The following is a 247,124-nucleotide window of genomic DNA, read 5'->3' as shown; positions in this document are numbered from 1 at the left end:
ACGAAGCCGTTACATTTTCTCCTCCCGCTGAATGGGGGAGAGAAGGACAAAAAGTGTCTGAACCTAAAGGCTTTAGAGGTTCACCAGACAACCGTGGCAACGGCCGTCGACTCCTCCCTCTTCTCCCTTCTTCACTTCCTCCCAAAGCAGACCAAGAGGGTTGTCCATTTTAGATGCTTGAATTCCAAACGGCAGAAAATTAAAACCTGTTGAAATGAAAGTCGGCTAGCGCCCGGCTGAATCACCATGGCGACCAGGGCATTATCCGTCACCATGGAGACCCTTGGAAACTCGCTCAAACCGTCCCCACTTAGAATCGAGCATGGGGACAGTTCTTAGAAGGAAGAGGGTAGGTGGGAGGCAGGCGGTCCAGTGGAAAGAGAGGGGTTTTCCGAGAACCAGAAAACCTGGCTTCTAATTCCAGTTCGGCCACTGCGGTCCCTCAGGCAAGTCACTTGACCTTTCTGGGCCTCAGTTTCCCCCTCTGTAAAATGGATATAAAATGGGAGGAGAGGTTTCACTGACTTCCTGGGCTTTGGAAGGTCACAGACCCTCTGCTGGTGAGGGGAGCAGTTAAGGTCAGATGGCCCAGTGGTTTCTCCCTGGACTTTTTTTTTGTGTTTCGGTTTTTTTTAATGTTAAATATGGTATTTGTTAAGCGCTTACCACGTGCCAGGCACTGTTCTAAGTGCTGGGGAAGATACGAGCTAATCAGGTTGAACGTAGTCCCTGTCCTACATGGGTCTCAAAGTCTGAATCCCCACTATAGATGAGGGAACTGAGACAGAGAGAAGGTACGTGACTTGTCCAAAGTCACACAGCAGACGTGTGGCTAAACCAGGATTAGAACCCACGTCCTTCTGATGCCCAGGCTCTAACCAGTAGGCCACGCTATTTCTCTCGTTGTGAATAGTCTCCCAGGACTATTCAATCAATCAATCAATTGTATTTATTGAGTGCTTACTGTGTGCAGAGCACTGTACTAAGCGCTTGGGAAGTACAAGTTGGCAACATATAGAGACGGTCCCTACCCAACAGTGGGCTCACAGTCTAGAAGGGGGAGACAGAGAACAAAACCAAACATATTAACAAAATAAAAGAAATAGAATAGATATGTACAAGTAAAATAAATAAATAAATAGAGTAATAAATACATACAAACATATATACATATATACAGGTATGTAAAATGTTTTGAGTGAGTGACACTTTAAAAACTACACAATTCCAAATAGCAAATGTTCCCTTTTTTGTGGCTTACTAGGTGTTAAGCTCTATTCTCAGTGCTGGAGAAGGTACAAATTAGGTCAGACATGGTCCCTGTCCCACAGTCTCAGTAGGAGGGAGAATGGGTATTTAACGCTCATTTTACAGTTGATGAAACTAAGGCACAGAGAAGGGATTTGCCCGAGGTCACACGGCAAACATTTGGCGGAGTTGGGATTAGAACCCAGGTCTCCTGACACCCAGGCCCACAATGAAGCGGTTGTTCCTTTTGATAAAAGCAAAATGTACATCAGCTTTATTATAATAGTAGAGTGGCATTCCACTATCTTCTGTGGCAAGAAGTTTCATCCAAACATTTTATTTTGCTCTTCATGGGGGAGGAATGCAATAGTTCATTTTCAGACACCATTTTTCGCCCCTATTCCTATGAAGGCAAGCTAACTATTCTTCTCAAAGGGTCCTCCTCAAGTGTAGCATGGTTGAAGACGGTTTAGGAGATTGTCGAGGTGCTCTTGTCCTGGGTTGAAGATTCCCCTCCTGGTCTGGGATGAGTTGGAGCTATCTATGTCCTTCAGTGGTGTTCAGTGAGATGTCTGGCTTCCCATTCCCTCTTCAGAGATACCTAGGAATTCTGGGATTGGTTCCCAGCTGGATGGCCTTGGATCTTTCCAAATTTGGCACCCCCCCCTCAACTCGTCATATAGGTTCTCTTACTTGCCATATAGGCTTCGGAAAGGATCCCTGCTGTTATACATCGAGGAGCTGGGAGGTGTGGATTTTGTGCACCGCTCAATTTGCCACAGAGACCTTTGGGATCTCAGAGTCGTTCTAGTCTAATCCAACTGTTCTCTGTCTCCCCTATACTCTATTTATTTTACTTGTACCTATCTATTCTATTTATTTTATTTTGTTAGTATGTTTGGGTTTGTTCTCTGTCTCCCCCTTCTAGACTGTGAGCCCACTGTTGGGTAGGGACTGTCTCTATATGTTGCCAGCTTGGACTTCCCAAGCGCTTAGTACAGTGCTCTGCACACAGTAAGCACTCAATAAATATGATTGATTGATTGATTGAACTGGGGGGTCACCGAATATGCCCACAACTTTAACGGAAGCCCGGGAGACATAGAAACACCCACTCTCTGGTCATACTGGGGCTGCTTTCAGTTTTGTCATAAAGCTTCTTGTAGGAGTCTTTATCGTCCAGGAGTTTGACCCTCAGTTGTCTGCGTGGTTCGAGTGCAGCTTTGCGACTCACTGCCTCTAGTGAAAACTTGGAGTGCAGGAAGCCGTGATCTGTTTGGAACTCAGCACCGTGAACAGTGACCACAGGGCCCGCTGCAATCAATCAATCAATCGTATTTATTGAGCGCTTACAGTGTGCAGAGCACTGTACTAAGCGCTCGGTTGGCAACATATAGAGACGGTCCCTACCCAACAGTGGGCTCAGCTAGTAACTCCACCCTCCCTGAATCGCAGTGTGGATTCAAAACCAAACTCTCCCAAGTGCTCAGTAGAGTGCCCTGCACCCGGTAAGCACTCAATAAATACAATTGATTGATTGATTGATTGGTGGGGATTAAGACTGTGAGCCCCACGTGGGACGTGGACCGCGACCAACCTGATTAACTTCTAGCTACCCCCAATGCTTAGTACAGTGGCTGACACAGAGTAAGCGCTTAACAAGTACCATTCCAAAAAAAAGGGCTTGACACACTATAATGAGCACTTAATAAATGCCAGAATTATTAGTAGCCTGTGTATGGCTAGAGACAACAAGACTGGAGAGAAACAGCAAAGCCTTTCTGCTTTGACAGCAAGCATTTTCTCTGACCTGCGTCTTTTGTTCCTTCATACTGTGGTATTCTTTTACCTTAGCGCTTCTTTCCCTCCCCTCTCTCCGCTTTTCCCTCCATGCCGAATCCTTTCCCCTCCTCGTTCTCTCTGAAAAGGGAATAGCGAAATGTCCATTATGAAAGCTGTCTGTTCCATCCAAGAGCGTAAAAAGCAAAGAACCGACAAAATAGACCACTTCCCATTGTCTTCAAGGGCTTTCCCGGTTAAGGCAGCCACTCAGGTGAGGGCTAATTGTCGGTTTGCCCAAAGCGCTCTATTTTCCCACTCGTTTTCTGGCTCATCAAAATCCATTTTGCCAAACCCCGGACTATCGATGAGCCAGGACTCAAAGGAACAACAAGATTTCAAGAAAATCGCATTCGGGATCGAGATTCTGATTAGACGGCAGTGGACTTTCCTCCAGCACATTCTCTGATTGTATTAATGTTAAACCCAGAATGGAGCCCGTCCGTTCCCCAAGAGGAGCTGGACGTTGGTCCTCTGGATCTGTTTGGAAAATGAACTAGACTCAAATCGGGACACCTGCTTTCCAGTTGGCCACGACACACGTCTCGGTGTGGTCCAAGGGCCTACACTTGATTCTGCCCAGCCTCCGAGCTCAGCGGTATTTAAATGGGTCGGCAAGCTTGTAAAACTCTTCCCGCTTGTGCTTTCCAGACCCCCACCTCCCAAGTGACTGCCTCCAAGTGCTTTAGAGGGTGCTCAGATATTTTTTTAATGGTGTCTGTTAAGCGCTCATTATGTGCCAGGTACTGTACTGAGCCAAGCCAATCAGATTGGACATAGTTAAATGATAAAAGCCGATGGTCGATGCCGAGGAAGATTTGACTGGGCATTTATTCTGGTCATGCATCCCACTTGTATTTATTAGCAAACAGCTCCCGAACAAAACAGAAAAGTTGTTAAGCAATCGCTGCCCTGGGTCAGTAGGAACGCAGTTTATTCCCAGTATCCTCCTCCTCACCACCTGCAGAACAGAAGGCAAACCACTGCACCTTCACCCGCTGAACGGAGAACGGTCCAAACTGTGAGGCCGAGAAAAACGCTAGGTCCGCCCCCAAGGAGAAATCAGCGGATCGTGAGTTTCTCTGAAATTTGTTGAATCTAAGAGATAGATAGCCAAGGAAGGTTGGCGGTGCTTGATGTACCCAAGCTACAGTTCATAAATGATTCCTTAATAAGGACGATGTCCTTCCACAGCACATGTATATATGTTTGTATGTATTTATTACTCTATTCTTTTGTACATATTTATTCTATTTGTTTTATTTTGTTAATATGTTTTGTTCTGTTGTCTGTCTCCCCCTTCTAGACTGTGAGCCTGCTTTTGGGTCGGGACCGTCCCTAGATGTTGAGAAGCAGCGTGGCTCAGTGGAAAGAGCCCAGGCTTTGGAGTCAGAGGTCATGGGTTCAAATCCCGGCTCCCCCAACTGTCAGCTGTGTGACTTCGGGCAAGTCACTTCACTTCTCTGGGCCTCAGTTCCCTCATCTGGAAAATGGGGATGAAGACTGTGAGCCCTCCGAGGGACAACCTGATCACTTTGTAACCTCCCCAGCGCTTAGAACAGTGCTTTGCACATAGTAAGCGCTTAATAAATGCCATTATTATTATTACCATATGAATGAATGAAAGTCACTCTGAGCCTCAGTTACCTCATCTGTAAAATGAGGATTAAGACCGCAAGCCCCACGTGGGACAACCTGATTACCTTGTATCCCCCCAGCGCTTAGAACAGTGCCTTGCGCATAGTAAGCGCTTAACAAATGCCATCATTATAGTATTATTATTATTACAATACCACAGAATTAGCAGACATGTACTTTGCCCATAATGAGCTTAGAATTTAGGTTCCCCCCTGGTTTCAGTCAGTCAATCAATCAATGGTATTTATTGAGCTCGTACTGCATGCGGAGCATTCATTCATTGAATCATATTTATTGAGCGCTTACTGTGTGCAGAGCACTGTACTAAGCGCTTGGGAAGTCCAAGTTGGCAACATAGAGAGACGGTCCCTACCCAACAGTGGGCTCACAGTCTAGAAGGGGGAGACGGACAAAAAAACAAAACATATTAACAAAATAAAATAAATAGAATAAATATGTACAAGTAAAACAAATAAATAAATAGAGTAATAAATATGTACAAACATGTATACAGGTGCTGTGGGAGGTTGGGTGGAATAGTAATAATAATAATATTCATTCATTCAATCATATTTATTGAGCACTTACTGTGTGCAGAGCACTGTACTAGGCGCTTGGGAAGTCCAAGTTGGCAACATAGAGAGACGGTCCCTCCCCAACAGCGGGCTCACAGTCTAGAAGGGGGAGACGGACAACAAAACAAGACATATTAACGAAATAAAATAAATAGAATGAATATACTATATTTACTATAGTGTTCTGCCCACAGAAAGCGCTCAGTAAATACCACTGAGGAGGAGGAGGAGGAGGAGGGGCCTCCGTAGCCTTGCCTGAAAATCTGTTTCAGGATTCAAACACTCCTTACTATCTGGAAACTCTTGCTCGAATGTTAGCCACGTGTCTCCTGGTACAATTAAGCTAATTTCCTCACATTTTGTCCAAGGTCGAAGTAGAGAGTAATTCCCTCGCGATGCTAACACTCCATGGATTTACAGATGCGTGGAATGTGCTTATGTTATATGCTGACGGCAGGGACTGTGTGTACTAACTTTATTGTACCCTCCTAAGCATTTAGCACGCCTAATAAGGTACGATGTCCTTCCACAACACATGTATATATGTTTGTACGTATTTATTACTCTATTTTATTTGTACATATTTATTCTATTTATTTTATTTTGTTAATATGTTTTGTTCTGTTGTCTGTCTCCCCCTTCTAGACTGGGAGCCCGCTGTTGGGTAGGGACCGGCCCTAGATGTTGAGGAGCAGCGTGGCTTCTCTGCAACGGTGCTCTGCACAAACTAAGGGCTCGGTAAGTATAATCAATCGATCAATCGTATTTATTGAGCGCTTACTGTGTGCAGAGCACTGTACTAAGCGCTATAATTGTTTGAACCTTCCGCTCAGGGCCCATGAATCAGTGTCTTTCCCCTTTATTCACAGTTTTCCTTTACAAGGGGTCCGGTGAATGCATTTCAGGCCTCTCACAGCCCAGAGGGTCAGGACTAAGCCAGACCCAGCTCGGCACAGATTAAACACTGCCCATGCCCCATATTTTACCATCTCCTGAATCCTCCTGATCCCTAGACTGTCAGGGGCAGATTCCGGTTCATTTAAACATGTGAAATTACAGAACAGATTCCTCCACAAATTTCTTCTGGGAAGTAACAGCTCTCAGCATTTCACCAGCTGCTGTGCAGATGCCAGTGGCGAGAGAAAGCTTCATGACAAAATTTCTCTTGGTCGTAAACGAAATCCGAGTCCCAGCTTGTCTTGAGGGTCCCAACTTGTCTTTCTCTTTTGTTTAATTAAGACTCCCAGGCTGAGCCCCTGCTCATTCAAGCGCCTTCCTTAGAGATGTTGTCGTTCTCAGGCAAGAGTCTATGGAGATGGCGGCTGTTAGTAATAATAATAATAATGGTATTTGTTAAGCACTTACTATGTGCCATGCCCTGTTCTAAACCCTGCGGTGGATACAAGATAATCAGGTTGTCCCCCGTGGGGCTCACGTTCTTAATCCCCATTTTACAGATGAGGGAACGGTGAAGTGAAGTGGTTTGCCCAAGGTCACACAGCAGACAAGTGGCGGAGCCGGGATTAGAACCCACATCCTCTGACTCCCAAGCCTATGCTCTTTCCACTAAACCACGCTGCTTCTCGTTTGTCCCAGCTCAGCCAGATAATCCCAGCTGGGAAGCTGCAGGATTCATTCATTCAGTCGTATTTATTGAGCACTTACTGTGTGCAGAGCACTGTACTAAGTGCTTGGGAAGGACATATAGAGACAGTGCCTACCCAACAACGGGCTCACAGTCTAGAAGAGAGATTCAGGCTCCTTTTAACTTGCTCTCCACGCCAAATCCTGCGCTTCCAGGGAGCGAGAGGACCGATGAGTCCCTTTTTATCCCGGGGGGCAGAATTCCAGGATATTGTGTCATGATGGGCAGTAGTGCTTGCTGGTCACCAACTATTCCCCAAACCCTGAGTTCTCTAGCCCCCATCCTCATCACAAATTTAGTCCATTCATTCACATCTCCCCCATCCTCATCACAAATTTAGTCCACTGAATGGCTCTCGCCCACATCTCCTCCAAGAGGCCTTCCCCCAACTAAGCCCTCGTTTCCCCTACTCCCTCTCCTTCCTGCATCGCCAAAGCGCTTTAAGCATTTGATAGTCACCTCACTCTCAGTCCCAAGGAACTTCCGTACTTATCCGTCATTTTCTCACTGTCCGCCTCTCCCCTCCAGACTGTCGGTTTCTTGTGGGCGGGAATCGGGTCTACCAATTCTATTTCATTGTACTCTCCCAAGAGTGATCTGCACAAAGGAGGCATTCAGTAAATCCCAATGATGGATTAAAGATTGGTAATCCAGTTTTGGTGTTCAGTAAATAGGCTGGAGGGGAAGGGTGTGTGTGTGTGTATATACTGAGCCCTTACTATGTGTCAACAACAGGGCTGTATATCAGTTCTGGTGCTTAGTACAGTGCTTGGCACATAGTAAGTGCTTAACCAATACCACAATTACACAATACCTCTGTGTTTGTGCCCAATTCTCTCCCTCCCTGCCCATCCATTCCCCCTCCCACTCCCTCTCCCACACAACCCTAGCCTCCCATCTGTCTCAGCCCAGGCTTTTTCCGTGACCTCCTGCCTCTCGGGGGGCCGAGGAAGCCACACTGAGGTTTGCTAAAGATTAATCATTTAGATTCCAGCATGTTCACAAGCTATACTCCCAAGGCCAGCATCACTTGGAGAACCTGACAGAATCCTAAAGTGTCGTCTGCCTTAATGAGCTTTTCAGGGTCTGGTTCTGGGAAAAAAGCCAGAGACCGCCTTAATTCACATCAAGCATCCTAAGTCCATACAACCCATAAATACGGACGGTCTCCTTAGCAACCATCCAAAAATCCCACAGCTCCAACATGGAATGGAGATCGCTATTTATGCAGCTCACATGGGTCAGATGCGCTTTATCTCTCCGGCTCCTACCACAAGCCCAGGGATTTTTAATTGCATTCTCAAGATCGGTCTGAGAGAAGCAAACAAGAGAGATTAGAGTAGCCACTAATGAGCATATTGGGAACATAAAACGCTCAGCCTGCTTCTTTGGAGGTGGCATTGTCGATAAGGAGGCCTCACAAACCATCCCTTCCAAGAGACAGAGAGAGCAAGGCCGTGTGGTAAAAAGCCCTAAGTGTGATGAAAAGCTCTTAAGCGTCAGACAGTGGCCCTGTTCCTTAGGACTGTGTTCAAGAGCAGAGTTGATTATATAAATGTGTGCTTCTGAATGTTTGCAAACAGGCTGCCCATCGTGTTTGGCGATATTATTTCCCCTGTCTATCAGTGCCAGCACTGAGACCTTGGTGCTGAGGAACACTGGGAACTTGAACATATATAAATCATTTTCACGCTATTTTCTGGGAATGCCGGTGTTACTTCGCAACACTTGAATCTTACCTCTCAGCCTTGAACTTCTAGCAGCTCTATCTGCACAAAGCTCTCAGCCTCCCAGAGTCTTTCCCCATTTCATCTTTTTTCTCTTCAGGTCTTATCCTCTCAACCACCCCCTCAGGGCTTTGGCCTCCCCCTCGTCCCCCTCTCCATCCCCCCCATCTTCCCTCCTTCCCTTCCCCACAGCACCTGTATATATGTATATATGTTTGTACATATTTATTACTCTGTTTCTTTTACTTGTACATATCTATTCTATTTATTTTATTTTGTTAGTATGTTTGGTTTTGTTCTCTGTCTCCCCCTTTTAGACTGTGAGCCCACTGTTGGGTAGGGACTGTCTCTAGATGTTGCCAACTTGTACTTCCCAAGCGCTTAGTACAGTGCTCTGCACACAGCAAGCGCTCAATAAATACGATTGATTGATTTGGCACTCACACCTCCCTGAACACCTTTGTGCGCAGGGACATGCGAACTCTATTACCTTCCTCACACATCCAGCTTCCCATTGTTTTCATCCTCCTATCTGTCCTTCATTTTGTCACTCTCCTGTATTAGAGTTAAAGTTCTCTGTGGGTCTTCCTACCTCCGTTGCACTCTCCCAAGTGCTTAGTACAGTGCTCTGCGCAGGAGACGTTCTGTAAATATAATTGATAATAATGATGATGGTATGCAAAACACTGTTCTAACACTTTTGTCCACACGGACATGCGAACTCTATTACCTTCCTCACACATCCAGCTTCCCATCGTTTTCATCCTCCTTTCTGTCCTTCATTTTGTCACTCTCCCGTGTGAGAGTTAAAGTTCTCTGAGGGTCTTCCTACCTCCGTTGCACTCTCCCAAGTGCTTAGCAAAGTGCTCTGCGCAGGAGACGTTCTGTAAATATGATTGATAATAATGATGATGGTATTTGTTAAGCACTTACTACGTGCAAAACACTGTTCTAAGCACTGGGGGGCTACAAGGTGACCAGGTTGTCCCACGTGGGGCTCACAATCTTAATCCCCATTTTACAGATGAGGTAACTGAGGCCCAGAGAAGTGAAGTGGCTTTCCCAAAGTCACACAGCTGACAATTGGCGGAGCCGGGATTTGAACCCCTGACCTCTGACTCCAAAGCCCGTACTCTTTCCATTGAGGCACGCTGCTTCTCAAAGACACTAGGACACATCAATCTCTAAGATTGATAAGACATTATAACGTGACCTGCCCATCAAGTTATATTTACGAGGAACTGGTCGTGTTTACCTCTCCCCACTCCTCGCAAACCTCCAATGGTTGCCCATCTCCCTCCTCTTCAAGCAGAAGCTGCTGGCCATCAGCTTTAAAGTCCTCAATCAGCTCTCTCTCTCTTCTCCAATCTCTTCTCCCACAACCATATTAATTCCTCTCAAGATAACAAACTCACCATGTCTCACTTTTCTCTCTCCCGATATGGATCTCTGGTTCAAGTCCCCCACTTGCCAGGACCTCCCTCCTCCTTCACATCTGGCTGATCATTACTCTCCCCATCTTCAAAGCCCTACTAAAAAAAACCAAAAAGCCTCATCTCCTCCACGAGGCCTTCCCTGATTCACATCTAATCTCCGCTGCTGGCCATCAGCTTTAAGTCCTCAATCAGCTCTCTCTCTCTTCTCCAATCTCTTCTCCCACAACCATATTCATTCCTCTCAAGATAACAAACTCACCGTGTCTCACTTTGCTTTCTCTTTTCTCTCTCCCGGTAGGGATCTCTGGTTCAAGTCCCCCGCTTGCCAGGACCTCCCTCCTCCTTCACATCTGGCTGATCATTACTCTCCCCATCTTCAAAGCCCTACTAAAAAAACAAAAAACCTCCTCTCCTCCTGGAGGCCTTCCCTGATTCACATCTAATCTCCACAGTGATTGTGGCTGAGGAAATTTGTTCCCACAGAAAGTTGTACAGGAATAAAACATCAATAGACATCATCTGGAGTCATGAAGCGGTGTGGCTTAGCGGAAAGAGAACAGTGAGAAGCAACATGGTTCAGTGGAAAGAGCTCGGAATTTGGAGTCAGAGGTCATGGGTTCAAATTCCGGCTCTGCCAATTGTCAGCTGTGTGACTTTGGACAAGTCACTTTACTTCTCTGTGCCTCAGTTATCTCATCTGTAAAATGGGGATTAAGACTGTGAGCCCCCCCGTGGGACAACCTAATCTCCTTATAACCTCCCCAGTGCTTAGAACAGTGCTTTGCACATAGTAAGCGCTTTAAAAAAAAAAAAAAACCAGTGCTTTGCATGTAGTAAGCGCTTAATAAATGCCATTTAAAAAAAAAAAGAGCACGGGCCTGGGATTCAGAGGACCTGGGTTCTAATTCCCTCTCTGCCACCTGCCGGTTGTGTGACCTTGGGCAAGTCACTTCACTTCCTCTGTGCCTCGGTTTCCCTAACTGTAAATTGGGGATTCAATACCTGTTCTCCCCCCTACTTAGACTAGAAGCCCCATGTGGGCCAGGGACCGTATCCAACCTGCTTAGCATGTATCTGGGCTTAGAACAATGTTTGACTCATAATAAGCACTTAACGGATACCAGAATTATTCTAATTATTGGATTTGGGATAAAGTGATTCGTAATGGGTTATCAGAGAGAAAAGTTGGACTGTAGTAGCGATGGTGCTCATTAAGCATTGTGTGCAGAGCACTGTACTAAGCACTGGGAAAGAGTACAGGGTGGGTGTTAGAAGCAGTCTCTGGCCCTCAAGACGTTCACCATCTAAGAATGTTAGATGGCACATCCACCATTGGAATCAATCAATCAATCAATCAATTGTATTTATTGGGTGCTTACTGTGTGCAGAGCACTGTACTAAGCGCTTGGGAAGTACAAGTTGGCAACATATAGAGACGGTCCTTACCCAACAGTGGGCTCACAGTCTAGATGGATGAAAGTAATCTATTTTCTCTTCTGGAGTCTTTTGCTTTACAAATTGGCATCATACCCTATTTGCTGTTGTGAATTGCCCGTGTCAAAATGTCACCTGGATCTGTCAATTAATATTTCATAGAAGGGAAGAAACTCTTGAAACCAACTATTATTCACAATGAGTGCTTTCTCTGGAATGAAGGTGTTTGCAAATTAAAAAAAAACAACACCCAGGAAAAAAGTCACAACTGAATGCGTGTATGGTAGATTTGATTCACTGATGTAAAGGTTTTATTGCACTGTAATTGAGCTGTTATGAATAAAAGGAATTGTTTTCTATTATCTTACAAATGAGTGTTTCGGGGACAGAATTCTAAATGAGCCATTCGTATCTAAGCATGAAGGCATATTTATAGTTGTCCTTTGGGGTTTTTGAGAGAATTAAGCCTCAGTTTCTTTCCATTTGGGGGATTGTGAGATTCCTCAATCAGTCAGTCATATTGAGAGCTACCGAGAGCTCACCTCTTCCAGGAGGCCTTCCCAGATTGAGCCCCCTTTTTCCTCTCCTCCTCCCCATCCTACCTCCTTCCCCTCCCCACAGCACCTGTATATATATTTGTACAGATTTATTACTCTATTTATTTTACTTGTACATATTTACTATTCTATTTATTTTGTTAGTACAGATTTATTACTCTATTTATTTTACTTATACATATTTACTATTCTATTTATTTTGTTAGTGATGTGCATCTAGCTTTACTTCTATTTATTCTGTTGATTTGACACCTGTCCACGTGTTTTGTTCTCTGTCTCCCCCTTCAAGACTGTGAGCCCGTTGTTGGGTAGGGACCGTCTCTATATGTTGCCAACCTGTACGTCCCAAGCGCTTAGTACAGTGCTCTGCACACAGTAAGCACTCAATAAATATGATTGGATGAATGAATATTTATTGAGTGCTTACTGTGTGCAGAGAACTGTACTAAGTGCTAGGGTAAGTACAAAATAGAGTTGGTAGACACATTCCCTGCCCACAACAAGCTTACAGTCTTGAGGGAGAAACAGACATTACTATATATACACCTGTATATATGTTTGTACATATTTATTACTCTATTTATTTATTTTACTTGCACATATCTATACTATTTATTTTATTTTGTTAGTATATTTGGTTTTGTTCTCTGTCTCCCCCTTTTAGACTGTGAGCCCACTGTTGGGTAGGGACTGTCTCTATATGTTTCCAACTTGTACTTCCCTAGCGCTTAGTAAGCGCTCAATAAATACGATTGATTGATAAATAAATTACAGATTTGGATATTAGTGCTTTGAGGCTGGAGGAGGGGGCGAATAAAGGGAGGCAATCAGGGGGACGGAGAAGGGAGTGGGAGACGAGGAAGTGAGTGAGGGCTTAGGCCTCTGGAGAAGATGGGCGAGATGTGCCTTCAATAAGACTTATTAATCAGTTCCTTCCTTGCCAATATATTGACGTGTCTCATAACTGCTTTCTGACTTTGTGACCTCTTCCTGCTGGGTAGACTCTCCACACAATTGATCCTTCAACTGTGCGATAGCAAACAGAATGTCCTTTTCCTTGCTTTTGCAGAAGAAAAATTAGAGTGTAATTAGTGTTAGAGTGTTATTAGAGTGTAAGCTCCTTGTAGCCAGGGAACATGTCCTTTGTTTCTGTTGTACTTTCCCAGGGGCCTTCATATTCAGCGCTTAGAACAGTGCTCTGCACATAGTAAGCGCTTAATAAATGCCATTATTATTATTATTATCATTAAAAGGTCAGAGACCCTGGGTTCTAATCCTAGCTCCACCACTTGCCTGCTATGTAGCCCTGGGCAAGTCGCTTAACTTCCAAGCCTCACCTGTAAAATGAAGATAATATACCTGTTTGCACTCCTCTGACATCTTACAGTTCAGAAACTGAGGCACAGAGAGGTTGAGTGACTTGCTCGAGGTCACACAGTGGCGGAGCCGGGATTAGACCTCATGATTCCCAGGCCCCTGCTTTTCCCACCAGACTACGCTGTCCCAAAATGTGGGTTCCAAATCAATCAATCAATCAATCAATCGTATTTATTGAGTGCTTACTATGTGCAGAGCACTGTACTAAGTGCTTGGGAAGTACAAATTGGCATCACATAGAGACAGTCCCTACCCAACAGTGGGCTCACAGTCTAAAAGGGGGAGACAGAGAACAGAACCAAACATACCAACAAAATAAAATAAGTAGGATAGAAATGTACAAGTAAAATAAATAAATAAATAAATAAATAGAGTAATAAATATGTACAACCATAATAAATATGTACAACCATAATAAATATGTACAACCATACAACCAAATGTCTGCATTTGACTCAGCCTTGAACCGAACCTAAAAATCTCAACACTATTTGAACTTTCAAAACTCTACCAGCAATTAGAGAAGCAGCGTGGCTCAGTGGAAAGAGCCCGGGCTTTGGAGTCAGAGGTCGTGGGTTCAAATCCCGGCTCCGCCAATTGTCAGCTGGGTGACTTTGGGCAAGTCACTTCACTTCTCTGGGCCTCAGTTCCCTCATCTGGAAAATGGGGATGAAGACTGTGAGCCTCACGTGGGACAACCTGATCACCTTGTAACCACCCCAGTGCTTGGTACATAGTAAGCACTTAATAAATGCCATAAAAAGAATTGTTTTGGGTCACTCTGTTCCTAGGACCTGAAGGAGATGGGAGAATGGAAATTTTCTAACAGGTTCTTGCTACGGCTGGCAGCTGAACACTTGTTACCCTTCTAACAGAAGAAACCCAAGACCGTCTTTTGAAGGGGAAGAATGACTGAATCGCTGCTGGAGACCAAAACATGGAACCTTGTACGGAGTTTGGATAAAGTACAGCTCGCACGTTCCTTGAGGGCAAAGCTATTTCCTTCTTGCTTCAAAGCAGCCTAGCAACCGGGCCTTCTAGAAACGACTCACCCGTTTGGCGGATCCCAGGGCTCCAAAGGTGAAATGTTTCCCGGCGAAATGTGTTATCTTTTTCTCTGAAATGGTTTTACACCCAATTCACCTCAGGATGTTGTAAGGGTCTCACAGAGAGGCTTTAAATTGGCTGCTCAGGATATCTGCAGTCAATCCGTCGTATTTATTGAGTGTTGCATGCAGGGCAGTGAGTCATATTTACTGCCATATTTACCCCTTTTAGACTGTGAGCCCACTGTTGGGTAGGGACTGTCTCTATGTGATGCCAATTTGTACTTCCCAAGCGCTTAGTACAGTGCTGTGCACATAGTAAGCGCTCAATAAATACGATTGATTGATTGATTGATTGATTGAGTGCTTAGAGAAGCAGCGTGGCTCGGTGGAAAGAGCCCAGGCTTTGGAGTCAAAGGTCATGGGTTCAAATTCCGGCTCCACCACTTAGCTGTGTGACTTTGGGCAAGTCACTTCACTTCTCTGTGCTGCAGTTCCCTCTTATGTAAAATGGGGATTAAAACTGTGAGCCCCCCGTGGGACACCCTGATTACCTTGTAACCTCCCCAGCGCTTAGAACAGTGCTTTGCACATAGTAAGCACTTAATAACTCCATTATTATTATTATTACTGTGCTTAAAACACTGTACTTGGTGCTTGGGAAAGGACCATACCAGACTACCTCCTTCCCTTCCCCACAGCACCTGTATATATGTATATATGTTTGTACATATTTATTACTCTATTTATTTTACTTGTACATATCTATTCTATTTATTTTGTTTTGTTAGTATGTTTGGTTTCGGGGATGGAGGTCGGGAGGTGTTGGGGAGGGAGGGTGAAGCCGGATTGCAGGGAGTTGAGGAGGGAGTTGGAGTGGAGACAGGGGTGTAAACAACGCGTTCATCCAGTGTGTCTTCCTGGGGCTGAGGACATCCAAATGGGACCTTAGGATCTCAGTGTTAAACACCCGGGCGTTGCCCTTCAAACAAAGATTCAACTCCCTAATGCAGCACTTGTATATTTGTATATCAATCAATCAATCAATCGTATTTATTGAGCGCTTACTGTGTGCAGAGCACTGTACTAAGCACTTGGGAAGTACAAGTTGGCAACATATAGAGACAGTCCCTACCCAACAGTGGGCTCACAGTCTAAAAGGGGGAGACAGAGAACAAAACCAAACATACTAACAAAATAAAATAAATAGAATAGATATGTACAAGTAAAATGAATAAATAAATAGAGTAATAAATAGGTACAAACATATATACACAGTCTTGGGTGTGCTTAGGGTATTTGTGTTTCTTTGCGTTGCCATTTTTTATGTCCCTGACACAATTCTTAGTAAGTGCATATTTTTTGTCCCGTGTCCCTCTTTAATTGTTAAGATCCTCTAGGTCAGGGACTCATGACGCCTCGTTCTCGCCTGTCCCGCCGTCGACCCCCGGCCCACGTCCTCCCCCGGGCCTGGAATGCCCCCAATCCCTCTGCCCATCCGCCAAGCTAGCTCTCTTCCTCCCTTCAAGGCCCTGCTGAGAGCTCACCTCCTCCAGGAGGCCTTCCCACACTCAGCCCCTTCCTTCCTCTCCCCCTCGTCCCCCTCTCCATCCCCCCATCTTACCTCCTTCCCTTCCCCACAGCACCTGTATATACGTATATATGGTTGTACATATTTATTACTCTATTTATTTATTTATCTTACTTGTACATTTCTATCCTATTTATTTTATTCCGTTGGTATGTTTGGTTCTGTTCTCTGTCTCCCCCTTTTAGACTGTGAGCCCACTGTTGGGTAGGGACTGTCTCTATGTGATGCCAATTTGTACTTCCCAAGCGCTTAGTACAGCGCTCTGCACATAGTAAGCGCTCAATAAATACGATTGATTGATTGATTGATGACGCATTCCTCTTTCCATGATTCCCCATAGCACTCAATACTCTGCCCGGAACACAGTCTCGAGACTGAAGATACTGAAGCGGGAAGGTCCTTGGGAAAGGACTTTTAATCCAATCCCCTGCCTCTGGGACAGCCCCTGCCTTAACTCTCCCAGCCAAATTTGAATCCCACTCTCATTCCTCCTGTTCCTGTCCTTCCCGTTTGCCTCTCTCTCCCCCCACTCTCCCCCCCATCCCTGCCCACCTTTCTGTGTTCATATGGCTTCCTGTCCTCCTCTTCCCTTCTGTCAGCTCTCTCTCTTCAGTGTCTTTCCCCCCTTCTCCCTGTGCTTCTGGCGCTGCCCAAACACGTGTTGAACATCGGTGGACAACCACGCTGAAGGCTATGATTAGATTCCCGACTTTTCATTTATTCAGGAGGGCCTTCTTATGCCCTTTCCCCACCTCCTCCTCCTCCTCCCCCATTCTAAGTTAATGAGGTTTTACTGAATCTTTATTTCATGTACCTAACAACTGCTTCCCTGGGTTGTATCCATATATGTATCCTCTCCAGCCCCCCCCCCCCATCAATCAATCAATCAATCGTATTTATTGAGTGCTTACTATGTGCAGAGCATTGTACTAAGCGCTTGGGAAGTACAAATTGGCAACACATCTTACCTCCTTCCCTTCCCCACAGCCCCTGTATATATGTAGATATGTTTGTACATATTTATTACTCTATTTTACTTGTACATATCTATTCTATTTATTTTATTTTGTTAGTATGTTTGGTTTTGTTCTCTGTCTCCCGCTTCTAGACTGTGAGCCCACTGTTGGGTAGGGACTGTCTCTATGTGATGCCAATTTGTACTTCCCAAGCGCTTAGTACAGTGCTCTGCACATAGTAAGCGCTCAATAAATACGATTGATTGATTGATTGATTGAGCCCACTGTTGGGTAGGGACTGTCTCTATATGTTGCCAGCTTGTACTTCCCAAGCGCTTAGTACAGTGCTCTGCACACAGTAAACGCTCAATAAATACGATTGATTGATTGATTGATTGATTGAGTGTCTCCCCCTTCTAGACTGTGAGCCCACTGTTGGGTAGGGACCATCTCTATGTGTTCCCAACTTGTACTTCCCAAGCGCTTAGTACAGTGCTCTGCACACAGTAAGCACTCAATAAATACGATTGATTGATTGATTGATTAACAAATGCCATCATTATTATTTATCATTCTGATCACCTCCGCAGCGCTTAGGACAGTGCTTTGCACGTAGTAAATGCTTAACAAATGCCATCATTATTATATATCATTCTGATCACCTCCGCAGCGCTTAGGACAGTGCTCTGCACGTAGTAAACACTTAACAAATGCCATCATTATTATTTATCATTCGGATCACCTCCGCAGCACTTAGGACAGTGCTTTGCATGTAGTAAACGCTTAACAAATGCCATCATTATTATTTATCATTCTGATCACCTCCGCAGCGCTTAGGACAGTGCTCTGCACGTAGTAAACGCTTAACAAATGCCATCATTATTATTTATCATTCTGATCACCTCCGCAGCGCTTAGGACAGTGCTCTGCACGTAGTAAACGCTTAACAAATGCCATCATTATTATTTATTATTCTCTGTGCCTCAGTTCCCTCCTCTGTAAAATGGGGGTGAAGACTGTGAGCCCCCCGTGGGACAACCTGATCACCTCTGCAGCGCTTAGGACAGTGCTTTGCACGTAGTAAACGCTGAACAAATGCCATCATTATTATTTATCATTCTGATCACCTCCGCAGCGCTTAGGACAGTGCTTTGCACGTAGTAAACGCTTAACAAATGCCATCATTATTATTTTTCTGTGCCTCAGTTCCCTCCTCTGTAAAATGGGTGTGAAGACTGTGACCCCCCCCCCCCCAGTGGAACAATCTGATCACCTCCGCAGCGCTTAGGACAGTGCTTTGCACGTAGTAAGCGCTTAACAAACGCCATCATTATTATTTATCATTCTCTGTGCCTCGGTTCCCTCCTCTGTAAAATGGGGGTGAAGACCGTGAGCCCCCCGTGGGACAACCTGATCACCTCCGCAGCGCTTAGGACAGTGCTTTGCACGTAGTAAACGCTTAACAAATGCCATCATTATTATTTTTCTGTGCCTCAGTTCCCTCCTCTGTAAAATGGGTGTGAAGACTGTGACCCCCGCCCCCCCCCCCCCCAGTGGGACAATCTGATCACCTCCGCAGCGCTTAGGACAGTGCTTTGCACGTAGTAAACGCTTAACAAACGCCATCATTATTATTTATCATTCTCTGTGCCTCGGTTCCCTCCTCTGTAAAATGGGGGTGAAGACCGTGAGCCCCCCGTGGGACAACCTGATCACCTCCGCAGCGCTTAGGACAGTGCTTTGCACGTAGTAAACGCTTAACAAATGCCATCATTATTATTTTTCTTTGTGCCTCAGTTCCCTCCTCTGTAAAATGGGTGTGAAGACTGTGACACCCCCCCCCTCGTGGGACAACCTGATCACCTCCGCAGCGCTTAGGACAGTGCTCTGCACGTAGTAAGTGCTTAATAAATGCCATTATTATTATTATTCTCTGTGCCTCAGTTCCCTCATCTGTAAAATGGGGGTAAAGACTGTGAGCCCCCCGTGGGACAACGTGAGCACCTCCGCAGCGCTTAGGACAGTGCTTTGCACGTAGTAAACGCTTAACAAATGCCATCATTATTATTTTTCTTTGTGCCTCAGTTCCCTCCTCTGTAAAATGGGGGTGAAGACTGTGCCCCCCCCCCCTCCGTGGGACATCCTGATCACCTCCGCAGCGCTTAGGACAGTGCTCTGCACGTAGTAAGTGCTTAATAAATGCCATTATTATTATTATTCTCTGTGCCTCAGTTCCCTCATCTGTAAAATGGGGGTAAAGACTGTGAGCCCCCCGTGGGACAACGTGATCACCTCCGCAGCGCTTAGGACAGTGCTTTGCACGTAGTAAACGCTGAACAAATGCCATCATTATTATTTATCATTCTGATCACCTCCGCAGCGCTTAGGACAGTGCTTTGCACGTAGTAAACGCTTAACAAATGCCATCATTATTATTTTTCTTTGTGCCTCAGTTCCCTCCTCTGTAAAATGGGTGTGAAGACTGTGACACCCCCCCCCCCCCAGTGGGACAACCTGATCACCTCCGCAGCGCTTAGGACAGTGCTTTGCACGTAGTAAACGCTTAATAAATGCCATCATTATTTATCATTCTCTGTGCCTCAGTTCCCTCCTTTGCACGTAGTAAACGCTTAACAAATGCCATCATTATTATTTTTCTTTGTGCCTCAGTTCCCTCCTCTGTAAAATGGGTGTGAAGACTGTGACACCCGCCCCCCCCCCCCAGTGGGACAATCTGATCACCTCCGCAGCGCTTAGGACAGTGCTTTGCACGTAGTAAACGCTTAATAAATGCCATCATTATTATTTATCATTCTCTGTGCCTCGGTTCCCTCCTTTGCACGTAGTAAACGCTTAACAAATGCCATCATTATTATTTTTCTGTGCCTCAGTTCCCTCCTCTGTAAAATGGGTGTGAAGACTGTGCCCCCCCCCCCCCGTGGGACATCCTGATCACCTCCGCAGCGCTTAGGACAGTGCTCTGCACGTAGTAAACGCTTAATCAACACCATCATCATCATTATTACAAGCTGGGGAGAAACGCGGCGAGCGGAGGGAATTGGCCCTCCGCGGGCGCCGTCGGGCCGGCTGGCACTGCGCAGGCGCAACGGCGTCCCCCCCCCCTCCCCTCCGCGCCCCCGCTTTCGTCGCTGGGGCCGAAGGTGTTCGGCAGGTCGGGCGGCGCAGGCGCGGTAGGCGGCGCCGGCGGCGCAGGCGCAGTAGAGGGCGGCGCCATGGCCGAGCTGGACCTGACGGGCGCCAAGCAGAACACGGGAGTATGGCTGGTGAAGGTAAAGGCCGAGCCTTGCCTCAGCACGAGCACAAAAATAACCGACGTTATTTATCATTTATTAGGGTGCTGCCCTGTGGGGAGCGCTTTAATAGGCGCCCCCCACTCCAGTCCACTGCAGACAAGCAGCAGGGGGGCTCAGTGGAGAGAGCCCAGGCCCGGGGGTCAAAGGTCACGGCTCTGTCAGCTGGGGGACTTTGGCCAAGTCAATCAATCAGTCGTATTTGCTGAGCGCCTCCTGTGTGCAGAGCACTGGACTAAGCGCTTGGGCAGCCCAAGTTGGCAACCTAGAGAGCCAGTCCCTACCCAACAGTGGGCTCACAGTCTAAAAGGGGGGGGCAGACAACAAAACCAAACATACTGACAAAATAAAATGTTGTCGCTTCGCTTCCCTGAGCCTGGCTCTCAGTGGAAAGAGCCCGGGCTTTGGAGTCAGGGGTCACGGGTTCGAATCCCGCCCCTTGTCAGCTGGGGGGCTTTGGGCAAGTCGCTTCTCTGCGCCTCAGTGACCTCACCTGGAAAATGGGGATGAAGACCGGGAGCCCCCCGTGGGACCACCTGATCTCCTTGTAACCTCCCCAGCGCTTATTATTATCATTCTCTGGGCCTCAGTTCCCTCGTAATAATAATAATAATGTTGGCATTTGTTAAGCGCTTACTAGGTGCAAAGCACTCATCCGGAATATGGGGTTGAAGACTGGGAGCCCCCCGTTGGACCGCCTGATCTCCTTGTAACCCCCCCAGCGCCTATTATTATTATTCTCTGGGCCTTAGTTCCCTCATAATAATAATAATAATGTTGGCATTTGTTAAGCGCTTACTAGGTGCAAAGCACTCATCTGGAAAATGGGGATGAAGACTGGGAACCCCCCGTTGGACCGCCTGATCTCCTTGTAACCTCCCCAGCGCTTATTATTATTATTATTATTATTCTCTGGGCCTCAGTTCCATCATCATCATAATAATAATAATGTTGGCATTTGTTAAGCGCTTACTAGGTGCAAAGCACTCATCTGGAAAATGGGGATGAAGACCGGGAGCCCCCCGTGGGACCACCTGATCTCCTTGTAACCCCCCCAGCGCTTATTTTTATTATTCTCTGGGCCTCAGTTCCCTCATAGTAATAATAATGTTGGCATTTGTTAAGCACTTACTAGGTGCAAAGCACTCAAATGGAAAATGGGGATGAAGACTTGGAGCCCCCCCGTGGGACCACCTGGTCTCCTTGTAACCTCCCCAGCGCTTAGAACGGTGATGTGCACATAGTAAGCGTGTAATAAATGCCATTATTATCATTCTCTGGGCCTCAGTTCCCTCGTAATAATAATAATGCTGGCATTTGTTAAGCGCATACTAGGTGCACAGTCATCTGGAAAATGGGGATGAAGACTTGGAGCCCCCCGTGGGGCCACCTGATCTCCTTGTAACCTCCCCAGCGCTTAGAACAGTGATGTGCACATAGTAAGCGTGTAATAAATGCCATTATTATTATTCTCTGGGCCTCAGTTCCCTCGTAATAATAATAATGTTGGCGCTTGTTAAGCGCTTACTAGGTGCAAAGCACTCAAATGGAAAATGGGGACTAAGACTTGGAGCCCCCCGTGGGACCACCTGATCTCCTCGTAACCTCCCCAGCGCTTAGAACAGTGATGTGCACATAGTAAGCGCGTAATAAATGCCATTATTATTATTCTCTGGGCCTCAGTTCCCTCGTAGTAATAATAATGTTGGCATTTGTTAAGCACTTACTACGTGCAAAGCACTCAAATGGAAAATGGGGATGAAGACTTGGAGCCCCCCCGTGGGACCACCTGATCTCCTTGTAACCTCCCCAGTGCTTATTATTATCATTCTCTGGGCCTCAGTTCCCTCGTAATAATAATAATAATGTTGGCATTTGTTAAGCGCTTACTAGGTGCAAAGCACTCATCTGGAAAATGGGGATGAAGACTGGGAGCCCCCCGTGGGACAACCTGATCTCCTTGTACCCTCCCCAGTGCTTAGAACAGTGCTTTGCACATAGTGCTTAATAAATGCTATTATTATTATTCTTTGGGCCTCAGTTCCCTCGTAATAATAATAATGTTGGCATTTGCTAAGCGCTTACTAGGTGCAGAGCACTCATCCGGAAAATGGGGTTGAAGACTGGGAGCCCCCCGTGGGACAACCTGGTCTCCTTGTAACCCCCCCAGCGCCTATTATTATTATTCTCTGGGCCTTAGTTCCCTCATAATAATGATAATAATAATAATGTTGGCATTTGTTAAGCGCTTACTAGGTGCAAAGCACTCATCTGGAAAATGGGGATGAAGACTGGGAGCCCCCCGTTGGACCGCCTGATCTCCTTGTAACCTCCCCAGCGCTTATTATTATTATTATTCTCTGGGCCTCAGTTCCATAATAATAATAATAATAATGTTGGCATTTGTTAAGCGCTTACTAGGTGCAAAGCACTCATCTGGAAAATGGGGATGAAGACCGGGAGCCCCCCGTGGGGCAACCCGATCTCCTTGTAACCTCCCCAGCGCTTATTATTATTATTCTCTGGGCCTCAGTTCCCTCGTAATAATAATAATGTTGGCATTTGTTAAGCGTTTACTAGGTGCAAAGCACTCATCTGGAAAATGGGGATGAAGACTGTGAGCCCCCTTGGGACAACCTTATCTCCTTGTAACCTCCTCAGCGCTTAGAACAGTGCTTTGCACCTAGTAAGCGCTTAATAAATGCCATTAGTATTATTCTGTGGGCCTCAGTTCCCTCATAATAATGTTGTCATTTGTTAAGCGCTTACTAGGTGCAAAGCACTCATCCGGAAAATGGGGATGAAGCCTGGGAGCCCCTCGTGGGACAAGTCACTTCATTCATTCAGTCGTATTTATTGAGCGCTTACTGTGTGCGGAGCACTGGACTAAGCGCTCGGGAAGTACAAGTTGGCAACATTTGGGACGGTCCCTACCCAGCATCGGGCTTACTTCTTTGGGCCTCAGTTACCTCATCTGGAAAATGGGGATGAAGACTGTGAGCCCCCCGTGGGGACAACCTTGATTACCTTGTATCCCCCCCAGCGCTCAGAACAGTGCTTGGCACATAGTAAGCGCTTAACAAATGCCAACATTATTATTCATGGAAAGAGCCCGGGCTTGGGGGTCAGAGGTCGTGGGTTCCAATCCCAGCTCCTCCACTTGTTAACTGGGGAGGATACAAGGTAATCAAGGTTGTCCCACCTGGGGCTCACAGTCTTCATCCCCATTTTACAGATGAGGGAACTGAGGCCCAGAGAAATGAAATGACTTGCCCAAAGTCACACAGCTGACAAGTGGCGGAGCCGGAATTAGAACCCATGACCTCTGTCTCCCAAGCCCATGCTCTTTCCACTGAGCCGGGGACTGTCTCTATTGCCGAATTGTACTTTCCAAGTGCTTAGTACAGTGCTGTGCACACAGTAAGTGCTCAATAAATACGATTGAATGAATGATTTGCTTGTATCCACCCCAGAGCGTTGTATTAAGCGCTTGGAAAGTACCAAGTCGGCAACGAATCGAGGCAATCCCTACCTAACAACGGGCTCACAGTCTGGAAGATAGGCAACACAACAAAACAAGTAGATAAGCATCAGTATAAATGGAATTATAGATATAGACACATTCATATCATTCATTCAATCGTATTGAGTGCTTACTGTGTGCAGAGCGTTGTACTAAGCGCTTGGGAAGTACAAGTCGGCAACATATAGAGTCCCTACCCAACAACTGGATCACAGTCTAGAAGGGGGGAGGCAGACAACAAAACAAGTAGGCGTCAATAGCATCAAAATAGATAAATAGAATTATAGATATATACACACCATTAATAAAAAAATAGAATAATATATATGTACAAATATACACAAGCACAGCTTGACATGGGCTCGAGCAATGCGTCAGCATCACAATATAGTGTTTACTGTGTGCAGAGAGCATTGGGTGCTTGGGTGAGCGCAGTAGCAGCGTGGCTCAATGGAAAGAGCATGGGCTTTGAAGTCAGAGGCCATGGGTTCAAATCCTGTCTCCGCCAATTATCAGTTGTGTGACCTTGAGCAAGTCACTTAACTTCTCTGTGGCTCACTTATCTGTAAAATGGGGATTAGGACTGTGAGCCCCACGTGGGACAACCTGATCACCTTGTATCCTCCCCAGAGCTTAGAACAGTGCTTTGTACATAGTAAGCGCTTAACAAATGCCATCATTATTATTGTTATTATTATTATTATTATTATTATTACAGTAGAGTTGGTAGACAAGATCCCTGCACTCGAGGAGCTTAAATCTAGAATAGACATTAGCCAGACGGGGGTAGCCGTAGCTTATAAGGCTGTGTAGTAAGTTCTTCGGGTGGGTTTGAGGGGTACAAACCCCAGTATGTAGCCTTTTTTGGTGGTGGGGAAGAAGGCTGAAAAAGTATTTTAAAAACCTGAGAGGGAATAGCAATCGTTATTATAGTATTAAGTGTATACCATGAACCAAAGCACTGCGTTCAGCGGAGTCAAGATAAACGGTTTGGACATAGTCTGCTTCCCACTCGGGATTCCCACTCTAAGTCGTGAAATGGGTATTTTATGCCCATTTTGCAGTTGAGGAAATTGAACACAGAGAGGTTAGGTGACAAATCCAAGGACACACGGTCAATAAATTAATCGTTTGCATTAAGTCTGCCCGCCTAGATTGTAAGCTCGTTTTGGGCAGGGAATGGCCTGCTAATTCTGTTGTAGTGTACTTTCCCAAGCGCTTAGTACAGTTCTCTATACATAATAAGCCCTCAGTAAATACCGTTGATTGATCATTGGTAGTCCAGTGGCAATTGGAAGACTAAATTCCTGGAAACTAGCCATTTTTCTGTTGTTATTTATTTCTGCATTTTTTTTAGCTTGTTGCATGACAGTTTATCCCTATTTGGTTTAGGTTCCAAAATATTTATCCCAGCAGTGGGCTAAAGCCTCAGGAAAGGGGGAAGTGGGAAAGCTGCGAATTGCCAAGTAAGTAGCTTTTCTTACTTTTTGTTCCTTTTGGGGGGGAATCTGCGTACTTCTCTAGGGACTCGGTACTGATGCAGTTCGTTACAGAATGCGCCGTTGTGCTGGGGAACGTTGCATAATTGTCTGTAATGAAAGTTCTGGAGAACTTTGAGAAGCAAGTCCTTCATTAATCTAAAAGGATTATATAGTCTCTGGACTGAAAGTATTAATCTTTGTAGCTCTGTTCCAAAGGACGCGTAATGCTGTCGGTCTGTTTCCGCTTGCTCATTCTGGAAAGAACGCAGTCTGATGTTGGAAGAATTGAGATATCTTTAAATTAGGTTATAAATTATATTAATGTCCGTTTCCCCCTCCAGACTGTTAATGTGCTGTGGGCAGGGAACGTGTCTGCCCGGCTCCTTTGTATTGTAATGTCTCAAGGTGGCTCAGTCAATACCCATTTTATATTTTAAATGGATCGTACGCAAGTGTGGGATGTTGGATATGGGGAAAGTACTAAAGCTCAAGTTTTTCTTGAACTGGGGTTCTCCGAGAGCATAGCTTCCCTAACTATAGAGGAGAATAAATGCGATGTGTACCAGTCACTGAGCGCTTTCTGTTAGTTGGGTTGTTCGTCATCATCATCAGTCATATTTATTGAGTGCTTACTATGTGCAGAGCACTGTACTAAGCGCTTGGGAAGTACAAGTTGGCAACATCTAGACACAGTCCCTACCCAACAGTGGGCTCACAGTCTAAAATTGGGAGACAGAGAACAGAACCAAACATACACACCCAACTGTCTTATAACATGAAACCTCATGCTACGGAAAACCTGTGGTCTAGTACTCACCCATTTCTGCGCCCGCACATGCTCAAAGGCAATATTTCCCACACTGGCTCATGTTGTCCTTATGAGCTTTCCCCAATTCCCTAATTGCGTTCTCTCCAAGGCACCTACAGAAGACACGTGCCATGGCAGAACTGAGGGTTGTTTTGCATTTTTTCTTCCTGGTTTTTATTAAGCACTTATTAGGTGCCAGGCATTGAAGGGCTGGGATAGATAGAAGCTAATCAGGTCGGACACAGTCCCTGTCCCACATGGGGCTCACAGTCTTAATCCCCATTTTGCAGATGAGGGGCCGGGAAGCACGGAGAAGTGAAATGACTTTCCCAAGGTCACACAGCAAACAAGTGGCCGAACTGGGATTAGAACCCAGCTCCTTCCGACTTCCAGGCCTGGGCTTTCTCCACTAGGCCAAGCTGTTTCTCTTCATTTCATTTATTCAGTCGTATTTATTGAGCACTTTCTGTGTGCAGAGCAGTGTACGAAGCGCCAACAACGGGCTCACAGTCTAGAAGGGGGAGACAGACAACAAAACAAATCAAGTAGGCTCATTTGCTCTGAGGGTTGCGGCCTGGGTGATTGGCATGTATGCATTTTGGTCTTCTTTACCCCAAATGAAAGTCTTTGCCCCCCCATAATCCTATTCTTGAAGGGGGCTGATTTGCAGCAGTTAGTCTTAAAATACTGGTGGACCATCCGTTTCCTTTGACACTGATACAGCGTGTTTCTAACAGAAGTCTGCCCCATGGTAGGCTCAGTGTAATTCCCAACTTTTTCTTTTAAAATTCCCAACATTTAGAGATCGCGGAACAGACACGCTTAGCCCACAGCTCCAGTTCATCTGCAGAATGGGGTTGAAGATTGTGAGCCCATACAGGGATTCAGTTCCTGTATCCAACCCGATTACCTTATATCCGCCAACTGTCAGCTGTGTGACTTTGGGCAAGTCACTTAACTTCTCTGTGCCTGTTCCCTCATCTGTAAAATGGGGATTAAGACTGTGAACCCCGCAGGGGACAACCTGATCACCTTGTAACCTCCCCAGCGCTTAGAACAGTGCTTTGCACATAGTAAGCGCTTAATAAATGCCATTATTATTATTATTATTATATCCACCCCAGCGCTTAGAAGAGTGCCTGGCACATAGTAAGCACTTAAATGGTATAAAAAAACCCCCCAGCAGAATAGTCTTGAACACAAAGTATTCCCGGATTTCCTTGTCCTTCATCTCCTCTTGAGTTATTCGGCTCAGATAGGGGTTATGGGAATCCAGGATTGGATTTTTATTGTAAAGTGTGTTTTCCTGGAACTATTTATAACTTAGAGATGCAAGTAATCTTGCATATAATTTCCCATCTAAATGCACGGAAGCCTATTAGAGCCGTGCAATGCCTCGGCCTGGCCGCCCATCATCTTTTCTCATCTCTGCGGCCCTTGGGTAGCAAGACGCGGGGGGCGGGGGGACCGTGTTCTTGGGAAAGATGCCCCTGTGGGCCTATTGCACGCAGAGATGTTTTCCCGATCATGGGTAGCCTTTTCCCCCAACTTTCCCTCCAGTCAGGGAGTCTGTCTGTCTCCCCCATAACCCCTGGTCCTTCTGATCCATCAATCAATGGTATTTCTTGAGTGCTTCCCACGTGCAGAGCACTGTACTAAGCACGCGGGAGAGTACAATGCAACAGAGCAGACCACCCCAAATTAACGGTCTAGAGGGAGAGCGGCCACTGCGGGAAGGGTGGGAGGCAGGGGTTGTATCCACAGTCAAGGGCTGACGAGCAGGAGTGTTGGGTTGCCTCTCCCAGTCAGTCAGTTGAGAAGCAACATGGTCTGGTGGGTAGAGCGCGGACCTGGGTTCTAATTCTGGCTCTGCCACTTGTCTACTTCGTGGGATCGCGGGCAAGTCACTTAACTTCTTTGGGCCCCAGTTCCCCCCTCTGTAAAATGGGGATTAAGAGTGTGAGCCCCATGTGGGACATGGACTGTGTCCAACCTGATTAGCTTCTATCTACCCCAACGCTTAGAACGGTTGCCGGCACATAGTGCTTAAATACCATTAAAAAAGTCAATTAAAAAATGGAGTGCTTACGGCGTGCAGAGCACTGTACTAAGCGCTGGGGAGACTATAATGCAATAGAGTTGGCAGACACGTTCCCTGCCCACAACGAGGGTAACAGTTTAGAGAACCCCTCGATCCCAGCTCCTTTGAGGACCCCCTCACCCGTTCCACCCCGATCTCAGAGGTGGGAGGTGCCGGCACACGAAGGAGCCAGATCAATCGTATTTATTGAGCGCTTACTGTGTGCAGAGCACTGTACTAAGCGCTTGGGAAGTACAAGCTGGCAACATATAGAGACGGTCCCTACCCAACAGTGGGTACTGAAATAAGTCACCTCCGGAATGGCTATCGCCAGTGGAGCTTTCCTTGCTGAGTGGGTTCCGACAAGCCTCGTCATTCTTCTTTCTGCAGGGTCTGTCTCGACTCGTAACGAGGAATCTAGGGATGAATTCAAACCACATAGAACAATAATGATGGTATTTGTTAAGCGTTTACTATGTGCCAAGCGCTGCTGTAAGAGCTGGGGTAGATACAAGGTTACCAGGTGGGACACAGCCCCTGTCCCACGCGTGGCTCACAGTCTTAATAATAATAATGATGGCATTTATTAATCGCTTACTATGTGCAAAGCACTGTTCTAAGCGCTGCACTGTTCTTAATCCCCATTTTTACAGATAATAATAATAATGATGACATTTGTTAAACACTTACTATGTGCAAAGCACTGTTCTAAGCGCTGGGGGGATACAAGGTGATCAGGTAATCCCATGTAGGGCTCACAGTCTTCATCCCCATTTTCCAGATGAGGTAATTGAGGCTCAGAGAAGTGAAGTGACTTGCCCAAGGTCACCCGGCAGACAAATGGCAGAGCTGGGATTAGAATCCAGCTCCTTCGGCCCTCAATCCTGTGCTGTATCCACTATGCCACGCTATACATCAAAAATGAACGGGGGAAGTAAATACAAATTTGAGCTCATATTTTTAAGGCACTATATTGGAAAAATTCTCAACTTTCAATTATTTTCTGTCCTTTTTTTTGTTTGCTTTTAGGAGTCAAGGAAAGACTGAGGTAAGTCCCTTTCTTTTCCCTGAACACATCCCTTCTCAAACGTCTCCTCTGGGCATTTTTCACTTAAATTACCAGGCTCGGCTCTGCTGTGCTTGCCGTATTAACGATCATCATCATCATCAATTGTATTTATTGAGCGCTTACTGTGTGCAGAGCACTGTACTAAGTGCTTGGGAAGCACAAGTTGGCAACATATACTTGTCTACATATACATATACTATATATACATATATATATGTGTGTATATATATATATATATATATATATATACGCATATACGATGACTAAGTCATTTATTAAGAACTTACTGTGTGCTGGGGTAGATAGATCAGACACAATCTGGGCTCACAAAAGGAGGGAGAATAGGTATTTTACCCCAATTTTACAGAAGGGGGAACTGACAGACAGAAGGTTGAATGATTTGTCCAAGGCAGTGTGGGGACTAGAACCCAAGTGTCCAGAATTACAGACCCAAGCTCTTTCCATTAGGTCCCACGTCTTCCCACTTTTTTTTTTTCTGGATTCTCTGTCATCGCTCACCCTCTTGTAGTGTTTTTTTGCCCAGTCACACCTTTTTTAAAATTCTGGAGACAAGAGACTCTTTGTGTTCCAATTTTCCCCAGTTCTGGACCTTTCAGAGGCGGCAGCAAGGGAAGATCTCCCTTTCCCCGTTCCCCTTTACCTTTCTCCTGGTTTGGAGTTGGAAAGCTGCTGCTGAATTTCCACCAGCTCAATCAATCAATGGTATTTATCGAGTGCTTACTATGTACAGAGCACTGTAGTAAGCGCTTGGGAGAGGACCATAGTGCAGAATTAGCTGTCACGTTAAGATCTTCCCTCTTCATCCCTCCCTTCAGAGCTCCTCGGCAGCCCTTAGGGGTGGTTTTAGCACCTTTTAGGAGGTGATAAGAAGGGGAGGAGGAATGCTAGAACCTGCTGACAAGGAGCAGAAGCAATGTAATGTTTAATGTTAATGTTTAGGATGAACAAGGAAGATAATTGGAAGAGAAGGGAAAGTTTCCAAAATGCGTAGAAAGAGAATGACATCGAAAATTAAACTTCGAAGACAGAAAATTACAATGTGTTACCCTATAATTTTCAGAAAATCCAGCATCAGTTTATTTGATGAAATTAACACACTCTATGAAGGACAATAGCAGTAGAAAGTTGATTATCCTAATTGAGGCAGCTCAAAGGAGGGGAAGAAAAAAACTAAAAAGAAATTGGGTGCCTGCCTGTTGTAATTTTCTTCATTTTTCCAAAATTGTGATGGGCTGAACCAGCATCAGCTGACTATTGTATTTCTGTTACTCTTCTTTGAGAGAGAGAAGGATTCCACTTTTAGCTGGATTATAGGTGGCTGGATAATTTAGAAGTGTTGTCTGGGTGGTTTAGTAGAAGTTATTTGCTTTTTAGTGATTCATTTACGAGTGCTTACTTTGTGCAGAGCACTCTACTAAGTGCTTGGGAGAGTACAGTAAGACAATAAACGTATTCCCTGCCCACAACGAGTTTATAGCCTTAGGCATTTAGAAGAGTCCCATGATGTCAAAGAACAGCTCTCTCCATTCGTAATGTACAGTGCCCAGTCGTGAGGCATTTAGTAGTTCACGATGCTACTTTTCCCAGTTTTCTTTAATAGTATTTAAGTGCTTACTCTGTGCCATGCACTTTTCCAAACTCTGCGGTAGATCCAAAGTAATCCAGCTTGGACACAGTCCGTGTCCCATACGGAGCTCACAGTCTTAATCCCCATTTTACCTTTAAGGTAACTAAGGCACAGAGAAGTGAAATGACTGTGATTGATGAAATGAGGACCACTGAATAAGTGCCGGCAAATCCCTCTGTAGAAAACGTTTGGGGTTCTTTGCGGGGAGAGGCTAGACAATGAAGGCATTTCATAAGAAAACTCGATTTTAGTCCCTGGTTTCTAAATTCCAGGATTGAATTCATCTCATGAGCTGTTCTGTGTTTCCTAAGAATGCCTAGTCCTCATAGAGTACTTATAAGAGCTGTCTAGAACCTGAGATAATTCGGTCCTTAAAAGTTATTAATAATAATGGCACGGTACTTGCTGAATGCTTATTTTGTGCCAAGCGTTGTGCTAAATGCTCGAGTAGATAAGAGATAATCAGGTTGGACGCAATCCACGTGCTTCATGAGGCTCCCAGGATTGAGCCCCATTTTTACAGATGAGGAGCCCACGGCTCAGAGAAGTGGAGTGACTTGCCTAAGGCCACACAGCTGGCAAGCGTCAGAGCTGGGATTAGAACCCAGGACCTCTGACTCCTGGGCCTGTGCTTTGGCACTAGGCCACGCTGCTTCCTGATATCAGGCAAATCCATCCAGTCATGATTGAAATGGAGAACACCACAAACAGCATGGGGCATTGAGGACAGTCTTATTTCTGATGTTTATTTATTTTTTAAAATTTCATTATCTTAAAACATGGCCTAGAATACAGTGCTCTGCACACAGTAAGCGCTCAATAAATACGATTGATTGATTGATTTAAGCATGCATTTATAGTGTGTTCAGTATTTAGCGAGTTTACGGTTGGCAGGTCTGTGTCAATGAATTCTTTGGTTAATTCTGTCTACTAGGTATCATTTACTTTGAATGAAGAACTCGCAAGCATCCATGATATTGGAGGGAAGCCTGCCTCAGTCAGAGCCCCGAGGGAACACCCGTTTCTCTTGCAAAGCGTGGGAGGACAGACGTTAACCGTATTTACGGAGACCCCGGCAGGTAAATGGAAACGAAAACAATGTTCATCTTATTCCCCGCAAGAACATCAGTTAGGTTTCCGATCTCTTCCGGATCGCCTGTTAAGCGGGCCGCCTTCGGAGCTGCCGGTCCGATATCAGTTTGTTCATCTCATGTTCGCCCATCTTACTACTCCCTTGGTCTGGAGTAGAGATGGTAGGACCTTCATCAGAGAAGTTTGGTTTTGACGTGTGAGAACCCAAAAAGAACCAGGCGAAAGAGCAGACCAAGTAGATGCAGAGAAGCATCAGTGGGTTTGGTGTCAGAGTAGTTACAGTCCTTGTAGAGCCTCTGCTTCGTGTCCATCATGGGACTTTTTTTGTCAATCAGAAGGTGATTCTTGCCCAAATTATTGCTTGCCTGTTCAGTGTGGGTTTCTACACTGTGGCACCGGTCTATTTTATCAAGATCCAGGGGATGAATGAAACTTTAAGCTGTCGCCTCCACCATTTTCCTGGAGGTTCACTTTCAACTGAAATGATTTTCACTGCATAGTGGACAGACCAGCTAATGTCTTTGCCTGCTTAAAACACTGGAAGTAACGTATGATTTGTGCATGAAATGTTGAGTCCACTGTCTAAATGTAGGCTGAATTTTGTTGGGTCCTAGTTTTCTATGTCAGAGTGAATTTTCGGGCACAGCCGCTAAGTTAGTTATGCTTCTTAATGGAGCCGGGTGATATATTAATGTTCATTTAGCCAACTGGCAAAGTCTAGATAGTAAACTCTAAGAAATTGCAGTCTGCGGATCTGCCCCATCTCATACTCTGGGGTCTTCATGATTCAATTTTATAGAAACAAAGAAATATCTTGCTTCCAAAAAATAAGCAAAATAAGGAGTAGTTTACTAACAAGTTCAATGCTATCAGCCAGTTAATCACCTCAAAAAGAGTATGTAAACAAAGTGGAAAAACCATAATGGTTCTCCCTGACACCTGGTTCTGGGTATCGTGCAAATTGTAATTGCATTATTTACAGAATTTAGACAATTGTGTACTTCCAATTATTAAGAACGTCCAGAGTTTCTACATTTCTTTTTCTGTTTCCGAGGAGCACGAGGGTACAGACACTACCGCTTAAGCAAATAGTGACATGAAGTTATTTTAGGAGTGGTAGGTTTTTGACCAGTCAGTAGAGAGAGGCTTTTCATCTCTTCATGGTTGAGGGGATTTGTGTGACGAAAGTGGAGTGTTTTGTTTAGGAAAAGGTGGCAGAATCTTGGGCGAGCCAAAGAAGTAAAAGTGATGGATGATGGTTTGGCATCTCTTCCAAGAAGTCCTCCCTGACTAAGCCCTCATTTCCTCTTCTCCTACTCCCTTCTGCGTCGCCCTTGCACTTGGATTTCCTCCCTCTGCCCCACAGCACTTAAGTCCATATCCGTCATTATTTATATTAATGTCTGTCTCCCCCTCTAGACTGTAAACTCGTTGTGGGCAGGGAACATGTCTACCAACTCTGTTAACTTCTACTCTCCCAAGCGCATAGTACAGAGCTCTGCACACAGTAAGTGCTCAATAAATACGACTGATTTGAGGTGAAGCGAGAACTTTTTCCGAGGAAAGCGTTTGGTTTTCTTAAGCCTTTTTCTCACCTCTTGTTTTAAGAAAATTGACTCTGGCTTATTACTGCCTATTCCACAGATTAGCTCAGAGTGATAAATGGAAACCTTGAAGGTCTAATCTTCTTGCTAGCCGTAGCAGGTGGGGACTTTAGGAGTATTGTTACTCAATCAGACCGTGATCAGCCCACCCTTTGTGTCCTTGAGAGCGACAACAGGATGCCTAAAGGAGCTTGTGCTTGTTGTCCTCCTTGCCATCCATCCTAGCGGTTAGGGATGTACCACCTACCATCCTAAATTTCTCTCTCGGGATCCATTTATCTGAACCGATCTCACACTTACTGATTTGTTTGGGTAGCGCTTGGGAGTAAATTCCTTATGTTCACTCCTGTGGGAGGAAAAAAAAAATTCCTTTTGTTTGCCTTGAACTCACCCCCTTCAGGCTTCAATGGCTGGCCTTTTGTTGTGTAGCTGTGGAATATGGGGGGCCCCGATCCCGTGTTTTCCCCCTCCACACCCATTGTAATTCTGTAAACTTCAATATATTGAAAACAGAAGAGTTCTCCTCTGAGTTTGTCCTGTGGTTTCTGATCATCGTGGCTGCTCTTCTTATCTTCTCCATCTTTAGCGTGTCCTTCCTGAGGTCCAGGGTTTAGAATTGAACACAGTATTCCCAGGTGTAAGCATACTGTTGTTTTTTTGTGGTGTATTTCACGTTAGTTCCTGCCTACCCAGCTAGTTTGGAAGCCTCTTGAAGGCAGAGATCAAGTTCATCAATTGTTTTATTTTCCCAAGCCCTTAGTACAGTGCTCGGCTCAGAGGAAGCACTCAGTAGATACAACTGATCGATTTTCTTTTTCTTCCACCTCCCTTCCCAGTGGTGCCCAGCATTTTTACATTTCCTTTGTTTTTTTCCCTGGCCCTCATCCTGAACAGTTTGTAGCCACGTTTTTGGGTTGATGGTGCCCACAGCTGAATACAGTCTTCCGAGAGAGGGCTTGGCAGAGGTGTGGAAAAAGATCCAGCTTGCCACCCATGTTCTGAAGTTTGGACAGTTTGTTCTTGGCTTGCGGTTATGTGATTATGCAAACTCATGTCTAATTTTTTTTGTCCACTAGGTCTTAGCATTTCAACATTTTGTACTCTGCGAAACTTCCCATCTTTTCACATTGGATTTGTTGTTTTTTCACCCTTTCCAATTTGCCTGTCCTTAGTGGATTTACCGCTCCTCATTAATTTTATTTAAAGTATTGCCTTCATTTAAAATTTGGTAGAGGAAGTTATGAACCCTCTAAAAAATAAAGTGATGTGCTCTCCTACTTTTCTCATCTTCCCAAGTGGTAGCATCCTGGCTTTTATTAATGATCATTTGATCCTCTTTAATCAATTGATGGATATATTTAAATAAACATGGCCTGGTTATGTATCCCAGAATGCTTAAGAAAATGCCAGGTGTATATTGTAAAGCCACTAGCCTCCGCCTCCACCCCCTTTGTTTTGAGAACTACTGGAGGAAAGGAAAAGTCCCTGAACATGATTATAGACGCCAGTGTGGCAGTTCTTCAAGAAAGCCGAAATAATAGCCCTAGTCAGTGTTAAAATGATAACCTGGAAACCAATAATGAGGCAATCAATTTGCCACCCTCGACAAGAGCAACAGATAGTAGAAAGCGCACAGTATGGCACTGTGAAGAGTAAATCACGCCAAACCAATTTAATTTCCGTCTGTGATAGCAGGCCTGGTTGATGGGCGGGGGTGGCGAGAAACGATAGACGTGATCTATTTCAATTTCAGTAAGGCTTTTGATTTCATTCATTCATTCATTCATGGTCAGACCAGAAAAGCGTGAGAGGAGATGGGGAGAGAGTGAGGAAGCAGCTCTTCTAGACTGTGAGCCCGCTGTTGGGTAGGGACCGTCTCTATATGTTGCCAACTTGTACTTCCCAAGCGCTTAGTACAGTGCTCTGCACACAGTAAGCACTCAATAAATACGATTGAATGAATGAATGAATGAGAAGGACATCTGGAGAAATAGGCTTGGAAAAGGAGACTGGGGAGAGCAGCGGGTGGCGAAGGAACTAGGCTGGAAGCTCCTTGTGGGCAGGGAACGTATCTACCAACTTCGTTAAGTTGTACTCTCCTGATTAATAATAATAATGGCATTTATTAAGCGCTTACTATGTGCAAAGCACTGTTCTAAGCACTGGGGAGTTTACAAGGTGATCAGGTTGTCCCACGTGGGGCTCACAGTCTTAATCCCCATTTTACAGATGAGGTCACTGAGGCCCAGAGAAGTGAAGTGACTTGCCCAAAGTCACACAGCGGACAAGTGGCGGAGCCTGGATTTGAACCCATGATCTCTGACTCCAGAGCCCGGGCTCTTTCCACTGAGCCACGCGGCTTCTCCGATTGCTTCCCCTGATTGCTTAGTACGGTGTAAGTGCACAGGAAATACGACTGACGGGAAGACAGTATGGGGAAAGAGAGCTCGGAGGTGGATGTATGAAATTATGAAGGAGGATGTCAGGGAAAAGGAAAGAAGATCTACCACAGGGAAAGCAAAAATCAAACCCGAACTAAGTTCTCTCCTGCACTGAAACTCTCTGTGCCGGGATCCACCTCCTTTCCTTGCATTTGCTCGTTGAGAGGGAATGGGGAAGATGTCCGGCTATTAAGCATACTCAGATGCAGGACTAATTTAAGGCAACTGTAAGCCCCAGATTTTTCTGTGACCCCAGATCCGCCGTCGCACAAGTCTGGGCTTCTCTGAAATCCCAGGGCAACTTGTAAGGGACAGACCCACGATAGACCCCCATCCCACCAAATTCATTCATTCAGTCGTATTTATTGAGCGCTTACTGTGTGCAGAGCACTGTACTAAGCGCTTGGGAAGTACAAGTTGGCAACATATAGAGACGGTCCCTACCCAACAAAACAAAACATATTAACAAAATAAAATAAATCATCATCATCATCAATCGTATTTATTGAGCGCTTACTGTGTCCAGAGCACCGTACTAAGCGCTTGGGAAGTACAAGTTGGCAACATATGGAGACAGTCCCTACCCAACAGTGGGCTCACAGTCTAAAAGGGGGAGACAGAGAACGAAACCAAACATACTAACAAAATAAAATAAATAGAATAGATATGTACAAGTAAAATAAATAAATAAATAAGTAGAGTAATAAATATGTGCAAACATATATACATATATACAGGTGCTGTGGGGAGGGGAGGGAGGTAAGGCGGGGGGATGGAGAGGGGGAGGAGGGGGAGAGGAAGGAGGGGGCTCAGTCATATATACATATGTATATATGTTTGTACATATTTATTACTCTATATATTTATTTATTTTACTTGTACATATCTATTTATTTTATTTTGTTAATATGTTTGGTTTTGTTCTTTGTCTCCCCCTTCTAGACTGCGAGCCCACTGTTGGGTAGGGGCTGTCTCTATATGTTCCCAACTTGTATTTCCCAAGCGCTTAGTACAGTGCTCTGCACACGGTAAGCGCTCAATAAATACGATTGATTGATTGAAAGTTCACCTCCTCCAGGAGGCCTTCCCAGACCGAGCCCCCTTTTCCTCTGCTCCAATTCCCCTCCCCATTGCCCCGACTCCCTCCCTCTGCTCTACCCCCGCCCCACCCACAGCACTTATGTATATTTGTACATATCTCTAATTCTGTTTATTCTACTGATGACTTGTATATATCTATAGTTCTTTTTATTTATATTGATGTTATTGATGGCTGTCTGTTTTGTTTTGTTGTCTGTCTCCCCACTTCTGGACTGTGAGCCGGTTGTTGGGTAGGGACTGCCTCTGTTGTCCAGTTGCTCTTTCCAAGCGCTTAGCACAGTGCTGTGCACACAGTAAGCGCTCAATAAATACGATTAAATGAAAATGAAATGAAAAGAGCAGTCTTAGGGGGGTGATGGGAGAGGTGGGCAGAGAGCTCCGGCCCGGAGGAGCTTGGATGAGGAGAGAGGGGAAGGCCGGCCACCTGCCTGGCTGTGGGGACCCTGGACCCCGGCCTCGCCGTAGTTCCTTGGGGCTAAATTTCTCCCAGGCCTGCCCTCTCCCAGCTTGTCCATTTTTATTTTCTCCAAGGGACCTTCAGGACAGATGCTTACTGGCCAATACCTCCTACTGCCCTCCCATCCTTTCTGTGTTGGAGTAGATGGTCGTCCTAAAACCCAGTGACATCTTGGAAGCCATTAAGCAACATTTTAAACAAGACACAATCCCTGTTTTAAGAGCAGGACTTTATTTTTTTCCAAATGACAAAAGATACGAGGAGAAAACTGATTCCGATAGTTGATTCCTATAAATAGAGTAATAAATATGTACAAACATATATACCTACCTTTACGAGTCAGTGCGTGCCCTCGCTGAAACCTCGTATGTCAGCACTGACGCGGTTTTCTGTGTGTGCTTATTAGGCTCTAGCGGTTTGTCCTGGGAGCATAATGTTTCTATGGAAATAGTCTTGGAGGGCATTAGAGATTACCAATAGTTGCACCAAGGAATGCGAAGCAGCTTTCTACATTTTGCAACGTGGCAAATGCAATATTCTTCTGTTGCTTCATAAGAACAAATAAAGGGCTGTCTTTAACAAGAACAGTACAGCACCATTTAGTTCGTGCTGAAAGACTGATCTTGATTGACTGTGCATATTTTATTTCCTTTTCTGGGGCAGGGGGAAATAGTATCCCTAATAGGTAGTTTCCTTTTATTAGGAGATTTCGTCGGGGTAGATAACAAAAATAATATAATAATGGCATTTGTTAAGCGCTTGCTATGTGGAAAGCACTGTTCTAAGCGCTGGGGTATGTACAAGTTAATCAGGTTGTCCCACGTGGGGCTCACAGTCTTAATCCCCATTTTACAGATCAGTGACAGTGAGGACGTCCTCCTCGGCTGCCGCTCCGGAGAGCTTACAGGCCGCGAGAGCTCCTTGTTACGTTGGATTAAGATGCTTTGGGAGGGGGAATTCTGTGAATTGGGTAGCTCGCTCACTCCCCAAAGAGCTCTCCTGGAGGTGTGTGGGCTGAAACAGTGGGACAGACTTGATGGAGCGAGGGAAAATTAGCTCTAAAATATGGGTAGAATTGCTCGTCGATTCCCGACAGTTTCCAAAAAAATGCCAAAACCTTGTGTTGGTCTTTTTTAGGTTTGCAGAATGCCAAGTGTGATCATTTTCAGTGTGGTTTTTATAGCCCAGAGAGAATTGGAAGTTTTGGACTACTTGAGATCCATCCACTCTAGGGTGGTAGCGTCCCTTGCCAACACCACATCGCCTAGCGGAGCGAGCAGGGGCTTGGGGGGCAGGAGACCCGGGTTCTAATCCCGGCCCCGCCGCTAGCTGCCGAGTGGCCCTGGAAAAGTCACTTTACTTGTTGGTTCCTCTCTTTCCTCGTCTGTCAAATGGGGATAAAATACCTGTTCTACCTCCCTGTGAGAATGTGGGGCAGGACAGTGCTCTGCACACAGTAAGCGCTCAATAAATGCGATTGATTGATTGAAGGTACCCCAGCTTGTTAGCACAAGGATTTGCACGTGGTACACGCTTAATAAATACCATCTTTATGATACTGGACAAGGAGTGTATCACACTACCTTGAGAAACAGTGTGATCTGGTACAAAGAGCACAGGTTTGGGAGTCAGAAGGACCCGAGTTCCGATCCCTGCTCTACCACTTGTCTTCCGCCTGAGCTTGAGGAATTCACTTTGCTGCTCTGTGCCTCAGTTACCTCATCTGTCAAATGGGGATAAAATACGTGTTCTACCTCCCTGTGAGAATGTGGGGCAGGAACTGTGTCTGAAGGTACCCCAGCTTGTTAGCAGAAGGATTTACACGTGGTACACGCTTAATAAATACCATCTTTATGATAGTGGACAAGGAGTGTATCACACTACCTTGAGAAACAGCGTGATCTGGTACAAAGAGCACAGGTTTGGGAGTCAGAAGGACCCGAGTTCTAATCCCTGCTCTGCCACTTGTCTTCCGCCTGAGCTTGAGGAATTCACTTTGCTGCTCTGTGCCTCAGTTACCTCATCTGTCAAATGGGGATAAAATACCTGTTCTACCTCCCTGTGAGAATGTGGGGCAGGAACTGGGTCTGAAGGTACCCCAGCTTGTTAGCACAAGGATTTACGCATGGTACACGCTTAATAAATACCATCTTTATGATCCTGGACAAGGAGTGTATCACACTACCTTGAGAAACAGCGTGATCTGGTACAAAGAGCACAGGTTTGGGAATCAGAAGGACCCGAGTTCTGATCCCTGCTCTGCCACTTGTCTTCTGCCTGAGCTTGAGGAATTCACTTTGCCGCTCTGTGCCTCAGTTACCTCATCTGTAAAATGGGGATTAAGACGGTGAGCCCCATGAGGGACAGGGGCTGTGTCCAGCCCGATTAGCTTGTATGTATCTACTCCAGTGCTTTGTACAATGCCTGGAATTAAGGACTACCATAAAACAAAACAAGCAATTAAAAGTAAGCTCTCAATAAATACTGTAGATCGATTGATTGGAAAGTGGGGGTTCTGCTTCGAGCTGGTTGTGTTATCCCAGCGTTTTTAGAGCTCAGTTCAGCAGAGGCATCCATTGACCCTGATCCCGAATGCAAAGAGGACCATTCACGGATCCCCACCTCATTCTAGCGATGAGCCGTCTCCTTCACTCAAGCACCATTTTCTCCTCATTTCTTTCATCTTCATCTCGAGCTGCATTGCAGTATTCGAGCGTGGGTTTTCCAGGTTGGAAAGATTCCAGTTTTAAGACTTCATTTTGTGTGAACAAAGTGTCGGATGGGCATGACAACCTGTAATTCCAATATTGCATAATGGCTGGTCTCCTGAAGCAGCCCAACAAAAGACCAGTAAGGGGTATCTGCCATCTCTGTTGCTCGGCCCCCGAAAGCTGTTCTCTGTGCACTCTGTGAGGGAAGGAGGCCCTCGTCCGCTCTTCGGAAACAACTCCCGAGACTGGGTCTTTGTGCAAATTTGCGTCTCCTTTTAAATTCTCATTTTGTCAAACGCTGTCGTGAGATTGGTTGGTTTTAAAATAGTCTTCTTGTCCACCACGATCACCAAAGTACGTTTTTCTTCTTCCACAGACAGCCAGTCTGAAGATCATTCTGAAAACCGTTCTACTGGTAAGTGCTTTGAACACGACTTGTCTACTCTTTCCACGCTTGAAAAATGTCTTCAGAGTGAGAGCTCGTCATTGCCTCCACTTTCACCGTCCCTCTGGATTTCAGCTCACTCTGTAGATTCCTTAAAGCTTCCTTTACAGTGCCTACAGAATAGCGTCACGTAAAACTGAAATATAGCTTAGTAGGCAGTTGACACCCATCTAGTATTGCGGATGCATGATTCGTTGTGTTTTTTTAAAATCAGAAATTAAAATTATTGCCAAGGGAACAGAAAGCGTTTAATCCCAAACCCATTTTTACTTTGCTTGTGCTAATTATTCCTTTTTAGAAGTGATTTTTTTGCTTATTAGTTTCATTTTTTTTCCACCATCCAGTGGGTAGTTCTGCTGTATAACAAAATCTCCTGGGTGTCAGGTACCGTTTGGCTTGTTGAAAATGGGCCACTCTTTAAAATGTGGGGGAATCATTCAAGGAAATGGTATTACCAGGAAGACACTAAGTAACTGCAGTCGTGTTCAGAACCGTTGTGGTCATCATCCCTGCTTATTAACAAAGTTGCTGCAACATTATTTCTCAATTATCCCTGAGAAATCCAGCACAAATGTGGTGTGTTGATAAGGGGGGAAGAAAAGCTTATAGTTAAGGGAGTTCAAATGGATAGAATACGCTGGAAGGGGTTGAGATCTCAGTGCTCTCTAGAGATTTGAGGAGCAAAATAAAAATCCGATCGATTCATCGAAAAGCAAACAAATTCAGAATAAAGGTCTGTATAACTTGAAGTAGAAGGAATTACCTTTTTACGTAAATATTTAAAAACGAAAAGGAATTACGCCGGTTCTAATTTGCACATAATGCCAGGCTTTCCGAGTCCTGGGAAGGCTTTGGAAGGCAGTGAGCTCTAGGTGCCATGGCTGAGTGAGAAGCAACATGGCTCAGTGGAAAGAGCCCGGGCTTGGGAGTCGGAGGTCGTGGGTTCTAATCCCGGCTCCGCCAACTGTCAGCTGGGCGACTTTGGGCAAGTCACTTCACTTCTCTGGGCTTCAGTTCTCTCACCTGGAAAATGGGGATGAAGACTGTGAGCCCCACGTGGGACAACCTGATCACCTTGGATCCCTCCAGCATTTAGAACAGTGCTTGGCTTGTGGTAAGCGCTTAACAAGTGCCATCGTTCTTATCATTATTATTACACAGGGCTGCCTTTGAGGCCGTGGCAGCATTAAGCTGGAGCGTGAGCGCTCAAGGCACCAATTAAAAGATAAAGAATGGTTCATTCTGGCTTTTAAATATCCGTCCGGGGCAGGGAGAAGCCGTCCGTGTTGCTCAGATCATTTGAAAGTTGGGCCTCCATCCACCTCCAAAATATCGAGGCTGAATTGTTATACAAGCGATGATCAATCAGCGGTATTTACTGAGCGCTTACTGGGTGCTGAGCACTGTACTTGGCACTTGGGATAGTACAAGCGCTTAGAACAGTGCTTTGCACACAGTAAGCGCTTAACAAATACCATCGTCATTATTATTATTATTACAACAGAGTCGGTAGACCAGATCCCTGCCCTCAAGGAGCTTACAGACTAGGGGCAGGAAGCACGGCAATATTTATTTTTCTTCCTCTTTATCACCAACCCGAGTATCTATTGACAGCCTACTTTGTGCAGAGCACTAGACTAGGATAAGTGTGGAATTTCAAGAGGAGAGTAAGAGGCAGCCCTGTCTTATAGTCTGCCGAGGAAAGAGGTCGGAAATAAGAAGACAGTGAGGTAGATATCCCTGTCTTTCGGAGAGATACAAGGTGTACTGGGCTACCTCCTTCTCTTCCCCACAGCACCTGTATATATGTATATATGTTTGTACATATTTATTACGATATTTATCTTACTTGTACATATCTATTCTATGTATTTTATTTTGTTAGTATGTTTGGTTTTGTTCTCTGTCTCCCCCATCTAGACTGTGAGCCCGCTGTTGGGTAGGGACTGTCTCTATGTGTTGCCGACTTGTACTTCCCAAGTGCTTAGTACAGTGCTCTGCACACAGTAAGCGCTCAATAAATACGATTGATCGATCGGTGTTGATCCGAGAAGGAGATTAGGCTGGAAGAAGTGAGTGGTTAGAGGTAGTAGGAGATGGAGGGAAGCAGCTGGGTTCATTGGTCGGTGATGGGTTGGAGCAGGCAGGGGAGACAGGTGACGAGGTGGATTGTTTGGGTTGAGATGCAGCCCAGCCGGTGGGCAGAGCTCGGGCCCGAGAGTCGGAGGTCTTGGATTCTCATCCTGGCTCTGCCGCCTTCCTGCCAAGCCACTTCACTTTCCTGGGCTCCGTTTTCTCCCCTGGAAAACGGAGGTTCAATGTTCATGTGCTCTCCTTAAACCATGAGCCCCGTAGGGGACAAGGACCGTGTCGACCTGATTAAGGACCCACTCCTTTGAACGGGGTTTGACACCTAGTAAGTGCTTAGCAAATGCCATAATTATTGGGTAGAGCCCAGAGCGTAAACTGGGGAATAAGGGAGGAGAGGATAGCTAGGTTTGAATTAGCCAGCCCTTGAAGGGCTTGGGGACTAGAATTTCAATTTCCTACAGAGGACAGCAGGGAATCACTGGAAGCTTTTGAGGAGAAAAGTGAGATGAGCAGGTGAATGCTTGAAGAGCTAATTCTGGCCCTTGCATGTAGGATCAGCTGGACTGGGGAGAGACTGGAAGAAGGGAGATCAGCTAAGAGTTTATTAAAGGCCCTTGAACTCAACACTTGACCTTTTCAGTGATTTCACTGTTCATCTTTGTATTTGGCATCTGTTTGTTGCGCAGACTTTCATTTTGGTAAGAGGGTTAGAATATCAGGAGGGCTGTAACTCACTTTTTTTAATTTCTGTACAGTGGACTGACAGTCTTCCCTTTTGAGAAGTATAAAATGCGAAATGCATTTCGATTTAACTTATTTTTGAAAGAACTATATGTTTAATTGTGTTGAATTAGCTGAGCACATTTTCGTCAAGGTGACTGATCATCATTGTTATTATTTTGGTATTTAACCCAAGTACTGGGATAGTACAAGGTAATCGGGTCGGACGCAGTCCCTGTCCCACAGTCTAAGTAGGGGGGAATCCCCATTTTGCCGCTGAGGGACATGAGGCTCAGAGAAGTTAAGCGATCTGCCCGTGGTCGCACAGAAGAAAAATGGCAGGGCTCGGATTGAAACCCAGGGCCTGTGCTCCTTCTGCTTGGCCTCACTGCTTCAAGTGCCTAAGGGATACAGAGCCAAGTGCATAGCCAAGGCTCTGATGATAGTGATGTAGCAGTTTTGTTTCAGCCGATCATTTACACTGTTGGGAAAATTTGGAAGCGAATGGTTGCAAAGCCTGAAAAATCCTAGCTGTGACAAAGGTAGAGCTGCCAGAGCCTCAATCAATCACATTTATTGAGTGCTTACTGTGAGCAGAGCACTTTGCTAAGTGCTTGGGTGACTACAGCAAGCTTACGGTCTGGAAGGGGAGAGATCAGATGATCAGAAGGGAGGTTCATTGTGGGCAGGGAACGTGTTTACCAACTCTTATCGTGTACTCTAAGCACTTAGAACAGTAAGCGCTCAATAAATACCTTTGATCGATCAGAAAAATCTGCTTTTGCTCAGTGGCAGTGGCCACGCAGGTACCAATGCCGTTTTTATTGTGGGTGATCTTTTGATCCCGTGGTTGGTTGGTACTGCGTTGTTTTCCATTAGTCTGTTACTGTCCCATAGGCCAACTGGTGAAGCTGCTTGGAACAAGGCGGATGGTTATAAGGGAAAGTTATAAGCATCCCTAAATATTTCCAGTTAGGCACTCATGTGGTTGCCAAGAGGCAGTGCTGCCCAGTCAGGGACCGGGCCCGGGCGCTAGCTACTAGGCCATGTTGCTTGGAAGTTACCAGGCGGCCTTTAGAAGGCTTGGATGTGCCCGTTAAGGACAGGTCACGGATGGCAATTGGTTGCACAAAGACTTAGAGCTCGCAAATGCCCACTTGGGCCCCAGGGGCCTCCTGGACTGCTCAGCGTCTCTGGCCTGAAACGGAAACAACAAGCTCTCCAGAGAACGGAGTGGTTCAGCTTCGATTGGCATTCTTGGAGAGGATGGGGAAAATCGAAACAGAGCCAAATCACCTGGGAATGATAATGTTGATGATTGCAGGCTGGTGCCTGGCACCCTCAAAGAACAGAGGAGGCGTTGCTCTTCGATTTGTTTTTTTCCTGTCAGGATTTCCTCTGTGTCAGCATCACTATCTCTTTATCTGGAAATTGCCCCCTAAGGGGGGGCGGGGGGGCTAAATGAAAACCGTGATGTAGACAGTATTAAGACAATTCTCCCAAACAGCTAGCGGCCTCCCCTCCCCACCTTTTATGTTTTTGGTTAAGTACTTACCATGTGCCAGGCATTGTTCTAAGCACTGGGGTAGGTAGAAAGTGGTCTGGTTGGTCCCAGTCCATGTCTCACATGGGACTTGTAAAATTTTCATTTTACAGAAGAGGGAACTGAGGCCCAGAGAAATGAAGTGACTCGTCCAAGGTCACACAGCGGACAGGTGGCAGAGCGGGATTAGAACCCCAGTCCCTCTGACTCCCAGGCTGTAACCATCAGGCCACTCTGCTGCTCCTCGAGGGCACCTGAGACAAAACATCTTGGTTTCCCTGCTGTGCTAATGATTTCCTCTGCTTAAGGCTGGTTTTCACGTTTGAACCCTCGACCTTAAACACGCAGACCCGACGAGCCCTGTCTGTTGAGGAAGGCGAAGTTTAGGCCGCCTTTTCCTCTCATTGTGGACTGAGTGGAGCTGTCCTGTATATATATATACCTGTATATATGTATATATGGTTGTACATATTTATTACTCTATTTTACTTGTACATATCTATCCTATTTATTTTATTTTGTTGGTATGTTTGGTTTTGTTCTCTGTCTCCCCCTTTTAGACTGTGAGCCCACTGTTGGGTAGGGACTGTCTCTTTGTGTTGCCAATTTGTACTTCCCAAGCGCTTAGTACAGTGCTCTGCACATAGTAAGCGCTCAATAAATACGATTGATGATGATGATGATGATGACAGTGCTCAGAATCCCACGCGCCATCCAACGGTTCAGGGTCGTCTCTTCAACAACCAGAGATCAGCATTTGGTGCCGTGATGCCGTCGAGGGTTTCAGAAACGCAGTCGGCCTTTTTCCAGAAGCTGCCCTGTGCCGAGCCCCGAGCGCGCTCACTACTAGCCCCTGCTAGCGTGGCAGCCAGTCGCCGTCATCGTTGCGATTTCTTTGGCTGCAGAACAGCGACCATTTGTGCACCCCTCCGTCCCTGGGGATAGCTGGCTGCTGCCGCAGCCCAGCTCCACTTGGTATATCGGGGATGAATGGGGCATTCACGTCCGCTGCACTAACCAGTCGGGAACTCTCTCCACGGGAGGAGGCAGCTGGTACACGTGGAACCGCCGCTTTGCCACGTGTCAGCAGAGAAAGCAACTCTCTGTCCACCCTCACTCCTCAGCCCAGGGTGGAAATTGCCAGCGATATTCCTGGTGATCAGGGGGAGGACGGAACTCGGCATGGGCTGGATTGGAAGCCAACCCGGCTACTTCCAGCGGCCCTGAAAGGCAAGCCTCTTTGCGAGTAATGCGCGTGGATGGCAAACAGTTCATAAGTCATTTTTATTGAGCCCTTATCCTAAGCGCTTGTGGGGGGAGTACAATACAATGGGGTTGGCCAATGAAATCTCCGCCGTGAGGGAGTCTCCGGGTAGCCCGGCACCACCCTGAAGGTCCTGTAGTGGATTGTGGGGGTCTTGAGGTCCGGGGTGCTTTCTAATCCTGCCCAAATCCAGCTAGGTGTAGGGCTGCTGCAGGTACAGGAGAGGCAGGCAGTCGGAAGCTGGCAGAGAGGAGAAGGGATAGTTTGGTACAGAAGCCCCAAAGCACTTGCTTCAAATGGAGCGACTCAGAGGTAGTCTGAATTCTAAGCAGTAATTTGCTGGACCATTTGCAGGAAAAAGTGCTTCAGGTTGGCCCGGAGCGGGTAGGTCCGGGGAAAATCCACAGAATTAAATTAGTATTTAGATGTGGTTTTGAACCCCAGGATTTCACGTCCGGGGTCACGGTAATTCCTGACGGTGTTTCTGAGATACATTCATTCCCTTCCCAAATATCCCGAAGTGGCCCCATTAGGTTCAATCTGCTGCCATTTCGCTTTTGTGGGTGGAGTGGGGATGGATGGACAAATGTGATTTTGTTTCTTGTTTTTTCCTTTTTTGTTTGGGTTTTTTTTTTTTTTTTTTTGGTAGCTTAGTTTTTGCAGGAATTACCCATCACATCGAGAAACGTTGTGGCGTTTTCCATTCCTTTTCTCCCGCAATTCTTGCTGCTCTTTGACAGCTACCACTGTCCTACGCAGTCCTGGGCACGATCTGAAAATAGAAGCTTTTCTGGATTTATGCCACGGGCGGCCGGGCGGCAGTAGAAGCAGTAATGGGATTATTGGTGCCCCACTGGGTGCAACGCATGACACTTGAAGTCGACAGGCATCCCCTGCCCACAAGGAGTTTGCGCCAATGTGTCACACAGGTAGAAGCCCCCGGATTTGCGCTGATCTGAGGAGCTGCTACAAACTCGCTGGGGGCTGAGGAGTTTGAGGGAGAGCAGCATAACTTTCTGTGTGTTTGGGTTTTTTTTTTTTAAAGTAAGAGATGTTTTCGAGAATTTTCACAATGGAAAAATCCTTGGGGATCACGTTCCTCCCCCATCCCTCCAGTCAAAGATTCTTGACTCCTGACTGGTGGCTCCGTCATTGGCAACCCTGGGAGACTGTAATCTCGTTGTGAGCAGGGAATGTGTCTGTTTATTGTTGTACTCTCCCAAGCGCTTAGCACGGTGCTCCGGCACACAGTAGGCACTCAGTAAATACGATTGATTGGTAAGTGATGAGTGCTTTTGGGCCTCCGTTATCTCCAGGCTCAGAGAAGTTAAGTGACTTGCCCAAGATCATACAGTAGGATCAGAGCCAGGATTAGAACCCAGGGCTTCTGAGTCCCAGGCCTTTGCTTTTTCCACCAGGCCATGTTTTTTTTTCATAGAATTTTCCTCTCTGGTGCATCTTTTAAAAAATATATAGGTTTGTGTTGATCGGTCCCCCTACATTGCAGATTTTTCATTCCAAGGATAATCACACTAGTATTTGTAAGTCACCAGAGAAAATAGCATTAAGGCTGTACCTTGTAAGTTGTCTCCCTATTTATTTCCTTCTTTCCACATTTTGATTCCTTGTCCAGTCATGTTGAAATCTCAATTCCTAATCGGCCCTCCTGAAATCTAAATTTCTGTTTAATCTTGATTACGCACTCAGATTAGATTTGGTCGGTATTGCTAATTGAATCATGTGGAAGTTTGGTTAGTCTGTTGTTGGTTTCGTGTTTGCATATTGTCTAGTGACAGGACTTGCACGTTTATCTCTACAGCCTTATTGCTTGCCGTTTATTGTGTATTTGGCTGAAATGTTTGACTCTATATTCCAGCTGCCTCCTCCTCTTCGGGAGAGAAGTGAGGATGTACGCCAGTCCCTTCTTGGGTAGACCTTATTCAGTCCATCAATCCTATTTATTGAGTGTTTACTGTGTGCAGAGCACTGAACTAAGCGCTTGGGAGAGTAACAGAATAACAGAATTGGTAGACGTGTTCCCTGCCCACAAAGCTGATGGCATTATATTTTCAGAGCCTTCTGAAAGGCGCCTTAGCTTGCTGGTTGTTTTAAGGCTGCTGCTTGAAAACATAACTGCCAGCGGGAAATGAATTCAGCAAGGGCTGGAAACATGAAGGCCGTTTAACAAATTGGTGAGAGATAAAATGTGTTAGCCAGGGAATGGGGCCACATTAAAGCCCAGGTGAGCCCTGGTCAAGGGGGAGAGTGGGCGAATTCCCAGATGTCTACCCCTCACCCCTTGAGTCTCTCGTGTTCCTGTGGAAGCGGAGGCGATGTTGGAGGAAGAGGATAAAACCTTGAAGTATTTGTGGAACTTGTAAGTCCACCGGGAAAATGGATTCCTGAGCAGGGTGCATATTGGCTTCTAGCGCGTTCACCTGGGCGGGGAGACTTGTTCTATGCAACGCTGGGGTGCCAAAGGAGTGGAGAAGACACTGCCCCTTTCCTTCCTCACCAAAAGCCCCAGATGTATTTCTCCTCCTGGCCGTGACCTCTTAATCAGGGTCCTAATAGGCCATGGCCATTTTAGCTCGATGGTTAATGAGGGAGTAGTAAAACAATAGGAGCCTGGTTTCCCCAAATAGTCTCTCTTCATTGGGTGGTGGTCCAGGGACGTAGACTTACACAATTAGTTTACAAAGGAATAAATAATGAATCAAGTATGAATTAAATTTTAAATCCACACAGTCCCCTAAGCACAAGCCAAGTCCCAAATACACTGAAGGGAAAAAAAAAAAGCCCTGAGCTTTGGGAAAGGATTGGCGGAATTCCTTCCCTGGATGTTTGAAATTCAGTTCTTTTGTTCTCTCTCCCAGCTCCACCCTGTTTTGACTGTTAAATACCATAGGACTGTTCTTAGAATTAGATAATGTTTGGAGTTTGAAACATTTGTGGTTTCTAGGGTAACCCTCCAGGTACCATCGTGACATTGGACTACATCTAGGGCAGTTGACATTTCGCAGACGTTTAGCCATTTTACAGATCTTTTGTCTCGTCTCCTCTTGATTGTGCGTGGCCGAATAATTTATGTTTAGCCTGACGGTTAATTGTATTTTGCAGCAACAGAAATTTCACGTGGTACCTTTTAAAAGCGGTACAATATTGAAGTCCTGCAGCAAATCAAAGACCCAGATAATGTGGCTGTTTAAGAGCTATTAGGCTCCTACAGTTTATTAGGCGCAGAAGGTGACAGATTGAACGGGAGAGGCATCTTGGTTCTCTTTTTGGTGCCTTTACTGACTTGTGTGTTACTGGTGAAAGCATTTCTTCTTCTTATGGTATTTGTTAAGTGCTTACTTTGTGCCAGGCACTGTACTAAGTGCCGGCGTAGATACAAGCTAATCAGGTTGGACACGGTTCCTGACCCACATAAGGCTCACAGTCTAAATCCTCTTTTTAAAGATGAAGTAACTGAGGCCCAAAGAAGTTAAGTGACTTACCCAAGGTCACACAGCTGACATGGTGGAGCTGCCCACAAAGAGCGTATAGTCTACGGGGGGAAACAGACATTAAAAGAGATTACAAATAGGGAAAATGAGTATAGTAGATAGATGGTAATCGAATGGGCTCAGGAGGAACAGCTTGAAGATTCCCAGATCCACCACACTCCTGTCAAGTAATGGTAAGTGCTGCCGTGGCTCACGATATATATGCGAGCCCTTTCAGGGTTTTTTTTTTTAATAATAAAGGAAACTACTGTGCTTTTGAAGCAAGAGACGGCAGGGACAGTGCTTACTTAAAGTGATTTCAATAGCCCTTATTCATTTGCAGGAGGGCACTTAATAGTTCTTGACAATGAAGGAAAAGATCCCTAAATATTATGGAAGAATTCATCCGCGTTTTCCTCTAGGTGAATGCAGATATGTTGGCTTGTGAAAATGGGAGCTCAAGAGAATTATGTTGTTGGCAGATAGACGTTACCTGTAGAAACCTTTCAGAATCTGTCATGAGGTGTGAAGCTTATCGCTCCCCTTTTGGGTCCCAGTTCTTACAGTCCTCCAAAAGAGTGTGAGGAGAGAGCTTTATTTAGCATTATTTCATGTTTCTTAAACGCTTTGCGAGGCTGACTAATAATTATCAATCTCATGTCAAGCAGGTGGCGGACATCAACATTTTGGTATTGTAGGGGGAGAGATTGAGGTCTTGTGTAAGGTAACTTAGCCTGTAAATGATGCAGGAGAATAGAAGATTGCAGAAAATTCCAAAGACTGTATTATGCAACCCCCACTTTTTTTTTTTTTTACTTCCCTCTTTCCTCATACTCCTGGGTCCAAAAGGAGTAAAATGAAATATGTCCATCCTTCCTCATTTTCCTCAAAGCGTGAGGTAGTCCTCACTAGTGTCTGTGTTCATAATAGTAATAGTAGTAATAATGATTATGATACTTGTTAAGCACTTACTATATGCCAAGCACCATTCTAAACTCTGGAGTAGACACAAATCAATCAGGTTGGACACAATTCCTGTCCCTCATGGGGCTCATACTTGTAATCTCCATTGTGCTGAGGCCCAGAGAAGTTAAGTGACTTGCCCAAGGTCACAAAGCAGGCGTGTCCCCACACTTCTCTGTGCCTCAGTGACCTCATCGGTAAAATGGAGATTCAGCCTGTGAGCCCCATGTGAGAAAGGGACTGTGTTTAACTTGATTAGCTTGTATCTATCATAGCCCTTAGAAAAGTGCTTGACACATAGTAAGTGCTTCAGAAATGCCATAATTCTTCCTCTTCTTCTTCCCACCCTCAGCCCCACAGCTCTTGCATATGAATTTGTAAAGTATATATTATAAATTATTTATGTTCAGTCGTATTCAGTTCTAGACTCTGAGCTCATTTTGGGCAGGGAATACGTCTACCAACTCTGTTTGTGTTGTAGTCTCTTAGCTGCTTAGTACAGTGCTCTGCACCCAGTAAGTGCTCAATAAATACCATTACTATGTTTCCCCCCCTCATTCCAGGTACCGTCCACCCCCACAGAACTCTCAAAGGTGGACATACTCACCTTCAATCGCTTTTAAAAACCATCAGTCATGTTTATTGAGCACTTCTCCACCTTGCTTTGGCAGGCCAGGAAAAAAATAGTAGTGCTACCATCACTTTGGAAAAAAAAACACATTTTAGTGTAGCTTGTTTGCAGCAAGCTAGTAAGTTTTCTGTCAATTATTTCATTTGATAGCGGGTACATTTGTCTTCTCAGTGGTTTCAGCAGGCAGTGGAAGCGGAATATGTAATTTAACCTTCATTTATGTGTCCATTTCAGTTTTAGTATTTCAATTCTAATAGCTGTTAGCTATGACTCTCTCACTGTACCTGGGAGCAAGAAGAACAGTGTGGTGCCGTATGACCGCTACCTCACAGTCAGTCAGTCATATTTACTGAGTGCTTATTGTGTGCAGAGCAGTGTACTAAGCACCTGGGAGAGTACAGTATGACAATAAGCAGACACATTCCCTGCCCACAGAGAGTTTGCAGTCTAGAGGGAGAGACAGACATTAACATAAATAAATTACAGATATGTACAAAAGTGCTGTGGGGTTGGGAAGGGGAGTGAATAAAGGGTGATGTAGTCTTGATGTGTTGATAAACAGGCTCGCTGCTGTTATTTTGCTGCTTTGAATCGTGATGTGGACGGACTCCCAGAGGCAAAGGTGAACGGGGCAGCATGTAACGATAAAAAAATGAAAATAATCGAAGAAGCAGCGTGTTTGTGCAACAGCCATGTAACTAAGCTTTTCTCTTACCCATCCTTTCCCCTGGTAGCAGTGTGTCCTGATAAATCAGGATATTGATCTTTCTGGTATTAAAGTTTGTCAGTCTAAATTAGCACAAGTGGCTTTATCGGCATCTTTGTACCCAGATAGATTTTGGGAGGATCAAACTGCCGTTAAAAGAAAATGGGAACCAGGTAGGATATGAGTGAATGAGACCTTGAAGTAAACCAACATGGTTGTGTTCTTCCTCATTTTCTTAGCGTCTGTTCGAGGATTCCTAGTACAAGAAAGCTTAATGTGTCCTGAGAGCCTCTTTATCTAGGGAGAAAGAAGGAATGCTTTTGGATTGTTCTTGTATGAACAGAACTATCTTTAAAACCATTTTCGAACCAACTAGCTCTAAGCGTGGCTTTAAAAAAGCCATTTGCAGCATTAATTTGTTAGTCGGAGGTGGCCGAAGGATTTTTTCCTCAATATACATTTTCCCTTCTAGCCAGCGTTCCAATTTCTCTCTGACATCTGAAACACAACCATTTTTTTGGTTTTAGGGTAAGATGATGAACCACATTGGAGATTTATTACAAACAAATGCACCTACATGGATCATACTGACTACTTGGAAACTGTCCTCTTAGTTTTGTTTGGACATGCAAACAAACGTTCATGCATTTGGACATTCACGCACAAATGATTTTCAGACTATGCTTAATGAATAAATATCCGAGTGATTGAAAACGTCACAGTGATGGGTGGTGTCCCAAAAGAGATCGTTTTATATGAAGGTAGCCACCAGCATGAGGATACTTTTTGGAAATACTTGTTTTAATTACCCTTCCCTCACCCCACAAAAATAGTATACTCAACAGCATCCAGTAGGACATGAGAAAAGGCCCCTATTATTGTTTGTTTTTTTTTTAAATGCTTTCAAGTGAATGGTGCTTTGGGTAAGATAGAGTGGCTGCCTTTTGCCCAGAGTGACTGTTTCCCAATACTTTCTATTAAGGTGCTGCCACAGAATGAAGCTCTGTGGTATTCCTTAATATATATATATTATATGTATTGTATATATATATACACACACATAGATATATGTGTGTGTGTATATATATGTATGTATGTATATATATATAAGAAATGTCATTAATTATGTTGTTTGGACACTTTAAGGAGCAGAGATGAGAGGATGTCACCACCCTAGATTCTTCAAACTTTCCCCCACTCTCTCATCTCCTTCTGCAAACGCTTAGTACAGTGCTGTGCGTACAGTAGGTATTCGATAGTTAATATTGATTAACTCTCCCACGTCAGGCAAGAGTGAAGCTTCCCTATTCCATTCCTAAGCTTCCTTCAAAGCCAGGTATCAGGAAGAGCGTGTCCTAGTGCAAACAGTAGAAGCTTGGGAGTCAGAGGACCTGGGTTCTAATCCCACCTCTGCCACTCGTCCCCTGTGTTATCTTGGACAACTCGCTTAACATCTCTGTGCCTCATACAGAATGAGGATTTAATAGCTGTTCTACCTCCTACTTAGACCGTGAGCCCCATTTGGGACCTGATGATCTTGCATCTTATCGTCTTGTATCTGCCCCAGCACCGAGTCGAGTGCTATACCCATAGTAAGTTTTTAGCAAATACCACAAGTAGTATTATTTAACCACCTGAATAACATGAGATTCCACTGTATTAAGACTTTCAGGTTCCTTCCCTTTTTTCTCCAATGGTGTTTGCTCTCATTCTGAATGAAACTAAGTTGAGGAGACTGTTACTTCCGTGCCAGAATTTAGAGTCAAGCCACTGGGGAGGTTCGTTTCAGCTGGAGGAATATTGAAATTGAAATGACCCATTTTTTAATGCATGCATTTACATAGACGGTCCTAGGAAAGCGGCTTGGGAGAGTGGGCCCTATCACTGTTTGGTCAAGAGGTGTGCTGCCATTTCCATGCTGGCTTTCTGTGGAAATTGGAGGGTGCTGAGGGAGCGGGGACGGTTTTGAGGAGGGTCAGTCCCAGGAGTACTTTTTAATTTGTATTTTCTCAAGAGCTTAATACAGTCTCTTCAAGTAACAAGCCTTCAGATACAATCGATTGATTGATGTGGAACAGCACCATTGCTTTTATTGCCATAAATATTTACAGTGGAGCAACTATGTCCTCTTAGGAAGGGAGGATGATTGGGAAGAGATTTCTTAGGGACTGCAAAGACAGTAAAACAGAACTATTTCTCAGGGATGCAGAAAAGATTAATGCCTGCTGCCTCCTAATTTGAATTTTGTGAAATGCCTTGAACTTTAGAAAGTCCCTTTCTCACTGGACAGTAATGAACTCCAACGCTTTATTTTTTTCTTCCCCATAACCTTAGGAGTTAGGATCCCCAAAAACATGAGCTCTAGGGTGAGGAGACTGAGGAAAAGTAGTTTTTGGTTTTGTTTTGATCTGTTTTTTACATGGGATTTAAGCACTTGCTCCATGTCAAGTACTGCCCTAAACCCTGGGGCAGGTACAAATTACAGGTTGGTTGCAGTTCCTGTCCCACATAGGGCTCACAGCTTAACTATGAAGGAGGACAGGCATCAAATCCGCATTTTGCAGTTGAGGAAACCGAGGCACAGAGATGTTAGAATTGACTTGCCTCAGGTCACACAGCAGGCAGTTGGCAGGGCCAGGATTAGAACTGGTGGAGCCAGGATTAGAGAGTTTTCAGAGCAAATGCTGTAGACTATAAACTTCTTGTGGGCAGGGATTGCCAACTTTGTTATATCGTACTTTCCTTGGAATTCAAACCTACAGAAAAACGGGGGAACCACTTGTTGAATTGCTTTATGTGTTTTTGATACCATCTCTTTGGGGGCAGTGGCATGGTCCCAGTTTGGATTTTTTTGACAAGTTATGTTGTTCAAATAAGGGCTTAAATGGATGGCAGTAGTTCGTTAAAAAAAAATATTCCCTTATAAGTCTGGTTAGAATTCTTGCATTTAAACATTCTCTCTAAATGCATGTCCCGATGCTGATCTGTTAATTGACTAGTAACATTTGTGAAACATATTTCCTGCAACCCAGGCTGTTGAAGACGCTGTTTGGCATGAAGCCATAATGAAATGGAAGAAAATCATATTTCTCTCTGACATTAGATCACTCCCACTTCCTTCAGCACCAAAAGGCCAAATGTCAAAGAAAAACCAATTCATAAGACAGCCAGTTGGGTAAAAGTCAAGTTATTTCTGTTAAAATCAAACTGCATTGTGCTTGCTTTTCTTCAAAGGCTACTTTTCCCTTGAAGCAACTATTAAAAGTGAGAGATATTCAAAGATATTTTAGTTGGCCTGACATTTTCTGAGCACCAATTTCTGATTTTTTTACTTACTGTGTGATTCATATTGCTGAAAGCATTTGAATTTGTGGGGGTTGTGGGGGGGAGGTCCTATTGATTCTGTCCAGCTAGGTATTCTTTTTTTAATCGTTTGACCAGTTGAAACTTCAAAGTTCAGTAAGTTACATTCAGAAGAACAACATCACACGTAACATTTACAATAATCAAATGTACTTGAATGAAAGCGCGTGAGTAAACTGGGAGTTTGTGCACTCGGAGTATAATTTTGGGGGTTACCCCTTTCAAACGACGTGGTGTTGTTTGAAAGTAAGTGTAACCCGGTTTCGTATTTTTGGTAAATAGAATCAGTCTTTTCCCTCCACATTGAAAACTGAGCAGAGGGACCAAATGGTAAAGGGAATGGCATGGTGGTGATTCATTTCCTTTCGAGAGGAAAAGTCCACACATAATTAGACTTTAAAATCAGCCACAAGATCGGCATTCAGTTCTGGAAAATTTAGAATTGAAACTTCTCCGGTTAAATGTGCATTTCCTGTACAGAGGAAACCTGGTTATTTAGAAGCAGCTTGTGTTGCCCACACCCAGAATTTTTTAAAGAAATGACAGCTTCCTCAAGCTCAGATTAGTATCGGGGACCGATCAGTCTCTTTTTATTGACAAAACGTAAATTTAACTACATTCCAGGCTGAATTTTTCCTGCAAGAGGAATGGCTGGGATTTCTCGTTAAACATGTTAAAGCTTCAGCAGCAGATGAGAGAAATGGTGTCCTTTTAACATATTTTCATCTTACAAATCTGAGTAACTTGCTGTTTTGGCGTGTAAGTAATAGCATGCGGAATACCAAATGGGGAACCACCTCGGCAATCCACCTGATGCATAGGGGTTCTTACGGCTTGATGATAAGATTTAAAACGGTATATGCAATCATTTAAGGAGAACTAATTTTGCCTGCCATGCTTTATCTAAGACCTGCGGTTATGACTACGAGAAGAGAAGTTAGCGCTATTTTCTTGTTTTTTATTGTCGTCTGATGCAGGCTTCTAGCAGTCCTCAGCACATTATCAATTCAGTTCTTGATTTCAGTGTTACTAATAGATATGAGAACCGTGAAATCATCTTAGTTTCCGACTCCTAAATATCAAATACCTTTTTTAAACCCACTTGCAGCCTCGTCTTCTTTGAATAGAAATCTGTTTCAGGAGACTTGCAAATCTACCATGCACTTTTAAAAATTCCAGCTCGGTTGCTCGTGGATCATCCCAAAAGCAGAACAGGATTTTCAGCCTCGCTTGATCCAGGGATGTTTTCACCCCCATTCACTCGAACCGAGTAATAAATGTGCCTGCTTATTAGTCAGGCAAGTGCCACAAAACATTTTAACAAAGAGATTCGGGGGGAAAGAGAGCATGGCAGAAAAAAAAGGAAAGAAGGGGCTGGCCAAATCCTACAGTCTTCATTCACCACAGTTCAAAGAGCAATCTCTTTTATTTATTTTAGGTGTAAGATTCCCTTCAGCACAAATAACCCAAGAAGAGTCAGTTGTTATTATAGATAGAATTTACATACCATTAGCTCACAGTAATTCATTAGCAGCAGAGTTCTGGTGCAGAGCCAGTTAGCAACATTATTGGTGATGCCGGGGCGCTGGATTGTAAGGAGGCTTATTGGCCGCATGCTTGTCGCCTTTGTCCCAGTGAGAGAAATAATTACTTGATAAAATGAAGTGCATCACTGTGAACAATTGACCCCTTAGAACAGTCCAGGCTGGTGAGCAGTCTAAAGCCACATTTTAAAGCCATCATTATAGCCTCAAACTTCAGTGTCTCCAGGGTGCAGACGAAGGTGTTATCTTCCTTTAGAACCAGCCGGGTACCATTTTCTGACTTTATGAAGTATTTAAACTGAATAATGTTTGAAGATATGGAAAACTCCTCCGGGAACCCATCCAGCCGGCTTTTGGACACCAGGACGATGCGGGATTTGATTTTGGTGATAAAATCGGGAGCGTTGCAGAAGATCCTCAGCCCCTGGGAGCGATCGTGGTTGTCGGTGATTTCCAGGAAAGTCGTCTCTCTGGATGTGAGCTGCTCCTTCTCCCACCTGGTTTTCACTTCCTCAGCTAATCCCTTAAGCTGAAAGAACTGCGCTTCTTGCGCCAGGAGCTGGTTCTCCCGAAACCCTTCCGGAAGGAGAAGTTCTCCATTCCGTAGGAAGTTCAGGACGTGCCTGAAAAGGAGCCCGTCGCGGTCGATGAAGTAGTGGCCCTCCGCGTCGAAGGGGCACAGGATTTTCCCGTTGACCACCCCTTCGAGGAAAGTGTCCGGATACCTGGTCAGAGTCTGCTTCTGAGTAACGTACAGATACCCGCCAACGTTGAGCGTGACCAGCGTCGATTTGCCGTCCTTTCCACGTTCGGAAGCTTCGGGGCTGTTGTGTTTGCCTTCGTATTCCTTTTCTTTTTCTCTCCTGTTGATCTTCCGTTCCATTTCGGAAACTCGGTCAGGGTCTCTCCGGGAGCTGGTCCGCCGTGGCGTGGCGAGAGGTTGGGGAAAAAGACCCCCACCCACCCCCCTCTCACAAACACGCCTTTATTCCTCTCCAGCCCGCCAATGGAATGGAAGTGCCAGCAGCTTTGCACGAGCTGTCAGCTCGGCTTTGCAGTAGGTGGCGTGTCAGCCATGGATGCGGGAGGTTTTCGGGAGAGGACTGAAAAGCCCAATTTGCATTTAACCGGATGAGTGACGGGCCTGGGAGCGCAGGCGTAGTTTTCCCGGTGTCCCGAGACGTGAATTATTCAGAGTGTCTGGGTGACTTCGCCGCCGATTCTGCAACCATCCGGGTCCCTTTTGACACGGGCTGTGATTTCTGTAGCCGACCGTCTCTCCGAGTGACACTCAGAAGCCCTCGATCCCTTGCGCTTGGGTCGTGTTTTCGCAGCGCCGCCAGTTTGGGAGGAGAAGGGGATCGATGTTGTTTTGGTTCGGGGCGGGGGGCGTCTCACGCCCCGGGGGAAGTCGTAAACAGAAAATAGTGGGGGGCAGGGGGTTGGGGAGAGAGGAAATTCGGCCCTGCGGGTCTTCCACAAGCTGTATGGATGTCCCGGTGTCCCAGGGCTGTAGTCATCTGAACGGGAAAATGAGGATTAATAAACCTGTTTGCGGCACAGCACTAGTTGCGCTTAATTGGCCGAGCGAGCAGTGCTCATTGCAGGATTCTCAGAAAGAAAGTGATGGGTCCGATTTCTTTATAGGGAGGACTCCCTGTGGGCTGGGAATATAATCTACCAACTCTTTTTTTATAGAGTACTCTCCCAAGTGCTTTCTACAGTGCCCTGCACACAGTAAGCACTCTGTAAGTACCATCGGTTGATGGGCACTTTCATTCATTCAGTCGTATTTATTGAGCGCTTACTGTGTGCAGAGCACTGTGGTAAGCGCTTGGGAAGTACAAGTCGGCAACATACAGGGCCAGTCCCTACCCAATAACGGGCTCAGATGAAAGCGGGGGAAAGCTGTGCAGCTGCTGTTTCTTTGCATTGGGTTTTGTTGCGTAAGTTGTCCTGTGAGACAGGCGATCACTTTCTTCGGTCTGAACAGCTTGGTTTCCTTTCTGAACAAAAGACTCCTTCAGCTCCCTTAAGCCTGTGCATAGCTGTCCAAAAGGAGAAGCGGCGTGGCCTAGTGGTAAGTGCCCGGGTTTGGGAGTCAGAGGACTTGGGTTCTAATCCCGGCTCTGCCACTCGTCTGCTGTGTGACCTTGAGGAAGCCACTTAACTTCTCTGTGCCTCAGTTACCTCATCTGTAAAATGAGGACTGTGAGCCCCATGTGGGACAACCTCATTACCTTGGGTCTACCCCGGCGCTTAGAACAGGGCTTGGCATGTAGTAAGTGCTTAACAAATACCATCATTATTATTATTCCCCCTTTTAGACTGTGAGCCCACTGTTGGGTAGGGACTGTCTCTATATGTTGCCAACTTGTACTTCCCAAGCGCTTAGTCCAGTGCTCTGCACACAGTAAGCGCTCAATAAATACGATTAATGATGATGATGATTATTACTACGTGAGTACTGTACTTAGCATACAAAATATTATATATAGTGGAACCATTTGGTATAAAACGTGGGATCAGGCAATTCAAACTTACCTTTTCATTTCTTACAGCTTCCTTTTCAATTACTGACAAGTGACTTGCAGATATTTGTCCGTGGGATAGAAGCAAGGTGCAGGGAGCGTGTTTGGTCTGCCGGAGAGGTGCTCTCTGTTGCTTTTCTGGGGCACGGGTCAGTAAATGCAACAGGCCTCCCAAAGCAGGGTAAGGATCAGAAACTTACTTCAGGCAGGACATGTAAAGGGGAGAACTTCTAGGAGATTTTTAAAGAATCCATTGGTTTTGTTTTCAAGCCGTTGTTTTCTCGCCGTTGTGTACAATTACCAGGCAGAGCTACATTATGATCAGTGCACATTCAGGAGAGGGGCACTCAGCTGATCTCTTGACCCTTTAAAAATCGCACCTAATTATCATGAATTTCACTGGACTATTGAAGGGAATCGTTGAAAAACTGGCTCCAGAGACCAGGCGTCTGATTTCAGAATTTCTTCTTTCCGTGCTTCTGAATGGTTTTTTGTATTTGATTTATTGGGAATTATATATATCGGAAATAAAATTTTAGTCATTGTACATAATCGAGGCTGCCCGGTAGCTGTTGGAATTGGATAATGATGGCTCGAACTTTGACTAGGTTTTTACATTCTAAAATGGTATTCGGTTTTTCACATCAGAAGTTATGTCCATCTGTGGGGGCTATTACCGGGAAATAGTTTTGATGTAGTCAGTGCCTCGCCGTCGTGAGTGGACGTTGCCGATGTTGCCGATTTGTACTTCCCAAGTGCTTAGTACAGTGCTCTGCACACAGTTAGCACTCAGTAAATACGATCGAATGAATTAATGACTGACTTCAAGAGAAACGTTTCGAACTTACAGAATCATTATGATCCATTTAAGCTACACTCTGCCACATATCTTTCCCACCTTCTTTATTTCTCCATCATAATGGTTTAAAATACTAAGTAGCTCACTTGTAGGGATACATTTCATCCCATCCCATCTCAGGTTGCTGGGTCTCGAGTCTATAGCCAAAATACCAGAGCGGGAAAAGTTCAGGGTCAGAAAAGTAAGTTGGCGGTTTGTTATTCTGCCGATTATTATTATTATTATGGCATTTATTAAGCGCTTACTGTGTGCAAAGCACTGTTCTAAGCGCTGGGGAGGTTACAAGGTAATCAGATTGTCCCGTGGGGGGCTCACAGTCTTCATCCCCATTTTACAGATGAGGTAACTGAGGCCCAGAGAAGTGAAGTGACTTGCCCAAAGTCACACAGCTGACAATTGGTGGAGCCGGGATTTGAACCCATGACCTTTGACTCCAAAGCCCGGGCTCTTTTCCACTGAGCCACACTGCTTCTCTAATATTATGGTACTTCTTCTTACCAAGATCAGTCACTATTCCCTAATAGTGTCAGGGCACAATGGTTTCGGAGTAGGGATGGTGCTCCGGAGCAAGACCTATTTGTGTCTTCTCTGTTTGTTCTCTCAAGAGAAAGCGTTAAAGAAAAAATAAATCCTCTTTCCCTTTCCACTTTCATTTCTCTTCCCCCTGTCTCATTCTTTCTTCTTTAGACATCTGGTGGTTCTTTTTTATTTTTCCCCACTCCAGAGACCAGTAAAATCTCTTCCCAATAGAAAGGACCAGAGCAAGAGATCGAAGCCAGCTTTTCCTAAATGAGTGATCGAAAAACTGCTCCCATCATCATCATCATCAATCATATTTACTGAGCGCTTACTATGTGCAGAGCACTGTACTAAGCGCTTGGGAAGTACAAATTGGCAACACATAGAGACAGTCCCTACCCAACAGTGGGCTCACAGTCTAAAAGGGGGAGACAGAGAACAAAACCAAACATACCAACAAAAAAAAATAAATGAACGAAAGTGACCGAAAAACTGCTCCCAATTATTGTCCTAAGTAATCTCTTCTTCCTAAGCGTCTAGTACAGTCTTTTAGACTGTGAGCCCACTGTTGGGTAGGGACTGTCTCTATATGTTGCCATCTTGTACGTCCCAAGCGCTTAGTACAGTGCTCTGCACACAGTAAGTGCTCAATAAATACGATTGATTGATTGATTGCAGTGCACCAAGCGTGTGCTCAAATGCTGCTGCTGCTACTGCTACTACCATTTTAAGGGATCTTCTAAATTCTAGTCTCTGTGTATCTCATTTAAAATTGTAACCTCGTGGAAGGCAGTGCCTGTTTGGGTCACTTATTTATCCCACTTCCATTACTTTTCACACACTGACACTTGTGTATAGACACCCAGTGGGAAGGAGGGGCTTTAGATTCAGTTCTAAAGTAGAATGAGACTCAAATAATAACGATGGCATTTATTAAGCGCTTACTATGTGCAAAGCACTGTTCTAAGCGCTGGGGAGGTTACAGGGTGATCAGGTTGTCCCACGGGGGGCTAAAGGGTAAAACATTAGAGAGTAAGGGGAACAAATGCAGCTGCTCTTCTGGCAGTTCCTCAGATTGTCATGGGATTTGGTGAGCGCTTACTATGTGTCAAGTACTGGGACTAAGCACTGGGATAGGTAAAGGTAAATCAGGTTGGGCACAGTCTCTGTCCCACATGGGGCTCACCGTTTGAGGAAGAGGGAGAACAGGTATTGAGTCCCTACTTTGCAGATGAGGAAACTGAGGCTCAGAGAAGTTAAGCAACTGGCCCAGAGTCACACAGCAGGCAAGTGTCAGAGCGGGATTAGAACCCAGGTCCTCCGACTGCTAGGTCCCGCTGCTCCTAGATGAGATTATCGTAGAAGCCCACTGCCAGCCAAGAATCATCCACAAGTATTTCACTTCTCAGGAAGCAAGGGACCGCAGATTGTGGTGGCTTGGCATGGGAGCAGAGAATCTCTCAGCTGCTGTGGTCAGGGGCCACTGGATAGGGACCCCCACCCCGGGTACTGAATCTGTACCCATTCAGGGCTAGTCGGGCCCTAGACTTGGGCCTGCATCTCTGCCAAGGGATTATTTGAGATAGGGTTACTTATTTATATTAATATCCCTCTCCCCCTCGAATTGTGGGACTTGTCAGTAGTGGTATCTGTAAAGCCTTTACTATGTGGCTAGCACTCTACTAAGCCTGGGGTGCATACGTGTCCCACGTGGAACTTGCAGTCGTAATCCCCATTTTACAGATGAGGTAACTGAGACACTGAGCTGTGAAGTGACTTGCCCAAGGTCACACAGCAGACACTTCATTCATTCAGTCATATGTGTTAAGCACTTAGGCAGAGCACTGCACTAAGCACTTGGGAAAGTACAGTGCAGCAATAAAGTGACCTTCCCTGCCCACAACGAGCTCCCAGTCTAGAGGGACATGTGGCAGAGCTGGGATTAGAAGCCAGGTTCTTCTGACCCCCGGGCCCGTGCTCTTTAAGCTCCTCGTGGGCAGGGAACATGTCTACCATCACTGCATTGTACTTTCCCAAGTCTTTAGTACTGTGCTGTGCACACAGAAAGCACTCAGTCAATCAGTGGTATTTACTGAGCACTTATTGTGTGCAGAACGCTGTACAAAGCCCTTGGGAGAGGACAATATAACAGACATAGTCCCTTCCCACATTGAGTTTACAGTCTAGAGGGTGGGTTTACAATCTAGAGGACAGTCTTACAGTCTAGAGGATTGATTGATTGATAAGATGGGTAAATCAGTCTGGCTTGCGGATGCTGCCGAGCCTGCTGTGGATTCGGTCGCAAAGATTCCTGCAGGCTCGGAGGCGGTCGGGAACTGCTGTGGGCTAAAGTCCATCCCCTCCCCGCCCTTCCGCTCCTCCAGCCTTTAGTAGAGAAGCAGCGTGGCTGTAGGGAAGCAGCGTGGCTCAGTGGAAAGAGCCTGGGCTTTGGAGTCAGAGGTCATGGGTTCAAATCCCAGCTCGGCCACTTGTCAGCTGTGACCTTGGGCAAGCCACTTAACTTCTCTGTGCCTCAGTTACCTCATCTGTAAAAAATGGGGATTAAGACTGTGAGCCCCAAGTGGGACAACCTGATCACCTTGTAGCCCCCCCAGCGCTTAGAACAGTGCTTTGCACATGGTAAGCGCTTAACAAATACCACCATTATTATTATTATTAGTCCTGGCCCCCCGCCCAACCTCTCGCACCCACTCTTTGCCAGGATGAAATGCCTCTCTGGCTGGAGAATAATTACCCATCTCTGGAGGATCGGTGGGATACCCTAAGAAGTCGCTGAAACCAGTGAAAACCAAATATCAAATCTTAGACGAGACTAGCTTAATGAGGCGGTCGTTACGGTAGCTCAGCTTTCCAGGATAAGTCCCTTCCGTTTGTGCCAACAATCGCATAATACTTATGGTATTTGTTAAGCAATACGTGTCAAGCATTGTACTAAGCGCTGGAGTAGATAAATGGTTATCAGGTTGGACCTAGTCCCTGTCCCAAATGGGGGATCACAATCAATCAATCAATCGTATTTATTGAGCGCTTACTGTGTGCAGAGCACTGTACTAAGCGCTTGGGAAGTACAAGTTGGCAACATGTAGAGACAGTCCCTACCCAACAGTGGGCTCACAGTCTAGAAGGGGGAGACAGAGAACAAAACCAAACATACTAACAAAATAAAATAAATAGAATAGATATGTACAAGTAAGATAAATAAATAAATGGAGTGATGAATATGTACAAACATATATACATATATACAGCCTAAATGCATGTAGAACATTTGAGTTTTTGAGAATAATTTTTTGTTTTCATTTCAGATAATACGGCACTGTAGACTCTATAGCAAGTCTAGCAGAAGGTCTGGGGTCAAAGCTTTGAGTGAGACCTTAAACAAGTAATTTTTTTTCTGACTCATCATCATCATCATCAATCGTATTTATTGAGCGCTTACTGTGTGCAGAGCACTGTACTAAGCGCTTGGGAAGTACAAATTGGCAACATATAGAGACAGTCCCTGCCCAACAGTGGGCTCACAGTCTAAAAGGGGGAGACAGAGAATAAAACCAAACATACTAACAAAATAAAATAAATAGAATAGATATGTACAAGTAAAATAAATAAATAGAGTAATATATATGTACAAACATATGTACATATATACAGGTGCTGTGGGGAAGGGAAGGCGGTAAGATCTTTACGGTAAAAGGACGGTGTTTGTCAGGGTCGCTGAGTCAAATTACCCAGAATTTGCAGTCCAAAAAAGTCCGGTTTCTGGATGATTGAGTGTTTTTATTTTCTTCTCCCCAGTCTTTCAGCCAAGTCTGGGAATAGCTTTGCTATAGCCACTGTAAGTACCTTGCAGTGTAGATGACAGACAATGGAACCCTTTTTTCCGGCAGAGACAGAATTCAGAGCCTTTGAACTGTTATTTTATAAAACACTACTGAATTTGAAATGACCCTTTCTCTTACTGGTTGCTTCATATAAGCGTTTGGTTTTTTTAAGAGTTTAAAGCATGTAATTGAGTTGTTAAGCTACTTGGATAAGTATATGGTCTAATGTTTGTCCAGCCAATTTTCTCTATCAGAATAAAAGGGAGAAAGAATGGTTTGCCTTTCTGAAATGCTTTCTTTGCCCTAGGTCAGACCATTTTCCAAGCCACGATTGCCTTTATTCTGGTCCCCCTCTCCATCCCCCCATCTTACCTCCTTCCCTTCCCCACAGCACCTGTATATATGTATATATGGTTGTACATATTTATTACTCTATTTATTTATTTATTTATTTATTTATTTATTTTACTTGTACATTTCTATCCTATTTATTTTATTTTGTTGGTATGTTTGGTTCTGTTCTCTGTCTCCCCCTTTTAGACTGTGAGCCCACTGTTGGGTAGGGACTGTCTCTATGTGTTGCCAATTTGTACTTCCCAAGCACTCAGTACAGTGCTCTGCACATAGTAAGCGCTCAATAAATACGATTGATTGATTGATTGATTGATTGGTTAGCCTAGGCAGCACTCTCCTTAAATTCAAATCTGGTCTTCAGGCCAGAGACAACATCTGAGTATCGGATTCATTTTTGAAGTCATTCCTCACTGAGCAGCATGGCTCAGTGGAAAGAGCCCGGGCTTTGGAGTCAGAGGTCACGGGTTCAGACCCCAGCTCTGCCACTTGTCCGCTGTGTGATTTGGGGCAAGTCACTTAACTTCTCTGTGCCTCAGTTACCCCATCGGTAAAATTGGGGATTCAGACTGTGAGCCCCATGTGGGACAACCTTGATTACTTTGTATCACCCCGGCGCTTAGAGCAGTGCTTTCCACATAGTAAGCGCTTAATAAATGCCGTCATTATTATTATTATCCAAAGGAACACTACAGTTAAAATGACAACTATTCATCCAGCAATAAGCTAGGACCTTGGCATTTGCAGATGTTCTGTTCGTGGTTCCCTCCCACTCCCCCAGGTTGTGTTTGTCTGGCTGGCCCGTGCAGCCATGGTTGTGGCTACGGGCCCCAGCCCAGCCCTCGCCATCTCCTCTCCCTCTTCAGGGGCTGGCCGGCCACCCCCAGCCACTCAGAGAGCTGAGAGGGCCACATATTGTTAAGCTGCTGACGGGCACAGATGGGATTCATTCATTCATTCATTCAGTTATATTTATTGAGCGCTTACTGTGTGCAGAGCACTGGACTAAGCGCTTGGGAAGTCCAAGTTGGCAACATCTAGAGACGGTCCCTACCCAACAGTGGGCTCACAGTCTAGAAGGGGGAGACAGACAACAAAACATATTGACAAAATAAAAGAAATACGCACAAATAAAACAGAATAATAAATACCAACATTATTATTATTATTCTCTGCCTCAGTTCCCTCCTCTGTAAAATGGGGAGCAAGACTGGGCCCCACGTGGGACAACCTGATCACCTTGTATCCCCCCAGCGCTTGGCACTTAGTAAGTCCTTAACACCATTATTATTATTAGAATTATTATTATTGTCACTCATTCATTCAGTCGTATTTATTGAGTGCTTACTGTGTGCAGAGCACTGTACTAAGTCCAAGTTGGCAACATTTAGATACGGTCCCTACCCAACAGCGGGCTCACAGTCTAGCAGGGGGAGACAGACAACAAAATAAAACATATTAACAGAATAAAATAAATAGAATAAATATGTACAAGTAAAATAAATAAATGATGACGATGGGATGTGTCGGTTCACCTCGTTCGTGGGGAGGGGGCAAGGTTTCTGTATCCAAACTCCAGCGAGTCCTGAGACGGTACCAGACTGTCGTCAGTGGCAGATGATTTTCTAGCTTGCGGGACTGCTGTTTGCCGTCCCCTACGGCGTTAGGGAAGGAGGGTGCCAGGGGAGCCCCTCTGCTGTTTCCAAGCTGGGATTGGGGTCCCTAACTCAGAGGTCCCCGAGTTGATTGAAAAAAGAAAAAAGAAAAGCCCTTTAAAACGCAGCTGACAGATGTGAAGCTAGCCAGCCACACGCTTTACAGCTGGCCCAAAGGTAGCCAAAACCTAGCCTCTGTGATTCTGAACATCCCAGGGGATCCCCTGCTGTTGTCAGAATTAGGCACCTCCCTTCAAACCACTGGAATAAACCAACAACGGAGCATAATGATGCAGTACAGCAGACCTGTCTCTACCTACCACCCATTCGGTCATTTTTCAGGCAAAACTGCAATTCCTCCCGGCTGCTTCAAATGGAAAAGATGAGAGGCCCGTGATCCATTTCTCTTCACGTTTCAGGGGAAGCCTGGGTCGAGAACATGATGCCGAGAATAATAATCTTAATTATAATAATTGCGGTATTTTGTAAAGCACTTTCTATGTGCCACGCATTGTAATAATAATAAAATAATAATAATAATTGGCATTTGTTAAGCGCTTACTATGTGCAAAGCACTGTTCTAAGCACTGGGGAGGGTACAGGGTGATCAGGTTGTCCCACGTGGGGCTCACAGTCTTAATCCCCATTTTACAGGTGAGGTAACTGAGGCCCAGAGAAGTTAAGTGACTTGCCCAAGATCACACAGCAGACATGTGGCGGAGTCGGGATTCGAACCCATGACCTCTGACTCCAAAGCCCGGGCTCTTTCCACTGAGCCACGCTGCTGTATTAAGCGCTGGGGTGGATACAGGCGAATCGGTTGGGACACAGTCCCCGTCCCACGTTGGGACTCACAGTCTTAATCCCTATTTTACAGATGAACTAACCGAGGCCCAGAGAAGCAAAGTGGCTTGCCCAGGGTTACACAGCAGGCAAAAGGCCTGGATTAGAACCCAGCTCCTTCTGAGTCCCAGGCCTGGGCTTTATCCACTTGGCCGGGCTGCCTCTCTGGTTCTTGACAATGCCAAGCAGACCTCGGGCCTGAGGCTTCGGGGCTGAGAACCTCTGTGAAGGAATTGATGACAGCGAGAGGGACTTTGGCAGGGCTCTGTCTCCCTCTGTCTCTCTCTCTCTGTCTTCCTGTCCCTGCCTTGCCCATCGTTTTCCTTTCGGGACGGGGAGTCCTGGAAGCGTGTAGGCGGCGGGATGCAGCAAGGTGTGGAGTGCACGGAGTTAAGGCTGAAGCAGCCACAGCAGAGCATCGGGGCTGTGCTGTTCCTTCCTCTCCCCCTCTCCATCCCCCCCATCTTACCTCCTTCCCTTCCCCACAGCACCTGTATATATGTATATATGTTTGTACATATTTATTACTCTATTTATTTTGCTTGTACATATCTATTTTATTTTGTTAGTATGTTTGGTTTTGTTCTCTGTCTCCCCCTTTTAGACTGTGAGCCCACTGTTGGGTAGGGACTGTCTCTATATGTTGCCAACTTGTACTTCCCAAGCGCTTAGTACAGTGCTCTGCACACAGTAAGCGCTCAATAAATATGATTGATGATGATGATGATAGCCCCACAGATGGTTTCCTTGGTAGACACTCCAGCCTCCTCTCAGGTTGACTGTGAGCCCGTTGTTGGGTAGGGACTGTCTCTATCTGTTGCTGATTTGTACTTCCCAAGCGCTTAGTACAGTGCTCTGCACACAGTAAGCGCTCAATAAATACGATTGATTGATTGATTGATTGATTGACCAGTTAGTTATCTTTGACGGAGCGCAACTCTAGGTGGCGAGGCCCAGCAGATATATCTCCCCTCCTCGAAGAGCCGGGAACTGAAGCCCACGGCTTCTGATTCCCAGAGCTGGGCTCTTTCTTCCGAGCCACCCGATAGCAAGGCGGCACTTAGAACAGTGCTTTGCACATAGTAAGCGCTTAACAAATGCCATTATTATTATTATTACCGCCCCTCATGCTTGCTGTGTCAAAGAGCAGCCCTGCAAGATAAATGTCCTCCCCCCGCCCAAATATACTCATTTCTTTTTCTGTCCACTCTAGATAAGCTTTCTTTGGAAGGAATAGTCGTACAGCGAGCTGAATGTAGACCTGCTGCCAGCGAAAACTATATGAAACTGAAGAGGTTGGTATTTTGTCTTGACCTTAAATCCTTCTTGGAATTGTGGCATATGTATTTTAGGTTTCTGGAACGTTTTTCTGAAGGAAATGTTGGTGATAGGTACTTGAATTTGCTAGTTCTAGGAGCTCATGGCCGTGAAGAAGGCAAAGGCCCACCATTTGATGGATGATAGCGGCCAGGGTGAGGTGTGGAGGGGCAGGCAGGAGAGAAGTGGGGGCAACAACAGTGGCATCTGGGAAGGAAGAGGGGCATTATTGCATTCAGGTAGGTGGCATGTGCTCTGGTAGGAAAGGAAGCCAAAAGAGCCAACTCAGAGAAGCTTGAGAAAGAAAAAGGTAGGAGGAGAAGCGAGAGATTTGACCATGGAGAGCAGGGCATCGTATCGGCTCCTTAGTCACACCTTTCTGAAGTTTCTTGGAGCCTTCTAATTATCAGCGACATTGAATTGAGGCCCTGTGGGGTTTTTTTTCCTTTTTTGTCTGTTTGTTTTTATGGTACTTAATTAATGTTGGTATTTGTTAAGCGCATACTATGTGCAAAGCACTGTTCTAAGCGCTGGGGTAAATACAGGGTAATCAGGTTGTCCCACGAGGGGCTCACAGTCTTCATTCCCATTTTCCAGATGAGGGAACTGAGGCCCAGAGAAGTGAAATGACTTGCCCAAAGTCACACAGCTGACAAGTGGCGGAGCCGGGATTTGAACCCACGGCCTCTGACTCCAAAGCCCCTGCTCTTTCCACTGAGCCACTCTGCTTCCCAAGCAACTTGTTAAGCAACTTTGTATGTGCCAGGCGCTGTAGTAAGCCCTGGGGTAAATGCATGTTAATCAGGTTGGACACAGTCCATGTTCCACAGGGGGCTCACGGTCTTACATTCATTCATTCAATCGTATTTATTGATGAGGTATCGAGGCCCAGAGGTGTTAAGTGACTTGCCCAAAGTCACACAGCAGACAGGTGGCAGAGTCGGGATTAGAACCAAGGTACTTCTGACTCGCAGGCCTACAATAATAATAATAATAATGACATATATTAAGCACTTACTATGTGCAAAGCAATGTTATAAGCGCTGGGGAGGTTACAGGGTGATCAGGTTCTCCCACCTGGGGCTCACAGTCTTAATCCCCATTTTACAGATGAGGGAACTGAGGCACAGAGAAATCAAGTGACTTGCCCAAAGTCACACAGCTGACAAGTGGCAGAGCCGGCGTTCGAACCCATGACCTCGGACTTCAAAGCCCAGGCTCTTCCCACTGAGCCTTGCTGCTGCTTTATGCTGTCTCCACTAGGTCATGCTGCTTCTTGTGCAGTTACATGGGGAACAGCCCAAAAAAATAAATGTGATTTTTGCCCCTGTGGAATTGAGGCAAATGGGGGGTGACAGTTGGCATAAATTGATAATAATGAGTGAAAGATTTTGCATACGTAATGAACCCAAACTAATCAATAGGTACTTGAGTGCCTAGGTTGCTGTTGGGATGGCAAGCTCAAGGGTTTGGGATGATTTAATCCAGGAAAGTCTCCACGAGAGTTTGTAGGAGGGGGTTGGTAAGAGGGATTTAAAGGAGGGGAAGAGATGTGGTTTGGTGAAGCAGGGGGTGTGCTCCAGGCAAGGGGAAAGTGGGGATTGATTGATTGATCAGTCAGAGGCAGGAGAGTTGAGAATAAGGAACTCGTAGGTTTTTAGGGGTTTTTTTTTGGTGGGGGGGGTGGGGTGAGTGAAGAGCAAAGACTGGAGTGAAGAGGGGCACAAGAGCAGCTAAATAGGAGAGAATCAACTGATGGACAACTCTTTTTGTTGCCCATGAGAAGAATATATGCCCTGGTTTCACACCTCTCCTGCTTGGTTAATGGTGGCTTCTCCTGGTTTAGTGTTTCACAGGATCCTTCAAAGCATCACATTTACACATGGAAACATGTGATGGGGAGCAGTTAAACACCCCCCCCCCCCCACCCCGAAGATGATTTCTTTGTCTAGCCTTTTGAAGCATTTTGAATTTCACTGTTAGTCCTTTTCTTGGGATGTTGGTCTTTTTAAATGCAAAGCCCATCTAAATGGGCATGGTGAAAGAAAACATGATCACACTGCAGAAAGATGATCAAGGACTTGTGGGCAGAGTCCCTAATTGTGGGGGACGGGGACGTGTTAAGGGCTGTGGAAATGGTGGTGGCGGCGGCAGTGGCAGCTGCAGGGAGCTATCCCCGAGGGATTGAGGGATGGAGAGGCGATTGGACCAGTGGTAGACCTGAACTCTGTGGTCCTGTAGCGGCCCCTCTCCGAAGCTCCCCTGGACTGTATCTTACTCTTTCCCCCTCTCTGCTCCCTGATCAGAGCCCCTTGGCTGGGCTCAAGTGTCTCCGAAAAACAACTGATAATTCCTCCTACATTACTGTAGCGGGTCAGGGAGAAAGGACCTTTCCTTCATTCATCCAATTGTATTTATTGAGCACTTACTGTGTGCAGAGCACTGTACTAAGCACCTGGGAAGTACAAGTTGGCAACATCTAGAGACGGCCCCTACCCAACAGCGGGCTCACAGTCTAGAAGGGGGAGACAGACAACAAAACAAAACATAGGGCCCAGTGAGGAGTTTAGCGGCTGAGGAGCGGAGGGTGCAGGCTCGGCTGGAGAAGGACAGAAGGGAGGTGAGGTAGGAGGGGGCGAGGTGATGGACAGCCTTGAAGCTGAGAGTGAGGAGTTTTTGCCTGATGCGTAGGTTGATTGGTAGCCACTGGAGATTTTTGAGGAGGGGAGTAATATGCCCGGGGCGTTTCTGCACAAAGACGATCCGGGCAGTGGGGTGAAGTATAGATTGAAGTGGGGTGAGACAGGAGGATGGGAGATCAGAGAGGAGGCTGATGCAGTAGTCCAGACGGGATAGGATGAGAGATTGAACGAGCAGGATAGCGGTATGGATGGAGAGGAAAGGGCGATGTTGCGGAGGTGAGACCTTTCGACACCTGTAACGTGGTTCGAAAGGAGGGCATCAATCCAGGTATCTCAGACCAGCTTAGCATTATTTGGAAAGCGTGATATCCCACAGAATTGACTAAAGATCAGTGGTGCAGAGATTTCCTTGGAGCCCTGCCTTATGGACAACACGTTCAACACGTAGCATTTTGATGTGGCTATTTATCAGGCGGGAGCAAGTGCAAGGATCATTTCAATATGGAAAGGGCCCCGGTGATGATATTGCACAGACTGCTTTTTAGCCACCCTTTTCTCTTGGAGCCCTCTTAAATGAGAGCCCGGTAGATATAGCAAGAAAGCAAAATGAATGATCAGTTGGATGTGGGAATTATAATAATTCATCTGCCAAAGATAATGCAATGTTGAATTTAGTGCTTTTTTTCAAGTGGCTGTCTAGAAATAGATGAATTGACACAGGAGATTTCAAATTAATACATTTAGCAGTTGAGCGGTACTCTGGATGATAAGAAAAAAGGCAACATCAGGAATGGGGCTTTCTTTTTGTCGGGGGGGGGGGGGTGAAGCTATGTTCGTTTATAATTTATGATCTTGCCTAAGTTCTAGAAATTCCAATTCTGCTGTTCTTCTTGTAAAAAATTGTTTTCTGGTAAGAGGGGTGACACAGCCATATTTCGAGAGTACATTACGGCTTTTGAATCAAATGAGAATCATTTTCCCACGTGGGAAAACCTGATCACCTTGTATTCTCCCCAGCGCTTAGAACAGTGCTTTGCACATAGTAAGCGCTTAACAAATACCAAAAAAAAATCAGTAAGATGTCATTTAATACTAATACTTGACACAATTCAATATATACAATAACTGCAATTTAAAAAAAAAATACAGTTCAATGGAAATAATGGGAATCGCTATTTGAAAAAAATCTTATCAGTTAATCAGTGGTATTCGTTGAGCACTTACTGGGTGCAGAGTACTCGTGGGGGGTCTTTGTTTCAGAGTTCTTTCTGAAATCCTGGACAAATCTCATCAGTTTCTTGCTGCCGGTACTTAACTAGAGGCCAGTCAGCCTCAGAGGAATCTTAAAATGTGCTTGGCTGCCGCTCCGAAAATCAGTCAGTGGTCTTTATTGAAAGCCTGCAGTATGCACATCTCTGTAATAGGCAATCCTAGCAACTCATCCACCTGGAGGAAATCTTTTTTTCCTTCCCCAGTTACTCCTTTGTGGGGGCCAAGATTTGAGTTGCACCCCTATTTTAGGAGGGAATTTTTGATCCAGCAAATAGAAATTTCATTATTTTTGTGGATTTGTCGACACGCTTACTACGTGCCGGCCACTGTACTAAGAACTGCATTAGATACAAGTTAATCGGGTCGGACCCGGTCCCTGACCCACGGAGCAAGAACAAGAAGTGTACCCCTGTTTTACAGATGAGGAAACTGAGGCTCAAAGAAGGTAAGCGACTTGCCCAAAGTCACGTGGCAGACAAATGGCAAAGCTGGGAATAGAGCCCAGGTCCTCCGACTCCCAGGGCACATTAATGAAAGGAAGTCTGGGGCTCAAAATAGGCAGTTAAACTACCTCTTACCCTTTCCCTGCCTTTCTTTCTCCCCGTTATCCCTCCCTCACACTTCATATCCCTTTCTAACCGAACTGATTGTGTGTTTTCTCTGAGAAGATGACAAGAGGGGGACAAGTGGAAGCGGTTGTTTCGAAACTGTATGATCTCAAATTCTGGCATTTCAGATCTGAAATTCCTTTGGGCATTGTTTCAAGAAGTTCTTCCTTTCCTGCTTCCTACTGGCTTCACCAACCTGGTGAATGTCTCTCCCTGTTGGAGCAGCACGGGAAGATGCCAAAGAAAATGAAAGCTATTTTTCTCCAGTGAGACATCAGGCCTCAGAAAACAGATTGTAGTGCAGGGTTTCTTTCCTGTGGGAGGGTTATACTGTACCTGTGTGGGTTTCTAACCTCTCACAGTGTGGCAGAAACTATCTAGGCTTCTGGCATCGGGACGCTAAAAAGCAACTTGCTAATATGGTAGACCTCAGTCTCATTTGGGGAAATTCCCGAATCAGAGGAATCCCTTACTAATAGCAAGTTTTCCAGAAAGGAACAGAAGCGATACTAAAGCCTTTTCTTCTCACCGTCTATAATATTGGCATCTGAGCACGTTTAGTTCTGGCAATTCTGACTTGAATCCAGAGAGAAATAACGTACCACGTCACATATTAATTAAATGGGTTATTCTTTTCTTTCTACACCGTTTCTGTTTTCTTCCTTAAAAAGAATGTGTCATTTTAGAACGTGTTGTTGAAACAATCCGTGGCGAAGGATGTGGGTTGTGGATCCTTAAGGACTCATCCTCCTCCTCGTCGTCATAGATGGCTTTTATTGAGCCACGCTGGCGATCCAGGGGAGAGAACGCCACTGCGTAAATCGGGGGGACATAACCGCTACTCTCGGTTCTGCCCGGAGCTGGCCGATGTGGGCGAAGACCACACATTGCGCTTCACAATGTGCTTCAGCCCTACCTCCCTTGGAACTCATCGCACCCCGGATCCCCCGACGGAAACCCGACCGGTGGGGATGAGAGCGTTTGGTGCTTTCGTTTAGGGTCCATTCTTTAGCCCACGTTCTTGCTCCTGATGTCAATCAATCAGTGATATTGACTGAACGCTCACTATGTGCCGAGCACTAAACCAAGCGCTTGGGAGAGGATAGTATAACAGAGTCACTTGCACATAGTAAGCGCTTAATAAATGCCATTATTATTATACGTGCCCTGCCCCAAAGAAGCCGCAGCAGGCCCGAGGCTCACCGTTCATTTCATTCATGTAATCAGTCGTATTTGTTGAACGCTTACTGGGTGCGGAGCACTGTACTAAGCGCTTGGGGAAGTACAGTACTTAATGCATAATGTAACTTTGTGCGGAGCCCATTGGGAAGAGCCAGAAATGTACGGTGGAAGGGCGAACCATGACTCACAGTTGGCCCCGGGGAAGATGTGGGTACAAGCTGCCAAGTTCGCCATAGGTCGGAGAGAAAGAGGATTCGTCCAGCTGATAGAAGCAACAGAAAGCTCATCGGTAAATAGGAGGCCCTAAATAATCAGGAAAATACATGAATGCTAAATTGGCCGTTGGGGAAAAGCTTATTGACTGCAACAATGAAAGCAGCGCGAAGTCATTGAGAAAGGTAATGATTTGTGCGTCGATATACCGATGCTAGATTGGACTTAGCAGTAAATCGGTGGTATTTATTGAGCGCTCACTCTGTTCAGAGCGCTGTTCCCCGCCCTCCACTTCCAGTTAAGCAGGGAGTGAGATTCTTGCTTTTGAAAGCCAAATTAACTAATGAGCCGAGGTTCTTTAAAGCTTAAATGCCTTTAACCGAGGCCTGGGGCCATCTGGTCCCAGGAGAGAGTGGAAAAAAATAAGAGAAATCAGAGATGAGCAAAGGGAAACTTTTTCACTTGTATTTTATTACCTTTTCCATTTCTAATTAGTTCCACTGGAAGTAACTCTTGGATAGCTCTAATATGCTTGTTTTTAAGTTTGTCACATCCAACCATTTACTGATTTGCCTCTTACTCTTAATAATGCAGTATCACTTATCCTGATTCCTCATAACTCTGCTTATCCCTTTCCTGAATCCTTGATGTTCTGCCCATATAGCCTCTCGAATCTAGTATTCAGTACCAAGCACAATACTGTAAGATGTGTCTCACCCGGTCTTTTCTGAGGTGTTTTTTTGTGTGTGTTTGTTGCTTTTAATGGTATCTGTTAAGGGCTTACTATGTTTCAAGCACTGTTCTAAGAGCTGGGGGTCGATACAAGTGAATTAGGTTGGACACCGTCCCTGTCCCACATGGTGCTTACAATCTAAGTAGGAGAACTGAGGCACAAGTAATCAATCAGTCAATTGCGTTTATTGAGCGCTTACTGTGTGCAGACCACTGTTGCTTGGGAGAGGCCAAAAAGAGAAGCAAAGTGACTGGCCCAAGGTCTGGGATTAGAACCCAGGCCCTCTGTTCTGTCTACTTAGAACACGCTTCTGCCTCAAAGATTACTGTGGGAAATGTTATTTTCTTAATGCCTCCAGGTTTATTCAGGTGCCTTCAGCTAGCCTCCTCCCCTGCATCCCACTCTCATCGTTTTCGGCATTGACTTCTTATTCATTCCCTCTCTTCCTGCCCGGAATTCCCTCCCCTTCACACCCCAACAGGCCACTGCTCTCCCTATCTTCAAAGCCCTTCTGAAATCACAGAGTCCCACCCAAGTTAATTTCTAATCTCCTCCCCTCCCACATTTCCACCTGTGTGCCCACACAGACTCTCAGTTGCACCTAGGGACCTTTCTTTGAACGCTGTTACTTATCTCTAATTTATTTTCACACCAGCCCCCCGGGCTAGATTCTAAGCGGCTTCAGGGTAGGGATCCCATCTTCAAATTCTCTTGAACTTTGTACCCAAAAGGACTCAATAAATACTTTGGAGTTCCCATTTTGGGCCACGCTTTTTTGTAGAGAAAGATCCGTCCTTCCTAGAAATGTGTTTTTAACAGAACAGATGTGCGCCTTTATGTATCTAATTCCAGTTTGGACTCGGTTGTCTGTGCCTTCATGTGATGGTCAAAGTGAACTTTAAGGAAGGCTTTTAAGGGGTCTGTGTGAAACCAGAGACTCACTGTACCTGTGAGATCGCCTGTGCCAAGTGCTCAGTACAGTGCTCTGCACACACATAGTAAGCGCTCAATAAATGCGATCATTGACGGATGAGATCATCAACCAGATCCTTCCAGTGGATAATTAGCACTTTCAGAAGCCATAGCAACTCCTGCAGGCCATTGTGCTATATTTTGATTAGCCCTGCCTCTTGTCTGCTGTGTGACCTGGGGCAAGTCACTTAACTTCTCTGTGCCTCGGCTCCAGTCACCTCACCTATGAAAGGGGGTTTAAGACTGTGAGCCCCGTGTGGGACAGGGAATGTGTCCAACCCAATTTGCTTGTATCCACCCCAGCGCTTAGTACAGTGCCTGGCACAGGGTAAATGCTTAACAAATACCACAATTAATATTATTATGTGCTTGATAAATACCATTGATTGGTTGATGACCAATACATATGTATATATATGTATATAGAGGTGCAGGGCATACATGGTAAAGTGCATAGAAGACCTGAGTAAAACGTAATCCCTGGCCTCAAAAAGATCCCAAACTGGAGAGAAGACAGGGACCGTTGTCACCGCCACTTTAACATTTAACAGTCTAAATGCCGAAACAAACCCTGCTTGGCAAACCCTTCAGCACAGAGGCCCTTGACCCCTCCGCTTTTTTCTCCCTTCTCAAGATAATTTCCAAGTGTAGGAGACAAATGTGCTCCTTCTTGATTGAAAATGAATACCCGTAAAGAGTAAACTCGTTTCAGAATAAGTCAATGATATAATTGCTATTTGAAAGTACATTAAATAAATTAAGGTAGTTATATTACTCATCTGTAATTGACTTAGTAGGCAGTCCTGGATAATCTTAGTCAAAATAGGGTTTCCGGCCTTGATTTGAGAACCAATTTTCCATTTATTATAACATTGTCCCTATGAGGAAGTCAGTTCCTATTCCTACTTGGAACATTTCAGCTTATAGACACAGCTTTCCGGAGCTGGTTAGAGTACAAGTTTGAGGGCTGCGTTTTTAGATGATGTTAATGATAATCACTGACTATAGGAAAGTTACATGTAGTGGATTTCCCACAAAATTTGGAGTAGCTGGGGGGGTGGTCTGTGAATGCCTTATGGTATTTCATTGTAACTCAGTACTTAACTAACATTTTGTACTTCTATTTTCCATTTTATTTTGTTAGTATGTTTGGTTTTGTTCTCTGTCTCCCCCTCTTAGACTGTGAGCCCACTGTTGGGTAGGGACTGTCTCTATATGTTGCCAATTTGTACTTCCCAAGCGCCTAGTACAGTGCTCTGCACATAGTAAGCGCTCAATAAATACGATTGATGATGATGATGATGATGTTATTTTTAGTGCAATTTTAGCAGTACTTTTTCCTGTAAAAATAACTTCAGTAACGTTGTTCAGCGCAGGAATTGAGAAGAATTGATAGACTATCAGTGCTGCGATATTTAAATCAATGAACTTTTCCCAGTATTTTCCCAAAGGAACCTCATAAAGGTTTCTAGCCAGATATGTATCTGAGTTTCACTCAGTATCTGAGTAAAACAAGACTTCCCAATGAAAAGCAGCTTGTGGAAAGGGGGCGGATATATACCTTCATCTCATCAGTGGTATTTATTTGAGCACTTGCTGAGTGCAGAGCACTGTACTAAGTGCTTTGGAGAGTACAGTGTAGCAGAGTTGGTAGATATGTGTCCTGACCACAATGAGCTTACAATCCAAAAGGAGCTTGAATCAGTCTTTTCATCCAGCCTTGCACACAGATAAAAATCTCAGCATCAGTAACACCTCTGTTGTAAGGTACTTTCCCAGGCACTTAGTGCTTGTAAGGGCACAGTAAGTCAATCAATTAATGGTATTTATTGAGCGCTTACTGTGTGCAGAGCACTGCACTAAGCACTTGGGAGAGTACAACACAAGAGAGTTGGTAGACACATTCCCTGTCCACGAGGCGCTCACAGTCAGAGGACTGATTGATTCACACCCAAAGGTATGCGTGCGTTATTCCTCATGATGATATGAGTAACTAGTCATGATCTGGGGAAAAGAAAACCTGTTGATGATAGAAGAAGGTGAACCTGTTGAGTGTGAAAATCGTCATTCCCTTTGGTAGTATTTAATGTCACGTATGATTAGACAGCCACGGTAGCCAAAATCTCATTTTAGAAGCTGTCTTAGGTGTCACTGGGCCCTCTTGTTATCGGTGTGATGCAGTGGTAGCATCTGTCTGAAAACGTGATGCACGATAAGGAATTGCTAATTAAACTCCCTGAGGATTCAGCTTTCCGAGTCCTGAAAAGCCAGACCGTGGAAATGTATTCCACTGAATTGTTGATTGTGAATCCAGACCTTGTTGCCTTTTTCCCCCGACTCTGCATCACGGGCGGAACAAGTCGTTTCGAAACCCTCGAATCTGACCTGTTCATACTGTGACCCCGGTACATGTTCAAAAATAATTCCGAGGGGATGGGCAGCTTTCAGATTCTGTATGAAGAGATTGCCTGGTTTTGGAATAGGTTGTGAGCTTTAATTCTGCATGTGTATTTATGTTCTAAATCTCCCCAACCAAGAATGAGTGACAGAATGACATTTTTATCGCTGCCTCCTGGTTTTTTGCTTGCTGTTTACGTTGAGATAAACTGATTTGAAGAAGATAAGATTTATATCTGAACTCGGCAGTCTTTCCTTTTTACTGACCTTATACCCGATGAGTCTTTTCAGTAGGAATGACATTGCTCTTTGATTAGTAAGCTGCCTCCCAACAGAAAACAGTGACTTTTAAAGAACTGTAGCAAGGGCAAAACAATGTCATGCTAAGAATTTTCAAAGAAAAATCAAATAACACATTTTCGCTGCAACTATAAACTTAGGTTTCATATTTCCAATCCACTGTAGCCTCCTCCTCAGTTAAATACCATTCCTGTTCTTAAGCCACTTCCCTAACAATAAACCTTGGAGGCTGTGGCTTTTATCTTCGCGCTGCCTTTGCCCGTAAATCTGGGTAATTTTCATTGGAAGCATTTTAGGGTGAAGTCTGATTTAACAGCTCTGGATATGCTTCCTGCAGTCCACAAATAATAAATGAATAATACAGTGGTGCCGTCCACCTGAAAGAATGTCCCTTTTTTCCTCCTATTCATTTTTTTTTTCCTGTTAGTAGTGTTTTTTGAGCACTTGCTCTGTTCCGAGCGCTCGGGAGAGGCCCATAGAGTTAGTATGCTTGATCCTTGCTCGGTGGAGTTTACATTCTAGAGAGGAGAGTGTAGTTGGGGAAGGCTTCTTGGAAGACACGCGATTTTAGTCGGCTTTGAAGATGTGGGAAGGAGTAGCAGACTGTTGGAGCTGAAGAGGGAGAGAGTTTCAGCGATAAGCAGGGAGTAAACAAGAGGTCAGTGGCAAGAGAGGTCCTTGGATTCGCACCTCACCCCCACAGCCCTTACGTATATCCGTAATTTATTTATGTATATTTAATGTCTGTCTTCCTCCGCCACCAGACTGCAAGCTCGTTGTGGGCAGGGAAAGTATCTACCAACTCTGTTACCTTGTTACATTGTACTCTCCCGAGCTCTTAGTACAGTGCACGGCACACAATTAGCGCTCAATAAATACGATCGATTGATGAATCGAGGCTCAGTGAGTAGGTTGGTGCTACAATGAAGAGAGAGGAGCAGATTTGAACTGGGGACAGAGAACTGATTGAATCCCTCCAAGCTGGTAGTCAGGAATTTCTGCTCGATGCAGGGATGGTGTTCACCTGTATATATGTATACATGTTTGTACATATTTATTACTCTATTTTACTTGTACATATCTATTCTATTTCTTTTATTTTGTTAATATGTTTGGTTTTGTTCTCTGTCTCCCCCTTCTAGACTGTGAGCCCACTGCTGGGTAGGGACCATCTCTATATGTTGCCAACTTGTACTTCCCAAGTGCTTAGTCCAGTGCTCTGCACACGGTAAGCGCTCAACAAATACGATTGATTGATTGATTGCTTGTTCTGCTGATCCCAAGTTTATAAAACGTAGCTACGAACTAACAGCCTCTTAGTGTCAGGTGTGATATCGTCGTCTTCGTTTCTAATTCACAGTTGTAGACCAAGGGTATGCGAGGTGATAGATGGATATCGAAAACGTGATTGAAACAATAATTGGCAGTTCTCAATAAAGGTTTGGGTTGAAGTGCTGCCAGCTGGTAATAGCAGATCTTTTGAACATAATGACCGAAGCTCTTTTGGAAAAGAATTGGCTACTGCCTCTGAGATACAGAGGAAAGATAAGTGGTCATCTGGGAGATGTAGAGGAAGGATAACAAGTGGTCGTGGAAAGTCACGAGAGCGGAGAAAGTGGAGGCATTGCTCATGATCAACGTGACCACCAACTCGGTTTTATAGTACTCTCCCAGGCGCTTAGCACGGTGTTCCTCCCACAGTAAGCGTTCAATAAATACAAGTGGTGGCTGAGCACTCTCGCTGCAACACCAGCTGGTACTGCGCTGGGGACAGGGCATCTTTCCCTTCCTATCTCCGCTCATTTTGATCTGCCGCTGGGTGATTAGAACCGGCGCAGCCTCTCCTTGCGTTTGTTGCTAAGCCCAAATTATAAAGTTGGTTGGCCGGGCTCGGTGGTTCTTGGCATTCCTCAGCCACCACTGGTAGCTCCACAAATGGAATAGCAGGTTCCTTTGTCTCCATGGCAGCAGTGCTTTAGTTCTGCGCCCGATACATGCTACAGCGTGACAGGATCTATAGCTAATAATTCAAATTTATGCTCCGGCTAGCATTTCGCAGGGCGGTTTTAAAATGATAGGAATTAACAGAGAAGAAACACCGCGTCTTGAAGAGTTGGCCAGGTTAATTTGTAGCTTCGGCTAGAGGAGAATTCAGTCGCTTTTGCCGTGATCCTAGACATTAAAAGAAATGCTTCATGGCTTTGGGATCTGAGGGGGAATGGGGCTATCTAATTTGCTTTAACCTTTTCTGAGGGGGTTACTTAATTCTTAGGTGTTGGTCTGCTCACAGGTCTGTTCACATTTAAATTGACCGTGGTTATAGGAGCTTTGTCACTTATACTTGAGGGTGGTCTTAGGCAGGTCAAAGTTAACTAAAGTTTATTTTTGTCTCACTACTGTCAGGCCAGCCCTCATAATCGTGATAATTAAATATATAAATAATGTACAAGATGATGTGTTACAGTACAGTGCTCTGCACATAGTAAGTGCTTAATAAACACCATTGATTTCATTGATATAACTGTGGTATTTAAGTCCTTAATATGTGCTAAGCACTAGGCACAGTCCCTGTCCCGAATATGATTAACTTCTATGTACCCCAGGGCTTAGAATAGTGATTGATGCATGGTAAGTGCGTAAGTGCTCAGGAGCAGCATGGGTTAGTGGATAGAACACGAGCTTGAGAGTCACAAGGACCCGGGTTCGAATCCCGGCTCCACCACATGTCTGCTGTGTGACCTTGGGCAAGGCACTTAACTTCTCTGAGCCCCAGTTACCTCCTCTGTAAAATGGGAATTAAGAATGTGAGCCCTGTGTGGGATGGGGACTGTGTCTAACCTGATTAACTTCATTCATTCAGTCATATTTATTGAGCGCTTACTGTGTGCAGAGCACTGTACTAAGAGCTTGGGAAGTCCAAGTTGGCAACATCTAGAGACGGTCCCTACCCGACAGCGGGCTCACAGTCTAAAAGGGGGAGACAGACAACAAAATAAAACATATTAACAAAATAAAATAAATAGAATATGTACAAATAAAATAAATAAATAGAGTAATAAATACGTACAAACATATATACATATATTCAGGTATATACATATATACAGGATACGGGATATATATACATATCCTCCTCCCTGCCCTGTCTTCCCTCACCGGGACTGCGGTGGGGCCTCTCCTCCTCCTCCTCGTCCTGCTCCTTGTCGTCGTCGACGAGCACCGGCCCCCTCAGCTCCTGCGCCATGATGGTGTATCTGCCCCAGTGCTTAGGATAGTGCTTGGCACATAGTAAGCCCGTAACAAGTACCATTATCATTTATTATTATTATTAATAATATTAAGAGAAGTAACGTGGCTCAGTGGAAAAGAGCCCGGGCTTTGGAGTCAGCGGTCATGGGTTCAAACCCCGGCTCCGCCAATTGTCAGCTGTGTGACTTTGGGCAAGTCACTTCACTTCTCTGGGCCTCAGTTACCTCATCTGTAAAATGGGGATTAAGACCGTGAGCCCCCCGTGGGACAACCTGATCACCTTGTAACCTCCCCAGCTCTTAGAACGGTGCTTTGCACATAGTAAGAGCTCAATAAATGCCATTAAAAAAAAATAACAAATGCTGTCATCATCGTGGGGCTCATAGTCGAAGTAGGTGAGAGAACAGGTGTTACACTCCCAATTTACAGTTGGGGACAATGAGGCCCAGAGAAGTTAAGCCCGAGGTCACACAGCTGGTACATGGTGGAGCCAAGATTAGAACCCAGGTCCACTTACCGCTAAACCCGCACTCTTCCCCCTGGGCTGCACTGCTTCCCTTGAACTACCTTGATTTTCGACTTCCAGGTATTTTATTGTTTCCCCTCTTCCTCTAAACTCAATCCGTGGCTTCTTAGTCATCATTTAGTCGAGTCCCACAGAACGCTCATCAAGCCCCACTTCCCCTCTGATGGCAACGGCTTCGTTTGTAGATACAGGAAAATATACATTCTCTAATGAGCGTTCGCCGAGGCAGATGGTGCGATCTGCTCAAATTGGGGAAGTTCACAGTTTCAGAAACCTGAGCCGATCTCGATCGCAGCAAATAGCACAGCTGTACCATCTGTCGTAGGATGGGGAAGAGCTCACATGAAGATGCCTGGGTTCTCACAATACGCAAAAATCTTTTATTATTTGATAAAGGTTCCAGATCAAACCCCTCCATTAAGGGAATGACTTAAGCCCACGGGCATTTAACTCTCTCCCTAGTAATGTGTATTTTTAGGATTCTGATGTGTAGAAAAAAGAAAAACATGTGCAAACTATTGGCACAGAGATCTGCAGATACTGTATTCCAGAACGCCTAAGTAAAAGTAATTACTATGTGTGCCTGAAAGCCATATTTTGAATTAATATTTTGTCAGTTTTTAAATATCAGGGGAACTAGTTCATATTTAGAGGTTGTAACATGGTATTCAAGGTGTTATTTTTGAAGGATTTTAGTGAAGCAGCGTGGCTCAGTGGAAAGAGCCCGGGCTTTGGAGTCAGAGGTCATGGGTTCAAATCCCGGCTCCGCCAAATGTCAGCTGCGTGACTTGGGGCAAGTCACTTCCCTTCTCTGGGCCTCAGTTACCTCAACTGTAAAATGGAGATGAAGACAGTGAGCCCCCCGTGGGACAACCTGATCACCTTGTAACCTCCCCAGCGCTTAGAACAGTGCTTTGCACATAGTAAGTACTTAATAAATGCCATTATTATTATTATTATTAAGGATCCCCAAAACAAGCCATCTTATTATAAGAAAACTAAATCTTTACCGTTTCCCGTAGTTCCTTATGCAAGAAATATCAGCAGCTCATATGCCTTTGGACTGTAAGCTCACTGTGGGTGGGGAAAGTATCCACCTCCGCACTCTCCCAAGCACTTAGTACAGCCCTCCACACACAGTAAGTGCTCAATAAATGCCATTGATTGATGTATACCAGATGGGTTTGGACATCATTAGGACTGTAATTGTAATAGTCATAACTAGCGTGCATTTTTTTCTTACAGTGGATTTGAAAATGATCCTGCTGAAAGTTGTTTGCGTGCATTAGGTTTTCAACTCGAATAGTGTTCACATACATTCTTAAAGCTAACTCTTCACGATAAATCTTTGTAAAAAAACTGGTTATTTAGCAAAAATGGACATATTTGAAAGTGAAAATGTGAAGCATGAAGCTTTCAGCAGAGTTGAGAATGCAAGGAAAGCTTGTCAAGCTGAGAGCTTAAGTCTGTGGAGCGTGAAGAGTCTTTTCCACCCAGATTTTGTTCACAGCCTCAACTGTGAGAGGCTTTCGGGCAGAAAGGGAAACTGCCCCTACACTAATGCCAGGAGCAGAAAGTCACGATAGAGTTCGTAAAATCTTGTCCCGATATATGGACTCGAAATGAGACTTTATCATTCATTTGAGTTACTTTAGGAATAGTTTTTGTAGGAAACCAAAGCCCAGGGAGGCATTTATCATGCCTTTTCATCCAGTCTCCCCATAAGATCAGTAGATTTCTTCCTCTCTCATTAAGAGGAAAAACAGTTCCCGAGTTGCAAATGTTCATGAAGTGATTTTCAATTTTTAATCAATGAATCCCTTGAGGACCATGTAACAGAAAACTTCCTGACAATATGTATGGCTTTGGATTTATTCACTTCAAAATCCTGCTAGTTCAGATCACGCTTGTCTTCTGGTTAACATTTTCAGGGGTGGGAATGAGGGCTTTTGTGATTAACCAAAGGCAGTGTTGAATAAACATGATCCAGTAACAAAAAGCACCTCAGGTTTTGTCGAGGTATTACGGAAATAACATGGTGCATCTTTGAAAAATTAAAAAGAATGTGGCCAAGTTCAGTAGTTTATCTAAAATGAAGGTTCAGTCAGTCAGTGGTATTTATTGAGCACTGTACTAAGTGCTTGGAAGAGTCAAATACAACAGAATTAGCAGAAACTTCCCCTGGCCCACAGCGAGCTTACAGTCTAAAGGGATTCAGGAAGCAAAAGATGGTTTTTTTGTTGCTAGTAAGAATAAATGGTTTTGAAGGTCATTAATGATTAGAGGCATTTGTAATTGAATCTGTTTGGAATTCTACCTACAGATAAACGCATGCTGAGGGAAGCGCAAGCCACCGACAATCCATTCTTCAGTTCGTGCAGTTTTCCATTGCTTGATGATTCCTCAGTTAGTGCAGTTTTACATTGCTTAATGAAGAAACACATTTAAATTCTGTTTATTCTGTTGAATAAGGCTATTTATTTCATCGATTCATACCTAACAGAAGGTGGCTTTCCTTACATTGACTTAGTGTAGGAGGATTTTCATGCCTCATTTTTTTTTTAACTGACAGAAGAGAAAACTGAAAGCATGATGTTTTTTGATTGCCAAGAGTCAATTTACTTTGGTTGTTATTCCTCTTAAAATAGAAGTGAGTGAGTGTGTGTGAACATACATTAACAGCTATTTATTTATTACTCTATTTATTTTACTTGTACATATCTATTCTACTTATTTTATTTTGTTAATATGTTTGGTTTTGTTCTCTGTCTCCCCCTTCTAGACTGTGAGCCCATTGTTGGGTAGGGACCGTCTCCATGTGTTGCCAACTTGTACTTCCCAAGCGTTTAGTACAGTGCTCTGCACACAGTAAGCGCTCAATAAATACGATTGATTGATAGTTTGGGGAGGTATCCCTTAAAATGTCTGGGGAGAGGTGTCGTCTCTATTCTGATGTCAAGGTCTCAAAGAAACTCCTTAAGTGTCTTACTGCTGTGTTTCGGTATGTGGAGAGGCTCCTTCAAGCCCCAGCTTGCTGGTGTGTTTTTTTGCTCGTTTGTTTTTTAAATGGTGCTTTTAAGCGTTTACTATGTGCCAGGCACTGTAGTATTCTCTGGGGTAGGTACAGGATAATCGAGTTGGACAGAGACCCTGTCTCACGTAGGGCTCACAGTCGTAATCCCCATTTTACAGACGAGGTAACCGAGGCACAGAGAAGTTGTGACTTGCCCAAGGTCACACGACAGGTACGAGGCCGAGCTGGGATGAGAACCCAGGCCGTCCGGCTCCCAGGCCACGCTGCTTTTACCTTGCTGGTGGGCGACTGGCTAATGCCAGAAAAAAGGTTTCCAAGCTCATCTCCCTAATTTTGGTGCTCGTCCAAATTGAAGGTTTGAACGTATGAAACCCCAAAATCATATTTGAAAGAATTACTCTGGGAACCCTATTGTAATTACTAAATTAAACCCTTTTCCCTCCTGGACTTAAGTCAGATGTGTGTGTCAGAGCACGGAGGGGACTTTAAGGGAACAAATTTTTCTGAGCTGTGGAGCCCTTTGGTTACTTAGATGATAATTGTGTCTAATGAGCACTTCCATGAGCTGTTGCGTGGTTTACTTTCAGCCAAACGGCACTCAGGAAAAGAGAAGCTTCTTTCCTATTTTTGAAAACGTCAAAGATGATCAAAGGAAATGCTTCTAGTATTATTCTTTCAGCCTAATATCTCCTGATGAGAATAATCGTATGTCAGATGCATTTGAGTCGATAGGAATTGACTTTGCGAAGAACTATTTGATCCATGTAACTGAACGGTTATCATAAGCAGAATTTAGTTAAATGAATATATACACATACTGATATCTGATTCTGATTTGCCCATTTAAGGAGATATTCCTGGATGGTTTTATAACGTTTTGCAAATATTTCTGATTTCGTTCAGGTATGGAATAATCACTATTTGAGTATTAAAAGTCCCCAAGAAGTGTTTCTCCAAACCAGTCACCCCTTTAGCCTCTTATAATTATTATTATTACTATTATTACTATATTAATGGAACTATTTGTTAAAAACAGCTCACTAGGTGCTAAACACTTTACTCAGTGCTGGAGTAGTTACAAGATAATCAGGTTGAACACAGTCTCTGTCCCATTTGGGGCTCACAGACTAAGGAGGAAACAGGCACAGAGAAATGAAGTGCCTGGTCCAAAGTCACACAGCAGGAGAATGGCAGAGCCAGGATTAGAACCCAGGTCTTCTGATTCCCAGACCCGTGCTCCTTCCACTAGGCCGTGCTGCTTTACTTTTATCAAAGGAGACCAGGAATTGTAAAGATAATTGGTTTTTCAACACCGTTAGAAAAGGAGTGGAGCAAGGGCGAGCAGCTCTTCAAGCTTTCGTGGTTACACCTATTATCTCAAACAGTTGCATATCAATTCGTGCTTAAACTTATGAGGTCTATCAAAAGACATAAATGGAAATGAAGGCAGAAACATGGATTTGCATTAAGTTAATGGTTCAATGTTCACTTGGACAGTGTAGCAGTTCTTAAGGAATGGCTTATATAGTGAGATGAGTTACCATCTCCTTAAAAATATCATAAACTTGTGGGAGTTTGCTGTTTCCAAAGAAAGTCCAGAGGACGACAGTCTTAGTCCTTCCTTGAGCTCCTTGTGGGCAGGGAGTGTGTCTACCAACTGTTGAATTGTACTCTGCCAAGCCTTCAGGACAGTGCTCTGCGTCATCATCATCATCATCAATCGTATTTATTGAGTGCCTACTATGTGCAGAGCACTGTACTAAGTGCTTGGGAAGTACAAATTGGCAACATATAGAGACAGCCCCTACCCAACAGTGGGCTCACAGTCTAAAAGGGGGAGACAGAGAACAAAACCAAACATACTAACAAAATAAAATAAATAGAATAGATATGTACAAGTAAAATAAATAAATAAATAAATAGAGTAATAAATATGTACAAACATATATACATATATACAGGTGCTGTGGGGAAGGGAAGGAGGTAAGATGGGGGGGATGGAGATGCTTACTGCACACAGTAAGCGCCCAGTAGATACCGTTGACCAGTCTTGAGTAGAGCTTGTGATACAGAAAGCCCTCTTCTAACACCATTCCACTTGAAGTAATGTACATATAATAATAATGGTATTTGTTAAGTGCTTACTATGTGCAAAGCACTGTTCTAATTGCTGGATAGTGTGAAACCATCCCCTTCTAGCCTGGAAGCTGCTTGTGGGCAGGTATTGCATCCCCCACTTCTCTTGTATTATACTGTCAAGCGCTTAATATAGCGCCCTGCACACAGGAAGTGATCCATAAATACAACTGATTGATTGATCGGATCTTTTTCGAAGTCTTAAGATTTCAAACATGTTTGGCACTCCATTCCTTCACTCATTGTCGAGAAATGAACTCACCTGTTTCCTACGGGAGCGGAGATAAGCGGGATCCCAATCCCAACTGCTCTGGCCTACCGAGTTTGGACTCGCTTTCCACTAACCCAGCCTGCTGGGGGTCATTCGTATGGCTTGTTCTTCTGTGTATTAAGATAGGTACCCATGTGAAAATATGTGCATCCTTAGTAGTGCTTTCTGGGTGCAAAACTGTACTCAGCGCTTGGGAGAGGGCATTCCAACAGAGTTGACAGACACATTCCCTTCCCACAACGAGTTTGCAGTCTAGAGGACTGTGGAACGTTTTTATTTTTCATCGGGTTTTTTTGTTTTGGGGTTTTTTTTTGTGATACTGAAATTTGTCAGCTGGGAAACTAAAACTCCAACTCCCCATGTGTTACCCTATTGCTGGGTGCACAGACGGTTTTCAGTAACACTGGTTGATTCAGGCATCGATGACACACATCATCGTAGTGTGATCCTTCCCATACCCACTGGCTACGCTAAGGCCACAAACACCAAAGGCTAGTAGGTTTCCTCTTCCTCTGAGGGAGAGAAGAGAAGGCTTCCTCCCGCCACCAGTGTGTTTTTTGTTTTTTTGTTTTTGTTTCCATCTCAATCATTTTACAGTAATGAAATCTGAGAAGCTGATCTTCAGGTGCCAAAAGAGAGATTTAATTTCCGACAGGTTGGCTGTTTCGAGTCGGAGGTTTAATGTCGCCAATTTTCATTTTTCATCGATTATTTTTTTCTTTTTTTTGGAATAGCAGTCCCTATTGTCCACATCACGTCAGGAGAAACGTCTGTGGTAGCAAGTCGCTTCCGTGATTCGACCAAGTGCGGGACTGGGCCAGAGGGTCTTTTTCTCCGATTTTGATGGCCTGCTTCCACCCCTCCATCTGTTAGCACCCCTCTGTTTTCAGCAACATCGGGTGCAGTGCTTAATAAAGCGAAATTCACTGCAGTGTTTTGACGGCAACAGGAACCCAAGAATGATTTGGAATAAAAAACAAAACCGAAAAAACAAAACTGGGATGAAATATAGCATCTCTAACCCACTGTGCTGATCATTATATAGTGCCTGGTTGTTGAGCGCTCGGCACTGTGCTAAACATTGCAGTAGATACCTCCTTCCCTTCCCCACAGCACCTGTATATATGTTTGTACATATTTATTACTCTATTTTACTTGTACATATCTATTCTATTTATTTTATTTTGTTAGTATGTTTGGTTTTGTTCTCTATCTCCCCCTTTTAGACTGTGAGCCCACTGTTGGGTAGGGACTGTCTCTCTATGTTGCCAACTTGTACTTCCCAAGCGTTTAGTACAGTGCTCTGCCCACAGTAAGCACTCAAATACGATTGATTGATTGATTGATACAAGGTAATCAGGTTGGACACAGTCTCTGTCCCACCTAGGTCTTCACGCTCTATATCCCTGTTTTATAGGTGAGCGAACAGAGGCTTGGAGAAATGAAGTGACTTGCCAGAGATCACACAGCAAGTGGCAGAGCACGATTAGAACCCAGGTCCTTGCTCTTTCCATGAGACCATGCTGCATTCTTGCCAGAGAGCCCTTCCCAGCACCAAGTGGGCTCCTGGTGTCTCGCTTTGATCCAAAACATTCTTTTGGGTTTTTCCCAATTCGGTCTGGGAACCTCCAGAATGGCCTCCTCGGTAAAATCGATCCATCACATCAGTGATATTTTTTGAGCGCTTACTGTGTGCTGCGTACTGTACTAAGTGCTTGGGAGAGAACAATACAGCAGAATTAGCCAACACATGCCATGCACCTGATGAGCTTACAGTCTAGAGAAATCAATCAATCAATCAATCGTATTTATTGAGCGCTTACTGTGTGCAAAGCACTGTACTAAGCGCTTGGGAAGTACAAGTTGGCAACATATAGAGACAGTGCCTACCCAACAGTGGGCTCACAGTCTCAAAGGGGGAGAAAACAGCTAGAAATGTCAGTGAGCCTTTCAACTCCATCCTTTTCAGCCCCGAATGCCCATTTCAATCAATCAATCAATCAATCAATCAATCATATTTATTGAGCGCTTACTGTGTGCAGAGCACTGTACTAAGCGCTTGGGAAGTACAAGTTGGCAACATATAGAGACAGTCCCTACCCAACAGTGGGCTCACAGTCTAAAAAGGGGGAGACAGAGAACAAAACCAACATACTAACAAAATAAAATAAAATTTCAAATAAAATAAAATAAAATAAAATTTCATGCGCCGATTACTCCAGTGACCCCATGGATTCCCTTGCCAGCTTCCTGCCTCCGCTCTCTCTGAAGCGTCTTTTCTTGGCTTCGGCCAGCGTGGAGTAAGGGGCTCGTGGAATGTCGGAAGTCTTTTTTTCTTGTTGACTTAGGCATTCCGTCTGAGCTTCTCCTAAAAGGCTCTTTATTGACTGCACTGCTACTCCATGACTTTTCTGTTCTCTTTTTGAAAACCTAATTTTTTTTTCCCCCCCTCGGATGGCCTCATTCTCCCAGTTAGCCACGCAGGACATCAATTGGATCCCTGATTAACTTGTTTCTATCCCAACGCTTAGTAGAATGCTTGACACTTAGTAGGTGCTTAACAAATTTCACGATTATTATTATTATCATTCCAAAACATGGACTTTTGTAACCTCCATGGGCATAACTGCTTATCCCGTAGGACTGTCCCAAGTGAGCCTGTTGTTGGGTAGGGACCGTCTCTATATGTTGCCGACTTGTACTTCCCAAGCGCTTAGTACAGTGCTCTGCACACAGTAAGCGCTCAATAAATGCGAGTGAATGAATGAAAGTGCAGAGCACAGGGCTTCAAAAATATTCTTGATCCACTAGGTTTGCAGTTTGGTGCATCTGTTTTGGGGGATTTTTTTTTTCCCCGTTTTGAACAATGGATTAATTAGTCAGATTAAGAGGACGGGGTCCAGAATGCAGTGTACAGAACTTTCCCAAGCGCTTAGAACAATGCTGTGCACATAGTAAGTGCTCCATAAATACCATTTGAGTGAGTGAAGAGGACCCATGTTCTGTGATGATTTTTGTGCGCTACCGTCAGCCTTCCTCACCACCCCGCCTCTTCTCTCTTCCAGATCTGTTTGATGATGTAGTATGTAGAAAGCGACATTCCTGGGAACAAACTGATTAAACCTTAGTTTGACAGATCAAATGGTCGAGGTCGGAGTCATTATTAATTTGGTGCGTTATTATGTGGCCTAGCAAAATTGTTCCAAAGCGTTCTGACACTTCATGAGATAATTTTAAATGAATTATTTAGTGTTCAGTGAGAACCCTTTTAAGGTCTCTTCAGTTATTAAAGATTAATTTTCATAAAGCTTTTTCAGGATTTTATTCTTTTGAAATGTTTTCGTTGCCCAAGTTTTTAACCTTTGCGGATTGACTCATACTCTCAGAAAAGATATCGAGTCGAGTAGATAACAGAAAGGTAGGTTTCAGTAGGCTCTGTTGCTCTTAATTAAAAGGTCAGTATTGGATTATTATTTTTCTTCGTATAGGGGTTGATAGACTTCTTTTAGACTGTGAGCCCACTGTTGGGTCGGGACTGTCTCTATATGTTGCCAGCTTGTACTTCCCAAGTGCTTAGTACAGCACACAGTAAGCACTCAATAAATACGATTGATTGATTGATTGATTGGTGAGTTTTAAATTATGACAAGTTTACCCTGCAGTCAGGAGAGTTGGTTTCCAGAAATATATCATATGTGCCCAAATGCTGACTTTGGGCTAGAATGAATATGTGGAATGGAAGCAAGAATCGTTAGAGAATGGCCACATTTTGTTGAGAAAAACTTAAATGACATTGGAAACCGGAAAAAAGCCGTTGAGCACAAAATATGCTACTAGATCGGCACGGTAAATCTGCATGAGGAATTCCACCATTTGAATCCAAAAAAATCAGCGCACATTGTATACTGATCAGGCTCAGAGTGCATCACACTACACTAGACGGTCTAGGGTGGCAAAGTTTAGACGAGACATGATCCCTACCATCAGTAATAATAATGGTGGCATTTATTAAGCGCTTACTATGTGCAAAGCACTGTTCTAAGCCCTGGGGAGATAACAAGGTGATCAGGTTGTCCCACGGGAGGCTCGCAGTTTTAATCCCCATTTTACAGGTGAGGTAACTGAGGCACAGAGAAGTTAAATGACTTGCCCAAGGTCACCCAGCTGACAATTGGCAGAGCTGGGATTTGAACCCATGACCTTTGACTCCAAAGCCCGTGCTCTTTCCACTGAGCCACGCTGCTTCTCTGCAATTTATCTTAATATCGTTCTCTCCCTTCAGACCGTAAGCTTCTTGTGGGCAGGAAATGTGTCTACCAACTACTGGAGAAGCGCTTAGTCCAGTGCCCTGGTGCGCAGTAAGCGTTCGCTAAGTACCAATGACAGACCGAATTCGGTACAATAGTTGGTAATAAGAATAATAATAATAATTACGGGACTTGTTAAGCGCTTACTATGTGCCATGCACTGTCCTACGTGCTGGGGTAGATACGGATTAATCGGGTTGGACACAGTCCCTGTCCTATATGGGTCTCGCATTCTTACGCCCCATTTTCACAGATGAGGCAACTGAGGCCCAGAGAAGAATAATAATAATGATAGCATTTATTAAGCACTTACTATGTGCAAAGCACTGTTCTAAGCGCTGGGGAGGTTACAAGGTGATCAGGTTGTCCCACGGGGGGCTCACAGTCTTAATCCCCATTTTACAGGTGAGGTAACTGAGGCACAGAGACACAGAGGCACATCAAACGTGGGAGAGAGAATCTAGGTACAGATCTGTTAATAGAATTATAATTACTTGTGCTCAGGGAAAACTGTAGAAACTAAGTTTGTAAATTGGCAACCGGAGGACGTTAGGTGAGAATGTAGGGCTTGATATCGGACTCAGTCGATGGGTAGGATCTTGTTCGGTAGGTGAGGAGCGGAGCCGTCTCTCTCCCGAGAGGGGTTTGCAAGCAGGCCAGTGAGGAGGGCGTAGGCGCTCAATAAATACGATTGATTGATTGATTGATTGAGTCACGGTTTGCAGCGAGAGCAGTTGAGTAGCCTGGGCCACCTTCCCCAGAGGACCGGAGCCACAGACCCCTGGGGGACCCAGCCGGGGGCTTTGAACATCAGAGGGGCATACCGCCAGAAGGAACATTTCAGGAGGCCAGAAAGAAGTTGCGAGTCATCCAGACTCAAGATAACCAGGAACCTGGAGAAAAGCTCTTTAAAAACATAGTAAGCGCTCAGTAAATACGATTGAATGAATAGAACTATAAAAACCATATAACTATTTTAAGTGTTCAGCAAGGGTGGGTCATAGATTGTTGATGTGCTGATGATTTAAAAAATGTGTTCAGAAATGAATAATACTGATTTCCCAGGTAGTCGTTTTTCCTGCAGTGAGTTTTTTCGGCATGCATTTTGGGTGGAACTCTTTGAGGGTTTGGGGAGCATTCTTCCCACAACCTGCATCTGCCTAGATAGAACAAGTTGCCCTACTGGGAGCTCACCTCCTCCAGGAGGCCTTCCCAGACTGAGCCCCCTCCTTCCTCTCCCCCTCGTCCCCCTCTCCATACCCCCCCGTCTTACCTCCTTCCCTTCCCCACAGCACCTGTATATATGTATATATGCTCGTACATATTTATTACTCTATTTTACTTGTACATATCTATTCTATTTATTTTATTTTGTTAATATGTTTGGTTTTGTTCTCTGTCTCCCCCTTCTAGACTGTGAGCCCACTGTTGGGTAGGGACTGTCTCTATATGTTGCCAACTTGTACTTCCCAAGCGCTTAGTACAGTGCTGTGCACACAGTAGGCGCTCAATAAATACGATTGATTGATTGATTCCCAGATAGTCGTTTTTCCTGCAGTGAGTTTTTTCGGTATGCATTTTGGGTGGAACTCTTTGAGGGTTTGGGGAGCATTCTTCCCACAACATGCATCTGCCTAGATAGAACATGTTGCCCTACTGAGAGCTCACCTCCTCCAGGAGGCCTTCCCAGACTGAGCCCCCTCCCTCCTCTCCCCCTCGTCCCCCTCTCCATCCCCCCGTCTTACCTCCTTCCCTTCCCCACAGCACCTGTATATATGTATATATGTTTGTACATATTTATTACTCTATTTTACTTGTACATATCTATTCTATTTATTTCATTTTGTTAATATGTTTGGTTTTGTTCTCTGTCTCCCCCTACTAGACTGTGAGCCCACTGTTGGGTAGGGACCGTCTCTATATGTTGCCAACTTGTACTTCCCAAGCACTTAGTACAGTGCTCTGCACATAGTAAGCACTCAATAAATATGATTGATTGATTGGGAAGAAATGTCCACGCTAACGCACACGATGTTAGTCAAAACACGCGCCCTATAATGAATAACATGCATTTCTTCAAGAATGTAACCTGTCCTTCATCCGAAAACTGACTTAGAGTTAAATATTCCATGGAGATCAATACACTGTTGTCTTTTAGCAAGTTAAACTTTACCTGCGCCATCAGATCAATTTAAAACTTGGCTAAAGGTGTAATTTTTCTCTATTTACCTAGACTGTAAGCTCATTGTGGACAGGGAATATGTCTACAAACTCTCTCAAGTGCTTCACACACAATAAACGCTCCATAAATATCATTGATTTGCCAGTTTTCACCTTAGATCCCATTTGGGATTCATGAACAAGATGTTTAACAGTTTCTCTACTTTTCAGGTTACAAATAGAAGAATCTTCCAAACCAGTGAGACTCTCCCAGCAACTGGATAAAGCAGTGACGACCAATTATAAACCTGTGGCTAACCATCAGTATAATGTAAGTTCTCTACTTTTCTCTCCATATTCAAATCTAGTTGTGTTCTGTTCTAGTAGAATGAATTCTTCCATAGATTGGCTTTTCTCGACTCCAGGGCCCCGTGTTTTTCACCGCCTCTTATTTCCCATCCCTCTATTATAGCAGTAGTAGTGTGCAGAGCACTATACTAAGCGCTAGGGAGAGAACAATACGACAGCACCTGTATATACGTATATATGTTTGTACATATTTATTACTCTATTTATTTATTTATTTATTTTACTTGTACATATCTATTCTATTTATTTTATTTTGTTAGTATGTTTGGTTTTGTTCTCTGTCTCCCCCTTTTAGACTGTGAGCCCACTGTTGGGTAGGGACTGTCTCTAGATGTTGCCAATTTGTACTTCCCAAGCGCTTAGTACAGTGCTCTGCACATAGTAAGCGCTCAATAAATACGATTGATGATGATGATGATGATGATTTCATCTTCCTCTTGACCTTCCCCGTGCTGCTTTCTCTTCCAAAGCGGAAAACCGGCGTGAAGGGAAAAGTCATCATATGGCTGGTGTGTGTAACAGCAAGAACAATCATCATAACTGTGGTATTTAAGTGCTCACTTTGTGCCAAGCACTGAAATATAAGGACTTGGACTCAAACGGTACAAGAGGATTGGACATACGCCCCGTCCCACATGGGGCATACGGTCTAAAATGTGGGGGAAGGAAACAGCCGTAAATTATCCCCATTTTCCTGATGAGGCAATTGAGGCACAGATAAAGGAAGTGACTTACCCAAAGTGATGATGACGATGGTATTTTTTAAGCGCTTACTATGTGCAAAGCGCTGTTCTAAGCGCTGGGGAGGATACAAGGTGATCAGGTTGTCCCACGGGGGGCTCACAGTTTTAATCCCCATTTTACAGACGAGGTAACTGAGGCACAGAGAAGTGATTTGCCGAAAGTCACACAGCTGACAGTTGGCGGAGCCGGGATTTGAACCCATGACCTCTGACTCCAAAGCCCGGGCTCTTTCCACTGAGCCACGCTGCTCCAAAATCTCACAGCACGCAGACCTGGGATAAGAACCCAGGTCTCCTGACTCGCAAGCCTGGGCTCTTTCCACTAGATCCTGCTGTCTCTCATGTTATTAGAGAAGTTATAAGCATCATTTTCTACAGAGCACTTTCAGACCAATTATCCCGCTGAAAGCCCACACCCATCGCGATTAAAACCCCCTCCAAATGAATAGAACCCCTCATACCCTAACCCCCCTCCCTGTGAATCGAACCGGTGATATTCTGCTTTTTAAAGACCCTCCTTTGTATAAGTGGTCTTTCAGCGGAAGGTAAGGAACTGTGTTGTTGAAGTAGTCACACTGCGAGTGACTCATCATATTAGTCATTGGATTTCTAATACTTTCAGCTTACAATTTTGTTTACATCGAAACAGAGCATAACCGAACGTCTCGGGACCGAGAGACATTGTTTTAGGATCGAGTTCAGCAGGAATCACTTTAAGACCACGTTCTCGATCCTCTTTCAGAACGAAGTTTGATAGTAATAATAATCATGGTACTTGTTAAGTGCTTATTATGCGCCGTCCTAAGCGCTGGATATTTTGAGTTGCTGGGTATCGCCCTCCAAAGCAGATTTAGCGAAAAATCCTGGTTTTCAACTGCCAAGGACTAGGGCTTGGGGGGACTTAAGGTGGGGCAGGGCTCGGGGGGTGATAGGAAGGGGCAGCAGCAGCTTCTGCCAGGGGGGAACTGCTTTTTGCTGGGTTAGCGTTGGGGCCTAGAGCCCCAAACAGTCCAGCAAGAAGCAATCGTGGAAGCGTGAACTCTGGGGACTTGGTGAGCGGCAGCAGCCGAAGCGGTTTCTCAGTCATCATCAATCGTATTTATTGAGCGCTTACTGTGTGCAGAGCACTGTACTAAGCGCTTACCTCCTGCTCTGGGGAGCTCTTTCTCTCAGTGGCGGTGTGGGGAGCGGGTTTTGGAGGGGAAGGTGGAGAGAGGTTCAGGGGAGGGCCGGTCCTTTCAGGAAAATCTGGAGACCCCAAGGAGGTCCTGTCTAAATCCACCCTCAGAACGCCAGCACTTCTTTAAAGAGCAGATCGAAAAGCTGTGTAAAGCACCAGGCTTCCTGTCTTAATAGCTCCCAGAGCGATTCAGTGCCAGGGTCGATAGATCAGCAGAACCAAAAAGGGAGGGCAAGCGTGTCTGAAGGCAAAGACTTAGAGGGAGAAGGGGAATGAATCCCTAGGGCACACACCCTGGAATACTCTCCCTCCCTGGGATATCTTCAAGTCATTGTCACTTCCAGATCATTTGAATTTGAATAGCTCCAAGGACACATTTACATTTAAATATACCGCCGATGCTCTTTCCCTGCCCAATTACCTGTCACCTTCTCTTCCCTCCCCCCCAACACTTTTTTTTTCCGTTTTAAATGGTATTCGTTAAACACCTACTGTGGGTTATGCATTGTCCTGAGTTTCTTCTACCCAGTTAATCAGGTGGAACACAGCTCCCTCCCGTGTGGAACTCACAGTTGAAGCAGGTATTGAAGCAGGTATCTCCCTCTCGTCCCCCTCTCCATCCCCCCCATCTTACCTCTTCCCTTCCCCACAGCACCTGTATATATGTTTGTACATATTTATTACTCTATTTATTTTACTTGTACATATCTATTCTATTTATTTTGTTAGTATGTTTGGTTTTGTTCTCTGTCTCCCCATTCTAGACTGTGAGCCCACTGTTGGGTAGGGACTGTCTCTAGATGTTGCCAACTTGTACTTCCCAAGCGCTTAGTACAGTGCTCTGCACACAGCAAGCGCTCAATAAATACGATTGATTGATTGATTGATTGAATCCCCATTTTACAGTTGAAGGAGCTAAGGCACCGAGGTAACTTGCCCAAGGTCGGACTTTACCGCGTGTCAGCGGTGAATGGGTTTCCGATCCATAAACCCAGTTGGTGACCAGTGGATTTTCACAGCGCTTGACAGTGGAGATTTGAGGCAGTGTGCGATAAGTGGTATAAAATTAAATGTTTAAAAATGAATCAGCAAACTACGATGATCTGCACTGGCAAAAATAGAAATCAGTTTGGTAAGCCGGAGAAACCGGAGGCAGGGAATCACGAGACCGGGCAGAAGCCATCGAAGCGTGCTCCTCACTGGCCCTTTAGACTGAACCTCTTTGTGGGCAGGGAACGGGCCTGCCAACTCGGTTCTGTTGCATTCCCCCGAGGGCTTAGTACAGTGTTCTGCACCCAGTAAGCTCTCAGTAAAAATATATATATATATATATGTATGTATATATATATATATATATATATAATTGGCATTTATTAAGCGCTTACTATGTGCAAAGCACTGTTCTAAGCGCTGGGGAGGATACAGGGTGATCGGGTTGTTCCACGTGGGGCTCGCAGTCTTAATCCCCATTTTACAGACGAGGTAACTGAGGCCCAGAGAAGGGAAGTGACTTGCCCAAGATCACACAGCAGACATGTGGCGGAGTCGGGATTCAAACCCATGACCTCTGACTCCAAAGCCCGGGCTCTTTCCACTGAGCCACGCTGTTTGAGCTCCCTAACCCAATAGGGCACCTTCTCGGTTTGAGATTGGTTCGTTCAACTCAGTTACTACTAATAATAGAGGTATCTGTGGAGCACTTGCTATGGGCCAAGCACTGGAATAGATACAGTCAATCAGATGTTTTTATTGAGAGCGCTCGCTGCATGCAGAGCACTGTACTAAGTGCTCGGGAAAGTAGAATACAACAGAAGCAGTAGACAAAATCCCTGCCTTTAAGGAGCTTACAGTCTAAAGAGGGAAGCAGACATTAAGAAAGATTACGGGTAGGGGAAATAGTAGAGTATAGGATTACTCTCCAGTACAGTCGGATCTGACCCAGCCCCCGGCCCAAATGGGGCTCACAGTCTATGTAGTGGGAGAAACGGGTATCGAACCCCCATTTTACAGAAGAGAAAACTGGGGCCCAGAGACGCTAAGCATCCCGACCAAGCTCACAGAGCAGACAAGGTCCTTGCTGTTTTTCCTAGGCCAGGCCGCCCTCCCCAGTCTCGGCACTCGGGAAGTGCTGAAGGGCTAGAGGAGAGAGCAGAGCAACCACGGGAGCCAAGAGGCAGCGGCAGGTCACCGTGAGCAGCCGAATGGGTGGGAATGGAAGGCCCCGTGCCTTTTAGAACAGTGCTTTGCACATAGTAAGCGCTTAATAATAGAAAACGTGACAGGTTTACTAAAGTGAATAATGGATGGAAAGGCTTGAGATCTTAATCGTATTGATTGCCAATGGCAGTATTGATTTGGCACAGTTTTTTAGACTGTGAGCCCACTGTTGGGTAGGGACTGTCTCTATGTGCTGCCAATTTGTACTTCCCAAGCGCTTAGTACAGTGCTCTGCACATAGTAAGCGCTCAATAAATACGATTGATTGATTGATTAATAAATGCCATCATTATTATTTTCCCTCATCTTCGAAAGCCAGATCCCCGCTGGGCCGGGGATGGGAACACAAGGGAGAAGGGAAAGCTCCCCTGAAGACTCAAACCAAGAACTTCGGTATTCAGGCCTGTCATTCTGACTTGAAAAGTTGAAGCTGATTCCCTTCGGCGGAACGTAACTTGACAAAGCAGTCAAAGTATTTCTGCAAAACAGCCATCCAGACGGTTCCGCAGACATCAGACTTATCAGATTTTAATTGGCGGTGGGTGGCATTGATCATTTTAGTCACCGAGCCGGGTTTCAGGAATGACTGGTCGCCATCGCTCCGCCGCACGGTGGATTTTCAACGTTTGGGTGTCTCCTCCGAGCAATGGAAAGATCACATTTGCACTTTATAGGGAAAACGTGATAACAATCTGAGTGCCTAGGTGTTTAATGTATAGGAAGTAGTAGGATGTTGTGATAGGAGACAGAGCTTATAATGCAGCTTGAATAGGGTTTACTCCTGTTTTGTGGTAGGATTTTTGAGATAATGGAGTGTTGGATGAATAATCTCGTGATATTTGCAGAACAGTGCTCTGCACATAGTAAGCGCTTAACAAATGCCATTATTATTATTATATTTTTGAAACACGCTGAAATGTCTTTTTATGTATTTTGCATCCTTTCCAGGACAGTCAGATTTTAATTATTCTTTGTACTTAAGAACATGTGTAATAAGAATATGTTCACTAGAGAAGCAGCGTGGGCCAGTGGATAGAGCACGAGCCTGGGGGGGATCAGACGGACCTGGATTCTAGTCCCGGCCCCGCCGCTTGTCTGCTGTTTGACCCTGGGGAAGTCGCTTCACTTCTCTGGGCCTTAGTTGCCTCATCTGTAAAATGGGGGTTGAGACCATGAGCCACGTGTGGGCCAGGGACTGTGTCCAACCTGATTCCCTTGTATCTACCCCAGGACTTAGACCAGTGCCTGGCATATAGTAAGCGCTTAAATACCACTAAAAAAAAAAATGGGATTAGAACCCAGGGCCTCGGACTCCCGGGTGTATACTCTTTCCACTAGGCCATGCCGCTTCCCAGATAGGAATCGTTGCAGTAACAAAACCTGCGAACCCGGGAGCAGCTCTCCCGGGGCCAATGTTTGTCAGTGCGTCCGGGAGCGTTACTTCCCGTCATGCAGACCACAGAACCTTTCCTTAATGCAGTTCACCGGGGCACTCATCCGCAAAAAAGGAAATAGTTTGGATTCCGCTCCGCAGCTTAAAATGACTCGTAACTGGGGAAGGATGTTTCTAGGGAATTAATTTTCCCACGGATTCAAGGATGGCGTTCTGTCCCTGTCAGTGCGGGATGATCGGAAAGACGCGCAATTTCACTGCATTCACGTAAAGATGGATTTCAACTGGTGAAAGCCTGTGGGATGGTTTGGTTATAAGTGCTCAAATCTATTCTTAAGATTATCTAGGTTTGTAATTATTCCAGGGGTTCCCCTGTGGCTCCTGTAGGAGGTTTTAGTATCACCTGCGTTGAGTGCTTGCTTGCTTACTTATATGTATAAGGTGAATATGAAAGAGCAGTTGTATGCGATGAAAAACTATTTTGGGGTAATTAAGCTCTTAGAAACTACAAGCCGTTGGCGTGCCGTGAAAGAGAAATGCCTGGGTTGAACCTCTTTCCACTTCTTTTTGAATTTCCCGAACAGATAGAGTATGAGAAGAAAAAGAAAGAAGACGGCAAGAGAGCTCGGGCAGATAAACAGCAAGTTTTGGATATGCTGTTCTCAGCTTTTGAGAAACACCAGTACTACAACATCAAGGATTTGGTGGACATTACCAAACAACCGGTGGTACGGATGTTTTGCATTTGGCCTTCCTATCGTAACTTGCTAATTGGGCAGGGGGTGGAAGGCACGGTATTGCTGATTACCGATCTGTATAGAAAGGAGGGTGGGAAATGTTGTCTCGGTGGGGCCCTGGATCCTTGAACGTTGGAGAAAAAGGCTCACGTCGCCACAGCTGAGTGGTGGCGGCCACAGAAACCGTGACCATTCGTGTTCTTTCCCCGTCCCCTCGGTGTGGGAGAAGTCACCCCAGTTGTGGAGGGGGCAGGGGTCCCCTCGCAGCATCCATGTGGGGTGGCCTATTCTCATGGTCCACCGAGCGGGGAAAATCTAATGGCAGGAATCCCTGCTAAACAAAAAGTTCCACCAGCCTTGATCATCAATCGTATTTATTGAGCGCTTACTGTGTGCAGAGCACTGTACTAAGCGCTTGATCAGAGAGAGCGGTGTAACGGCTGGGGCCTGGGGTAGCCCGGATCTCTACGGCCAGCCCTGTGGAGCGGTCGAGGAAAAATCAGTCAAGGTTGTGGGGCATCTCTTGTGCCAGGCCTACCCGCTGACCTGCTTCTTGTTGGGCCATCTGTGTTGTGTATAATAATAATGATGGCATTTGTTGAGCACTTACTATGTGCAAAGCACTGTTCTGAGCGCTGGGGGAGGGTACAAGGTGATCAGGTTGTCCCACATGGGGCTCACAGTCTTCATCCCCATTTTGCAGATGAGGGAACTGAGGCACAGTGAAGCGACTTGCCCAAAGTCACACAGCTGACAAGCGGCGGAGCCGGAATTAGAACCCATGACCTCTGGCTCCCAAGCCCGGGCTCCTTCCACTGAGCCTCGCTGCTTCTCTTATGAGCGTGTGATTGACTGCTGGGGCTGAAGATGGGTTCTGGGATATGTGAGCCTAAATGGGGCCCGGGTTGTCGGGGCTGAGGGGCTGGAATGTGTCTCCCCGTCCCAGGCAACACACCGGCTAGATTGCTGAAGGGCGACTCTTGCGTCACGCACGGTATCCCTCGTTTTTCTTCTCCACGCTCAGAGAAAATGCCTGCCTTATGGTGGCGGAGCTCAGTGCAGAGCAAACTGCGGGGAATCCTGACCAAAGGAAGGAACGGTTGGTGCCTCGGCCTGGTCTGCGCCAAGGACTACAGCTTGGGGCTCCTTGCCCCATCCCCAGGCTCCTTCATTAAAGAATGGCAGCAGGCATTCCCGCTCCGCCCCTCTTTTCCTTGCCTGAGGGGGATTGGGGCTTTTACAGAAACAGCCTGGGTTTCCGTAGCAACCAGGAGAGCCCTCAGGAACGGCTCTGCACTGCTACTGCTGCCCCGGCTCATTCCACAGTCGTAGTTTGGATTATTTTTCCCCTCGGGATGACCCCGCGCTTGGTCGTGCCGAAGCACCTCGCCCCATTCGTGCCCTTGTTCAATGTGGTCTTTCTGCATTGATCCCCTCTTTCCCGCTACTCCACCACTCCGGAGACGATAGCACGTCACCCGAGGTTTGGGGCAGGAAAATTATCTGGGGGTTGAGGCTTCTATGATCAGAAAAGGGCCCGTTTCTTCCCTTTGCTCCCTATCTTTTAGCCGGTTTTCCATCCGCGGCAGAACACTTCCTCCACTCCGGCGATAGCTCCATTTTCTGGGGCGGAGGAGTGGATGCTTTTAGTTTTTTGGAGTAGAAGCTTGTGGTTTCAGTCAGCGCCTCTCTGTTGTTCCTTCCACCAGGCATTTAATGCGATCGCCGACACTTTCTCTTTGTTTTTTTTCACACTTGTGCTTAGCCCATTTGTTCCCTCTAGTATTTTTTCAGCCGAGGAGACAAGCCCAGAGTACCTCAGCAGCGCATTAAGATTTCATCTTCCATTTAAAAACCAACACCAAGAGGAGGTTCTCAGTATCCATTTTGTACAGATAGAAAAAAGGAAAACCTTAAGCTACGTGGAAGGGACAGCAGCATCACAGAGTCAGAGGAGATTTTTCCCAACCGAAGATACAAAATTCGAAAGAGAATAATTGATTCCCTAGGCTGTTTTCTCGGGTGTAGTGCTGTTTAAGATACAGTTCTGGATATCTACAAGGAAATGATCTGGGGATGTTTAAGAATTGGGTGTGTTTGTTTCCCATATGCCTCTTCTTGCACAATCGTGCTGCCCAAGCCCATCTTCTTTCCCAGGGTATCAGTCGGTGGTATTTATTGAGGGCTTACCGTGTGTAGGGCATTGGATTAAACACTTGGGAGAACACAGTACAATAGAATTGGTAGACCTGTTCCCTGTCCCCAGGTTGTTTACGGTCTTCAGGGGAGAATGCGTGCGTCTTTTTCAAATCAGGAATAGAAAATTCCCACTCTTCCAGCAGCAGAGAGTTTGACTGTGTCTTGATCCTGCGGTCCTTTTCCGATCCCTTCCTTTCCTTTTAGACTTCCGCCCAAAAGACCCCGTGTCTCTCTCTCTGCAAGTGCCAAGGGATATACTACTTCTTTCCAATTTGGTCTCCGCACCCCATTTAGGCAAGTGTTGGACTTGCATTGGTGTCAGAGGAGAGCACAGACACTCAATTCTGCCACAGTGTGTGTTTTCCCAGCGTGGTGTGCCTAGAATGCAGCAGTAGAATTAGGGAGCTTTCTTCTGACAGAGCAAAGTCCGGGTACCATGCCCCAAGACCTCAGGCATCGCATGTGCTGCAGGGGGAATTTTTCTGACCACGGGGCTCTGTACAAGTGCAACCCCCACATTAGGGGAAACCCAGGTAACCACCAAGCGAGAATCAACTGTAAGCTCGTTGTGGGCAGAAGGACCTAGGTCCTAGTCCCGACTCTGCCATTTTTCTGCCGTGACCTTGGGCAAGCCACTTCATTTTCTCTGTGTCCCAATTCTCTCACCTGTAAAACGGGGATTAAGATGGGGAACGTGGATTGGGTCCAACCTGATTAGCTTAGATCTACCCCAGCGCTCGGAACAGTGCCTGGCACGTAGTAAGTGCTTCACAAATACCATAAAAAAGTTTGGGCTGTAGTCAGGGGATAACCGGGTCATCATCACCAACATTATTATGATTACGATTACAGTTGTGATTATTAATAACACTGAGTACTGCTAGTGCGCTAGCCATTGTGCAGGTGCACTGGGGTAATTCATTCAACTGTACCTGTTGAGCGCTTACTATCATCATCATCAATCGTATTTATGGAGCGCTTACTGTGTGCAGAGCACTGTACTAAGCGCTTGGGAAGTACAAATTGGCAACATATAGAGACAGTCCCTACCCAACAGTGGGCTCTTACTATGTGCAAAGCACTGTACTAAGCACTTGGTACAGTACCGTACAACAACAAACAGACACATTCCCTGCCCAGAAAGAGCTCACATAGCGAAATTACACGAATACAAAGATAAAAGTCCCAGGCCCACAGTCCGACAGGGGAGGAGAGACACCCAGGACGAAAGAATATAAGCCAAGCACGATGAAAACAAGTTCAAATTGAATGAGAAAAATATCGATTCCCCCCTCCCCCCCCCACACACACATAAATGGAGTTACAAGCTGGTCTTCCAAACACGGTCCTCAGTGACCAGAGGCCAACCCCTTCCCAGCATTTTCTGAGTTGCCAGGAATTAATTCCCTTCCGCCGTGATTTCAAGGAAGGTCAGCCTATTAACCCTCCGGGCCGGATCTTCCTTTTCAATAGGACCACCTCCCTGTGTGCCCTCGGTGGCGTCGGGGAGGTTTTCGTTACTTGAAAGCTTCAGGAAAGATCGGCATGCCTTTGAGCCTCGTGCCTTGTAGGAAATCTTTGAAATGGTCAAATGTGAACGGCGTCTGTGGTTCACCGGATTTTTCTCAACCTAGGAACGGATTAGCCAGTGAACCCTCAGCCCGTTTTCTGTCTGGTGTTCATTAAATGGGCGAACTGCGAGGGAACTTCCGTTCCGCATCCGAGTCAGTGCCAAAGTGATGATTTCATCAAAACTGATTATAAATTGTGGATTCAGTCGCCACTCTGACCCCTGCCCCCGCTGTGGGTAATTAGGTCCGTTAAGAGGGTGACTGTCTGCATAGGTACCTTCTGCTGGTGAAGGATTTCAAGGGCTGGATAGGCAGTTGAAGTCTGCACATAGTAAGCGCTCAATAAATACGACTGATGATGAACGCAGATTCCAAACTCCAAAATCCTGCCCCTCTTTCCTTCCGTCGTCAACCAGCTATGTTCTAGGAAAGCAGTGGGTCTCGGGTTCACAGCGGCCTGACAGGGCTGGCCAGGAGAGCCGAACTTTTCTTATATTTCATTCTAACGATGCTGGGGCACGCTGTTAAAGCAAGAATTGCACATTTCTTCGCGGGGCGGGGGTGGTTTTGATTACTCCCATCCACAGTCTAGGCACCCAGAAATAAAGCTAAGTCAAAGAGGGAGGGAGAACATTTGGAAAGATGAGGAAACCGAGGCACAGAGAAGCAAACAGTGCTGAAGAGCGGAGTTGTTATTCAGCGCTGTCGAGTCGTTTCCGATTCATAACGACTCTGTGGATTTGTTTTCTCCAGGACGTCCCGTCTTCTGCCATCATCCGTAACCTTTCTAACGGTTCTTCCGTTATCGTTGTTACGGTCTCTATCCATCTAGCTGCTGGTTTTCCTCTTCCACCTTTTCCCTGGTGTTTACTGAGCACTTTCTGTGGGCAGAGCATTGTATTAAGCGCTTGGGAGAGTACAGTATAGCCAAGTTGGGAGACATAGTCCCTGCCCACAAGGAGCTTACAGTCTAGGGGACTGTAGACGTTAGGAGAAGTTGAGTGACATGCCTAAGGTCACACAGCAGGAAAGTCGCAGAGCCACTTAAAACTCCAGTCTCCCGACTGCCTGTCCCCTAGTCTTTCCACTAGGCAACACTGCCTCTGTCTTGGAAACATAAAGGAAAGACAGAGTGTACAAAGCTGATTGGGTGTGCTCTGCCTTTTTCACGCTGAGTTTATATGGTTGTCTCTAAGTGTAGTAACGTGGGCCAGTGATTCTTTCTTTGGGCAAGTCACTTCACTTCTCTGGGCCTCAGTTCCCTCATCTGGAAAATGGGGATGAAGACTGTGAGCCCCCCGTGGGACAACCTGATCACCTTGTACTATGTGCTTTGCACATAGTAAGCGCTTAATAAATGCTATCATTATTATTATTATTTAGCTGACAGGATGGCACGTACATTAGCCGGTTTAGGCCGTACGCTGTTAAGCTCCTTGTGGGCAGGAATCACATCCATCAACTCTGTTGCATTGGACTTTCTCAAGTGCTTAGCACAGTGTTCTGCTCTTTCCCCGCGCTGGAGAAATTTCTTCCGGAAGGAATTGATTCTCCCTCCTCCACTCGAGGGAGGTTCCCTTGCACTTTGATCAGAACGATAGGTACATCGCCCACAATCCAGAAGTATTTCCGCTCCCTTTACTCCGGCGGGAAGGTCCGAAAACCTCATTGGGGACACTGGGGGGACACTGGGGAAGAACCGTTTACTTCCAAAGTCTCTCTCGCAGCTGAAACTCCGAAGGCGGCCAAGAAAATTCTCAGTGGGGAGCGGATCAACCTCAACTCGATAAAGGCCGGGGCCGGGGTTGTAGTTTGTGACCCAGTCCCATCTTCACCTATCCTTATTCAGTGTCTCTCTTTAGGAGCCCCCTTTGACTGGGGCCTCCTCGGGGAGAAAAATTGGAGGATTTTTAATTCACTAGTTGGAGAGGTCGTGATTCATTGCCATTAACCTTGTCATTAGCCGCCGCTGCTGCATGAGACGACTCCACCCCTCATTCCGCCCGTCGGTAATGAATGGTGTCTATTCACTGAGGCTTCCGGTTAATTCACTGAAAACCTGCCTCAACCCTAGCAGCCGCAGTGTGATTTTCTTACTGGAAGAGTTTCCACACTGCCGAATCTTTCCCTCGATAAACAGAATGTCTTGCCCCAGGTGGAAAACGTGATCCATCAGTCAGTCAGTGGTTTTTCTTGAGTACTTAAGGGGTGAAGAGCAGAACACTGTGCTAAGCACTTGAGAAAGTCCAATGCAACAGAGTTGATAGATGCGATTCCTGCCCACAAGGAGCTTAACAGCGTACGGCCTAAACCGGCTAATGTACGTGCCATCCTGTCAGCTAAATAATAATAATAATGATAGCATTTATTAAGCGCTTACTATGTGCAAAGCACATAGTACAAGGTGATCAGGTTGTCCCACGGGGGGCTCACAGTCTTCATCCCCATTTTCCAGATGAGGGAACTGAGGCCCAGAGAAGTGAAGTGACTTGCCCAAAGTCACGCAGCTGACAGTTGACGGAGCCGGGATTGGAACCCGTGACCTCTGACTCCAAAGCCCAGGCTCTTTCCACTGAGCCACGCTGCTTCTCTAAAGCTAAAGGAACCCTGCCCACAAATTGAGACAAAACACTTTCATTTCCTGGTGTTCTAATCCGATAAACAACCGTTCATCGGTAAATGAAGCCGAGGAGCATAGTAGAGAGATCCCAAGCTTGGGAGTCAGGGGACCTCGGTTCTTATTCCGGTTCTGCCAAATGCCTGCCGCGTGACCTCGGGCATGTCAGTTCCTTTTTCCGTGCCTCAGTTACCTCATCTGTCAAATGGATTAAATTCTACTCCCTCCCACTCAGACTATGGGACTGTGCCCCGCTGAGCCCCAGGTGGGACAGGGACTTAACAAATACCATTATTATTATTATTATTATTATTATTAATTAACAAAGATCATTAATTACAAATATTGCCAAGACTGTTAATGCTCTGCTGCCCTCTGGTGGGGCGAGGAGTGCCATGCAGCAGGCCGTCCCATGTTTGTACATATTTATTACTCTATTTATGTATTTATTTTACTTGTACATATCTATTCTATTTTGTTTCATTCACTTATTTCATTCATTCATTCAATCGTATTTATTGAGCGCTTACTGTGTGCAGAGCACTGTACTAAGCGCTTGGGAAGTACAAGTGGGCAACATCTAGAGACAGTCCCTACCCAACAGTGGGCTCGCAGTCTAGAAGGGGGAGACAGAGAACAAAACCAAACATACTAACAAAATTAAATAAATAGAATAGATATGTACAAGTAAAATAGAGTAATAAATATGTACAAACATATATACATATATACAGAATGCATATCTGCCAAATGCAGATGCCAGTGGAAGTGGGACCCAGTCGGGGCGGGTGGTTGTGAGGCCCCATCGGGAGCCCGAGCCCCCGCCCAGCCACTCATCCCATTTCCCAAATCCACCTGAATCTTGAATCTGGTCCTAGAAATCCATTTTTTGTCCTCCATGAGACAGACATCAGGGAGTTGTCCAAAAGCTGCGCGGGCAAAGCCAGTAGCCGGAGAGGCTGGCGTTAAATTGCATGGGAAGGACGGGGTTTAGAGGAGAGTCAGGTCACAGGGAAGTTCCCTTGCAGGCCCCTGGCTTCTGCAGCTGTCGACTACTGAGCGTGATCCGGGTGGGATCATTGTCTCCCCAACCTAATAGTAGTAGCTGGAGAGCAACCTTTTTCCTCATCCCTTCAGAGTTCCTGACTTACAGGGAAATCTTGCGTTTGCTTCCCCGGAGCTTAGTTCCGTTCAAGAGGAAGGACCAGTCCCCTTCTTAGCCCTGTGGCTAAATGGTTGTGGCACAGTCGTTAGCCGGGCTGGAGTGGTTCTAGTACAACGTTAGCCTTTACACACTGGGCCCCAGCTGTCAGCTCCAAGACTCCGTGCAGACTTGGTTGTCCTTCTCCGTGGAGTCTCAGAAATAATAAACAACGATGGCATTTGTTAAGTGCTTACTATGTGCAGAGCACTGTTCTAAGCACTGTGGGGGGGGATACAAGGTGATCAAGTTGTCCCACGTGGGGCTCACAGTCTTAATCCCCACTTTACAGATGAGGTAACTGAGGCTCAGAGAAGTTAAGTGACTTGCCCAAGGTCACACAGCAGACATGTGGTGGAGTCGGGATTCAAACCCATGACCTCGGACTCCAAAGCCCAGGCTCTTTCCACCGAGCCACGCTGCTTCTCTAAATGACGGCTTCTTGGGCCACTAGAGCTAGTGGTACATCCGCAATAGTAACTACAGAGCACCAGCCATGAATTTAATTTCTGCTTTAAAATCTGAGCAGTCAACACCCGTCCCGACGGCGACCGGAGGGCAGCGGGGGTGGGGGGGGGTGATGAGTGCCACTTTGGTGGCAAAAACCGGTTTAGCCAATCTCTCCCATAAAGGGGAAACCGAGAACCGTCAGGTGCGACCAAAGCGGACGTTCTGCGGCCACCCCCTGAGCTTTCGTCCCGGGTTTTTTCTCCCAGGTGTACCTCAAGGAGATCTTGCGAGAGATCGGCATTCACAACGTCAAAGGGACCCACAAAAACACCTGGGAGCTGAAGCCAGAGTACCGGCACTATCAAGGAGAGGACGAGTGAGCGAGCGAGCGAGCAGCCCCACGGCCTCTTTCCGAGAAGCGCCCGTCCGCCCTGCCCACGGCCAAGGCACGGCACACAGTAAGACAAGAGGAGGCAGATGACCGACACTTCGACGTTGGCGGGTATTTTGTCATGGCTATTCAGAATTTCTTGGAAGTTTTTTAAAGGTTTGTGGGGGTAGAATAAATATTCAGAGACTGAACCCGGTAGATTGACCTTTACTAGAGACCAGTCCCAGGGATTTTGGTTGTGGAATGGTGTTTTAATAATAATAATAATGGTATTTGTTAAGCGTTTACTGTGTGCCGAGCACTGAAGAACGTTCTCTTTTGTACCGCCAAAGCCGGCCTTGTTTCCCAAGCGAGAGGCAGCTGCGCCGTCCTTTGGGGAGAACCGAACTGCCGCAGGCATTCATTTCTGCCGGGCTGTTTAGGGTTTTCAAGTCCAGACACGATCAAAGGGAAAATGATTTTTTGGTGACCGGGAGCGGCTTAGGCTAAGCTACACCGTCTCCTCCTCTTCAAGTCAGACAAGTTCCTTTCCCACCCGGGCAAGGGAGAAAAGCTGTTGAATTCCCACTTTAAAGGTGAAGAAACAGGCACAGAGATGCTACGTGACCTGCCCAACGTCACACAGCGGGCCAGTGGCTGCTGTGCCCGAGAATACTTTTCATCCCCGCTTTTCCGACCGGTTGTTTTCGTTCAAAGCGTAGCCGTGCGCTTTGTCATTCATTCATTCGTATTTATTGAGCGCTTACTGTGTGCGGAGCACTGTACTAAGCGCTTGGGAAGTACAAGCCTGCAGTATATAGAGACGGGCTCACGGTCTAGAAGGGGGAGACAGACAACAAAAGTGTGGCAGAAGGGAGGGTAAATAGGGAAGGGAAATGGGTTTGTCATTCATTCATTCGATCGTATTTATTGAGCGCTTACTGTGTGCGGAGCACCGTACTAAGCGCTTGGGAAGTACAGGTCTGCAATATATAGAGACGGGCTCACGGTCTAGAAGGGGGAGACAGACAACAAAAGTGTGGCAGGAGGGAGGGTAAATAGGGAAGGGAAATGGGTTTGTCATTCATTCATTCGATCGTATTGAGCGCTTACTGTGTGCAGAGCACTGTACTAAGCGCTTGGTAAGTACAAGTCTGCAGTATATAGAGACGGGCTCACGGTCTAGAAGGGGGAGACAGACAACAAAAGTGTGGCAGAAGGGAGGGTAAATAGGGAAGGGAAATGGGTTTGTCATTCATTCGATCGTATTTATTGAGCGCTTACTGTGTGCGGAGCACTGTACTAGGCGCTTGGGAAGTACAAGTCTGCAATCTATAGAGACGGGCTCACGGTCTAGAAGGGGGAGACAGACAACAAAAGTGTGGCAGAAGGGAGGGTAAATAGGGAAGGGAAATGGGTTTGTCATTCATTCGATCGTATTTATTGAGCGCTTACTGTGTGCGGAGCACTGTACTAAGCGCTTGGGAAGTACAAGTCTGCAATCTATAGAGACGGGCTCACGGTCTAGAAGGGGGACACAGACAACAAAAGTGTGGCAGAAGGGAGGGTAAATAGGGAAGGGAAATGAGGGGTTTGTCATGTGCTTAACGGATGCAGTGCACTGTTTAGGCACTTAAAGTATACTCATTCAGTTGTATTTCTTGAGTGCTGTGTGCAAAGCAGCGTACTAAGCACTTGGGAGGGCACACTACAGCAACAGGCACGTTCCCTGCCCATCGGGAGCGTACACTTACGGGGGGCGGTGGACAGGCATAAATAAATGGAGAGAGGAACCCTTTTGACTTCTCGGACCACGGTTCCCAAGTTGTCCAAGTCCAGTGATGTCTGTATACTCCATTGAAATACTAAATCGAGTCATCAAAACCTATGTTCCCGTGAGGTGAGGGGAATGAGTGAGCCGGGAGGAAAGGCGGCTGGAGGAAGTCTGCAGAGACTAGGCTTTTTTCCATATCATCATCATCAATCGTATTTATTGAGCGCTTACTATGTGCAGAGCACTTGGGAAGTACAAGTTGGCAACATATAGAGACAGTCCCTACCCAACAGTGGGCTTACAGTCTAAAAGGGGGAGACAGAGAACAAAACCAAACATACTAACAAAATAAAATAAATGGAATAGATATGTTCCATATGAAATCAGAGTCTGTTTCAGTGTCTCCCATTTTGGCTGCTTATGAGAGCTCGGGGCCGGGACCAACCAACCACCCTCCCCACCCTCTTCCAACGGGAATGAGGATGGGGGGGGCCAGGACAAGATGTAAGGCAGAGGGGTACTCCACCACTTAATACAGTGCCTGGCCCCTAGTCAGCACTCAACAAATGCCACATTCAGGCCGGGAACCAAGGGGAGTGTTTTCCTGCACCCATTCTACTCTACCCGGTTCGAGCAGAAGCCCTCTGCCTTGCAACTGTTTAATCAATCGTATTTATTGAGCGCTCACTGTTTGCAGAGCACTGTACTAAGCACTTGGGAAGTACAAGTTGGGAACATAAGGCTGTGTTTAGCTCACAGCCTTCTCCTCCTGGGAGTTTTGTAATAGTGATAATGGCATTTATTAAATACTACGTGCCGAGCACCGTTCTAAGCGCGCTGAGGTCCCGAAGAACCCAGTTCGAGTGCTGGTCCATGCACTCCCTCTCTTCCCCAAAGCTCCAACCTGTCACCTCACCAGAAATGGCTACTACTGGTCCGTGGCCCCCGGCCCCATCTGGATTTTGGCAAGCGACATGGGAAGGCCTTGAGCAGGTAGGTGACGCTCCGCCCTGCTGTGGGTAAGCTGCACTTTGACCTGTTGCACGCTCTTTGCAACACATTGCGACCTGATGTTTTTACTGAGTAGGACAAGGGGAAAGACAACTGCTACAGCAGAACCGGGCCCATGAGTTTAGGGAGGGCTCCCTGTTCCTAGTCAGGGCCATCAGGGAACCGAGGGCAGAGGTCCAAAAGCAGAGGGGACAGACAGATGCACATTCTGCACTTTCTCTGCCAAATTGGGTGGGAGAGAGAAGGCATGCAGCTTCAGAGCTAGTGGCCAGACCTCCCTGTCAATCGGAAAGAGGATAGGGGGTGGGGGGTGGGAAAGCCAAAAGAGGAGAGAGAACAGGGAGAGCCTGCCAGAAGCGACGGGTTGGAGGAGTGCGGGAGCTCCCGCTGGGCAGGAAATGTCTCTGCCCGCTGGTAGTGTTCTTTCCCATACACTCAGTAGTAATAATAATAATAATGATGGCATTTATTAAGCGCTTACTATGTGCAAAGCACTGTTGTAAGCGCTGGGGAGGTTACAAGGTGAACAGGTTGTCCCATGAGGGGCTCACAGTCTTAATCCCCATTTTACAGATGAGGGAACTGAGGCACAGAAGTGAAGTGACTTGTCCAAAGTCACACAGCTGACAATTGATGGAGCTGGGAGAAACCAATGAGAAAGGGAGCCTAAGTCTACTTCCCTACTCTCTTCATCCCTATTTTACAGATGAGGTACTGAGGCAGAGAAGTGAAGTGACTTGTCCAAAGTCACACAGCTGACAGTTGATGGAGCTGGGAGAAACCAATGAGAAAGGGAGCCTAAGTCTACTTCCCTACTCTCTTCATCCCTATTTTACAGATGAGGTACTGAGGCAGAGAAGTGAAGTGACTTGCCCAAAGTCCCACAGCTGACAACGGGCGGAGCTGGGGTTCGAACCCATGACCTCTGACTCCAAAGCCCGGGCTCTTCCCACTGAGCCCCGCCGCTTCTCCGTACAGTGCTCTGCACCCGTAACCACTCCAATACCCTGGACTGAGAGACAGTTGGTGATTTTGGAAGGGGCTTGGGGAAGAAGGTAGGGCGTACAGAAGAGCAGATTGGGACGGCTGGTAGGCTGCTCTAGTAAGGAATCCCCTGGAAGTTTTTGAAGAGTGGAGTTCCACCAGGAATTTGGGAATGTTGTTTGTAAACTAGGTTTAGGTGGAACTAACATTCATCCTTCAGGCCTCTGGGTCCCAGCAGCTCCCAAGTGACCTAGGGGAAAAAGCACAGCCCTGAAACGCTGGGGACTCGGGTTTTAATCCCAGATCTGCCACTTCCCCGCCTTATCCGTCAACCTGTATCTGAGTGCTTACTGTGGGCAGAGCACTGTATGTGGGAGAATACAATATATTGGCAGATAGGTTCCCTGCTAACAATGACCTTGGACAAGTTAATTCTGTTGGGCCTATTTCCTTATTTGTGAAATGGGAACCAACCACCTGCTCTCTCTCCCTTAAATTGTGAATCCCACACGCGACAAGGACTGTGTCCAAGTCCATCGTATTGAATCTACCCCAGTACCTGTCACTTAGTACATAATAATAGTCTTTAAGTGTGTACCATGTGCCAGACACTACATTAAGCACCCTCCCTCTTTGGGCTCAGTCTAAGTAGGATGGAGAACAGATATTGAGTCCCCATTTTATAAGGAAACTGAGGTGAAGCGGATGCCCCAGTGTGGGCAGGCTTTCCCTCAGCGGGTGGATTCTGTGCTGGATCTTAAACCTGATTTTAAAACAATCCAGATGTTTTAACTGAATAGTCAGGGGACAGTGAAATCTAGAAGCAGGGAAATCGGATAGGACAAAAAACTGTGAAGTTTCAGTCTTGAGGCCTAATTTTTAGCTTACTTCGGGTGCTTGTTCTCCTGCCTGGCGACCCACCACTCCACAAGGCGAACAGGTGGTAAAGACAAGCAGTAATTGCAAGTAACAGAGGTATGAATTTTTAAGCAAAACTGAATTGTTATCTTTAGTTCAAAGAACTCCCAACTGCAATAGCATCAACTGGCAAGAAAGCAGCACAGTAACAGGTAATACCACCCACAGCCCCTTAACTTATGAACTTATTTTCACTGTCCATAGCACTCATGTATGTACATACTATCAATTACGGTATTTGCTGAGTGGTTACTCCGCACCAAGCCCTTTTTTAAGCACTAGCATAATCATGTCTGACAGTCCCTTGTCCCAGATGGGACTCACAGTAGGAGGCATATATATCTAATGCTGCTCAATGCCACTCAAGTTATGATATCCATTTGTCTCCCACAGAGTGCATTTTATTCTGTACTTCCCTAACGCCTAGTACAGCGCACCACCCCAAGGAAGCGCTCAATAAATGTGCCCCAGCAATGTGGGGAGAGGTGAGGGGAGGAAGCATCATGCAGACGGGGGCCCGTTGGCTCCTCTTCATAACTCCTCACCCCATGTGGGGAAATCAGTTCTGTAGAATGAAGACAAACTAAGGTTCATTTTAGACAGACTCGCTTTTATTGCACTGTTTCATTTGTGCTTAGGCTACTGCAGCAATCAAAAAGATTGTCATTAAAACAAGACTTCCAGGCACCCTTGCCCCTGCTGCCATTAAGGAAATGTCCAACTCTTACAACCAGGAGTAAATCTCGCACTCCAAAGCCATTAGCCAACCCTAGTTATCCACACACAAGCTTGAAAAGACTGTTAGCTCTGTCCCTCGAACTGTAAAACTTCATGACCTACGATAGAAAGCAGTTCAAAATGCTTGGCCAAGGGACTAATTTTACAACCTTTTCGGGGGAAGAGGTTCGAAGTCGGCTAAACCACGGTCTGGAGTCCAATGAACTCTTCCACCCCCGACTCCCATCCTGAGAGTTTCAAGACAGGAGGCCCGTCTTGACTCCACCTTTCCTCTGAAGGACTTGTCTTCCTCTATTCAATCTGGACTGCTACAGATCAAGCAGGCAGAAAGCGCGAGGAATTTTTTTCTTGCATCTTAGCGGAAGCCGCGGAAGCAGGTGGAACTGCCCCAGGCCTGTCAAACAGATGCAGTTAGCGGGATTGGGAGGCGCAGAAGGTGTTAAGGGGGTCGCCCGGGGACAGCCTGCTTGTTACTATTTTCAGTCTTCCCCGCTCGCTACCCTTGGCCACCCTAATAAATAACCGGTGCCGGGATACTTGCCATCTTACCTATTTCCGTCGTACTCCTTTCTGGTGACCTCGGGCGGAGTTTCCGGGCAGCCGCTTGTAGGAAGAGACGCTCCAGTCGGTCCGCCTCAGTGCCCCGGGTCTCTCCTTGTCCCGGGGCGAGGCGGCCAAGCAGCAGGACGGGCGACCCCAAAGCCTTGGCACAACTGTCGACTGCAGGTGAATCAAGCACCAGAAAAAGCAAGCGAGGCCCCGGGTCGCCTCAGGGCACCGGTACTGGGATGTGGTGGCCTAGGTACACTAGATCAAGAGGCATTCTCTCCAATAGGTTTAAATGCGTTTTTATTTTTGACAACCTACATGACATGGTTTTGTTTTTTGTTTTAAAACGATGCCTCCACTCCAAATAAATCAAGATCAGAATCAATGAATAAAGCTCGAGATAACATCAGTCCGGTTTGTCCAAGTCCTGGGTTTGTGTGGATGAAGAAAAGCAGCAGCCAGTGGACGACAGGTGACCGAGAGTAGTCCGCCAGATTGGTTACTGAAAGGAAAGGGAGGCTTCTTAAAACACCGGGCAAGCAAAGCGGACCGAGTCTAACGGCTCCAAGTGGCACTTGTGCTCCCCGGTTCAATCTGGGCTGCCACGCGAGGCAGGCAGAAAGCGTGAGGAGGTTTTCTTTGGCATCATTGTGCAAACCAGAAGAACAATGGAGAACTGTTCAAGGTCTATCAGTAGATGCGGGTAACTCCAGCTAGGTATTCAGGCAGTAGTTGGCATAGGGGTAATGGTATTTGAGACACTGAGATTTCCTCGGGCACATCCTAGCAGCGTCGTAAGCCACGGAGTCTGATTTGGAGTGTTTAAGACTAAGGAGATCAATTCAGACAGGCTCCTGTGGCACTTCATATGTCAGTGTGGTAGGAACAGACAGATAGCGGTAGTGCTGTTCTCTCACTAAGATGGCAATCCAGCGAGGTGAGTGGGTCAGTCCAGGAGGAGACAGAAGCGGTCCCAAGTGACGACCTGCCCCCTCACGACACGGCTGCCACAACGGACGCTCTGATATGGCACGAGACGAGGGACAGAGCAAGCACTGGGATGGGTGAGGCAGGACGGGGGGTCGGGGGCCCCAGTCCCCAGGCTGCAGAAAGGTTGGCAGCCACCACCTCAGTCCGGCCCCCTCCCAAGGATGGCCAGGAGTGAGTGCCTCCACTTCAAATGCCCCGTGGGCACGCCCCACTTCACCCCCCACCGTCTCTGGCACTGCCTTCCGACCAGGCCTTGTAAATGCAAACCTAAAAGCTGCTCGCTTTTGAGCCTCAAAAGAGCTAGAAGACAAACGCTCCTTAGTTATACTTACACACTTCTCCATTTCTAAGCCATCTTTGAAGAAGATCATATACGGGGTCACGCCGTCCTCACGGAAGTCCAGCAGGGCCACCATGCCATCGGGATTCATATTCTCGCCTATAAAGAACTTGGAAACCCAACAGGTGTTACCCCACAGTACCAAACCCAAAGGCAATTGGAACTTGTAATATAAGCCTTAAATGCCCTGAAATTCCAGGTGCCCTTTGCCCCCCGCCCCCCAATCAATGTAAAGTACCGAGTAACAGAAGAGCAAGTAACCCTTTGTCTAAACTCCTTACGTTAAAATACTCACTTGATAGTTTTTGAAATTAGTAAGGATGTGTTTGATTTGTTCTGCGGCTCCTGTCATAAAAGGTTTTACTCTATCTGGCTTCTGTTCTTCAAGTCTGCCCTTGATTCTAAAACAAGACATTTAATTAGAAACATAAAGCCTCACCTATAAATACCACGTTTTCATCTCTGAGACACAGAAAACGGCGTTTGTACCATCACTGGCACCTGAGCGTCCACTTTGTGCAGAGCACTGTACTAAGGGCTTCGGGGAGTACGACAACAAAGAGTTTGGTAGCCACGTTCCCTGCCCACTTGCAATCGAGGATCTTGAACACCACAAATCTAGCCATCAGTTACATGAAACACAGTCCCGAGATATATAGCAACTCACTTTGCATCTCAAGAAAAGGCAACTTGCCAGCCAAAATCCTTTCCAGATTTTGGTTTTCAAAAGGGAAGTGGGCAAGTATGACTTTTTTATGGTGGTAAAACAGAGGTGAAGCATTTAATGTGCCAACCAACTGGTCAAAAATGACCCAAAAAACCCACCCAATCCCCAACTCACATCATGATTCATTCCAAGGCACAATGGATGTATGTGTCTCCCCACCTCTGGAATGGAAGCTTATTGTGGGTAGGCAATGTGTCTGTATATTGTAGTATTGTACTCTCCCAAGCACTTAGACAACAGTGCTCCTAAACACAGTGACTGCTTAATAAATACAACTGAACGAATGGTCCTCAGCGCTGGGAAGCTCCTGCGTGGGAAAATGCCATCTGCTCTTCTCAGAGGGCTAAGTAATCTTCACTCTTATTCAGAACCAAAGACAGAGAGTCTCAGATCCAAGAACTGGACCAAGTTTCTAGATTTCCTATTTTGTTTTAAGGTATGTTAAGCACTTATTATATGCCAGGCACTGTAAAAACATGCCGGGGTAGATGCAAGCTAAATTGCTGGACACAGTCAGTGTCGCATAGTCTTAATCCCCATTTTACAGGTGAGGTAGCTGAGATAAGTGAAATGATCTGCGGGAGGTTCCACGGCAGACCAGTGGCGGAGTCAGGATTAGAACCCAGGTCCCTCTGCTCTCTCCACTTGGCCACAGCGGACAGTTCCCAATAAGTGCAGGTCACAGCTTCTGCCCAGCAGAACAAACTCTCGCAGCCTGAGCTTTGGAAACGGAGAGGTTCGCCTCCTACGACAGCTGTGAGGGCACTTACGATTTCATGTAGTCTTTGATGTACTTTTTGTAGGATTCCTTTGTGAAGCTCGTCTCCTGCAGGTGATGGTTCATGACTATGTCCACGCCGGTGACCACGGTGGCGTCGGTTCCTTCACCCTCGGGACCTTCGGCGGAGGCGTTGCCGCCGATGAGCGCGTCGTCGATGGTGCCTTCTGTCCTACTGACCATCTGCGGGCGAGGACGGCCGGCGTAAACGAAACCCCGCACGCTGGCATCCGACCCGGTCTGTATGGCACCCGTGAAAAACTTCCGCTCCCCTAACCGCGGTACCCGACCGGTCCTCGTCCTTCGGCTTGGTGTCCTCCCCCTTCCTGTGTGTCCGCGGCCCGCCCCCTCTACCTTCTCATTTTTAGAGAAGGTCGAGGCCCACGGTCCGTGTCCTAACTTGGCATCCTCCCCCAGCTCTTAGCCCAGTACTCTGCATCCGGCAAAAGGCTGCAAAAGACGGTTACTGCAGAGATGCAGAATTTTTGTAGGAAAAGCTTGGGGGGGCGGGGAATGGGGCGCTGTCATTCATTCATCCAATCGTATTTATTGAGCTGTTACAGTGTGCACAGCACTGTACTAAGCGCTTGGGAAGTACAAGTTGGGTTGGCCTCCGGGACCGGCCTTGATGGGCAGGAACCGGATGAGGAATAATAATAATAATCATGGCATTTGTTAAGTGCTTACTATGTGTGAAGCACTGTTCTAAGCGCTGGGAGGGCTACAGGACCAATCAATCAATCAAATTGTATTTATTGAGCGCTGTGTGCAGAGCACTGTACTCAATCTTTCAATCAACTGTATTTATTGAGCGCTTACTGTGTGCAGAACACTGTACTAAGCGCTTGGGAAGCACAAGCAGGATGATCAGATTAACCCACCGGGGGCTCACAGTCGCAGATGAAGGGTCGAGGGGCCGACAGAGCACTGGGGGAGAGGGGAGTGGAGCGTTGTAGGAGACAAGGGTGGAGCACTGTGAGCCGTGGGATGGGGTCGACAGATGAGGGAACCGGGGCCCAGAGAAGGTGAGTGACCCAAGCTGACAAGTGAAGCAGCGTGGCTCAGTGGAAAAGAGCCCGGGCTTTGGAGTCAGAGGTCATGGGTTCAAATCCCGACTCCCGCCACTTGTCAAGCTGGGTGACTTTGGGCAAGTCACTTCACTTCTCTGGGCCTCAGTTCCCCCATCTGGAAAACGAGGATGAAACCTGTGAGCCCCCTGTGGGGCAGCCTGATCACCTTGGAACCTCCCCAGCGCTTAGAACAGTGCTTCACACATAGTAAGCGCTTAATAAATACTATCATTATCAACTTCTCTGGGCCTCAGTTCCCTCATCTGGAAAATGAGGGTGAAAACCGTGAGCCCCGTGTGGGACAACCTGATCACCTCCCCAGCGCCGGCTCTGCCATCTGTCAGCTGTGTGACTTTGGGCAAGTCACTTGACTTCTCTGTGCCTCAGTTCCCTCATCTGTAAAATGGGGATTAAGACTGTGAGCCCCCCGTGGGACAACCTGATCACCTTGTAACCTCCCCCCGTGCTTAGAACAGTGCTTCGCACATAGTAAGCGCTTAATAAATACTATCATTATTATTAACTTCTCTGGGCCTCAGTTCCCTCATCTGGAAAATGAGGGTGAAAACCGTGAGCCCCCCGTGGGACAACCTGATCACCTCCCCAGCGCTTAGCACATAGCAAGCGCTTAATAAATACTATCATTACTATTAACTTCTCTGGGCCTCAGTGACCTCATCTGGAAAACGAGGGTGAAAACCGTGAGCCCCCTGTGGGACAACCTGATCACCTTGTAACCTCCCCAGCGCTTAGCACACAGTAAATGCTTAATAAATACTATCATTATTGTTATTATAAGTGGGATTAGAAGCCACACTGAGGGCTGGTGTGTCCCCTTAGAAGCAGTCCCGCCCGTTGGGGTGGCCACTCAGAACAGTGCTTCGCATATAGTAAGCGCTTAATACATACTATCATTATTGTTATTATAAGTGGGGTTAGAAGCCACGCTGGGGGCTGGTGTGTCCCCTTGGAAGCAGTCCCGCCCGTTGGGGTGGCCACTCACTTAGAACAGTGCTTCGCACATAGTAAGCGCTTGATAAATACTATCATTATTGTCATCATAAGTGGGATCAGAAGCCACGCTGAGGGCTGGTGTCCCCCCTTGGAAGCAGTCCCGCCCGTTGGGGTGGCCACTCACTTAGAACAGTGCTTCGCACATAGTAAGCGCTTAATACTATCATTACTGTTATTATAAGTGGGGTTAGAAGCCACGCTGAGGGCTGGTGTGTCCCCTTAGCAGTCCCGCCCGTTGGGGTGGCCACTCACTTAGAACAGTGCTTCGCACATAGTAAGGGCTTAATAAATACTATCATGACTGTTATCATAGGTGGGATCAGAAGGCACGCTGAGGCCTGGTGTGTCCCCTTGGAAGCAGTCCCGCCCGTCGGGGTGGCCACTCACTTAGAACAGTGCTTCGCACATAGTAAGTGCTTAATAACATACTATCATTATTGTTATTATAAGTGGGATCAGAAGCCAGGCTGGGGCCTGCTGTGTCCCCTTGGAAGCAGTCCCGCCCGTTGGGGTGGCCACTCACTCAGAACAGTGCTTCGCACATAGTAAGCGCTTAATACTATCATTATTGTTATTATAAGTGGGGTTAGAAGCCACGCTGAGGGCTGGTGTGTCCCCTTGGAAGCAGTCCCGCCGGTCGGGGTGGCCACTCACTCAGAACAGTGCTTCGCACATAGTAAGGGCTTAATTAATACTATCATGATTGTTATCATGGGTGGGATCAGAAGGCACGCTGAGGCCTGGTGTGTCCCCTTGGAAGCAGTCCCGCCCGTCGGGGTGGCCACTCACTCAGAACAGTGCTTCGCACATAGTAGGTGCATAATACTATCATTATCGTTATTATAAGTGGGATCAGAAGCCAGGCTTGGGGCTGCTGTGTCCCCTTGGAAGCAGTCCCGCCCGTTGGGGTGGAACAGCGCTTCGCACATGGTGAGCGCTTAAGAACTACTCTCACGATCGTTATCATAGGGGGGGGGTTGGAAACCACGCCGGGGCCGTGGGTGTCCACTCACCTTGCCCTCCACCTCGAGGCACAGCCCGTTGGCGATCTCCCGGATCTTGTAGATGTCGGAGAACATCTCGTCGTCTGACCCGGGGCGGGACAAAAGGGGGGGGACAAGGTGGGGGACATGGGGACGGTCTAAGGGCCTGCTCGTTTCCCGGCAGCCTCCGCGGCCCGGGCCGGCTCGTTTCCCGGCAGCCTCCGCGCGCCCAGGCCTCGCCCTGCCCGCCTGACTCCCGTACGTCCGCCCGCCCGCCTCGCGCCGGCGCCATTATTCCCCCCCCCCCCCCACACACACACACACACCGGCCGGCGCGTGGGCCCCCCCCCGCCCTCCCTCCCTCCCTCGCGGTACTCACGGCTGATAAGGTCCCGGTAGATGATCATGGCGGCGCTCGCTGTTGGGGGGGCGGCGGGGAGGGAAAGGGGGACAGGGAAGCCGGCGGCCGGACAGGCGGGCGGGCGGGCGGAAAAGGCCGACTCAGCCGCTCCCCCACCTCATATAGAGGGCACGGCCCGCTGACGTCACCGCGCCGACGCCGGAAGCCCCGCCCGCGCCTGACGTGTCGCGCGCCCAACATCCGGGCATTGCGGCCCGTCTGTCAGTCAGGGGCCGCCGCCATTCAGCATCCGGGCATTGCGGCCTGTCTGTCAGGGGACGCCTCCATTAAACATCCGGGCATTGCCTCCTTTCTGTCAGAGGCCGCCGCCATTAAACATCCGGGCATTGCCTCCTGTCTGTCAGGGGCCGCCGCCATTCCGCATCCGGGCATTGCGTCCTGTCGTCTGTCAGGGGCCGCCGCCATTCCGCATCCGGGCATTGCGTCCTGTCGTCTGTCAGGGGCCGCCGCCATTGGACATCCGGGCATTGCGGCCTGTCAGTCAGGGGCCTCCGCCATTTGACATCCGGGCATTGCGGCCTGTCGTCTGTCAGGGGCCGCCGCCATTCAGCATCCGGGCATTGCGTCCTGTCGTCTGTCAGGGGCCGCCGCCATTAGGCATCAGGGCATTGCGGCCTGTCAGTTAGGGGCCGCCGCCATTCAGCATCCGGGCATTGCATCCTGTCGTCTGTCAGGGGCCGCCGCCATTAGGCATCAGGGCATTGCGGCCTGTCAGTCAGGGGCCTCCGCCATTTGACATCTGGGCACTGCGGCCTGTCGTCTGTCAGGGGCCGCCGCCATTAAGCATCCGGGCATTGCGGCCGGTCGTCTGTCAGGGGCCGCCGCCATTAAGCATCCGGGCATTGCGGCCTGTCGTCTGTCAGGAACCGCCGCCATTCAACATCCGGGCATTGCGTCCTGTCTGTCAGGAGCCGCCGCCATTCAACATCCGGGCATTGCGGCCTGTCCGTCAGGAGCCGAGAGGGAGGAGAAGGAGGGGCCGCGGCCGCCGCCATTAAACCGCCCCCAGCCTGCCCCGCCCCACAGCCCACCTGTACAGGGGTTTCTGCAGCTTCACCACTCTATTGGTTTTTCTTGTACATATTTATTCCATTCATTTTATCTTGTTAATAGGTTTCGTTCTGTCGTCTCTCCTTCCCCTCCCCACAGCCCCTTTATATTTGTTTGTACAGATTTATTCTATTTTGTTAATAGGTTTTGTTCTGTTGTCTGTCTCTCCTTCCCCTCCCCACAGCACCTATATATATATATATATGTTGCTCCAGCTTCACCACTCTATTGATTGACTTTACTTGTACATATTTATTCCATTTATTTTATCTTAATAGGTTTTGTTCTGTGGTCTGTCTCTCCTTCCCCTCCCCACAGCACCTGTATATTTGTTTGTACAGATTTATTCTATTTTGTGAATAGGTTTTGTTCTGTCGTCTCTCCTTCCCCTCCCCACAGCACCTATATATATATATATATATGTTTCTGCAGCTTCACCACTCTATTTATTGATTTTTCTTGTACATATTTGTTCTACTTATTTTATGTTGTTAATATGTTTTGTTCTGTGGTCTGTCTCTCCTTCCCCTCCCCACAGCACCTATATGTTTCTGCAGCTTCACCACTCTGATTGATTTTACTTGTACTTATTTATTCCATTTATTTTCTTTTGTTAATATGTTTTGTTCTGTCTCTCCTTCCCCTCCCCACAGCCCCTTTATATTTGTTTGTACAGATTTATTCTATTTTGTTAATGTTTTGTTCTGTTGTCTCTCCTTCCCCTCCCCACAGCACCTATATATATATGTTTCAGCAGCTTCACCACTCTATTGATTGACTTTACTTGCACATATTTATTCCATTTATTTTATTTTGTTAATATGTTTTGTTCTGTCTCTCCTTCCCCTCCCCACAGCCCCTTTATATTTGTTTGTACAGATTTATTCTATTTTGTTAATGTTTTGTTCTGTTGTCTCTCCTTCCCCTCCCCACAGCACCTATATATATATGTTTCTGCAGCTTCACCACTCTATTGATTGACTTTACTTGTACATATTTATTCCATTTATTTTATTTTGTTAATATGTTTTGTTCTGTCTCTCCTTCCCCTCCCCACAGCACCTGTATAGATGTTTCTGCAGCTTTATCACTCTATTGAATTTACTTGTACATATTTACTCCATTTATTTTCTTTTGTTCATGTTTTGTTCTGTCATCTCTCCTCCCCCTCCCCACAGCCCCTTTATATTTGTTTGTACAGATTTATTCTATTTTGTTAATGTTTTGTTCTGTTGTCTCTCCTTCCCCTCCCCACAGCACCTATATATGTTTCTGCAGCTTCACCACTCTATTGATTGACTTTACTTGCACATATTTATTCCATTTTTTTTCTTTTGTTAATGTTTTGTTCTGTTGTCTCTCCTTCCCCTCCCCACAGCACCTGTATACATGTTTCTGCAGCTTTATCACTCTATTGATTTTACTTGTACATAATTACTCCATTTATTTTCTTTGTTAATATGTTTTGTTCTGTTGTCTCTCCTTCCCCTCCCCACAGCCCCTTTATATTTGTTTGTACAGGTTTATCACTATTTTACTTGTACAGATTTATTCTTTTTTGTTAATATGTTTTGTTCTGTTGTCTCTCTCCTTCCCCTCCCCACAGCACCTGTATATATGTTTCTACAGGTTTATCACTCTATTTATTGATTTTTCTTGTACATATTTATTCCATTTATTTTCTTTTGTTAATACGTTTTGTTCTGTTGTCTCTCCTTCCCCCTCCCCACAGCACCTGTATATTTGTTTGTACAGATTTATCACTCTATTTTACTTGTACAGATTTATTCTATTTTGTTAATATGTTCTGTTGTCTGTCTCTCCTTCCCCTCCCCACAGCACCTGTATATATGTTTGTACAGGTTTATCACTCTATCTATTGATTTTACTTGTACATATTTATTCTATTTTGTTAATATGTTTTCTGTGGTCTGTCTCTCCTTCCCCTCCCCACAGCACCTGTATAAATGTTTCTACAGGTTTATCACTCTATTTTACTTGTACATATTTATTCTATTTTGTTAATATGTTTTGTTCTGTTGTCTGTCTCTCCTTCCCCTCCCCACAGCACCTGTATGGTTTGTTTGTACAGCTTTATCACTCTATTTTTCTTGTACATATTTATTCCATTTATTTTCTTTTGTTAATACGTTTTGTTCTGTTGTCTGTCTCTCCTTCCCCTCCCCACAGCACCTGTATATGTTTGTACAGATTTATCACTCTATTTATTTATTTTACTTATACATATTTATTTTATTTTAATATGTTTTGTTCTGTTGTCTGTCTCTCCTTCCCTTCCCCACAGCACCTGTTTATATGTTTGTACTGCTTTATCACTCTATTTATTTTACTTGTACATATTTATTCTATTTTGTTAATATGTTTTGTTCTGTGGTCTGTCTCTCCTTCCCCTCCCCACAAAACCTGTATATATGTTTGTACAGGTTTATTACTCTATATATTTTATTTGTACATATTTTATTTTGTTAATGTTTTGTTCTGCTGTCTGTCCTTCCCCTCCCCACAGCACCTGTTTGTACAGGTTTATTACTCTATTTATTTTACTTGTACATATTTATTCTATTTTATTTTGTTAATATGTTTTGTTTTGTTCTCTGTCTCCCCCTTCTAGACTGTGAGCCCACTGTTGGGTGGGGACCATCTCTAGATGTTCCCAACTTGGCCTTCCCAAGCGCTTAGTACAGCGCTCTGCACACAGTAAGCACTCAATAAATACAATTGAATGAATGTTTGTACAGATTTATTACTCTATTTTACTTGTACATATTTATTCTATTTATTTTATTTTGTTAATATGTTTTGTTTTGTTGTCTGTCTGCCCCACTTCTAGACTGTGAGCCCGCTGTTGGGTAGCGACCGTCTCTAGATGTTCCCAACTTGGACTTCCCAAGCGCTTAGTCCAGTGCTCTGCACACAGTAAGCGCTCAATAAATACGATTGAATGAATGAATGAATGTGTTGCCAACTTGTACTTCCCAAGCGCATAGTCCAGTGCTCTGCACACAGTAAGCGCTCAATAAATACGATTGAATGAATGGATATGTTGCCAACTTGTACTTCCCAAGCGCTTAGTCCAGTGCTCTGCACCCAGTAAGCGCTCAATAAATACGATTGAATGAATGAATATGTTGCCAACTTGTACTTCCCAAGCGCTTAGTACAGTGCTCTGCACACAGTAAGCGCTCAATACGATTGAATGAATGAATTGTTAATGAATTAATCAATCAATCAGATGGTATTTGGCGAGCACTTACTGTGGGCAAAAGCACTGTACTCAACACTTGGGAAAGTAATAACAATGGTACTTGTTAATAATAATAATGATGCCATTTGTTAAGCGCTTACTCTGTGCCAAGAACTGTTCTAAGCGATGGTTGGGGGGCGGGGGGGATACAGGGTAGGTTGTCCCATGGGGGGCTCACAGTCTTCATCCCCATTTTCCAGATGAGGGAACTGAGGCCCAAAGAAGTGACTTGCCCAAAGTCACCCAGCTGATAAGTGGAAAGCTGATAGAGAAGCAGCGTGGCTCAGTGGAAAGAGTACGGGCTTTGGAGTCAGAGGTCATGGGTTCAAATCCCGGCTCCGCCACTTGTCAGCTGGGTGACTCTGGGCAAGTCACTTAACTTCTCTGTGCCTCAGTTCCCTCATCTGTAAAATGGGGGTTAAGACTGTGAGCCCCCCGTGGTTCAAGCTGATCACCTTGCAACCCCCCCCAGCACTTAGAACAGTGCTTTGCACATAGTAAGTGCTTAATAAATGCCATTCTTATTATTATTATTTAAGTGGCGGGGCTGGGATTAGAACCCACGACCTCTGACTCCCAAGCCCAGGCTCTTGCCACTGGTCCACGCCGCTTCTCTGTTAAACGCTTACTATGAGTGAAGCACTGTTCTAAGCACCAGGGTAGATACAAGCTAATCAGGCTGGACAGGAAGGAGAGCTAAGGAGCCGAGAAAGACAAAGAAGTGGATTAGACCCCCACAGAAAAATGGGAAATAGATGGCAGCCACAACCATCCAACAAGTCCAGCGGTACGACTTCTCTCCGACCACAATCCTTGGTCACCATTGTGGTTTTTAACAAACCCCATGTCAAGGGAAACTCACTTTATACCACACCCTTCTTGACCAAATCTGAGCGTATGCACACCACCGTTTCTCCCATTGCCTCCCGTTCATCGGGCATCCGCAGAAAAACGTTCCCTAATGACCGTTATCTGATCCAAAAACCAACTAAAACCCAATCAATCAATCAATCAATCGTATTTATTGAGCGCTTACTGTGTGCAGAGCACTGTACTAAGCGCTTGGGAAGTACAAGTTGGCAACATATAGAGACGGTCCCTACCCAACAGTGGGCTCACAGTCTAAAAGACACAGTCTAAACCCAGTTTTATGGGAGGGACGTACCGGTCTTCAGGTGGCAGGGTAGAACTGAAGAAATATGATTGTTCCAGCTAAAGCAGGGTTCACCTGCTTCAACTCAATAATAATAGTGATAGTATTTGTTAAAGTGCTTACTTTCCTGGTATTTAAGAGTTTACTACATGTCAGGCACTATACTAGATACAAGCAGATCGGGTTGGACACACCCCATGTCCCACATGGGGCTCTCAGTCTTACTCCCCATTTTGAGGAGACACAGAGGAAGTTAAGGGACTTCAAAGTCACAAGGCAGACCAGTGATAGGGCAGGATTAGAACCCAGGTCCTTCTGACCCTCAGGCCCGTACTCTATCCGCTAGGCCACGCTGCTTCTCTCTACCATTGCCAAGCACTGTTCTAAGCGCTGGGGCAGATACCGACTTATTAGGTTGGACACGGTCCCTGTTCGACATGAGGCTCCCAGTCTAGGTAGGAGGGGGGAGGATTTAATCTTTCTGGCGAGGGAAGTGAAGCTGCAACGGTAGCTGCCGTTCTTGGCTGGCCATTGCACAGTCCCCATTCCGACTTAGACCACGCTTCATCATCATCATCAATCGTATTTATTGAGCGCTTACTGTGTGCAGAGCATTGTACTAAGCGCTTGGGAAGTACAAGTTGGCAACATATAGAGACAGTCCCTACCCAACAGTGGGCTCACAGTCTAAAAGGGGGAGACAGAGAACAAAATCAAAACATACTAACAAAATAAAATAAATAGAATAGATATGTACAAGTAAAATAGAGTAACAAATATGTACAAACATACATATATACAGGTGCTGTGGGGAAGGGAAGGAGGTAAGATGGGGGGTGGAGAGGGGGACGAGGGGGAGAGGAAGGAAGGGGCTCAGTCTGGGAAGGCCTCCTGGAGGAGGTGAGCTCTCAGCAGGGCCTTGAAGGGAGGAAGAGAGCTAGCTTGGCGGATGGGCAGAGGGATTGGGGGCATTCCAGGCCCGGGGGAGGACGTGGGCCGGGGGTCGATGGCGGGACAGGCGAGAACGAGGTACGGGGAGGAGATTAGCGGCAGAGGAGCGGAGGGTGCGGGCTGGGCTGGAGAAGGAGAGAAGGGAGGTGAGGTAGGAGGGGGCGAGGGGATGGACAGCCTTGAAGCCCAGGGTGAGGAGTTTCTGCCTGATGCGCAGATTGATCGGTAGCCATTGGAGGTTTTTGAGGAGGGGAGTAATATGTCCAGAGCGTTTCTGGACAAAGATAATCCGGGCAGCAGCATGAAGTATGGATTGAAGTGGAGAGAGACACGAGGATGGGAGATCAGAGAGAAGGCTGATGCAGTAGTCCAGACGGGATAGGATGAGAGCTTGAACGAGCAGGGTAGCGGTATGGATGGAGAGGAAAGGGCGGATACTTGGACACTTGGTTACTTTTCGCTGGACAGCCTTGGAGGCCCCTTCCAGGAGCACAGGCGAGCCCCTCCTCACGCCCCTTGGGGATCTCCCGCTGGCCCGGAGCAGCAGTGGCCTCGCTAACATTCCCGAAAGCCGTGCCTGTCTGAGGGTAGCCTGGCCTGCTGGAGCAATGAAAAGGACGACAAAGCCAGACCTCCTTCAGCCCCCACACCCCAGGTACTGGAGCTCTTACCGTTTCTACTGCTCTTTTGGCTGTCTTATGTTTTGTCATTTGTAATTATTTCACTCTTCCTGCCTGTCCTTCTAGCTCCCACGCCCACCCCCGTTCTACGACTGTGAACCAGCGAAGGTTGTGGCCTGGTGGGAACAGCCGGGGATGGCGAGGGTGGAGGGGGCCATCAGAGGACCTGTGTTCTAATCCCAGTTCTACCACATACCTCATCATCATCATCAATCGCATTTATTGAGCGCTTACTGTGTGCAGAGCACCGTACTAAGCGCTTGGGAAGTACAAGTTGGCAACACATAGAGACAGTCCCTACCCAACAGTGGGCTCACAGTCTAAAAGGGGGAGACAGAGAACAAAACCAAACATACTAACAAAATAAAATAAATAGAATAGATATGTACAAGTTAAATAAATAAATAGAGTAATAAATATGTACAAACATATATACATATACCCAGGTGCATATATATACATATATACAGGTCCCATACCTGCTGGGAGACCTTGGCCAAGTCACTGCACTTCTCCTCTGTTTCCTCCTCTGTAGAATCAATCAGTTGTGTTTATTGAGCGCTTTACTGTGCAGAGCACTGAACTAAATCCTTGAGCGAGTACAGTTCAAGAGTTAGTAGACACAATCCCTGCCCATAAAGAGTTTACAGTCTAGAGGTTTCAATGGCTGTTCAGCGCGGCTAGAGAAACAGCGTAGCTCAGTGGAAAGAGCACGGGCTTTGGAGTCAGAGGTCATGGGTTCAAATCCCGGCTCCGCCAATTGTCAGCTCTATGACTTTGGGCAAGTCACTTAACTTCTCTGTGCCTCAGTTACCTCATCTGGAAAATGGGGAATAAGACTGAGAGCCCCCCTGTGGGACAATCTGATCACCTTGTAACCTCCCCAGCGCTTAGAACACTGCTTGGCACACAGTAAGTGCTTAATAAATGCCATCATCATCATTATTATTATTACTAGGACAGAGTCTTTAACGGATCTGCTGATCTCCTGTCTTAGCCAGCACTTAGTACAGTGCTAGGCACAGAATCAACAATTAGCAGTATTTATTCATTCGTTCATTCAATCATATTTATTGAGCACTTACTGTGTGCAGAGCACTGTACTAAGCGCTTGGGAAGTCCAAGTTGGCAACATATAGAGGCGGTCCCTACCCAACAGCGGGCTCACAGTCTAGAAGGGGGAGACAGACAACAAAACAAAACATATTAACAAAATAAAATAAATAGAATAAATATGTACAAATAAAAGAGTAATAAATCTGTACAAACATATATACAGGTGCTGTGGGGAGGGGAAGGAGGTACGGGGGGGGGGGAGGGTGAGAGGAAAAAGGGGGCTCAGTCTGGGAAGGCCTCCTGGAGGAGGTGAGCTCTCAGTAGGGCTTTGAAGGGAGGAATTGAGTGGTTACTGTGTGCAAGAGCACTGTATTAAGCGCTTGGGAGAGTACAGTGTAATAATATAACAGAGTTGATAGACATATTCCCTGCCCACATCAAATTTACAGCCTAGAGGGGGAGACAGACAGTAATATAAATAAATTACAGATATGTACATAAATACTGTGGGGTTGATGGAGGGCTGAATAAATGGAGGGAGGGAGAAAAGAGGAAATGAGCACTTACCAAATATTGCCATTACTACTTTGTGGGTCAAACTGATCTCCCATTTTAGTCTTCACCAGCTCTTAATATAGTGGTCTGCACCCAGTAAGCGCTCAATAAATACCACAGAGTAAAGGAAAAATGGAATCGAGGCCCCCCAACCCAGAACAGAAGCCAGGTGTGTCTTCACTTACTGTTACCCAGAGAATTCCCCACTTACATCTTATCAAGCTATTTGATTTTATCATACTTGATTGTATCGCTTAGTGATCCATAACATCTTAAATGAAAAAAGATGGCTGTCTGGGGCTCTGTTACCCCATTTCATTTTGAGATCTAAAATGCTTACCCCTATGCCGAACTCCCCAAATCTCTTTATTTCTCCCTCTAATTAACTCTTTTTGTTGTGTTATTTCCTCTGAAAAGTAGTTTGGGATTTAACTGATTTGAAAGAGGCTCTACCAAATAAAATTGTGCTCTACAGTCATAGAATTAATCTAATACTGAAGCCCCTGACAGAATTTGGCTGAAAGAAGTCCCCTTTATGAGATTACTGTCTCCTAATTCAATCCTGACATTGTCACAGTAAATGGCCAGATGCCCCGCAGAATGGAGCTTAGGAAATAGGTGGTTGTGGGCAGGGTTTGTGACTACTAACTGTACTGCGATCTGCCAAGCGTTTAGTGCAGTGTTCTGTACACCATAAGCGCTCAATAAATAGCACCGATTGATCGATGAGCAATTGCCAGTCAGGTTTGAGGAAGTTCTTTAAAAAAGCTACAAACCGTGTTGGGGCTACGGACTGCTACTAGTCAGAGCACTGGAATGACGATGACGACGATGGCATTTGTTAAGCGCTTACTAGGTGCCAAGCACTGTTCGAAGCACGGGGGTAGATACAAGGTGATCGGGTCGTCCCACATGGGGCTCACAGTCTTAATCCCCATTTTACGGATGAGGTGACCGAGGCCCAGAGAAGTGAAGTGGCTTTCCGCAGTCACACAGCTGACAAGTGGCAGAGGCAGGATTAGAACCCACGACCTCCAGCTCCCAAGCCCGTGCTCTTTCCACTGAGCCACGCTGCTTCTCAATCACGGCAGGCCTCGGCTTCATGCTCCAGGAGGAAGGAGAAGGGGGTTTGGGGGGAGTGGGGTGAAAGGTCCCTTACTGCCGAGGCACCGTTCCCCTACTTCTCATCGAGTCCTGAGCCTCTCGAAGTCAGATAGAGTAGCGGTCCTGACCCACACTGGTCCGCACTGGGGTCCATGCTGGTCCACACTAGCCCAAACCAGTCGGCACTGGTCCACGGTAGTCCAAGCTGTTGCCCACTGCGATCTGCGGCACAGAGTAAACGCTTAACAAATACCATAATTATTATTATTTGTGGGATTTCGCACTGTCTAAGCACTGGGGTAGATACAAGCTAATCAGGTTGAACTTGGGTTCCAATCCTGGCCCTGCCACTTGCCTGCTGGGTGACCTTGGGCAAGTCGGTTCACTTCTCTGTGCCTCGGGTCATCTGTAAAATGGGGAGTCAGTCCTACTCCCTCCTACTTTTCACCCATTCATTCATTCATTCAGTCGTATTTACTGAGCACTTACTGTGTGCACAGCACTGTACTAAGCGCTTGGGAAGTACAAGTCGGCTACATATAGAGACGGTCCCTACCCAACAACAGGCTCGCAGTCTAGAAGGGGGAGACAGGCAACAATACAAAACTTAGCTGGTGAGCCCCATGTGGGTCAGGGACCGTGTCCTACCTGATTATCCTGTATCTACCCCAGTGCTTAGTACAGTGCTTGGCACATAGTGAGTGCTTAATAAATACCGAATTAAAATTATAATTTGACAATCCTGATCCAACTTCTATCTGCCCTGAGCTCTGCTTGGGGGCCTAGAACCACTCCCTGCCTTTCGTTGTTTGCGGCTCCTGGGTCTGTCAATCGATCGATGATAATTATTCATTTTTAATGGTATTTGTTAAGCGCTTACTCTGTGCCGGGCACCGTATTAAGTCTGCAGTAGATGAAAGCTTATCAGGTTGGACACAGTCCCTTGTCCCACATGGGGCTCACGGCCTTAATCTCCATTTGACAGAGGCCCTGAGAAGTGAACTGACTTAACCAAGGTCACACAGCAGACAAACGGAGGAGCCACGATTAAAACCCAAGTGCTTCTGACGCCCACATCAATGCTGTATCCACTAGCCCGCACAACTTCTCCATTCTTACTGCACGCAGAGCACTGTACTAAGTGCTTGGGAGAGCACAGTAGAACAGAGTTGCTAGACACATCCCCTGCCCACAGGGAGCTCACAATCTAGAGGCAGTTTACAGTCTAGAGGGATTCTGGATGGGATTCCAATTCCTCCCGTCTACACTTGTTGAGGAATGCCTCTGCAGGATTCCTCATGAGGTTGGGGAGATAATATCACACACCGTGCCCTCTCAGCATCCCTGAAAAGGCAGCTCTAATTATCCCCAGTTGGCTGATGAGGCAATTAAGTCCCAGAGAGGTCCAACATCACCCAGCCAGTTCAGGGAGAAGCCTGGGCTGGGAGTTGCAAACACGATCCCCAGCGCACAGCTTTTTCTCCCAGGGGTGTTTCCACTGAAATGACTCTTCATTCAAGAAAAAGGAAAACACTTTTGGGAACTGAAACACACCATCCATCCATCTGCTTGCCACTCAAATGCTGCACCTCTAAGTCTGTGTAGGAAAGGGACTGGAAATAAAATGGGAAGCACTAGACCCTGGAGTGAAACCAAACAAAAATCAGCAGAAACTGCAATAGTAACCTGGATGTAAAAATGTCCATTAGAAATTTGAATAATTTTTTAAAAATGAAGTGTCAAAATGTAAATCGAAGGGAAAGGGGCCTTTCTGTTTTTGCACTACATTTTCAGTGGGATTTAAGCTCTGACATTTTTCTCTCAAACCTCAAATTAAAGCACTTAGCAGCTGCTCCATTTAGAAGCTGGGCCCTGGGTGAACAAGAGGAAACCCCCTGGGATTTACAAAGAAGGTTTTAAATTGGTCCCGATTTTATCACTTTGTTATAAAATAGAGGGGGAGAAAACAGAATACCCTTCTGAGCTTCTGCTGCTGTTGGTATGGTAACAGTTGCTTCTGAGGCTGCCTTAGCAGGGCAAGGGAATTTTAATGACCGAAGGAAAATTAATTATTTTCCCAACAGAGAGGACACACTAGGTCCTGGTCCCTTTCTAATTGCTTTGAAATGAAAGTTTGTGGGAAATCCTCAAAATTAAACATTTGGGGAGGGGCTCTAAATTCTTAGAGTGATGACTTCGGGGTCAGATCAAAGCTTTGAGGGGCTCATTGGGGGAGGGGGCTGGTAAGAAGGGAACAAGAAGAGGCAGTGGGAGGGGAAGGGGGAGAGCAAGGAAGAAACAAAAAATGGGGGAAAAGGAAGAGGGGGTGAGGAGAAATGAAAGGGAAAAAGGGGGAAAAAAGAGGGATGGGGGGAGTGTAGGAAAAGGGAGAGGAACCCCTTCTAGCCCCATGTAGAGAGAGTCACACCAGTGAGGGTGGGGGTGCACAGCATTTTGGGCAAAGAGGGGGTTGGGGAAACCTCTCCACAACATTCGGGCAGAGAGGGCCGACTACATCCTTAATTTAATTATATTAATGTTTGCCTCTCCCTCCAGACTGTAAGCTCATTGTGGGCAGGAATGTATCTGTGCTATTGTACTGTTGTACTCTCCCAAGCGCTCAGTACAGTGCTCTGTGCACAGTCAGCATTCAATAATTACGACTGACTGCCTAACGTACCTGCTTTGCCTCAAAGTCTCCCACCCTCAAGGGAGGGTGAGGCCTCAGACTGGGGGAGTTCGGGGGGCCCTTCTGAGGAGGGGCCTGGGGTTTGCAGCCCTCCCCCCTGCCCTTCCCCTGCCTTGGATGCCTGTTCTTCTGGTCCGCACCTGTGCAGAGAGAAGAGGCACAGAGAAGCAGTGGCACGTGAGACCTGCCTGCTGCCAGCTCTGCTTTTTGTCTGCCGTGTAACCTTGGGCAAGTCACTCCACTGGGCCTCAGTTACCGCATCTGGAAAATGGAGATTAAGACTGCAAGCTGTGGGACAACCTGACTGCCTTGTATCTGCCCCCAAGTGCTTAGAATAGTGCTGGGCGCATAGTAAGTGCTTAACAAATACAAGAATTATTATTATTACCATCGGGAGACTTGGGTGGGGGGAGGTTACCGGGGGCAACTGTGGAGCGGCTGTGAAGGCTGTGGGCTCAAGCGCTCAGTACAGTGCTCTGCACACAGTAAGCGCTCAATAAATACAATTGAATGAACCACCTGATGGCCCTGTATCTCCCCTAGCGCTTAGGACAGTGCTTGGTACATAGTAAGCGCTTCACAAATACCATCACCATTATTATCAACTTACTTGACTTATCCTCCCTCCTCAGTAAAATGTGGGTGAGGGCTGTGAGCCCCACGTGGGCTCAAGCGCTCAGTACAGTGCTCTGCACACAGTAAGCGCTCAGTAAATACGATTGAATGAACCACCTGATGGCCTTGTATCTCCCCCAGCGCTTAGGACAGTGCTTGCCACATAGTAAGCGCTTCACAAATACCATCACCATTATTATCAAGTCACTTGACTTATCCTCCCTCCTCAGTAAAATGGGGGTGAGGGCTGTGAGCCCCACGTGGGCTCAAGCGCTCAGTACAGTGCCCTGCACACAGTAAGCGCTCAGTAAATACGATCGAATGAACCACCTGATGGCCTTGCATCTCCCCCAGCGCTTAGGACCGTGCTTGGCACGTAGTAAGCGCTTCACAAATACCATCATCGTTATTATCAAGTCACTTGACTTATCCTTCCCGGCCCCACGTGGGACAACCTGATGGCCCTGCGTCTCCCCCAGCGCTTAGGACAGTGCTTGGCACGTAGTAAGCGCTTCACAAATACCATCATCGTTATTATCAAGTCACTTGACTTATCCTTCCCGGCCCCACGTGGGACAACCTGATGGCCTTGCATCTCCCCCAGCGCTTAGGACAGTGTTTGGCACGTAGTAAGCGCTTCACAAATACGACCATTATCATTGTTATTATTATTATTCAAAATGATAAAAGGGCAGCACCCTCATCATCATCAGTCGTATTTATTGAGCGCTGTGTGCAGAGCACCGTACTAAGCGCTTGGGAAGCACAAATTGGCAACACACAGAGACAGTCCCTACCCAACAGTGGGCTCACAGTCTAAAAGGGGGAGACACAGAACAAAACCAACCATACTAACAAAATAAAATAAATAGAATAGATATGTACAAGTAAAATAAATAAATAGAGTAATAAATATGTACAAACATATATACAAGCTCAGGCACCTCGCCCGTCGGTTCAAAAAAGGAGCAGCCCCTACTGGGCCGGAAGTGGGGCGGGTGCGCGCGCACCAGCGTGACCCCGCCCCCGCGGGGGGACGCGCATGCGCCCCGGCCCAGGGGGGGGGTGTCCCGCGTAGGGCGCGCATGTGCGCCGCACCCGCGTGACCCCGCCCCCGAGGGGGCGGTGCGACGCGCATGCGCCCCGCCCCAAGGGAGGGAGGGGGGGTCACGCGCGGGGCGCGCATGCGCGTGCGTCCCGGCTGGGCTGAGGCAGTTGCCGGCTTTTCCCGGCCCTGCCGGTCCTGGCTCCCGGCGTTGGCCGGGATCGGCCGGGATCGGGATCGGGATCGGGATCGGGATCAGGAGGCGGGGATCCATGTCCCGGTTGCCCCGGTGCGGATGCCCTCACACCGCCCCGGACCCCGGTGAGTGCGGACACCGGACTCCTGCCCAAACCCCCCCCCTCATTCATTCATTCAATCGCATTTATTAATAATAATAATGATGATAGCATTTGTTAAGCGCTTACTATAATAATAATAATAATGGCAGTTATTAAGCGCTTACTATGTGCAACGCACTGTTCTAAGCGCTGGGGGGGATACAACGTGATCAGGTTGTCCCACGTGGGGCTCACAGTCAATCCCCATTTTGCAGATGAGGGAACTGAGGCTCAGAGAAGTTAAGTGACTTGCCCAAGGTCACACAGCAGACATGTGGTGGAGCCGGGATTCGAACCCACGACTTCTGACTCCAAAGCCCGGGCTCTTTCCACTGAGCCACGCTGCTTCTTTACTGTGTGCAAAGCACTGTTCTAAGCGCCGGGGAAGTTACGAGGGGATGAGGTTGCCCCACCGGGGGTGCTCCCAGTCTTCATCCCCATTTTACAGATGAGGGAACCGAGGCCCAAAGAAGCGAAGTGACCTGCCCCAAGCCACACAGCTGACAGTTGGCGGCGCCGGGATTTGAACCCGTGACCTCTGACTCCAAAGCCCGGGCTCTTTCCACTGAGCCACACACTGTGTGCTGAGCACTGTAGTAAGCGCTTGGGAAGCACAAGTTGGCAACATCTAGAGACGGTCCCTACCCAACAGCGGGCTCACAGTCCCTCCCCACAGCACCTGTATATATGTCTGTACAGATTTATCACTCTATTTTGCTTATACGTATTTACTATTGTATTTATTTTGTTAATGATGCGCGTAGAGCTTTAATTCTATTTGTTCTGACAGTTTTTTATAATAATAATTATGGCATTTATAAAACGCTTACTACGTGCCAAGCACTGTTCTAAGCGCTGGGGAGGTGACAAGGTGATTAGGTTGTCCCACGTGGGCCTCACAGTCTTCATCCTCATTTTACAGATGAGGGAACTGAGACAGAGAAGTGAAGTGACTTGCCCAAAGTCACACAGCTGACAAGCGGCAGAGTCGGGATTAGAACCCATGACCTCCGACTCCCAAGCCCGGACTCTTTCCACTGAGCCACGTTGCTTCTCACTACAGCGCATAATAATAATAATAATGGTGGCATTTGTGAAGCGCTTACTATGTGCCAAGCACTGTTCTAAGCATTGGGGGGGCATACTGTTGGGTAGGGACTGTCTCTATGTGTTGCCAATTTGTACTTCCCAGTCGCTTAGTACAGTGCTCTGCGCATAGTAAGCGCTCAATAAATACGATTGATGATAATACAAGGTGATCACGTTGTCGCACGTGGGGCTCACAGTCTTAATCCCCATTCTCCAGATGAGGTAACTGAGGCCCATAGAAGTGAAGTGACTTGCCCAAAGTCATCCGACAAGCGGCAGAGCCGGGATTAGAACCCACGACCTCTGACTCCCAAGCCCGGGCTCTTTCCACTGAGCCACGCCGCTTCTCCATAAAAACTCAAACAAATGGAGCACTGGATTAAGTGTCTTAGGAGAGTACGATGCAGCAGAGTTGGGAAGCAGCTTGGCTCAGTGGATAGAATATGAGCCTGGGAATCAGGTCGTGGGTTCTGATTTGGCTCCACCACTTGTCTGCTGTGTGACCCTAGGCAAGTCACTTCACTTCTCTGGGCCTAAAACCCCTCATCTGTAAAACAGGGGTTGAGACTGTGAGCCTTCTGTGGGATGGGAACTGTGTTCGACCCGATTTGCCTGTATCCACTCCAGCGCTTAGTACAGTACCTAGCACATAGTAAATACCAAAATTATTATTATTATTATTATTATTATTAACAGAGTTGGTAGACTTGTTCCCTGCCCACCAGAAACTTACAGTCTAGAAGCTTGTAACCGGGAGAACTCTCTTCCTCCCCTTAGTACAGTGCCTAGCACATAGTAAATACCAAAATTATTATTATTATTATTATTATTATTATTATTATTATTAACAGAGTTGGTAGACTTGTTCCCTGCCCACCAGAAACTTACAGTCTAGAAGCTTGTAACCTGGAGAACTCTCTTCCTCCCCTTAGTACAGTGCCTAGCAAATAGTAAATACCAAAATTATTATTATTATTAACAGAGTTGGTAGACTTGTTCCCTGCCCACCAGAAACTTACAGTCTAGAGGCCTGTAACCTGGAGAACTCCTCTCTTCCTCCCCTTCCCATCCTGTACCCTCTTCTCCTCCTCATCACCTACCTTTTCTTCCTCAATCCCCCATTTCCCCCCCCCCAGCCCCCCCACCTCCCACCCCACAGAACTGGGCTTCCCACAGTGTCTGTAAAATGACCGTCTAAAGCTTGGTTTTTGTAAAAGCAATTTGAATTAAATACCCCGAAGCTCAGTTGGTTAAGAAGAGTTCTGCATCATCAGGGAAATACCACTTCTGCTGTCATCTGCAGCGTGGCTCAGTGGAAAGAGCACGGGCTTTGGAGTCAGAGGTCATGGGTTTGAATCCCGACTCAGCCACATGTCTGCTGTGTGACCTTGGGCAAGTCACATAACTTCTCTGAGCCTCAGTTACCTCCTCTGTAAAATGGGGATTAAGATTGTGAGCCCCACGTGGGACAACTTGATCACCTTGTATCCCCTCAGCACTTAGAACAGTGCTTTGCACATAGTAAGCACTTAACAAATGCCATCATTATTATTATTATTATTATCTGGCAGGGAGCAAGTCTCTCTTGCAGCTTCTGCAGTGTTCATACTCTGTTGATTTTTGGTTTCTTTTCTGGGACTAGAAGGTGCCGGACAGGAGAATTGGAGGTGCTTGGGAAGGAAGGGTAGTGCTGTCCCAGAAGAGAAACTGGAAGACAAAGATTCGGGCTGGAAAGTAGTGATGTCTGCAAAATACTGTCAATTTAAAATGAAGACAAAATATCCAATTTAATGGAATTTCAGTTGGCTGCCCCAAAAGAGGGAAGGAAAGGAAAAGTGAGTCTAGGAGCTAAAGGAGGATGAAAATGAGAAAATAGGGCAAAACAAAATGGAGAAGAATTTTTTTCATTTTCATTTGTGCTGAAATGCTCACAATTACCTCTTTTCCATCTAAGCCCTTAGACTGTGAGTCCCACGTGGATTTGGGACTGTATCCACAGTGGATATACTGTTGGATGGGGCCCGTCTCTATATGTTGCCAACTTGTACTTCCCAAGCGCTTAGTACAGTGCTCTGCATACAGTAAGCGCTCAATAAATACGATTGAATGGATGAATGACTGTATCTACCCCAGAGCTTAGTGCAGTGTTTAGAACAGCGTAAGCATTTAAATGCCACAATTATTATTATTTTTTAAGCTAGGAGGTTGGCGGGTGCTTGGGAGTAGTGAGAAAGTGAGAACTTTTAACTACACAATAACTCGGTTACCCTTTCCTATTTCATATCTGTCTATAATATTCATTTATATCAGTCCTGAGACAAAGATGGTTTAAGTGTCCCCCTTCTAGACTGTAAACGTGTTATGGGCAGGGAACGTGCCCGCCAATTCTGTTGTATTGTACTCTCCCAATAATAATAATAATTGGCATTTATTAAGCGCTTACTATGTGCAAAGCAAGAGTTCGGCACATGAGCCTGTTGTTGGGTAGGGACCGTCTCTGTTGCCGATTTGTACTTCCCAAGCACTTAGTACAGTGCTCTACACACAGTAAGCGCTCAATAAATACGATTGAATGAATTAATGAATGGATACCATTGATCGCTTCATGCCAGTTTGTTTTGGACTTGGATTCAGTGGCAGGAGATGACTGGAATATTTTAGGGAAAAGTTCACAGGGCATATTGGACCAACACTCTAATGCAGGTGACCGAGAAGAGGAAAGTTTGTTTTTTGGAAAAGGTTGAGCCACAGTTGGGAGGTTCTGCCCTCCGGTGAGTTCATTAAACAGATAAAGCAATTGAATCCCGGTGACTTCTCTGTAGCGCGGTCCTCAGAAGCAGGGCAAGGCGATGGATTTCAGTAGAAGTCAGTGGCTGATCTAGTCTTGGGGAAGGGGGTGCGTGGCCCTGTATTTACATGCTGTGTGGAAAGAGGTAGCAGCTTGGTAGCTTTGGTGGACTGATTTCAGTATCTCAGCTTTTAGCTGTCGAGGTTTTAGAGGGATGGACTCAAGACGTGGCCAAAGACTAAATGCCCGTTTGTGCATTTAGCAAACAAGTCTAGTTTCTTTTAAAACAAGAAGCCCTAGAAAGCGGGGAAAGTCCAAAGTGTTTTTGAGTCTCCCGTATTACATGATCTTTCCAATTCATAGCAGCGTTCCTCAGGGCGAACAACCTAACTTTTTGATCCGAGGCCTTCTTTGTTGTAATCTTGTTAAAATTTCATAAGCTACAATCAGGAGGTGGCTATTGTCGCTGAGGCTGAGCCCCTTCCTTCCTCTCCCCCTCATCCCCCTCTCCTTCCCCCGTCTTATCGCCTTCCCTTCCCCACAGCACCTGTATATATGTTTGTACATATTTATTACTCTATTTTACTTGTACATATCTATTCTATTTTATTTTGTTAATATGTTTGGTTTTGTTCTCTGTCTCCCCCTTCTAAACTGTGAGCCCACTGTTGGGTAGGGACCGTCTCTATATGTTGCCAACTTGTACTTCCCAAGCGCTTAGTACAGTGCTCTGCACACAGTAAGCGCTCAATAAATACGGTTGATTGATCGATTGTTCAATTTACAGTGGCCCACTTTTAAAAATCCATTACGCAAGTGCCTAACTTTTGGCGTCACTGATTCCCTTTGGGCACATATATAGGAAAAGTTTTAGGTTGCTTTACGTTTCTTTTTGCGTTGTGTTCATTAACCTTGAGATTAGCCAAAAGGTAAGAATAGGCGTTCCTTAACTGGTGAGAAACCAGTGGTGAGTCAGTGACAGTTGAATCGGGGTTGTAATCCTGTTTTTTGCCATTTGGTAATGACATTCTGAGACACACAGTGTCAGTCTTTCAGCAGTGATGATTGAGCTCCTACTGTGTGCTGAACACTGCTTCATGCACATCCTTTTCTTTTCCCTTTTTTATTTCTCCCACCCAAATAAATATCCTGAAAAAAAAGAGTGGAAACAGAGACCTGTCCTCATTGGGGGCTTCCTTGGGAAACTGAAGCACAGAGAAGTTAAGTGATTTTCCTGAGGTACCACAGCAGGCAGGTGGCGGAGTCAGGATTAGAACCCAACTCCCTGGGCTCCCCGAATTCTCTATCCACCAGGCCATGCTGCTTCCCTGAAAGTAAGCCAGTCAGGACCTTCCAATTTAAGGTGAAGCCTACTGACATTATCCAGGATAGATTTTTAAAGTTACTTTTCATCGGTTAATCCCAGCCCTACATAACACCGGGCTTTTGAAGCAGAATTGTTGTTGCCTATTTAGTGCTATTGCGTGAACGAAAATTCAAATGTCTCGAGATTGTGGGTGTCTGGATCTTTGAGAGATTTTCAGACTGGCCCTAAATGACAGCGAATGGAAGTATTTGGGACGACAAAACTCGTTGGACTAAATGTGAATATTGTGGAAGTTTGGAAATTCATATTTTATTGTTCACAGAAACAGCCTGTCAGAAGCAGATCTGATTCCATGAAGCCTTGAAAGGGGGAAAAGTAAGAATGTCGGCCCTCAGCTGGAAACCGTTTGTTTATGGAGGCGTGGCTTCTATCACTGCAGAATGTGGTAAGTAGCAGTTGCTCATTGAAATCTCCAAAGAAGATATTAGTTGGCAAATCAAAAAGTAGCTTGAGTGAATCATTAACTTGGGACCTTAAAAATGATTAGTTACTGGGAAATTTTTTCCCCATTAATGTTGGGGGTTGAGCTGCTTTACAAAACCTGGTGCGATTTACGCTCCGTGTTGCTCCATTTTCCAAGAAACGCTGTTGTTCATTTCTGTGAGGTTAGGAGTTGGACATGGTGCTCTTGGTTTTTTGGATGGGAAAAAGTTAAAAATTTGCCCTCTTTTTCACGGTGAACGGGGCTGAGTGGCACGAGTGTGTTTTGGAGGGGGACACTTTCCTTTGACAATGTTCTTCTGGCCACGTTTCTAGCCAGGCCAGTTGAGACAAAACAAACATTAGAGAAGCGTACGAAAGTAGTCCAACCTCTGCCCTATCCCAGAAAACCTTGAATCAGCAGGTCTGCCTCTGGAATGAGCCAGATTTTTCCTCACTGACCTTCTCTGATCCCCCTCTTCCACCCTGCTTCTGACCAGGGGGTCTGGAGAGCCGACTTCAGGGGTCAAGTGTATTGTGAGCGATAGGCGGGGATTGGGAGAGGAAGGTGGAGAGGGAAGGACTACTAGGCTCTTGAGCAGCAGCTATTATTATTGTTGTTATTATTAATAATAGCTATAAGGGTGGGAGTAAACACTGTGCTAAGCACTGGAATAAAAACAAGGTAAATGGCTGCAAAAAGAATCCTGCCAGCCTGATTTGTTTGTTTTACTGCCCCTCCTTATGCTTAACAGTGTCATACCAACGATGCACTTTGAGGATAGCGGGACACAGAGGAAGCACAATGTTGGCTTCATTTGGGTTACCCTGCTATAACTTGAGTTCCTCTAAGCTTGAACTGTTTGCTTTCAGGCGCTAGTGGTATTTCTGAAACTCCCAAGGGGAGCGGTGCGGTCTGCTAAGCACTTGGGAAAATGCACAGACAGAGGTGATGTGTTCCTTACCCACTAGAAACTTCAGCTCTAACAGGGGAGAAAGACATAAAGAAAAATTATAGAATAATCAGAATAAAAATTTGTGCACCACTTAGATCCAGGGCTGGAGTCTGTGTACTTCTGATTTTATTCCTTTGCCGTAAGACGGGCTTTCCCACCAGACTGCAAACTCCTTGTGGACAGGAATCATGTCCACTAAATCTACTATATTGTACTCTCCCAAGCGCTTAGTACAGTGCTCTGCACCTAGTAAGTGCTAATAAATAGCATTGATAGGATTTGAAAGCAAAGCTTTAGTTATTCATAAACTTGGGTGCTGGACCCTATTGTTTTTCCCTACATTCTCAATGGGGTTTTAATCTCTTTATTTGTAGGACACAGATATTTTATTCATTCATTCAATAGTATTTCTTGAGCGCTTACTATGTGCAGAGCACTATACTATGCGCTTGGGAAGTACAAGTTGGCAACATATAGAGACGGTCCCTACCCAACAACGGACTCACAATCTAGAAGGGATAATAATAATAATGGTATTTATTAAGTGCTTCCTATATGCAAAGCAGTGTTCTAAGCACTGGGGAGGTTACAAGGTGATCAGGTTATCCCACGTGGGGCTCACGGTCTTAATCCCCATTTTACAGATGGGGGAACTGAGGCACAGAAAAGTTAAGTGACTTGCCCAAAGTCACCCAGCTGACAAGTGAACCCATGACCTCTGACTCCAAAGCCCGGGCTCTTTTCACTGAGCCACGCTTAGCGGTTGAATGTTGAATTAGGGTCTGTTCTTGCCTTGCTGTGTGCCTTAAAGTCCCAGTCATGCTACTTCCCCGTGTCTTTCTTTTAAGGATAAAGTAGTAGTAGTAGTAGCAGCAGCAGCATTTCTTGGAGCAGTGGACTGTACTAGGCACTTGGGAAGTATAGGATAAAGAAGTGACCTGTTCTCTTCCCACAAAGAGCTTACATTTAGGCGGAGGAGGCAGAAGCTAAAGGGAATCAAATACACTGTTCCTGGAAATACATTGCCCTGTGTGCTCTTGAAATAGAGGAGGATTTCATGGTGGGTTGGGAGGGGGCAGGTCATATAGGGTCCAGGGGACCTGTGGAAATTGATCCAAAGTTATTTTCTGAGCCTTTGGAACTGTACCTTCATTATTCCTCTGGCTCAAGGGCTCAGGCACGTCATTGTAACGAGAGCTTACTGAGTGCTGCCAGTGACTTTGACTTCTGTATTTGGTTCCAAGGTGTGGTTATACATTTTAAGCTCATTGTGGGAAAGGAACATGTCTACCAGCTCTTGTCTGTTTACTCTCCCAAGCGCTCAGTACAGTGCTCTGCGCGCAGTCAGCGGTCGATAATTACCACCGATTGATCTAGGTTACCCTTCAGAGCCATTCAGTAGACTGTCCCCTAAAATACAGTGCAGTCGGTTCTCCTAGAATGCCGTCCCGGTCCCATCAGTTTTCCAGGACATGGCTGAAGAATTAGGGGACGGTCTTCCGATAGCTCACATCCAACTGGCCGGGTCACGGTGCGGCGTCGGAAGAAACACAAAACCATGGCGTGATGGTCAGAGTGTGAGTCTTCCTTAGCAGCGGGTGTGCCGTGAACACAGCCCCTGCACTCAAGGAGAACGAACTGTTTGCCCTTTTTTAGAATAAATCAGGGAAATTAAAATTGAAGCCATCGTAACTGCTGCCCTGAACAGCTCAGCCAACATTCCTAGGGGATTCTGTTGATAATGGAAGGAATCTAGATTCAACTAGACAGGGCTCTTGGTGGATTATTCAAGAACCTTGGCTGCTGCTTAATCTCTTTCCCATGCCCATTAGCCACTTCACCCTTTACTAGCTTCTCCAACTGAGAACAAAATGAGGTAACACCAACCCGCAAGCCTTCCTGTTTTTCTCCTGGGTAATAGCTCTGGAAGAGGAAGGTGAAAACTATAAGCTCAGGTGGCATTTTTGAATCCACTGGGAATGCCTGCTGTCCGTTCTGTCCTTCTCCACTGGCTGTAGGCCTAGCGCTTAATAGAGAGAGCTTCTCTGGGGAGCTAAACACCTCAGTGGCTTTTGTTTATCGTAAATTGGTGGAATTCACCAGTGTCGGGTGATTTGCCGGGCCGTCACCTTTCCCCTAGTCACACAGTGACCATTGAACCTTTTTCAGAAAAAGGACCTTTAGCCTGCTTCCCTTTTACGCTGAAACCGTTCAGATTTCCAGTAGGTGAGGTCAAGGCTTCCCTGTTGGCTTTTCTAATTGGTGTCAACAACTCAGTTTAGCATCCCCAGCTTCTTGGTTACCCTGTGTGTTGTGTGTTCTCTTATGTTTGTTCCTTAGGACAAAACCACTCTCCCCATCGTCCCCCTCTCCATCCCCCCCATCTTACCTCCTTCCCTTCCCCACAGCACCTGTATATATGTATATATGCTTGTACATATTTATTACTCTATTTATTTTACTTGTTCATATCTATTCCATTTATTTTATTTTGTTAGTATGTTTGGTTTTGTTCTCTGTCTCCCCCTTTTAGACTGTGAGCCCACTGTTGGGTAGGGACTGTCTCTATATGTTGCCAACTTGTACTTCCCAAGTGCTTAGTACAGTGCTCTGCACACAGTAAGCTCTCAATAAATACGATTGATTGATTGATTGATTAGGACCACACAACATTAAAATAAGCAGACAGTGAAAGGTTCAAACCTGTGTTGGGATTTTTTGGTCTGAGTGTGGTCAGTTCTGTTTTTTCTGGATGACATGGACTCTCTCTCTAAATTGGTTCAACTTGTTAATGTCGGTATTTTCAACTTCAAGGTACTTTTCCCATCGATTTGACCAAGACGCGCCTCCAGGTCCAGGGCCAGGTGAACGATGCAAACTTTAAAGAAATTCGGTACCGAGGAATGATGCATGCGTTAGTGAGGATATGCAGAGAAGAAGGGCTGAAAGCATTGTACTCTGGGTAAGTTGTTGTTGGTATTTTTTTTATCTAAAAGGGCGAATGTATCCTATTTATCATATGTTGTCACATTTTGCATGGTGTCATTTCTTTTACTCTAGGCAGTTGGCCTTCGTATTAAAAGTTGATGCCATTAATGGTGATGCTTATTTCTAGGTGTGAACAGAGCCAGTCAGTCCTGACCCAGGGCCACTTACTTGGGCAGAACTCTTTTTAAAAAAAAATTTTTTTTTACGGTATTTGTTAGGCGTTTACTATGTTCCAGGCACTTTTTCTCTAAAGATGTCAGGACGGTATGGTCGTCTTTGTGAGCTGCTGGATTCGCAGACCCTAAGAAGTCGTCATTCAGTCAGTCGCATTTATTGAGCTGTTACTGTGTACAAAGCACCATCATAAGGGCGGTGAAAATTTTCAGTTTTTAAAGCATCCCACAGCCAGTTGTAAAGTCTTGAGGCCCCATTAGACTTGAACAGAAGGTTGTAAAGCCATTTCAATAGCTGGTGGTTCTCTGAATTGCATTAGTGTGATAGATCTTCAGCGTATTAGTAGATGTCTTCTGGCTGAGTAGGTGATGAAAGATAAGATGTTTACACATGTACACATAAACTAATTATTAGTAATAATAGGAGGGATTATGATACCTGTTAAGCATTTACCGTGTGCCAAGGAGAACACTTAAGCACTAAGTACTGGGATAGAATTCAAAATAATCGAGTTGGACACAGTCCCTAGCCTATGAGAAGCAGCGTGGCTCAGTGGAAAGAGCCCGGGCTTTGGAGTCAGAGGTCACGGGTTCAAATCCTGGCTCCGCCAATTGTCAGCTTTGGGCAAGTCACTTAACTTCTCTGTGCCTCAGTTCCCTCATCTGTAAAAGGGGGATTAAGACTGTGAGCCCCACGTGGGACAACCTGACCACCTTGTATCCCCCCAGTGCTTAGAACAGTGCTTTGCACATAGTAAGCACTTAACAAATACCATTATCATCATTACATTGGGCTCACAGTCTAAGTAGGAAAGACGAGGATTTAATCCCCAGGAGGAAACTGAGCCTCAGAGAAGCTAGACGACTTGCCCAAGTGGCAGTGCTGAGATTAGAACCCAGGTCCATGGTTTTCCCACTAGGCCACGCTTCCCAATTCAAATTCTTTTATTAATGGTGCATATTTACTTTGCTTTTTGGCCATGTAACTATGACATGCTTTTTTAATCCCATTTTAAATATAATTTTGATTGTCTTGAGCCATTTTTTTTTATCTTGGCAATTTTTAAATGCAATTTATCTGATTTTTCAATGGGGAAATTTACATTTCATTTGGCACACTTCCTCATTGAACGATTTTCATTAAACCAATTTAGAGTGCTGCCAAGGGACCAACAGTAATGACAAAACAACTGGCCTGGCGGGCAGCAATCAGGAAGTGGGTTATACTTTATTGAGCAGTGGCTTTGGGTAAAGAGTTAGGCAATGGTGAAAAGCAGTGTGGCCTGATGGATAGAGCATGGGAGTCAGAAGGACCTGGGTTCCTCCACTTGTCTGCTTTGTGCCCTTCTTGTTGTGGACGGAGAATCTGTGTGTTTATTGTTATATCGTGCGCTCATAAGCGCTTAGTACAGTGCCCTGCGCCCAGTAAATATGATTGACTGACCTTGGGCAAGTCACTTAACTTCTCTGTGCCTGTTACCTCTTCTATGAAATGAACCCCATGTGGGACACAGACTGTGCCCAACCTGATTAGCTTGTATCTACCCCAGCCCGTAGTACAGTGCCGGACACATAGTAAATACTTATCAGATACCAAAAACAGGTGATTCAAAAATTCAAAACCCTACTGGTGGTGATGACTGCCCTTGCGTGCAATTAGAATACAAAGGACAAAGGGCTTCCTTCACAATTACACATCCTTGGGCTGCTTAACTACAGTGTTATGAGCTTTCTTGTGTAAATGCTTATCAAATACCAAAAACAGGGCCGTGATTCAAAAATTCAAAACCCTACTGGTGGTGATGACTGCCCTTGCGGGCAATTAGAATACAAAGGACAAAGTGCTTCCTTCACAATTACACATCCTTGGGCTGCTTAACTACAATGTTATGAGCTTTCTTGTGTAAATGCATTCTATACCCTCAGGCTTTGTTATAAGTGGAACCTTAGCTACTGGGTTAGGTCAGCCAATGTAAAGTCTTAGATCCTTTTTTTATGGTATTTGTTAAGGGCTTACTATGTGCCAAGCATTGTTCTAAGCTCTGGGATAATATACACATTAATTAGGCCAGATACGGATTGCAAGCTTGTGGCCCTGCTGCATCCCTTTCCTAGGAAATCACCCTTTTTGGAAGTGGAGGAAAATAAATCTCCCATTCCCTCGATTTCCCCTTTGGGCGAGGCTTTCCTGGGAAAAGTTTTGTGATCTGTCATTAATAGTTTTCTTGGTGCCCACACTGTGACTGTTTGATAATAATAATAATAATAATAATGATGGCATTTGTTAAGCGCTTACTATGTGCAGAGCACTGTTCTAAGCGCCGGTGGGGGATACAAGGTGATCAGGTTGTCCCACGTGGGGCTCACAGTCTTAATCCCCATTTGACAGAGGAGGTAACTGAGGCTCAGAGAAGTTAAGTGACTTGCCCAAGGTCACACAGCTGATGGGGTGGAGTCGGGATTCGAACCCATGACCTCTGTTTGATCTAGTTGACTTATGTACCCCAGTGCTCAGCAAAGTACTGGACACTTTCCCAGATAGAGCACAGGCCTGGGAGACAGAGGGACCTGGGTTCTAATCATGAATCTGCCATGTGTCTGCTGTGACACCTTGGGCAAGTCCCTTCGCTATTCTGGGCCTCGGTGGCCTCATCTGGAAAATGGGGACTAAGAGTTAGAGCCCCATGTGGGACAACTTGCCAATTTGTACTTCCCAAGCGCTTAGTACAGTGCTGTGCACACAGTAAGCGCTCAATTGAATGAATGAATGAATCTGAATCAGATCCTTGCTGTACTGAGCCCTGCATTATGTCGTGTTCTACTTTGCTTCTCATCAGAGGGGCCGGAGTAATTTCAGGGAAGGCAAAATCTCTGTCCCTGTCCTAGAGGAAGGAAAGCTGTCTACCCTCCTTACGACCCACTTCTCGAATCAGGTTTCAGCCAAGAATGGGTGAGGTCGGCTGCCATCTCCCCTTCCTGCCGTGGCAGTTGTTTAGGGGCATTTTCTGGGGAGGGCATCGGAGACTCACGTGTCTGTGGGAGTCTGCAGAGTCTCTTGATAAACTCATGGTCGCCCGTTCCTTCCTCCCCACAACATAGAGGGAAGAGCCTAGATCCATACCCTACAGCTGGAGAGCCCTCAAGTAGCTGTAGGAGGATATTTGCCTTAGTCTCCTGAACAGATTCTGAATAATTATTCTTTTTTTGTTGTCGCCCCCCCGTCCTGCGATTTCACAGAATTGCCCCTGCCATGTTACGCCAGGCCTCCTATGGCACGATAAAAATAGGCACTTATCAGAGCCTAAAGAGACTGTTTGTTGAGCGGCCCGAAGGTGAGTGGAAGTCTTTTTTATTTTTTATTCTGAGTTCTGATTGTGGTTCTGTCCCTCCCTCTGGGTGACTTGGCTCACAGACCTCAGCACAACAGTGTGCCCACCGGGGTTAGGGCCTGCTCTCCAATGCCTTGAACTGACTAGTGAATTGTGTGGCAGAGACCTATTTTGTGGTATTTAAGAGCTTGCTATAATAATAATAATAATTATGGTATTTACTAAGCACTTACTATGTGCCAAGCACTCTTCCAAGTGCTGGGGTAAATACACGTGGGGCTCACAGTCTTAATCTCCATTTTACAGATGAGGTAACTGAGGTAGAGAGAAGTTAAGTGGCTTGCCCAAGGTCACACAGCAGACAGGTGGCGGAGCCAGGATTAGAACCCACGTCCTCTGAATCCCAAACCCGTGCTCTTTCCACTGAGCCACGCTGCTTCTCGTCACTATTACTCTGTGCCGGGGCTGTACTAAGCCCTGAGGTAAATACAAGCTAATCAGGTAAAACGCGGTCCATGTCCCACTTGGGGCTCACAGCCCTAATCCCCATTTTTCAGATGAGGTGACCGAGGCCTAGAGAAGTGAAGTCACCTGTCCAGGGTCCGGGGCTGGGATTAGAACCCAGGTCATTCATTCAGCCGTATTTATTGAGCGCTTACTGTGTGCAGAGCACTGTACTAAGCGCTTGGGAAGTACAAGTTGGCAACATCTAGAGACGGTCCCTACCCAACAGTGGGCTCACAGTCTAAAAGGGGGGAGAAACCAGCTAGAAATGTCAATGAGCCTTTCAACTTTCAGCGAAGGGTGTGCTGACTTCTTAATGTCACGGATAATGTCAACCAGTCAGTGGTATGTATTGAGCATTTCCTGGGTGCCAAACACTGGACTAAGCGCTCGGGAGAGCACAACCCAACAGAGCTCACAAATATGATCCCCGCCCAGGAGGACCTTATAGTCCGCAGCGGGAGACGGACATTAACGTAGATTACAGATAGGGGAAAGAGTAGAGTGGAAGAATATTTAAATATGCAGACAATTTAGAAGCACTTCCTTCATAGCTGTCTTTAAGAAGGATGCTGTGAAGACCAAAGGAAATGCCGAAAGTGAAAGTTCCTCTGGTTCTAAGCCCATTAACAATCAATCCGTTGGTCTGTACGTAGTACATTGCTTCTCAAACAGTAAGCGCTCGATGGACTGTGAGCTCCTTGTGAGCAGGGAATCGTTTATTGTATTGTGCTCTTCCAAACGCTTAGTACAGTGCTTTGCACACAGTAAGCACTCAATCAATATGATTGGTTGAATGAACGAATGATGGAGCGATAACATTCAGAATGTCAGAAAGCCCAGGGAGGAGGAGGAGGAGAATGATAACGGGTTTTTTTGTTGTTTATAGATGAAACGTTAATGATTAACGTAATATGTGGAATTCTTTCTGGGGTGATTTCGTCATCCATCGCCAACCCGACAGATGTTTTGAAGGTAAGCCAGCAACTGTGTCAAGTTTTTATCTCCGGGAAAAGCTTCATCCTGCACTTCACTAGCTGGAAAGTTCTAGTATCTGGCGCTTGGCGAACTGGCTCCCCCCCAATACAGGGCCATCTTGGTCTGCTCCCTTGGAGAGAAGGAGTTTAAAATGTCTGTGTCTCCCTCAGGGTGACTGTTGGCATAAACCTGAGTCTATGTGATGGGGAAACTCTTTCTGCTCATCTTCCCCTTGTGAGCCCCCCTCCTCCCCACTGGTATCTGCTTACTCAAGCATTCGATCTCTAAATGCAGTTTGAGAGGAGGTATCAGTCGGTCAGTGGTATTTATTGAGCACTTACAGTTTGCAGAGCACTATGCTTAGCACCTGGGAGGGTACGGTACAACAGAGTTGGTAGAATGGTTCCCTGCCCACAACGAGCTTACAGCCTCGAGGTAATCCCCTCATCCGATCACCAGAGTCTTCTGGGCGTAAGCAGCCAGAGTTGACCAAACCCCTCGTATATATATGTTTGTACGTATTTATTGCTCTATTTATTTATTTATTTATTTATTTTGCTTGTACATATCTATTCTGTTTATTTTATTTTGTTAGTATGTTTGGTTTTGTTGTCTGTCCCCCCCTTTTAGACTGTGAACCCACTGTTGGGTAGGGACTGTCTCTGTATGTTGCCAACTTGTACTTCCCAAGCGCTGAGTACAGTGCTCTGCACACAGTAAGCGCTCAATAAATATGATTGATTGATTGATTGATTGTGGAAAGCTCCGATGGGCAGCCACTGCTACTCAGCTGGCCTTTGGACTAGCCGGTATCCCACTTCCTTCCGTTAATAGTACTGTCCTGGGCTTCTTCCATCAGCTCAGAGGGTGAGATCAGAATGCTAATTTTGTGTGTGCTGTCCGCAGGGCGCAACAGATGTTGGTGTAGTTCGCCAGTCGAGCAAAAATAGCGCTCTGCCAAGTGCTGAGGGTCTGGGAAAGCGGGGAGGAGACCAGAACGGTGTTTGCAGAGTTTGCCATCACTTGAGAACAGGGAAGGCCCTTGGAATGGACCAAAAGCAGCAAAACATGGAGTCTGAGTGGGAGGGAATGGGGTTAGCATTGCTATTTAATTGTTTTTTTTTGTTTTTTGTTTTTTTAATGGCATTTATTAAGCGCTTACTATATGCAAAGCACTGTTCTAAGCGCTGGGGGGATACAAGGTGATCAGGTTGTCCCACGGAGGGCTCACAGTCAATCCCCATTTTACAGATGAGGGAACTGAGGTACAGAGAAGTAAAGTGACTTGCCCGAAGTCACACAGCTGACAATCGGTGGAGTCGGGATTTGAACCCAAGACCACTGACTCCAAAGCCCAGGCTCTTTCCACTGAGCCACACTGCTTCTCAATTGTTGTTTTTAGGTTCATTACTATTGTGGCCATATATAATAATAACAATACTAATAATCATGGTATTTGTTTAGCATTTACTGTGTGCCAAGCACTGTGCTAAGCCCTGGGGTTGATACACGATAACCAGGTCAGGCGGGGTCTGTGCCCCACTTGGGACTCACAGCCTAAGGAGGGAGAATAGGTATTGAATCCCCATTTTACAGATGAGGAAAGTGAGGTACGAATAAGTTAAGTGGCTTGCCCAAGGTCACCCAGCGGGCAAATGGTGGAGCTGGGATGAGAAGCCAGGTCCTCTGATTCCTAGGCCCATGTCATCATCAGTCGTATTTATTGAGCGCTTACTATGTGCAGAGCACTGTACTAAGCGCTTGGGAAGTACAAATTGGCAACATATGAGACAGTCCCTACCCAACAGTGGGCTCACAGTCCTTTCCACTAAGTTAATAATAATAATAATAATAATAATAATGATGATGGCATTTATTAAGTGCTTACTATGTGCAAAGCACTGTTCTAAGCACTGGGGGGGATACAAGGTGATTAGGTTGTCCCATGTGGGGCTCACGGACTTAATCCCCATTTTACAGATGAGGTAACTGAGGCATAGAGAAGTGAAGTGACTTGCCCAAGTCACACAGCTGACAATTGGCGGAGCCGGGATCTGAACCCATGACCTCTGACTCCAAAGCCCGGGCTGTTTCCACTGAGCCACGCTGCTCCTCTAAGCTGTGCTGTTTCCCTCCCTGCCTCCCAGATTGTAAGGTTCTGGTGAGCAGGGACTGTTTTCAATTTATCCGGGGTTCTCCTGCACATTGCCAAGCACCGAACCCATTGCTATTCACAAAGCAGGCACTCAACAAATGTCAGTAATAAATAACACCCAGTAAAATCCAGTTTAACAACTGATGGAGTCAGGCCCTGCCCCCGCCGAATTAAGTTTTGCGCATTGTTTCACCGTGGTTACAGCACGCCTTCCTTCACTGTGTCAGTGTCGCCTGTAATGTTATGCTGCTGGTAGAGTCAGCTGATCAAATGAGCACTTTTCTTGGTTCCCCCAACCCCTGGGGCCTGATCCAGGGGTCAGAGCGTGGATGAAAGGGTCAAAGTCATTTTTGTCTCTTAACTGGCCTTCAGATCAGAATGCAGGCCGAGCGGAGCGTGACTCGGGGAGGGATGATTGGCAGCTTCCTGAGCATTTACCGGCAGGAGGGAACCAGAGGACTCTGGAAGGCAAGTTGGAAAATGGGGGCCCGGTTGGTGCTCTTAGCTCTCGGTCTTGGTTTTTCCCAGATTTCACCCTTGCGCCTTAGCCCAGGTGAGAGAAGGGGCCGTGGTTAGGCCTGGTTTCCCAGCCAGCGAAACTCCAATTGTCTCCCTGTCCCCGTTTCGTCTCCCTCTCCCCATTCCCTGTGTCCCTTGAAAAGGATCCCACTTTTCCCTAAGAGGCGGAGGAAGAGGAAACAGGGCAGAGAGGCCCTTCATACTGCTGAGAGGAGGCTTAAGGCCAGAGGGGACAAGCTGGAGTTTCCCACGCTCCTGTCAGAATAATATTGATGGTGGGAAGCTGTCATCATCATCAATCGTATTTATTGAGCGCTTACTATGTGCAGAGCACTGGACTAAGCGCTTGGGAAGTACAAATTGGCAACATACAGAGACAGTCCCTACCCAACAGTGGACTCACAGTCTAAAAGGGGGAGACAGAGAACAAAACCAAACATACTAACAAAATAAAATAAATATTTTATGTCTCGTCTGGCAGAAAGAGCAAAGATCTGGGAGTTATAGGACCCACTTTCTAATCCCAGTTCCATCACTTGTCCGCTGTCTGAACTTGGGCAAGTCACTTAACTTCTTTGGGCCTCAGTCCCCTCATCTGCAAAATGGGGATTCAATACCCGTTCTCCCTGTGAGCGCCACGTGAGACCTGTTTATCTTGTATCTAACCCAGCACTTAGTGCAGTGCTTGGCACATAGTAAGTGCTTAATAAATACGACAGGTCATTATTATTATGTGCTCAGTAGGTGCCGTTCACTGGGGTAACTAGAAAATAATCGGGCCAGACACGATCCATGTTTTTACACGGGGCTCACAGTCTAAGGACGGGGAGGATGAGTGTTGAATCCCCATTTTTCAGTTGAGAAAACGGAGAGAAGTTACGGGACCTGTGAAGGTCACCCAGCAGGGAAGCGGCAAAGTCAGGATTAGAACCAGGTCCCTGCCTCTGAGGACCGTGCCCTTTCCACTCGGCCGCAGTGCTTCCCAGTCCAGTTACAGAGTCACTGTGGAGTCCTGGGGGCCTTTCAGATTGTTTGCTCAACTGGAAGGAAATGGGAAAAACCAAAAAACAACCCTAAAACACTGTTGGTTTAATTAGCCACCTGTAAATTAACACAGCCTTTTTGAGTAGTTCTAACATAATGTTATAACGTAACATAACATAATGTTATGAAATATAGGGAACATAGTGTTGTTTTTTGGGGGGTTTTTCCCCTCAGGGTGTATCCCTGACTGCTCAGAGGGCGGCGATTGTTGTTGGCGTGGAGCTGCCCGTCTATGACATCACCAAGAAACACCTCATCTTGTCTGGCCTCATGGGAGACACCGTTTATACTCACTTCCTGTAAGTCCACAAACACCTTCCTCTGCTTCGGCTGAAATGGGTGCCTTTTGGTGTTTTCTTACCGAGATTTCTAGGAAATTTTGTTTGCCCCTCCAGGGATATTTCTGTAGCTGAAAGGGGAGAAAGCAGAGGAGGAAGTTGACCTCTTCTGTTGCCCACTGGACTGGTCCTATTTGGCCAGATGGGTACTTTGTGGAGTCCTTTGTCCCCCGGTGATCTGGGCTGCAGCCGTGGACCAGCTCGTCAGAAGCCCCCGCCCCCTATTTGTCCAAACCACTGCAAATTGGCGGTGCAACCCCAAGAGGAAGCAAAGGGTTGGCTTAGTTCACCTAAAAAAGGGTGGTGACCATCTCTTTATCCTCCTTTGTTTATGAGTGTGAGATATAGCAGGAGAGATTTATGTTGAGCAGAAGAGTGACTTTTTGACCTCAGTGGATAAACATTGCTGTGGGTTAGCAAGAGAAGCGGTAGCGGTAAATCTTTCTCCCTGAAATGTAGGGAGATTTAGCTGGTGCCTACTTGGAGGCAGGGGGATGGGTTGGATGACTTTTGGAGGTCCCTTCTAATAGGTTCCTTTTGGAGGACCCTTCTTTTAGACTGTGAGCCCACTGTTGGGTAGGGACTATCTCTATGTGTTGCCAACTTGTACTTCCCAAGCGTTTAATACAGTGCTCTGCACACAGTAAGTGCTCAATAAATACGATTGATTGATTGATTGATTGATTCTAATCAATTCCACTTTAATCCTGAGTTCTGTGACTGTCATTTTCAGCCAAGGTATCCAGCCTGGGTGGTGAAACGTTAATAATAGCTGTGGTATTGTTAAGCGCTTTTTCTAAGTCAAGGTAATCCAGTACCACATGAGGCTCGCAGTCTAAGTAGGAGGGACTAATTACCCACTTGGATCCTGCACCTATTTTCCTACTCCACCCTTTTCAGGAGAAGTTGGATCTAGTGGAGGAAAGACCTGTTCTGAGTTCAGGTACAATACCCGTGTGTTATTTCTTCCCGTGATAGCTCCAGTTTCACCTGTGGTTTAGCTGGAGCCATCGCTTCAAACCCCGTCGATGTGGTGAGAACCCGCATGATGAATCAGAAAACCTTACGAGGCGGCACAAGGTCAGGTTACCTGGGCACCCTGGATTGCCTGCTGCAGGTGAGAATAATTTGGGAGCTTGGGGCCCGGGGCCAAGAATCAGAGGGTCTCTGGCTCCCCTCCGGCAAGTTTGAAATAATGGCTCCCGACATTGTCGGAGGCTCTTTCCATTTGTCTCCTCCAGCCCGCCCGGAGCCGGAGACATCAGGGTGAATGACGGTGTCTTAGCACGGGCCTGGGAATCAGAAGGACCTGGGTTCTAATCCTGGCTCCGCCACTTGTGTGCTGTGAGACCTTGGGCAAATCACTTTTCTGTTCCTCAGTTTCCTCACCTGTAAAATGGGGATTGAGACTGTGAGCCCCAAGTGGGACAGAAGACTGTGTCCAACGTGATGCTTCAAACAGTGCGTGCCATAGTAGGCACTTTACAAATGCCATCATCGTTATTATTATTTCCAGCCTCACCCTTGGACTGGCCAAAGTCATGGGACGACAGGGGCCCATCAGGGTGGTAACAGACGTGCGAGCAGAGCTTTTGTGGTGGCAGAGCTCCTCTGGATGGCACCCCATCAGAATCTGGGTCGGGGGGAACCAGGTGGGGCAACGCATGGCATCGGAGCCCGCCCCGGCTTGCCGCGGGGCCCGGCCTGGGATTGCTCAGTCCTTCAATCAGTCGGTGGTGTGTGTTTTGCACTTACTGTGCGCAAAGCACCGTCCTGAGTTCTTGGGACAGTACAGGGGAGTACAGGAGGCAGACAAGGTCCCCGCCCACAAGGAGCAAACTGAACCCAGGACACATGGACTGATCCAGTTGGTAATAGTAATGATGGTATTTGTTAAGCGCTTACTATTTGCAAAGCACTGTTCTAAGCGCTGGGGGGGGATACAAGGTGATCAGGTTGCCCCATGTGGGGCTCACAGTCCTAATCCCCATTTTCCAGATGGAGGAACTGAGGCACAGAGAAGATAAGTGACTTGCCCAAAGTCGTTGGTACCCGAAGTACCAACCTGCTCTGGCTTCAACCTCACTTATGGGGTCAGGGGCAAACGGGCACAGTTGCTGCTGGGTTGTGAAGTCTCAATAGTCCACTGAGCCACCTCCTTCCTCTCCCCCTCCTCTCCATCCCCCCGCCTTACCTCCTTCCCCTCCCCACAGCACCTGTATATACGTATATATGTTTGTATGTATTTATTACTCTATTATTCATTTACTTGTGCATATCTATTCTATTTATTTTATTTTGTTAATATTTTTTGTTTTGTTCTCTGTCTCCCCCTTCTAGACTGAGCCCACTGTTGGGTAGGGACTGTCTTTATATGTTGCCAGCTTGTACTTCCCTAGCGCTTAGTACAGTGCTCTGCCCACAGTAAGCGCTCAATAAATACGATTGAATGAATGAATGATTACATCATGAACATCCAACACATCTGGGGAGGGGCTCGAACACTTCTGGGTGTGGCTGAATTCATTGGAAAAAGGTGGGGGGCCATGGGGGACCTCGATTGAGCCCCAGGGGTGGAACCACCTGGGCTTAAAGAAGAACGTCTTATTCCTTTGAGCACAGTCAGCGCTCAATAAATACGATTGAATGAATGAATGAATGAATGAGAGTCATTCACAGGGATTTCAGTTTTTCTGGACAGTGTCCCACGATGGTGAAGTATGCCTGCCTAAAGCCAATCAATAATCCTGCCTTTTTCTCTCCAACAGATGTGGAAGAATGAAGGGTTTTGGGCTTTATATAAAGGATTCTGGCCAAATTGGTTGAGGCTTGGTCCCTGGAATATTATTGTATCCTTTCCGGTCAGGTTGGGGCTGAACCAAGTTCCTCTTAGGAGTGCTGTGGTAGAAGAATGACTTTCTGATGGTGCTTCTGGGACTCCCCGTGGGTAATGGGGCTGTTCACTGTGGCCCAGCCCTTGACCCCTGGGGTTCCCGTCATCCTCACTGGGCTGCCAGAACAGAAGTCTCTCTGGCCCCTGGGCACCTGCGGGGACGAACGGTCTCGAGCCCTCGGGCCCCTTCCTTGCCCGAGAGGCTGCCGGTCCTGGTTGCCGCTGTGCCCGGCTGTGAACCAGGCAACTCCAGGCAGCTCGTTCTTGTCGGGGGCCAGAGTGGCCTGGGACCCTGCTGCACAGCCCCGTGATGCTCAGCTAACCTGCGGCAGTGGAGCAGGCAGCCGTAGAGGAGGGTGGAGGTGGTGACAATACCACCTCTCTTCATTCTCCTTTCCTCCCCCTCCACCCACCTTTTCCCCTCCTTCCACCCACCCTTCTTTCTCTCCTTCTCCCTTCCCAGAGTGTTCTGCCCTCTGGGCTCCAAATGGGAATTTGGGACCCCAGGTGGGAGTGGTCTTGAAAGGCTCACTTGTAACCAACCAGTTTCCTTTTGTTTTCTAAACAAAGATATCTGGGTTTAGGGTCATTCTTGATGGGAAAGGATGGCCTGGGAGGCTGGAGTGTCCACTGGGAATGAGGGCTGCAGGGCCAGAGCATCAGTTTAATGGTGGTGCTCCCAGCGATAATGGCGTAACCGTGCTGGGCCTAAATTTATCCTGACTGGCCCTTTGGAAGTTGAGCGCCTTCGACCTCTGACATTTGTAATATCTAGGGAAGGGGGCCGAGGAATTTCATTCCACGTCCCCAGCTGTCGATCTTTGACTCGGCCTGGAATGGGAATTGAGATTTGTGGGGAGGGGAAAGTCACCCTGTGGCCTCGGCAGAAGGTTCCTGCGGAGAGCTTGGAGTTTATCCAGGTTATTCCAGGCAGGACTGGTGCCCCATGTGAAGTCTGAATTGTCCGTGTGGGATGGGCATCATATGCATTCAGGGAAGCAGTGTGACCTAGGGGAAAGAAAAGCACAGGCCATGTTTTTTCTTTTAATGGTACTTGTTAAGCGCTTACTATTTACCAGGCACTGTATTAAGTGTACCTGCTGGGCAACCTTGGGCAAGTCACAACTTTTCTGTGCCTCATGGATAATTAAATACCATGTCTCCTTTCCCCTTAAGCTGAAAGCCTCATGTGGGACAGGGACTTGTGTCCGACCTGATTCAGCGCTTAGAACAGTGCTTTGCACATAGTAAGTGCTTAGTAAATGCCATTATTGTTATTATTATTCTCTTGGATCAGTCCCAGCACTTAGTACCATGCTTGGCACAGCAAGTGCTTAACAGATACCACTCATCCAAGCCCGCCAGTGAACACATACGGTGTGTTACTGATACGTACCCTTCAACCCCCCTGAGTGAGAATTCCAATTATGGGATTGTTGGCCTTAATTCACGATTTCAGTTCTTTGTGACATATGAGCAGCTGAAGAAATTGGATTCGTAATGGAAAACGGATTTGCGTGACTCCAGCACGGTGAGGAAGCTGCTTTCGGAACTGGGGGTTCGAACATTTTAGGGTCTTGAACTGCCCTGTCGGTGCTTGGCTCATTACATATTCTGGCGAGGCAGGCACAGGGTCCAGAACGCCACCGCAAGATCGCACAAATCCAGATCGTTAATTGTTAACGTTGGCTTTTTAAACCAAGCGTCACTTTGGAGGGTTTCTCCTGATGTTTGGAAGGGCATCCTAAATGATACCTCACCATATCTTTTCAGAGCTCTTGAACCTACACTATCACAGAAAGCATGCTTCAATTGCATCCGATAGGCCCTTATGGAAACATACTGGAAGCCGTCCCTACACTTAATACAGTGCTTGGCAGACAGTAAGGGCTTAATGAATGCCACGGTGATTATTAATGCCACAGTGGCTATCCTGCAGAAACCTTTCTTAGATGGTCAGCAGACGATAATCCAGTTCAACTGTTGTCTGGACGGGTGCGTGGTTTTTCTTTTTATTTGTTTTACAAGGCATGTTAAGAAAGTTCTTTGAATTGTCCTGTTTGGACAGTTCATTCTGCTATTAGGGACTCTCCTACAGAGCATCAGCTGTTAACACGACGCTATAGAGAGCGGTCCTGTCGTCAGCTGCCAGAAGGGAAAAAAGAAAGCTGGACTAGTTAGGTGAAATTAAATTTCAGTAATTGAGATTTTACGAAGGACTTCTGGTAACGTGAATGGCTGCTCCCCACATCCAGGTTCGGTTTGGGCCGCAGCCTAGCCTAGTGGAAGGGAACCCAGAAATAAGGCAGGAGCCCCAAGATTTAATTTCCGGCTCCGCCGCCAAGGGCCGTGTGAAATCCCCAGCTCCCCTGAGCTCGCGACCTCACTCAGTGACGCACACTCTGTCATCTACCTTGACGGAGCGGAGCCGAGGCAAAGACCGTTGAAAAATGAGACAGTCGAGAGAGAGAACTCGGGGGCAGGGGCTCATAATAGCTCAGTCGTTCTCCCCGGCTGTGGAGTGGTTGGTTTGGCTGTTGGAGAAATCTGTCATGCTTCCGACGGGTTCCTGAATCTTTGAAGCTTGGGAATGACTTAGGTTTCTGCAAGAGCAAAACAAGGAGAAAATGAGAGTCCTGAGTAGCTGTAGCTGCCATTTGGAATCACGCCAGCTTAGTGACGACAGGAGAGGGGAAGGGAAAAGGGAGCTTTCTTTGGATGTGAAGCACTTTGAACTCTCTGGTGGGGGGAAAAAGGCACTTCTGGGGAGCCAAGGTGGTTAGTACTTGTAAACATTATTGCCTTGTAAAATTCATCCCAGAAATGACCAGCTTCACTTTCCACCCTCTTGGTTTTTACTGTAATTCATACTGTGTATTTATTAATGTGGGTTTCAAGTATTTATTAACTCAGGGTCACAGCAGTGAGAGGCTTAGGTCGGGGGTCGAGGGGAGCTCATTCATTTCCCTGAATTAAGGATTCTTTTGTATTTGAAAGCGTCCTCTTCAAAAAAAAAAAAATGTGTATTTCTTCATTCCCGAGGTGTGAGGGTCCAGGGTGTTTGTTACAACCAATTTTTTAATTAAACTTATATTGAAAGATGTTCTCATTGTCTAATTGGCAGGGATTCTATTTCTCTGTAAAGTTGGGGATGCCCCCTCCAATCACGGCGAGAAGGAATAGGTGGCTCAGAGGCCTAGGGAAAGCAACACCTATGACTCTTAAACCCCAACTGACCCATCTCTGAGATCCACATGTGCTTCTGGATGCTTTTTCCCCAGAATAGTGATTTTCTATCAGACATATGTACTAACATGGAATTGATTCAAAATAATACTTCTTTTTTTTTCGGTCCCAACAAAAAGATGGCAAGAAAAAGGTTCAGTTGTCTTTGTATCCCATTCTAGATGGCAACAATAGAGGCCCTCTTAGTCCACCAGAAGCAAGGATATTCAGGTCAAACCCACCCCTAGCCCTGTTAATAAACCACACTTTGAAACAGTCCACTGATTCAGGTGCTTTGATGTGGAACCTTTCACCCTTGGGCCTTTGTGGGGTTTTTTTTTTGTTTGTTTTCTGAAAGGACCGTTTTCTCGGGTCACTGGTAATGCACAAGACACTTTGCTTCTGAAGATATTTAGGTATGTTTATGTATCTGCATAGTACAAGTTGACATCAAGAATGAGATGAGAATGTTCTAGGGGAGTTTGTTTTTCGAAGGCCAAGATGAAATGGTGTGGTTTTGAAGTCTTCACTGTAGGCGTTAATCCATCTTCTTTCCCGATTTTTGTTGTTCTATCTGGTGACGTACTATTTGTTCCCGAAAATAATCCCCAACGCGTCCAAGCTTGATTTGGAATGGATATTTCTGACAAAGCGGAATGCGTCTTTTCTCTCCTAAGGGCCTGAAAGTTAGTCGCCACGCTTCAGCAGAACAAGTGAACATCCTGTACTAAATACACTTGTTTTGCCAAACCTCACCGTGTTTCGGAGAGCACGCCGCGACAGAATTAGGGGGCCTTCTCCCTCTTCGAGATGTGGAGATGGAAGAAGCAGTGGGGGCCGTGGGGCGTGGGCAGTCATGGGGTGGGCACTGTGGCACGGGTTTTCCTCAGAGTGCATCAGAGGGGACTTGGGTGCGAGAGCAAGCTGGGAAGGGGGTCTGAGAACAAAGTCTGTCGCGGGTACAGAGGACCCCGACTTTCTGCTGGGCACAGTGGCAGTGGTGAGGGCATTAGGCGCCCGGGGCGAAGGGACTGACTCCTCCTGGCAGTGACTTTTAGCTTTTGGAAGTTTGACACCACTGGCATATTCATTTCTCTGGCTTTGGCTGCTGAGAAGTCTGTAAAAAAAAAAAATACTTTTAATGCTTCACCATGTCCTTGCCTTTCTCAAGCCCTTAGTACAGTATTCTGCCCACAGTAATAGCTGAATAAATATCACTGATTGGGGCTTGTGGCGGGACAGTGTCCGCCTCTGGTTTACGCACCAGCCAGCTGTTGCGCTGTTAATGGCTAAAAAAAAAAATTCCGACCTTTACAAGAGTGGGGTGAAAGAATTTTTTAAAGCTTTTAGACTGAAATTTTTATAAAGTATATTCTCAATGAACACATATAGATCAATCAATCGTATTGAGCGCTTACTGTGTGCAGAGCACTGTACTAAGCGCCTGGGAAGTACAAGTTGTCAACATAACATATAGATGTGCTTACCTCCCTGCTGTTGTACCTGTAGTCGTTCACGAGTTAAAATGTGACCAAAAAATTATTTTGTTTTTGCCTCCGTAAACATTATTGGGATATGTAGAATTGACCTTCGGTTGCATATTCTCTAATAAATAAATAGAAGCATTGAAACATACCACGTGGTCATCGGGTGTCTGTTTTTTCCCTAGAAAAATCTAGAAGTCTAAAGCTGTCTAAAACAGTGACCGTCTACTTTGAGCCTCCCATTGAAGCCAGTGGGGGGAATGAACAGGTCAGTGGGGCACTATCTTACCTCATTTGAAAAGTTGTGAAATATCAGATGAGACGGGTTTAAATCAGTGGGGAAGCTGATTCAGATCCACTGTCCTCAGAAATTCTCCTAAAGTCATCCTGGCAGCACCCCATTCCCCTCTAAATGTGGTTATCATCATCATTATTATTATTATTATTGTTGTTGTTGTATTTGTTAAGCACTATGTGTCCAGCACTTTCCCAAGTGGTGAGGTAGATACAAATTAGTGGTTATCATTATTATTATTATTATTATTATTGTTGTTGTATTTGTTAAGCACTGTGTGTCCAGCACTTTCCCAAGTGGTGAGGTAGCTACAGATTAATCAGGTTGGTCCCTGTCCCACATGGGGCTCAATCTAAGTAGAAGGGCAGCACTGAATTCTCATTTTACATATGAAGAAACTGAGGCACAGCAAAGTGACTTACCCAAGGTCGCACAGTGGTGGTGGAAAGCTCACCGGGGTGAATCCGGGATAGATTTACAGTCGTCCGTTCTGCCGCTCACCCGCCCAAAGTCACAGGTGAGCCCCATGTGGGGCAGGGACTGTCCAGCCTGATGACCCTGTGCCTCCTCCAGTGCTTGGCACAGAGTGGGCACTTAGGAGTACCATAATAATAATACACTGCATGCTATAATCATTCATTCAGCTGTATTTATTGAGCACTTACTGCGTGCAGAGCTCTGTACTAAGCGCTTGGGAACTCCCAAGTCGGCAACATCGAGAGACGGTCCCTACCCAACAACGGGCTAGAAGGGGGAGACAGACAAGACAAAACACGCAGACGGGTGTCAAAGTCGTCAGAACAAATAGAAGTAAAGCTCTATGCACATCATTAACAAAATAAATAGAAGAGCAAATATGCACAAGTAAAATAGAGTAATAAATCTGTACAAATATCTATACAAGTGCTGTGGGGAGGGGAAGGAGGTGGGGCGGGGGGGGATGGGGAGGAGGAGAGGAAAAGGGCCATAAATAATATACATTATATATAAAATATAAATAATATATACAATATAATATGTTAGAATAATAAATGTACAAGTAAAATAGAGTAATAAATCTGCACAAAAATATATACAAGTATATAATAATATATACAATATAAGTAAAATAATGGAGTAATAAATCTTTACAAATATATATACAAGTGCTGTGGGGAGAGGAAGGAGGTAGGGTGGGGAGGGATGGGGAGGAGGAGAGAAAAAGGGGATATATATATAAATAATATATATTATATGTAATATAAATAACATACAATATAAGTAAAATAGAGTAATAAATATGTACCAAAATATATACAAGAATATATATAATATAAATAATATATACAATATAAGTAAAATAAACAGAGTAATACATGTGCAAGTAAAATAGAGTAATAAACCTGTGCAAATATATATACAAGTGCTGTGGGGAGGGGAAGGAGGAGAGGAAAAAGGGGATACATATATATATAAATGTGTATATATATACATTTGTATACATTTATGTATATATTTATATAATAATGGTATTTGTTAAGTGCTTACTATGTGTGAAGCACTGTTCTAAGCGCTGGATGGGGCTTATTTTTATATATATATACATATGTGCAATAAAAGGGGTTATATAAAAATAATATACATCATATATAATATAAATGATATATACAATATAGTCTAAGTAATACGTTATATACAATAGAATATATTATATGCAATATAGTACAGTATAACAGAATTGGTAAACACGTTCCCCGCGCACAACGAGTTTACAATCAATCAATCAATCGTATTTATTGAGCGCTTACTATGTGCAGAGCACTGTGCTAAGTGCTTGGGAAGTCCAAATTGGCAACACACAGAGACGGTCCCTACCCACCAGTGGGCTCACAGTCTAAAAGGGGGAGACAGAGAACAGAACCAAACACACCAACCAAATAAAATAAGTAGGATAGAAATGGACAAGCTAAATAAATAAATAAATAAAAGAGTAATAAATATGTTTACAGTCTATAATCTAATAATATACAATATACTAGTTATGGTAGGTAATTGTGATATGATGTATGGAAATATGATATTAATAATGATGATGATGACGGCGAAGGGGCCGTCGTTCCCTCCCCTGGCCGGGCCCACCACGGGCCCTCACGGTCCGGCCGCGGGAGCGTCCAGCAGGGGGCGCTCCCGTGTCCGCCCGCCCCACCGTCCGTGTCAATAAAGTTATTGAAATTGAGGGGGCGTCGGGGCAGGGCGGCTTCCGGCGGAAGCGGCGCCGCCCCGAGGCCGGCGGGGGAAGCGCTTCCGGGGCGGAGCGGAGCGGAGAAGATGGCGGCGGCGGCGGCTGTCGTCCCTGAGGCGATGGCGGCGGCGAGGGAGCCGCCGTGGCAGTGGGATCGGAGGCCCGGGCTGGGCCTCACCGACAGGCAGGCGGGCTCCGTGCTGGAGCTGAAGGCCGCCGCAGACCACCCGCCCGTGCCGCCTGAGGTGAGACGGGGACCCGGACCTCCGGCCCCTCACCACCCGCCACGTCCGCGGGACACGCCCCCTTGGGCCGCCACACACACCCCCCCCCCCCCCCCACGCCCGACACCTACTGCTAATAATTATCGTAGTCATCATCATCATAATAGTAATGTGACTTTGGACAACTCGCTTCACTTCTCTGGGCCTCAGTCCCCTCATCTGCTTGGCTGGCTGGCTGTCTCCCCCTTCTAATCATTCATTCAGTCAGTCGGTCAGTCGTATTTACTGAGCGCTGACTGTTTGCAGACTAATAATAATAATTATGATGATGGCATTTGGTAACCGCTTACTATGGGCAAAGCCATCATAATCATAATAGTAATGTGACTTTGGACAACTCGCTTCCCTTCTCTGGGCCTCAGTCCCCTCATCTGTTTGGCTGTCTGTCTCCCCCTTCTAATAATCATTCATTCATTCATTCATTCGGTCGTATTTACTGAGCGCCGACTGTGTGCAGAGCACTGGACGAATGATAATAATTATGATGATGGCATTTGTTAATGGCTTACTATGGGCAAAGCCATCATAATCATAATAGTAATGTGACTTTGGACAACTCGCTTCCCTTCTCTGGGCCTCAGTCCCCTCATCTGTTTGGCTGTCTGTCTCCCCCTTCTAATAATCATTCATTCGGTCGTATTTACTGAGCGCTGACTGTGTGCAGAGCACTGGACGAATGATAATAATTATGATGATGGCATTTGTTAATGGCTTACTATGGGCAAAGCCATCATAATCATAATAGTAATGTGACTTTGGACAACTCGCTTCCCTTCTCTGGGCCTCAGTCCCCTCATCTGTTTGGCTGTCTGTCTCCCCCTTCTAATAATCATTCATTCATTCATTCATTCAGTCGTATTTACTGAGCGCCGACTGTGTGCAGAGCACTGGACGAATGATAATAATTATGATGATGGCATTTGTTAATGGCTTACTATGTGCAAAGCCATCATAATCATAATAGTAATGTGACTTTGGACAACTCGCTTCCCTTCTCTGGGCCTCAGTCCCCTCATCTGTTTGGCTGTCTGTCTCCCCCTTCTAATAATCATTCATTCATTCATTCGGTCGTATTTACTGAGCGCCGACTGTGTGCAGAGCACTGGACGAATGATAATAATTATGATGATGGCATTTGTTAATGGCTTACTATGGGCAAAGCCATCATAATCATAATAGTAATGTGACTTTGGACAACTCGCTTCCCTTCTCTGGGCCTCAGCCCCCTCATCTGCTTGGCTGGCTGTCTCCCCCTTCTAATAATCATTCATTCATTCATTCGGTCGTATTTATTGAGCGCTGACTGTGTGCAGAGTACTGGACTAATAATAGTAATTATAATGATGGCATCTGTTAATCGCTTACTATGTGCAAAGCCATCATAATCATAATAATAATAATAGTAATGTGACTTTGGACAACTTGCTTCACTTCCCTGGGCCTCAGTCCCCTCATCTGTTTGGCTGTCTGTCTCCCCCTTGTAATAATCATTCATTCATTCAGTCGTATTTATTGAGCGCTGACTGTGTGCAGAGCAGTGGACTAATAATAATAATTATGATGATGGCATTTGTTAATCGCTTACTATGTGCAAAGCCATCGTAATCATAATAATAATAGTAATGTGACTTTGGACAACTCGCTTCACTTCTCTGGGCCTCAGTCCCCTCATCTGCTTGGCTGTCTGCCTCCCCCTTCTAATAATCATTCATTCATTCAGTCGTATTTATTGAGCGCTGACTGTGTGCAGAGTACTGGACTAATAATAGTAATTATAATGATGGCATCTGTTAATCGCTTACTATGTGTAAAGCCATCATAATCATAATAATAATAATAGTAATGTGACTTTGGACAACTTGCTTCACTTCCCTGGGCCTCAGTCCCCTCATCTGTTTGGCTGTCTGTCTCCCCCTTGTAATCATCATTCATTCATTCAGTCGTATTTATTGAGCGCTGACTGTGTGCAGAGCAGTGGACTAATAATAATAATTATGACGATGGCATTTGTTAATCGCTTACTATGTGCAAAGCCATCGTAATCATAATAATAATAGTAATGTGACTTTGGACAACTCGCTTCACTTCTCTGGGCCTCAGTCCCCTCATCTGTTTGGCTGTCTGCCTCCCCCTTCTAATAATCATTCATTCATTCATTCAGTAGTACTTATTGAGCGCTGACTGTGTGCAGAGCACTGGACTAATAATAATAATAACGATGGCATTTGTTAATTGCTTACTATGTGCAAAGCACTGTTGTAAGCGCAGGGGAGGTTACAAGGTGATCAAGTTGTCCCATGTGGGGCTCACAGTCTACATCCCCATTTTTACAGCTGAGGGAACTGAGGCTCAGAGAAGTGAAGTGACTTGCCCGAGGTCACACAGCAGACTTGCGGCTGAGCGGGATTCGAACCCATGACCTCTGACTCCAAAGCCCGGGCTCTTTCCACTGAGCCACGCTGCTTCTAAGCGCTTGGGAAGTACAAGTTGGCATTCATTCATTCATTCAGTTGTATTTATTGAGCACCGACTGTGTGCAGAGCACTGGAGTAAGCGCTTGGGAGGTACAAGTTGGCATTCATTCAATCGTATTTATTGAGCGCCGACTGTGCAGAGCACTGGACTAAGCGCTTGGGAAGTACAGGTTGGCATTCATTCATTCACTCAGTCATATTTATTGAGTGCTTACTGTGTGCAGAGCACTGTACTAAGCGCTTGGGAAGTACAATAATAATAATAATAGTAATGTCATTTATTAAGCACTTACTGTGTGCAGTCTTTTAGACTGTGAGCCCACTCTTTTAGGCTGTGAGCCCACTGTTGGGTAGGGACTGTCTGTATATGTTGCCAACGTGTACTTCCCAAGCGCTTAGTACAGTGCTCTGCGCACAGTAAGCGCTCAGTAAATATGATTGATTGATTGATTGCAAAGCACTGTTCTAAGCACTGGGAAGGTTACAAGGTGATCAGGTTGTCCCACGGGGGCCTCACAAGTCTTCATCCCCATTTTCCAGATGAGGTAACTAAGGCCCAGAGAAGTGAAGTGACTTGCCCAAAGTCACGCAGCTGGCAATTGGCAGAGGCAGGATTTGAACCCATGCCCTCTGACTCCAAGGCCCGGGCTCTTTTCACTGAGCCACGCTGCTTCTAGACTGTGAGCCCGCTGTTGGGTAGGGACCGTCTCTAGATGTTGCCAACTTGTCCTTCCCAAGCGCTTAGTCCAGTGCTCTGCACACAGCCAGCGCTCAATCAATACAATTGAATGAATGAATCAATCAATAAAATGGGGATGAAGACTGGGAGCCCCCATGTGGTACAACCTCACCGTTCATTCATTCAGTCGTATTTATTGAGCGCTTACTGTGTGCAGAGCACTGGACTAAGTGCTCGGGAAATACAAGTTGGCAACCTCATCACCTTGTAACCTCCCCGGTGCTTAGAACAGTGCTTGGCACACAGTAAGCGCTTAATAATAATAATAATAATAATAATGGCATTTATTAAGCGCTTACTATATGCCAAGCACTGTTCTAAGCACTGGGGAGGTGACAAGGTGATCAGGTGATGATGATGATGATGATGGCATTTAATAAGCGCTTACTATATGCCAAGCACTGTTCTAAGCACTGGGGAGGTGACAAGGTGATCAGGTTGTCCCACACGGGGCTCACAGTCTTGATCCCCATTTTACAGAAGAGGGAACAGAGGCCCAGAGAAGTTAAGTGACTTGCCCAAGGTCACCCAGCTGCCAATTGGCGGAGCCGGGATTTGAACCCATGACCTCTGACTCCAAGCCCGGGCTCTTTCCACTGAGCCACGCTGCTTCTCCAATGGCCCCCCTTTTCCTCTCCCCCCCGCTGCCCTATCTCCTTTCCTTCCCCCCAGCACTTATATATAATAATGATGGTATTTGTTAAGCGCTTACTGTGTGCAAAGCACTGTTTTAAGCGCCGGGGAGGTTACGAGGTGATCAGGCTGTCCCAAGGGGGGCTCACAGACTTCATCCCCATTTTACAGGTGAGGCCACCGAGGCACAGAGAAGTCAATTGACTTGCCCAAAGTCACACAGCTGACAATTCGCAGAGCCGGGATTTGAACCCGTAACCTCTGACTCCAAAGCCCGGGCTCTTTCCACTGAGCCGCGCTGTTTCTCACATTGAATGCATGAATGAATCTACCCCAGTGCTTACAACAGGGTTTGGCACATAGGACGTGCTTAATAAATACCATTATTGGTGGGGTTATCAAGTCCCTTCACTTCTCTGGGCCTCAGTTCCCTCATCTGGAACATGGGGATGTGGGCTGTGAGCCCTGCGTGGGACAACCTGATTAGCTTGTCCCTACATCAGCGCTTAGAACAGGGCTTGGAATCTGTAAAATGGGGGTTAAGACTTGTAAATCCCGAGTGGGACAGGGACGGTGTCCAATCAAATTATCTTGTATCTACCCCAGCACTTAGAACAGTGCCTGGAGCATAATAAGCTCATAACAAATACCATCATCAACATCATTAAGTCACTTCACTTCTCTGTGCCTCAGTTCCCTTATCAATAAAATGGGAATTGAGTCCCTGAGCCCCACTCGGAACAGGGATTGTGTCGGTTTCAATTTGTTTGTCTCCACCCTAGCGCTTAGTACGGGGCCTGGCACATAGTAAGCGCTTAAGAAATACCACAATTATTATTATTATGTGCTTCCTATATGTAAATGCAGGGGTAGGTACAAGTTAATCAGGTCGGACAGAGTCCCTCTCCCACGTGGAACTCACAGTCGGAGGGAGAACAGGAGTGTTGACTCCCCCATTCTACAGTTGACAAAACTGAGACCCAAAGAAATTCAGTGATTTGCCCAAGGTCACTCGGCAGGCTAGTGGTAAAGTCAGGATTGGAACCCAGGTCCACCGAGTCCCAGGCCCATGTTCTTTCCACCAGGCCACACTTCTCCCCAAAGGGCTTAGAAGATTAACGGAAGGTCTTTTCTGCCGGAAAGCCTGGTGAATTAAATAATGCAGAAGTCCATTGCAATTTCCTTTCGGGGTTCTGGAGAGGGAAGGAGAGAAAAGACTAAAGCATGAGAAATTTCAGTTAATTGGAGGGTGAGCTCTCTGGGCTGCAGCCTGTGAGCTTCATGTCAGTAGTCTCCTTTGTATTAGAATCAGTTTGATATTTTCTCATATCACGCAGCAATAAAAGATGATCCGGTCAGTAAACCATTAGATAACATTGCTTTCCCTTTTAGTGGCTCTGGGTAATAGCAAACTCATTTACTTCCACTCATTTCCGTGCTGGTTAAACAGTGTCTTTGCAGAGACAGTTTTATGACACGTGTTAAGCGTAAAGTACTGGAATACCTTCTCGCCCAGCCCCCAGATCTGAGGAAGGTGACTTTACCAGTAAGATTCCTATCTTGGAAACTAGGGTTGGGATCATTTTACTACTTTAGGGATTTGGGATTGAGGTTATTGGCCTATTGACCAAAAATTTCACTCCGTTCGTGACGCGGTGGCGGAGGAGTTTAAAAACGCTCTCCTCTTCCTCTGCCAAGGCAAGGTGTTCTGGGCTAAGCGGGTGGATTTTCTACCCACTGGCTTGAGGAATGAGAAAAGCAGGCAAGCATTTGTCTACATCTCTGATTGCATCCCATCACCTAAGGGTAAAAACATTGTGTCCTCACTTTCTTGCGTCCCATACTAACTGCGTGCCACCACGGTTTACATTTATATTAACATAAGCCCGGTTCTTGTTGCTACGGAACTGCCGTAGCCTTGGTTTTACTTCTTCCAACTTTTTTTCTTCAGGAGGTTGGGAGCACGTATTCTCATTACTCTCCCAGCTGGTTCTCTTACCTTTTTCCCCTCCTGAAATGCTCAGTACAGAAAGCCAGCCTGGAGCGAGTAGGTTGCAGAAGCTTAAGGGGAAGTTTGGGAGATTCTTCTACTGCGAATAATAATAATAACATCATTTGTTAAGTGTTTACCTGGTGTCAAGCGCTCTTCTAAGTGCCGGGGTAAATACAAGGAAAGCAGGTTGGCCTCAACCCATGTCCCACGTAATCTAAGTAGGAGGGAGAACAGGTATTGAATCCTCATTTTACAGATGAGGAAACTGAGGCCCAGAACAGGTAAGCACTTTGCCCGTGGTCACACAGCAGAGAAGTGGTGGAAGATTGAGTAGAGCCCAGGTTCTGTGGCTCCCAAGCCCAAGTTATTTCCACAATGCCACACTGCTTCTCTAGTGAGATGAGCACCGACTCCTGTCCATTTTCCCGGTTTAGCCCTCTTATGACCTCTTAATATGATTATTAATGATTGTGCCTTGGGGGCCCTACTTCCATAGTAATGGGTTACACTTGGTAAGATGCTTTGGAGTTGAATTTTGATTAAAAGTCTACACTTTAATCATGAGATTTTCATTTCTGTACAGAATCACGCTTCCCTTTCTCTTCCCTGAATTTCAGCCATAGTTACGGTTTAATGGACTTTATTTGATTTGATTTTTCCCATAACCTTCTTGGTGAATCTGCCTGATAAAAAGGTTTTCATTCTTTATTATTTAAGCTACCTGTCAGCACTACTGGGGAACAAGGAAATACTCCCCTGAAAACCTCACAGAGCTTCTTGAAAACTAATTTTTAGATTTTTATTTTACTGTACTTTCTCCTCTGGAATCGGATTTTTTTTTTTTCCAAGTACACTTGGCTTTGTATGCTCTGTTTTTGGTAACAGAACCACAGGATGGATAACAGTGTCCATTACTGTCTTTGCCAAGTCCAGTTAATGCTGAAACTAATTTCTCCAGTTTGGGCATGTAAACTTGGAAAGATATTTCACAGACTCAGCCTGTGGCCTGCCTATGCAAAATATGTGCCACGGGTCAAGGTTTATAGGAGCTCATTCATTCCCTTCCCCATGACTAACGGCGGAACTTTTTTTTTTTTGGAGTGAATAAATACTTCTACTCTTTGGCATGACTAAGTTAGTGGGGGAGTTTTCCACTTTTAGTAGAAAAGATTATTTAAATACAAAGTATTTGAAGATATTAGACTCGTCTGTTTACATAAATGATAGGCTTCTCATTCTTTCTTCCTTTCCAGCTTAGTGGTTTGCATTTCACTAGCACCTCGTCGTCCTGACTGATCGATCGGTCAATCTGTCTGTGTCCAACCTGGTTATATTGCATCAACCCAGCATTTAGTACAGTGCTTGGCTTGTAGTAAACACTCAACAAATACCCATTTTTTAAGAATCAGTGGTATTTATTGAGCACTTATTGTTTGCAGAGCACTGTACTAGATGCATGGGAGAGTACAGTGTCACAGAGTTGGTAGACTCGTTCCCTCCGTACAAGGAGCTTAAGGTGTAGCGGATGTTGTCTGAAGTCTGTTGTTGGTGTATGTGTGTTTGCATATGCCCGTATCCCTGTTTGTGATGTCTCTGCATAAATATATTTCTTTGCGTCTGTGAACTTGTGTGTGACTCTCCATGTATGGGGGAAGGAGCCATACACACACATAACTGTGAGTCTGCCTGGATGGTTGTTTGAAGTTGTAACTGAGTGTGTGTGTGTTGGAGGATTTGTTTGCATAACTATATAGTGAGGGTGTGGGGAGCAGGACTGTGTAAATGGGTAATCGACGGTTTTCAGGTGCCTAGTACAGTACTTCTCAAGTGCTTATTGCAGTTCTCTGGACACAGTAAAGTGCTCAGTAAATATCATTAATTGGTCGACTGGGTACCCGTAGGTCTGTCTCAGAAGTGTAGGGATAAAGGCGTATAGTGAATTTATAAGGGTCCTTGTGTGGGGGATAGGGAAAAGAGAGTGAGAGAGTGTGCGGAGTGTCGGGGGGAGACTGAGAGAGTGAGTGAGTTTGCAGGAGGAAAGGTATGGATGGATGTGTGCACTGGGAGATGAGAGAGAGAAATCTGGTGCAGAGTCACAGTTTGGGCGTTGGGTTTTAATCATGAAAAAGCTTTTTCATGACCTGTAAAAATCCCGAGACATAATGACCCCCCAAAAAGTTGGTGAAACCCCCATGTGGCTTCCCTGTCGCAGCTCCCTATTGAAGACTTGTGCAGTCTGACGTCCCAGTCGCTGTCTGTTTCCCTGACGTCAGTGGTGCCAGAATCCACAGAAGACATCCTCCTGAAGGGCTTTACCGCCTTGGGCATGGAAGAGGAAAAAATCGAAACGGCCCAGCAGGTACACGGCCTGGGATCTCTTGTTGGTGTGTCCTGGGAAGGATGTGTGGCTTCTCAAGGTGGAACTTAGGGCTTTGCGACCATGCTGTTTAAAAGTCTTAAATACTCTCTGTGAACTCTTGGTTCTGAGCCAGGGATAACTATTCTTTCTAATTTTGTGAAAACTGCTTCTAAGCACTGAATTCTAGCGTCAGGATTCTCTGTCCAAATTAATCACGATAGTATATAGGGCCTAAACATATACCTCAGTCAATCAGAGGTATTTATTGAGTGTTTACTGGGTGCAGGGCACTGTAATAAGCACTCGGGGACGTACAGTAGAATAGAGTTGGTAGACTCATTCTTTGCCCACAACGTGTTTACACTCTAGTGGGTATTGAGGATATTAAAGAATCATTTTAACTCTTCTTGGCTATCTTTCCAAGGATCATTTTAGCTCTACTTGGCTATCATTTGAAAGCAATACCTTTTCCCTGGCCCTTTCTTTAATCCTGTAATTACAATTATCCAGATTTGCATTAGCAATGTTTATTTACCATCATCTGTCGCTCTTGGGCTTTACATGATACTCTCCTGAACATAGCTTTAGATATAAGCCTTTCTTTTCGATTAACTGTTAGGCGCTTTGGCCCTCATCATTTTTTCCCTTGGTCAAGCTCTTGCTGTTTCTGAACTCCTGTCTAATCGTATCATTTCAGTTCTTCTCATGGTTTGCCCAGCTACAGACGCAGATGGATCAAGACGAGGGCGTTAAGTACAGGTACGTGACTGTCTTCTAACTCGTTCTAAATCGTAGCCTACAACATCTTTCCATAAGGTAAGACTTGATCTTGACACAAAAATCGCAAAGTATAGAAGAATTATTTTCATTAATGATCGCTGTGTTTTTCGTCAGTTGCGTCCCATATTGAGAAGCAGCGTGGCTCAGTGGAAAGAGCCCGGGCTTTGGAGTCAGAGGTCATGGGTTCAAATCCCGGCTCCAATTGACAGCTGTGTGACTTTGGGCAAGTCACTTAACTTCTCTGTGCCTCAGTTACCTAATCTGTAAAATGGGGATTAAGACTGTGAGCCCCCCCGTGGGACAACCTGATCACCTTGTAACCTCCCCAGCACCTAGAACAGTGCTTTGCACATAGTAAGTGCTTAATAAATGCTATTATTATTATTATATGTTTTGCCAATTCTGTTTTCACTATAAACCCTAAGAAATAAGATAGACTGACATTTTGGCTTAAATATTGAACATTTGATGGTCATTTGTCTCCTTGGAACCCAGTAAGTATGAGTTTCCAAAGATTTGGGAGAATTTCAAGAGAAACTCTTTTCGTTCTGTTTCGATCGAAGGTGAATACTGAGCATCTACTGGGTGCAGAGCTTTGTTGTAAACAGTTGGGAGAGAAAATAGAGTTAGGAGGCACGATCCCTACCCTCGAAGAGTTTGTACACTTATCCTGTTTTGTACAGAATTGTCACAGCTCCTAGTGAAATGTGGGTGCATAATAAATGGCTACGCTTTGTTGGCCAAATGCCACCAATGTGTGCGTTCATCCTATGCAGTGTGGGGGCTATTTTATTAGGGCTTCAAAAATCAAATTTTTGTTTCTTTAAAGGCCCAAAAGGTAAAGTCATTGGGTTTAGACTTCCTTAGGTAGGTTGTATATAAGTCCTGTGCTTTAAAGGCCCAAAAGCTAAAGTCTTCGGGTTTAGACTTCTTAGGTAGGTTGTATTTAAATCCCGGGCTCAGTTCTGTGTTATACTAGGTGCCTTGCCCTAGCATTTCAGACTAGAGTGATTCAGACACTGTATGCCAAAGCCCCTGAGATTTTACAAATAAACAAACCTTAAGGAAAAGTCTCGGGGAAGCATGGAAGTTTTGCCACTTGTCGACGGTTGCAAGAAGGTCATTCCCGGCCATTCCCTGTGGGTTCTTTTCTCTAGACAGATGAGGGATTACTTGTCCGGATTTCAGGAGCAGTGCGACGCTATACTGAACGACGTGAACAGCGCTCTGCAGCATCTCGAGTCACTGCAGAAACAGTATCTCTTTGTGTCCACGAAGACGGGAACTCTGCACGAAGCCTGTGAGCAGCTCCTGAAAGAGCAGGTATAGCCCGGACAGAGATAGAGTCCAGAGGTTCTGTTGCCCACTGGCCTCGTTCAAAGGGTAGATGAAATCTTTTAAACTAAATTTGCCGAGCCCCTTTAACTTCTGGACAGGTATCGTGCAAAATGTCCGCCGACAGCTTTCCCTCATACCTAGCTGGTGGGCTGAAATGTTTTCAGCGGGCTGTTCTGTGCTCTTTTTAGAGAGAAAGGAACGTGTTTAGTGTCCTTGATTGGCAGGAAGAATTCAGTCTGGGGTGATGACTTTTGTGAACTGAAATACTGGGAGCTCTTATCAAAAGGTCAATGCTTCAATCTCTCTAGGTTCTAGTCAAACAAGTATCTTAGAGATGAATTTTCCTTTTGTTAGAGAAATTTAGGACTTCTTGCGGAAAGACTAGATGTAATTGGTTGTATAGCTTAGCTTGTGATCCCGAGCTTTCCGTCTAGGATAAATTGAGCTAACTAGTAAATTCAAAGAGCACAGGGATTCAAAATGTGGACACTCGGTATGTTCTCGTGAAGTGGACGGACACTTGATGTGAATCGGGAGTGTCTGAGTGAAGTGACGTTGTTTTTCTCAATTTTCCTCCACAGTCAGAACTCGTTGACTTGGCTGAAAATATTCAACAGAAGCTTTCGTATTTTAACGAACTGGAAAATATCAATACAGTACGTACTAAATACTATAGTAAATTTCCCTCATTGTAAGTGCAGTTGAGTGACGCTTTAAGCCATCTCCTTGACATTTTGTAGCTGATGACTATTGTAAATCTCCTCTGTAACTACTAGAAAAAGGGCAGGATTGGCGCCTCATGAACAATAATGTAATTCCACCCCAGGTGCAGAGTGTGCACAACAGTTTCAGTTCTTCCGGAAGGGTTGCATTTTTGCAAAACGTCGTGTTAAGAAAACAGTGGGCTGCCGCAGTTTTCAACTGTTTCGATGCGTTCCCCCATGCGCCTTTTATTCTATCAGGGCGACCTACTGAGCCCACATGGGTACACGGCGTCGGAAAGACGTTCCCTAATTTCCTAATTGCCTCCTAGCCAAAATACAAATGAAATCGCCACAGCCTAATTTTTCGAGCAGTAAAAGGGAATGAAATCAGTCATCTCCACTCTGTACCTCTGCACTCATTACTAGTCCTGGTTGAGCTATATTTCCAGTCCAGGTATAATGTTTTTATAGCTCATTCAAAGCGGGTAACACAGTAGTAATTTTACCAATATGTTATTTAGCACTTTTTTCCAGGTTATCGTTCTCACGTAGCCCCCAGTGATGCATATCTGTTTCTCTTTAAAGAAACTGAATTCCCCTACGTTGTCCGTGAACAGTGAAGGATTTATTCCCATGCTGGCTAAACTAGATGATTGTATCACATATATTTCATCTCATGTAAGTTTTCTTGTATTTAACAAAATTTTCTTTGGCATTATTTTGTAATTTCTTATTCTCTGAATATTTGTCATTTTATGTTGTTTGGGAAGGGGCAAAAGTTACTTTTGTGGCCTAAAATCAGCACCATATTATTAAGAGCCTGTTTTTCCATGAACCCAGCAGCTGGGGAGAAGAGATAATGAAGTAAATATGGCTAATAAACTGAATATAAGGAGACACAAACACAAGGAATGTGTACATTGGCTACTCTGCTTTTTACATTTTATTGAAAGTTTTCTTTGCTGAATTTTGTTTCCACTCTCTTACCTCATTCTAAAAGCTTCTCCGTTCTTTTCAGCCTAATTTTAAAGACTATCCCGCATATTTACTAAAGTTTAAACAATGCCAGTCTAAAGCTGTGCATCTGATGAAGACATACACTGTGAACACACTACAGAACCTCACCAGTCAGTTAATAAAAAGGGTGAGTAGTGACTTTTGCAGCTGGTTATGGCGTTTTAACTGTGACCCTAGCCTGAATTTAATATCCTGTAATTGTTTTTCACAGTTTGAGGGGCTTTTAGCAGTGGTGGATAAAAGGCAAAAGTTGTGTCTGATACAGTTAATTGAAAGTGCTCAGTTCCTTCATTTGCGCAAATGGCCTAACGGAAAGAACATGGGCGCTAATCCTGTCTCTGCCAATTGCTTGCTCTGTGACCTTGGGCAATTCACATTGCTTCTCTGTGCCTCAGTTTCCTCAACTGTAAAATGGGGGTTAAATCCTACTCCTGCCTCCTAAGACCGAGCCCCGCGTGGGACAGGGACTATGTCCTGATAAACTCGTACCTACCCCAGTGCTTAGACCAGTGCTTGACATCTATAAAAAAAAGAAAAAGAAAAGGTGGGAAAAGAGCCAGAAGAGGTAGTTTAGGTGAGTGCTTGTGGCGAATTCACTAAAACGGTTGAGGCTTGGCGCTGAAGCAGTTTTTGACTAGCAAAATGAATTCTGTCATCCACAAAATCTCTATTTACATGAGGCTGTATATCCTCAACGTGGATTGCTAATCAGCAGGGCCCTCATATCTCGGGAGCTCTTTTGCAAATAATCCATGGTGAAGTTGTAGAAACACAATCTTTTTCTTAATTTTTGAACTCTCTTGCTCTGCTTTAAAGCCTGTTAAAATTCCAGTTGGATTTCTGAACAGTTTTAGACAACTTCACCTGGCAGCGCAATGGAAGTAGGCCAACCTGCCTTTTGATAGTCCAACATTGTCAGGTTGTGAGAAGGAACTTCCCCGGGTGATCTAGAGGTCAGTTTTGGCTGAAAGAGATCAGTACCCCCTGGAATGAGAAGAGAGATTTAACTTTAGGCCATTTCCATAGTATCCTACTGGTTTTTAAGTTTCGTTTTGTGTATTTGTCTTTGCTTTTATGTCGTTTTAGTAGTTTTTGTTTCATTGGGTATCTGTCGTCAGTCCCTCCCTCCTCACCGTATAGTCTTGGATTTGTGAGACCCTTGAAGGTTAGGGACCTTGTCTGATTCCCTTCCCAACCATGTCTTCTTTCCTAGCGTTTAGCCCAGTGCTGTAGTTACAGTAAGAGCTTCATTCAAATTCTACTGCAGGGAGAAATACAGCATGATGAACTGAAACACCATCTTGGCTTTGGGAGGCTTGAGTCTAATGAGAGAGGAAGAAAGCTAATGCTTCAAAGTCCTTGTTCATTAAAACTGAGATAAAGTATAAGATCGGAGTCCACCTACACGGTTCCACTGAAAAGCAAACCGTCCACTTAACCACGATGATGCACCTCACCTTCACTGAACAAAATACTCCCTCATTAATGAGCCTCCCTCTGTTCCCTCTCTTTTCCTCTCTTCAGGATCCTTCCTCTGTGCCGAATTCAGACAATGCCTTCACGCTCTTTTATGTAAAATTCCGAGCCGCCGCTCCCAAAGTCCAAGTAAGTCTGCCAACAACCGGAAAATATTGGACTGTCGTGGAATTCTTCCCAAATGTATTGCTAATGTTCATTAGGAATACCACCAGAGTTATTTAATGGAGCAGAGGTGATTCACTTGTAAATTAGTCCTCTTAAAATAGGAGTTTATCTGGTCACAAGTGGCTCCGGCATTTTATAATAATTAATAATAATAATAATTATAATTGTGGGGTGATTTTAAGCACTTACTGTGGGCCAGGGACTGTACTAAGCGCTGGGGAGGGATACATGCAAATCAGGTTGGACACAGTCCCTGTCCCATGTAGGGCTTACAATGTTTGTTTTCCTCTTTTTCTCTCAATTCTAGACTCTTATTGAACAAATAGAGCAGCGATCGGAGAAAATACCAGAGTGAGTAAGAAACACTTTGAGAGTCAAAGCACCTGCCCGTCAGGAAATGCGACTTTTAAAAACACAGATATTTCGGTCTTATTTGAGGGGTTGGACATGCTATTCCATTGCGGAGAATTCTCCCAATTGTTTACATTCTGTTCTGGTTCCCTTCCAGATACCAACAGTTGCTAAGTGAAATCCATCAGTGTTACCTTGATCAAAGGGAACTTCTCCTGGGCCCTAGCATTGCTAGTACTGTAGCAGAGCTAACCAGCCAGAACAACAGAGATCATTGTGCATTGGTAAATTTCTGTATTTATGTACACCTTTAGACCTACTTCTGAGCTGTGGTACAAAAAGATATATCTAGGGAGGTCAATTTGGATGTAAGTGAAAATGGAGGGGGGAAAAAAGAAAAACACTTTTTAACCAAGGAATGTTTTCCCAGATTCTCCTTTAGCTGTAAAAACTACTCTACGTGGTAATCAGTTTTTTCCCAAAAACTAAACCCTAAAGAAGAAGTCCCATCACCCCGGAAGAGTAGATCAGAGTAAAAATTGCTGGCTAACAATGCCAAAAAGAGATTGTTTTTTGTTTTTTTGTTGAACTTTGCTGAGTTTTTCTGGCTTTTACTCTTTGGCTGTTTCCAGTGAAGATGCTCTAAAAATTTTGTTTATGATTTTGGCCTTTTGTCGATTGCAGGTTCGCAGTGGCTGTGCCTTTATGGTTCATGTGTGCCAGGATGAACACCAGCTTTACAATGAGTTTTTCACAAAACCGACTTCAAAACTGGAGTAGGTGATAATGGGCTAATAAGCGAACTGATAGCCACAGCAGTGTTATTGTGGATATCCCGTGCTAACTCTACTTTGTTTTTACTTCCTGTTGTTGTCAACTTATTTTAGGGAGATCCGAAACCCTTTTCCTGTAGAGATTAGTATCAGTTAATATGCCTAAAAGGTGGGATCTATCGTGAATTCTTTTTGTTCCGTACCTTAGGATACCAGTACAAAGAAGTTAATTGTTGGTATTATTCATTCATTCAGTCGTATTTATTGAGCGAGCACTGTACTAAGTGCTTGGGAAGTATTCTTTGTAAAGGGGAAAAAGGAAAACATTAGTAATTTCAGGCCAATTTGTGTACCGTCAATAACTGGAGAGTACCAGTGACCACGTAGAAGAGTTTAAGGTGTTGGGAAGCAGCAGGCATGGCTTTGGGAAGAGCCGGTTGGTCATGGCCAGCTTTATCTCTCCCGAAGTAGAATGAGAGACCGTGTAGATGAGATAGTAGCAAGAGATGAGTGCACCTTTCTTTCCCTATTAAGACTTTTGAGACATTGATAAGCTGAGAAAGTCTTGGCCCTAGTCCTGCTAGATGGGAACAGCCCAAAAGATGGAATGGACCGATGACCTGGTAGCCTAAACTGGAGGGATGGAGTGCGCGGCATTGTAGGCGTTGTTCCTCGGAGACTGGTTCTGGAACTGGTTTTGAATGGAACTTCATTGATGGCCTGGAAGAGGGAGTCGAGAACGCGCTCATCAGATGAACAGTTGATGTTAAAATGGGAAGGATTCCTAACCCTTTGAGAGTCAGAAATAGGAGTCAGAGCAGTTTGGACCAAAGCCAGGCCGGATACCAAAGGAACAGGCGCGAAGTGGGGCAGTTAGGGATGAAAAATAAGGCAGAAGCAGGAGAGGCAGCGGGGAGGAGGGATGGTTTCTTAAGTACAAGTTCAGCAGAAAGACTTGGGAGCCATTGATGACCAGAAGCTTTGTGAGAATCATCCTTTTACGAAAAAGGACAATGTGTATTGCGAAGCATTTTTTCTACTGTAGTTTGTAACGGTCACACACTGTGGTCCCTGCACTTCTGAAAGGATTTGGAAAAACTACCAAGAAGAATGACAGAGGGATTAAAGGATGGGAAATAAATCCTTTGAGGAAAGTTAAAGGAACTGGGATTGCTTAACCCAGAGAAGGTTTAACTCAGAGTAGTACGGCCTAGAGGATAGAGCATGGGATTGGGAGTCAGAAATCTAATCCTGGCTTCGCCACTTGTCTGCTGTATGACCTTGGACAAGTCACTTAACTTCCCTCTGCCTCAATTATTTCATATGTAAATTGGGAATTTAGACTGTGAGCCACAAGTGGGACATGGCCTGTGTCTGCTTGACTAGCTTGTATATAATAATAATGGCATTTGTTAAGCACTTACTATGTGCAAAGCACTGTTCTAAGTGCTGGGAGGATACAAGGTGATCAGGTTGTCCCATGTGGAGCTCCCAGACTTAATCCCCATTTTACAGATGAGGTAACTGAGGCTCAGAGAAGTTAAGTGACTTGCCCAAGGTCACACAGCAGGCATGTGGAGGAGCTGGGATTCAAACCCATGACCTCTGACTCCAAAGCCCGTGCTCTTTCCACTGAGCCATGCTGCTTCTCTAAGTATATATCCCAGCACTTAGTACAGTGCCTGGCACATAGTAATTGCTTAACAAATACCTTTTTTTAAAAAAAAGGTGGGGGGGGGGGCATAAGTTACTTTATGGAGCAGATGTTAGGTGATCTCCAAATCTGAGGAGTGAACACGTTAACTTAGATATAATGAAGAACTTTCTGACATTTGGAGCGTTTAAAAATTGATGACTGTCATCGCGTAAAATGGCCAAAGGTGAGCTTGGCAGCCGCAGTCGTAGCATTCAAGTTGTCGTCACTGGTTTGTTGTAGAAGTGGTAGTCTCTGATAATATTCTGAAAAGGGCCTTCTGAAGAAGTTATGGAGTCTCTTTATTAGGGAATTTTTTAAAGAAAAAAGACAACACTTGCTCTGGAAAGTTTAGAAACTTACCCACACAGTTTAAGGAGGCTGGAACAGCTACCTGTTCTCGCATCATTCCAAGGTGATGTACCTCTTCCCTCATTTTTAGCCTTCTTAAAAACCACCTTGAGCCACTTCTGAGTTCCTCATGTTTGTGGCATGGTGGGCGTCCTCCAAAATTGAGATTGCTCGAACGCCATTAAAGTCAGTTGTGTCTGTGATTACTTTAGAACATCCTGTGTGCGGCTTATTAAGGAACTTTAGGGTAGGTGAAGGCTAATATCTGAAATGCTTTGGACCACGTTCAGCTGCCTGATCGGTCTCATATTCTTTTCTCTACATCGGTACGTTTTTACCGTTTAGCCCTACAGTGAGCTGTAGCAGCAAGTTTTCATGGCAGTGGATTTTTTGAGGGAATAGATGTACGATTGCCAGTGTAAGGTATCAGTGTAGTTCCTTGCTAAATATTTACCTGGAGGCGGAAGAAATGCGGGAAATATTAATTTACTTTCGAGTTGTGTTGACATCTCTGTTTGGATGAGCCTTTTCGAATAGTCTGGTAACAAAGTCCCCCTCTCCCCTGGGGCAGAACTGACCCTTTCAACCTTGCCCACCGGCTCTTGGGGCATGGCTGGGCGATAGATCCGAGTGCCCGGTCTTACAGTGGTCCTGGAGGGACATGGGGAATGGGGTGAGGTAGTAGCTTGTTCTTGATGATTCCCTCCGTTACTGATCCGTCCCCACAGCTGGGCAGGTGAAGCACCACGTGCCTTCCCTCCACTGCCTGCCCGTGACAACTAGAGAGTAGTTTGGAGAAGTCAAGTTTCTTATGGTTCCTCTCAAAGCCCTGCTATTAGTGGCACAGACCCCCTACTCAAAGTATCTTCTTGAAATGATTCAAAGAATATTGACAGAAGTGAGAGCCCGTGGTGTATCGGGGGGTTAGTCGATCAGTTGTATTTATTAAGTGCTTACTCTGTGCAGATCCCCGTACCAAGCGCTTGGGAAAGTACGGTATATCGGAATCGGTAGACACGTTCCCTGCCCACAACGAGCTTACAGTCTAGAGGGGGTTAGGAGGACGGGCTCTGTTAGACTGCTTGCGACGTCCATTTTCCGTTTTGTTACGGAATCCCGAAAAGCCCACTTCTAATCGTGTGTTTGTGTCTGTCTCCTCTCTTGTAGTGAACTTTTGGAGAAACTGTGTGTGTCATTATATGATGTCTTCAGGCCGTTAATCATCCATGTTATTCACCTAGAGACTCTGTCCGAACTCTGCGGGATTCTTAAAAACGAGGTTCTCGAGGACCACGTGCGGAACAATGGTGAGTAAGAAGCAGCGTGGCTCAGTGGAAAGAGTTAGTTTGGAGTTAGTGGTCGTGGGTTCAAATCCTGGCTCCGCCAATTGTCAGCTGTGTGACTCTGGGCAAGTCACTTAACTTCTCCGTGCCTCAGTTTACCTCGTCTGGAAAATGGGGATTGACTGTGAGCCCCCCGTGGGACAACCTGATCACTTTGTATCCCCCCAGCGCTTAGAACAGTGCCTTGCACGTAGTAAGCACTTAATAAATGCCGTCATTATTATTATTTACCAAGAGAAATAAAATTCCCAAAGCTACATTAATCGGTCTGCGAAGCAGTACTTCCCAAAAGCGAGCTCTCACGGGTCATGGGGTGGCATTATGGACATTTGGAGCGTTTAAAAATTGACGACCGTCATCGCATAAAATGGCCAAAGGTGGGCTTGGCAGCCGCAGTCATAGCATTCGAGTTGTCGTCACTGGCTTGTTGTAGAAGTGTTGGTCTCTGAAGCCCAGAAAGGGAGTGAGGTTGGGGTGCTCCCCTGAATGTCCTCCAGCTGGAAGTTTGTGAGTGAAGGCCCGTAGGTGGGAAGGGGGAAACGAAAGTTAGGCCCTTTCTTACCCTGCAGCAAAGTTAGCAGAAACGCATCAGATCACTTTTGCATTTTGGGTCGGTGGGCTGTCATTTCTCCCTACTATCAACTGACCTAAGGTACCAGTTCCCATTTGGGTGTGGAAAATCCTTTGAGAAAAAAGACATTAATTCAGGTTGGACTTTTCTAGTATCGTATTTGCTCAGTTCCCGTGTAAAGCAACCCCTAGCATGCCTATAAATCGTTAAAAGCTCAAAGAATCCAACTAATGGATTTTTTGTCACATGGTGAACAAAGGTAAGTTTAATGATCTGTGGGGCTGAAGTACTTATCTGTCTCTGAGCACTAGATTTCCCCGGTGCCCCAGAAGCGAAGATTTTGATTTTTTCACTTGATATGTAGCAACCTGGAAAGATCACGTGACTCCAGGAGTGTGTTTTGCCTTTTCGGGCTTCCCAAATATAGGATGAGGTATTGTCAACCAAACCATAAATAGTACTTCTTGAGTGCTCACTGGGTTCAGGGCACTGTTTAGAGCGCCTGTTTCTTTGCATTTTGATCTCCAGAAGTGTCTCGTGACTTGTTTATCATGCCGATTTTGCATTTCTTTTAATCATTTCATCCTCGTGGGAAGACTGCGGTCCGGTAGTGTGATTTCTTCCTTGGTCGAGGAGATCCAGGGGTGGCTGAAGACTCTGTCTAAGGCCCCTGGAGCCGCTAAGCCTGGCTCTCTGGGCCCCCCGCCCCCGCTCTCTGAAGAATGTAGCCCTACCGCTCTTACTTAAGCAAGAGTTCTCCTAATCCGTTACCGACAATTCTCCCACCAGCTGAGCAACTGGGGGCATTTGGTGCCGGAGTGAAGCAGATGTTGGAGGACGTGCAGGAGCGGCTCGTCTATCGAACACACATCTATATCCAGACGGACATTTCGGGGTACAAGCCCGCCCCGGGGGACCTGGCCTATCCCGATAAGTTGGTCATGATGGAGGTACGGGATCTGGGTTCCGTTGTCTGGTCAGTGGTTTCTGTGGAAATGGCTCCTTGAGCCGTCGCTCCAAAATGCCCTCGCAGCCCACGGGCGAATGGCTTGAGATGAGATTGCCAGGAATGAGACGCACTCTTCCTGAGCCGGATCGACCGGGCCTGCTAGATGGAACTATTCAATCCGTCCGTCCACCGGTGGTATTGATTGAAGGCTCACCGAGTGCCGAGGACTGTACTAAGTGGCCCTGACTGCGTCTCGGTCCGGGCGGCAACTCCGTGAGGCACTAGCAGGTGTTTTCGGCCCCGAGTGACACGGGGAGAGAGGGCGGCTCGGGGCAGGCGCGTCGGGTTAATCGGGTTTGGCTGCTGCGTGGCGGGTGGCTTGTGGATTGATTGCCCGACTGCACAGCAGAGGAGCAGGAGGAGGAAGGTGCAAGTGGGGGGCTCATCTCCCAGGTCAGGCAGCTCAAGGAACTACTCTCTGCCTCGCCCCTCTCTTCCCATCCGCGGGTCTGTTCTGTCACTGTCTGAAGACAGTGTCTGTCTTTTGGACTGTGACTGTGAGCCCACTGTTGGGTAGGAACTGTCTCTATATGTTGCCAACTTGTACTTCCCAAGCGCTTAGTACAGTGCTCTGCACACAGTAAGTGCTCAATAAATACGATTGAAGGAAGGCTGGGTTGTCCCCTTAATGAGTACATTTGGCACATTAATTAGAACATTTTTTTAATACAGAAGAAAGAACTTGTGTCCTCATATGCCCTGCCTAAAGAAAAATCCTTATTTAATGTCATGTTCTTTCTGTTTTCTTCATGCAGCAAATTGCCCAGAGTTTAAAAGATGAACAAAAGAAGGTGTCCTCTGAGGCATCATTTTCAGATGTTCGGCTAGAAGATTCAGAGTCCAACAACGTAATTAGATCTGGTATGTTTGGAACACATAATTTGGCTAGTTATGTGGACACATCTGAAACATTCACTTCTATAACCATAACTTTTACCGCCCCACCCCCGGTGCATGCATCAGAATGATAAAAACGGAAGATACTGTATCTGCTGAACATCGACAGCTGTTATATATTCTGTGTTTCTCCGAGCACCTAAATCTCTTTATAAGCCTCAGCCCCCTGGAATTTTTTTTTTTCAGTATACAAATGAGCTAACCTAGAGCAACAAATTTCCATCACTTTGGGGTTGTCGAATGGGGCCAGAGAGAACCTTGTCCCATGATGGCAGATATTGGGGCAGGAATATTTCAGACCTCCAGGACTGCCTCAGATCTGAACTGTGAACTCGGGATGCAAAGAGCAGACCCCAGGACCTTGAGCGAGCGGGGAGGAGCCGGTGACACTCCAGCACTGGCCGCCTTGGGTGCGGGTGATTTTGCTGGATCAGAATCTGTGACCTGAGGCAGATGGCAGCCCAGCAGAAGATTTAGGGAGGAAGGTTGGGGTCAACATTCGCCCCACCAGTGGGTTCCTTCCGCGAGGGAGATGTAGGGAACAGAGGAGCCGAGGGGTGGCTGAGCGGAGATGAAGTGAGCGGCCGCAGCGTTGACGCGGCGGATCTTCTTTTTGGCTTTCAGGCACAGCAGAGCCCCTCACTCCCAGACCACAAAGCACCATTTCACCGGCTGATCTCCACGGGATGTGGTACCCTACTGTCCGAAGGGCTCTCGTCTGCCTCTCCAAACTGTACCGCTGCATAGATGTACGTACGTCGACACCCTCCCTCCCTCCACCCTTGGCCGGGGCCATCCTTGAATCGCGCCTACTATGTGCAAGGCACTGTTCCGAGCGCTGGGATAGATACAAGCGGATTGGGTTGGATCCGGTCCCTGTCCCACGTGGGGATCACGGTCTTCATCCCCATTTTAAAGATTGAGGTCATTGAAGCACAGAGAAGTTAAGTGACTTGCCCAGGGTCCCACGACAGGCAAGTGATCTCTGTGAAGTAGTTCAGTTCCACACCGGCAGCTTGGCTTCTTGGAGTGCCTCGGTATCTTGGGGGTTGGTAGTGCTCTGATGGGGTGCTGGGATTTTATTTCAAGAGCCCGACCTGAGACCAGCGGCGTGCATCAAGAGCCCCCGCCTTCCTAGTTTCTGGTGTGCAGATACCTAGAGGATGACTTTTGTTTCCTCCCCACAGAGGGCCGTGTTCCAAGGATTAGCACAGGAAGCTTTGTCGGCCTGCATCCAGTCCTTACTGGGAGCTGCGGATTCCATCGCCAAAAACAAGGTCAGACAAAGTGGTCCGGGCTTGAACCTCTGGAGGCACTCTGGCGGGGGCGAAAGCAGTTGGAAGCTGCTTTCCCGCAGAACCCGGCCTCGATAACGAGGAAGTGGTCGGTGCCCCTCGGAGCCTGTGAGCCGAGTTGACGTTTCATCGCGGCGACGGCCCGAGGGAGAGGCGCAAGGCCCCCTCCCTGAGAGAAGCCGCCGCAAGGAACGTGGTGACCCCTTAGATTGGCCTTTCTCTCTTTTATGCGGCCGGAGGAGCCGTTAGGCTTTAGTGAGGCTTGAGCTCCATTGCTTGCCAGAGGCCAAGCGTGAGCTGCAGGCGGAGGAAGAGGAGGGGAGCCTGGCTCTGCTCCCCCCTTCTACTCTGCTTTCCTCCTCCTGCCAGCCCGGGCAGCTCCTTTCTTGCCCACCGTGGCTAAGAGCAGTGGGAAGAGGGGAGGAAGCGCCCATTCCTTTCTATTTGAGTGTCAGCCGGGATTTTAGAACTCTCTTAATGCTCTTGCGGTGGTGGCTTTTTTTTTTCCACTTTAGAATAATTATAATCTTACTAAGCGTTTACAGTGTGCCAGAACCTGTTCTGAGCTCAGGCGTAGATACAGGCTAATCAGGTTGGACACAGTCCCTGTCCCACCTAGGGCTCCCAGTCTCCACCCCCATTTTATAGATTAGGGGACTGAGGCCCAGAGAAGTGAAGCGACTTGCCCATGGTCACACAGTAGACAAGTGGCGGAGCCGGGATTAGAACCCGGGTCCTCCTGACTCCCAGGCTCAAACTATCCACTGGGCTACACTGCTTCTAGACCCACGACCCTCTGCTCTCTGTTTTTCTTGCCATCTCATGACCTCCCCTCCTCAGGCCGTCCATTTCTGTCAGGGAACTGATTTCTTTGTCGCCAAATCAAGTGGGTTTTATACTGATTTATCAATCTCAAAGTAGTCCTGAGATTCTGGTTCCAGGTCCCAAGCCAAATTTGGCTTCATGCTGCTAATCCTTAGTGAGCCACGAGATCATTTCATTTCTGTGCCTTTGGATTTTTGCCCGACCTGTAACAATGATGCCTTTTTGTTTCACGATTTAGACGCAGGTCGACGGACAGCTTTTCTTAATTAAGCACCTCCTGATTCTTCGAGAACAGATTGCTCCGTTCCACACAGAATTCACCATTAAGGAAATTTCCCTGGACCTTAAGAAAACTAGAGGTACTTGACTGCCCTGGCTGGCACAGCTGGTTGGGCTTGGCCTTCCCAGGTGTGGCAGCACGGGTTCTAGGCTTCTGTTATGTTCATCTGCAATATGTTTGCATGCTTGCCTCTGCGCGTCGGGGATCTCACCGTGCTAATCTCACCCTAACAGATGATCACATTTCCTCTCACATCCTCCTCTTCTGCCCCCAGTAAATGACAGGCTCTTTTCTTTTTTTAGCTTCACTTCTCTCGAAGTGAATTTTAGACCAAGAAATTCCATTTGCATCTCCTCTTTCTGCCTCTTGCTACACCTGCTGCCTGACCGTGGATTCCGCATCCTGTCCCGTCAGTCGTTTCCTAAGGCCAATCAAACTAAAACCCTCTCTGAATTTTGGCCAGGTTTGGCTTGAAGCATGTTGGGCCCGAGGTAGCTGCTGAATATAGTTCCATTTGGACCTCTCCCGGGGCCTAAAAATTCCACGGAAAGGGGAGAAGAGTGAGCCAAGGAGCCAGTCGGTGTACTTTGCCATAGGGGGTGTCTGCAGTATGAGACACTATGGGACGTCCAGGACAACTAAATGTGACTGACCTGTCTGACTTAGCACAATTGGAAGCATTTCCAGCTACTGCCCTTTTCCATCCTGGCAAATCTGAACTACAAACAGGCTTTTCTTACTCTCCCTGAATCTGCTTTACTCTTCAGCCTCTAACCTCTCATTAACAGTTCACTATTGCATTTGAACATGAATGAAACCTCGATCCTTTGAGTCCATTCTAGTCTGGAGGTTATAGGGTGAATACGTCCTAATGGTGTTTTGCCCCCGGCTGACAGTACAAGTTTTTTTCACTCGAAATTAGAGAGAGAAAAACTTATGTGCCAGCCGGGGTCATTGAGAAACAAAAGCCGGGTAAGTACAAATTAAAATTTTTAAATGCAGTTCTCCGTAGAGTTAACCCACAACCAGTAGCAGTGTATTTGTAGGGTGACATTAATCAAGATACTGAGGACTAGATCCTCTCCCTTGTGCATTTTTGCCAATTTGTAGATGAGAGGGCTTACTTAAAATCTTGGACTTTTAATTTATTTTATTTTTAATTGAGGAGACCATGATCACACCCTTGCCGCTCACCTGATCCCTCAGCAGTTCCTTCAGCAGAGGTGGCTAAGTTGAGTTGCCTGGGGGCAGATTGGTAAAGCAAGAATTTGCTGCCTGCTGAAAAAAAAATGCACCTGAAAGTAAATTTCCTCAACATTCACAGTGTAATTTTCATTTCACAGATGCGGCATTTAAAATCCTGAATCCTCTGACTGTTCCAAGATTTTTTAGGCTGAACAGCAACAATGCCTTGATAGAGTTCTTATTGGAGGTGAGAAGGCATCTTTCCCTTGTCGGGTCCGGGGAGTAGATGGAGAGGGGGGTGGGGAAATCACTTTGATTTACATGTGTGCATGGAGGGGTTTAGGCTCGTGAGAAGGGGGAAGTAAATTGTTATCTTCCGTTTAAGGGTACTCCAGAGATAAGAGAACATTATCTTGACTCCAAAAAAGACGTAGACCGCCACCTGAAATCGGCCTGTGAGCAGTTTATTCAGCAGCAGACCAAGCTATTTATAGAGCAGCTGGAGGAGTTCATGACAAAGGTACAAGACTGGCTGCCTCTGTCAGTTGTTATGGTGTAAAGCCCCAGCAGAGCTGAGAAGAATGGGGTTCTAAGGGCTTCAACCCCCACAGCCTCTTGTGCCTGCTCTGAAAACACTGTAGGCTGAGGAGTTTCTGATAACTGTGTGGAAAAGGGTTTGAGGGTTTCAAATTGTGAATGAGTTTTGTTTTGTTTTGTTTTAATGGTATTTGCTAAGCGCTTCCTATGTGCCAGGCACTGAGGTAAGCATCGGGAGAGTTACGGGCTAAGCAGGTTGGACACAGTCTGTGCTCAACATGGGGCTCACAGGCTTGATCATCATCATCATCATCAATCGTATTTATTGAGCGCTTACTATGTGCAGAGCACTGAACTAAGCGCTTGGGAAGTACAAATTGGCAACATATAGAGACAGTCCCTACCCAACAGTGGGCTCACAGTCTAAAAGGGGGAGACAGAGAACAAAACCAAACATACTAACAAAATAAAACCAATAGATATGTACAAGTAAAATAAATAGAGTAATAAATATGTACAAACATATATACATATATACAGGTGCTGTGGGGAAGGGAAGGAGGTAAGATGGGGGGGATGGAGAGGGGGACGACGGGGAGAGGAAGGAAGGGGCTCAGTCTGGGAAGGCCTTCTGGAGGAGGTGAGCTCTCAGCAAGGCCTTGATCCCCATTTGACTGATGAGGGAGGCCCTCAGAAGTTAAGTGACTCACCCAAGGTCACACAGCAGATAAGTGGTGGAGTCCTGTCTGCTAGGCCACGCTGCTTCTCAACAGTAGTAGTAATAATAATAATAATGACGGCATTTATCAAGCACTTACTATGTGCAAAGCACTGTTCTAAGTGCCGGCGAGGTTTCAAGGTGCTCAGGTTGTCCCACAGGGGGCTCACAGTCTTAATCCCTATTTTACAGATGATGGAACTGAGGCCCAGAGAAGTGAAGTGACTTGCTCAAAGTCACACAGCTGACAATTGGCAGAGCCGGGATTTGCACCCATGATTTCCGACTCCAAAGCCCCGGCTTTTTCCACTGAGCCACGCTGCTTCACGGTAGCGTTTAGTATGGTGCCAAGCGCTGAACGAGTACCGCAGTTATTAATAACAATAATCAGAGGCCTAGGAGTGGCGTTTGTTAAGTGTGTACTGTGTGCCGAGGGCTGGAGCACGTGGAATCTGACCCTGACTCCACTCAACCCCCGTCCTAACTGGGGAGCGTCAGGTGGGAGGTGGGAAAGCCAACTCTTCTGTCCCCAGCCAGGTTTTTCCCTGGCCTCCTCCCTCCTTTCTCCTCCCCACCCTGCCTCTTCGGGGCTGGCTCTCTGCCCTTCTCCCTCCTCACCGTTTTCAGAGGGCCCTGAGCCTGCTCGAAAACTGAGGCTTTTAAGTTGAGAGCGTCATGTTTCAGATTCCAGTGTGAAGGGAGGAGTTAGGGGTAAGGTGTCAGCGGAAGCCTCCCCTAAAGTAGTTCTTAAATCTGCTTCCCTCCTCTGATCGAGGCCCAGCAGACAGATGGTTGGGCTCCATATCGGTCCCCACGCCTCATCCAAGCCTCGTGGTAGCGTCAGCGCTGGCTGCCGTGGGAGGAGGTGCCGGCTTCCTTAGACGAGCGGGCGGATCCTGACGTCGAAGCAGGCCTGCGTCGATCCAGTGCCAGCGCTAGAAAAGATCATTTTGGTATTTTAAGCGCTTACTACGTGCCAAGCGCTGTGCTAAGCCCTGGGGTAGACAGAAGCTCATCAGGTTGGACACAGTCCATGTCCATGACTCAGCAGCGGGGAGAATAGGTGTTGAATCCCCATTCTGCCGATGAGGGGACCGAGGCACAGAGAAGTGTAGTGACTTGCCCAGGGTGACACAGCAGACGAGTGGCCGAGCCGGGATTCGAACCCAGGTGGTCTGACTCCGAGGCCCGTGCTCTATCCACGAGGCCACACCACTTCCCAACGAATCGGGTCTGTCTGGGAGTTATCCGGACTGGTTCAAGGTGCATTTGAGGTTTGGGAGGCTCAGCTTTGGTCCGAATTAAAGCTGGAGCTGGGCTTTTCTAAGGCCGATGCATCCCCTCCCTACCGACCTGGGGCCTTCCGGATCCCAAGCTACAGGAAAAGGATGTAGCCGTCCCTCCTCAAGTGGCTCTTATTAAATTCCTTTTCTGGCCCCCTCCCCCTAGCTTTCCTTCCCTCCCACCCTCAGCTAAGTACTTTCTTCGAAATAGACATCCAAAGGAATACGTCTCAGTAAATAAGGATACGGCCATGCTTCCTCTGTTCCGGGTGCACGGTTATTTCGCCGTCCACTCTTGGCCGGGAGAGACGGACAAGCGCCTTTTGATAAAGCAGGCCTCGCTCTGTTGTAAATCACATTAAGAGCTCCTGCCACATTTCTCTGCCACTGAAGGTGTTATTCCTCTCGAGTTGTTTTGCTCACATATTTTATTTCTGCACCGAGAACATTGATAGCTCACGGTACAGAAAGGGAAGATTAAAAGATTATAAATCAACTCCCACCTCTTCCTGACAGCTCCGGCATAAGGCCCCCAAAGTCGTCAAGCCTGGCTGCTTTTTCGGAAGTTTCCTTGAAGGGGAACTGAAAAGCTTTGTAAATCTACCTGGGCCAAAGTTTGGTCATATGTTTCTTTTGCCTCTATTGATGTCTTTGAAATGAACTGGGAAATGCAGTACATTTTGATGTTATCGGTTGTGCCAGGAGAAATGCAGAGCACTGTACTAAGTGTTTGGGATAGTAAAATATAACAATATAACAGGCACATTTCCGGCCACAGTGAGATTACAGTGTAGTTACTAAATACTAAGCTTAAATACTCAGATTCATCCTCAGCCGGGAATGGCAAGGCAAATTAACCCGGTACAATTTTTTGTTATTAAACTTGGTTGTCTTTTTGCAATGGAGCCCTTGGGTTATTGGGAATATCTGTCTGGTGATTCAGGAAATGCTAACAGTTTGTCTCCTTACAGTTATGGGTATTTGATTGAGATGGCGGAAAGGGGACCGCAAGTCGCCTTTCTCCTTCGGTAGACGTCACGGCGCTTACCTTGATTAGTTATGTCACCGCGTCAAAATTATTGGCTCTCATTCATTTTTCATTGTCGTATTTATTGAGCGCTTACTGTGCGCAGAGCACTGTACTAAGCGCTTGGGAAGTACAAGTTGGCAACATATAGAGACGGTCCCTACCCAACAGCAGGCTCACAGTCTAGAAGGGGGAGACAGAGAACAAAACAAAACATATTAACAAAATAAAATAAATAGAATAGATATGTACAAATAAAATAGAGTAATAAATACGTACAAACATATATACAGGTGCTGTGGGGAGGGAAAGGGGGGGGGCTCAGTGTGGGAAGGCCTCCTGGAGGAGGTGAGCTCTCAGTAGGGCTTTGAAGGGAGGAAGAGAGCTAGCTTGGCGGATGGGCAGAGGGAGGGCATTCCAGGCCCGGGGGAGGATGTAGGCCGGGGGTCGATGGCGGGACAGGCGAGAGCGAGGTACGGGGAGGAGATTAGTGGCGGAGGACCGGAGGGTGAGGGCTGGGCTGGAGAAGGAGACAAGGGAGGTGAGGTAGGAGGGGGCGAGGGGATGGACAGCCTTGAAGCCCAGGGTGAGGAGTTTCTGCCTGATGCGCAGGTTGATTGGTAGCCACTGGAGATTTTTGAGGAGGGGAGTAACATGCCCAGAGCGTTTCTGCACAAAGACGATCCGGGCAGCGGCGTGAAGTATGGATTGAAGTGGGGAGAGACAGGTGGAAGGGAGATTGGAGAGGAGGCTGATGCAGTAATCCAGTCGGGATAGGATGAGAGCTTGAACCAGCAGGGTAGCAGTTTGGATGGAGAGGAAAGGGCGGATCTTGGCGATGTTGCGGAGCTGAGACTGGCAGGTTTTGGTGATGGATTGGATGTGGGGGTGAACGAGAGAATGGAGTCGAGGATCAATCAGTCAATCAATTGTATTTATTGAGCGCTTACTGTGTGCAGAGCACTGTACTAAGCTCTTGGGAAGTACAAGTTGGCGGATGACACCAAGGTTGCAGGCTTGTGAGACGGGAAGGATGGCAGTGCCGTCAACAGTGATGGGAAAGTCAGGGAGAGGGCAGGGTCTGGGAGGGAAGATAAGGAGTTCAGTCTTGGACAATCCTCTCTCAGACATAGAGAATTAGAATATGGAATCGTAGCTGCCTTCTGGGACAAAAAAAAAGTCCTTTGTTCCTTAGCCTATATGACTAACCACTTCCTATCAAACAGGAATGACATACTTCTGACATGAGGTTCAAATTCTAAGCAATTTCCTAAATACTACTTAATAGTTTCTGTAAAAATTATATTCACTGCTTCTCATTCTGTTATTAACAGACACTCTTCAAAGTCATGATCTTTTCATGGAAAAAGTGCCAAAGTAAGATAATGTATAAATCCGTGATCCACCAGCCGAAGTTGCCATTTGTGGAGTTACCAAGCTGTTGAATGGTATTTAAAGAGTGGGTCCAAATGATGTTTACTACCCTAAGTGTCAAATTCTGGTTCATTGGTATTACTAGTGAATTGAACATTCATTCATTCAATTGTATTTATTGAGCACTTACTGTGTGCAGAGCACTGTACTAAGCACTTACCCCAGCAAAACAAATTTTTCCGATTTCATAAGTGAACGTGGGGGTCCTCTGAGGACACTGATGGGGTCACAGATAGTTCATAGGGTCATCTGAGGACACAAGCGGGGTCACGGAGAGTGCATGGGGTCATTTGAGGTGAAATTGGGCATTGAGCTGCTTCCTGAAAATTTTCCCACTTTAATAAGTGAAAGTGGGGTCATCCGAGGACATAAATGGGGTCACGGAGAGTTCACGGGTCATCTGAGGACACGAGTGGGGTCATGGAGAGTGCATGGGGTCATTTGAGGTGAAATTGGGCATTGAGCTGCTTCCTGAAAATTTTCCCAATTTAATAAGTGAAAGTGGGGTCATCCGAGGACACAAATGAGGTCACGGAGAGTTCACGGGGTCGTCTGAGGACACGAGTGGGGTCACGGAGAGTGCATGGGGTCATTTGAGGTGAAATTGGGCATTGAGCTGCTTCCTGAAAATTTTCCCAATTTAATAAGTGAAAGTGGGGTCATCCGAGGACACAAATGAGGTCACAGAGAGTTCACGGGGTCATTTGAGGACACGAGTGGGGTCACAGAGAGTTCATCAGGTCATTTGGGGTCAAATGGGACATTAAACGGGTCTCTGAAATTTTTCTCAATTTCAGAAATAAAAATGGGGTCATTTGAGGACACGAATGGGGTCACGGAGAGTTCATGGGGTCATCTGAGGACACGAGTGGGGTCACGGAGAGTTCATCAGGTCATTTGAGGTCAAATGGGACATAAAACGGGTCTCTGAAATTTTTCTCAATTTCAGAAGTAAAAAATGGGGTCATTTGAGGACATGAATGGGGTCACGGAGAGTTCATGGGGTCATCTGAGGACACGAATGGGGTCACAGAGAGTTCATCGGGTCATTTGAGGTCAAATGGGACATTAAATGGGTCTCTGAAATTTTTCTCAATTTCAGAAGCAAAAATGGGGTCATCTGAGGACATGAATGGGGTCACGGAGAGTTCATGGGGTCATCTGAGGACACGAGCGGGGTCACGGAGAGTTCATCGGGTCATTTGAGGTCAAATGGGACATTAAATGGGTCTCTGAAATTTTTCTCAATTTCAGAAGCAAAAATGGGGTCATCTGAGGACACGAATGGGGTCACGGAGAGTTCATGGGGTCATCTGAGGACACGAGCGGGGTCACGGAGAGTTCATCGGGTCATTTGAGGTCAAATGGGACATTAAATGGGTCTCTGAAATTTTTCTCAATTTCAGAAGCAAAAATGGGGTCATCTGAGGACACGAATGGGGTCACGGAGAGTTCATGGGGTTATCTGAGGACACGAGCGGGGTCACAGAGAGTTCATCGGGTCATTTGAGGTCAAATGGGATATTAAATGTGTCTGAAATTTTTCTCAATTTCACAAGTAAAAAAATGGGGTCATTTGAGGACACGAATGGGGTCACGGAGAGTTCATGGGGGTCATCTGAGGACACGAGTGGGGTCACAGAGAGTTCATGGGGTCACGGAGAGTTCATTGGGTCATTTGAGGTGAAATAGGATATTAAACAGGTCTCTGAAATTTCTCTCAATTTCAGAAGTAAAAAATGGGGTCATCCGAGGACACGAATGGGGTCACGGAGAGTTCATGGGGTCATCTGAGGACACGAGTGGGGTCACAGAGAGTTCATGGGGTCACGGAGAGTTCATGGGGGTCATTTGAGGTGAAATTGGACACTGAGGTGCTTTTTGAAATTTTTCTCAATTTCAAAAGTAAAAATGGGGTCATCCGAGGACACGGATGGGGTCATGGAGAGTTCATGGGGTCAGATGAGGACACGAGTGGGGTCACAGTGTTTTATTTTACTGGTACATATTTACTATTTGTTTTATTAATGATGTGCAACTAACTTTATTTCTCTTTATTCTGAAGACGACACCTGTCCACATGTTTCGTTTCGTTGCCTGTCTCCCCCTTCTAGACTGTGAGCCCGTTGTTGGGTAGGGACCATGTTGCCAACTTGGTATTTCCCAAGTGCTTAGTACAGTGCTCTGCACACAGTAAGCGCTCTATAAATACGATCGAATGAATGAATGAAATACGGCCTTCAGGAAGTTGGGTGAGAAGCCCAGTCTTCATCTCTTGCTTTGTAAGGTGACGTGGCCCGCCGTTACTCAACCCTTTGGTTCGGATGGCACTGGTTCTCTTTGCTGGATGGATCTGCCGGGCCAAGCTCCATGGCTTAGTAGATGGGGGCCTGGTCTTAGATGCTGGACATCGAGACCTTCCCTGCAATTCCCAACTCACGTCTTCCTTAAACTAGGCCAGAAAACACCTTCATTTCCAGAGAGCCCCCTCCTTCTCCGTGGGTTTTTGTGGGGGAGTGCCCCACCTCTCCAAGCGCTCCTCTCCGCTGGGGGAATTCTCAGAGGTGACGGTGGTAGCGTTTCCATTTCTGGAAGATAGAGAAACTCGGGGTAACTGCTCTGTCGCCCTCGAGTTAAATAGCCTACTCCACCAAAACTGAAACTCTTTGTTTTTCCTGTCTCCTTGCCTAAGGTTACGGCACTGAAAACCATGGCCAACCAAGGAGGCCCCAAGTACAATCTCTCCCAGCAGCCTTGGGCCCAGCCGGGTAGGTAATCAAGTTTTACCAATTTGCGTTCCTTTTTAGCATCTGATCGGTTGACTTTTGGTCGGAGCCTGAGACAGCGAAAGATGGGAGATGGAGGAAAGATGGGACAGTTGAAGAGAGGACGGGAAGAAAGCGGGAGGTGCAGGGGAGAAGTTAGGGAGATCCCTGTCTCTATATGTTGCCAACTTGTACTTCCCAAGCGCATAGTACAGTGCTGTGCACACAGTAAGCGCTCAATAAATACGATTGATGATGATGATGATGGGAGATGGAGGAAAGATGGGACAGTTGAAGAGAGGACAGGAAGAAAGTGGGAGGTGCAGGGGAGAAGTTAGGGAGATCCCTGTCTCTCTATGTTGCCAACTTGTACTTCCCAAGCGCTTAGTACAGTGCTCTGCACACAGTAAGCGCTCAATAAATACGATTGATGATGATGATGATGGGAGATGGAGGAAAGATGGGACAGTTGAAGAGAGGACAGGAAGAAAGTGGGAGGTGCAGGGGAGAAGTTAGGGAGATCCTTGTCTCTATATGCTGCCAACTTGCACTTTCCAAGTGCTTAGTACAGTGCTCTGCACACAGTAAGCGCTCAATAGATATGATTGATGATGATGGGAGATGGAGGAAAGATGGGACAGTTGAAGAGAGGACAGGAAGAAAGTGGGAGGTGCAGGGGAGAAGTTAGGGAGATCCCTGTCTCTCTGTGTTGCCAACTTGTACTTCCCAAGTGCTTAGTACAGTGCTCTGCACACAGTAAGCGCTCAATAAATACGATTGATTGATCCCACCTTAGTGGCTCCAGTTTTATTGACAAAGAATGTGGTAAGATCATTGGGGCAAGAGATGGAGAAGGGTTGGGGGACAAGGGGTTTGAAGTGGGAGTTAAAAGTTTGACGGGGGCTGGCGGGGGGCAGTAGGCATGGGAGCCCATAAAGATGGAGGAGGAGGAGTGTTGCCAGGCAGAGGAGGGAGCAGAGTGAAAGCAAGTGAGAGCAGGAGCATGAGCAAGGCTAAAGCTAGCAAGCGACAAAAGTGGCTAGTGTATGAAAATTGATGTTGCGATTTTGACAGTCATTTGTCCCCTTTGGGACCTATTGTTTAAAGTGACATCCAGAAGGCCAGAGAGCTCTCTTTTAATCTTCAGCTCACCTCCTCCTGCTTGCTTGGGGGACTGTCAGGGTGGTACCAAAAAGCAGAAGAAAAACATTTCTAAAGCGCGTGGCTCAGGTTTCCTCTGCTCTGCGGAGGAGCCTGCGTGTCATCCCCCTACCCCGCTCCGGCCTGGGCCTGCCACCCACCCACAGTCCAAGCTGGGAATATTTCCCACTACTAAGTATGGTCCAGCTGTGGCCAAAAACCGGGACCAGGCCTACCGGGGAATCCAAAGAGAATTTGCTCAGCTTTATTTTATTTTGTTAGTATGTTTGGTTTTGTTCTCTGTCTCCCCCTTTTACACTGTGAGCCCAATGTTGGGTAGGGACTGTATATGTTGCCGATTTGTACTTCCCAAGCGCTTAGTACAGTGCTCTGCATATAGTAAGCGCTCAATAAATATGATTGATTGATTTGAGCCAGCCCTGAATTATGCAGAAGCGGAACATGGCCTTGCTTCCAGGAAGTTCGAACAGCGAAACGTTTAATCTTCTAGTGTCTGCTGGCTGGAGGAGGGCCGGCTTTGCCACAGCAGCTCCGGGAAAGGAGCCTGCTACCCTTAGCCTGGTCACTGCGTGACGGATCTTCCCGGGCACCTCCTTCAAATTAAAAAAGGCGACTCTTCCATTCCTAATAGAAAGTTACTTTCCTTACAGCCAAGATGAACGACCTAGTGTCGAGTGCTTACAGGAGGATAAAAACCAAGCTTCCGTTGACGTTACGAAGCATGGCGTTATACTTATCCAACAGAGACACCGAATTCATCTTGTTTAAGCCCGTTAGGGTGAGTATAAGGGGAAATCACAAACGTTGGCCATTTCACTCCCCTCCAGGGAGAGGACAATAGAGGTAGGAGGGGAATGGGGAGACACACTGTATTTGCACCCCTTTCTTCTAGACTGAGAGCCCACTGTTGGGTAGGGACTGTCTCTGTATGTTGCCAACTTGTACTTCCCAAGCGCTTAGTACAGTGCTCTGCACACAGTAAGCGCTCAATAAATACAATTGATTGATTGATTGCCCTGGAGGAGCTCTTCTCTAAACTGGTGTCTATTAATGAGGCCTTTGTGAAATAGAGTGGTAGCAATAATGATAATAATAATGGCATTTATTAAGTGCTTACTGTGTGCAAAGCACTGTTCTAAGCGCTGGGGAGGTTACAAGATGATCAGGTTTTCCCACGGGGTGCGGGGGCTCAACAGTCTTCATCCCCATTTTCCAGATGAGGGAACTGAGGCCCAGAGAAGTTAAGTGACTTGCCCAAAGTCACCCAGCTGACAATTGGTGGAGCCGGGATTTGAACCCACGACCTCTGACTCCAAAGCCCGGGCTCTTGCCACTGCGCCACGCTGCTTCTCAAGGCTACAGTTAGTAAAATCACAAGAGTCTGGATGGATAAATAAGTGACAAAGCAGGTATTGTGTGAAAAATTGATGATGCAATTTTGACATCATTGGTCCTGTTTGGACCTATTGTTCAAACTGATATCGAGAAGGCCGAAAGAGCTCTATTTGGGGAAGCAAGGCCTGGGAAGCAGCGTGGCTCAGTGGAAAGAGCCCGGGCTTTGGAGTCAGAGGTCATGGGTTGGAATCCCGACTCCACCATATGTCTGCTGTGTGATCTTGGGCAAGTCACTTAACTTCTCTGGGCCTCAGTTACCTCATCTGTAAAATGGGGATTAAGACTGTGAGCCCCACGTGGGACAACCTGATCACCCAGTATCCTCCCCAGCGCTTAGAACAGTGCTTTGCACATAGTAAGCACTTAACATGCCAATTATTATTATTATCATTATTTAGGCCTTCCCGGACTGAGCCCCCCCCCCATTCCTCTCCCCCTCCCCAACCCCTCCATCCTACATCCTTCCCCTCCCCACAGCACCTGTATATATGTTTGTACAGATTGATTACTCTATTTTACTTGTACATATTTACTATTCTATTTATTTTATTTTGTTAATATGTTTTGTTTTGCTGTCTGTCTCCCCCTTCTAGTCTGTGAGCCCGCTGTTGGGTAGGGACCGTCTGTATATGTACTTCCCAAGTGCTTAGTACAGTGCTCTGCACACAGTAAGCGCTCAATAAATACGATTGAATGAATGAATGAATGGTTAGGTGGCCCTCCTTGCTGGGTTTTTCCATTTACCTCATTCCCTATGGCTGTTTAGTGCATCCCCTGAACTCTTGCCTACTGTTTAAATGCTCGCTTGTCACTTAGAAAGGAAAGTAGCTAAAAGATCAGACCAGATACTGGCCCGAAACAATCAGATTTCTTTTTTAGCCCTGAAGGGGCTAAATTTCAAAGAACCCAGGTCTTCTGTCTGGCCTGTGTCTGGCTCCCCTTTTCTCCCATGGGTTCTGGCAGACTTCGGAAATATACTTGCTATGCCCAGGAAATGTATTCCCTTGTCCGTTAAAAAAAAAAAAAAAAAGACGCAGAGCTTTCTATTAATCTGAGACCACGGGGACCGTTCTCATTTAGTTTAGTTTTTGGAATAAACATGACCGGGCCAGCTCTACTCACTGACATCACATGAAATGGTGTGTGGCCACTAGCAATCTATGGTGATGGTCCCCTATGGCTGCCATGCCTCCCACACTAGTTACAGCAAATTTCATTCAGATTTGAAGTGCTTCGTATGGAAGGTGATGTCTCAGCCCTGCATTTAACGGGTCTCTTTCTCTCCAAGAACAACATTCAGCAAGCGTTCCAGAAGCTCCATGCTCTGTTGAAGGAGGAATTCAGCAGTGAAGACATCCAGATCATAGCTTGCCCTTCCATGGAGCAGGTAAGGAACAGGGCTTTGGCCCCTGGCTTGGGCACGTGACTTGTCTGGCTTTCCCTCTCCACCCCGAGGCGTCCCTTTATTTTTTCTTTTTTTTTTTTAAATGGTATTTGTTTAGCACTTCCTATGTTGCAGGCACTGTACTAAGCGCTGGGGTAGGTCCAAGCTAATCTGGTTGGGCACGGTCCCCGTCCCACGTGGGGCTCACAGCCTGAATCCCATCTGACAGATGAGGTAACGCAGACAAGTGGTGTTGCTGGACTGTGCTCGGTCCCCCGGGCCACGCTGCTTCTTTCGCCGATAAGTGCCAAAACGATAGTGCATTTCTAAAAAGTTCACAACATTTTCTGGCGCTACAGCAGCTGGCTGCTGAACTCGCCATGTGGTAACTTAAGAGGGTTCCCCGGCACCTGTGAAAATCCCGACGACACTTACCGGAGAGCCAAATACCCGAACAGGTGGCGGGGTCCAAAGGGGATCCGGGGCCCTTTTGTTTCCGGAGGAAGTTACTTGGGGTCCGGAGGTACGCTGGAGGCTTCCCATATCCCTCGCCTTTCAACGCTGCGTTGCAGGAGCAGAACAGATGATAGAACCGTTTTTACCAGACGGGCTACAGCTATTAGCGCAGTGCACCTAAGGCAAGCTGGTACTGAATATAGTAGTCAAACTGGACCCTGATGTGTTCTGTTGGCTTAAATATTTGGAATATTTTTTTCCTTGATGGTTTTAGAACCACCCCCCACCCCCCAAAATAGACACTTTTTATTCTCCTTACATTCGAAGATGCAAAATTTTCTGCTGAACTTACAGCTCGAGTGAGGCTTTTCGAGCAGAGCTAATGTGTTGCCTTGCCTTTCAGGTGAACCTGCTGCTGTCAGTGTCCAAATAACCAAGCCAGGGAGGTGGAGGGAAGCAAATTTCAGCGGACTGCCAGGCAGAGACTCGCAGCTCAAAGGAAATAGTGGAGAGGTCTGCTTTAAAATCCCCCGCGTGGCTCAGCGGCTGTTACCGGGTGACGGTAGTGTAAACGAGCGTTCAGACCAGTTTGCCCTTCCTAGCACACTGAAAAGCCAAAGATTCATTCGCCAGGGAGCGTCAATTACTGCCTCTCATCATCTGACTTAAAATGGCTACAAGAAACGTAAAACTTGAGATTTAAATTCTGGTGACTTGCAGCGGGGTGGATCGCAGAGAAAAGAAGGGCAGTGAAAGCGGGGTTACAAGTGTCAGCGGGGTTGGGGGAGGAACTTTAAAGGGCTGAGGAGAATAGTTTTCTATAATGGTGGTTGCCGTTGCTCCTTTTGGAATTTCGCACTTCCCTTGAATACTTTAATCCCAGAAATGCTACCCTGTCCCCATCAGACTTTGGAGTGCGTCCGTTTGAGGTGAAGATGGGGTGCTTTTCGGAACAGGTTTTACTTTAATTTTCTTTGAATTTTAGGGGTGGGGGCGGTTACTTCCTACATCAACGTTTGATGTAAAGGATTTTGAGAGAGCGGGCCTGGAACGAGGCTGGGATTCCAAAGAAAAACGGCTACTGCCACCTCCGAACAGACCGGCCGCTAAACCTACCTGGGCACAGCGGCCGGGACCGGGGAAGGAAGGGCGCAGGTGAAGCCTGCCCATTTCTAAAAGAAACACAAATGGAGGAATAGATTAGGCCGAACCCGCGGATCGGGGCGGCTCGCGGGGGCGACGGGTCAGGCTGCGTGACGGCACTTTGACGTGAGGTGTGTTGAGCGAGGGTGCAGGGATCCCCCCCACTTGACCCTGCAGGATGGACGCCACGGGAGAAATTTGGGCGAGAGGGGTGAAGATGATGGCGGTGAACGCAGGGGTGCTAGCACACTAAAACCCACTTCTGTAAATCAGGGATCACGAGAGAAACTGGGCCGGTAGAGCAGGGGAGTGAAGACAGCGTGATCGAGGCCCCAAAAAAAGATAAAAGCTTTAGGTGAATGTTCAGCTGCATGTCTAGCACTGAAGCAATGAAAAGGTCCGGAACCACCCTCGCAAACCTGCTCAGTATAGAATGACTTTTTAGGTCAGCTCTCTGTGTCTCTTCGTGTAGCAATGTTGTGGCTCTTTGAAGGGTCACCTGTTTTCAGGCGATTTTTTTCGGTTGGTGGTAGATTTTTTTTGAAAAGGGACCTCAGCTTTGGAGGCGGTGTCGGGGGTGGCAGGGAAGGAAGGTGAGGAGCGAGGCCTCGTTGCAGCATTGGAAAAATCAGCTAATTAAGAACGTTGCCTGTCTCCTCCCGTCCCTTGTTAGAACAACCGTCAGAGAACGTAGACTGTAAATGATCCAAATCCGTGTAATATATGTATATTTGGTCCTAATTTTAGTCTTTTACAAGAGCAATGAGGGCATGATTATTGTACAGGGCTCCGACTGATTTAATTTGATGTATAGAGGAGGGGGCACGCAGAAGGGTAAAGCTATTTCATGGCACTCACTTTTGTGTTTGGAGTCATTTCCTCAAAACTCCAAAACACTGCTCCGTGCTCGTGGAGAATAGCGATCGTACCGGTTTCGCTGAATGAAGATTTGTTTAAAAATTGTACAGTTTCAGGTGTTTACTTTTACAAATAGTGTATATAATTTCAAGAGATTAATTTAAGATGCTTTATATTATCGCGCTAGAAATTTGCAATTTTTAATAAATGTGGATTTTTTAAAAATAAAAATGTTGCTTCCTAGTGTGCCTGGTAGTATTTGTAGAGCCAGATCTTTTTGACATGCCGGGTGAACGGACGGGAAAGAGAACTCTCCTGGAGGTAGCCAAGGTTAGTTCAAAAGGTGGGTTAATTTTTCTGTTAGCAATAGTAATATAGACCTACCACCCCCTTGATCGCACAGCTAGTTATATTAAAAATGCAATCACTCAGTGGGGTCTACTGAGCGTATAACTGTATGCAGAGCACTGTACCGAGGGCTTGGGAGAGTACAGTAGAGTTAAACAGACTTGAGTCCTGGACTCAAGGGGCTTAAAGTCAGTTCTTTGATAGTAGCAATGGAAGTCAACCCACTTCTTCATTCAATCGTATTTACTGAGCGCTTACTGTGTGCAGAGCACTGTACTAAGCGCTTGGGAAGTACAAGTGTCTAGTGGCTACCAGTCCAACTACACATCAGGCAAAAACTCCTCACTCTTAGCTTCAAGGCTGTCCATCACCTCGCCCCTTCTCCTTCCTCTCCCCCTCCGCACCCCACCTCCGCCCTACCTCCTTCCCCTCCCCACATATATAATAATAATAATGGCATTTATTAAGCGCTTACTATGTGCAAAGCACTGTTCTAAGCGCTGAACAGTATGTCTGTACAGATTTATTACTCTATTTTACTGGTACATATTTACTATTCTATTTATTTTGTTTTGTTGTCTATCTCCCCCTTCTAGACTGTGAGCCCGCTGTTGGGTAGGGGCCGTCTCTATACGCTGCCAACTTGTACTTCCCACGCGCTTAGTACAGTGCTCTGCACACAGTAAGCGCTCAATAAATATGACTGAATGAAGTCGGCAATGTATAGAGACGGTCCCTACCCAACAACAGGCTCACGGAAAACCCCCTCTGTGTTTGGTTTGGTTTGCTGTGGGTGCGGGAGTGGCTACTAGCTTTACTGTGCTCTCTCACACGCTCAGTACAGTGCTGCACCCAAAGTAAGCGCTGAAATCCTTCAGCCTGCTTGGTTAGCGTTCTGGGTTGGTCACTTGTAAAAGGGAATGGGGATGCCGACGGCAGGGGAGAGATGGGCGACTTGGGTCCCGCCGCTCTCTGAGGGCTTACCTGGGTTCTCGCCCGATTGTCCGCGGTGCTTTCTCTCCGTCTCTGTCCAGAACGCCCCAGTCCGGTCACTGCTTCCTCCCTTCACGCGCAAAATCCAACGGAAGCTCGAGCAAGCGTTCGTCTCACGGTTTTCCAAGCGGGTGGGTGCTAGCTCCCACTCCCAGGAGCTCTTTCCAACCGCTCTTGGATCGGGGAGATTGTAAACACAGACGGAAGAAATGATTATTTGAAGATCGTACAGCTCCCGAGATGCCCCGAGCAGTGACCCCGAACACTCAGGACTTCTCTTTTACGAGCATCTCGAGGATGGTTCAGGGTGGGCACTGGCAAGCTCCGGGCCCAAAGGAGTAGGGCACGGGACTGGGAGGCGGGAGCTTTTGTTTCTCATCCCGGCTCCACTCCCTGCCTACTCTGGGACCTTGGGCAAGTCATTTCACTTGTCTGGGCCTCAGTTTCCACAGTTCTGAACTGGGGATTCGATACGTGTTCTCTCTACCTCTTAGATGGAGTGCCCTCTGGGACAGGGTTCACTGATTATTCTGTATCTACCACAACATTTAGCACAACGAGCACGTAAAACGGCATAACAGTACTATCATTAGTAATAATAATAGTGACAAAGTGATTTGAACAGGGTTACCCAGGAAGGACTGAATTCAAGTTGTCTTAAGTTCAGCTCCGTCAGCTATTTTGCTTCTGACAAAGTAGTAACCTAAATCAGGGGCTCTGCCACTTCATCATCATCATCATCATCATCAATCGTATTTATTGAGCGCTTACTATGTGCAGAGCACTGTACTAAGCGCTTGGGAAGTACAAATTGGCAACATATAGAGACAGTCCCTACCCAACAGTGGGCTCAAAGTCTAAAACTAAAAACAGTCTAAAACACACTTACCCGCTGTTCGATCCCGGGCAGGCTATTTAACCTCTCTGGGCCTCCTCTGTAAAATGGGGATTAAAAACCTGCCCTCTCCCCATTGCTTAGCAATTAGTAAGCACTTAAGTCACAATTATAATTAACATGTCGAAAGCCTTTTGTTTTAAAACCGGTAAGAAGACAACACAGATGTTAACCCCGACCCAAGCAGCAAATGTCACAGGAGTAAGGGCCGCAGGAGGCCCCACACCCCAAAGCCTCTTCGCGGGAGGGAAGCGGCAGAACTTGGAGGTGTCCTGGCCGGGCCAGCCCAACCAGCTGGGAACCAACTGTCCGCTAGAAAAGAAGCCCGCAGACGGTGAGAGAACGGGCCTGGGGCTGAAAGGTGTAGTCCTGGTGCGCGGGGCCTGCCTTTTTTCCAGGATGACAGCACTTAGTACCCAAACGGCTCACCAAATCCCTGAGTCGATCCATTCTGAGTTCAGTTCCGACACCTGGGGAAAGAAACGAACGAGAGGCAAGAGGACAGAGAGCAGAATGGTGAAAGCGGGCAGAGATCTTGTTTCCTAACTACCGTGCTCCCCCACGTACTGCCTAGAGTGCTCTGCACGGAGTAAGGGTTCAGTAAATACCAGTGAGGGCAGGGCAAGGATGGGGTGGTGGCCATTCGGGGCCCCAAGACGAGGGCCACCACGGCCCCGCTCTCCTGGAGCTCTCCCCTCCCAGCCTACCTGGGCCAAACTTGCAGGGCTGCGCACGGGCAGAAAGGAGAACATTTGCCCCGCGTCCTGTACGGAGAGGAGAGGAGAGGAAGGAAGCACGTGGGAGAGAGACAGATCTGGAACGAGCCAGCCTGGATGGGAAAAGGAGAGCGGAGGAGGCTGAGGAGAATTCCGTGGAATAAACGACCACCAGGCGGGCAAGGAAGATGGCAATTTGTATGTCGCAGCCCTCCAAACTGTGGCTTGGCAAAGGCCACCCGGCCTCCGGTCTCCGTGGGTCCGGCCGAGCGCCAAGAGGATCTCCCCGTGGGCGGCCGGCCCCAGCGGATCCGAAAGCCGGAGTCCGTCCTCAAAGAGCCGGAGGGTTTCCGGGGCTCCCCCCGCTAGCGGAAGGTGCTGAGCTTCCCGTGGCGGAGGAACTGCTCCACCAAGGGCACGGGGGGCGCGGGGTTCAGGAAGCCGTCCAGCTCGGCGCACGACAGGCCCTTGAGGACCCGCTGCATCCGCTCCACGAGGCCCCGGATCCTCCGGGCGCTGGAGCCGAGGAGGAACGGGTCCGCCCAGTCCCGCACCTTCAGTAGGGGCAGGTCCTTCGGGTCCTTCAGCTGCAGTTCACAGGAATAACAACAACAAGAGTTCATTCATTCATTCATTCATTCAGTCGTATTTCTGGAGCGCTTACTGTGTGCAGAGCACTGGACTAAGCGCTTAGCTTAGTATTTGATATTTGCTTGGCATTTATTAAGCGCTTACTATGTGTCAGGCACTGTTTTTAGACTGTGAGCCCACTGTTGGGTAGGGACTGTCTCTATATGTTGCCAACTTGGACTTCCCAAGCGCTTAGTACAGTGCTCTGCACACAGTAAGCGCTCAATAAATACGATTGATTGATTGATTGATTCTAAGAGCTGGGGTAGATACCAGATAATCAGAGCAGACCCAGTCCCTATCCTACTGTGCCCAACCTGATTAGCGTGTACTTCCTCCAGCGCTTAGAACAATGCCTGGCACATAGTAAGTGCTTAACCAATTCCCTATTGGAAAAAACAAATTCTCATTTGGGTCTGAGTTTCCCCTACTGTTAAACGGAGCTTCAATTGCCTGCTCTCTCTCCAGCTTTAGACCGAGAACCCCCTGTGGGCCCGGGAACTGACCGGATTGTATAGACCCCACGGCTTAATCCCGTACTTGGTTCGCGGTAAGCATTTAACTGATACCAAAATGCTTAACAAATACCATTATTATTATTCCTATATCATCTACCCCACCACTTAGCACAGTGCCTGGCACATAGTAATTCAATTCAATCATATTTCTTGAGCGCTCACCGTCTGCAGAGCACTGGACTAAGTGCTTGGGAAAGTGCAATACGTGCTTTGCACACAGTAAGTGCTTAACAAATGCTATTATTATTATTATAAAGTGACATTCCCTGCCCACAACGAGCATTTAAGTGACCTTGGGCAAGTCACATAGCTTCTCTGTGTCTCAGTTTCCCCTACTGTAAAACGGAGCTTCAATTGCCTGCTCTCTCTCCAGCTTTAGACCGAGAACCCCCCGTGGGCCCGGAAACTGACCGGATTGTATAGACCCCACGGCTTAATACAGTACTTGGTTCGCGGTAAGCATTTAACCGATACCAAAATGCTTAACAAATACCATTATTATTATTATTATCCCAATATCATCTACCCCACCACTTAGCAATCAATCGTATTTACTGAGCGCTTACTGTGTGCAGAGCACTGTACTAAGCGCTTGGGAAGTACAAGGTGGCAACATATAGCACAGTGCCTGGCACAGTAATTCAATTCAATCATATTTCTTGAGCGCTCACCGTCTGCAGAGCACTGGACTAAGTGCTTGGGAAAGTACAATACGTGCTTTGCACATAGTAAGTGCTTTAACAAATGCTATTATTATTATTATAAAGTGACATTCCCTGCCCACAACGAGCATTTAAGTGACCTCGGGCAAGTCACGTAGCTTCTCTGTGCCTCATCATCATCATCAATTGTATTTATTGAGCGCTTACTGTGTGCAGAGCACTGTACTAAGCGCTTGGGAAGTACAGATTGGCAACATATAGAGACAGTCCGTACCCAACAGTGGGCTCACCGTCTAAAAGGGGGAGACAAAACCAAACATACTACAAAATAGAATAGATATGTACAAGTAAAATAAATAAATAAATAAATAAATAGCTTCCTCATCTGTAAAATGGGGATTAAATCCTTCTCCCTCCTAGACTGTGAGCGCCAGGTGGGACAATCTGATTATCTTCTATCTATCCCAGCCTTAGTACAGTCCATGGTCCACAGGTGCTTAACAAGTATCCTCACAATTATTATTATTAACAATAATAATGGCATTTATTAAGCACTATGTGCAAAGCACTGTACTATTACTATTAAATCCACATCATCATCATCATCATCCATCGTATTTATTGAGCGCTTAACTGTGTGCAGAGCACTGTACTAAGCGCTTGGGAAGTACAAATCGGCAACATCTAGAGACAGTCCCTACCCAACAGTGGGCTCACCGTCTAAAACGGGGAGACAAAACCAAACATACTACAAAATAGAATAGATATGTACAAGTAAAATAAATAAATAAATAGTTTCCTCATCTGTAAAATGGGGATTAAATCCTTCTCCCTCCTAGACTGTGAGCGCCAGGTGGGACAATCTGATTATCTTCTATCTACCCCAGCCTTAGTACAGTCCACGGTCCACAGGTGCTTAACAAGTATCCTCATAATTATTATTATTGATAATAATAATAATAATGATGGCATTTATTAAGCACTATGTGCAAAGCACTGTACTATTACTATTAAATCCACATCATCATCATCATCCATCGTATTTATTGAGCGCTTACTATGTGCAGAGCACTGTACTAAGCACTCGGGAAGTACAAATCGGCAACATCTAGAGACAGTCCCTACCCAACAGTGGGCTCACAGTCTAAAAGGGGGAGACAGAGAACGAAACCAAACATACTAACAAAATAAAATAAATAGAATAGCTATGCACAAGTAAAATAAATAGAGTAATAAATCCACAATTATTAATGATCACAAAGCCCACAGCTGGAACCTCAGGAGCCGATGCAGAGCGAGGTAAGGAGGCCGGGGAAGGAGGGGGTGACACCAACATACCCTGAGTTTGGTGCCCGCGTTGAAATGGAGTTTGTGGGGGCGGTGGGTGAAGGTGACGAACACTCGGTCCTGGGTATAGATGCGAACCTCCAAGTTGCTGTTGAGCTTCAGGTAAATAGGCTGAAAGGGTGGGGCGTGGACGTGGTGGCCGGGATCCCACCAGTTCCATGCTTTCGGCTTGAAGTCTTCCTCACGGAAGTAGAAACCCAAGCTGGGACTCATATTCACCCTAGATCAAGAAGTCCACGGTCAGTCTATCCACCCGTCAATGGGATTTTCTGAGCGCGGACTGAGCACTGTACTAACCGCTTGGGAGGGGTCGACGGAGCAAGTATCCTCCTCACCCACAGAATAACCTTCCCTGCCGGGACCATACCGAGGCCTCGTTTGGTAATGATTCCCAGCTGGATTCTTCCCCCACTTCAATCAATCGCATTTATTGAGCGCTTACCTCCTTCCCTTCCCACAGCACCTGTATACATGTTTGTACATATTTATTACTCTATTTTGCTTGTACATATCTATTCTGTTTATTTTATTTTGTTAGTATGTTTGGTTTTGTCCTCTGTCTCCCCCTTTTAGCCTGTGAGCCCACTGTTGGGCAGGGACTGGCTCTATATGTTGCCAATTTGTACTTCCCAAGCGCTCAGTCCAGTGCTCTGCACACAGTAAGCGCTCAATAAATACGATTGATGATGATGATGATGATGATGGGCTGGCTGGGCAATTTTACTCATCCCCCAGTGGCCTACTGTCTCCCGGCCCCGGCCCGCCTTACCAGATGGTCCCGTTCGGGCGGTAGCAAGTGACGTGTCCCCTGGGGCCAAGGACGGCCCGCACCCTTCCCCGGACGTTGTCTTCCAGGAGGATGTACGTGAACCGCTCCCGCGGGCCCGAAATCACCAGCACCGCCAAGTTCCCCGACGGGTAGCTGGCGGCCAGTTAAGGGGCAAACAACCGGTCCGGCGGTGCCCTCGGATGCCAGGGAGGGGTCCCGGGACCCTTGGGGTACACCCAACCCCCGCTACAGGCTAAGGGGGGGGACCCTCCCATCTAGGCCGGTCAACCGAGGCAACCGACGCGGGCCTCGAGGTTCTTCCGGCCTGGGAAGATAATAATAATAATAATAACGATAGCATTTATTAAGCGCTTACTACGTGCAAAGCACTGTTCTGATAATAATAATAATAATGATGATGGCATCTGTTAAGCGCTTACTATGTGCAAAGCACTGTTCTAAGCGCCGGGGAGGGGAAACAAGGTAATGAGGTTGTCCCACGTGGGGCTCACAGTCTTAATCCCCATTTTACAGGTGAGGGAACTGAGGCTCAGAGAAGTTAAGTGACTTACCCAAGGTCACACAGCAGACGTGTGGCGGAGCCGGGATTCGAACCTATGATCCCTGGCTCCGAAGCCCGGGCTCTTCCCACTGAGCCACTCTGCTTCTAAGCGCTGGGGACGTTACAAGGGGATCAGGTTGTCCCTCGGGGGGCTCACAGTCTTCATCCCCATTTTACAGACGAGGGCACTGAGGCCCAGAGAAGTGAAGGGATTTCCCCCAAAGCCACACAGCTGGAAATCTGAACCCACGACCTCTGACTCCAAAGCCCGGGCTCCTTCCACCGAGCCACGAAGGTGAACGTTGTTTCGGGATACTAAACCTGGCCTGACCCGTCTTGAAAGAAAATGAAGAATTTCTTCCCACTGGGATATTTCCTGATGGTGTCAGTACCTCGCTGCTTCTGGGGAGACACAGAAAAAGCAACCCGCTAAGAGCCCGGCCTCCTGATCGGCCCAGTTCGACCACCACCTCCCCTCCAGAGCGTTCGTTACCCCTTGGGTACCCCTTCTCCTCACCCCACACATAACGCCGATCATGCGAATTGTGGTATTTGTTGCTTTGTATTTTTATCCAGTGCTTACTTTAAGTGCCAGTTGCTGTACTAAGCGCTGGACGAGACGCACGCTTATCAAGTTGGACATAATCCAGGCTGTTCTCTATCCACTCAGCCTCGACTGTGTCCAGCCTGATTAGCTCCTATCTACCCCAGCACGTAGCAGAGTGCCTGGCACGCAGTAAGCGCTTAACCAATAGCATTAAAAAAATAAAAATAACAGTAATAACAATAGCGGTATTTGTCCCTGTATCAGGCTTACAGGAATCACGAGGGAGAAGAGAACAGGTTCCATTTTGCGGATGAGGACACTGAGGCTGCGGGGGGGTGAAAATAAGCAGGCCTTTTGACTTGGTGGAAAAAAATCTCCCAACGCAGTTTGCTTTTGGGGAACGGCCCAGGGGCGGTGGGCAGGGATGGAGCTGGGGAGGTGAGAAAGGAAGAGGGGCCATCTCTAGCCCCCTCGTCCCCCTCTCCATCCCCCTCATCTTACCTCCTTCCCTTCCCCACAGCACCTGTATATATGTTGGTACATATTTATTACTCTATTTATTTTACTTGTACATATCTATTCTATTTATTTTATTTTGTTAGTACGTTTGGTTTTGTTCTCTGTCTTCCCCTTTTAGACTGTGAGCCCGCTGCTGGGTAGGGACTGTCTCTATATGTTCCCAACTTGGACTTCCCAAGCACTTAATACAGTGCTCTGCACACAGTAAGCGCTCAATAAATACAGTTGATTGATTGATTGATTAATATCTCTAAGTCAACAGCTAATTGCGGACAGTGCAATCTGCCCTGGGACGGGGCCACTGTGGTTTTAAACTGAACGGGATTGATTCTGGCCACGGCAGCAGCATGCCTTTATATCCTGGGGCTATTTGGCTCTGCTAAAGTGCTTCATTCATACCTCATTCTACAGACACTTTCGCACAGACCAATCCCCCTTTATCAAATGAGGTGTCATCTTCCACTCCCCAAGACAAACCCTTCAATCTTTCATCAATATTCTCATTCCTTCCTGAGCCGAAGGGATCCACATCCACCTATGTTCACTCCCCCATTACCTCTTCAGAGTGAAGCCTTTCGGGCCTTTCACTCTTTTCCATCTTTACCACCTTCCCCCATTCCTGTTCCTCCCTCGTCATATACATAAGACTGTATATGTTGCCAACTTGTACTTCCCAAGCGCTTAGTACAGTGCTCTGCACACAGTAAGCGCTCAATAAATACGATTGATTGATTGATTGATTGATTTCTATAGGCATCCCCTCAAATCTCCACTCCATTCCACCTATACAAGCATGAGGCGGACCTTAATCCCAACACATTCACACAATCTTTTCAATTCTTAAAAGCAGAACACTCTACACGTTCACACGATCTTAGAACTTTTCTTCCTGGGGACATTAAGTAGCCGGTAACAAGCCCAAAAGGTTTGTCTCAGACACTGATCCCTCAAGTGAGAAGCAGCGTGGCTCAGTGGAAAAGAGCCCGGGCTTTGGAGTCGGAGGTCATGGGTTCAAATCCCACCTCTGCCAACTGTCAGCTGTGTGACTCTGGGCAAGTCACTTCACTTCTCTGTGCTTCAGTTCCCTCATCTGGAAAATGGGGGTTAAGACTGTGAGCCCCACGTGGGACAAACTGATCACCTTGCGTACCCCTAACGCTTAGAACAGTGCTTTGCACATAGTAAGCGCTTAACAAATACCATTGTTATTATTATTATTATTATTTGGTGCCTGCACGAAAAGCCGCTAGATTGGAAACTCCTTGAGAGCAGGGATCGCTTCCACTCTACTGTACTCTCCCAAAGCTTAGTACAGTGCTCTGCATACAGTAAGCTTGAGAACAGTGCTTTGCACATAGTAAGGGCTTAATAAATGCCATCATTATTATTATTATAAACTGTACTTCCCAAACACTTAGTCCCCACAGCACCTGTATATATGTTTGTATGCATTTATTACTCTATTTATTTATTTACTTTACTTGTACATATTTATTCTACCTAGCAGCGTGGCTCACTGGAAAGAGCACGGGCTTTGGAGTCAGAGGTCATGGGTTCAAATCCCGGCTCCGCCAGTAGTCTGCTGTGTGACCTTGGGCAAGTCACTCAACTTCTCTGGGCCTCAGTTCCCTCATCTGTAAAATGCGGATGAAGACTGTGAGCCCCACGTGGGACAATCTGATTACCTTGTATCTACCCCAGCGCTTAGGGCAGTGCTTGGCACATAGTAAGCGCTTAACAAATACCAACATTATTATTACTATTATTAGTTATTTTGTTAATATGTTTTGTTTTGTTCTGTCTCCGCCTTCTAGACTGTGAGCCCGCTGTTGGGTAGGGACCGTCTCTAGATGTTGCCAACTTGTACCTCCCAAGCGCTTAGTCCAGTGCTCTGCACACAGTAAGCGCTCAATAAATACGATTGAATGAATAACTGACCTACTGATTGAAAGTCAGGTAGAGGAAGCTTTCCTCATTGAGGGTCGTTAGCAAGGAACCCTCTGAGGGTTTTCCGAAGTTCCGCCTTTGGGAAAGGGCCTGTCTGTCCGTCTGCCTTCTGGGAGTTTTCCTGTTTTATCCGGGGGGCTTCCCTCGCCAAGCTCTCCTGCCTTCTGAAAGCGTCCCAGTGCAGGCCACAAGAGTGACAGCTAAGAGAGCGGGGGCTCTCCAGCTCCCAGAATAATTAATAATAATAACAATAGCAATGGCAACAGAGGAGCAGCTTGGCCTAGTGGACCGAACACGGGCCTGGGAAGTCAGAAGGACCTGGGTTCCAATCCTGCCTCTACCACTTGTCTGATGGGTCACCCTGGCACTTAGTACAGTGCTCCGCACACAGTAAGTGCTCAATATATACGACTGAATGAACTCACTTCACTGCTCTGTGCCTCAGATCCCTCATATTTATTTTGTTAATGATGTGCATTTAGCTTTAATTCTCTTTGTTCAGACGACTTGACACCTGTCCACATGTTTTGTTTTGTTGTCTGTCTCCCCCTTCTAGACTGTGAGCCCACAACCTGATCACCTTGTAACCTCCCTAGCGCTTAGAACAGTGCTCGGCACATAGTAAGCGCTTAATAAATGCCATCATCATTATTATTATTATTAGGGACTATTTGTTGCCAACATGTACTTCCCAAGCACTTAGTACAGTGCTCTGCACACAGCAAGTGCTCAATAAATAAGACTGAATGAATGATTAAGACTGTTAGCCCATGTGGGACATGGACTGTGTCCAACTTGATTAGCTTGTATCTGCCCCAGCACTTAGAGTGCCTGGCACATAGTAAGCACTTGACAAATAGCGTGAAAAAATAAAAACAACAATAATAACAATAGCGGTACTTGTCCCTTGTCCCCCATCAATCAATCAATCAATCAATCAATCGTATTTATTGAGCGCTTACTATGTGCAGAACACTGTACTAAGCGCTTGGGAAGTACAAATTGGCAACATATAGAGACAGTCCCTACCCAACAGTGGGCTCACAGTCTGAAAGGGGGAGACAGAGAACAAAACCACACATACTAACAAAATAAAATAAATAGAATAGATATGTACAAGTAAAATAAATAGAGTAATAAATATGTACAAACATATATACATATATACAGGTGCTGTGGGGAAGCCATCAGGCTTATAGTAATTATGAGGAAGAAGAGAACAGGTACTGTTTGGCAGATGAGGAAACTGAGGCATTGAGCACTTAAGTGGCTTGCCCTCGGTCACACGGCAGGCGAGTAGCAGAGTCAGGATTTGAACCCAGTTCCTCGATCTTTCCAGCAGGCTGTGAGGCTTGGGTGGGACAGGGGAACTGTGTCTGACTTGATCTTGTATCTATTCCAGCTGACCTGATGATCTTGTATCTACTCCAGCGCTTAGCACAATACTGGGCACATAGTAAGCCCTAAATAAATACCACCATTATTATCATTATTATTATTTTTGCTTTTAGGCTCGGGCAGGCGAGCAGTGGGAAAACCCAGGCAGTTGCCTGCTCACTGCAGCTTACCTGGAAGTACTGTTTCTCCCACGAAGGCTCTACTTCAAGCAGATCTTCAGCGGTGGGGGCAGGAGGAAGAGGAAGAGGGAGATGAGGAGAGGCAGCCGGGGAAATGAGACAGGTGGGGCTCGCAAGACCCTGGGATAGTTTGAATGAGATGATGGTCTCTGGAACAGATAAGAAGGGAGAGTGTTAGGGGAATCTGGGGAGCTTCAGGAGATGATGCCAGATTATTCCCGGCTGAGGGGGCCTTCTCAAACCCCTCCCCACTTCTCTCTAACTCTCCCCTGATTTCTTTCGGTTTTTTAAATGTTTTTTTGTTAAGCGCTTATTACGGGGCAGGCATTGTACGTAAACCCCTTGGGTAGATCCGAGATAATCAGGTCAGACACAGTCCCCGTCCCACGAGGGCTGACAGTCTTAATCCTCATTTTACAAAGGAGGTAACTGAAGCCCAGAGAAGTGGAGTGACTTGCCCCAGGTCACACAGCAGATGGTCGGCAGAGCGGGGATTAGAACCCAGGTCCTCCGGCTCTTAGGCCCGGGCTCTTTCCACCACACCACACTGCTTCTCTTCCCTGACCTGGAATGCTCCCCCCACCCCAACAACATCCCTGAATTCGAACAGTTCAGTCCACCAACAGTGTCACACCTTGCCCTCCACCTTCTTCAATCCTACACTTTGAGTTTTAAATCTGACCGGATTTTTTTTCAGAGACCCGCTACTTGCTGTAAAATATGACTGCCCCGAAATCAGCCGGTCTGATTCAGGATTCAGAGCGGTGAGGTGGGATATTTCAGCTCTATCACAAATCCTCCCTGCCCACTCCTGTGTTAAGGACACTGACTCAAGGCAGGGGATCTGTCAATCAAAGGTATTCACCGAGTGCCTACTCCGGGTGCAGATCACTGTACTTAGGAGAGGACAACAGAAAAATAGAGTAAATGGACCTGATCTTTGCCCTCAAGGACTTAATAGCAGTTCCCTTGCTTTCAGCAGCCTCCACTCCCCCATAATAGGATTTGGGGTGGACCACTGATTTTTAAAATAATTAAACCCTGCTTGAATCCTGGAGGGCATGACTGGGTGTCAGGAGATCTGAGTTCTAAACCCTGTGTGGGACGGAGACGGAGTCTGACCTGACCTTACTGTATCAATCCCAGGCCCTAGCCCATTATAAGTGCTCAAGTGCTTAGTACAGAGCTCTGCACATAGTAAGCGCTCAATAAATACGATTGATGATGATGAAGTGCTCAACACATACCACAGTTTTTATTATAGCTTCACGCCTAGTTGATATCGTTTGACTAATCTCGGGACCTAGAAATGGATCCAACTGTGGAGGAAGAAATACATTTTCCCCCACTGGTGCTACGATTCCTGTCTTCCCTCCTGATTAGTGCCGCTATGTGGGCCACGAAACAAATGGAAAGATAACTAGATAGGCCATACTGGGTCCCACTAATTCAACAGTGAAGGTGTTACCAATACTCACTGCCACGAAACTTCAGTAGCTGATCAAAAACCGTACGGTACTCCTTAAAATTCTCTTTTATCCTAAAAGAAACGTACTTTAGTTGGCACGGGAAAAATGTAATCGGGGCCTCCCCACCGCTCAGGCTTTGAGCCCCATGTGAGAAAGCGACTGGGTTCAATTTGACTACCTTGTGTCCAACCCAGCGCTTAGCACATAGCAAGCCCTTAAATACCACAATTCTTGTTATTATTATTTTACATGGGTGGGGTCAGCTTCCAGGGGTCAGGGACAAGACATAATTCAGGATGTCAGCCTGAATCACTTTGATAAACCATACTACTTTCATACAGAATAATACTGGGAAGCTCATATCCTTTCACTAGAAAGCGGCTTCATGATTTCTGCATCAAGGATATTTTTATTTCGCTGGACAGATGGAAATTGATTGGTTCCTGGCACTTTGCAGGCAAAGGAGAGAGTCTGCCTCCCCCTTTTAGTCTGCCCGTCCGCCATTCCCTTGATCATTTTTCAGGACACCAAGACCACGTACCCAGGTGTGAATACACAACAACATCATGCGGAGAGCAAGGAGGACGCAGACTACGCGAAGGCTAACTTTTAGTTCTTTGGGAAGGAGGAAACCAAGTATGACTGAAATCCACGGGTGATTTCTTCGTTTCAACCATTTTCCCCAGCAGAGACACTAACAGCAGCAAAATGGGAGATAAGGAAATAACCAGAAGGCCCATGGAGGAAGGAGGAGGAAGCAGTGTGGCCTACTTAAAAAACTCAGAGGCCCTGGGTTCTAAATTCGGCTCTGCATTTGCTTGCTGTGAGACCCTGAGCATGTCACTTCACTTCTCTGTGCCTCATTTCCTCATCTGTAAAATGGAAATTCACTACCTGTTCTCTCGCCTTCCTAGGCTCTGAGCCCCATGTGGGACAGGGGCTGGGTCCAACCTCATTATCAGATATCTACCCCAGCACCCAGTAAAGGTCTGGACACATAGTGAGCACTTAATAAACACCTCAAGTATTACTAGTTGAATCAAGCAAGAGGCTTGCATCGTCCCTATCATCGGACCCTGAACAACTAAGAAAACAAGAGGACTGGATGAGCCGTATAAGAGAAGCAGTGTGGTTTAATGGAAAGATCAATCAATCAGTCGTATTTATTGAGCGCTTACTGTGTGCAGAGCACTGGACTAAGCGCTCGGGAAGTACAAGTTGGCAACATATAGAGACAGTCCCTACCCAACAGTGGGCTCCCAAGATCACAGTCTCGGGAGTCAGAGGGTCATGGGTTCGAATCCCAGCTCCGCCACTTGTCGGCTGTGTGACTTTGGGCAAGTCTTAACTTCTCTTTGCCTAGGTAAAATGGGGATTAAGAACGAGTCCCGCGTTGGACAACCTGATTACCTTGTATCCCCCCAGTGCTCAGAACAGTGCTAGGCACATAGTAAGCGCTTACCAAATACCGTTATTACTATTATTATATAAACAGCCCCTGAATATTTAATAATTGGCAGTACTTTGTTGGCTCTATCCGAATTCCTGGGCAGTGGGGACAACGTTCCCTGAGTCAACACCCGGAACGTAGCTAGTGGGAGGGCTCGCCCAAGACCACGAGATCCACAGGTGGTTTGGCCGGTCAGTCAGTGAGAGGGATCAGTTAATCAGTGGTATTTACTGAGCACTTACTGTGGACAGAGCCCCGAATAAGGACTTAGGAGAGGATAATACAACAGAGTCGGTAGACACGTTCCATGCCCGGAACCGGCAGGTCTGCCACCATGGGGATGGAGAGGGGGAGATACTTGTACATATCTATTCTATTTATTTTATTTTGTTAGTATGTTTGGTTTTGTTCTCTGTCTCCCCCTTTCAGACTGTGAGCCCACTGTTGGGTAGGGACTGTCTCTATATGTTACCAACTTGTACTTCCCAAGCGCTTAGTACAGTGCTTTGCACACAGTAAGCGCTCAATAAATACGATTGATGATGATGATGAAGTAAAATAAATAGAGTAATAAATATGTACAGACATATATACATATATACAGGTGCTGTGGGAAAGGGAAGGAGGTAAGATGGCGGGGGGATGGAGAGGGGACCGAGGGGGAGAGGAAGGAAGGGGCTCAGTCTGGGAAGGTCTCCTGGAGGAGGTGAGGTCTCAGTAGGGCCTTGAAGGGAGGAAGAGAGCGAGCTTGGCGGATGGGCAGAGGGAGGGCATTCCAGGCCCGGGGGATGCTCGCCCAAGCGCTTAGCGCAGAGCTCGGCCCACGGTAAGAGAAGCAGCGTGGCTCACTGGACAGAGCACCGACCTGAGACTCAGAAGGACCCAAGTTCTGACCCCGGCTCTGTCACGTGTCCGCGGGGTGATCTTGGGCCAATCACTTCACTTCCTCTAAGCCTCAGTTCCCACATCCGGAAAATGGGGATGACGAGGGTGAGCCCCATGTGGGACAGGGACTGCGTCCATGTATCTACCCCAATGCTTAGAACAGTGCTGGGCACTTAGGAAGCACTTAACAAGTACCATAACTCTTATTTACACCACAGAGGGGAAGCCTGGCCAGTGACACAATCCGCCCTGGACACTTACAGGTAGTTCAGCTTCACGCTGGTTTCGGTCTTCAACAAGTCTTGCGAGAGGGGAGGGTGAGGGGCGATGCTGATGATCTCTCCGCACTGCTGGGCCAGCATTAGGTCTCGCACCAGGCCCCTGAACACCTCCTGGTAGGTTCTGCAACACACCAACTGCCCCAGGCCACACTGTGTCAGAGACCCGCAGGCAGGCGGGGAACACACGAGGCTTGTGTTCTCACAACGCCCTCATTTCCAGAGAGGCAACTAGGGGGGAATCCCAGCAGCGTGGGAACCAAGCTGTACGGAGACCTTAATTTTTAGCAGTGTGTGTGGCTCTTGGCTCCCTTAAAAGGATTCACCTTCCCGCCCTCATTCCCGGAGAAGCAAACGGCGGGGGGGGGGGGGGGGCATCCCGGGAATGTGGGAAGCAAGCTGTAAAGACACCTTTATTTTTAGCGTCGTGTGTGGCTCTTGGCTCCCTTAAAAGGACTCACCTTCCCTGACTTTAAAGGTTTAGCTCGAATGTGTTAGGAAATCTTATAGCTTGGCCCCTTTTTACCAGCTAGCCGACCAAATCCAGATAGTCTGTCCCGTCCAGACGGTTCACGGCAGAGACCGGGCCTGTCTTTACGCTCTGGGAACGTTTATCTATTTGTTCTGTTTTTAAAACGCTTCTCAGGTCACCAGAACCACCAGTTCTGAGGAATTACCAGGCACATAAACATATGCCTGGCCTAAATAATAATAATAACAATGGCAGTAATAGCAACAGCGATAGTAATAATAATAGTTCCAATTTACGAATAAAGGAACGGAAGCACAGAGAAGTGACTTGACCACGGTCACACAGCAGGTCCATCCCCCCCGCCTTACCTCCTTCCCTTCCCCACAGCACCTGTATATATGTATGCACGTATTTAGTACTCTATTTATTTTACTTGTACATATTTATTCTATTTATTTTATTTTGTTAGTATGTTTTGTTTTGTTCTGTCTCCCCCTTCTAGACTGTGAGCCCGCTGTTGGGTAGGGACCGTCTCTAGATGTTGCCAACCTGTCCTTCCCAAGCGCTTAGTACAGTGCTCTGCACACAGTAAGCGCTCAATAAATACAATTGATTGATTGATTGAGGTGGCGGACATGGGATTAGAATCCAGGCCCTCAGTTCCCAAGCAGGATCTCACACATCCTCAGGACCACGACTTTCCCAGCACTTAGAACAGTGCTTTGCACATAGTAAGTGCTTAACAAATGCCATTATTATTATTATTATTATTATTAATTAACTTAAGCCCCCGTACCCTTTTGGGGTCAGAGAAGGGACGAGGCACGGGGAGAGCACATGCTCGTGGTTGGAACCCATTGGGGTGGGATGCGCTTGGATTTGCACACTTTTTAAGTATTTGATATTCACCCAAAACTTGATATTCACAAACTTGTCTCGTTTATGACTGGCCCTGCCCCCTGGACCCGCTTTGGAATCGGGGCCAAGGACTCGGGGCTTGCCGCTTACGTTCTCCAGGGGGGCTGTTTCCAGGTCATGAACAGACGGGAAAGGCTTGATGGTCTGTTGACAGAACTCGCAGCTGCTGTGAAGCTCGTCATCATCAATAAATTGATCCTCAAAAGAGAGGGGGAAAAAAAGGTGTTTTAGCTTCTGTCATTCAATCGCATTTATTGAGCTCTTACTAGGTGCAGAACACTGTACTAAGCGCTTGGGAGAGAACATAAGGTATTGCCGGGATGCTGGGGAGAGGAAGCCAGGCAATTAACAGGAATCAGGGCACGTTGAAGGAGATTTGGATTTTATTGATAGTCTGTCCCTTTCCGTAAACCCCCTCTCCCCCCACAAAAAAAATCAGCTTTTTTTTTTTTAAATGGTCTTTGTTAAGCGCTTACTATGAGGTGGACATTGTATCAAGCACTGGGGTAGATACAAGACAATCAGATTGGACCCAATCCATGTCCCATATAGGGCTCACAGTCTTAATCCCCATCAACCTCTTCAAATTAAAACGTTCTGTAAGGCAAAGAAGAGATCCATAATATATATATATATATATATATAATATATTGTATAAACACAATAAACATATTTTATAAATATAAAAATAAAATATAATGTAATGTATACTACATAATATATTAATGACATTAATATATTATAGTGACTATATATTGATATATAATATATACATTATGTAAGTATAAAATAAATATAAATATAGGCACATATAAATATATATGCTTATTTATTTATACATATATAAATATAATATTTCCCCTCCCCACAGCACCTGTATATATTATTATTATTACTCTATTTTATTTGTACATAGTTATTCTATTGATTTTATTTTGTTAATATGTTTTGTTTTGTTGTCTGTCTCCCCCTTCTAGACTGTGAACCCACTGTTGGGTAGGGACCGTCCCTATATGTTGCCAACTTGTACTTCCCAAGCGCTTAGTACAGTGCTCTGCAAACAGTAAGCGCTCAATAAATATGATTGAATGAATGAATGAATATATGTTTGTACGTAACAATGTACAAATGTACAAATACACAGAGTATTTATTACTATTATTATTACTATTACTATTATTTATTTATTTATTTCTATTATTATTACTATTACTACTATTATTATTTATTACTCTATCTATTTTATTTGTGCATATTTATTCTATTTATTTTATTTTGTTAATATGTTTTGTTTTGTTCTCTGTCTCCCCCTTCTAGGCTGTGAGCCCGCTGGTGGGTAGGGACCGTCTCTCTATGTTGTCAACTTGGACTTCCCAAGCGCTTAGTCCAGTGCTCTGCACACAGTAAGCGCTCAATAAATACGATTGAATGAATGAATGGATTTTACAGGTGAGGTCACTGAGGCACAGAGGAGTTTACGTGACTTGCCCGAAGTCGAACAGCAGACACTCGCTGGCCTTTCTGGTAGGTGAACGGCTGAGTGGAGTTCTAGTTCCCTCACATCTACAGAACGTGCTGCGGGACTCGGAATCCAGCTCCGTCTTACTAATAACTCTAATGAGAATAATGGTGGCATTTGTTAAGCGCTTACTATCAATCAATCGTATTTATTGAGCGCTTACTGTGTGCAGAGCACTGGACTATGAGCCAAGCACTGTACTATGTGCCGGGGGAGATAGAGGATAATCAGGTCAGACACCATCTCTGTCCCACATGAGGCTCCCAGTCTAAGTAGGAGGGAGAACAAGATAAGCAGCGTGGCTCAGTGACAACAGCCCGGGCTTTGGAGTCCGGGGTCATGGGTTCGAATCCCTCCTCCGCCACGTCTGCTGCGTGACCTTGGGCAAATCACTTAACTTCTCGGAGCCTCAGTTCCCTCATCTGTCAGATGGGGATGAAGACTGTGAGCCCCACGTGGGACAACCTGATCACCTTGTATCCCCCCTCCAGCGCTTAGAACAGTGCTTTGCACATAGTAAGCTCTTAACAAATGCCATTAAAAAAAAAACAACCAAAAAAACCCAGATATTTTTTTCAGATGAGAGAACTGAGGCCCAAAGGCCCACGGTAACACTTCCCCTTCCCTCAGTGATGAGCCCACTGTTGGGTAGGGCCTGTCTTTATATGTTGCCAACTTGTACTTCCCAAGCGCTTAGTACAGTGCTCTGCACACAGTAAGCGCTCAATAAATACGATTGATGATGATTGATGATGAGGCCATCCAGACTTCTTCCAAGTGGCCACCCTGCTTCATGGAACCGCTCCAATGAAGAGGAGAAAATAATTTTGGTCACTCCATTATTTGACGTCAAATCTGGCAGACTACAGAAGCAGCATGGCCTACTGGATAGTGCACAGGCCTGGGAAGGACCTGGGTTCTAATCTCAGCTCCGCCGCTTGTCTGCTGTGTGACCTTGGGCAAGTCACTTCTCTGGGCCTCATTTACTTCACCTGTAAAGTGGGGATTAAGACCGTGAGCCCCGTGTGGACTGTGTCCAACCTGTTTATCTTGTATCTATCCCAGTGCTTAGTAAAGTGCCTGGCACACAGTAAGAGCCTAACAAATATTAGGAGAAGCTGCGTGGCTCAGTGGAAAGAGCCCGGGCTTTGGAGTCAGAGGTCATGGGTTCAAATCCCGGCTCCGCCAATTGTCAGCTGTGTGACTTTGGGCAAGTCGCTTAACTTCTCTGGGCCTCGGTTCCCTCATCTGTAAAATAGGGATGGAGACTGTGAGCCCCACGTGGGACAACCTGATCACTTTGTAACCTCCCCGGCGCTTAGAACAGTGCTATGCACATAGTATATATGTTTGTACATATTTATTACTCTATTTATTTATTTTACTTGTACATATCTATTCTATTTATTTTATTTTGTTAGTACGTTTGGTTTTGTTCTCTGTCTCCCCCTTTTAGACTGTGAACCCACTGTTGGGTAGGGACTGTCTCTAGATGTTGCCAACTTGTACTTCCCAAGCGCTTAGTACAGTGCTCTGCACACGGTAAGCGCTCAATAAATACGATCGATTGATTGATAGTAAGCGCTTAATAAATGCCAGCAAAAAAAATCTTTAAAAAAACAAAAAGAAAACCCTTTTTGCCACCTGTTCTCAGGGGAAGGCCTCCTCCCTGTCCACCCTGAGGGCAGCCGAGCCAGCCCTTGACGACAGCTTCTGCGGTTTTCCGGGCCTCACCTCGCTGGTTGGTACATGAACCTGGAAAATGCCGCTGCTCACCAGATCCAAATTGGAGTCCCATATTTCTGATCTAGAAAAGGTATTGATGACTTGTGTTTGGGGAAGGCAGTTGAAGGCAGATGGAAAGGAGAGGAAAAAAAAAAAAAAGCAAACAACAGATAGAATGAAAAACTTTTAACCATTACTGTATATCATCTTTAGACCCTACTTTATATGGTCTCTATCCCCAGCTCCTAGTACAAAGCTTGACACACGGAAAGCATATAATAAATACCACGAAAAAAAGCACAACATGACATTCTGGAAACACAAATCTGCACTGCTGACGCTTTACCCAAACCATAAATCCCTCCCTGCACCTTCTCCAACAGAGCTGAGATTAAACAATACGGGTTGCGGGGGAGGCCCTGCCTACAGTTTGGGTCAGATCTTCAAGGTGTCGAAGAGACGCCCGTGCAGAACGCTAATGGAGCCTCTATTTCAAAGACAAAAAAAATGGTATGTGCCAGGCACTGTACTAAGCGCTGGGGCAGATACAAACTAAGCAGGCTGTATGCGATCAATAAATACAATTGAATGAATGACAGTGCCCGTCCCACGTAGGGCTCACAATCTTAATCCCCATTTTACAGGTGAGGCAACTGAGGCCCAGAGAAGTGAAGTGACTTGCCCAAGGTCACGCAGCAGACAAGTTGGTAGAGCCAGATTAGAACCCAGATCTTTCTGACCCAGCCCCGTGCTTTATCCACTAGGCCATGCTGCTTCTCCCGAAGTCAACTCCTAATACACCTCAATTATTGTAATGAATTTAACTACGGCCCTCATTTTCCTCCTCGAGGGAGGGTTTTCCAGGGCAACTGGGAGATTTGGGTGGGGAGGGGCTCTTCCTACAGCATTTTTCCCCCTAAACCATCAGTGTTTTTGAATGCCTCCTTTAAAATCCTCCTACTGACATCTCTGAGGGGAGGAGAACTTAGACACTTTTAAGGTGAGGCTCCTGGAGAGTCACATGAAGGTGAGAGGAGGCCGTGGAGTGGGGCCGGGTGCGAAACCCCTCAAGACCAAGAGGCGCTGCCTTCTAGTTTGCTCGTTTTGACTGCCAATGAATCGTTGGCTTCAGCTTTAATCACCTCAGCCAGTTCCCCACCCTTGATTATCTTATTTTAAAAGGATTCCATTGAATAATGCATATTTATTGGGAAGAAACAGGAGGGGTAGGAGCGGTAAGAATTGGCAGTTCCGAGTCCAGATCAGCAAATTCCCAAGATTCACTGGAAATCAACGCAACAATTAACCTCATTACCATCAACGGGAACGGTCTAAACATCCGGGCAAGCTCAATCAATAAGCGGTAACCAATTTAGAACCGGTTCAGAATTAAAAGTTTTGCAGCTAATTTGCAGATCATTTCAGAGATCTGTGAACTAACTTCTGTTTGAGGGAAGGAATTCCCCACTTCCTAAAGTTACCCAATTTGAAGTGGGATGGGCTGAAATAGTAATAATAATTTGAGGAACAGTGTGACCTAGTGGAAAGAGCATGGGTTTGGGAGTCAGAGGACTGGGTCCTAATCTCATTCCTGCCACTTGTGTGTGACCTTGGACAAATCACTTCACTTATCATCATCATCATCAATTGTATTTATTGAGCGCTTACTGTGTGCAGAGCACTGTACTAAGCGCTTGGGAAGTACAAATTGGCAACATACAGAGACAGTCCCTACCCAACAGTGGGCTCACAGTCTAAAAGGGGGAGACAGAGAACAAAACCAAACGTACTAACAAAATAAAATAAATAGAATAGATATAGAAGAAGCAGCGTGGCTCAGTGGAAAGAGCCCGGGCTTTGGAGTCAGAGGTCATGCATTCAAATCCCAGCTCCACCAATTGCCAGCTGTGTGACTTTGGGCAGGTCGCTTAACTTCTCTGGGCCTCGGTTCCCTCATCTGTAAAATGGGGATTAAGGCTGCGAGCCCCCCCCGTGGGACAACCTGATCACCTTGTAACCTCCCCAGTGCTTAGAACAGTGCATTGCACAAAGTAAGCGCTTAATGAACGCTATCATTATTATTATTATTAGAGAAGCAGCGTGGTTCAGTGGAAAGAGCCTGGGCTTGGGAGTCACGGGTCATGGGTTCAAATCCCGGCTCCTCTGCTTGTCAGCTGTGTGACTTTGGGCGAGTCACTTAACTTCTCTGCGCCTCAGTTAACTCATCTGTAAAATGGGGATGAAGACTGTGAGCCCCACATGGGACAACCTGATCATCTTGTATCCTCCCCAGCGCTTAGAACAGTGCTTTGCACATAGTAAGCAAATACCTAAATTAGTATTATTATTCTCTGGGCCTCAGTGACCTCAACTGTAAAACGGGGATTAAGACTGTGAGTCCCATTTGGGACATGGACTGTGTCCAATCTGATTAGCTTGTATCTACCTCAGTGCTTAGTGTAGTGCCTGCCACATAATAAGCGCTTAACAAATACTATGATAATAATATTTGTTAAGCATGCATGCCAAGCACTGGATAAAGCACTGGGGCAGTTGCCAGATCATCAAGTCAACCGCAATCCCTGGCCGACATGAGGCTTCCAGTCTACAAAGAGAGGAAGAATTCCATCCTCATTTGACCTGAGGAATCTGAGAATACTAAAGCTTAGTGAATCCCATGGAGGTTTGATGCGGCTGTCCTCCCTAGGCCCGACTGGGTGAGTCCCAGAGTCCCAACTCCCTCGACCCCACCCACCGGCCTGGTTTTGGGGCTCGAGGGGGAGGAGGGCAAGCTCAGCTCCAGATCTCAGACCTCCCCAACCCAACCGCTCCCCTGCCTCCTTTACCGTCTGTGTCATCGTCCCACAACGTGCTTTCTTCCCTGTCAATGTCCTCGGGCCCGCAGACGTTCAGGAGCTCTGAAAAGGCCAAAGGGGGGGTGTTTTTAGGGGTCCCTGTCCAGGATTGGAGGGATGTGATGCGTCTGCCCTTCCGGATGACGGGGGACACTACGAGCTAAGCCTCAGTTCTGTTAATGCTGGTGAGATCGCCAATCCTGGAAGGCGGGATCTCGGCCCTTTGACTTCACGAGACTGCGCCCAACCCCAGAGTCCTCATCCAACGGGGACTTCTATCGAGAGGGGAGGCCGGGTCATTCATTCACTCATTCATTAGATCGTATTTTCTGAGCGCTTACTTTGTGCAGAGCACTGTACTAAGCGCTTGGGAGAGTACACTATAACAAGAAACACACATATCCGCCTTAGGGACTGTCTTTAATGACTCCATCTAAATTCCCGAGCCCCAGTCTGGCCCCGCTGCACTTCCTCCCCTCATCATGCTCCAAAATATGGGGCAGCAATCCTCCAGTCTACCCAGAGCTGACCCGCCTGAACCGTCCCTCTACCTACAGAAGAGTGGGAGAGTCGGTGGACCCCGGATTACTGCAAGTTGGTTCCCCGGTCTGGACCAAGTGGCAGGAGTTGCCAAGGGAGCCCGTTGTGAAAGCGAGGCAGGCAGATCCAAGGGTTACAAGTCCCGGCAAACCCTCAGGGACAACTGCGCTTGGTTCTTGCCATCTAGTGACTCCCCCAGGACTGAGGGGCAGCGATCTTAGGCAAGATACTGGGCCCAAAACTCAGCTCAGGCTGGCTCCAGCCCCCACTCTTCTGCCTCCTTACTCTTTGGGCTTGACCGGTGACTCTCTCTCAGAGTCAAAAAGTTGACCTATTTTGTCTGATCAAGCCGGCTCAGCAACGAAGCCCTCTGGGTCTTTCCTGTAAACGGAGAAACCGGGTCCCTCTGGATAGACGTTTCTGATTTCCATAGCTCTGAAAGGGGACGCATACCTTCACTTGTTCTCCCTTTTTCTTCCCCGGCCCACGAGGTTGTGGCTGTTCAGGGTAGACAGAAATGGTGGGGGAGAGGGGGGGAGAAAACAGGGGTAAGAAACGTCACTGATTTTAAGAATAGAGCACTTTTAAGAACACTTTTAAGAACTTTTAAGAACAGAGAACACTTTCAGAACAAGTTCACGGAGGCAGGGGTTTCGGGACAAGCCTGCCAGCACCAGTCCAGCTTGGGATGGGCACTCAGGGACAGGTTGGGCTCAGCTAAGCACTCCTCTTTCTTCTTCAGGCAGGTGGACGGAGCCTGGACTTTGGTGGGAAGGCACGGAGGGGAGACTGCAGGGACTGGCCACTGCCTCATAGGCAAGTCATCCTCAGGCCCTGTGTTGACATTTAAAAGCCGGGCAGAGTCCGCACAAGCCCGAGTGAGGGGCTGAAGGCCCCTGGAAGTCTAAGACCAGCCCGGCTTGGGCCCAATAACGATAACGATTATGGTACTTGGTGCACCCGAGCGACTAAGTGCTGGGGTAGATACGTTATAAACAGATTGGACACATTCCCAATTCCACATGGGGCTCGAAGTCTAAGGAGGAGGGAGTACTGAATCCCCATTTTGCGGATGAGGAAACTGAGGCCCAGAGAAGTGAAGTGACTTGCCCAGGGTCACTCGGCAGGCAAGCGGTGGAGCTGGGCTCAGAACCCGTGTCTCCCGACTCCCCGGGCCGTGCTCTTTTCATGAGGCCAAGCTGCTTGCCAACCCCACACACCTGCGTGGCCCGGCCTGGTCTGATAGGGGCCAGGTTGATTTGGGGCTGGGCCGAGGGTGGGTGGTTCAGGTACTTGTTAAGCGCTTACTATGTGCCAAGCACTGTTCTAAGCGCTGGCGTAGATACAAGGTAAGCAGGTTGTCCCACGTGGGGCTCACAGTCTTAATCTCCATTTGACAGATGAGGGAACTGAGGCCCAGTGAAGTGAAGTGACTTGCCCGAAGTCACGCAGCTGATAAGTGGCGGAGCCGGGATTAGAACCCACAACCTCTGACTCCCAAGCCCATAAGGCTAAGGCCGGATGTAAATTCTTAATGACAATGAGAAGCGTGGCTTGGTAGTTCATGAATCACTGTATTTCCAATGTGTGAGGCCCTTGGGGCTGGAGTCGGCAAGAGGATTAAGATGCTCAAAGCCAACTGGGGTTAGTGCCAAGAAGGTGCCCTCAAAACTTAGAACAGTGCTCAGCGCTTAGAACAGTGCTTTGCACATAGTAAGCACTTAATACCATTAAAAAAAAACAACTAATATCATGGCTGCTTCTAGGTTGGCTCTGACCAGATGTTGGGGCTGATGTGCTGGTCCAGCCTGGTGTCTGCTCTTTTTTTTTTTTAATCATGCCTGCTATCATCGGAGATAAGCCTTTTGGAGACAGAACACAGCAAGGAGCCAAGGGAAAGTGCCCAATATTATTATTACTGGATGCTTCAAACCTCAGTTAGAGATAAACTGTGACCTAGTGGAAAAAGCACAGGCCTGGGAATCGGAAGACCTGAGTTCTAATCCCGGATCTTCCACTTGCCTGCCGTGTGACTCAAGCTAGTCACTTAACTGTTGTGTGCCTCACTTTCCTCATCTGTAAAATGGGGTTTAAACACCTGTCCTCCCTCCCCCTTTAGACTGGGAGTCCCACGTGGGATAGGGCTTGTGTCTGCTCTGATTTTACCCTATCTATCCCAGGGCTTAGCACCAAGTAGGCACTTGAACACCACAGTTAATATTATTAATATAAAACAGAAAAAATTGACACGGGAAATGAAGCCAAATAAAAATCCAGGTTTAATGGGGTTCCCTCTGTCCCTGAGCACGCCGTTGGGGAAGCGATACTTTCCAACCTGATGTTTGGAAGGTCACAGCTGGTATATTTTAAGCTATTATTCAACAGATGATGTTTTCAACAGTACATAAGAACTTTCAGACTGATCGCTTGGATTTATAAAAGGTTAAAACTGGTTCCAGGGGACTATCTTGGAGTTCAAACCGGCAACATAAGCCAAAAAGAGCCAGTTGAGAGAGCAAACACCCTCCCTGAATCCTCTGTCGCTCCCCTCTTTTTCATTTCCTTTCCTCGGCTTCCTGAAAGCCCGAGACCATTTCATCAAGTGGAGAATTTCAGGGTTTAGCAGGTGGGTGGGGGGGCGGGGGGGAAATCTAATTTAATGCTGCTGTGACTACAGATATGAAATAAATCTCTGATTCAATGATGGATCGATAACGCTAGGGCTGGATTTAAATTATTAATAACGATGAGAAGCGTGGCTCGGTGGTCCATGAATCACTATTTCCAAGGTGCGAGGCCCCTGGGGCTGGAGGCGGGAAGAGGATTAAGATGCTCAGAGCCAACTGGGTTTAGTGCCAAGGAGGCGCCCTCAAAATTAATACCATGGCTGCTTCTAGGTTGGCTCTGACCAGATGTTGGGGCTGATGTGGTGGTCCAGCCTGGTGTCTGCTCAATTTTTTTTAATCATGCCTGTTGCCATTGGAGATAAGCCTTTCGGAGACAGAAGGAGCCAAGGGAAAGTGCTTCTGTCTGGAAGAGAGGGGATGTGGAGATGGGGGGCTCATAGTCCAGAAACCCTCTGGCTTGGCCTCTTCCAGGCTAGCCCTGGAGCCTGGGGAAATGTGATTTAAGAAGCAGCGTGGTCTAGGGGGAAAAAGAGCATGAGCCTGGAAGTTGGAGGACCTAGGTACTAATCCCGGTTATACCATTTGCCTGCTGTATTTGCCGCCAGACTGTAGACTCCTTGAGGTGAGGGATCATGTCCACCACTGCATTGTCCTTAACTGACTGAGAGCATGACCTTGGATGAGTTAACTTTTCCATGCCTCAGTTTCCTCATCTGTAAAACGGGCTGTCAATACCTGCTCTCTCTCTCCTACTTAGCCAAACAAGTTCTGTATGGGACAGAGGCTACCCTAATGCTTATTTAATACACTGCTTGGCACATAGTAAGCACTTAAATACCATAAATCTTATGAGACAGAGACCAGGAGTGTGAGCCCACTGTTGGGCAGGGACTGTCTCTATATGTTGCCAGTTTGTACTTCCCAAGCGCTTAGTACAGTGCTCTGCACATAGTAAGCGCTCAATACGATTGATGATGACGATGATGATGAGGGAGCTGGGCTGAGAGAGGAGGAAAAGGAAGGGTTGTGGTCAAAGTACGGGGTCAGAGGTCTATTCCAGCCCAGTAATAGTGACTAGTCATATGGTCAAGGGAGAAAAACTGGGCATCAGCATTACTTAGCAGTCACCGTATAACTTATCGTGGACTCCCTGGACTTCAATTCCTGGCCCTCGGCTGGCCTCCCCGGCATGCCTGAGACTAGAGGGGATGTTTGGAAACCGCTTGGAATTCCTGGGAAGAAAAGGCCTCAGTAGGAGCAGAGGCCAGGGCTTCGCTCAATGGAGCAGTGTGGTCCAGTGGAAAGAGCACAGGGCTGGGAGTCAGGAGACCAAGTGACCTCCAATCCCGGCTCTGCCATTTGACTGTTGTGTGACCTAGGGCAAGTCTTTTTACTTCCCTGGGCCTCAATTCCTCCTCTGCAAAATGAGAACAAGACATCTGTTCATCTTCCCCCTTTTCCTGAAAGGTCCATGTGGGAGAGGGACTTCACCTGATTTGCTTACATTGTATTTACCCCAGCACCTTAGTACAATGGTGGGACAATGATTACTATTCAGGAAGAGAAGGGATGAGGTGATGGGGGAGTGGTTTGGATTTAAAATACTTGAAGAGCAAGAGTTTAATTATTCTTTTTGAGAGGGAATCAGATGAGCAAAAGAACAATAATAATAGTGATAATAATACCACCCCACGTATAGTAGATGTGAGTCAATTTGTACTCATTTGGAAGGTACGTTGGAGACTTCTGAATTCTGGGTGCAAAGATGTAAAATAAGTGAGTAGTACCACCAAATAAGTTTTGGTCATCTGTGGGGAACTCCTGGCTCTACTTCAATCTATGCTGACTAAAAAGTTCCTTTGGATCTAGAGCAGGGGTAGGTTCAGTTTCCATGGTCCCGAATGCTTCCTAGTTGCTAGGAAATATTCGGAGAAGCAATGAGGTCATACCTGAGGAGGCCTCTCCTCAGACTCTAAATCTTTGTCAAAAGGATAGAGGCTGTCAGACTTTCCAAATTAGCCTTAGAAAAGAAGCTTTGAGAGTTTCCATCCCCTTTTTTCAGCCAGCCATCACAGAGCCTCTGAGAGACACTGGGCCTGATTTCTCCTGCTCCCTTTAGGAGGTGTGTGAAATCTTTCAGAACACATGCCCCATACTAAGTACCCTCCTCCCCAACATGGTTTCCTCCCACCATGCCCTCCACTAAAGCAGTTCCTTTCTCAATGGCAGGGTGAGACCCAATCTCTGAGGGAAGTACTGCTATTCTCATTCTTCTGATGGGAAAACTGAGGCACAGCAGCCCACCTGGGTGAACATGGCCTAGCAGGATGGCCCCGGGTAACAACAACTAGCTCCTGGTTTGGGGCTTTGACCAATTCTGCCTACCATGGTCACTGGTTCTCAGATAGCACTGCAGTGCCTTCTCTCCCATGACCACTCTTGATATAGTGTCCCAAAGAGAAGGCTGAGTGTTTAGGGGGACAGGGGTGAAGAGGGGAGTGGGGTGACACTGAAAATCTCCTCTGCAAGCCGTGGAGAACCCCATGTTACACGATGGACCAAGAACAACAGAAGGATTTAAGGCCCAGTTGACGATAAAGAAAGCTTTTCGGAAGGGAGTCGAGCCGGGTGAGACACCAACCGCCTACACACCATGCTATGAGAACCCTCTGGCTCCCTGAAGAGACCGTTTCCCACAAAGCCACACTAGTTAGGATACCGGTGATGAGAAGCGTTCAGCCTGTCACAATATTTCAACACGCTTAAGGTAGTTTCCCGTCCTTATTGATGACCTGAAGCCATTTTTCACCACAAAACTACAGGCTGGTTTTTGAGCCTGCCGTTTGGACGGCTAATAAAGTGCAGGTTGGCTTACCCTGCTCGCTGAAAGATGGATAGCTCCAATCTGTCTGGGTCGCTATTTCCTCCACTTGGTATTTTCTGCCATCTAAGGATTGGTGGAGAAAATGCTGTTGGGAGCTGGAAGTGTCGGTCTCGGATTCCCTGTGAATGGGCCATACGAGATTATTAGAGCTTAGGACTCAGCCATCTTCAGCTAACTGCTATTACTACCAAATATTATTATTATTATGCGCTTACTATGAGCCAAGTAGTGTACCAATCACTGAGGTAGATGACGATAATTAATAACCGTGGTATTTGATAACTGCTTACTCTATGCCAAGCGCTGAACTAAGCACTGGGGTAGATCCAAGGTAATCAGGTCCTAAATGGAACTCAGTAGGAGGGAGAACAGGTTTTGAATCCCCATTTGGCAGATGACAGAACTGAGGCACCCGGAAGTTAAGTGACTTGCCCAAGATCACACGGCAGACGAGCGGAGGAGCTGGGATTAGAACCCAGGGCCTCTGACTCAAGATATAATCAGATCAGACAGTCGATGCTCGCCCCAGGGCTCAAAGTCTAGTGTGAAGGGGATGGGGAAACTGAGGCCCACAGAAGTGAAGTAACTTTCCAAGGTCACATAGCAGGTACCCTCACCCACACTTATGAGAGATTCGAGTCAGAGACGTCGTGAGCATCTACAGGGTGATTCGCTGAAAACAGGTTCCAGTTAGTGACTAAATGGGTCTCCCCTTCCAGGGCCAGGCTGGCTCTGAAATTCTTCCTGGGAAGTCCTGCTACGAATGGGAGGACTGGGAAGAAGGCAGAGTTTGAGAAGCAGTGTGGCCTTTCCCAGGCATACAGCCTGGGAATCAGGGGACCTGCCTTCTCATCCCAGCTCCTTCTGGGGCCTGCTGTGAGATCCGGGGAAAAATCATTTCACTTCTCGGTGAAATGGGAACTGAAAAACCCGTTCTTCCTCCTCCCTTAGACTACGACCCCTCGTGGGACCAGGGACTGCGTCGACCTGATTATCTTGTGTCTAACCCCAGTGCTTAGAACATAATAAGTGCTTAACAAATACCATTATTATGATTGGTTTGAGGAGGAGAATCTCCCCCAGGGTTATCCCTTATTTCACCCCTTCCCCACCCCAGTTACAACCATCCTCACTAACCTTGCATTTTCCGAGCCCTCACCTGGGCTGGGATTAGCAATCTACAGTGAGTGGATGCTGGGGGAGGCTTTGCTCAAGTTTATCCGATTTTCAAGAGAGTCGCAGAGCCCCCGAGCAGATAGCCAGAGAAGTGGTCGAACTAGGAGGCAAGGGCTCCAGAGTGATGCAGATGTCAGTGAGTTAACTGCACCTCATTCAGAGGAACAGACAGCCCACAAAGACTTCTTGAACTTCATCAATCCAAAGCATTACTGAGGAGAAGCGTGGCCTGCTGGAAAGAGTATGGCCCTGGGAGTCAGAGGACCTGGGTTCTAATCCCAGCTCCACCACTTGTCTGCTGTGTGTCCTTGGGCAACTCGCTTAACTTCTCTGGACCTCAGTTACCTCACCTATAAAACGGGGATTAATCGCGTGGGCCCCACATGGGACATGGACTGTGTCCAACCTTATTAGCTTGTATCTACCCCAGTGCTCAGTCCAGTGCCTGGCACGTAGTAGGCACTTAATACTACTAAGAAAAAATCTGCAAAGAGCATCAGAAAGAGTCTGCCAGCTACAAAGTGTTTTAAGAAGAAAAGGCATGCGCTGTTCAATTTAAGATAGCTAACTGCTTCACTAAAGTCAAAAAACCACCTGTCAGAACAAGCTTCTACTTCTGCAGCTTCTTGCAAAGATTCAGAATCATATTACATCTCATTTAAGTGTCATGCCATTCTTCAAATAACTTAAATGGTAGTTTAGTGACATTACACTATACAGCATGTAAAGGAACTTTATCTTTCTTTTCCAGAGGTTCTGGAGTAGATCCTAATTTATAATATATTTTGTTAATCCCGTGAAGCCACACCCCTCCCAGCCCTGTCACCGAGGGTCGCTAACCACTAGGACATACTGCCTGCTTTCAACTGTTCCAGGCTCCCCAGATCCCGCCTCCACTAATTGCCAGCTGTGTGACCTTGGGCAAGTCACTTAACTTCTCTGTGCCTCAGTTACCTCATCTGTAAAAGGGGGATTGACTGTGAGCCCCACGGGGGACAACCTGATCACCTTGTAACCTCACCAGCGCTTAGAACAGTGCTTTGCATCTAGTAAGCGCTTAATAAATGCTATTATTATTATTATACCCTCAACCTGGTTCAGCTACTTGCTAAGTCCTCCCTGTCTTCACTCCGGTCTCTTTCACCCCTAAATCCTCAGCCATCCCGAAGGCCCGGCGACTGTCAACGGAGTGACCGTCAAGATGGCCACTTGAGCAAAATCAATCAGTGGTATTTAATCAGTGGTTCTTAATGGGCGCTTCCTTTGGGCAGAGCACTGTACTAAGTGCTTAAAAATAAAACCTTGACTGTATATGGCATTTCTCTTTCCAATGTGCTTTCATATGGGTTCTAATCCCAGCTCTACCACTTTTCAGCTGTGTGACCTTGGGCAAGTCACACAGCATCTCTGTGCCTCAGTGACCTCATCTGGAAAATGGGGATTAAGACTGAGCCCCACGTGAGACACCCTGATTACCTTGTATCTACCCCAGCGTTTAGAACAGCGCTTGGCACATAGTGAGTGCTTAACAAATACCATCATTATTATTATTACTTGTTATTTCTGTCCTCACAACATCCCTGTGAGGTAGAAAAAGGCAGGCAATACTCTCCCCATTTTGCAGATGGGGGTAACTGAGGCATGAAGAGGTCAGGTGACTTGCCCGAAGCCACACGGCAGGCAGGGATCTTCCAGGTCGCTATTTGCCTTATGCGGAGTAGTCGGAAATGCCAGCAGTCTTATCTTAACCTGTCAGATTCCCACAGCCCCATCGTTAAATTGGATAAATAGCATTACCTTGATTTCTCGAAAAGCTGCGGTGCCCAGGACAGAGTTTTTGGCACAGTTCCTATAAAGCATAAACAAAAGATGTCTCTTTAAAAACACATAAGTAATGTTTATATCCTCCTATAACATTTAGAGTGTACGTACTCCTTGTTTCCTGTACAGGTAATTTTAATGTCCGTCTCCCCACTAGGTGCGTAATATCCCGGAGGGCAAGGAATGTGCCTTCTTACTCTGGTGTACTCTCCCAAGTCCTTAGTACAGTGCTCTGCCCTCAGGAAGTGCTCAACAAATACCAATTTCCTTTTCCCTAGACTGGCTCTGAGAACAAGATAGAGACGATACTAATTCCAGCAGCTTCTTGCTCTTGAATTTCCATACCACAGACAAAATGATGCCAAGGTACCCAGACTCACCTTGAGTCTTCTTAATGATTCTCTTTTTACCTTTTAAAGAAGATATTAAAAAAAAAAAAAATGAGGGCTGAGAAGCTGCTTTTCAAGTAATGAGGCCTCTCACAGGCTACGATGTTTCTGGACACTTTTGATATCAGACAGTTGTAATACTGGGGGTTAAGGTTCCACTTTACAACTGAGGTGGGGGTTCTTTTGGGACTCCATGCTAGGACACCCCAAGATTGTAGCAAAACAATTGTGGCCATGTGGAAACAGCACAGGCCTTGGAGTCCGAGGAACTGGGTTCTAATCCTAGCTCCGCTATTTGCCAGTTGTGTGACCCTGGGTAAGTCACTTAGATTTTCTGTGCCTCAAGTCCCTCATGTGTAAAGTGGGGATTAAATACCAGTTCCTCCTCCTACTTAAACTGTGAGCCGCATGTGGGACAGAGAATCTGGTTGCCATGTATCAGCACTCAATGCAATTTTTGATACACAGAAAGCACTTAAATACCACAATTATTATCAACTCACCAAACGGTAGCTTCATGCTTCTTTCTCTAGCCAAGGTTGGCAAGGACTTGCATGCCCTCTGGGCTCCTCCAGCCCTTCCTCAGCCCCTTGTAACTGATTTCAGCTGAAGCCGCCAAAGTGAAAAACTCACAGCCTGCACCCAACCACTTTCCCTCAGGGAGACACTCCCAAGCCAACACCCAACAGCTTTCCCTCAGGGAGAAACCTCCATGCCAACATCCGACAGCTTTCCCTCAAGGAGAGGCCCCCAAGCCAACGCCCACGGTGGCTGGATGGGCTTAGAGGGGTCTCCCAATGTGCGGAGAAGCTATTCTCCCTACATGAATGGCTCCCCCCCATAGCCGGAGCCAGTCGGAGGAGCAGGAAAAGCGCTCCTCCATACCAACGGCAGAGTTCCCGCTACCCTCCTCCCTGGCATCTCGTCGCGCTGGTCTCTCCGCAGATGGAGGCCGGGGCAGAGTAGGAATCCAGCAACCGTTTCTCCACAACACCATCCGGCTTGGGGAAGACCAAGGAGTTGTTGTGGCCTAGTGGAAAGAGTCCAGGCCTGGCAGTCAGAGGACCTGGATTCTAGTCCCAGCTCCGTCACTTGTCTGCTGTGTGACCCTGGGCAAGTCACAACTTCTCTGGGCATCAGTTACCTCATCAGTAAAATGGGGATTAAGACTGTGAGCCCCATGTGGGACTGTAAACTCGATGTGGGTAGGGAATGTGACTGTTGTATTGTACTCTCCCAAGTGTTTAGTACAGTGTGCTGCACGCAGTAAGTGCTCAATAAATACGATTGAATGAATGAATGAAATGGACTGTGTCCAACATGATTAGCTTGTATCTCTACCCCGGAGCTTAGTTCAGTGCCCAGCACATTACCATTAAAAAAAAAATTGCCAACTTGAAGGGGTGAGGATTTCTCTTAAGCAGGTATTTCCAAAAAGAACTATCTTTCTTACCCCTCTCCCAGGCCTCAATTTTCTCTAAGTGTTCTGGTTACTGTGCCACCATTTGCAAAATGCAACGACAATCGCCATTTTTTTGTACCTTTCTTAGACGTTTCTGGACCCGGCTCTTTTTCAGACTTTTCTGGGTGAGCCTGAGCTCCTTCAGCATCCTTCTTCTCATCAAGCAGTTCGGGTGTCAGAGAGAGATCCTCATTTACAACTTCACCCTCTCCTGAGATTTCCGACTGGTTCAAGGTGTCTAATTCTGCTGGAGTTTCTTCCTCCCAGAGCGTTTCGGGGACAGAGCTTTGGTTTTGCAGAATCGAGAGGTTAGCCCGCTCGATGTACTCTTCTACCGTGCTAGTGGAAGGAAGCTGTTCAGTCACCGAATATTCTTGCTCCAGTTTCTTAACATTTTCGACAGTGAGAGGCAATGTTGATGGCTTGGAGTCGGTTGGAGAAAGTGACGTTTCTGATGAGGAACTGTTTCCCCCAGATGGTGACAATTTGCAATCATTGGACATGTTGGCGGCCCATTAGGCTGATGAAAATCTTCAGCATCAGGCAAAGTCAATGCATCATCCTGGGACCCAAATAAAAAAAGGAAGAAATATCGTTGGTCATTAAAAAAACAAGTGACATATTGATTTTTGAGTTATTTAAAGATTTCGCTCCTATTAGGTTCAGAATAACTTATTTTCAGGAGGATTCTGAAGGACAGACCAAAAGATAGGGCCCACGCTTGATTTCCCGCAAAATGCACCACTAGTAATCATCAAAATAATCACTACAGTAGTATTTGAAAGTGCTTACAGTGTGCCAATTACTTTACCTGGGCTAGACACATTATAAGCAGATCGGATACAGTCTCTATCCCATGTGGGGGCTCATGGGCTATCAGGAAGGAAGAACAGGTATTTCATTCCTGCTTCACAGTTGAGGAAACTGAGGCACAGAGAAGTGACTTGTCCAGGATCACACAGCAGGCAGGAGGTGAAGATTAGATCCCAGGTTTTCTGAGTCCCAAGCTCATGCTCTTTCATCAATCAGTAGACCTTACTGGGCATTTACTAAGTGCGGAGCACTCTACTAAGTGTTTGGGAGAGTACAATACAATAGAGTTGTAGACAAAACCCTTCTCACAGGGAGTTGATAGCCTACAGGGGAGAGAGACATTAAAATAAATTACAGGTAGGGGAAATAGTAGAGTATAAGGATATGTACATAAGGGCTGTGGTGAGTATCAAAAAGTGCTAAAGGGGTATGTAGCCAAGTGCATAGATGAGGGGAGGGTAGAAATGAAGGCTTAATCAGGGAAGGTCTCTTGGAGGAGGATTTTACTAAGGCTTTGAAGATGGGGAGAGTGGTAGTTTGTCCCAGTGCTTAATACAGTGCTTGGCACATGATAAGCGCTTAACCACAATTATATTATTATTATTAGATATGAAGGAGGAGGGAGGCCAATAGTAGAATTTAAATACCACCATTATTATTATTAGAACCCTTCAAAACGGACCTCAAAACCCCCTGAAAACTTCACCCAACAGGATTCACTCTGAGTCTATTTTTTAAGTATAGAAAAGGGGGCTATAAAAAAAGTGTCTTTAAAATTGGGCTATGCTTTTTAGATCATTTGAAGATAGGGATAATGCATCTTTTAGAGCACTATATTTTTGCATGCTGTAATAACCACTTTAGGTTATTTTTATTTCAAAGGGATTGCTATTTGCCATTCGAGTACATTGGTGGTACGGATATTACTCACCTATAATTGTTTTCACAATTCAGGGTAATTTGGTAAAAATAGGATTACCCAACCTCAGCTCGGGAACTAATCCCCCACCTATTACATTGTTCCTGTTTGCAAATTGGTTCTGAGTTGAGGAGTTTTCAGGGATCAAATGTCCTAAGTTCAAGGCCTGTCTGAACTGACTGAGGGAGAAAGGTTCATTACAAATCCTTACTCAATGATATGTAGTAGATAATAAAGTCCTTTATTATTTAAACTTATCTTCTAACAAATCCCCAAATGAGTTCAGTACTATTGCTTTCCCACTCAAGAAAGGTGTAAGGATAAATGAGATCACATGTATGCTGATTTTCAAAGGAAACAGAGCTAAAGAAGTCTTTTTTAAATGGTATCTGTTAAGTGCTTACTATGTTCCAGGCATTGTGCTAAGCTCTGGGATAGATACAAGCTAATCACATTGGACACAGTTCATGTCCCGCATGGGGCAACATTCTTAATCCCCATTTTATGGATGAGGAAACTGAGACCCTGAGAAGTGAAGTGACTTGCCCAAAGTCACACAGCAGACAAGTGGAAACCCCAGGATTAGAACCCAGGTCCTTCAGACTCCTGGGTCCGGGCTTTATTCACTTATTCGATTATAAGGATGATAACGGTGATGATAATAATAATAATAATAGTATGTTTGCGCCTACCTAAGCACGGTGGTAAATAAAAAATTTATCAGGTTGGACATAATTCCAGCCACAGCCTAAGTAGGAGGGAGAAAAGGTTGTTAATTCCCATTTTACAGATGAGAAAACGGAGCCACAGAGAAGTAACTTGCCCAAGGTCACTCAACAGGCAAATGGTAGAGCCGGAATTAGAACCTAGGTCACCTGATGCCCAGGCCCATACTCTTTCCACTAGGCTACACTTTTCATATTACAGAACTCACATTATTAAAGTCACATTATATTATCATATTAATAAAGCCACATTTTGAGCTCTCTGCCAGTACTGCCTTAACTGTGACTTCTCTAACTTAAAGATGTCCCTCGTCCCCCTCTCCATCCCCCCATCTTACCTCCTTCTCTTCCCCACAGCACCGGTATATATGTATATATGTTTGTAATATTTATTACTCTATTTATTTTACTTGTACACATCTATTCTATTTATTTTGTTTTGTTAGTATGTTTGGTTTTGTTCTCTGTCTCCCCCTTCTAGACTGTGAGCCCACTGTTGGGTAGGGACTGTCTCTCTATGTTGCCAACTTGTACTTCCCAAGCGCTTAGTCCAGTGCTCTGCACACAGTAAGTGCTCAATAAATATGATTGATTGGTTGATTGATTAAAGGTGTCCAATCCAGAACTGCAGAGATTATCAGCGGAAACAGCAGCCCTTGACCAGGACCAGTCCATCTTAATACCCTCGTCCCTATCAAGGTTCACGCTACGGCCACCCCTTCCAGCCAAGATCTCGCAATTCCCAGTAAACCAAACCCTACAGTTCTCTTCAAGTTTCTAGAGTCCATTATTCCATCTAGAGAAGCAGTGTGGCTCAGTGGAAAGAGCCCGGGCTTTGGAGTCAGAGGTCGTGGGTTCAAATCCCGGCTCTGCCAATTGTCAGCTGTGTGACTTTGGGCAAGTCACTTCACTTCTCTGGGCCTCAGTTCCCTCATCTGGAAAATGGGGATGAAGACTGTGAGCCCCCGGTGGGACAACCTGATCACCTTGTAACCTCCCCAGCAGGTAGAACAGTGCTTTGCACATAGTAAGCGCTTAATAAATGCTATTATTATTATTATTAGAGTTGGCTAAAGAAGACACGCTGAGAAGGAAAAAGAAGGAAAATAGAGGACAATCTAAGGTTGCTGTTCGGCCTCATGTGGTGCCAAAAATAATCACTCGTTAATCCTTCCTCTTTCCAGAAATCACTCATTTCACAGTTAAGAGCGGGGAGGTTAATGGACTCGCCTTCTTAGGTTACATAAGCAAATGCGTGGCAAAGCAGAGATTTAACCTTGACGCTCTCCCGGGCTCCTCTTCGGTTCGCTGGGCCTTGCTGTCTGTCTTGGAGTCCATTTCCATTTCTAAATCAGTTATTTCTAAATGCAAGGCCATCTGAGGAAAGGACTGCCCCTAAGATTTTGACTCAAAGTGGCAGCTTCCAGCCTGCAACAATGTCCATTATTCTGCCCAACCTGGACCCGCCTCAGATCTATTCTATTTATTTTATTTTGTTAATATGATAATGACATTTATTAATAATAATAATAATAATGTGGGCATTTGTTAAGCGCTTACTATGTGCAAAGCACTGTTCTAAGCGCTGGGAGGGTACAAGGTGATCAGGTTGCCCCACGTGGGGCTCACAGTCTTCATCCCCATTTTACAGATGAGGTAACTGAGGCTCAGAGAAGTTAAGTGACTTACCCAAGGTCACACAGCAGACATGTGGCAGAGCCGGGATTCAAACCCATGACCTCTGACTCCAAAGCCTGGGCTCTTTCCACTGAGCCACGCTGCTTCTCTAAGCGCTATGTGCAAAGCACTGTTCTAAGCGCTGGGGAGGTCACAAGGTGATCAGGTTGTTCCACAGGGGGCTCACAGTCTTCATCCCCATTTTGCAGATGAGGGAGCTGAGGCACAGAGAAGTGAAGTGACTTGCCCAAAGTCACCCAGCTGACAATTGGGGGAGCCAGGATTCGAACCCATGACCTCTGACTCCAAAGCCCGGGCTCTTTCCACTGAGCCACGCTGCTTCTAATATGTTTGGTTTTGTTCTCTGTCTCCCCCTTCTAGACTGTGAGCCCACTGTTGGGTAGGGACTGTCTCTATATGTTGCCAACTTGGACTTCCCAAGCGCTTAGTACAGTGCTCTGCACACAGTAAGCGCTCAATAAATACGATTGATTGATTGATCTCCAATCTCCCAAGGGCCAGACCCAGACACCTGGGCATATTCCTGCTGTGCAGTGAGAAGCAGCAAAGCAAGCCTGCTGTGGGCAGGGAATATGTCTGTTTATTGTTCTATTGCAACCTCCGAAACACTTAGTACAGTGCTCTGCACACACTAAGCGCTCAGTAAATACAAGTGAATAGTGGGTAGAGCCCAGGCCTGGGCGTCAGAAGGACCTGGGTTCTAATTTTGGCTCCACCACTAGTCTGGGTGACCCTTGGGCAAGCCACTTCACTTCTCTGGGCCTCCGTTGCCTCATCTGTAAAATGGGGATGAGGACTATGTCCAGGCTGATGAAGCTTGTGTCAGTTTATTTTGTACTCTCCCAAGCGCTTAGTAATAATAATAATAATATTGATATTTGTTAAGTGCTTACTTTGTGCCAAGCACTGTTCTAAGCGCTGGGGGAGATACAAGCTATTCAGGTTGCCCCATGTGGGGCTCACAGTCTCCATCCCCATGTTACAGATGAGGTAACTGAGGCACAGAGAATCGTTGTTGGGTAGGGACCGTCTCTATATGTTGCCAACTTGTACTTCCCAAGCGCTTAGTACAGTGCTCTGCACACAGTAAGCACTCAATAAATACGATTGAATGAATCAATGAAAGTAAGCGTTCAATAAATACAATTGAATGGAATACCCCAGCGCTTAGTACTGTGCCTGCCACATAGTAGGAACTTAAGGAAACACACCCACTAATTTTGTTGTACTGTAATAATAATAACAATTATGGTATTTATTAAGCACTTACTATGTTCCTGGCACTGTATTAAGCGCTGGGGTGGACCCAAGCAAGTTGGGGTAGACACAGTCCCGATCCCACGAGGGCCTCACTCCCCATTTGACAGATGAGGGTAGGGACCGTCTCTATATGTTGCCATAAATATAAATAAATAATAAAACGAATAAAATAAAATAAATAATTAAAATAAATAAATAAATACGATTGAATGAATGAATGAGAGTAAACGTTCAATAAATACAATTGAATGGAATACCCCAGTGCTTAGTACTGTGCTTGCCACACAGTAGGAACTTGAGGAAACACACCCACTAATTTTGTTGTACAGTAATAATAATAACAATTATGGTATGTATTAAGTACTTACTATGTTCCTGGCACTGTATTAAGCGCTGGGGTGGACCCAAGCAAGTTGGGTTAGACACAGTCCCAATCCCACGAGGGCCTCACTCCCCATTTGACAGATGAGGGTAGGGAATGTCTCTGTATGTTGCCAACTTGTACTTCCCAAGCGCTTAGTACAGTGCTCTACACACAGTAAGCGCTCAATAAATACGATTGAATGAATGAATGAGAGTAAACGTTCAATAAATACCATTGAATGGCGTTCAACAAATACAATTGAATGGAATACCCCAGTGCTTAGTACTGTGCCTGCCGCATAGTACGAACTTAAGGAAACACACCCACTAATTTTGTTGTACTGTAATAACAATAACAATTATGGCATTTATTAAGCACTTACTATGTTCCTGGAAGTGTATTAAGCGCTGGGGTGGACCCAAGCAAGTTGGGGTAGACACAGTCCCGATCCCACAAGGGCCTCACTCCCCATTTGACAGATGAGGGTAGGGACCGTCTGTCTCTATATGTTGCCAACTTGTTCTTCCCAAGCGCTTAGTACAGCGCTCTACACACAGTAAGCGCTCAATACGATTGAATGAATGAATGAGAGTAAACGTTCAATAAATACAACTGAATGGCGTTCAACAAATACAATTGAATGGAATACCCCAGTGCTTAGTACTGTGCCTGCCACACAGAGGAACTTAAGGAAACACATCCACTAATTTTGTTATACTGTCATAATAATAACAATTATGGTATTTATTAAGCACTTACTATGTTCCTGGCACTGTATTAAGCGCTGGGGTGGACCCAAGCAAGTTGGGGTAGACACAGTCCCGATCCCACGAGGGCCTCACTCCCCATTTGACAGATGAGGGTAGGGACCGTCTGTCTCTATATGTTGCCACCTTGTTCTTCCCAAGCGCTTAGTACAGTGCTCTGCACCCAGTAAGCGCTCAATAAATACGATTGAATGAATGAATGAGAGTAAACGTTCAATAAATACCATTGAATGGCGTTCAACAAATACAATTGAATGGAATACCCCAGTGCTTAGTACTGTGCCTGCCGCACAGTAGAAACTTAAGGAAACACACCCACTAATTTTGTTGTACTGTAATAATAATAACAATTATGGTATTTATTAAGCACTTACTATGTTCCTGGCACTGTATTAAGCGCTGGGGTGGACCCAAGCAAGTTGGGGTAGACACAGTCCCGATCCCACAAGGGCCTCACTCCATATTTGACAGATGAGGGTAGGGACCGTCTGTCTCTATATGTTGCCAACTTGTTCTTCCCAAGCGCTTAGTACAGCGCTCTACACACAGTAAGCGCTCAATAAATACGATTGAATGAATGAATGAGAGTAAACGTTCAATAAATACAACTGAATGGCGTTCAACAAATACAATTGAATGGAATACCCCAGTGCTTAGTACTGTGCCTGCCACACAGAGGAACTTAAGGAAACACATCCACTAATTTTGTTATACTGTCATAATAATAACAATTATGGTATTTATTAAGCACTTACTATGTTCCTGGCACTGTATTAAGCGCTGGGGTGGACCCAAGCAAGTTGGGGTAGACACAGTCCCGATCCCATGAGGGCCTCACTCCCCATTTGACAGATGAGGGTAGAGACCGTCTGTCTCTATATGTTGCCATAAATATAAATAAATAATAAAATGAATAAAATAAAATAATAAATAATAAATAAATAAATAAATAAATAAATGGATAAATACGATTGAATGAATGAATGAATGAAAGTAAACGTTCAATAAATACAATTGAATGGAATACCCCAGTGCTTAGTACTGTGCCTGCCGCACAGTAGAAACTTAAGGAAACACACCCACTAATTTTGTTGTACTGTAATAATAATAACAATTATGGTATTTATTAAGCACTTACTATGTTCCTGGCACTGTATTAAGCGCTGGGGTGGACCCAAGCAAGTTGGGTTAGACACCGTCCTGATCCCACTTGGGCCTCACTCCCCATTTGACAGATGAGGGTAGGGACCGTCTGTCTCTATATGTTGCCACCTTGTACTTCCCAAGCGCTTAGTACAGTGCTCCGCACCCACTAAGCGCTCCATAAATACGACCGAATGACTGAGGGGACTGAGGACCAGAGAGGGGAAGAGACTTACCCAAGGTCACACAGCAAACAAGTGCCAAGAGCGGGAATTAGAACCCATGACCTGCCGCCTCCCGGGCCCGTGCTCCTTCTTAGTGTGCTCTCCTGGGCGCTTAGGACAGTGTCCTGCACACAGGGCGTGCTCAATAAATGCCATCAGCAAATATCATAAAATAAAATTAAAAAATTAAACCAAAGAGGCCAGACTGACTGCGATACTCTAGACTGGGAGCCTGGTGTTGGGTAGGGGACTGTCTTCTTCTCTCTCTGTTGTCGACTTGTACTTCCGAAGCGCTCAGTACAGTGCCCT

The 247,124-nt window shown here is 46.2% G+C and overlaps 6 protein-coding genes and 2 non-coding genes across 16 annotated transcripts; 3 read left to right on the top strand and 5 right to left on the bottom strand.

Moving 5' to 3' along the window:
• Nucleotides 1-20,292: 20,292 nt before the first annotated feature.
• On the top strand, nucleotides 20,293-110,328 carry GTF2F2 (general transcription factor IIF subunit 2). The gene is made up of 9 exons (XM_038761850.1): nucleotides 20,293-20,359; nucleotides 25,296-25,369; nucleotides 29,302-29,320; nucleotides 31,924-32,068; nucleotides 40,772-40,810; nucleotides 68,967-69,048; nucleotides 95,304-95,403; nucleotides 101,559-101,702; nucleotides 110,016-110,328. The coding sequence occupies exons 1-9, from the start codon at nucleotides 20,303-20,305 to the stop codon at nucleotides 110,127-110,129; spliced, it is 774 nt and encodes a 257-aa protein (XP_038617778.1). The 5' UTR covers nucleotides 20,293-20,302; the 3' UTR covers nucleotides 110,130-110,328.
• KCTD4 (potassium channel tetramerization domain containing 4) lies at nucleotides 57,017-58,451 on the bottom strand. The gene has a single exon (XM_038761849.1). It carries the CDS (start codon nucleotides 58,034-58,036, stop codon nucleotides 57,257-57,259), a length of 780 nt encoding a protein of 259 aa, XP_038617777.1. The 5' UTR covers nucleotides 58,037-58,451; the 3' UTR covers nucleotides 57,017-57,256.
• Nucleotides 110,329-115,823: 5,495 nt separating the features above from the next.
• Nucleotides 115,824-115,955, bottom strand: LOC119941694. Its single transcript, XR_005455279.1, has one exon. It is a non-coding gene; the product is annotated as a small nucleolar RNA SNORA31 (small nucleolar RNA).
• A 421-nt stretch (nucleotides 115,956-116,376) lies between these two features.
• On the bottom strand, nucleotides 116,377-122,485 carry TPT1 (tumor protein, translationally-controlled 1). Its single transcript, XM_038761773.1, has 6 exons — nucleotides 122,375-122,485; nucleotides 122,026-122,099; nucleotides 118,921-119,111; nucleotides 117,719-117,824; nucleotides 117,416-117,532; nucleotides 116,377-116,595 (listed from the first exon to the last, which is right to left on the bottom strand). Exons 1-6 carry the CDS (start codon nucleotides 122,400-122,402, stop codon nucleotides 116,593-116,595), a joined length of 519 nt encoding a protein of 172 aa, XP_038617701.1. The 5' UTR covers nucleotides 122,403-122,485; the 3' UTR covers nucleotides 116,377-116,592.
• Nucleotides 116,667-116,796, bottom strand: LOC119941693. The gene has a single exon (XR_005455278.1). It is a non-coding gene; the product is annotated as a small nucleolar RNA SNORA31 (small nucleolar RNA).
• Nucleotides 122,486-126,144: 3,659 nt separating the features above from the next.
• On the top strand, nucleotides 126,145-162,545 carry SLC25A30 (solute carrier family 25 member 30). 5 transcript variants are annotated; one of them, XM_038761509.1, is made up of 11 exons: nucleotides 126,145-126,184; nucleotides 129,304-129,490; nucleotides 142,458-142,566; nucleotides 146,372-146,519; nucleotides 149,956-150,050; nucleotides 151,441-151,526; nucleotides 154,057-154,152; nucleotides 155,422-155,546; nucleotides 156,564-156,702; nucleotides 158,354-158,434; nucleotides 159,938-161,981. In XM_038761509.1, exons 3-11 carry the CDS (start codon nucleotides 142,503-142,505, stop codon nucleotides 159,977-159,979), a joined length of 876 nt encoding a protein of 291 aa, XP_038617437.1. In that variant the 5' UTR covers nucleotides 126,145-126,184; nucleotides 129,304-129,490; nucleotides 142,458-142,502; the 3' UTR covers nucleotides 159,980-161,981. The 5 variants fall into 5 exon arrangements, with proteins under 5 accessions (XP_038617437.1, XP_038617436.1, XP_038617438.1 ...); XM_038761508.1 differs by having other exon boundaries at nucleotides 142,444-142,566; XM_038761510.1 differs by lacking the exons at nucleotides 126,145-126,184; nucleotides 129,304-129,490 and adding exons at nucleotides 136,813-136,900; nucleotides 162,381-162,545 and having other exon boundaries at nucleotides 142,444-142,566; nucleotides 159,938-160,009.
• Nucleotides 162,546-165,789: 3,244 nt separating this feature from the next.
• Nucleotides 165,790-204,645, top strand: COG3 (component of oligomeric golgi complex 3). 2 transcript variants are annotated; one of them, XM_038761500.1, is made up of 23 exons: nucleotides 165,790-165,948; nucleotides 174,039-174,185; nucleotides 174,883-174,944; nucleotides 176,123-176,288; nucleotides 176,885-176,959; nucleotides 177,593-177,685; nucleotides 178,026-178,151; nucleotides 179,549-179,629; nucleotides 179,976-180,019; nucleotides 180,177-180,303; nucleotides 180,704-180,795; nucleotides 184,004-184,143; nucleotides 185,540-185,700; nucleotides 186,515-186,620; nucleotides 187,281-187,405; nucleotides 187,844-187,933; nucleotides 189,015-189,135; nucleotides 190,400-190,488; nucleotides 190,627-190,761; nucleotides 197,933-198,008; nucleotides 199,817-199,944; nucleotides 201,850-201,948; nucleotides 202,805-204,645. In XM_038761500.1, the coding sequence occupies exons 1-23, from the start codon at nucleotides 165,790-165,792 to the stop codon at nucleotides 202,832-202,834; spliced, it is 2,472 nt and encodes an 823-aa protein (XP_038617428.1). In that variant the 3' UTR covers nucleotides 202,835-204,645. The 2 variants fall into 2 exon arrangements, with proteins under 2 accessions (XP_038617428.1, XP_038617429.1); XM_038761501.1 differs by lacking the exons at nucleotides 165,790-165,948; nucleotides 174,039-174,185 and having other exon boundaries at nucleotides 176,127-176,288.
• Nucleotides 197,428-246,865, bottom strand: ERICH6B (glutamate rich 6B). 4 transcript variants are annotated; one of them, XM_038761503.1, is made up of 22 exons: nucleotides 246,828-246,865; nucleotides 238,982-239,464; nucleotides 237,028-237,079; nucleotides 234,046-234,173; nucleotides 228,997-229,041; nucleotides 227,995-228,066; nucleotides 225,158-225,249; nucleotides 221,995-222,102; nucleotides 220,498-220,652; nucleotides 217,911-217,972; nucleotides 216,424-216,581; nucleotides 212,159-212,244; nucleotides 211,281-211,433; nucleotides 210,503-210,731; nucleotides 207,346-207,941; nucleotides 206,633-207,108; nucleotides 205,735-205,916; nucleotides 204,403-204,481; nucleotides 203,518-203,573; nucleotides 202,754-202,893; nucleotides 202,381-202,506; nucleotides 197,428-197,828 (listed from the first exon to the last, which is right to left on the bottom strand). In XM_038761503.1, the coding sequence occupies exons 2-15, from the start codon at nucleotides 239,403-239,405 to the stop codon at nucleotides 207,720-207,722; spliced, it is 1,986 nt and encodes a 661-aa protein (XP_038617431.1). In that variant the 5' UTR covers nucleotides 239,406-239,464; nucleotides 246,828-246,865; the 3' UTR covers nucleotides 197,428-197,828; nucleotides 202,381-202,506; nucleotides 202,754-202,893; nucleotides 203,518-203,573; nucleotides 204,403-204,481; nucleotides 205,735-205,916; nucleotides 206,633-207,108; nucleotides 207,346-207,719. The 4 variants fall into 4 exon arrangements, with proteins under 4 accessions (XP_038617431.1, XP_038617430.1, XP_038617432.1 ...); XM_038761502.1 differs by lacking the exons at nucleotides 202,754-202,893; nucleotides 246,828-246,865 and adding an exon at nucleotides 246,587-246,622; XM_038761504.1 differs by lacking the exons at nucleotides 202,754-202,893; nucleotides 204,403-204,481.
• Between the last annotated feature and the right edge of the window lie 259 nt (nucleotides 246,866-247,124).

This window comes from Tachyglossus aculeatus, chromosome 20 (assembly GCF_015852505.1).
Source record: "Tachyglossus aculeatus isolate mTacAcu1 chromosome 20, mTacAcu1.pri, whole genome shotgun sequence".
In the NCBI taxonomy this organism is placed as follows: Eukaryota; Metazoa; Chordata; class Mammalia; order Monotremata; family Tachyglossidae; genus Tachyglossus; species Tachyglossus aculeatus.
Note: the sequence above shows the minus strand (reverse complement) of the source record. Positions and strands in the feature narration are given on the sequence as shown.

Coding starts and splice junctions, on each gene's coding strand:
- KCTD4 (XM_038761849.1), bottom strand. CDS start 58,036: ATGGAACGGAAGATCAACAGGAGAGAAAAAGAAAAGGAATACGAAGGC.
- SLC25A30 (XM_038761510.1), top strand. CDS start 142,503: ATGTCGGCCCTCAGCTGGAAACCGTTTGTTTATGGAGGCGTGGCTTCT. Junction 151,527..154,056: donor ACCCGACAGATGTTTTGAAG/GTAAGCCAGCAA, acceptor ACTGGCCTTCAG/ATCAGAATGCAGGCCGAGCG. Junction 156,703..158,353: donor CCCTGGATTGCCTGCTGCAG/GTGAGAATAATT, acceptor TCTCTCCAACAG/ATGTGGAAGAATGAAGGGTT.
- COG3 (XM_038761500.1), top strand. CDS start 165,790: ATGGCGGCGGCGGCGGCTGTCGTCCCTGAGGCGATGGCGGCGGCGAGG. Junction 180,304..180,703: donor ACAGAGATCATTGTGCATTG/GTAAATTTCTGT, acceptor TGTCGATTGCAG/GTTCGCAGTGGCTGTGCCTT. Junction 180,796..184,003: donor AAACCGACTTCAAAACTGGA/GTAGGTGATAAT, acceptor CCTCTCTTGTAG/TGAACTTTTGGAGAAACTGT.
- ERICH6B (XM_038761503.1), bottom strand. CDS start 239,405: ATGTCCAATGATTGCAAATTGTCACCATCTGGGGGAAACAGTTCCTCA. Junction 225,250..227,994: donor GTGGGACGATGACACAGACG/GTAAAGGAGGCA, acceptor CCCAAACACAAG/TCATCAATACCTTTTCTAGA. Junction 217,973..220,497: donor AGCGTGAAGCTGAACTACCT/GTAAGTGTCCAG, acceptor CGTTTCTTTTAG/GATAAAAGAGAATTTTAAGG.
- GTF2F2 (XM_038761850.1), top strand. CDS start 20,303: ATGGCCGAGCTGGACCTGACGGGCGCCAAGCAGAACACGGGAGTATGG. Junction 40,811..68,966: donor TTCTGAAAACCGTTCTACTG/GTAAGTGCTTTG, acceptor TGTCCACTCTAG/ATAAGCTTTCTTTGGAAGGA. Junction 101,703..110,015: donor ACATTACCAAACAACCGGTG/GTACGGATGTTT, acceptor TTTTTCTCCCAG/GTGTACCTCAAGGAGATCTT.
- TPT1 (XM_038761773.1), bottom strand. CDS start 122,402: ATGATCATCTACCGGGACCTTATCAGCC. Junction 122,100..122,374: donor CTACCGGGACCTTATCAGCC/GTGAGTACCGCG, acceptor GCCCCGGGTCAG/ACGACGAGATGTTCTCCGAC. Junction 117,825..118,920: donor ATCAAAGACTACATGAAATC/GTAAGTGCCCTC, acceptor GTCTTGTTTTAG/AATCAAGGGCAGACTTGAAG.